This window comes from Cibotium barometz, chromosome 5, assembly GCF_041138505.1.
Source record: "Cibotium barometz isolate CiBa-2024 chromosome 5, ASM4113850v1, whole genome shotgun sequence".
Taxonomy (NCBI): Eukaryota; Viridiplantae; Streptophyta; class Polypodiopsida; order Cyatheales; family Cibotiaceae; genus Cibotium; species Cibotium barometz.
In genome coordinates, this window is record NC_141050.1 from 34,700,758 (window position 1) to 34,989,115 (window position 288,358).

The following is a 288,358-nucleotide window of genomic DNA, read 5'->3' on the forward strand; positions in this document are numbered from 1 at the left end:
AAGACAAAAATTTTAAAGAAATAGAAAAAGAAGGAAGGAGTGTGTCGCGTGATGGACCTCCAGCCTTCCTTTTCTACCCTTTCTCGCGGTTATTTCTCTCTTGGGTTCTTGCAACAATCTTGTGCTTTTCTTGCTTGTATTTGTAACAATGGAGAAAGAGAGTGACAGTGACAGTGAGACAGTGACAGTGAGAGTGAGGATGACAATGATGATTTTCATTTCTCATAATTGCTGAATGGATGTGGGTAGGTTTCTTTGGTAAGAGAGCATGTCTTGCAGATTTTGGAAGGGTTCAATCCTCTGACTTGGTTTGTGTGGCAAGAATTATATCGTGGGCCCCTAAGGTACTACCATTTTGGTGCACTAAAAGGATGGTCTCCAAAAAAATATGCACGAAAGAGAATTTAAGGCTAGCAAGCGAAACAATGGAATCTGTTGAAGTCCCAAACATGAGGTACTAGGTTTTGAAAGCGAAACAATGGAATCTGTTGAAGTCCCAAACATGAGGTACTGGGTTCAAAACCTGCCGGCTATTGACGGCGACGACATAAAAGCACACACGCACACGAGCACAAAAGATCCCACCCAAAAAAAAAAATCAGCAAAGGTGGGAGAGATAGGGGGGCTTCATAGCAAAGAAGTGGCCAATGGAGTAGTAGTTTTCCTTGGCCGTCCCCCCATGCTTCCTTACTTGACGATCAGCAAACCTTGCTGCAAATCAAGAATTCCCTCCAACAATTAAGCCCTAATTTCTCCTCTAACCTCAGTGATTGGAGCGCTAATATCAGTCAGAGCACCAAAAGCAGACCGCGGCCTCGTCATAACGATCCTGCAAATCAGATGTATGAGTGTGAGTAGAGACATAGAGGAGGCACCCAATCAACAAATCGAGGGCAGCGATGGGGCGGCCATGAGCAGTAGGCCCACGGCAAGCATAGTGGCAGCGGGGTTTCTTCTATATAACAGCGGGCTCTGCTCACCGGAAGAAAACGATGGCGGCCTTGTTCAGCAAAGGAAAGAAGAAGATTAGATGGCGACCTACACGGGCTCATATAGAGGTGGATAGAGGACATGGCGTCCAGCCTTCACGGCAGCCTTGCCTCGTTGTCACGTAAAGGAGGTCGCCCAAGATTCCGAGAATATGCCTCCGGCCACCCATTGTTTTGAGCACATAAGGGTGGTTGGCCAGTTTTGGGTCAGGTGACCGAAATACTTGAGCACATAAGGGCGGCCAACCACCAACGAGACCTTAAAAAAACACACATGAGGAGTCGTTGCCGTCTGCGCTGGTGGCTGGGCGGTAAAACTGGGGTCGTGCCCTAGTCAGCTACAAAAGCTAGCCTTTTTGGGTGAGACGGAGTGCCAGCTCAGCAAACGCCCCTGCACAGGGGTGGTTGGCTGGCCGACCGTGCTTATGTGCTAGTGCCAAGAGTTTCAAAACCCTCAAGGACAACCTTTCACAAATTCTAATTATTAAAAAACAAAAAAAAACTTAGTTCCTTTCTAAAGCCCTTGTTCACATGCTTTGGCCCAATCTCTCTTTTCAACATTCTCTCCTAGCCAAGAAATTATTTTAGTTTTTTTATCCCAGAAAATAAAAACCCTTTGCTTTTTCAAAATAAAATCGTACGCACCAATGTATCAGGAGGAGTTCTTTAAGGCAACATCTTTTGTGAGGGTGTGCTTAATGCTTGATCGTTATGGGGGATTTCAACTATAAAAACTCATGGTTGGATGAGCTTCAGAGATGGTGGGTTTCATTGCTTCTTTGCCAAAGTTATGGGCATAGTTGTGTTCATTTGGGGAGGTGCTTTTGCCTTGTTCTTTCGAAGTAAAGGTGGTGGATCTTTCAAAGTGTTGGTGTTGAAGAGGAAGTTGAAGTTAGAGATAGTGTGAAGTGTGAGAAGAGTCAGTGTGCGTAAGAAATAAAGAGAAGTGAAGTTTACAAAGTGAAGTGTTTAAGAGATGTGGTTTCTTCATCGACATGACGCGGTTCATTCCAAGGCAAAGCTTTCTTTTCAAGTGCTCACAGGGACGTTCACACAGCTAAGTGGAGGAGGAATAACAACCTCCAAATTTGTGCATTATTTGGCATAATTTTATGGTCTATATCAACAATTATCAAACTTTTGGCTATTAAAACCATTTATTTAATGTGCTTTCAATGTAAAATCCATTGTAAATTGGCATGGCAAAATTAGTGTGTCTGCAAGTCATATAGCCATTGCCAAAAAGTGTGTGTATTTCAAAAATTGGAAAGGGTTAGGAGTTTTTCATATGTTTCTTTGATGTGAAGAAATGAACCTTGTTCTAAGGTTTAAGAATACCATGTAAAGACAAAAAAAATTTAAAGAAATAGAAAAAAGAAGAAAGGAGGAGTCGTGTGATGGGTGATTGAGAAAGGTGGTTGCAACCTCCTTCTCTCTTCCTTTTTTACCCTTTCTCACAATTATTTCTCTCTCTTAGGTTCTTGCAAGAAGCTCTCTATCTCTTGTGCTTTTCTTGCTTGTATCAATGGAGGAAGACAATGATAGTAAGAGTGAGGATGACGATGATGATTTTCATTTCTCATAATTGTTGAATGCGTGTGGGTATGCTTCCTTGATAATAGAGCATGTCTTGTAGATTTTGGGATTAAGGGCTGAGCCCTTTGCATATATTTTGTAGGCTTTTATCCTGGTTTGTGTGGCAAGAATTATACCACAGTAGGGTACTACTAGTCCATATCACATATCACAAGTAACACATTAATGTCACATCATCGTCATAAATCTCCTCGCACCATGACCGTGATCTTAGACCTAGATGGTACACACCAATGAGCCAAAACACTCTTAGACCATTGTGATGGCTAGAGAAGCTCTGCATGTCTCACATCCACCTCAATACAAGTGTCAAATAGTCCTAGGAGTCGCTTCTATTAGTCGTCACCTTTCCCAGAAGCACGAACACACCAAGTACTGACGTCAGGAACCACATATGTCTAATACTAGCATGTATACTTAGCAACCATGCACTATCCGACTTGTTTCACTCCGGATTTGCTACATGTCCATTACACCGAGCACACATATGTTTGATCGAGAGGGGTCAACGTCTGAGACGACCACCTTCATGTGATGTATCCCACCAAATGACACAAATACGGCAATCCATAAACCTGTGGTACCTTTACGGGCTCCCACAAACAAACACATATGCATCATATGAATATAGTATATCCAAACAATAAAGTAAGATTTCAAACAATATACACCATATTCTCTTTCAAAGCAGTGTAAGCCATTGCAAGCTTGACAAGACATCATAGCTCTCTAGTCGAAACTTTGAGCAAGTCAATTTCCTCTAGACACAACATCTCATGGCGAGGTCTTATCAAGATTTTCCCTTCCTTAGGGTCACTTCCAGGTCTTAATTCCATAAGCCAATCCATTCAACTTCACTTACGGTCCTTTGCGTAGAAAGAAGGTCCATTCTAAGGTCATTTATCTCTTTTTGGGCTTATCTTTATGACAAAAATCTAAGAGTCTTTTTGGTCATTCTTAGAGAGACTTCCCCTTTCTTGAATGTTCCTAAATATATCCGAACCTTGATTTCTTGAATTCATTTTCCTTGATCTCATAGGGATGTCAAATCCGTCACAGCTTATGGACTTTGCCTTTTTAAATTTGGGCATATTATTATTTGAAGTGAGTCCCCTTGTCACTTTACTACTTCAAGTGGACACCCTAATTTAGTAATTATATTCTCGTAAAGGAATTTGGTTGTTGATTTGGCATCAACCTTTGTGGTAGCATGGGCCTCAATCCATTTGGTATAGTATTCCATAAATAGCAATGATAAACCGTTCTTGAGTTTCTTGAGTGAGCATTAAACTTTCATCCATCCATTTTCTCATGCACTCAACTACTCTACATGCATCCACTGATACATCTAGTCAACTCCCATCTAGTCATTATGCATGGCTAGAGTTTTCTATTAGTTCACTATGCTTATCTTCACATTAATTACTATTTTCCTTCTAAAAGTTAATCATAAGGTATTTGTACTAACCTTTCAACCTTATACTTTAGTCTTTCATCCATTTAACCTTGAAATTAATTAAATGTGCACTCTATTTATATCCTTTACCAAGGGTAATGCACACATACTTCACTGTATATTTTTAATGGATTATTCTTACTATTTGTTTTTTCTAAAAATATTTTTTTATTTATTTTAAAAAAAATATTGTTGATTTTTATTTTATTTTTCTCTATTTTTAACTCTAATCTACTGGGGGTTGTACATGTGCATGTGTGCACATAGAAATCCCTAACTTAATTTTTTCACATGGCAATTTGACCATCATCATTAAATTTTATTTTCAAATTTCGTAAATTCTCAGTCTTCCAAAAGTTCCATTAAAACTTATCAAAATTTTATATTCTCTCACTAGAAATATACATCTATAAATTAATATCTCAGCTATATTAGGATAAGGGAAGAGGGATCTTACATTGTTTCCCACCACTTGAAGATCCAAGATGTTCTTATCTCCCAAACTGGGGATAAATTCTCCTCAACTCTAATGTATTGGGGGTTGTACATGTGCATGTGTGTGCATAGAAATCCCCAACTTAATTTTTATACATGGCAATTTGACCAATATCATTAATTTTTTTTAAATTTTCTTAAATTCTCAATCTTCCAAAATTTTCATTAAAACTTATCAAATTCTCATATTCTCTCACTAGAAATATACATCTAGAAATTAATATTTCAGCTACACTAGGATAAGGGAAAAGGGACCTTACATTCTTTCCCACTTGAAGATCCGAGATGTCCTTATCTCGCAAACTGGGGATAATCTCTCCTCGACTCTTCCTCTTTCTCTCAAGTAGCATCCTCAGTTTGGAAAAATCAGTTATGTCTCCTCAGTGACCTTACCCTAGGAGGATGGATGGCTATAGCTTTCTTGTGCCATTCAAAAGTGAAGAAATCCAAGATATCAGGAGAGGGGAAGAGGTGCCAAATCAGCAGGAACTAGGAGAGAAACATCCATGGAATAGCATGGAAGTGGTTCAATGCTTTAACTGTGGAGTAAAGGGTCATATGGTCCTTTAATGTTTGCAGCCAAGGAGAGCACCTGGTGGAGTCTACAATGTCATTCAGAGACAAGAGGTCAACAGGGCTGTTGATTATTGGGACGAAGTGAGAGAGGATCAAGTGCCATGAAAACAACCATCCTAGGGTCAGAGTGGTAATGTAAGTATGTTGGAAGCAGGCATTGAAAAGGAAAGTTAAGTTGCTGGTCAGAAAAGTGGGAAGATCACCTTTGATACTGGTGTAACAGGGTCTTCGGATGGACCAAATGGTGAAACACATGTGGACCCAAGCTTGTAAGGAGGAGGACCAGAAGTGGGAGACCCATGCACTAATGCTCATGAAGACTTGGGGCTAACTATTGGTATGCTTATAGAGGAAGTAGACACGGCTTTGAAGGATGCTGGTCCTATGTTTTCAGTAAGGGGTCTGGAGGAGAATGGTATTGTGAAGCAAACACCTGAGTGTGGAATGGAAGTGACAAGGGATTCCATGGATGTTGTGGGTGTTAAATGCGATCAAACTAAGCTACAAGATGCTTCTCTGTGTTTTGTGATACTTTTCTAAATGATATTGATGTCACTTGTTTTGAAGTGGATGTTGAGAATGTTGCTGCAATGGATGCTGAGCCTTTGAATGTGGACTGTATGGATATCCATTCAAATGGCTGTGACAATGTGGTTGAAGAAAGTTGTGGACTGTATAGTGAAGATTGTATGAAACAATTTCAAGTCTTGGATGATGTAAATAATTGGGTTGAAGTGGACGATGTTTCTACAAGCTTTGTTGATGCCTCTTGGATGACATTATTGTTATCTATCTTGAAGTGGATGATGGGAGTATTGTTACAGATGTTGTTGAGCTTGTGAATGTGGGCTATGTGTTATGTCCAGCGAGTGGCTGTGTGTTATGTGCACATCATATGTGTATATACTAGGAGGCTAACCCACATTAGGCTTATGAGCATGGGAACAAGCTTCAGTGGAGCATGGGTTAGGGCTAACCTTAAGGGTTGAGGCTAGGGTCAGGCATCCAAGGGTCATACATGAAAAATGGAGAGTAAAGAGTCACTTGAGGACCTTCCTATATAATAGGGGCATGGGGCACACTCAAGGGAGGCTAGGTTATGTTATGTTCTCATGTAGAGGATTGTATCTACTCTCATGCCATTTCACACTACAGCTACATATTGCTGGATTGGAGTCATACCTCTCCGTGGTATGGGACATCAAGGTTAAGGTATGAGGTACTTCATTGTAATTCATGTGTGCATCCCTTGGGCTTGGTCGGGTGGATGAGTTTTTGCCTGGTTTATGCATGTTTATACATGACAATTATCTAGAGAGATCTTAGGGTTTTAATAGTGGTATCAGAGCAATCTCTAGTTAATTGTTGTTGTTTTTTCTATCTTATTCTAAATTTTGGTATTTTTAAAAGTAAATTTTAATATTTATTAACTAAAAATATTATTTTATTGGTTCGTTTAGGTGATTACGCACGTGGATCGTCGATATGGTGGTTGGAATGCGTGTTTCTTCTATTCATCGACATTGCGGGGGAATTCCGTGAATTCAATGCTATTTTTCTCAAAAAACATTGCTTTAAAATAAACATTTATAGAATTTTTTACCAGAACACCACACATTTTATTGTGAATATTTGTGGTAGAGTGAATTCCCTGAATTTTTATAAATTTTGGAAATTTTTCCTAATTTCAAAGAAATTTTTAGAGCATTTTTATGAAAAAAAAATATTTTTAATGCATTTTGGCAGGTTTTATGCAGAGATGCTATCGATCTTTTGCCAATTTTCTACTGCAATGCACTATGGGGTAGCCAATTGATGCATTGAATGCTCTCCCATGTGCGTGGGATTCTTTTCTCCTCTCAAAATTGAATTTTTCTTCTATTTTCCTCTCCCGCCGTGTGTGAATACCTCTTATTAGGCACATTTTGATTAATGTTAATCATAATTAAGATTTAATTATGAGTAAACATCAATTCATCATTAATCCTCCTCGCTTCTGTTAACAGAGAAGGAGGGGGTAGAGAGAGAAAGAAAGAGTGATTGAAGAAGAAGGAGGAGAGAGGAGTGAGGAGAGAGGACCTCTCTCTCACTCTATTAGAATCGCGCCGCGCCGGGGGGGGGGGGGGGGTGCTGCAGAGCGCTGGGTAGAAATCGCCACCCCCCGATAATTTAAAAAAAAAGCTTAATAAAGCTTTTAATTTATATAAAAAAAGAGTTTTTTTAAAAGCATTTCAATGATTTTCAAAAAAGCTTGAAAAAAAGAGAAAATAAGAGATTTGAGAAAAAAAAATATATTCTCTAAAATTTTTCTAAAAATTTATTTTCTTGGAGTCTTTTGGCTTTCTGAATTCCAAGGATCTTTTGACCTTTCGAATTCCGAAAACTTTTAACCTTTCACATTTCCATTTTTTATTTTGTCTTTTCATTTTCTCGAAACATTTGGCTTTTCGTATTCCGGAAAGACCATTGGGATTCCAAAATTTTTGACCGTTCGTATTCTAATTCATTCTGGAAAATGTGTGGTGTGTCCATTCGGGCGCTCGAGACCATTTAAATTCCTTTAAAAATCTATTTTTTGCCCAAAAATTTAGAAAATCCATTAAAATTGTAAATTTTCATTGGATTTGAGAATTGTCTGGCGGAATTGGAAATTTTGTAACGATGGGATTGTCATGAGAAATTAGGAATATTCTAGAAATTATTTTTAGAAATCCTAGAAATTGGTATTTTTTAAAATATCAATGGTATTTTGGCAAATCTAATTGCTTTTTTTTTGAAAAAATATAGTTTGGAATGTCATAAGATAGGTTTGATGGAATTCAAAATCAGTGTATTTTGAGGCCCTAGAAAATTAGGAAAAAATAGAAAAAATCATAATAATTCTTTTTTCTCGAGAATTTAATATTTTCGAGGGTTATTTAGTGTTGAAGTACATTTTCACATGCTGACATTAGATAGATGCGGGTTATTCACATATTATTAATGCGATTATATATCGTATTAGTAGTTATTTCTATTTGGATTAATTCTAAACGATGTTTTCATGATTTTTTTACCATTCTTTAGTCATTCTTTTTGGACATGTTCCTTACTTTCTTCAATGATGGCTAAAATCTACGTTCAAAGTGTGTCTCGCCTTTGACACTTGTCCATGATAGTTTATTTTGCACTTGTTTAAGTGTGGTCTATGCTTAATTTCTTAAGCCTAAGACAAATTCTATCGTGGGTTAGTTGATCTGTTTGTTTGTGGGTGTCCTTGGTGGTAAAGTTGACACCCATAGAGACACTTGTAATCAATATAAAATTCTGTAAAAAAAGTGGATTTTATTGGATGTTTTCCAAGTTTTATATAGACTCATCAGGTTTTGCCTAGATCACTTCTGTCTAAGGGTTTTTAATGAGTGCTACACACATGTGTTTCACTTGCTTACTTTGGAGTTTTGCTTGAATGACACCACGTTCATATACTCCGGATTGATGAGTTGGCCACCAATTTTAATGCTTCTTTTGGCATGATTAATAACCATTAGATGGCATGCATTGATTTTTATAATCAACTATGGTTTTAATGGATTCAAGGTGCTTCTATGCTGCTAACCATGGTTTTAAGAATCTTTTGATCTTTTGGATAATATCATGTACTTTGAACGTAGCATTTATCTTCGTTTTTTGCACATAATTTTGGACTATGTTCCTTGTACTCTTGTACATATCCCAACTTAGATACCTAGTTGCTTATGTATCTAAGTGAATTGTTATTTTTCTACCCCAACTTTATTGTGTTTATCGGGTAGTTATCATTAAAAAGATGCCAATAATTCAAATTCTTTTCTAATGATGTACTCGGAAAGAGTTATTCCTTGATGTGGTCTTAGGTATATAGAGACAGGTTTTAGTATGTGAAAGTCTGGGATAAGGCCATCTTATTCCTTTATGCAGGATTTTATTTATATTTCCTAGACGGCATACTAGGGAGTTCTAAATTGGTAAGGAATGTATAGGTGGTATCATGGTGGTATGGGACATTAGAGATTCCTCGCGTATATTATCTTATTGGATAATTTGGGCTCAGGATTGTTGCCTTGCTTACATAACTTGGCATGTTGACCTCAACAGTCAAAGACAATCTTATTTTTTTTTAATTCACTTGAAGTTGTAGTGTAGGCATTCTCTTGATAAACTTCTTTTATCTATAGCCTGCACGTTTTGATGAGTGTAATCTCGTCGGTATATTCACTTGTTGAAATCTCTTTCTTTGAAGTTCAACGAGTTTATCTTGTTGTGTTAAGATAAAAGGAAATTTGGATTCTTCCTTTGTTGGCATTTCTTTCTCTAGATGTGTCCTTTAGGTGATTTATACAGTCCACCTGATGGTTTACGGATGTACATATGTGACTCATCGAGATGTTGATGACTCCCTATGTTGATATGGGTAACTCAGGACGCCGATAATTCCCTGTGCAGATGTGGGTATGTCGGGCCGCTAATGGATCCCTGGTTCTTGCCGCTAATGCCATGTTTTCCTACTTTATTCCGAATGGTTTACAATGAGGAAACTACTTTGAGTACGAGTTCCTCTGATTATTCACTGTCTAATGGGCAAACAGAGCATGTTAATCAGATTATAGAGATATGCTTTGTGCATATGTCTCTAGAAAATCATCATATTGAAAAAAATATCTTCCAATGATGGAATTTGCCTATAATAGTTCTAAACATACGACTATTGGTTTTAGTCCATTTTCATGCTTATGTATACTCGGGAATCAACCCAGGTTACCTATTGATGTCGGTCTTAAGGACAGTGAGCTTGATGTATCAAGGGATTTCTTGCGTGATATGTAGGAAATGCTGACCGAAGCTCGAGATTCTATCAGGAGTGCTCAGGATAGGGCACGATTTTATGTTGATAGAGGACGCTCACCTCGGTCTTGGGATGAATACCAGATGGAGGCACACGGAACAAGAAAAGATTCTACATCATATGGAGTCACCAGGATGTCGATGGATGGAGGAATTGAGAGGAGGGCTAGCAAGGGGCTTTGGTTGGATTGTGCCCTTTGATAAAAGCACAACATTGGTGATGTTTTCAAGATACCTGCAATTGTTTGATCCAGGTAGGTGGATCATATCAATTGGATGGGTTTGGAGGCTGGTTTTGTACTTATTTGATCCAGGTGGAGGATCAATCCTCAGAAGGAACTTGAGCTAGCCATAGGGTTTACATAAGGTTTTGCCAAATAAGTGGTTGAGCATAAATGCTCTAACAAGGAGGGGTTTTGCAAACTATGATAGGTTTTTTCGTGCCCAAGATATATGCTCAAAGGATGTGCCTACCCCAAACCCCTGACAAATAATAAGCTTGTTAAGTATGTTTGAAACCTTAGGAAAAAGATGAATGTTGCATAGCCAAGAGTATAACTACAGGTGCATGAATAAAAATAGAAAGAGCATGGGAGATCAAGGGAGACGAGCGGTGATACTTTTTGGAAGGAATTGAGGCGGCGACGACGAGTTAAAGAAGTGGAATTGAGGGAAGATTTCAGGGACTCTCCAAGTGGAGGTGTGGTTTTAGCGAGGGTGGTTAGAGCGACCCCACTAGAAGATAGAGTGAGGGTGACTGCAATAGAGAGAGTTCCTGCAGATTGACATTCTTTCTGAAGTTGCAGGCTAGAAATCCTGCAGCTTATTTTCTAGATAGCAGAGGAAGACATCATAGTGTGAGAGGATTGGATGTGTCAGAGCAGAGGGAGAGCTAGAGAACATAGAGTTCGGAGGTGTGTCCCTTTTATGGCTCACCTTAACCCTCCTTGAAATACATCCAATAAGAGATTACCTAGTGAACCGCAACTGTCATGAGGATCTTTCCTATGGCCGAGCTCCAAACCCTTGAGGTCTCCAAGCTCTACAACTCCTTGAGAAGCAATTCCACAGCGCCTCCCGCGAGCGTTGTCACACCGCCGCGTTGCACTACGGGTGCTTGTCTCTCCTCTCACCTCACTTTACTCACTTCTAGCATGTTGTTATCTAAACATACTGCTTCTTTACAATATTGATCAAATGTTTCTGGGTAATGATCAAGTTGTATAAGCTGTTTTTCTTTAAGCCCATCATGAAACGTCTCTTCAATTGGAGATCGTTTAATTTTTTCCATGTCTCACATCGTGAGTCCAAGAGTTTTATCCGAAGGATAAATTCTCTAATTGTTTCGTTTGGTTTATGCTCAATTGAATAGAGTTCTTTTGCTGCACTCTACCGATCACCTTGTTTTGAAAAATCGTGGATAAAGGCTCTTTTCAAGGTTTTGAAGTTGGTCTTGATTGTCGGCATCAATGTGATGAACCATTGACTAGCCTTACTCTCTAAGCATAAGTTCAACGCATGTACCTTGGTGGGACAGTTTGAATTTCCAAAGGCTTCACATCTCTATTCAAACATTTGAATGAATTGAATAAGGTATGTTGTTCCGTCGTATTTGCCCATACTTTTAGAAATTTATACGGCCGTATGTTTGTATGTCACTGAGGTTGTAAGTGAGTGCTCTTGTGGGTAGGGACTCACTCAGTCCTTGGTCTACTACCCCCCTTCCTAGACTAGTCAGTATGTCCAAGGTGTGGACATCTAGGAAAGGGTCGGTACCTATAGGATTTTTGGAGATGTTAGGTAAAGGACCAAAGTCCGGTGGGATTGAAGTGACAGGGGATATAAAATCAGATGACACGCTTGTTTGTAGGCATGGACAATGGTATTGGGAGGTGCATTTGGGGCATAGATCTCAATGGCTCGAAGATGTTAGCCATTGGGTTCAGTCCTTGTGTGATCCTTGGAAATCCCTCTATCGTTGCCATGTCTGGTTGCCTAAATGCTCCTTAATGAGCAAGCACTTGTTTTTTTTTTTTTGCTTTTTATATTTTCTTATGAGTGTCTGTTCGCCCTAATTAGCTTAGGTGCTATACGCATGTGAATGACCTCTTAAAGATATTTTTCGAAAAAAGTGCATACTAGTAACTTTCCAGATGGAAGAGAAGGTCCTAAAACCTATTTTCCATCATTGTCTCAAGACGATTTTTTTTCCTGTTTTGCAATACTTTTTTGAGGGTATTCCAAAAGGAATTTTGAAAAACTTTGTGAGAGAGTTCTTTTTGGAGTACTACAACTTTGTTTCCTTGAGTCATTTGTGATTTTGTCGTTTAGACCCTCAAAAAGTAGCCCGAATATGGTTCGACATCATTTTCGTGCTGTTTTTTTTTACGATTTTTCGTACTTTTCGGGCTGTTTTTTTAACCTCGATTTTTGAGTCGAATTTCGAGGCTGTTGATCGGAGACCAAAACGATCGATTTTGACTTCGAAAGACGAGACCAAAGTTGAAGAGCTCGATGTCAGCTTTCCGATAAGCACTAGAGCGCCTTCATCGAATATACAGTTTAGGATTTAGGAGCCTCCAAATAGGAGAGTTGTTTTTTTAATAGCGTGAGGCATGAAACGCTTGGTCGTGAAACGCTTTTCGTGAAATAAGTTAATTTTGTGAAGTGTAATTCTGTGAAATGGAATTCCGTGAAATGGGATTCCGTGAAAAGTAAATCTGTGAAATGGAATTCCGTGAAATGGGATTCCGTGAAGAGTAAATCTGTGAAATGGAATTTCGTGAAGAGTAATTCCGTGAAATGGAATTCTATGAAGTATGAAATGGAATTCTATGAAGGGTAATTCCAATTATGTGAGAAGGGTAATTCCGTGAAATGGAATTCCGTGATTGAAGAGAAATTCCGTGAAATAGCTTGGAACCGTGAACAGCTTGTCTCACGCATTTTTTTTGAATTTATGAAATTTTTTTCTTCCGAATTTTTGGGATTTTTTTTTTTTGGAGTCTAGTGGTGGGAAATACGAATTTCTTTGTTTGGGGGGAGATATTTTTTGAATTTAAGTTTAAGGAGATATTGGCATTTTTTCAAAAAGATAAGTGAGAATTAAAAAAAGTCAACCTTTTTATGACACCCCTTACACCCTTCTCATAAATGATCCCCCAAAATGGACAATTTGACAACTCATAAGTATCTACTCATTGAATGCCTTAATGAGTTATGTAAAAAATGATTAAGAATTAATCAAAAATTAATCCTTTCACTAATCTTTTCCTCTTTTACACTATTGAAGGACTCAAATTAACCCACTAATCCTTAATTAATTCACACAATTGAGCACATCATTGGATAGAGCAAGGGAATGTGCATCAACAAATGTGTAACTTAATCTAAAATTGGAGATTAATTAGACTCTTAATTTTGGTCTCCTCTTTTAAGGCAAAATTAAGCAAAGAGAGTCAACTTTCTCCAATTGATGATGAAGAAATTGATGTAACCCTCAAAACTCTTAAGTATCTTAATTTCGACTACTCACATGATCAATTTAGATCCCAATTAACACATTTTCTAATTTTTAAGCCTCTTAAATAAGATTAATCATCCTTAATGACAAAAACTAGTCCATTAAGAGAAATTAGTCGAATTCAAGGATTTTTTGATGATTTTAAAAAAATTTTTGAAGGATTAAGCTACTCCTAATGCTTGCTAACAGTCTAATGCAAACAATTCAAACAAAAACACACAATTAAGCTAAAATTAATGATTTAGTTCTATGTTTAACACTATAAAGAGAGTTAACATTCACTAAAAATTGCATTCTATTGCATTGTTTGATGCAATGGATGCAAACTAAGCCTAATACAAACTATGTGCAAGCCCTAAGAACTTAAAAAACCACAATACCAATAACAATAACAAAAACAACAAATTAAGCTAAAAATTAAGTAAAAAGCATTCTTTACAAAAACAAAAAAGAGAGCTATTCTACACCAAATCTCACACAAATCACCATCTTTTTCATATGGGAAACCATTAATCAAGATAGTGGGCAATGGGTAATGCGTAAATTAGAGGAAAAACAATGGAAAAAGCCAAGGGATGGCTTCCCGGCAACAATACCAAAAATGTTATGACTCACTCCCTAACCCTCCTTGAAACACATCCAATAAGAGATTACCTGGTGAACCGCAACTGTTGTGAGGACCTTTCCAATGGCCGAGCTCGTAATCCTTGAGGTCTCCAAGCTCTACAACTCCTTGAGAAGCTATTCCATCGCGCCTCTCGCGAGCGTTGTCACACCGTCGTATTGCACTACGGGAACTCATCTCTCCTCTCACCTCACTTTACTCACACACACTCTAGCATGCATTAGGGAGAGAGATTAGCAAGAGCAAGACTCAATTGCATAATGGGAGAGTGTGTTGTATTATGAGATATTCACTTATATACATGGCCATAAGTGTTCACACTCACTTAAACTGTGGCCGGCTGGGCACTTTAGGCTCATAAGAGGCCTAATGCTATTACAATGACTACTCTCATAATATATCCATGAAGTACATCACTTAGGACTTCATCCTAAGTTGCTACCACACGCTCTTCAAGTGAGAATTGCTAAAAATACTCCGTCACACCATTACGGGCGCCCGTCCAAGTTGTAGCTTTGGACACTATTGCTTCAAATCTTGAATGTATGACCCTTTCGTGTATCTATCGTGACTCCTTGATGTAAGATGATGGCGGTAGATCTTGTTAACCATAGAATTAGGTTAACAGTCCCCTAAGCTCTCTGAGGAGCTTCTCTGTTGTTAGAGACTCGACCCAATTCGATTTCTTCTCGATTGTAGCTGAAGGTGAAGCTTTGAATGATGTCGTTGGGATCTGCTTGAGGGAGATCCTTGAGTTTTATTGGTGTTTTTCTTCTTATGTTTATGCCTAGGTCTCAGGGCTGTTGAGACAGTGTTGTTTTGTCTATCTGAAGAATCCAGAGAGATTGGATTGTATCAGCTATGAATGGATACACACACTTATTGTTTTGATGTTTTTGTTGTGATGAATGAGTGATTTTCTTTGAGTTCTTGGAGATGAAGCTTCTGTGTGTATGTCTGATGAGACTGGGGAACAGTTTCTGAGTCAATGCTAACTTAGTCAGAATTTGTTAAGAAGGTTCAGAGTAAGTCATGGTCAGCTGAGTATCAGAATAGTTAGTTGAAGATGTAGGGACCCTGCTCCAAGCCAATAACCTTTGAGAAAATATCAATTTCTTGATTTTTCTTCAAGTCTCCATGATCCAAAATCAATACTTGAATTTATCATCTCTGATACCATTGTTTACAGGACCTTTGGTACATGAAAATTTAAATATTTCACAAATTGAAATAATAAAGAAAATAAGCCATAAACACCATAGCATAACTTAACAGCATAAAAATCAAAGAACACAAGATTGGGTGCAATCTTCCCCCCCTCCCCCCCGCAACATGTGTGGCTCCACTCTCCCACATGCGATATTTGATTCATATTTCATAAATTTAGTTCTTTGAGCCATAAATAGCATAGCTTTTCCAAAATTGGTTTTTTACAAAATTGAACCATAGTCAAATACTTTTAAAGTATCTCATAAAAAATAGACCTTGCCCGACAAGGCAACTGTTGGTTGCTTCTTACTGCTCCAACTCACAACAGCACTCCCAAATGAGAACATAAAACCACTGGTAGATCTTTTGGCTACAATACTACCAGCCCAATCAGCATCTGTGTACCCATGGAATTGTATCTCTGCACCAGCCTCATAGAAAAGTCCATAATCAACTTTGGACTTTATGTACTTGAGGATCCGTCTAGCCACATCCAAGTGTGGCTTCCTAGGGGCCTCCATAAACTGACTCACAAGTCCAACATCATAGCTCAAGTTTGGCCTTGTAATGGTCATGTAGATCAAACTACCCACTATGCGCTTGTATGTAGTGGGGTCCTCCAAAAGCTCACCTGTATCTGCGGAAAGCTTTGTGTTCTGCTCCAATGGCATTGAAATAGGCTTACAGCCTGTCATACCATACTTGGACAACATGTCCAAGCCATATTGCCTCTGCAATAGCAAAATGCCATGAGGAGGTGATCTCACCACCTCTATGCCTAAGAAATACCGCAGCTCACCCAAATCCTTCATCTCAAACTTCTGCTTCAAAAGCATCCTGACATCATGTATGTCTGCATCACTATCACCAATGATAATCAAGTCATCCACAAAGATGATTACTAGCATGATCCCTCTATCTGTCTTTTTCACATATAGCGAAAAATCTACATTGGATATCTGAAATCCAATGGTAACAAGATACTCCCCAATCTTGTTTGACCATGCTTTGGGTGCCTGCTTTAAGCCATACAAGGCTTTGCATAACCTACACACAAAATCTGGATGTGCATCACTCTCATAACCTGGTGGCTGTATCATGTACACTTTTTCTTACAAATCACCATGCAAGAAAGCATTCTTTACATCCATTTAATGTAAAGACCATCCCTTCGCTGCTCTGCAGCCATAGCAATGACAACTCTCACGGTTGCCATTCTTGCAACCGGGCTGAATGTCTCCTCATAGTCCATGCCATAAGTCTGCGTATAGCCCTTGGCACCAATCTTGCCTTATACCTGCTCAATGAACCATTAACATTGTGCTTGACTTTATACACCCACTAACATCCAATTGCCTTCTTTTCCTTAGGCAAAGGCACTAACTCCCATGTTGCATTTGCATCCAATGCTGCCATCTCCTCATCAATGGCATCTTCCCATTTCTTATTTCTAATTGCATGCTCAAAGCAAGTGGGCTCAACCTCCTGTATTGCTTTTACCATGTAAGCATAATGATGGGCTGTATATGCATCATATCTCAACCTGTCGACATGGTATCTAACCCTCGTAGACCTGCGTACACCTGGATCACTGCCAGGTGTCCTCAAAATAGCCTTGGTTCTCCTTACACTAGGAGTAACCCCACAGACGGAATGCCAAGCTCCTCATCAAGGCTCTGCTCAGAGCCACTAGAGTCACCATCCACATATGAGTGACCTGCTAACAGATTAGGCACAAAAGGTTGATCTACCTTTTCCTTTCCTTTCCGTGATACATGTGTACCTACATCATTCCTCAACCTGCCTGACCATCGGCTAACATTGGATCCACTGGCGAGGACTCCCCAGGTCCACTCAGCCTACATGTGGTGCAACATCAGCACTTCTTACATCTGCATCTTCTGTTGCCTTCACTAACTGGTGCATACCAGCTACTCATCATCTCATTGAAGACAACATCTCTGCTTACTCGCATCTCACGAGTGGTAGGGTTATAGCATCCATAACCTTTTTGCTCCATAGCATAACCAATGAAGATGCATTTCTCTGCCTTTGGATCCAACTTTGTTCTCACTTCATCACAAACATGTACATATATAATACATCAAAACACTTTCAAGTGAGACACATCCGGTCTTATGCATGTAAACTTATGTTCAGGAGTCATACCATGAACAATTGCAATGAGTGTCCTGTTCATAATGTACACAGTAGTTGCTATTGCTTCTGCCCAAAAGTAATGTGGCATATTCTTTTCAACCATCAAGGCAGGTGCCACTTCTGCAATGTGTCTGTTTTTCCGTTCTGCAACACCATTCTGTTGCGGAGTGTACCTGCACATAAACTGCCTCTTGATTCCCTGCTTTCTCAGGAAATTGCTAACTCATGGCATCTTCCACCTGTGTATGATTGCTGCTGTGAATCATTGGACTGTTGTTGTCCAGTTTCTAATTTCCTTATCGGCCACCACCTTGGCCTTGACCACGGCCTCTACCTTTGCCTCTATCTGAATTAGAGTAGAAGGCCTGTTCCAATGTGTTCTTGCTTTGTGAAGAAGAATCCTCACCTAAAGCCCTTTCTTCTATGATCACCATAGATATCAAGTCCCGAAACTTGGGAATATTCTCCCTAACTGCAATGGAGGTCTTGAATGGCTTGTGCTCTTTGCCAAGCCCATTCAGACAAACACTCACCAAATCATCATCATCCACTAATACATTGATAGACCCAAGGGATTCAACAATGCCCTTGCTCTTTAAGGCATATTCATCGATGGACATGCTTTTCTTTTTCACAGTATGCAACTCTTGCTCTTTAACTGCAACTTCCTTGCCTTTGTGTTAGTTTGGAACATTTGAACCAGATTGTGCCATGCAACTGCCGGAGTGTTTGCATCCTGTATGTGTCTTATCATAGTGTCTGTGACACTAATTGAAAGCTAGTACATGACTTTTCTTGCACCCTGATTCCAATCCTTGAATGCCTTCATATATGTAGGAGTGGCGTTCTCCTCAAATAACTCTGGAGGCTCCTCATTGGCTCCTTCTACATAATCCCAAAATCCTTTACCCATTAGGAAATTAGTCATTCTGAACTTCCAGGCATGGAAGTTATTCTTATCGAGAGCTGCTCACTAACAATTCGATTAATTCCGTCAGACATGTTTTCTTGTAGCAATCAAATACCCTACAAAGAGACAACTTCTGTTATGCAACCTGTAATACAATAGTATCTCCTGTAACTACTGGAACAACGGTACTTGGACACAGCCTGTGTGTCACCAAATGTGACCAGAGTACATACACATACACCCAGTATCAACAATACATGTGCAAACCCTGTCTGCACTTCCAAAATGCACTGCTGCATTGCAATAACCTGATTTAGAGTAGAAACAATTCTCTACCAGAACTTTCAAAAAACTGTCGAATATCCTATAGTGACGAAACGGGGCCCATAATGCGCTCGTAACGCGAATTTGGCTGAAAAAAGTCCGTCTAATAAGACATTATACCTACCCTGTAGCTCCGTTCCCGCAAGACAGCTTCTCAATCGGAGATGTGTAGCTCCCAGAGAGCTATTGAGGGGGTGTTGTACTACCTAAACCAAGAAGGGGAAAGAGATGATGGTGCTCTTACCCGTGTAGTACCACTTCCTTCCTTGCTTGTTCTTGCCTCTTGCTTGCCTTCTTAGCTTTCATACGAACCAGGTTCTGATATCATAAAGAGAATGTGGGGGAGAGGGAGAGCTTCAAACCCTAGTAAGCAAACACACACACACAAGAGAGAGCAAGACGACACAAGAGAGAGATGGATAACTGAATTTTCTTCTATCTTCTTCTTCTCTACTCAACCAACATAACATAAGATAAGAGTACACACTATATGGGTTAGTACTCAACTACTACAACATACAAGGGTCGGTCCATAATGTGAACCCGACTAAATGAGCTGGCGCTATAACTATGCCAGTCTCTAGTAATCCAAAATGGCTATCACACAGCTTGTTATCCCACTGGCCGTATATCATCCATAATCTCACCAAACATGCAAGTGGTGTAGATGTGGACGCTATCACCCAAGCGGGTCATAAATGTCCACCGTAGCACTAGTTGAGCTCGATATCTCAACAATATGTACCCATACAAAATTAATTATTTTGCACACATGTGCACGGCTAGATAATTCCGTCCAATGTCAACCTTTGTTGTCTTGAACTTATGATCTATACTCAAAAATAGTCCGTAATGTTAGATCACAATTACTTTGGAATCACTCACAAAAATAATACTGACAAGTGGAAATCATTATCTAAATTCACTACTATGCTTCACACATAATTAATCGGATTCACTCCCACATTGGATTCACTCACAATGTATTCACTCCCACATTGGATTCACTCACAATGTATTCACATAATTAATTGGATTTACTCCCACAGTGGATTCACTCACAATGTCCTCAAGTTTCTTTGATGGTACCTTGCTACTCGGATAACCGTAGTAATTCTAGAGCTAATACGTGCACCAACTCCCGACTTCTGGAAGGGACGCATTTATTAGATAAAAGGCCGATGCGGGCTTGCACGGTAGTGCGGTGAATCATGATAACTTCCCGAATCGCACGGCCTCGGCGCCGGCGATGCTTCATTCAAATTTCTGCCCTATCAACTTTCGATGGTAGGATAGAGGCCTACCATGGTGGTGACGGGTGACGGAGAATTAGGAGTTGATCAGATTCACTCACAATCAAACTCACACATTCCTTACATGCGTCACACATGTCACAACTAGTTGGATTCACTCACAACTAACCTGGGTCACCCTCTAAAGAATTAGTCAGATTCAGTCTTAATTCTTTTACCACACTTGGGTCACCCTCCCAAGAATTAATGAGATTTACTCTTATAATTAATTCTTTAATTTATTATTCGTAACATATTCCCACGCTAATATTGTGAGGTGCTAGTGATGAAGGGCCAAGTTTTCTAATGAAAATGTAACTATGTCGATTTTGATAGAGTTTCATTTTTTAGTGGCCAAGTAAGCAAAAATATAGTGTCTTCCTTTCTAATAGTTTTGCAATGACTTGTTTAGGGACCTTAGCACCTTACTCAATAGAAATTCTAGATTAGATGTAGACCTGCACCTATGAAAATGCATGCAATTTAAATTTGTTATAAATACCTTAACTTATTCAAAATCAGTAAAAAATACCTCTAATTTTGAGAGATGGATTTTTTTTTGGTTGATATGGTGATTTTTTCCCCATTTTTCTCTCCCCTCTTCTCTCTCTAATCTCTCTCTTACATCCTCATAATTTACCCCTCTTTCTCTCTTCGCTTGTTTCCATGCTTAGAGTGGTTTACAATCAATGGTGAAAATAGTAAGACTTTGGTTGCTTTGTAAAAATCCTATTATCCCATTGCCTTGTTTCTATGCAATTGTTGTGAAGGTGGATCCTCACATACTTAGTAATGCTGAGAAAAAGTCCAAAGAACCTGGCCAAGATTAAATTGGATATATTCTCAAATCAAAGTGAATGAAGAGTTTTTTGAAGGCTAAGAGACGGGAAGGTTGAGTGCTTAGCTGGCCAACAAAGCATCCAAAAGATGTAACCGACCCCACTTGCACGTGAATAAAAATTCACTAAGCAGCCCATAATTGGTTGCACTCTATTTTTTTTAATAAGGCAAGAGATGCATTGCTTATCCAATAAACATTAATATAAGTGCTTGGTAAACTTGGAGATCCTTGAAAAGATAGATTCAACTTATAGATATTTCCCACGTTTAAGTTATCTGGGCCATGCAAAGTTAAGAAGACATTGTAAGCAACTAGGTTTGCCTCATAACAATTAGCTTTTGACTTTATTGACATAAAGCTCGCGAAGTTTCGAGCATCGTGGTTAGCCTATATAGTATGAGTTGTTCAAAATTTAAAAATACATCTCTCAAAATTTTCAAATTTGGTTTTAATTAGATTGTTCAAAATTTTCAAATTTGGTTTTGATTGGATTGTTTAAAATCATTATATGACTCCCAAATCCACACGGAATTAACGTGCCGAATTTCTGCGGCGTTGTCGAGTCGACGGTCCGACAGCGTTTGCCATGCGGCGTGTTCTCTCGTCACGAATGAATGCGGGACGCGCAAAGAACCAGAACTCCTCCTCCTTTTCTTCCCTATGTCTGGAAAGGGGAAGACGTAGGCTTCCGGCACGTCTTGCCGGACGTCCTACGGTCACCGGCAACCTTGAATCTTGTTGAAAAGACAAGACAGACTGTGGCTGCAGATTGCGTGCCTTCTCAAACAGGAACTTTTGGCTATTCAAAGCTATGTTGCGTCTTGGGTTTCCTCGCTTCGCAGAAGAAAACACGAAAACCTACCACATGGTCTTTTTTAAATTATGCACGTGCTGTGCCTACATACCAAATCTTAACACAGGGGCATGAAGCGAAACCTAGGCTAATCACCCGGGCATGAAGCACAACAGAGGCTAAATCACGCAGCACGAAGCAAAACCTGGCTTAATCAAGCAACTGCATGAAGGAAAACCTGGCTTAATTAAGTAAGCTGAGTCAGTTTCTTTGCTTGCTTTCCTGCTGCAGCCTTGTTGGCAATTACGTGACAAGTTTCTTTCCTTTGTGCTGTCTTTTCAATTCTGCATTTCTCCAATTTACAGACATGGTACCTCAACCTTGACAGGTTCATCAGCCCTTATCCCAGGTCACATCTTGTCATGGTTGATTGATAGTTGGGTAGACACTGCTTCAAATCTCCTGTTGGTGGCAAAGCTCTATAGAAGTATGTACTTAGTTCAAGACACAATTGGGGCCATGGTCTTGATGCTTCTTTCTCTATGGTGCCTCGGCTCCTGGCCTGCATTTTTCAACGTCTTGGAACGTAGAGGGCGCTTGCCACAGCATACGTATCTGGATTATGCTATTAGCACCTTCATTATTGCTGTTTTGTTTGCTGTTACCTTCGGACAGATTGGGTTCTCAGTCCAAAATTTCTCAACACAGCTTTTACAGGTCAGACATACTCTCTATTTGCATTAATGTCTGAAACAAAAAATCTTCTTTTAATGGTGATTGACCTTCATTATAGACTTGGTGAGTCCTGAGAAGAGACTTCTATTTAGTATGAAAAAATATACAAAAGGGAGATTTCAAACCAAACAAGTGGGAAATCTCAACCAATCAGACGCCTTGTGCTGCCAACAAGGTCCCATATTGAGTGGCAGTGAAAAAGATGCCATAATCTCACTCTTATAAATTGGCCGCGCTTTCTCTCCTCAGCCCTCGAAGATCCCTACATTTTGGCCCAAGTGGCCATGAGGGTGTGGATGATATTGGTGCAAATCCTGCAAATGCACTTTGACTCATAAACCAAAGTGCCCTCACTGGTCTATATAAGCCACCCTCAGTCTTATTCATTTAATCATCTAACTCTTGCATAATTCTGTAGTGAACAAAGCTGTTACCATGTGTGCCTAAGTCCCTGGACTTGTACATGCATATCTTCAGCAGAGCACCCTTAGTGTGCTACAGTCCAAGGCAGTCACAAGGCATCTTCAGCATTCAGCCATCAGTCCAGCATTCCCTCAACAGATCTGGGTGTGCGTATTGGCTCCTAAAGTGGCTTCTAAAGTGCCTTCATACTGCATGATGGTTCAGCTGACGTATGATCTTCTCGACCTTGCGTTTGGCATTCCACATTGGACCCCATTTGGTGTTCGGCTTTCCATGTTCTATCTCTACAGCTCTATGTCCTTGTTCAAGAATTAAAGTGGATTGTTTAAACTCACTCAAACATAAAGGTTTAAAGAAGGCCTTGCTGTTTGTTACATGATCATAGTACATTGGTATCAAAGCTTCTGATCGTGACCCAGCTTGGCTACCTAAAGTGAGAGCTTCTCGTGGATGGTAAAATTGAGGTCGGGAAAACCACCCAACTGTCCATCATGTCAGGGGAAGAAGAATAAAGCTTCAAAGAAGACACCACAAAAGAAGAAAGCAACAAAGAAACACCACCACAGAAGAAACAATACTTCTGCAAAGCAACAAAGATTTCATCCAAGAGCTGATGGAGCAAATCAGATTGCTAGCTACAACTTCAACAAGCAAAAGAGGTAGAAAGGCCTAAAGAGCAGGGTCCCACGGAATTTGAACACATGCTTCTCCTGATGGAGTAAAGTGGGGGATGAGTTATAGAAGGGCCGTGAAGACCGGAATCCACAATGTGGGATAATGGTTGCCATGTGGCAGGGTAGGAGAGGAAGGCGACGAAATCCAATGCCAACACCTGCCTAGAATGAGACGCCCGAACGAAGCCAAGCAACATTGCCCGAACGATGCCGAACAAGAGCGAAGCCAAGTAGGAGCCTAAGAGCCCAACAGGCTTTGATACCATATCAGAAACGTGAAAGAGCCGCCTAGGAGCACCACTAGCAGTGCGGAAGTGGACGGACGAAAGGCCTAGCCTTGCTGAAGGGTCTCCCCACCCCCCAAATCCAGGTTATCCACTATAAGTGGGGGACTCGGGGATGACGGAGACCACGGGGCGGAATGCGGAATGCCCCTTATAGAAGGGCCGTGAAGACTGGAACCCACAATGTGGGATAATGGCTGCCACATGGCAGCGTAGGAGAGGGAGGCGACAAAATCCAACGCCAACAAAAAAAGCCGGGAACTTGCCGAGGAAGGCCGGCGCCATGCAGAACTTGTGGCTTTGGAGCATAACACAAGCTAGATCAAGAAACCATGCAACTCTAGCATCGACCCCCAAATGGCACTTGGTCCGAGATCCTCCACCACACCATCAACCACTGTCATCTGTGCTCAACCGAACGTCAGAAGTATGATGGTAAGTGTGGTCCGAGATCCTCCACCACACCATCAACCACTGTCATCCGTGCTCAACCGAACGTCAGAAGTATGATGGTAAGTGTGGTCATTCTGTAGTTACACGATTTATTCATCAGTTTGTTGCATATTTTCCATTGGCTTATATTACAAATACACATGACAAAATCCACGGAGTGGCACCACATCTCATTGGGAAGGCCGTTACCTGGTGGCAACATGCATCTTAGATCTGGCCACAGGGGCACCGAATTATGTTAAAATTCCTTAGAGTGCCAAAGTAGACTTTGTTCCCAAATGTAGTGCTATCTTGGCACTATGGGGTGAAAGCTATCAACGTCGAAGAATGGCTAGAAAAGAAAAATTTTGGTAAGCCCTAAGCAAAAAAAAGAGAGCCATTTGGCAATGGTCCCCAATCGAAGAGTGCTCATGAATGATATTACTCTATTTACACTTTGGAACCGCTTTCCCATGCTTGTGGCTGAAAGCAAGGCTCTAAGAGACCTAAGCTCTGATACCATATGTCAAGCTTGTCCATCTAAAATATCGGTGAATAACAAAGAGAAAATAGCAGAAGACATAGAAAATTTATGTGCACCCACATGTACTTAATCTACTATTGTATTGCATGAATCATAGAGCAATAATCACATGCACAAGACTGCAATAGTGGCCAAAGGATTGGGACATGATGTATTCCAAACATTGGATCTTTGTCAAAAAGAATATGCTGCCATTGATGTATGGCTTGTGCTGCAGTAGTAACTCAAATACAATGGTCAAGTGTTGCTTATGCTCTTTCCCGGTCTTGGAATAAACTAAGATATCATCAAAGAAAGTCCTTGTGAACTTTTTGTGATCTCAAAAGGCATGCTCCATCTTATATGTGGCTGCACCCGCATCTGATGATATACATTGTTCAAATCGATGCAGCTGCAATAAGCTGAGCCATGTAAGTGATTTAAGGTGCCATCAATCCTTGGAAGGAAACTGATTTTTGATGGTCACCTTGTGCAAAGCACAATAGTCGTAAGTGCCATTCTTCTAAACGGGTGAACAATAAGGAGAGTTGCTATGTGTCATAATTACTTCTTGCTGACTTGCACTGACTGTGAGGATTATGTTGTTAATCCCTCATATTGTGTACTAATTACTACTTAAGTAATTAACTTAGAACAAGAACCTTTAGGAGAACACTTGAGAGAAGATTGATTTGAAGTACTACGCACCAATGTGCTGTACATCAACAAAAAGAAGAGCGAATTTTTCAAAAACCATGTGGAATATCTTGGTCACATCATTTCTGCTAATGGGATTGCAGTAGATCCTAAGAAGATTCAGGCGATTGTGGATTGGCCTTTGCCTCTCACCATTTCAGATGTTCGATCTTTCTTGGGACTTGCTAACTTTTATCACAACAAGGTGCATAGATTTTCAGAGATTGCTGCCCCTTTGACAGAATTGACAAAGTTGGACAAACTTCAGCGGTCTTCGGAAGCTGAGCAATCCTTCAATGATCTCAAGCATGCCTTGACGACAACACCGGTCTTGGCCATTGCAGATCCCACTCAGCCCTTTGATGTAATGACAGATGCCTCAGATCGTGCTTCTGGTGGAGTTTTGATGCAGAATGATCGTGTCATTGCTTTTGACAGCAGGAAGTTTTCAGCCATTCAAAGCAGGTATCTTGTGTATGATAAGGAGTTTTTGGCAATCGTGCATGCTTATCGAACTTGGAGACATTATCTTCTTGGAGCAGATTCAGTTGTACGTACAGATCATCAATCTCTGACGTACATTTTCACTCAGCCTGTTATGAACTCTCGACAAGGCAGATGGGTTGAATTCTTGGCTAATTTTCACATGATTATTCAGTATGTTCCTGGTCTTCAAAATGTGGTTGCAGATGCTTTAAGCCGCATGCCTCGAGCCATTAATTTTGCCATCACAGATGTGCAAATGTAAACCCCTGCTTGTTTCAAAAATGAGTATTTGACTGATAGAGATTTTGGAGATGCGTTCCGTGCTCTCAAATCTTCTAATCCCAGTCCTGCAGAAATGAACATGTTTGCAGCCTACATTATCATGGATGAGTTGCTGTTCTTTTCTGATCGCATTTGTGTGCCTCACAATACTTCATTGCGGAAGATTCTTATTCAAGAGCATCATGAAGTTCCTTATGCTGCTCACCCTGGTATCAACAAGACATATCAGCTTTTGTCTGCTACATACTTCTGGCCTCAGATGCAGCAAGATGTTATCAAATTTGTCAAAGCTTGTCATTCATCTCAGATAATGAAAGCCTCTCGACAACTTCCTCAAGGGTTACTTCAACCGTTGCCAGTTCCCAATGAGAGATGGGAAAGTATCAGTATGGATTTTATCACCACCTTGCCTCGTTCATCCAAAGGCAATGCTCAAATTCTTGTGGTGGTTGATCGATTTTCCAAAATGGCACATTTCATTCCTTGCAAGAAAGCTGCTTCAGCCCCAGATGTGGCGTCATTGTTCGTGCAACATGTCTTCAAATTGCATGGTTTGCCAAAGACCATCATCTCTGACAGAGATCCAAAGTTCACTGGACATTTTTGGATGTCTTTGTTCAAATCTCTTGGCACAAATTTGTTGTTCAGTTCAGCCTATCATCCTCAAACAGATGGACAGACTGAAAGGTTCAATCAAATTTTGGAAGAAATGATTCGACATTACATTCAATTCCGTCTGGCATCATGGGAAGATTATTTACCACTCGTGGAATTTGCTTATAATAATTCCCATCATTCAGCAATTGGATTAACTCCATTTCAAGCAGCATATGGGCATACTCCTCTTGTACCTACAAACTTTGTTTTACAACACAAAGTGGCGTTGGCAGATCAGTTGGTTCAGGAGATGCAAGATGTGCTTGTGCAAGTTCGAGATAAATTGGTACATGTGCAACAAAAATATCAAAAATAGGCCAACAAGCATCGTCGACATGCAGATTTCCAAGAAGGAGATTTGGTCTTGTTATATGTGGCACCTCACCGCTACAAAACAGTGAAGTCAGTTTTTCCAAAGTTGCGACCTCGCTTCTATGGGCCTTTCAAGATTCTTAAGAAAAATTCAGTTGTCAGTTACAAGTTGGAACTTCCACCTTCATGGGGAAAGATTCATCCGACTTTTCACATTTCTTGGCTCAAACAGTATGTTCAAGGAGATTCGCCTATTCCAGACTTATCTTCATATGTACCAGAAATTGAAGATGACCATATTATCCTTGTTCCAGAAGTAATACTTGACGTACGACAGAAGGAAACAAGAAGAAAGTTGACTACAGAATTTCTTGTGAAGTGGATGGACTTGGATGAGTCTGATTCCACTTGGCAAACAGATGAAGAAATGCAGCAATACCCTAACCTTCTTCAGGAGTTCTTTGACAAACGGATGTCTATCATTTGACGCATGGGTTTTATTTTAAATGGGAGGGAATGTCACGATTGTGACGTATTTATGTATCAGATTCTCTCTTCATTGCTGATTCCACGTATTTATGTATTAGATTCTCTCTTCATTGCTGATTCCTGTTGCAGATGCAAAGAGTAACCAGCCAAAGGAAACCCCTACCCTCGACTGGTTGCGACTCTTCGCCAAAGGATGTACCTCTTCATCGAATAGCCACATCGCTTCGACGAATGGTTGTATCCCTTGATGAATGGTTGTGCCTCTACATCGAATAGACACATCCCTTAGCCTAAAGTTGTATCCTTTCGTCAAAGGACATGCCTCTTCAAATGTGTCTCTTCATCTCCTATATAAGAGACCTATTGTACTCAGTTTAATACAACAAGTCAATTCAATCTTCTCTCAAGTGTTCTCCTGAAGGTTCTTGTTCTAAGTTAATTACTTAAGTAGTAATTAGTACACAATATGAGGGATTAACAACATAATCCTCACACTGACTTTGAAGGTGGTAGATTAAGAGGTGAATTTTCAAGCACCACATCAATGCGATGGCCTTAAAATCTCTTAGGGGTAACTCTCTTGGTATAGTCTTTGAAAAACAATCTGTATATTGCTTCAAGAAAGAAATCCCGTCATGAATTAAAATATCCTTAGACATCTTTCTCTTCCCTTCCTTATCTCTCACAAAAACCAAGTACAAAGAATCCGACTTCTTTGGATCGCATGGCTGCATGCTCATGGAGCAGATTGTTTTCTTCCTGCTGGAAAGGAATAGAGGGACCTACAGTTATGGGCATATTTATGTTTCTAGATGTTTCATGAGGGAACAAGTAACTGGATGTATGCCGTTGTTGGCATTGTTTTTGAATGGTGCTGTGAATGGTTCTGTATGGAAACAGGATAAAGGTTTCAAGGGGGAAACATACCTAAAGGTTTCATGTGGAAACAGGTCGTAGGTTTCTCGAGGAAACATGTTTTTCGAGGAAACATGTTTTTGGTTTGGCCAGGAGATAGGTCACATGCAGGCAGAGGCTACAGGAATGGACACATGTTTGGTACAGCCTTGCTGAGCTGATTGGACAGGGGTTTGGGAATCCATGACTGAGATGGATAGTACCCTTGGAAGGCAGAGAGGGTTGGTACAGGTGTGTCGACTGTATGATATGCTCTGCTGTGATGCGAGTTCTCTTGTGGGAAACAGTTTGGAGTCTTTGTTATGATGCAGGAGCACTGGATGTGTCAGGGTGTGATGCTGCTCATAGGGTGAGAGGCTATGGATGGTTGTGGCAGCCCTGATTATGGGAGAAAGCTTCTGTATACAGGACTCATATCAAAGAGTTTTGATGTGAACAATGGCTGGACTTGTTTGTGGATGCCGAGTGGACAAGAAGCCATGATGCAGGGTCTTTGCAGGCTTCAGGAGTTTTACTTTGACGGCTGAGTTTCCAGCCTTATTGTAATCAAAGCTCTCTTATAATCAATTGAAGAAATACCGCAAGGGGCACCACTGCGTTTTGGGGCCAATCGGTGTCTGTGTACTGTTTGCAGGAGCACTCTAGCTCCCCCTGTTTGTTTTCCTTTTCTAGGTCTTCAAAGGTGTTGAAGTGTTTTGTGTGTAAGTTTGTTTTTGCACCGCCCTTTGGTTTTTTCTAGTGATCAAGGCCAGTTTACAAAGTTCCGTTGCCGGGACATCGTCGACTTTCTCAAGGAGGCGAGCCCGTGGTTGCTCTGGTCGGGACAATCACCAACTTTCCCAAGGGAGTGAGCTTGTGGTTGTCTCATGAGAGTCACATCAAAAGCTTCAACATGTGGAAAGTGAAAAGGAAGTGCAGGATTGTGTGTCTTTGCCTATATGAGGTGGAGAGCAAGAGTTGAGGATGAAGCTCAGGAGAAAAGACACCAAGGACAAGAAGTAGTCGGCTAGGAACAAGAAGCAATTGAAGTGTTATGGTGCAAAACATGGGTTGAAGGCTATCGCTTTCGACAGTTTGTCACCGGTGGTATCTTTACGGAGGCTTCATGGGTTCGGAAGGTAGCTTCGTTCTATGTTTAGCAGTGGTGATCTACTATGCTTCATCGGGGACTTTTGCTTACCACTTGGGTGGAGTGCAAGCAGGGTGCTTGAGGATATATCAGATGAGGCTCAGACGGAAGTGGAGGAACTTGATGAGGTTCTTATTCCCGAGCAGATATTGGCACATAAGGAAAGAAAGGTACAAGGTAAAGTTTCCCGTCGCTATCTTGTGAAGCTCAAGAACTATTCACTGATGGATGCGAAGTGGATGGAGGAGGGTGACTTAGCAGATTCACCTCAGGAATTGCAGCTTTATCTTGATGCCTTTGAGTTGGAGCAGACTCTTGTTATGGCTCATTCAGGTTCAACAGAGCTTGGGTTTGGAGCATTGCCTGATGCTTAAGAGGGGGGTAGCACCTCCGCTCCCTTGTTACAGACCGGTTGAGTTGTCATCTAGGAGTCGCTTGGTGACATCTTTGTTCTCACCCGAAGGTACTGATAGCTGACAGTACATTTGCTTATGGGACTTCTATGATATTGTGTACTAGTCACATGAGATGGTACAGTTGGGTATGGTTCACAGTCGGCTGCACCATGAACTATAACTGCAACTATGATAACTCTGTCTACATTTATGGTTAACAGAGATGGTTTTTGCCTTTGGAACTAAGGTATCACTGAGGAAGATTGGGACATTGATCTTTGTCATATGGTTCTGGCTGTTCTTGACCACAGGATCGGTCAATTGGATATTGAGATGATGCTATTTGTGGAGGTGGTCTCCTTTGGAATGGTATGGTTTGGTTGAGCTCAAAGTCTGCAGCCTCCTATGGAGGGTGTAAGTCTTGTGAGCAGTCCTAGAGTTGGTTTGGTTCATAGATATATGGATCGAACTCTATTTGTGCATGTATGCATACACTTTCTGAGGTATTATTGTATTCTGGTGCCATTGGATCCTGGTACCCTTGAGAATACATTGGGAATACTCCGGATTGTGTCATGTGAGGCATGTATGTTGGTATGATACATCAAGTACTTTACTATGTTCATGGTGTACACTAATTGTGGGTCCTACGGGATGGTGCACCACTAGAGTGGGTAAAGCATTAGGAGGGACATATGTGGGAAGTACATAGTGGATGTATTGTTTGGATGCATTGAGTGCTTTCATATGCTCATGATGTATCACCGATCGTGGGTCCTGCGGGATGTCCATGGGCGTAAGGCTTGTGAGCAGCCCTTAGACTGTTACTTTAGATTAGGTAGAGCATCTTGAAGAGCATATTGTTTGTGAATGCATATGTGTGTCACATGTAGAATGATGCATGGTTTTGTTTTTGGCTAACACAAGTTATGTGTTTCCACTTGGTTTTTAGACTTTTGCTGCAGGTTATGAAGGAACAAGCAAGAGTTGTTTGTCACTTTGACGCGAGGGCGAACCCATATTGTGCAGGATGATTGTTTCATCACCCAAATGCACTTGAGGGCCATAGCTTTTCTCATATGAGGCGTCTTTGCTTATTGGATGCTTCACTGTGCCGTTGAGTGCAATCGAGGACTCTTGCCATTTTTCAAGAGGGGGGTATGTCACGACCCTGTGTTTTTCTCTTGATAGTTTGCAAGTGTGCGCGGGGACACGGTGGACAGTGTGAATGGCACCAGTTTGGGGCAATAATTTCATGGATAGATTGGTTCAGCTATTGGGGTCAAAGATGACTCTAGGCATTTAATAAGGTCCTTTTGCAACCCCATGTGGGGGGAAGGGGATAAAGGTTTAAAACCTTTAAAAATTAAAGAACTCCCATTTTTGAAAGAAATCATGGCCCATAAGCTATATTTGGGGCCTAAGCTCTTTTTGGCGGAGTGGGCTGCATCTACATGTGTGTGCGCTTTTTGGCAACTGGGGGGGGGGGGGGGCTGGCTCCAAGCGCAAGGTGGGGACTGCTCTCTCTTTCCCACTCGTGGAAGGCAGCATAGTGTTGGACTTGGGTGGTTCCTCTTTGATGGCTGGTCACCAGGGAGCATAGGCAGGCAGACTGCAGGGCAGCGCACAGCTCAGCAGGCTCACCCACTCTCTCTCTCTCTCGCTTGGCACACGGAGGGCTAGAATGTAGGCACACATTGCTGCACACGTTTCTCCCTCCTCTCTTGGCTATTGGCGAGCTGCAGACGGATGTAGGAGGGGAGGCACAGGACTGCACCTTCTCTCTCTTGTGGAAGGCTGCGCAGGACTGCAGGTCTCTCTCTCTATCTCTCTTCGCGGGCAGCTGCAGCCAGGAAGAGGCGTTTTTCTCTCTTTTTGAGGACTGTCAGGGCTGAAGTGTGTTTTCTCTCTCTTTTGGAAGGCGGGTGGCCAGAGACTACACGCAGTGCACAGAGATGAACGGGCTTTTCTCTCTCTCTCTCTCTCTCTCTCTCTCGTTTGGAAGAGGGGCGGGCGGGCAAAACTGCAGGAGGACCAGAGGACTGTTTTGAGACGGTTTATGGGCTGTTTTTGGTTGGCTGCAAATTCAGCTATGTGCTTGGGTTTCCGGCTGCAAGTACAGGTCACTTGGATGTGTTTCTTGGCATGGGAGTGATGCAAGCTCGCATGGCTGCATGCTCATGGAGCAGATTGTTTTCTTCCTGCTGGAAAGGAACAGAGGGACCTACAGTTATGGGCATGTTTATGTTTCCAGATGTTTCATGAGGGAACAGGTAACTGGATGTATGCCATTGTTGGCATTGTTTTTGAATGGTGATGTGAATGGTTCTGTATGGAAACAGGATAAACGGTTAGCTCCGATGTATGTAAAAAAAGTAACAACAAGCTCAGAGGCTGTGGAGACATTGAACTTACATAATCTTGGACCATGCCATACAATACTTCTTTTTCATGCTCCTTCCAGACTTGCATTGAACAGCTGCAGAGTTGGTCATCACCACAATTTGGTCTCATAGATGACAACAAGAATGCTAAAGCGAGTTAGCCTTAATACTCTTATATCAACCACAGCATTATTGGATTACTTGGGGGAAGGTGCCAAGGATTGGAAAAGGGGAAGAGAGGAAGGAGAGTGTAAACTGGCCTCGGTCTTCAGACAAAACCAAAGGGCGGTGCAAAAACAAACTTAAACACAAAACACGTCAGCACCTTTGAAGGCCTAGAAAAGGAAAACAAACAGGGGGAGCTAGAGTGCTCCTGCAAACAGTACAAGGACACTAATTGGCCCCAAAACGCAATGGCGCCCCTTGCAGTATTTCTTTAATTGATTATAAGATCTGATAGTATCATGATGCAACTTTTACACTTAAAGATGTCTCTCTCAAAACCTAGCGAGCGCCTTTGTTGGTATGTTTACTGCTGATATTATTGGTTTAATTCTTTAAAAGTCTTTCGCTATAATGGTATGAACATGACATAGTTAAATGTATCCATATTCATTCTTCAAAATGTATCCATATGCACAAATTAATACATGCATGTATGCACGTGAATACGTATAAATAAGTAAAATAATGAATTGCTCTACTCTTAAACTTTGAGTGGCACTACAAATAAGCACATATATAGACACGTGTGTTTCAGTATAAACTTATGTAGCTGGTAATAAGAGCTGTATGTGAGTGCTTGCATGTATAAGATTTAGGCATGTTAGCATAGAACTGCAAGAATTGGTCACTTTTTGAACCTAGTTTGTGTTTGCTTTTCAGATTCAGGAGAATGGCATGTGTGTGATGATTGCAATGCTGGGGGGGTTGGCACTTTGCTTTGGGAACATGGTGATGCAGTACTCACTTGCCTTTGTAGGCATCTCTTTGACGGAAGTGGTTTCTGCAAGCATTGCCGTTGTTGGTGGTAAGTAATTATTTATGCTTGTATGCAATGGTTGAGAAGATGCGATCTTTTTCAGGAGGGACATAGTTTCTCTCAAATAAACATTAACTTATCCATAATGAATCCAAATTTTCTTTGTATTTATGGGGAGACTATCTGTTGTTGTGTGTCATCGAGATGGTTTTCTTCACAGGGGCTTGCTTGATCTAATCAGCCTAACAGTCCACTTTGGACATGCTGTATCCCCATTAATGTTCTTGTACTTGTTGTCTCTCTTGTTGTCGTTTGTCATCAAGATGGTTTTTTTCACAGAGGCTTGCTTGATCTAATTGGGCTAACAGTCCACTTTGGACATGCTGTATCCCCATTAATGTTCTTGTACTTGTTGTCTCTCTTACCTTAGGCATGGGCAGTTTTGACAAAAGGGGGAAGTGCTGGAGTGTCCTCACATGATGGTATACAGCAGATCCTAGCATCATCTTATAGCATGCAAGGAATTTGCATCATGAGGCATTGCTCTGCCATGCAAGGGCACCATAGGGCTTTCTTATCATATGCGCTGAGGTTAAAGCTGTGTGTCTCATAACACACACTAGGTGTGGAGATAGGTAGATAATCAAGCTGAGGTTTGGGCATGCAGAATGCAAAGATAGAGAGGATAATGATGCATGCTGATGCTGCCTGTGTACTATGGTCAAAGGACATTGTTACTCTCACTTTGGTGTAGAGTTGGGCTTTTTTATGCACCTAATCTGTGGCATTATACATGCATGAGATAAGATGGCATTAGACGAATGTATGCTGCATTATGTTAAGAGATGGAAGAACACGATTTAGACACTGTTCAGTTTCAAGGCATGCGATTCCAAATTACCCCAGTTAGAGCCTCTATAGATTCTCAGGCCCCACCCATATTTTATCACTGATGCCAAAGCCATCGAGGGGCATTTTATAGACTTGGAGCATCACAGATCACGGAGTTCGACCTACCCCTCTCTCTCTCTCTCTCTCTCTCTCTCTCTCTCTCTCTCATGCACACACGCACACACACCAAGAAAGATTGGGTGGAGGTGGTGAAGAAGCTCAAACCCCCACAGAGCATCATACATGAGACTCTGGAGAAGGAGAAATGCAGGAAGGATAGGGCACTCCATGTGCGAGTGCGGGGTGATAGGTGGGGCTTCCCCCAAGGCAGATGCTAGGAGGGGACAGGACCATCCCCCCCTTTGTTGATACATGGAGGGCAGGGAAGGATATGACACGAGAGCCGCCCCTCATCATCAGATTCCCTGATGCTACCAGCAAACAGGCCTTCTTCGATAGACGGGCTGCCCTCAAGAGCACATAGGCGTACATGGGGGATGATCTCACCCCAGCATAGGTGGCACACCGGCGTGAGGCAATAGTGACAGTTCATGGGGCCCGTAGAGCGGGCAAGTGGGCTGTGTACAGAGATGGCAAGTGGGCTGTGGTCATTACCCGTGGGGTCTATGAAACCAAACACTTGAGTTTAGCAGTATGGAAATGCGATGGCACCCACCCTGTGGTCGAATTCAGGAGGTTTGGGTGAGATTCTCACAGGCAGGATGTCACTTTCTATAGAGAGACTCATCTGAGCTCTTAGAGGGGTTTACCATACATAATAGCCAGGTACGAGTGGGAGTCAGCTTTCTGAGGTGAGACCCGCACATCAGGAGTACAAGGGTAGCTGTCCCTTTTAGACCCCACCTCTGACAGATTCTCAGCATTGTCCGGAAGGACACGGTATCTTTGGGTGCGGCTACAGCTTACCGGGGACAGTCATCCACATTGCTGTCCGTTATTTTGCACTGAGCCACTCCCTTTATGCCGCACAGCACAGCCAGTCACTGTACTTACCGTTATATGGGGATATTATGGAGTTCTCACAGCTGGGGGAACTTCCCCTCTATGGCAGTCGCTCCGACCAAGAGCACCACCCTTTGCCTATTCTCCAAAGCAGGCCTCCAGGTGTTGGCATCTACAGTCTCCTTCTTGTGGCCTCTTCATCACTGATTTGCAACATTGTTTGGAGCTGCCCAGCACATGGTCAGATTCAGGATTTGCTCCAGGCAGCCCCCTCATTGGCAAGCCCGGAAAAATTACCAACATTTATTTTCCTGGGCACCGCTACTCCCACGTGGAGTTTAATTCACCTGCAATTTGATGCAGCAGAGCCCCATCACAAGATAGGTAGCACTCAGGCATTTTTTGCTTGATGGCACCATGGCTTCGATGTCGCATCCAACGCCCTCGGAGGTGCATCCAGCTTCCCACACAGTCTACTTCCCAGGATTCTGACCCCCTCATTCGGTTGATTTGACGATCGATTGGACAGGTTTTGCAGTCCTCTCAGACTGCCACCTCAAAGCTTGGAAGCTACTGAAGCAGAGTAGAGATACTTCATGGCAGGGGGCAGCATGAGGGCGGCATTGGGAACTTTGTAGGCGCATTCCATTACATGTTTTTTTCAGTTTTCGGCCTTAAGCTGTTTGACAAGGCATTTACATTTGCATTGGCCTATTTAGCAGATATTATTTGGGATTTTTCTACCATTTTTTAGGCATTTTATAGCATTTTATGCTACTGGACAGCTATCAGCTTGCTACAGTTGGCTGACTAGCTCTCTGGAGGAATATATAAGGGTTCTCACCCTTCCCCTCATTTTTCATCTCATTCTTGCATCTGCTGGAGGTCATTGGCTGTAGCAACAGTCACTTGTGCTTGTAAGCACGTACGGGCCTCCCTCGTGCTCATTTTCAGCAATAATCAACTGTTTCCAGCCTTCTACAGTTTGTGCTTTGGGCCTACAACCTGTGATGCTCTGTCTTTCATGGTATCATAGCCAAACGCTGATCTACAGGTAAGAAACTGCTGCGTTTCTCTGATTGGAGCAGAGGCTTCATCATTGTGCTGCGTTTTCTGCATCTGTACTGCTGAACTGCTGCGTTTTTGCTGTTGGAGGCTGAAGCTCTCTTCTAGGTGCTGAGGATAGGGTTCGTGAGAGATTTGCTTTCTCTATTTCTCTTTTCCCACCCTCCGTCCCTTTCTTCTTTCTCTCCTCTTGCTGTGCACTGCTTGAGTTTCTGCATCTGTACTGCTGAACTATTGTGTTTTTGCTGTTGGAGGTTGAAGCTCTCTTCTAGGTGTTGAGGATAGGGTTCGTGAGAGATTTGCTTTCTCTATTTCTCTTTTCCCACCCTCCGTCCCTTTCTTCTTTCTCTCCTCTTGTTGTGCATAGCTTGAGAGGAGGCTATTTGCTGTTTTTTTACAGCCCTCTTTCTTTAGAGAAGGTTTCTTGTTAGAGGACATGGCTTCAAGAGATTTCTCTAGTGCTGCTCCTTCTCCTGTTGATACTCCAGCTCCCTCATTGCCTGGATCCCTTGCTCCCGCTCCCGAGATGGTTTCTCTTCCCAATCTTTCTTCTTTGAGTTTCTCTCATCTAGGTCTTGTTCCCATCCCTACCCATATACCATCCTACAATCCTCCCCAAGTCAGTGACTCCATGAAGCTTACAAGGACCAACTATCATACATTGTCTTTTTACACTCAGTTATTGCAGGAAGGAGCCGGTGTGTGGATGGCTATCTCCATAGCTCACTCGGTGGACCCTGCTTTGAGAAACATATTGGATGCTCGGGCTTGTCTTATCATCATCCATTGCATGACTCCATCTACACAGGCACAATTTGTCTCTAACCAGAGCAATGCTCTACAAATGTGGACAGAGATCCAGACGAGGTATGGAAGAGTTTCGACAGTGAAGATTGCCAAATTGGAGTCAGATCTGGAGAAGCTTACAATCAAGGGGTCAGATAACTTGATTGAGAAGATTGGAGAGTTCACCCGTATCAAGCTGCAGCTTGAGGAGTACGGTGTCGTGCCATGGCACGTCTATGATGTGAAACCGTGCATGTGAGTTCATCAAATACACATCCAGATGCATGGGGTTAAGTGCCATGACGAATCATTATATGATGCCTGAGTATATATGTTCATATTGTAAATAAGGTTCAATAAGATGAGCTGAGGCTGAGCCAGGTTTTGAAGCCTTTGACAGTGTGGTGTGAATTGTGGAGGATTTTTTTTATGCTTATGGAGAATTTTGGAGCTAGCAGATATCTTGTGCCTTGATAGGACTGGATTTTGCTTGTAACATTAGCACTGAGACAGAGAACTTAATGGTGCATATTGGTCGGGATCTTGATCGTATGCTTTAAATGGCAAAATCATATGCACAATAAGGTGCTAAATGGAGCTAAGGCGTGAGAAAAACCTTTAGAAAGGTTATGGTGTAAAGGTGAAAAGGAGTTTGATTATATATATATATATATATATATATATGGTCAACACTCCATAACAAAAGAAAAAAGGGAAATAATAGGTGCATTGAGGACTTTAACCTTAATGCTAAGGTTATGCTTTGTAACCTTAGTGCTAAGGTTAACAAAGCACATTTGGGGATTTTCTAGAAAACGCGCAGCTTTTTTTTAATGGCATGTATAGCTGGCAGAAGGTGGTGGGGGGGGGCGCCGAGTTCGCCGCGGAAAAGAGAGAAAACGACCGGAGACTCGCGGCGAAAACCAGAGTGAAGGGGATTTTCTGCAGAGTTAAGAGAACAGCGTCGTTGGCGACCAGAGAATTTCATGGGAAGAGCATATCTTCTGTGTATTGCTTTTAGGTGCTAGAAATGAAGGGAAAGTTGAGTGCTATTCAATGATGTGCTTTCTGGAAAATTCAAGCTCACAGTCAGCGCAGAGGACTCTGTTCCGCCATTTCTTCCTCCACCGTGTATCGGCGCTGAAGCGGCTATTATGGATTAATAAAAACAAAGAAAAAATCGACGTGTTCACTCTTCGCTTCATTCAGATAAGCTTAATTTAAAAATCACTTTGTTACTTTAGAAAAAGGGCATGGCAAATAAGCCCTTAAAAGATTTGGAATACATAGGAAAAAGTTGGTGAACAAGATATAATTTTGGGAGAACTGGAGTTTTGTAAAATCACGGAAGATGGCCTTGTTTCTGCTTGACTGAATTTTGGAAATTATGTACATGAATTAGCTATGCCGTATTCTATCTTTTGCTTATGAAATGTTAGAATATTAAGGCAGGTTTTCAGGTGAAAAAGAGCATCATGATATCATGGTTTTGATGGCACTGGATGTAAAGGATGAAACTGATCACATGTATATTGGAAAATTTGGAAAGCTTTGTTATGCACACATGTGAATGGTTCAAAGGATTTCATGCAATTCCGTGCAATCATCTGGATGAATTCAAGGATGTATTGAGGCAAGTTGACACATGTATTTATCATTGGATATAATGATGTTCAATACTCCTTGGGAAATCTTGTGCGTGAAATTCCTTGTTGGATTTGACATTCACTCTCACAGCTAGAAGTTTCGTACTTTCCTGGCTGTACCGCACACGTCACGACAGCTTTTGGTGAACCCGACGTGAAACTGCTGGGGTGAGAGTGTGGTGAAATATACAGGGAAGCTATGGCTGAGAATTCTGAGGGCCAGGGGGTTCATTTTGACCCCGGAGTTATGCAGATGTTCCAAATGTTTACCATGTACATGCAACAGCAACAAGCTGCTGAGAGGGGACAGATTTCCACGACCAAAGCCTTACAATCAATTGTGAAAAAGGTGGATCAATTTGATGGGAAGGACATTACAAAGTATCTGCGCAATTATATAAAGGAGATGGAGCTAAATAGGGTGACTGAGGAGGATATGGTTCGAAGTTTCGAGCTGGTATGCGTTCCTGAAATAAGAGAGCGCATAAAGGGATTGCAGACAGCACAGGGTGGCAGAAATTGGGAAGAGTTCAAGCTTGCTTTAAAGGATGAATACTTTATGGAGGATTCTGAGCGAGTGACCAAACGAACTTTTTTGGAATGGGTCACAAAACCTAAAATGGGAATTTCTGCCACAGAATTGCTAAGGGAGTTTGAGAAGCGTTATGCCCAGTTGTCAAGAATAGAGCGTGCAACTTTGGATAGAGAAAAGACAGAGCTCTTCTTGCAAGCAGCTGGAAAAGATCTCCAGGAGAAATTGGAAATCCTCCTTGAGGATAAGAATACAGAACAGGGATTAAAGAGTGATTGGAATGATGTTGAGGATGCAGTCACTATGTTAGCAAAGCGGCAGCGGAGGAGGGATAAAATGGTGATGGGCTCTGCAACCCCCATAGCTGCTGTTACCCCTGAGAATTTATCCAAGCCAGCTGCTACAATTCCTAAGATAGATGGGCCGATGGATGAGCTTATCAAGGGTATGCGTGACTTAAAATTGAAGATGTCCAGGATTGAAGAAAAAGGTCTACCATTGGGGCAGGCTTCTATGCAAAGGCCTCAAAGCAAAGAAGGGTTTACATATAGATGCATATGGTGTGATGACCCAGAGCATGCAAAGAAGGATTGTACCAGCTATAAAGAAGCTCTTAAAAATCAACTTGTCTTCTTCAAAGATGGGAAAATCCATCTTACAGAGACTGGTCTTCCATTGAGTACAAACTTTGGGAAAGGAGGGATGAAAAAGCTAGTAGAGGATATGGCTGCTAGTCATGCCATTTCTATGGTTGAGGCAGCAACCTATGGATTAAAGGTTGGTCAACAAAAGCAGGGATTTGAGAATGATGAGGATTATGAGAATGAGAATTTTTGGCCATCAACAATGGAATTAATTGCGTCAAGGAAAGTGTCAAAGCAAGCTTTGCATGAGGCAGGTGATTGTATACGTCTTGAGACTGGCTGGGAGGAGCCTGTGGATTCTTTATCCATTCATGCCTATATTGCCAAATGCCAAAATAATGAGGCACAGGTAGAGGAGAAGCGAAAAAGGGAAAATGAGGAAGGAGGGCCATCAAAAAGAGTTACACGTGGAAGTGAAAAGAAGGATCCTGGGCCATCACATATGCCTCCACAGCATAGCAGACCTCCACATGATGTTTCAATGGAAGAAGTGCCAGCAAAAATGAAGGAGAAGGGTAAAGGAAAAAGTCCACTCTACAAGCTTCAATCTGATATTGAGGTTGCAACAGATCTCAAAAAGGTGCTTGAAGAGAGAATTCTAAACAGCAGGGTGGAATTCACACTAGGGGAAGTCTTGGGGATTGCAAAGAAAGAATTTCATGATGAGATAATTGATATTATACGAAGAAAAAGGCAGTCCATAATTGAATCTATTCCATCACAAGGGGAGGCAAGCACTTCCAAGACTCATGGTGTACAGGTACAGAAAAAGGAAGAGAGAGAAAATGTGGTGGAATGTAATCCCTCTGCTGATGGGGCACGACAAGTGCGTTTTGTGGAAGAGGATGATGAAAAAGAAGTTCTTACAAAGAGTCATTACTCCAGGAGCCATTGGGCAAGAGCAACCACTGAAACCCTTGTCAAGATAGGTGATTTGGAAGAGCCATATGTCGCTCTAATTGATCATGGGTCTGAAATAAATCTTATGGCTAAAAATCTCTACAACAAATGTAAGTGGCCAATGGATGTGGATCATGGGTGGATGATTAAAGCAGCTAATAATTCATCTGGAGAGCTTTATGCAGCATGTCCAAATGTAAGGGTAACTATAGGGGATGTGAAGGATGATCAGAATTTCTTTGTTCAGGAGATGTCATCGTATCCCCTCATTCTTGGGCAACCCTACATTACAGCTGTAAGGATGGAAACAAAGGTTTTGGATGATGGCTCAGCATATGCAAGAATAAGGAGTAAAGATGGCAAAAAGGCTGTTCAGTTTTTGACAGTTTGCATTAATCATGAAAGGAATCGTGAATCTCTTCGAGCACAGTCACTCCCAAAGATAAACAGAGAGTTTATGAATTACAGGGAGATGAGGGATTTTGGCCAGGTGCCATTGTAAAGCGGGATTCCAATGGTACAAGGGGAAATGAGTTCTCGCAGGACTCAATCAATGTAAATAGTTTTTCAGCAAATTTTCAGGGATTCTCCAGCTATGGGTCACTGGTTTTTGTAAAAAGCAAGGATTTAAAGCGTGGCATGCAAAAACATATACAAAATGAACAAAAAAGTTTTGAGCAGTGTGGTCTTTTGGAGAAGAATGAGTTTATTTCAGGGGTGCTTGATGAGGTGTCATTTATAGATACTATGGATGTGCTTTTTGATATGGGAAGAGCATGCTTACAGGGTGGAAATGAAATGATAAAGGTGTCATCTGTGGAGATGTATGATATAATCCAGGAATTTGAGGGGGTGGAATGTAAAAACATGAATTGTGAGATGGATGCTCATGTTGATACAAAGTACAAAACGGTTGCAAAGAAGGTGAAACCAGTTGCCTTGCCCTTGCCACCGGGAAGCAAGGAGAAGATAGATGAAGCTTCTATGCAGCCAAATCTTAGAGATCCGAAGAAAATTGGGCATAAATTTACTCAAGAAACTTTGAAAGAGCTGAAGATTGGTGAGAAGGATTTTCTGTTGCCAGTTGAAAGGGAGTGCTTTGAGGAGATGCTTGTAAAACATGGGAAAGCTTTTGCCTTTCAGCCGCATGAGATAGGTTGTGTTGATCCAAGTGTAACAGCACCAATGGTGATCTTTACTGTTCCACATGTGCCCTGGAACCTGCGGCCAATTCCAGTACCAAAGGCTCTCTTGCCAAAGTTGATGGAATTACTAAAGGAAAAGATCAGGATGGGAATCTTGGAGCCTTCATGTGCCCCATATTCCAACAGATGGTTTACTGTACCAAAGAAAAATGGGACATTGCGCTTTATTCAAGACATGCAACCTGTAAACAAAGTCACAATCAGGAATGTGGGAGCAGGTCCAATTGTGGATGAGTTTGCAGAAGCATTTGCAGGGAAAGCTATATACTATATGGGTGATCTGTATTCGGGATATGATCAGTTCCAGCTGGATATACAAAGCAGGGACTTGACCACAATGAGAACTCCTTTGGGATTAGTAAGGATGTGTACCTTACCACAGGGAGCCACTAACTCAGTGGCACATATGATGAATGGAATGAATAAAGTCTTACGGGACTTCATACCACAAAAAACTATGCCATTTTTGGATGATGTGCCAATAAAGGGCTGTGATGAGAAAGACAAAGATGGGGATTTGGATTCAAAAGGGTGCCGCAAGTTTGTGGCAGATCATATAAAGGATTGTGACATGATTCTATCCAGGCTTGAAGAAGTGAATCTTACTTTATCTGGGCTGAAATCAGTGTTTGGGGTTGGTGAAGTGCTAATAGTGGGACATCTTTGTAGTACTAGTGGACGCCGTCCTTGTCCAGCCAAGATAGATGCAATACAAAGAATGAAGGAAATATGCATTAATGTTACAGAGCTGAGGAGATTTCTTGGAGCATGCGTCTTTTATGTTATTTGGATCCCACATTATGCACATGTAGCAGATCCTCTTTATCAGCTTTTGAGGAAAAATCAAAAATTTTTGTGGAGTGCAGTACATATTAAAGCTATGCGGAAGCTGAAATATTTGCTCCAATCATCACCCATTTTGAGAAAGGTAGATTATGAGTGTGGCAGGCCTGTGATTGTTACAGTTGATACTAGTCCTACTGGGATAGGATGGGCAGTAGCGCAAGATGATGAGGGTGATCATAGGTATGTAATTAGATTTGGAGCAAAGGTATTAAGCTTTCGGCAGCGAAAGTATCCACAGATCATGAGAGAATTATGGGGGATAGTCACTGCTCTAAAATGTGAAAAAGAATATCTTATTGGGGCATCTGTACTTGTGGAGACTGATTGCTTGCCACTTCTTGGGATGATAGCAAGTTGTACCACTCCAGATATTGCTATGCTTAGGTGGATTGCTTATATCAAGTCACTAAATCCTGAGTTTGAGCATATTGCGGGAAAAGATAATCCAGTTGCAGATATGCTATCACGAGCCAGGTATGAAGATGAGGAAGAGATGATTAGTGACATTGATTATGTGGGTACAAAGTTCTATACTACAGCATATGCAAAGGGGGATCATATTTGCCTATCAAATGCACTTGAGTCTTTTATTGAGGAAATATATGAAGGAGATTGGTTGCTTATTGGTCAATATTTGAGCACTCTAACAAGGCAAGAAAATTGGTCTGACTCAGAATTTAAGAGGATCCGCAGAAAAGCATATGGTTACTTTCTAAAGGACGGATATCTCTGGAAGCATCCTAAACAGAGAAATGCTATGCCACAGAGAGTCATATGTGATAAAGAGACTCAAGGAAAGCTTGTGAAAGAATTCCATGAGAGTCTCTGGGCTGGGCATAGAAGTGTGTGGGCCACCTTTACCAAAATAAAGGAAAAATATTGGTGGAGAGGAATGTACAAGGATATTTCCCAATATGTGGAAACATGCATAGTATGCCAAATGTACTCAAATGTGAGGCATCGTGATGGCTTGCAACCAACCTACCCACCTGCCATGCACTACAAATGGGTAGTGGATCTAGTTACAATGCCTTTGGGAATTTGGCAGATGCGGTATATAGCACTTGCAAGAGAAGATTTGACAAATCAGGTAGAAGGGCGTGCTCTTAGAACAAAGAGTACGGAAACAGTATGCAAATTTCTCTTGGAAGATGTGATCTGCCGATATGGTTGTGTTGGGAAAATAACAGCTGATAGAGGTGAGCTAGATGTTGGAGAAGCAAAGGAATTCTTCTCTAGAATTGGTATCAAACTGTCTCTAACATGTGGTTACAATCCTGAGGGCAATGGGAAAAGTGAACGAGGACATCCTCCAATCATTAAAGCTTTGGCTAAGGCATGCAGAGAAAGGATGAGAGAGTGGCCAAAGCTGCTACCATATGCCTTGTGGGCTGACCGTACAACTCATAGCTCAGTGACAGGATACATGCCTGCAGAATTAATGTATGGTCAGAAGCCAGTGATGCCAGTTGAAGAAGTAATTCTAACTTGGAATGTATTGCCCTGGGTGGAAGGATTGAGCAGAGATGACCTCCTTGCATTGCGAATAAGACAGTTGGAGAGGAGGCCTGAAGATGTAGAGCTTGCTAAAGCTCGCCTGAAAGATGCAAGGTTGAAAAATAAAGAAAGATTTGATAGTAGACACAGACTCCGGCCAAAACCTATTGAAGAAGGTGATTGGGTTCTAATGTATGATAGTAGCCTTGACAACCAATTCACTGTTCAAAGAAAATTTGCAAAAAGATGGTTTGGCCCTTACATTGTCAGGCATGTGCATGGAAATGCCACGTATACTCTGTGTGAGCTTGATGGAACAGAAGTAAAGAATCTTGTGGCTGGCAAAAGAATCAAGATATTTAAAAGAAGGCATGATGGTGATCCTTTTGATTCACAAGAGATTCAGGATGAGAGGCTTGACAGTGGTAGTATGGATATGGTTGAAGAGGAAGAGGATGATTTTCCTGACAATGCAGAAGATGAAAACGACATCCAGCTATATGTAGATCTTGATGATGATTTGGCACATACCAGAGGATGTGCAGGTTTAGAGGGGGTGGATGTCGTGCCATGGCACGTCTATGATGTGAAACCGTGCATGTGAGTTCATCAAATACACATCCAGATGCATGGGGTTAAGTGCCATGACGAATCATTATATGATGCCTGAGTATATATGTTCATATTGTAAATAAGGTTCAATAAGATGAGCTGAGGCTGAGCCAGGTTTTGAAGCCTTTGACAGTGTGGTGTGAATTGTGGAGGATTTTTTTTATGCTTATGGAGAATTTTGGAGCTAGCAGATATCTTGTGCCTTGATAGGACTGGATTTTGCTTGTAACATTAGCACTGAGACAGAGAACTTAATGGTGCATATTGGTCGGGATCTTGATCGTATGCTTTAAATGGCAAAATCATATGCACAATAAGGATGCTAAATGGAGCTAAGGCGTGAGAAAAACCTTTAGAAAGGTTATGGTGTAAAGGTGAAAAGGAGTTTGATTATATATATATATATATATATATATATATATATATATATGGTCAACACTCCATAACAAAAGAAAAAAGGGAAATAATAGGTGCATTGAGGACTTTAACCTTAATGCTAAGGTTATGCTTTGTAACCTTAGTGCTAAGGTTAACAAAGCACATTTGGGGATTTTCTAGAAAACGCGCAGCTTTTTTTTAATGGCATGTATAGCTGGCAGAAGGTGGTGGGGGGGGGGGGGTGCCGAGTTCGCCGCGGAAAAGAGAGAAAACGACCGGAGACTCACGGCGAAAACCAGAGTGAAGGGGATTTTCTGCAGAGTTAAGAGAACAGCGTCGTTGGCGACCAGAGAATTTCATGGGAAGAGCATATCTTCTGTGTATTGCTTTTAGGTGCTAGAAATGAAGGGAAAGTTGAGTGCTATTCAATGATGTGCTTTCTGGAAAATTCAAGCTCACAGTCAGCGCAGAGGACTCTGTTCCGCCATTTCTTCCTCCACCGTGTATCGGCGCTGAAGCGGCTATTATGGATTAATAAAAACAAAGAAAAAATCGACGTGTTCACTCTTCGCTTCATTCAGATAAGCTTAATTTAAAAATCACTTTGTTACTTTAGAAAAAGGGCATGGCAAATAAGCCCTTAAAAGATTTGGAATACATAGGAAAAAGTTGGTGAACAAGATATAATTTTGGGAGAACTGGAGTTTTGTAAAATCACGGAAGATGGCCTTGTTTCTGCTTGACTGAATTTTGGAAATTATGTACATGAATTAGCTATGCCGTATTCTATCTTTTGCTTATGAAATGTTAGAATATTAAGGCAGGTTTTCAGGTGAAAAAGAGCATCATGATATCATGGTTTTGATGGCACTGGATGTAAAGGATGAAACTGATCACATGTATATTGGAAAATTTGGAAAGCTTTGTTATGCACACATGTGAATGGTTCAAAGGATTTCATGCAATTCCGTGCAATCATCTGGATGAATTCAAGGATGTATTGAGGCAAGTTGACACATGTATTTATCATTGGATATAATGATGTTCAATACTCCTTGGGAAATCTTGTGCGTGAAATTCCTTGTTGGATTTGACATTCACTCTCACAGCTAGAAGTTTCGTACTTTCCTGGTTGTACCGCACACGTCATGACAACGGGAGCACCATCAACAACCCCATCCATAAACTTCTTGGTAAATTGCCTATTTCCTTTGATTATTTTAAGGATAATATTTATTTCCGCGATCCTCTCCCCCCTTTTGAGAAAGTCGTGAGTTATGTCCATGACAAGTGCATGCTTTGGGGAAAAGGCAAGTTGGAGTCTGCTTTTGTTGCCTCTGACAAGGGCAAAGGCAAAGGCGGAAAAGGGACCTCCAACAACAACAAAAACAAAGGCAAAGGCAAGGGTAAATAGGATTCAAAGGAGTCCAAGGACAAAAGCAATGAATGTGATTATTGTGGCAGCATAGGTCATACTGAGGCTCGCTGCTTTGCTCGTCGTGATGACTCTAGAGTAGCCAAAGCCAAGTATAAAGCCTAGGATGCTTCCAAAGCATTTGACAAGGACAACACCAAAGACAAGGGCAAGGACAAAGTTTCACAAGAGGGATCTGCCAAAGTTGCATACATGGTAGTCATAGATTCATCTACTTCTTCACAGGATTCACTCCTCGTGTGATCACAACAATGGCTTCTCCAGAAGAGGTTAGTGACACACCTGAAGCGGTGGGATGGGTTGGTGATAGTGGTGCTTTTGCCCACACGACCAATGAAGCCCATATCTTGGAGGACTACTAGACTCTCTCTTCTTTAGTTCGTATCGCGGACAACTCTTCGCTTCCTGTCACCGTTGTTGGTAATGTTTCTTTGGGTTCCTCTGCCACCTTACATGATGTTTTACATGTTCCATGGATTTCCAAAAATCTGTTTTCTGTATACAAAGCTTCTCATAAGGGACTTGGTGTGTACTTTGATGATGAGGTCATTGAAGTGATCAACAGGAAGACTCTCTCGGTTGTTGCCAATGGAGTCCATGAAGGGGGTCTCTACAAGATCACCAAGATCCCTCGCACTGACTCACATATTCATAAGCTTTTCTCCCCCTTGATGCCTTTGGTTTCTGAGGCAGATACTTCTCTGTGGCATTCTCGCTTTGGTCATGTACCCATTGCTGCCTTACAACAGTTCCATTCTCAGCACGTTTTCAGTGGACTACCTCAGCTTAGGTCTCTTTCACACATTTGCTTATCCTGCATGATGGGCAAGCATCATCGAGATGTGTGCCCAGAGGATGAGCAAATGGAGGCTCTTTCACAGCCGCATCTCGATGATGCTTGGCCATCATGCAAGATGAGCAAATGGAAGCATTTTGGGCTGGTGGTTTGGCAAAAAGATGACTGTATCTTCATTTCGCAGCAGAAGTTTGTGAAGAAGTTGCTCTCACTTTATGCGTTGTCAAATTGTACACCTCTCTCTTATCCCATGGATCCCAATGCCAGGTTATCCAAGGAGGATGATACACCCTTGGTGGATTCCCAGAGTACCAATAGATTGTTGGCTCATTGCTTTACCTAGCCAACACCCGTCCAGATATCTCCTGTGCTATGAGTGTTCTCAGCCAGTTCTCATTAGCCGCTCAAAGGTCTCATTGGCAGGCAGCCTTGAGAGTTCTTCGTTATCTTCGAGGTACTTCAGATTATGGCATCACCTATTCCAGTGGTGCTGATTTGGTTGGTTTCATAGATTCTGATTGGGCAGGCCGCATTGATACTCAGAGGTCTATATCTGGATATTGCTTCATGCTTGGTACTGGATTAGTTTCTTGGAAGTCTCAAAAGCAGAGGACTGTTTCTACTTCTTCCACTGAGACTGAGCACAAGTACTACCTTCTGAGGCACTTTGGATTCATGAGATTCTGGAGCATTTGTGTTGTGCCATCACTTCCCCAATTACCATCTTCTCGGATTCTTAGAGTGCTATTGCTCTAGCTCAGGATCGGGACGATCCAAGCATATTGAGGTGCATTATCATTTTATACGTGATTGGATCGACTTGGGACTTCTTTGGCTGGCCTATTGTTCTACCAAGGACAATGTGGTTGATCTCTTCACCAAACCACTTCCGAGAGCTACTTTGGAGGTGTTACTTCAGCGTGGTGGTATTGGACCGCCCCTCTGGCTCTGAAGAGGAGGTGTTGGAATATATCATCTCCAGAGGATCTACATCACCTTTTTTCATGCTTGTACTAGTCATTTTATGAGACCCTGCATTGGTAGATTTAGCAGATATTATTTAGGATTTTTAAACCATTTTTTGGCATTTTATGCTACTAGACAGCTTTTGGCCTGGCCGACCAGTTCTCTGAGGGGTATATAAGGGTTCTCACCCTTCCCCTCATTTTTCATCTCATTCTTGCATATCTGCTGGAGGTCATTGGCTGTAGCAACAGTCTCTTATGGTTGTAAGCACCTACGGGCTTCCCTCGTGCTCATTTTCAGCAATAATGGTTTCCAGCCTTCTACAGTTTGTGCTTTGGGCCTACCACCCGTGATGCTCTTTCTTTCAAATTTCTCTTGAAACCTGCCTGACCAACTACCCTGTGACCCAGATACTATGCCACAGAGCTGATAATGTCCTCAAGCACTGTCCCATAGATCTTGGCCATAGTATGTCCGATCAGAAGAACACAAAACACAAGCACGTCACAAGTAGACCTAAACCTACGGTATGTTTCATGTACGAGAAAAGGTTGGAACTGGTACTCAAGTACAAAATGAAAATGCAAGTAGATCTCTGTTGATCCCATCTGTTAGGAGTGGGTACTCAGTCCAACTTTGACTGCTGTAGATCAACAGACGAGAAAGAAGAGCAGAAGAACACAAAACGTAAGCACGTCACGAGTAGACCTAAGCATACGGTATGTTTAGGTCTAGCACGAGAAAAGGTTGCAACTGAATATACTCAAGTACAAAATGAAAATGCAAGTAGATCTCCATTGATCTCAGCCAAAAGCTGCTGTTAGGAATGGGTACTCAGCCCAACTTTGACTGCTGTAGGTCAGACCAGCTCTTCTAGCTTCAGAGAACCGCTATGTTGTTGAAGAACTCCACGCTCTCTATGAGATGGGGAGTAATGACTCCAAACACTGTTTATATAGGGGCAACAGGAGTGGTTGGCCTGTAGGGCTGGTCGGCAGCTCCCCACGACCTGAAATTCCCCTTTTTCACATATACAGGGTCACACTAGGCTGCCCAATAAAGCTGGGTGGCTGGTGGGTGCACCATGAGCTGCTGGCATGGCCGCCCAAAACACAGCCCAAAGCCTTGTCAAACTGGTCGGCCACATGGGCCTAGTGGATAGAAGCACGTGTATCACATTCTCCCCCACTAAAAGTACAGCTGCCCTCAGCTGTCTGGTACAAGTGCCAAAATTCAAGTTGAGTCTCCAGCAAAGAACCGACCGGCCTGAAGGCTGAGATATGGAAAATTACTTTCTGGCTGCTTTGATACCAACTGTGGTATGCTTGTGCAAATATTGCAAGAGTTTATTAGAGAGCAGCAAGAGAAAAACAGCGGAACATAAAAACGCAAGCACATCACAAGTAGACCTAAACCTACTGTACCTTTCATGCACACAAGAAGGTTACAACTGAATGTACTCAAGTACAAAATGAAAATGCAAGTAGGTCTCCCCTGATCTCAGCCAAGAGCTGCTCTTAGGAACAAGTACTCAGCCCAACGTTTACTTCTACAGATCAGACCAGCTCTGCTAGCTCCTGAGAATTGCTTTGTTACTGAAGAACTCCATGATACTGAGGAGATGGTGTAGGTGTACCACATTTGCTTTTGATTGTCTGGTGTACACACATGTTACATGTCGTGAGGATCACCATTGGTCAGATGAGAGTCCACTCACATCATTTGAGATGCCAGACAGGGCTATAAGAGGGACTGGTGGTGTACACACCATAGAGGCACATTTTACATGCCGTGAGCATTTACATTGGTCAGATGAGAGCCCACTCACATCATTTGAGATGCCAGACAGATCTATAAGAGGGACTGGTGGTGTATACACCATAGAGGCACATGTTACATGTCGTGAGGATTGCCATGAGAGCCCACTCACATGATTTGAAATGCCAGACAGGGCTATAAGAGGGATCTGCAGTTATAGAGGGCTTGCAGTAGCTATGCAAGGTTGATGGATGTATGTTGATGGACTACCATTGTCTCGTTTAGAAGCTGCTTGTCTTCTGTTAAGACATTAATATCAATGGTTTTCATTCCTCCTCCCTGTCTCTATTCGTTACTAGTTTTTTATTTAAAAAAGATCAAAGTTTGACGAAATTTTTAATAATTATGTCGTATGATTGCAGGAACAACTGTGAATTACTTTCTGGACAATGGACTAAATCAAGCAGTTATACTGTTTCCTGGTGTTGTCTGCTTTTTAGTTGCAGTCATATTGGGATCCCTTTGCCATGCCTCAAATGCATCAGATGTCAGAATCAAACTAGGGATGGCTTTACAAGAGGGGTCAGTACTTTGGAAAACATTGGTTTGAAATGGCGATTTTATAGAAAAGGTCTTCCCATTTGGTGCCTGACTATTACTTATACCATCACTACTTTGGCAAACATCGGTTTGGATGATATTTGAGCAGCCCGTTTTCTCTTGGCCCGAGGAAACTATTCTTCTTCCAATACCACTAGAACTTCGACCTGGTGCTAGAGGACTGCAACTTTTGTCCTATCTTCCGGGGCTCCCACGGATCTATTGGAAGTTTTTGGCTGCCATAGGGTCAACCTTTGGATAGGTTTTGGAAGTCATATGATGCTGCCAGGATCAGATGGCTCTATATTCAGACAGCAGATGGAGATTGCCGGTAGACCGGACTTGTGCCGTGTCTGTTGACAACAGGGCCACACTGCCAGACATTGTCCGAGAGCCAGGAAACACCCTAGGAGACGGCACAAATGCGCCCTCTAGGCAACACAGCCCAAGACCCCTCCAGCCCCAGTGCTGCCCCCAAACCTCGGTTTGTTTCGGTTTATAGACAGGTTGATAGACATGCACCCACTCCTGATCCACCTGGTGATAATGTGAAATCCCATTATAATGGGCGAGATGCAGATGTTGATGCATCACCTTTGCAGCAGGATGTGTTACATTGGGATTTATTGCATGAGGATTTATTGCATGGTGATGTACAACAGAGTGTGCAGGCAGATGAGTCACATGTACATGCCTTGCAGCATCTTGGTACGATGTTCATGTTGACGATGATGTCTTATTCTCCTCAATTGCCATCACACCTGATAACTTTCCACCCCTTAAATGGGCAATGCAGACCTATGAAAGGCGCCAAACTAGATCTGATGCCCGTATTGTGTTTTTTCCATGAGAGTTGTCTTATGGAATGTGCAGGACTTTGGTGGCACCTTTCCTCACCGTCGGAAGCAGGCCATCAGGAACCAACTTCACCCTGCAATTATGGATGGTCCCATGGATATTTTGCTGATGCAGGAGCATAAGCTTGATGCTGGCCAGTGCACTAGATCTGGCAAGCTGGGCACGCTTTTTGGTCCGCTGTAGATGGAACTAAAGGTGGAATATGTACTTTAGTAACAGCTGCAATTATTCCTTATATGATTGGTCATGGAGTTATGATCTCTGCCAGAGCATAGAGGATTATGCTTATGCAAGGTAGATTGAAAATTGGTGTGATGAATGTGTATGCTCCTACCCTGAGAGGAGAAAGAATTCCTTTTTGGAATGCATTTCTCTCCTTCAGGCAGATAATTGGATCGTTGGAGGGGACTTCAATATGGTTGAGCAAACTGCAGATAATAAGGGGGGACATGAAGGCATCATTCACCCATTTGAGAGGGCATTCTGGGAGAGAATTATCTTTTCTTTTCATGGCAGGGACTGTTGGTTAGAGGATGACTTCCTTAGGAAGCCAGATTCATTCCTCTTTTATTGGAGTAATCATAGGAGTGGTGCACATTGCATTTATGCCCGCTTTTGCTCATTTTGCATTGCCTTGGAAGAGTTTTGTCTACCATCTATAGTCTTTATAAATTCGTCGGAGATTTCCAATACTATTGGGGTGAAACAGGGCTGCCCTCTATCACCCACTCCTTTTGGCCTCTACGTTGATGAGATCTCGAGCTTCATTGACAGATTAGGCAGGGCTGGTTCCACATTGGCAAGCATATCGATCCCCCTACTACTCTATGCAGATGACATCATCCTCCTTTCAACTTCAGCCGAGGGGCTTCAAAGACATTTGGATGCCTTAGAAGATTTTTGCACTCAGAGGGACCTCACTGTTAACCTTGGTAAAACCAAGGTAATGGTCTTCAATACCTCCCGCCCCTTCACATCCAGATTAAGCTTCACATATAGAGGGGATCTTGTGGAGATTGTGTTATCCTGTGTCTACCTTGGTGCCACTTTCAGTGGCCCACGCTTCACCATGGTTCCTGTAGAACATGCTACAGTGACACGGGGATATGCAGCCTTAGCTTACTTGGCAGTGCTTCTAGGCACATTTCCAGGAGCCCAAGACAAAGGGTTGGCTTTTTGACACCTTCATCACACGAGCCTTGATGTAAGGAGCAACTTTTTGGGGGCGAGATTTATAAGGATTGGCAGGAGTTGAGAGGCCACAGGTCATGATGTTCTCCCACAACAAACCATCAGTCCCACACAAGATTGTCCAGGAAGAGTTTGTTGTAGCCCCGATGGTAGTGCATGCACTCTTCCAGACAATCACATACCTCCATTATTGCATTGTGAGATGGATCCCATGGGTACTGCTGTGGAGTCCTCGAGATAGCTAGCATTCAAGGCCACCCTGGAGTATGGTATGCCCGAGTTTCCACTTGGTCCTCAGGATATGGGCCAACTCCCACCCCCTTCAGTATAGTTTGGACTCCCCTTTTCTCCAACTCTCTCATGAGGACACCAACCGGGTTATCTGGCCTCTACACCCATTGCACATAGTCACACCTTTAGAGCTTCCACCGAAAATGCAATTCTATAGAGATCACTTCCTGAGGCTCACTTAGGATGGATTCATCTACCAGTAGCTGGGCTATGTGAGTGTTCACATGTCCCATGCCATGCGGATTGCGATTCCTCAGGCTCACTTAGGATGGATTCTTCCACCAGCAGTTGGGCTACGTGAGTGTTCACGTGTCCCATGCCATGCTGTAGCACGATTGAAAGGACACGAAGAGAGATGGTGAGTTTCTTGTTAATTGCCATGGGAGGGACTGTCCCTTTATACAAAAATTAGGACCTTTGATGACATCAGTGATGACTCAAACCTCAACTACATCAAGGGGTGTTCCCACGTTTCCACACAATAATATCTTTCAAACTCTAATACATGCCTGTTTATACAACTTTAAGGCACCATCGCACCCATGTGCAACTCACCCATCCAGGCAAACTGCCTTGCTACAGATTCCCCAGGTTATAAGAGTTCACCGTCCCAGTGAACAATCAAAAAAAAAAAAAAAGGTACATAGTTGATGCCGAGGAGTGCGTCCATGGAGGAGGAGTGTCCGTGTAGCAAGAGGTTGTTCTTGGGATATCAAAGATGCGGTGAGAAGAGTGCGGAGATTCACCACAGAATCTGAGAGAGAGAGAGAGAGAGAGAGAGAGAGAGAGAGAGAGAGAGAGAGAGAGATTTACCACAAAATCCAAGAGAGAAAGAAAGAAAGAAAGGAAGATATATTAAGCGTCTACTAAAGACCCAATGGGCCTATGAGACCAAAGTGATACAATAATGTCCATGGCATATCTCATCATGGAATGGAAAATAAAATAGAAAGAAAACATAAACATAGCCATCTCACTTGGGTGATACGAAACTGTCCCCGAGAGAGAGAGAGAGAGACATGAAATGAAATGTTATATTAACGTCTTCAAAAGGCCAAAGTGACCTATGAGACCAAAGTTACAACCATGTGACATCTGATACACTGTCTGGAAAAGAAAAGAAAGAACTGAAGGTAAGTATCTAGCCCTACAATACATCAGTAGGGAGCATCCGGAAGCAGCAACTAGGGAGAGTGGGAAGCTAATGCTACTAGTCAAAATGGGGTACATGAGTATATGGATACATGAATACATGAATATATGGGAAGTACAAAAGTGATAGTGAGTACAACAGTATATGGCTGGAGTGGTAATCATCCTAGGAGCTCTAGCATGGGTCTCTGCCGGATGGCCTAGATATCTGCCATAGTGAGATGCTTGGTCGGACGATCCCGATGCCTCGCAATGATGCTCTGAATCCTCCGGTGTAGGCACCATCTCCGATGTGAGCTGTCGGCTGTGTGTCCTCCTGGGTAGTCCCTCTAAAGAAGTCAGTAATCTGTCTCTGTGTGGACTCCTTGCCAGTCGGGTGTCTGCTCGTGATAATGGACTCTCTGTGCCTACGGATCTCCAGGAGATAAAAACCCAAGCATCGCTGATCACAATAGTCCATGACTCTAGCTAGTGGTCCAAATCCCTCTCTGAAAAGGCAATGGTAGCGCCCTCGAATCCCATAATATGCTGTGCAGCGACAGATGTAGTGCTCCTCCGTCTCTGGCTCTATAAATCTGACAAATCCTGTCCCTTGGAGGTATGCCTCTAAATCTGCCTGTCTCTATCTCTAACTGATGTGAAGAGGTGCGGATCTGCCCAATGGCGCACCTCAATCCATGAGACAGATGGGTATCCATGTAGCTCGGTCTAAGTATAAAGCCATCCTCAGTGGTGCGGAGAAGATGGTCTCTATAGAAAGCCATCTTCGTCCCCAACTCCTGTGAGGGCTCTAGCCATGTCCTCCTAGTGTCCAACTGAATGAGCTCTTGTCTGATGACTCTACTAATCTCAGAATGTGTCAAGGTGAGAGAGGGTGCCTCCAGAGAGTACTGGAAGGGTGGAAGTTTGCCTAAACTGAACCGTGGAGGTCAAACCAGGATGCTATCTGCGCATACCAACATGAAGTGTCTCCCTCCATGGCTAGCTGATGAGAGGACTCTAAAGCAAGTCGTGCATACCGGTGTCGGGGAAGCTCCCAGGTGCTATGAATGAAGGACACTGATCTGGCAAGAGCCTCGACTACGATCGGTGGTGCTCCCATCTCGACTCTGATAATCTCATGGGGTACCGAGGCCTTAGCCCGAATCATCCTGGAGATCATTGACACAAGTGGTCTCTCCATCGATCTCCATCCATCGTATGTGCGTCCTGATCGACAGTGACGATCTAGGCTAGGCCCCCACATATGTACTCCATATAGCATAGCCGATGTGACCAGCGTGTCAAAAAGCCACAGCTTAGTGCGTGGCTCCTGAAACTGTACCTGTGAGCACATCCTCTCTAGACCTCCTAGTGCTACATATCCTCTAGTCAATCTGGCCTATGCTGCCCCCCTCATGGAAAATGTGGGCCTAGTGAACACCACTCCAAGATATGTGTATGAGTCAACATACTCCACTGTCTCCTTCCCATATGTGAAAATAGGCGCTGATCTCTAGACCCACTGAGCTGTAGTGTTAAACACCATAACCTTGGTCTTACCAAGGTTAACTAAGAGCCCACTGTCCTGTGCATAAGCATGTAAAGTATCCAAGTGCCTCTGCATACCCTCTGGTGAGTGTGCTAGAGAGAGAGAGAGAGCTGTATTAACGTCTACTAGAGGCCAAACTCGACCTATGAGACAAATCAATGTACAACTGTCAATGTCTTCTGGATGTCCAGAAAAAAAAGGACAAAATGAACAGAAAATAAACTATGAAAGTACTGAGCTAGTGGGGGGGTGTGATGGATGGAGCACTACTGCTAGAGGCTCAGTATGCAACCTATATGCGTAGGGTATACAAGAATGCAATGCAGATCTGTCTAGCTCCAACCAGTACCATAATGGGGGTGTAATATGTGATACATAGGCGATGGCGAGGCAAAAATACCTCGGAGCATGATCTCCGGGTGTGAGTGTAAGTGAGCTAGCCGCTCGTGGATATGGTGCTGATGTCAAGCCCGTATCTCTGTGATCTCCGTCTGGGAGTCTGGTAGCCTGGTGCTCTCGGTCTCCGTTTGGCTCGGAGGTCTTCAGCGCACTGAAGTGTAACCCCCTCCTGTGTCAGGGTAGGCATTGGGATAGATCTCTGGAAGAAATCAGTGAGCTGGAGCTGTCGCCCACCTCTCCCCGTGGTATGAGTCCATAGCAGTGTCTCTCTGTGGCGTTGTGTGTCTAGCAAAAACTGGCCAAATCTGTGCTGGTGTGCGGACTCCATGATCTGGCGGAGTGAGGGATGTCCACTGAAGATGGTGGTGTATCTCTCTCTAATGACACTATATGCTCTGCATCTGCATACATAATGCTTCTCACTCTCAACCTCCTCCTGGCATAGTCTGCATATCCTCTGCCTCAATCTCAAGCTGTTGTGATGACACTGTGAGTTGGCCAATCGCCACTCGGGCACTGTGACGCATGTACACATCCATGTATCCAGGTCTCTGTATGAATCCATCCACTGAGATACGCATAAACTGATCTCTGTAGTATAGCATCTTTGGCGGTAGAGGTTGGCTGGGTGTAATCCAAGTCTCTTGAGTGTATCGCTGCCATAAATCCTTCCGAAGGACTTTGTTCCTCTCACTGTGAGAGAGCTGGATGTGTGGTGCATTTATATCATACTGGAAAGGTGGCAGGTGATCTATGTCGAGACCATGCTGAGTGAGCCACTATATCATCTGTGAATACGATGATCTCCTATCTTTTCTCTTTGCGAGCTACCTGGATGCCTCTCTGCGAGAGTCTCTCTTGTGGCACCGTGTCAAATGCTTTGAGGAAATCCACAAAGCAGCAGTATAATCTCTTCTGCCGCGCCCTAGCCTAGTCAATCAGACGTCTCAGAGTGAATATATGGTCAATAGTGGAGAAAGCTCGTCGGAATCCAGCCTGCCTTGGTGCTCGCAGTCCCTCCTTCTCTGCATATGAGCTCAACTCTGCCTCAAGCACTGCGCCATAAAGTTTGGCCAATGTATGACCAATCATGATAGTCCTGTAGTTGCTGGGGTCTAGCATGTCTCCCGCTTTGTGGAGAGGCACGATGGTGTGCATAGTCCACTCAACTGGTAGACCCTCCACTAGTGCCCTATTAAAGAGGTGAGCAACAAAGGGTCCCAGTTTGTTAGCTGCAAATAAGATGCTCACTCTGTTTACTTGTGTGGTCAGCCGATCTCCCATGCTGTCGGATAGCTCTCTCTACCATCGAGGCGGTAAAGAAAGTAGAGGTGGTAGGGTGGGACTCCTGTGGCTGTGGTATGGGCGGCTGCTGAGGGATATGGTAGAGGCTCTTTGCATGTGTGCCATGTGTGTGGATCCTCAATCGGGGTACGAGGGCGAGGCTCTCTCATCCTGCGCCATGCAGTGGCTGCATCTCTGCTCATGAGTAGGTGGTATATATCCCAGTACTGTGCCTCCTCGTATGCACGCCTCTTACGGCGTGTGAGGGTCCTCATCTGTTGGCTCGCCTCTCTGTGTAATGGTCCCCAGTGCTCTCTGGGCACGGAGAGAGAGAAATGAAATGATATATTAACGTCTTCAAAAGGCCAAAATGACCTATGAGACCAAAAAGGTTACAACAATTGGTGGATCTGATACAATGTCTGTGTAAGAAAAGCTAAAACAACTAAACAACTAAAACAACTAAACAACTAATAGAAAAAGGTACAAGGTACAAAGCTAAAAAGCTAAAAACTGAAAAGCTAAGGATCGATGGGAGAGTGGACCATCAAAACTGAGAAGGGATGGATGGAGCTCTATCACTAGGGGCTCAATGTGCAGTACTGTATGCATCGGGTATACAATCATGCTATGCAAATCTAGCTAGCTCCATCTAGTACCATACTCGGGATGTAGGATGGTGTACATCAGTGGGGGAGGGGCAAAGACCTCCTGTAGGATCCTCCCTAGATCTGATCAAAAATGTGTGAGCCTCTCTTGGACATAAAGCTGGTGGCGAGACCGGATCTGAGTGATCTCTCTCTGATGAAGTCTGGGGGTCTGGTAGCTTGGTGCTCTCTGTCTCCGTCGAGCTTGGAGATCCTCTGCGCGCTGAAGTGTGACCCCCTGTTGTGGTGGTGGTGGTGGGAGAGAGAGAGAAAGAGAGAGAGAGAGATTAGAGATTACACCAGGAATGGAGAGAGAGGGAATCCACCAGAGGATAGAGAGAGAAAGAGAGGAAAATCCACCACAGGATAGAGAGAGAGATGGACAGAGAAAACAAAGTGCACTAAGTGTGGATCTACTGCACACCTCACAAGGTGAAGCACCTTAGCAAGGTTGAACAGATGCACAAAACCAAGACAGAGTAGTGGCCTGAGCATCAAACAACGGCGTGACAAGTAGTGAGTATATCTCCAATAGGGTCCAATGGCTCACACCGGCAACAAAACATTTTGCAGCACTGATGTATTTAAACCGGCACAGATCAATAAGCTTTTCCACAGCACGTTGAGCTCCTGCCCTTCCTCTGCAGCTCGACCTCAACACCACGGCTACCTCAAAGCTCCTGCAGCACATGGGCTGCTGTGTTGTGAATGTGTGGCTAAGACAGTCACAGATAGTCGTTCTCCTGAGCCAATCAACGCGAATAGGCAGCTGCTTACAACTTCAACAGGAAGGTGTCCACCTGCATGTGGAAGCAGTGGGAGTTCTGGAGATACATGGACCACTGTGTAGATTGAGACTTCTACTGTGCCTTTGCAGCTTGACTGGAACACCACGGTGCTGACAGTGATTACAGTGAAATCTGGTGGCGCTGTGGTCAATGATGATTGTGAGGACAGGGGGGTAAAACCAGTGGCAAGCGTGAGCGGCTGATCGCCAACAATGGGTCACTTGGGCGGCAGGGATGACAGTTTGAAACAGGCAGCCATGTGTCTGAAAGGCCCGCAATGTGATGAAGGACTCGCCACATCAAACATTGACATCTGCGAAGGGGCACTGGCAATGACAGACATGGGCTGGTGAGCAAGGCGGTGAGTGTTTGAATACGTGCCGTGCAGGTGTAGAGAAATGCGAGATGGCACCAAGAAGAACCACTGCACTTTACAGATTGCACCACGCAGCTCACGTTGCAGCCCCATGATCACCAAAATAATAATACACGCAGTAGACTGCCGCCGCAGGCCCAAGCATGCGAGACTGTGAGGAGAGGTTGAGCAAGGGTAGGTAGATGTGAGGGGCAGCGCATGGTTGTGGCCTCTAGCTTCATAGAGACTAGCAGAGCAGAGGTGCCGAAGGAGGTGTGGGGGGAGGCGGGAAGATAGAATTCCCCCGTCCCACTGGGTGTGCCAGAAAATGGGCTACATCTGTAGCACGATTGAAAGGACACGAAGAGAGATGGTGAATTTCTTGTTAATTGCCAATGGGAGGGACTGTCCCTTTATACAAAAATTAGGACCTTTGATGACATCAGTGATGACTCAAACCTCAACTACACCAAGGGGTGTTCCCATGTTCCCACACAATGATAATTTCAAACTCTAAGACATGCCTTTTTATACAACTTTAAGGCACCATCGCACCCATGTGCAACTCACCAACCCGGGCAAACCGCCCTGCTACACATGCGGATTGCGATTGGCCAAATACGGGTTTATCCCACCACTTCTGAGTGGAGACAAGGAGAGCTGAGCACATCTTCAAAGCCAAGAGCTCATACAGAGACCCAAGGAGGAGAGGATCTGCCCATTATGCCACATAGAGGTTGAGATACAGGAGCATTACATGCTGCCCAGTATACTATGAGATCCACGGGAGGTTTCACTGTATGTTCCATAAGGGGTTTGGCCCACTTTCCAGGATTATTGACTTTCCAAACTAGTGCTGCTGCCTAGGACTTTGTCATGTTCAGGGTTAGGGTTTACAGGCTAAGGTGGATGGAAGTTATCCATGGTGTGAGTGTGTGCAAGCGTAGTAAGAGAGAGATGATGAAGCTCAGAGCGCTGCATGAGTCACTGATGATTAGATTAATGTGTGCAGGCGTAGCAAGAGAGAGACGATGAAGCTTAGAGTGTTGCACCACTCAATGATGATTAATGATGCGTAAATACTTCACCAAGTACAATGCTTTTATAGGCTTAGAGCCTTATCTTTTGACTAAGTCTCACACACAGAGGCAATGACACATGGGAAGGGCTATGTCATCATTGCTTACATACACACATAGAATCTAGCCTTAAGAGGTTGATCACACATAGAATCTAGCCCCCTCCCTCACGAGCTAACCATCACACCAGCTTCTTCCGGACCCAGAAGGAGGACACCCACAGTACAATGCTTTTATAGGCTTAGAGCCTTGTCTTTTGACTAAGTCTCACACACAGAGGCAATGACACATGGCATGGGCTATGTCATCATTGCTTACATACACACGCATAGAATCTAGCCTTAAGAGGTTGTTCACACATAGAATCTAGCCCCCTCCCTCGCCAGCTAACCATCACACCAGCTTCTTCCGAACCCAGAAGGAGGACACCCACACAGTGGATCCCGTGGACCCACCACCTCAGGCTATTTCAGACACACCTCACTTGGACCAAGCATGTGCAGTCCAGTGTGCCCGGAAACCCACAGCCTTCCAGACGACAGCCACAGTCCATTCATCAGCTCCAAATCCAGGACATGCTCCATTGCCATCGAGCTACCTTTCTGCATACGTAGCCGAGAGAGACCTCTCCCCCATACTCATTAGCCCCATTCATCAGCTCTAAATCCAGGACATGCTCCATTGCCATCGAGCTACCTTTCCACGTACGTAGCTGAGAGAGACCTCTCGGCCATACTCTTTAGCCCCATTCATCAGCTCTAAATCCAGGACATGCTCCATTGCCATCGAGCTACCTTTCCACGTACGTAGCTGAGAGAGACCTCTCGGCCATACTCTTTAGCCCCATGCTTGATATATTGGAGAGTAGTATACCATCTATTGGGGGCTGATACTCCTCTCATGTTTCATGTTTCATATTTCATGTTCCTGGTATTCCATGATGAGATTTCCATGGACATTTTTGTATCATTCCAATGAGATAGTTTTGTTTTGTTCTATTTATTTTCTGTTTCATGATGAGATATGCCATGGACATTATTATATCACTTTGGTCTCACAGGTCCAGTGGGTCTTTAGTACACGCTTAATATATCTTTCTTTCTTTCTACCCTCCATCCTGCGGGTCTTTAGTACACGCTTAATATATCTTTCTTTCTTTCTACCCTCCATCCTGCTTTTTCTTCTCCTAGCTGCCTTCTCCTTTCATTCCATTGCTCTTTGGAATCCCTCCACTGACCACTTTGTTTCCTGCTTGTGTTGCCCTCTTTTTCTCTTCGACACCTTGCGCAACCCTGCAAGGATGCTTTCAGCCTCTGCAACACCCTTTCAAGCTCAAGCCCATCTTCATATCCTTCCCGTGTTTACCTCTCCAGCATTAGTTACTAGGAAAAACATACAATGAACTTTGTCAGTATGTGTGAAACTTTAGAAAATATTTTAGAAGAGACTTGCTTCCACCTATACTTGTTAAACCCTACCCCTTCAACCTTAGCCATGCAAAAATCTCATGTACACCTGCAAAGGTATACATAACATTTCCCTTGGCAATCGAACCTTCATAGGTTGTTTTTTTCTTTTTTCCAGACAAGAGACTTCTATTAAGCAAAATAAAATCATACAAAGGGAGATCTCAAACCACAAACTAGGCAGATCTCACCCAATCAGGTGCACTATGCTGCCATAAAAGCCCCGTAGGAGTAGAGGAGAAGCAAATACCATGGTTCCACTTTCTTATACATCTGCTGCGTTCTGGTTTGTGTAGCTCTAGAACATCCCTATATGCAGGCCGAGTAAACGATGTCACTCGATATATTGCAAATACACAAGTTTGAAACCCCTAGTCGCACATTTCAGAAGTTCCATACAACCCTGTTTTCCTTTGTACACATGACTCATATTTCAGTGTTCTAGCATCCTACTGAAGACCCACATTCAATCATGTTTTGTTTAAGAGAAAGTGGTGATGGATTTTGATTGCTTAGTTGTAGAGGAGAAACCATACACAAATTTTTTTTTGTGAAACCACTGTCAAATCTTATATTCAAGAACCCTCAAAGCGAGAGGGTCTCATTAAAGTACATATAAAAAGAGTGGAAAAACACTTCATAGTTTTGTTGATCAATCTATTGCAACTCAAAACTATCATGAAATGACTGGCGCAATGATCAACGGAAGTATACATACTTGTCGATCCCAGGTTGTGCAAATGCCTCCTAATTAGGATCCAGCCATATTGTTCATATAGCCCAATATCTCACATGTGCAAAGAAAATAGCATATTCCTACAGTCTGGAAGGATATCTTCCAAACATCCAAAACATTTTCCCAAATGTCACCCCAAGGAATCTGATTCACATATCTGAAAATAGACGATTTAGAAAATCCCTTGTGTTAGTGCATGCCCATAGCAAATGATAAATACTCTCCATCCGATGTATGACGGTACTGTAAATTGTAGATGATGGTACTGCAAACAATTTGGAGCCACTATTTTCCGCTTTGCCAAATGCTCTCCTATCGGGAGCATTCCTGTAAGGCATCTCCATAGAAAAACCTTCTGTTTTAAAGGCAATTTGCTTTGCCATATCTTTCCCAAATCACCTTTCCACCAGCCTAAGGACTTACTCATATGCCACACCCGATCCGCATGTCTCTTTATCCATGGCTGTGGAAGCAGTAATCTATATGCCCTTGCTTGCTGTCAGTCTAAAAAGAGGAAACTCCGTAATATAACGTGGTCGGCTATTCTTTAGGTGCCAATCATCTTGTCATTGCCCAACCGATATATACGACATATCCCCATGTCCTGCTAGAGCAGAGCAACCACAAGTCTCCATACAGGGCGGTAATGGGCTCCCAATTGCCACCGTCGTCATGCTTGTGAAAACGATAATGGTTAGCCTTTAGTTAATATGACATCTCCCACCATGAAAATTCCTTTGAACATCCATAATCACTTTCAAATCCCTTGGAGTATCTCCCGGGAAGAAAAAAGAGTCATTAGCATATGCCTGTGCAACCATTGATGACCTGTCTCGATGTACCAGTCCATGTAATTCTCCTTCATGAGTAAGAATATACATATACATGAGTAGAGGATGGGTGGCAATTACATACAACATGGAGCTGAGTGGGGAGCCTTGCCTAATCGATCTTCCCAAAATCCAGGGTGATGATAATCCTTTCCCAATGATCATCTAGGTGTGTTGCTTGCATACAGCCAGTAGATGACTTCTATCATTTTCGGACCAAAACCTAGACGTTTCATTGTGGCAGCAATAAAGTCCTAGTGCACTTTATCTGTCATGGCTCTGTGAAAATGGAACAGTACAAGTGTGGGCATGGTGGTTGCAGAGTCAGAATATTGAATGATTCACATGGGGGGTGCCCGGACAGAGTTATAGATGTGTGGACATCCCTAGGTGTGAAGGGGGGAACTAGAACATTAAACTTTAATGTTTATTAAAGTTGCCCCTAGGCCTTAGTGGCCCCTAGGGACTTTTAAAGTTTGGGGCCCTAGGGATTATTTTGGGGAGGAGGGCCACTCCACTTTTGGAGTGTGTGCTTCTCTCTCCTCCCTCTCTCTCTTCTTTTTAGGAAAAGGAGTCGTGGAGCTTTCATGCGCTTGTGTACATGCGTGGAAAAGCTGAAGAGAAGAGGTCGACTGCTGATTAGGGCTGTTGCTGCTGTTTTCTGTGTGCTGTGTGTTGGAGCAGGCCGTACAACAGCCGTACAGCTCTGTACGACAGCAGATACTGCTGAGGACAGGCGGCGTTGAGCTGTGGGACAGAGGCAGCTGTAGCAGGCGCCTATAATCAAGTGGCTGCTGGTCCTGGTACAGGCCGTACAGCCCTGTACGACTGCCGTACAGTGTACGGACAGGGCTGACACAGGCTGCGCTGAACAGAGCTGCTGCAGGCGGCGTTGGACAGGTGCTGGACAGATCTGGCTACGCAGATTCAGGCGAGCACAGGTGCAGACAGCAGGCGGCGCTTGCAAGTACAACTCCTGGCACAAATCCCGAGGTAGTACAGACGGGTACGGGGCTGTTTTTCAGATTTGTACATTCATAGACAGCATAGAAGTGAACACAAGGAGGAGGGTTCAGACAAGTACGTGCATGCGTGTGAAGCAGGGTTGTGGAAACAAGTGCCTGCAAGTACAGATTGGTACCGTTGCTTCCTCCAGTGCTGATTCACGAGCTGAATTTGGTAAGCTCCGCTTCTGTTCATCTATCTCTCTTTCTATTGCTTGATGTCTGTTGCAGATATGAGCTATCTGGCCCCTTGTGAGAGGAGGGGTATGGCAGATTGACAAGGGTTGAGACAGAGTTTGGACAGTACATGTATGTATGAGCTGAGATGTTGAATCATGTACTTGAGTTATGCCAGATGTATGCTCATGGCTGCCCTGCTTAGTGGTCTTGGCTGATCAGAGGGAGGCACAGTGTGTGATTGTGAAACACAGATCTGTGTGCATAGATCCTCTGTGCTAAGAGGGAATTGTGGGCCGTCAGATTGGACATACAGGTGTAATCTCTTGGCTGATTTTTGTTGTACTCAGCCATTCATATTTTTGGAATTGAATAAAGAAATACCGCAAGGGGCGCCAAGATTTGGGGCCAACAGGTGTCGCTTTGTTTTCAGATTTGGGCACTCTAGCTCCAATCTGTTTTGTTTTCACATCTAGACTACAAGTGGACGGGTGACTGCTAGTCTACCGCACTTTGGTTTCTATCAGAGGCCGGTTTCAAGGTTCCGTTGCCGGGACCAATCATCAACTTTCTGAAGGGGGTGAGCTCGTGGTTGCTTTGAAGAAAGCCATCGCTAAAAAATTCAGCAAACATGTCTGATACAGAGGATGAGTACTTCTATCATGAAGAAGAAGAGCAAGAGACTTCTCCTGAGAAAGATGTATCTGAGGATATTTTTGCAGGAGAACAGGCTGCAGATGTTGAGCCTTATGAGGATGTAACACAGCCAGAAGATGTGCTTGGTAAAGAGGATGATGATGCTCGGTTCAAAGATCGTTTGGCTGGTGTTATGGAAACTTTTATGCAGCTCACACAGAGTGAGAGATTTGCTGAATTTATGAGATCCCGCACAGAGCCCCGCACAGAGCCCGAGAAAAAGAAGAAGAAGGTTCGTTCTAAGAATCTTCCACAGGGTCATAGTGGTGCCATCCCACAGGAACCATCTTTTGGCCAGTTTCCGAACATGCAGCATGCTTATGGTGCAAACTCTCAGAGTTCCTTCCATGGACAGCCACCTATTCCTCAGCAGAATATGCATCCAGGTTATTTTGGTGGTGGCTCGGTGTTCCAATCTATGACTGGGGGTTACCCTCAGGGAGGCATGGGTATGCATGGGCCTTTTGGAGCTAATTTTCAGCTTGGTATGCAGGGGAATATGTATGGTGGTATGCAGTCCGGTATGCAAGGAAATATGTTTGGAGGCATGCAACCTGGGATGCAAGGCAATATGTTTGGTGGTATGCAGCCAGGTATGCATAATGGAATGTTTGGAAACATGGCTGGAATGTATGGTATGCCTGGTGTGGGAATGGGAAATATTGACCCAATGATGGGCATGAATGTTGGGGGCAGCAATCTTGCGAAACGACTTCCATATGATAATCTAATGCCTATGGGAAAAGCGAAGGATTACAAGGAAGAGGGAGCTGCAGTGAAGTTTGACACATTCAGTGGGGCCAAGGATAAACTTAAAGCACTTACCTTTTTACAGCAGTTTGATGCTGCTTTTTCTGGTGGGAATTACACAGAGTCCTCTAAAGTGAGGAAAGCTGCCACTTTTCTCAAGGGCAATGCTTTGCAGTGGTGGTCTACTCTTCTTTTGCAGGGCATAGCACCCACCACATGGGTCCAATTTAAACAGGTTTTCTCTTCCGTATGGCTCACATCTACATTTGAGGTGGATGTTATGACCGCATGGCACAAATTGGATGCTTCAAAGTGTGATAGTTTGGAGGATTATAACAAGAAGTTTTGGGAAGCTTTACTCCCAGTGACTTCTTATCGTGCGGTGCCATTATCTGAGCAGGTAGAGAAGTATTGTTGTGGGCTGCCCAAGGAGGTACGAGATTATTGTATAAAGACAAGAGTAACGAACATGTCACAGATGATTGAAAATGCTATGACAGCTAATGCGTTACTCACTGGTGGTTCATCTGGGTTTAAAGGCAGTAAGAAATTGAGCAAGAAAGCTGAAAAATTTGGGCATGCTTCTGGTGATGCTAAAGGGTCTTCAGAGACAAAGTATAAGAAGTTGCCAATGCCCAAGAGGACTTCTGAGGAAAGACAGGCTTTGAGAGATGCTCATAAGTGTTTTTACTGTACTGAAGAGGGGCATATGTCATTCAATTGTCCCAAAAGAAAGTCCCAAAAGGACTCTGACAATAAAGGAGAGCCCAAGGCAAAGAAACAAAAACCTTTTGCAGGCTTAGTACCTGATCTTGTGGGGGAACAGCCAGGTGGTGAAGCTACAGAGTTGTGCAGGGCATGGGGCAAAGTGAGAGATCAGAATGCTTTGATCTTCTTTGACACAGGTGCTAGAGCCAACTTCATTTCACCAGATTTGGCTGGCCGATTGGGGATTCGCGCAGAGGAGATGGGGCCGTTACATGAGGCTAATATGGCTTGTCCAGGGTATGCAGAACCCGTTACTCCTATCATTGGGAAGCTTCGGCTTCATTTGCAGGGTTATGTGGACAGCGAAGAGTTCTTCATCATGCCTTTGGATGGCTGTGATGTTTTGTTGGGGATGCCATGGTGCCACAGAGTACATGCGGTGGTGGATACTTACAATAGGAAAATCACTCTGACTTATAGAGGGAAAGAACATGTATTGGATGTAAAACTCAAAGGGGAATCTGTTCCTATTGTATCCGCTTCGGCGATTTCATCAGTAATGAAAAAGCATCTTTCCGCGTACTTGATTTATGTAAAGGATGCATAGGATGATGAGTCTAAGTCTAATTTGTCTATGTTAGATAAGGAAAGGACTGATTTCTTATGTGGGTTTCAAGACTGTTTTTCCGAGTCATTGCCAGGAGAATTACCTCCTGAGAGGCCAGAAGATCATTCTATAGATCTAATTCCTGGTAGTACTCCACCGAATAGACCGCCGTACCGTGTTAGTGCAGCCCAACAGGAAGAGATTATGAGTCAGGTGCAGGAGCTTTTGAATAAAGGGTTGATACAGCCTAGCTCATCACCCTTTTGCTCACCTGTACTCTTAGTGCAGAAGAAGGATGGTTCTTGGCGCATGTGTATTGATTACAGGGCGCTGAACAAGAATACCATCAAGAATCGATTCCCCATACCGAGGATCGATGACATGTTGGACCGCTTACAGGGCTCCACAGTTTTTAGTCGTATTGACTTGAAAAGCGGGTATCATCAAATACGCATTAGACCCGAGGATGTGCATAGACAACATTCCGAACCACGTTTGGGTTGTATGAGTTCTTGGTTATGCCCTTTGGTTTGACGAATGCGCCTGCCACATTTAACAGAATGATGCACAGGATTTTCAGGCCTCATAGAGAGTTTGTGGGCACATTCTTTGATGATATGATTGTGCATTCACGAACTGAGGAAGAGCATAGAAGGCATTTGGCCATTGTGTTTGCAGAACTCAGAAACCATAGGCTGGTTGTAAATGGCAAGAAGAGTGAGTTCTTTTTGCAGGAGATACATTTCTTGGGGCATATTGTGTCTGCTCATGGAGTCCGTATGGATCCAGCAAAGGTAGAAGCAATACTTAATTGGCCAGCTTTGAGGACCGTGCATGATGTACGCAGCTCTTAGGATTGTGTTCCTATTACAGGCGTTACATACGGTACTTTGCTGAAATTGCTTCGCCTCTTCATGCTTTGACAAAGAAGGCAACTCCGTTTAGATGGGCTGATCGGGAAATTACAGCATTCAAAAAGCTCAAAGAAAAGCTTACTTCGGATCCAGTATTGGTGTTACCGGACCTCCGAAAGGCTTTTGTTGTCCAGTGTGATGCATGTGGAAGTAGCATTGGTGCGGTTCTCATGCAAGAGGGACATGTCATAGCCTATGAGAGTAGAATATTGCAAGATGCTGAGAAGCATTTACAGGTTTATGAGAAAGAGATGTTGGCTGTAATTCACGCTCTTTCTACATGGAAACACTACTTGCTTGGGGCTGATTTCACTGTGCAGACAGATCATCAGACCTTGCGTTATTTCCTCACGTAGACTAAGCTTTCAGAGAAGCATATGCGTTGGGTAAACTTTTTGTCAATGTTTCACTTCCAGATTGTGCATGTGGAAGGCAAAAAGAATGTAGTGGCAGATGCTTTGTCATGCAAGCCACAGGTCTCTGCAGTTTCACTTGCTTATCATCATGAGCTTGTTGAAATGAAAGAGCAGTATGCCCATGATGAGGACTTTGAAAGGTTGTGTGATCAGATGTCTGAGGGTCAGCGGCATGAGTACTATACTCTCAGAGATGGGTTTTTATTGATGCATGGCAGACTGTGTGTTACCAGGCCATTGCGACTCAAGGTTATGATTGAAAGTCATGCTCCACCGTATGCAGGTCATAGAGGTATTGACGCCACGGTAAAAGCAGTGGAGACTTTCTTTTATTGGCCAACCTTGAGAAGAGATGTTGATGCCTTTGTGAGGCAATGCATCGTATGTCAGAAGGTAAAGTTTGACCGTCAGAAGACACCAGGGTTATTACAGCCTTTACCTATTCCGGATAGACCTTGGGAGAGCATTGCCATGGATTTTGTATTTGATCTTCCACGGACACAAACGGGAAATGATGGCATCTGGACTATCATATGCAGGTTTAGCAAGCAGGCTCATTTCATTCCCGTGCGTAAGACGATCAAAGTGGATCATATGGTGAAGTTGTTCATGGCGAACATCTTCAAGTATCATGGCTTGCCTACGTCTATCATTAGTGACCGTTGTCGTGATGTGTGCGGAGTAGCCAGGAAAGTACGAGACTTCTAGCTGTGAGAGTTGGTGCCAAACCTAACAAGGAAACTCATATTCAAAATTTCCCAAAAAGCATAGGACAAATCCATCCTCGAATTCATGTTCCAATTGCTTATCCCTTTCCAAGCATAGATTCACTGGCTTCTTTTTCCAAAACTTTCCAGCTAATCACATGTAGGCATAACATAACCTTTAAATATTTCCAACATACATGTGACCCCTTTCATTCCATACATCCACTGTCACCATTCCCAACATCTCATAATGTTCTTTATCACCTGAAAATCTGGCTTAAAATTCCAACAACTCACAAACACAAAACGATACATGGCATAGCTTTAACATTCATATGATTTTAAAAGAAATCCATGGCCTGCATTTAGTTCCACTAAGATAGAATCAAAATCAATTCTCACTAGAGTCGTTGCTGTATTTCTGACTCTTTGATTCCATGTCACTTGAGGGAAAATCCTCACATAACTTCATATCAAAATCCACCTTTTATTTTTTTAACAAAACCTTTGAAGGTTTGTTTGCATCGTGTATTTACAAGAGGTAGGTAGGAAAATATAAAGAGATTTTATCCAAAAAGCTTTACTTATCTGATGGCGGGGAAAAGCGAATTTTTCGAATTTCTTTTAAAAAAAAATCATTCCACGCTTCACTGCAAGCAGCGTACAGCCGGCGCATAGTTGGGATTGTGAATTTGTAGTAAGCATATCATAAGGTAGAGGCAACTTTGCTCTTTATTTCGAGCCCCAACACACCATACACAGTCGCTCACTGCATGAAACCAAACCTTCTGGTCGAATGGACGCTGTTCATTCACTCTGCAGAAAATTTCCTTACATTCTGGTTCGCCGCCGTTTGCCTCCAGTGCCTTTTCTATTTTTCCCGCGGAGAACTCGGCGCCCCCCCCCCCACCACCTTTTTCCAGCTATACATGCCATTTAAAAAAGCTGCGCATTTCGCTTCCATGCTTTCTAGAAAAATCCCAAATATGCTTTGTTTTTTTTAACCTTAGCACTAAGGTTGCAAGGCATAACCTTAGCCTTGGCACAAACACAAGATTCCCAAAGCATTCTCACACCTATGAAGACATGCTTACAAGCCCCATGTTTTCTATCTCCACATTAGATATACATAAGATACATGTACCTCTACATGATGATCCATGAAGTCCAAGTGCAGTTTTCTATCTCCACTTTTCCCCAACATTCAATGAACTCTTCGGCACTGTGATGTTCATTAAATCTCCATTTCTCTTGACACCTTCATAGTTTATAAATCATCATATCGGCCCATGTGATTTATAGAATCCCCAATTGCCCATTCAAGTATTTCTTCATGCCTTCATAAATGCATTCCTTTGTGCATTGGTATGCCCTCATGCCATCATATATAACTGGATACTTCTAACTTGCCCATGGGCTCTGAGTAACAGCAAAAACATCATCCTCCATACTCATATACAAAAAACTCCTAAATCTGACTCAGCCTCAGCTTGTCTTATTGAACCTCATATACAATATGAACATATGTACATGGCATCATATAATGACTCGTCATGGCACTTAACCCCATGCATCTGGATGTGTATTTGATGGCCTCACATGCACGGTTTCACATCATAGACGTGCCATGGCACGACATCCACCCCCTCTAAACCTGCACATCCTCTGGTATGTGCCAAATCATCATCAAGGTCCACATATAACTGGATGTCATCTTCATCTTCTGCAGTTCCAGGAAGATTATCCTCTTCCTCTTCAATCATATCCATACTACCACTGTCAAGCTTCTCATCCTGAATCTCTTGTGAATCAAAAGGATCACCATCATGCCTTCTTTTAAATATCTTGATTCTTTTGCCAGCCACAAGATTCTTTACTTCTGTTCCATCAAGCTCACACAGAGTATACGTGGCATTTCCATGCACATGCTTGACAATGTAAGGGCCAAACCATCTTTTTGCAAATTTTCTTTGAACAGTGAATTGGTTGTCAAGGCTACTATCATACATTAGAACCCAATCACCTTCTTCAATAGGTTTTGGCCGGAGTCTGTGTCTACTATCAAATCTTTCTTTATTTTTCAGCCTTGCATCTTTCAAGCGAGCTTTAGCAAGCTCTACATCTTCAGGCCTCCTCTCCAACTGTCTTATTCGCAATGCAAGGAGGTCATCTCTGCTCAATCCTTCCACCCAGGGCAATACATTCCAAGTTAGAATTACTTCTTCAACTGGCATCACTGGCTTCTGACCATACATTAATTCTGCAGGCATATATCCTGTCACTGAGCTATGAGTTGTACGGTCAGCCCACAAGGCATATGGTAGCAGCTTTGGCCACTCTCTCATCCTTTCTCTGCATGCCTTAGCCAAAGCTTTAATGATTGGAGGATGTCCTCGCTCACTTTTCCCATTGCCCTCAGGATTGTAAGCACATGTTAGAGACAGTTTGATACCCATTCTAGAGAAGAATTCCCTTGCTTCTTCAACATCTAGCTCACCCCTATCAGCTGTTATTTTCCCAACACAACCATATCGGCAGATCACATCTTCCAAGAGAAATTTGCATACTGTTTCCGTACTCTTTGTTCTAAGAGCACGCCCTTCTACCTGATTTGTCAAATCTTCTCTTGCAAGTGCTATATACCGCATCTGCCAAATTCCCAAAGGCATTGTAACTAGATCTACTACCCATTTGTAGTGCATGGCAGGTGGGTAGGTTGGTTGCAAGCCATCACGATGCCGCACATTTGAGTACATTTGGCATACTATGCATGTTTCCACATATTGGGAAATATCCTTGTACATTCCTCTCCACTAATATTTTTCCTTTATTTTGGTAAAGGTGGCCCACACACTTCTATGCCCAGCCCAGAGACTCTCATGGAATTCTTTCACAAGCTTTCCTTGAGTCTCTTTATCACATATAACTCTATGTGGCATAGCATTCCTCTGCTTAGGATGCTTCCAGAGATACCCATCCTTTAGAAAGTAACCATATGCTTTTCTGCGGATCCTCTTAAATTCTGAGTCAGACCAATTTTCTTGCCTTGGCAGAGTACTCAAATATTGACCAATAAGCAACCAATCTCCTTCATATATTTCCTCAATAAAAGACTCAAGTGCATTTGATAGGCAAATATGATCCCCTTTTGCATATGCTGTAGTATAGAACTTTGTACCCACATCATCAATGTCACTAATCATCTCTTTCTCATCTTCATACCTGGCTCTTGATAGCATATCTGCAACTGGATTATCTTTTCCCGCAATAAGCAATCCACCTAAGCATAGCAATATCTGGAGTGGTACAACCTGCTATCATCCCAAGAAGTGGCAAGCAATCAGTTTCCACAAGTACAGATGCCCCAATAAGATATTCTTTTTCACATTTTAGAGCAGTGACTATCCCCCATAATTCTCTCTTGATCTGTGGATACTTTCGTTGCCAAAAGCTTAATACCTTTGCTCCAAATCTAATTACATACCTATGATCATCCTCATCATCTTGCCCTACTGCCCATCCTATCCCAGTAGGACTAGTATCAACTGTAACAATCACAGGCCTGCCACACTCATAATCTGCCTTTCTCAATGTGGGTGATGATTGGAGCAAACATTTCAGCTTCCGCATAGCTTTAATATGTACTGCACTCCACAGAAATTTTTGATTTTTCCTCAAAAGTTGATAAAGAGGATCTGCTACATGTGCATAATGTGGGATCCAAATAACATAAAAGACACATGCTCCAAGAAATCTCCTCAGCTCTGTAACATTAATGCATGTCTCTTTCATTCTTTGTATTGCATCTATTTTGGCTGGACAAGGTCGACGTCCACTAGTACTACAAAGATGTCCCACTATTAGCACTTCACCAACTCCAAACACTGATTTCAGCCCAGATAAAGTAAGATTCACTTCTTCAAGCCTGGATAGAATCATGTCACAATCCTTTATATGATTTGCCACAAACTTGCGGCACCCCTTTGAATCCAATTCTCCATCTTTGTCTTTCTCATCACAGCCCTTTATTGGCACATCATCCAAAAATGGCATAGTTTTTTGTGGTATGAAGTCTCGTAAGACTTTATTCATTCCATTCATCATATGTGCCATTGAGTTAGTGGCTCCCTGTGGTAAGGTACACATCCTTACTAATCCCAAAGGAGTTCTCATTGTGGTCAAGTCCCTGCTTTGTATATCCAGCTGGAACTGATCATATCCCGAATACAGATCACCCATAGAGTATATAGCTTTCCCTGCAAATGCTTCTGCAAACTCATCCACAATTGGACCTGCTCCCACATTCCTGATTGTGACTTTGTTTACAGGTTGCATGTCTTGAATAAAGCGCAATGTCCCATTTTTCTTTGGTACAGTAAACCATCTGTTGGAATATGGGGCACATGAAGGCTCCAAGATTCCCATCCTGATCTTTTCCTTTAGTAATTCCATCAACTTTGGCAAGAGAGCCTTTGGTACTGGAATTGGCCGCAGGTTCCAGGGCACATGTGGAACAGTAAAGATTACCATTGGTGCTGTTACACTTGGATCAACACAACCTATCTCATGCGGCTGAAAGGCAAAAGCTTTCCCATGTTTTACAAGCATCTCCTCAAAGCATTCCCTTTCAACTGGCAACAGAAAATCCTTCTCACCAATCTTCAGCTCTTTTAGAGTTTCTTGAGTAAATTTATGCCCAATTTTCTTCGGATCTCTAAGATTTGGCTGCATAGAAGCTTCATCTATCTTCTCCTTGCTTCCTGGTGGCAAGGGCAAGGCAACTGGTTTCACCTTCTTTGCAACCGTTTTGTACTTTGTATCAACATGAGCATCCATCTCACAATTCATGTTTTTACATTCCACCCCCTCAAATTCCTGGATTATATCATACATCTCCACAGATGACACCTTTATCATTTCATTTCCACCCTGTAAGCATGCTCTTCCCATATCAAAAAGCACATCCATAGTATCTATAAATGACACCTCATCAAGCACCCCTGAAATAAACTCATTCTTCTCCAAAAGACCACACTGCTCAAAACTTTTTTGTTCATTTTGTATATGTTTTTGCATGCCACGCTTCAAATCCTTGCTTTTTACAAAAACCAGTGACCCATAGCTGGAGAATCCCTGAAAATTTGCTGAAAAACTATTTACATTGATTGAGTCCTGCGAGAACTCATTTCTCCTTGTACCATTGGAATCCCGCTTTACAATGGCACCTGGCCAAAATCCCTCATCTCTCTGTAATTCATAAACTCTCTGTTTATCTTTGGGAGTGACTGTGCCCGAAGAGACTCACGATTCCTTTCATGATTAATGCAAACTGTCAAAAACTGAACAGCTTTTTTGCCATCTTTACTCCTTATTCTTGCATATGCTGAACCATCATCCAAAACCTTTGTTTCCATCCTTACAGCTGTAATGTAGGGTTGCCCAAGGATAAGGGGATACGATGACATTTCCTGAACAAAGAAATTCTGATCATCCTTCACATCCCCTATAGTTACCCTTACATTTGGACATGCTGCATAAAGCTCTCCAGATGAATTATTAGCTGCTTTAATCATCCACCCATGATCCACATCCATTGGCCACTTACATTTGTTATAGAGATTTTTAGCCATAAGATTTATTTCAGACCCATGACCAATTAGAGCGACATATGGCTCTTCCAAATCACCTATTTTGACAAGGGTTTCAGTGGTTGCTCTTGCCCAATGGCTCCTGGAGTAATGACTCTTTGTAAGAACTTCTTTTTCATCATCCTCTTCCACAAAGCGCACTTGTCGTGCCCCATCAGCAGAGTGATTACATTCCACCACATTTTCTCTCTCTTCCTTTTTCTGTACCTGTACTCCATGAGTCTTGGAAGTGCTTGCCTCCCCTTGTGATGGAATAGATTCAATTATGGACTGCCTTTTTCTTCGTATAATATCAATTATCTCATCATGAAATTCTTTCTTTGCAATTCCCAAGACTTCCCCCAGTGTAAATTCCACCCTGCTGTTTAGAATTCTCTCTTCAAGCACCTTTTTGAGATCTGTTGCAACTTCAATATCAGATTGGAGCTTGTAGAGTGGACTTTTCCCTTTACCCTTCTCCTTCATTTTTGCTGGCACTTCTTCCATTGAAACATCATGTGGAGGTCTGCTATGCTGTGGAGGCATATGTGATGGCCCAGGATCCTTCTTTTCACTTCCACGTGTAACTCTTTTTGATGGCCCTCCTTTCTCATTTTCCCTTTTTCGCTTCTCCTCTACCTGTGCCTCATTATTTTTGCATTTGGCAATATAAGCATGAATGGATAAAGAATCCACAGGCTCCTCCCAGCCAGTCTCAAGACGTATACAATCACCTGCCTCATGCAAAGCTTGCTTTGACACTTTCTTTGACGCAATTAATTCCATTGTTGATGGCCAAAAATTCTCATTCTCATAATCCTCATCATTCTTAAATCCTTGCTTTAGTTGACCAACCTTTAATCCATAGGTTGCTGCCTCAACCATAGAAATGGCATGACTAGCAGCCATATCCTCTACCAGCTTTTTCATCCCTCCTTTCCCAAAGTTTGTACTCAATGGAAGACCAGTCTCTGTAAGATGGATTTTCCCATCTTTGAAAAACACAAGTTGATTTTTAAGAGCTTCTTTATAGCTGGTACAATCCTTCTTTGCATGCTCTGGGTCATCACACCATATGCATCTATATGTAAACCCTTCTTTGCTTTGAGGCCTTTGCATAGAAGCCTGCCCCAATGGTAGACCTTTTTCTTCAATCCTGGACATCTTCAATTTTAAGTCACGCATACCCTTGATAAGCTCATCCATCGGCCCATCTATCTTTGGAATTGTAGCAGCTGGTTTGGATAGATTCTCAGGGGTGAAAGCAGTTATGGGGGTTGCAGAGCCCATCACCATTTTATCCCTCCTCCGCTGTCGCTTTGCTAACATAGTGACTGCATCCTCAACATCATTCCAATCACTCTTTAATCCCTGCTCTGTATCCTTATCCTCAAGGAGGATTTCCAATTTCTCCTGGAGATCTTTCCCAGCTGCTTGCAAGAAGAGCTCTGTCTTTTCTCTATCCAAAGTTGCACGCTCTATTCTTGACAACTGGGCATAACGCTTCTCAAACTCCCTTAGCAATTCTGTGGCAGAAATTCCCATTTTAGGTTTTGTGACCCATTCCAAGAAAGTTCGTTTGGTCACTCGCTCAGAATCCTCCATGAAGTATTCATCCTTTAAAGCAAGCTTGAACTCTTCCCAGTTTCTGCCACCCTGTGCTGTCTACAATCCTTTTATGCGCTCTCTTATTTCAGGAACGCATACCAGCTCGAAACTTCGAACCATATCCTCCTCAGTCACCCTGTTTAGCTCGATCTCCTTTATATAATTGCGCAGGTACTTTGTAATGTCCTTCCCATCAAATTGATCCACCTTTTTCACAATTGATTGTAATGCCTTGGTCGTGGAAATCTGTCCCCTCTCAGCAGCTTGTTGCTGTTGCATGTACATGGTAAACATTTGAAACATCTGCATAACTCCGGGGTCAAAATGAACCCCCTGACCCTCAGAATTCTCAGCCATAGCTTCCCTGTATATTTCACCACACTCTCACCCCAGCAGTTTCACGTCGGGTTCACCAAAAAGCTGTCGTGATGTGTGCGGAGTAGCCAGGAAAGTACGAGACTTCTAGCTGTGAGAGTTGGTGCCAAACCTAACAAGGAAACTCACATTCAAAATTTCCCAAAAAGCATAGGACAAATCCATCCTCGAATTCGTGTTCCAATCGCTTATCCCTTTCCAAGCATAGATTCACTGGCTTCTTTTTCCAAAACTTTCCAGCTAATCACATGTAGGCATAACATAACCTTTAAATATTTCCAACATACATGTGACCCCTTTCATTCCATACATCCACTGTCACCATTCCCAACATCTCATAATGTTCTTTATCACCTGAAAATCTGGCTTAAAATTCCAACAACTCACAAACACAAAACGATACATGGCATAGCTTTAACATATTCATATGATTTTAAAAGAAATCCATGGCCTGCATTTAGTTCCACTAAGATAGAATCAAAATCAATTCTCACTAGAGTCGTTGCTGTATTTCTGACTCTTTGATTCCATGTCACTTGAGGGAAAATCCTCACATAACTTCATATCAAAATCCACCTTTTATTTTTTTAACAAAACCTTTGAAGGTTTGTTTGCATCGTGTATTTACAAGAGGTAGGTAGGAAAATATAAAGAGATTTTATCCAAAAAGCTTTACTTATCTGATGGCGGGGAAAAGCGAATTTTTCGAATTTCTTTTAAAAAAAAATCATTCCACGCTTCACTGCAAGCAGCGTACAGCCGGCGCATAGTTGGGATTGTGAATTTGTAGTAAGCATATCATAAGGTAGAGGCAACTTTGCTCTTTATGTCGAGCCCCAACACACCATACACAGTCGCTCACTGCATGAAACCAAACCTTCTGGTCGAATGGACGCTGTTCATTCACTCTGCAGAAAATTTCCTTACATTCTGGTTCGCCGCCGTTTGCCTCCGGTGCCTTTTCTATTTTTCCCGCGGAGAACTCGGCGCCCCCCCCCCACCACCTTTTTCCAGCTATACATGCCATTTAAAAAAGCTGCGCATTTCGCTTCCATGCTTTCTAGAAAAATCCCAAATATGCTTTGTTTTTTTTAACCTTAGCACTAAGGTTGCAAGGCATAACCTTAGCCTTGGCACAAACACAAGATTCCCAAAGCATTCTCACACCTATGAAGACATGCTTACAAGCCCCATGTTTTCTATCTCCACATTAGATATACATAAGATACATGTACCTCTACATGATGATCCATGAAGTCCAAGTGCAGTTTTCTATCTCCACTTTTCCCCAACATTCAATGAACTCTTCGGCACTGTGATGTTCATTAAATCTCCATTTCTCTTGACACCTTCATAGTTTATAAATCATCATATCGGCCCATGTGATTTATAGAATCCCCAATTGCCCATTCAAGTATTTCTTCATGCCTTCATAAATGCATTCCTTTGTGCATTGGTATGCCCTCATGCCATCATATATAACTGGATACTTCTAACTTGCCCATGGGCTCTGAGTAACAGCAAAAACATCATCCTCCATACTCATATACAAAAAACTCCTAAATCTGACTCAGCCTCAGCTTGTCTTATTGAACCTCATATACAATATGAACATATGTACATGGCATCATATAATGACTCGTCATGGCACTTAACCCCATGCATCTGGATGTGTATTTGATGGCCTCACATGCACGGTTTCACATCATAGACGTGCCATGGCACGACACCGTGATCCACGGATGACGAGTTTGTTCTGGAGAGGGTTGTTTGACAACATGGGTACAACTCTCAAGTTTTCATCGTCATTTCATCCACAGACAGATGGTCAGTTAGAAGAGGCTAACTCGACAGTGTTGGATCTTCTCAAGTGTTGTGTGTCAGAGCACAAGCAACAATGGGAAAAGTATCTTCCTTTGGTGGAGTTTGCATATAACAACACTGTACATAACTCGACAGGCAAGGCGCCTTTTGAGATTGTGGAAGGAGGAAAGAAGGTACCACCTATTTTGCATACAAAGGATAAGATCTTTGAGGTTGATCAGTATGTGGAGAGTTTGGATGAAGCTTATCGAAGGGTTAAGTTGGCACTCCAGAAAACTCAGCAGAAGCAAAAGAAAGCCGCAGACCGTCACAGACGTGATTTACAGTTTGCATTGGGTGATTGGGTTCTTTTGCGCTTTGAAAAGGCTAGACTCAAGAAGATGAAGGGTAAAGAGCGCTTATTCCCTAAGTTGAGCATGTGATATTATGGGCCTTTTCAAGTTTTGGAAAAGATTGGTGAGGTAACCTATCGTTTGAAGTTACCAGATCATTGGAGGATTCACAATGCTTTTCACGTGAGTCTCCTTAGACCTTTCCGTGGGGATGTGCCTGAGGATGTATCAGATGAGGCTCAGCCGGAAGTTGAGGAACTTGATGAGGTTCTGATTTCAGAGCAGATACTGGCACATAAAGAAAGGAAGGTACGAGGTAAAGTTTCCCGTCACTATCTTGTGAAGTTCAAGAACTATTCACCGATGGATGCGAAGTGGATGGAGGAAGGTGACTTAACAGATTCACCTCAAGTTTTGCAGCTTTATCTCGATGCCTTTGAGTTAGAGCCGACTCTTGTTGTGGCTCATTCAGGTTCAGCAGAGCATGGGTCTGGAGCATTACCTGATGCTCAAGAGGGGGGTAGCACCTCCACTCCCTCGATACAGACAGGCTCAGATGACATCTAGAGGTCGCTTGGTGCAGTTTTTATCTCACCGGAAGGTACTGAGGCTGACAGTACATCTGTTTATGGGACTTCTATGATATATGTGTACTAGTCACATGAGATTTTGTGGATATGTATGGTTCACAGTGGTATACAACTTGGACTATTACTATGCCATTGGTTTGCAGTGAATGTTAATACATGTGTATGGCTTAGAGAGATTGGGACGCTGATCTTGCCATATTGTATATTTCACTTTGGATATTTTGATGCATCACTAGAATGCAATCGAGGACGCTTGCCATTTTTCAAGAGGGGGGTATGTCATGGCTCTGTGAAAATGGAACAGTACAAGTGTGGGCATGGTGGTTGCAGAGTCAGAATATTGAATGATTCACATGGGGGGTGCCCGGACAGAGTTATAGATGTGTGGACATCCCTAGGTGTGAAGGGGGAACTAGAACATTAAACTTTAATGTTTATTAAAGTTGCCCCTAGGCCTTAGTGGCCCCTAGGGACTTTTAAAGTTTGGGGCCCTAGGGATTATTTTGGGGAGGAGGGCCACTCCACTTTTGGAGTGTGTGCTTCTCTCTCCTCCCTCTCTCTCTTCTTTTTAGGAAAAGGAGTCGTGGAGCTTTCATGCGCTTGTGTACATGCGTGGAAAAGCTGAAGAGAAGAGGTCGACTGCTGATTAGGGCTGTTGCTGCTGTTTTCTGTGTGCTGTGTGCTGGAGCAGGCCGTACAACAGCCGTACAGCTCTGTACGACAGCAGATACTGCTGAGGACAGGCGGCGTTGAGCTGTGGGACAGAGGCAGCTGTAGCAGGCGACTATCATCAGGTGGCTGCTGGTCCTGGTACAGGCCGTACAGCCCTGTACGACTGCCGTACAATGTACGGACAGGGCTGACACAGGCTGCGCTGAACAGAGCTGCTGCAGGCGGCGTTGGACAGGTGCTGGTGGACAGATCTGGCTACGCAGATTCAGGCGAGCACAGGTGCAGACAGCAGGCGGCGCTTGCAAGTACAACTCCTGGCACAAATCTCGAGGTAGTACAGACGGGTACGGGGCTGTTTTTCAGATCTGTACATTCATAGACAGCATAGAAGTGAACACAAGGAGGAGGGTACAGACAAGTACGTGCATGCGTGTGAAGCAGGGTTGTGGAAACAAGTGCCTGCAAGTACAGATTGGTACCGTTGCTTCCTCCAGTGCTGATTCACGAGCTGAATTTGGTAAGCTCTGCTTCTGTTCATCTCTCTCTCTTTCTACTGCTTGATGTCTGTTGCAGATATGAGCTATCTGGCCCCTTGTGAGAGGAGGGGTATGGCAGATTGACAAGGGTTGAGACAGAGTTTGGACAGTACATGTATGTATGAGCTGAGATGTTGAATCATGTACTTGAGTTATGCCAGATGTATGCTCATGGCTGCCCTGCTTAGTGGTCTTGGCTGATCAGAGGGAGGCACAGTGTGTTATTGTGAAACACAGATCTGTGTGCATAGATCCTCTGTGCTAAGAGGGAATTGTGGGCCGTCAGATTGGACATACCGGTGTAATCTCTTGGCTGATTTTTGTTGTACTCAGCCATTCATATTTTTGGAATTGAATAAAGAAATACCGCAAGGGGCGCCAAGCTTTGGGGCCAACAGGTGTCGCTTTGTTTTCAGATTTGGGCACTCTAGCTCCAATCTGTTTTGTTTTCACATCTAGACTACAAGTGGACGGTTGACTGCTAGTCTACCGCACTCTGGTTTCTATCAGAGGCCGGTTTCATTATCAAATGCTTTGGCAATGTCTACCTACACCTCCTGACCAATATATTTGGCATACTCCATTCTCGCATAAGTATTACATATGTTGTCTATTATTTGTCGTCTAGGAATGAATCTATATTGGGCAGGATGCAACCCTTTGTTAAGCATATTGGCTATTCTATTGGAAATCATCTTTGTCACCAATTTGTATAGCACTGGCATTAAAGTGATAGGTCTCCAACCAGCCAAATTCAAGCATACATCCTTTTTGGAGCCAATTTCACAAGGCTCTCTTGTCAGGAAGCACTCCTTGTAACCATGCAACATTTATCATTGCTAGTAGAATGTCTTCCAATTCCTCTCTAAAATAATGAAAGAATTCCACAGCCAATCCGTCCCATCTCGTGGCTTCCACTTACCCAGTTTAGCAAGAGCATTTTGCAATTCCATGTACGTGAAAGGAGATTCCATCTGTGCAGCTTCTTGTTGATTAAGAATTGGTGTCACATTTATAAGCATCCTGGTTTTTGCTTTCAAATCTTCCCAAGAAGTACGCTAGTGTAGCAAAGACAGATTGGAAATGTGCCACGCATTCCCTTTCGAGTTCATTTACATCATTTGTCCAATGATATGGCTTCTGCACATGATGTTTGCGTAATTTTTGTCTCTTAGCATGCAAGCTCGAGTGATAATATTTCAACCAAGAAAACATTCTCTTCTAAGCATTCTTTTTCAATAATTCATTGAGTGATAATATAGAAAGAAACAATATTTACAAATGAGAACCACAGATCATACTCCCTCGTTGTTAGCTAGTCGACAAGGGCCAAGCTGGCCTTCGTGGACGCTTATGATTGCAACCCTTTGCTTTAATGTAAATACAGATGCATTTGGCAAATGGCATCTAACTCACTGGGAACTTTTATTTGGCCATGTGGAGGGTAAGATTGCTCGATGCCCTTATGTCTCATCTCCTTGCAGACTGGAAGCTTATTCTGCAATATATTCAGTGGTCGGGTAGACCTGAGATTGGCAATACTTTGAGACAAGAAAGTATCTTTTGGAGCCATGCATTTCCTACTTCTTTGGCTCTCCGTTCCCCTCAGCGAGCTTACTTTCTTTCTACAAAAGGCATTCGGATTTGCCAAGATGATGTTGATGCTGAAGGAAATGTTGTTCTTTCCTCGAGCTAAAAGCCGTTGGCTATTGGGTATGCACTACAGACCTTTATGGCGCATGTTACAAGAACAAGATGGTGAAAGAACGGAGGATTGGATTTTCCATAAAGAAGATCCTGGACCTTATCCTAGATTCTCTTCCCTTGGTTTTTGGCTGCTTCGATTTACAGGTTGATTATTCATTCGCCTTGGTTTGTCGATCGAGTTAATAAGATTTGGCTCCCTAAGACAACCCATTGGTGGAGACAAAATCTAAAGAAAATTTGGCATAGTAAATTGCCACTCAAATCTAGATTGTTTTTATGGCAATGCTTGTTGGGAGTGCTTCCAGTTGGCAAACTTCTTGAAAAACAAGATAGTTGCAGCAAAATGCCCTTCTTGTCGTTGCATAAAGGAAATAGTGATCCATCTGCTTTGGTCTTGTCTGCAGACCAAAAGTTTCCTTTGCCAAATTTCACATTTTCTTCAACTTAGATTTCTAGGGTATTCCTTCTCTAGATTTTTTTTTGGCTCTTTGGCAGGTGGCCTTCTACATTGGATCATACATAGCCCTTCGTAATCTGGACTAGATATTGGGCTTTGTGGACAATATGGCATGCAAGAAATTAGTGGGTTTTTCATTCCGTAAGGATTGCATGCTATCCCTACTTTCGTTAATCCTTGCGTCAGTCTTTGTTTGACACAATCCACCTGGATCATATCGATGATGACCAGTTGGCTTTGTTTTTTCAGTGCTTTTAACTTCTGCGTCTGCTCTTTAAGAAGTTTGCCTCTTTTTTGAGGACTTCTTTCTTTGTACATTGAATTCTGTCCAGCAGCAGCCGTACTCATCTGCGTTTCTGTCCAGCAGCAACACACCTGCGTTTCTGTCCAGCAGCAGCAGTACAGCCTGCGTTTTCAGTCTTGCATCAGTTCTACAGCAGTACCCCGCCTTCTGTGCATCATCCATACATGCAACAGTCATATGGTGAAGGTAACACAGCATTCATAAGCATTTACAGCATTCTAACATAGCTTAGAACAGTCCACCATCTCCTTTTCTCAACCTCAGGTGTGCAGCCCTTCCTCATGCCCTTGGGAAGAGTGCATAGGCTCGAGATCAGGTCATCGAGGTGTTTCTACAGCCGTGTACGGTTCAGCCAATCTCCGATCCTCCGAGATCTTGCGTTTGGCTTATCTATAGTCCACAGTCATTCTCTCTAAAGAAATAAAGCAAATACTATCTCGTTATCGGGATAGGGGGCCCTTCAGTGGGTAATTCGGGACCCAATCTGGTGTACAATTCTCATATCTCTCTCTCTCATCTCTCGCCCATAGCGCATCTGCAGAAAGCCGCCCGTGGCGGCCCCTGCAAAGATAGAGTTCCAGGGGTCCTCTTTCTATCAAAGGTAGACCATGGAATAATCAAACATAGAAAAGATTCCCCCCCACACAGAGAAGCTTCCACCCACGCTACGTACTGCCTGGCTGCCACACCCAGGAGGCGCTCCCCCTTGGGCGAGTTCTTCATGCCCTTGATGAGATGGAAGACGGAGCCACCCACAGCCCCCATGCCCTCTTCCAACAACAACAGCAACTCCTCTGTTTGCATGCAACAACAGCTCCTCTATGTTGCATGCAAACAGATTGTGAAGGTGGTGGCAACTAGATGTCCGTGATGTCAGCAACTCCTCTGTTTGCATGCAACAACAGCTTCTTTGTGTTGCATGCAAACAGATTGTGAAGGTGGTGGCAACCAGACTTTAAAGTTTGAAGTATTGAAATGGATTGCTAAACTCACGAAACTCAGGATACAGAAGATGGTGTGAGCATTTGTGTGACAGGATCTTCCAATACAAAGACTTCCGCTCCATATCACAATACCTTGAGCTGGCCGATCGTGATACGCATGGCATGTGACATGTGTATCTGTATGTATCCCGAGATCTCAAAGAATCTATCCTCCGAGAGTCTCAAGAAGTGATCTCTGTAGAACTCACACTTCTTACCAATCTCTGACGGAGACACCCATGTCTGGTGTATGTGTAGCCCGAGTAGATCTAACCGGATGATCTGGTTGATCTCTTGACGTGAGAGATCAAGGTATGGGGAATCCAAGCTATACTGAAATGGGAGGAGACGGTCCATCTGCATGCCATGTGCATGAAACCAGGGATAAGTCGAGAGCTGAAATATGGCAGGAGAGGTGGTCCTCATAAGATCATGATGGAAATGAATCTGGGTGAAGGTGGTGACAAGGGGTGTGGGTGTGGGCGGTAAGATGGGGCATGAGATTGTGAAAGAAAGTAATGCGTGGCTAGCTAGTATGGGGGGAGGAGGCATAGTTGTCACGGTATGAAAATACGATACTGTACGGGAATTTTTGGTACGATATGAAATTTTCGGATACCGTACGATAAAATACGGTTTTTTTTTAACACTTACAAACTATGGAGCTTCAAGCTTGAATGTGAGGGAAGGTTGGGGGGGGAGGAGTCTTCAGTGCTTGAGGAACTAAAACATGGAGATGTGTCTCTCCCAATTGTCTCCAAAAAAGAACCTGCATGGTAATGCAATACCAAACGTCTCCCAGTGTAGCGTTTATGACTAAGGGACTGTCCTTGCACAAATACGAGCAGTGCATCTAGGGTGATAGGTTTAGGGACTCCTCTCTAGATCAAAATGGCCATGTCCAAATCTTCTCCCTCGTACATAACTTGAGGATCTGACTGTCTAGCCTACCTATACCAGGGATCTCCAAGTGATGTAGCAAGACTCTCTCATCCTACCAATCAAACAAGTGTACACTACCAGTCTACCTTGCCAATTTTTTTAGGTCTCTCAGCAACCCCATATGGAATACTGAGTGGACACGAAAATTGCAAAGTATTGCGGGCATTTGGGATCTTCGTTAAGTAGGATTTCTATATTTTTTTTTGCATTTGGATTTTTTTCTCAAGGTGGGGAAAAAAAAAAACTCGTACCGTACGATATCATACGGTACCGTACTGTATGAACCGTATGGTACGAATGGGTTCGTACCAGTACGAGAAACAACTATGGGAGGAGGGATGGTGAAGTTTGAGATGTGTGGTATAAGAGTGGGAGATTCCATGAGGTAATCTACCGTACTAGTGCCTCCATGCGGAAAAGATGTAAGGTTGTCCCCGACTGTGGCCATCTGGACAACCCATTATATATAACCAGCTCATGCATAGCCCCCATCTCCAAGAAGTGTCTACCATATGATGTTGCATTCCCCATATCTTGGTTGGCCCTCTGGAGGCCCATCTCAGCCAAGTCAATTTCTGACAACATAATGGCATCTCCCTGGAAGTCTGCACTTGTTCCCCTTTTGTACGTGCATTAAAGTCTCCTAATAGGAGGACCTCTCCTTGCTGGGAGAACTGTGGAATGTCCACAAATAATGGCGCATAGGGAGTCAACCTGCATGCATATTCTGATTTCTCTGGTGGGAAGTAGCATACTGCAATATGCATCACTCTCAAGCCAGGCTTGGCTAATTGTATCCACATAAAACGAGCCTCCTCATCATGTCTAACCATTGTGAGCATGCCTCTCAAATGAGGGCGAAACAAGCATGCCACTACTCCCGAGCCACGCACCCCCCCAGTGTGGTGCGTGTTTGTCCTCTGAAAGCTGATCCCATGTATAACCCTCCACTTTGGGTAGCCCTCTCTCAGGACTTTGATGCGTTTCTGTGTAGAAGATAATATCCCTATCTGTAAGTCTTTGTGAAGCCTCCTGTGTCTGATCATACAGTTCCATTGCAATTCCATCCTCAATGCATCTATGGTCTTATAGGCCCTGCACCGTCATGTGCAGCATTTATCCGTGATGACGTCTCGGTCATCACGATAAACGGCCCATTTTCCTGCCTTGTGGGCTTCCATAACCTGAACCATCTTGGCTTTCCTATGTTCCACCTGCAAGGGGGTGAGGTCATCTCCTAGGTGTATTTTGGTGGTTCGGAGGGTGGCCCTCTTCTTCAAGAAAGCCAAACAGGACTCCGTATCTTTGAACTTGAGGAGGAGAGCCCACCTCGTCCTTCGGGTAATAGGAATAGGTTTTGTTTACTTTGGGACACGACTCAACCCATGCCCTCGTCCATTGCAGTGGAAGTAGACGAGGTTCATATGGGTGAAGCATACTATGAGTTAAAACAGGTTGTATTTGCTGGTTCATGCTACACGTGTGGTAAATTTGGTCATATGGCCACTCAATGTCCCATAGTGTTGCATCCTCCACTGCTTGCTGCAGTCCCACAATTGACACCAAACGTCAATGTTGAAGTTCAGGCACCTCCTCTCGTCACAGGTGGACAAACCGATAAGGCAAAAAAAGCAACCTCATCTGTTGCAAATGCAAATGTATCATATTCAGAAGCTGTGCAAAAAGGCGGTTAGCCCAAAATAATGCTTCCCCTGAGCCATTTCTATTTCCATCTATGGATTACAACCTGACTTTTGATGTCTATATCTTTGTTTTACTCTAGGGAGATGGGAAGTGAGATTGTCTCTTTTCCTCATTTAACACCAAAATCTCTTCTTCCTTCTTCAACACATGATCTTAAGAAGTGACCAAAATAAATCCCGAATTTTGTCACAGCACCACTATGGATGGGGCTATACTTCGGACTGCAACTGAATGATCGTCCTCTATACCGCCATCGTCTGCTTCTAATAAATAACTGTTACCTCTCGCATTGCATTTTCCATAAGTTGGTTAAAGAGGTGATTACACCGCGAAAGTTGCAAATGTTGAAAAGTACAGATGTGGCCTGGTATCATTTTGTTCAGAGGATCAACTCATCGTTAGAGACTATGGTCACTGGTACATGTTGAAGAAAAACAGAGGGTCCATAATATAAAAGCAACTTGTTAGGCTCTGGAGGAGCTTGCTTACATGAGGGATCTTTCAGTGTGTGACGAGGAGAATTTATACAATGCAAAACATGTTCTTGCTGAAAACAACATACGTAAGCTAGAAAAATGGCAAGTCAAAGCCAAGCAACGGCCATTCAAGGATAAGGGATATTCTTACAAGGATTTCTTCAAAAGCTTACACTTTGAACGGCAAAAAGACACCACCATTAAACACGTCAAGACCTCGATGCAAACTTGGACATGTTCCAAACAACAATTGGCTGATGAATGTGTCCCACTATGCGCATGTCTTTGCTACTACAAGTACTACAAATGCACAAGTTCGGGCAGCTGGGGATCAGTTGCTCTCTCATGTCTCATGCATAGTATCATAGGAAGAGGCACTTTCTATGGAATAATGCTTCATGGAGGAAGAATTGCAAGAGGCAATAAAACAATTGGGCACTTGGAAATCTCCAGGTTAGAATGGTTTAACTATGGAATTCTTCTTGCACTTTTGGGATGAACTCTAACATGCCTTGCTTTTCATGATTAATGATGCTTGGCGTACTTGGGAAATGCCCAAATCATGGAAAGAAGGGCTTGTAAAACTTCTCCCAAAAAAGAGCCCATGTGAGCGGCCAATAACCCTAATGCACGTTGTATACAAATTGGTCACACCAAAATGTTGGTCAAGAGGGTAAAAGGGGTACTTTATGGAGGCTTACACGAGGCAGAATAAGGTTTTGTCCCACGCAGACATATAACTGATAACATTGCAAATATTTGCCTACATTGGGGTTGCATATGCAAAATATACAAAACAAGATGTGCTTATTTTGCAAGTGGGCATAGAGAAGGCCTTTGATAAGGTCTGGGCGGTGGACATTGGGTTTTGTCCACCTCGAGATCTCAATGTGTGTGAACACCAGACTGGTCATAATTTATAAGTGAGTTTTCGTCGCCCAAAACTTAATGAAGTGTGTACACACTCACTTATAAATTAGTGTTAACTCCTAAGGCTAGGTTTATGACTAATAGTTACCACCGGTCACATGCCACATAACCATGGCAGCAGACAGTTTCACACGCACGGTTCGCGGGCGGGCGTCTCCTTACCCGGAACTACACATTGGTCAAGCAAGCATGAAAACAGCATGCAATTTCAATTGCAAACAAGCACATAAAGATGCTATGCAATGCAGCATTGGTATGGACAATCCCCGTTTATGAAACTATACCAAAATAGACGTGCTCCAAGAAAGTACACGAAGTACCAAACCCAATGGAACACCAATCCATCAGGCATTTCGGAGCATGTACATAGAGACACAAGTCCCAACGGAAAGCTAAGTCCACAGTATCACATGAGTGGCATCAATCCCCGACATATACAACTTCCATGGACACCAGTCCAATGTACATACATGATGAAAAAGCACGGGTGGACCAATTGGGTGGTGACATCCAAAGGATGACGTATTCAAATGGACTAATGTAGAGAGGGATGCATTCCTCAAATTGAAAGATGCAACTACTCATGGTCCGGTGTTGATCATTCCGGATTTACAAAAGTCTTTGTGAAATGCGATGCATTTGGAAATTGCATAGGAGCAAGAGGGACATGCCGTGGCTTATGAGAGCCGTAGATTGCATGATGCAGAGCTATCTCTTGGCATTTATGAGAAAGAGCTCTTGGCGTAATTCATGCACTTACCATATGGAAACATTACCTTGTTGGGGCTGATTTCACTGTGAAAACAAATCACCAGAGTGTGAGGTATTTTTTTACACAAACTAAATTGTCAGAGAAGCATATGAAGATGGCCAATTTCCTCTCTATGTTTCATTTTCAGATCTTGCACACCCCAGGAAAGAAGAATGTATGCATTGTCATGAAAGCCGTATGTAGGAGTTATTTCGGTTGCCTCTCATGGGGACTTGTTTGCCATGCGTGATTTGTATACAGATGCTGATTTTGCCACTATTTGGGCTGATTTGATGGCTGGTCATGCACATGCCTCAAATGTGATCAAAGAGGATTATCTCATGAAAGATAATTGCCTATGTGTGGTATCTGACTTGAGGCAAAAGGTTTTGGATGAGTGCCAGGCTCCATATGTTGGTCATAGAGGCATAATGCCTACTACGCACATGATTGAGCGGTATTTCTTTAGGCCAGGTATGCGGAAGGACATAGAGGCACATGTACGTGCATGTATCACCTGTCAAAAGGTGAAATTTGATAGGCAAAAGGCACCAGGTTTACTTCAGCCATTGCCTATTCCCACGCAGCCATGGGAAAGTAATACAATGGATTTCATTATGGACTTGCTCTGGACCCAACAGGGTAATGATGCAATTTGGATAATTGTGGACAGGTTTAGCAAGTAAGCTCAGTTCTTGCCGGTCAAAAAGACCATCAAAGCTGAGCATATAGTTAAAATATATCTTGCACAAGTGTTTAAGCATCATGGAATGCCGAAGTCCATTGTGGGAGATAGAGATCCTAGGACTACAAGTCTCTTTTGGCGGGCCTTATTTGATAACATGGGTACCAAATTGGACTTCTCATTAGCTTATCACCCTCAAACGGATGGGCAAAGCGAGGCTGCAAATTCAGCCGTGTTGGATCTCTTGAAATGTTATGTGGCGGATCAGAAGTCTTCTTGAAAGAAGTACTTACCACTCGTGGAATTTGCATACAACAACACGGTGCATGCATCTACGAGAAAGGCCCCGTTTGAGATTGTTTATGGGTGGTAAGGTGGTTTTGCCACCCATCCTTCACACAAAGGATGAGATATTTACAGCTGATGAGTATGTAAGAGACTTGGATATTGCTTTTGCTCAGGTGCGAACAACCATTGCAAGGTCACAAGACAAGCATAAAAAGGCTGCCGATAAGCATAGAAGGCAATTGGATGTTAAAGAGAATGATTGGGTATTGCTGAAATTTAAGAAAGCAAGACTTGCAAAGAGGGTGCATATCCTAAGCTTGCAACCAGGTACTATGGACCTTTTCGAGTGATCGAGAAGATCAATGAAGTGGCTTTCAGATTGGCATTACCTAGTCATTGTTTGGCACATACACAATGCTTTTCATGTGAGTCTCCTTCGCAAGTATGCAGGGCCAAAGCCCAGTGAAACGGTCATTGAGGATCCACGAGAAGTGGACGAGCTTGAGGAGATCTTGCAGCCAGAACAGATTGTGTATCACAAGGAACGGAAGCTTGCTGCAGGCAAAGTTGTCAGGCGTTACCTTGTGAAGTTTAAGAACTATCTTCCCATTGATGCTAAATGGGTAGATGAAGAGTTCTTCAGAGATTGCCCGCATGTGCTTCAGACATATTTGGATGCTTTTTAGTTGCAGACAACTGTTTTTAAGCCGGGGGGGGGGGGGGGGGGGGGGGGGGATGTCACCATTTGGCCACCCAATTGGTCCACCTGTGCTTTTTCATCATGTATGTACATTGGACTGGTGTCCATGGCAGTTGTATATGCCAGGGATTGATGCCACTCATGTGATACTGTGGACTTGGCTTTCCGTTGGGACTTGTGCCTCTGTGTACATGCCCGGAAATGCCTGGTGGATTGGTGTTCCATTGGGTTTGGTACTTCGTGTACTTGCCTGGAGCACGTCTATTTTGGTATAGTTTCATGAACGGGGATTGTCCATACCAATGCTGCATTGCATAGCATCTTTATGTGCTTGCTTGCAATTGAAATTGCATGCTGTTGCAAACTGAAAAACCGGAGGAAAGAGCGGAAAGGACATGTGATCTCCCCGAACCTCCCTCTGTCGACCGTGTCGCCCCCCTCCTTCCTCCCCCGCTGTTCGCCCTTGCTTCTGTCCGCCCCTCTTCCTCCCGCCTGCTGTCTCCAGTCTGCGCCTCTTCCCCTCCTACTCTCCTTGTTTTCCTGCCCTCCTCTCTCCGCCTCCCCTCCTTCCTCTGCCGCCGCCTCCTTTCTGCGCAGCCTTTGCTGCGCTGCCCTTTCCCCGCCCTTCTTTGCCCGCTTTTTTCTTTTTTCTTTTGTTTTTGTTTTTTTTGGGTGTGTTGTTTTTGTTGTATTTTTGTTGGTTTGTTTTGTTTTTTTTTGTTTGTTTTTGTTTTTGTTTGTTTTTGTTTTTTTTTTGTTTTTTGTTTTTTGTTTTTTTTCCCCTCCCTTCCTTCCTTTCCTCCGCCTCCTTGCCTGCCTCTTCCCCTTGGTTCGGATTGCTCCTCATCCGGGTTCAAGTCCTCATCCCTCGGCCGGGCGAACCATTGTTTTTTCCGAAGCCGAGCTCACGGTCCTCTACGCCGAAATCGAGAAAGACTCCAAAACGACCCCCATTGCCAGAATCTTTGGATCTCACCCTTCCCGTCTCCTGGCTCGGGATTGGGTCCTGGCGGCTCTGCCCTCCGACCTCGCCTCACACTTTCGAGATGTTGGGTTGCTTGGAAGAGGTTTCTTCCAAGTGGATTTTGATTATGAGGACGCAGCCTCAAAGGTTTTGAAGGGCAGCCCTTTGCCATTGGGCCCGAGGAAGATATTCTTTCTCCCCTACTCCAGCTATTTTGACACTGTTGTCCGATTACTCTCAAATTCCCAGGTCTTCCTCTCGCATATTGGCCTATGTTAGAGGCCATCGGGTCCGCCTTTGGGCTGGTTCTTCAAGTGCCCCCCCTCAACGCCTTGCCAACATCTTCTGCCCAGGTGGTCACTGCCTTGGCGGATGCTGTCCCCAGGGTCATGGTTCTTGCCCGTGACATTGAGCTCTTTGAGGACTATGTTTTGCTTCTGGGCCCTTGTGGCCCTTTGAAGCAACGTATGGAGATTGCAGGTAAACCCGATCAGTGCCAGATTTGTCACCAACAGGGTCACTTTGCTCAAGATTGCCCTCGGACTCGGGGTCACAGGAGGCCTCGCAAGCGTGCTTCTCAGGCGCCACCTCCCTTGGTTCCTTCCCGTCCTTCAGTCCGCCAGGTGTGGCGAGCTCTCTCACGCCCGTCCCCCCTGGTGCAATTGATGGGAAGGCCTCCTCAGATCATGTACAGATAGATGATGTTTCTGCTCAGAGGGACGTGTTAGTTGATGCATCTTTGCAGAGAGATGATATCTCAGATCACGATGATTTTGTTGAGTCCTCTCTACTTGGAGGAGGCGATATGCAGGATGTTCAGCGCAATGGGGATCATGTATTGCACGATTTTCAGCATGATGCCATTGCTCTTGATGCCCCGCAGGGCGAACAGGTTTCTCGTACATATGCAGGTACTGTGCACGCCTTGCACAAGGGCATGTTAGTGGACTTTGCCCCGTGGATTATCCCGTCCTCCAGCATTATGAGAGGCGTCCTCAGGCAAAACCCTCTTCTCTTCCATGAGAATCGTCTCCTCATGGAATGTTCAGGGCCTTGGAGGGCTTCCCACCCGTGGTAGGAAGCGACTTCTGAAGGACCAGCTTCACCCTGCTGTTACAGGAGGGTCTATGGATGTACTTTTGTTGCAGGAACACAAATTGGATAGATCTCAGTGTGGTGTGAGGTGAAAAAAAGAAGAAAGAATCACTGGCTCTATAGCCCTTCACCCCCCAAACTTGGAAAACAACAACACAACGGAGGCACCACCAGCCACCACCGGCTGGAACACTTCTCTCACTGTTCACCACACCACCCACGCCAGACAGACAGCACAAAACAGGGGCACCATAGACCAAGCAAACACCCAGCAATTATATTCCAAATTAACACTTCATACAAGCTTCTCCCGACACAGAAGCCTTACTCACACAACCACAAACACTGACTCAAGCCTGGATTTACTGCCAAGGGAATTCCACCACGGCCACACCACGTCTGGGATTCAACCTTGCGTCTGACGACCAAGCCATCCAGCCACTGCTCTTCGCTTGTCCACACCTTTGTCTCCTAGGCGACCTCCTCACAGTCGCCTACAGCTTCTTTGCTCATCAACCCCGCACACTCACGTGCCAGCCATGATCAGCTTCGGTCTTCAGCACTTGCCTTTGCTTCCACACTCGGCCCTTGACTGTCTTCAGCTACCACCCTTATCTGCAACAGCACCAAGGCGGCTCTTTCTCTCTCTCTCTCTTTGCACCAGCCACACGACCACCAGTGCTCGCCAGCCCAAAAACCTGCCAGAGAAGTATCTCTACTCCAAGGTGGCCGCCTTCAAAACGACCCGACTGCCAACCAAAGCAGCCCTCTTCGTTTCGCTCCAGTCACCGCTAGCCGCACCAAGAAAAAAAAACAGCCACTGCCAACGCCAACGCTCTTACCAACTCCCCATCTCTCCTCGCTGCAGCTGGTGTGCTAAGAGGGCCCCACCGTTTTGGTTGCAGACGACCCTCCTTCACTATCACTCGCCCATCGCCAGTGTCAGCTCTGTTGGCGCACACCTCCCTGCGCACACCAGAGGTCGCCAGCAGCCACAGAATCAAAGTCCATCTCTTATCACCCGGGACCCTACTCCCGCCTGCGATCCACTTAGCGCCCCATCCTTTCTTTGGCGGCTCCTCAGCAGCTCTCCAGCGCCTGCGTGCTGCTAGCCACGCTAGCCCCTCGCTTCACCCACGCGGGCTTCAAAGGCGGCAGCTCCCTCTCACACTTCTCTCTGCAGAATGACCAGGGCCCAGGTCTCCACGGCCAGGCGACCACCTTTTTCCTCGACCCGACTCCACCTCAGCTTCTCACATCTTCGCCAACCTTCTGCGCTATGTGCTGGCAACAATGTAAGCTTCCACGTGGCTATTCTCATTAGTGGCCAAGTTGTTATCATTTTTTTTTAATTTCTTCTAAGGCCTAGAAGATGGCCACAATCACCCTTATGCTTTTCACACCATGTTTTTGCATACATCCTTTCACCTATAAATTGCCCATGCCTCCATACCTCTCAAATACAGCTTGCTAGTACCCATTCATTTAAAGGACGCGTACACATATTCAGAGCAACCGAGCGGCTGATACCACATCCCCAATCAAAACCATCTACTCTGTACACCTGGAAACGCATTCCATAGCAAAGCCTTTATTCACACCATGCACACGTTGTCGTGCCATGGCACGTCTATGATGTGAAACCGTGCATGTGAGGCCATCAAATACACATCCAGATGCATGAGGTTATGTGCCATGACGAGTCATTATATGATGCCATGTACATATGTTCATATTGTATATAAGGTTCAATAAGACAAGCTGAGGCTGAGTCAGATCTAGGAGTTTTTGTATATGAGTGTGGAGGGTGATGGTTCTGCTAAATGGTATCGATTGGGTCAAATCAGTGAATCTTATGGAATGCAAACATGAGGGTATGCCAATGCACAAAGGAATGTATTTATGAAGATATGGGAAAATACTTGAATGAACAATTGGGGAGTCTATAAATCACATGGCCAATATGATGATTTATACACTATGGAGGCATCAAAAGTAATGGAGACTCAATGGACATTGCAGTGTCGAGGAACTTATTGAATGCGGGGGAATAAAAAAATAGATGAACTACCTTGCATTGAGCACCTTACCTTAATGCTAAGGTTAGGAGTATTACACTAAGGGGCACATTGTGTGGCATTAAAAAGGAAAACAATGGGAAGCATTGGAGTGTGGGTGGCAGCATACGTGGAAATGTATTTCCTTTTATTAGAATTTACTAGATAATGGGCAGAGAAGATTCGAGCGCAGCTTTAAAAATGGGAATTTTCCGCATGGATATTTGAAAAAGGCGAGCATCGCCGCATCTCTTGCGGGAATCGGAGATATAACCAGTTTGTGGGCTGCAGAAATAAAAAACCAGGGAACAGAGGCGTTGACGACCAGGCGATTTCATTTGAAGGCCATATCTTCTGTGCATAGCTTTTAGGTGCTAGAAATGAAGGGAAAATTGAGTGCTACATGATGATATGCTTTTTGGAAAATCAAAGTTCACAGTCAGCGTAGAAGCGACTGTTGCATCACGCCTTTCTCCATCGCGTTATCAGCGCTGAAGCGACCTTTATGGATTAACAAAAATAAAAAATCGAAGTGTTAACTCGTGGCATCATTCAGATAAGCTTTTATTTTAAAACCACTTGGTTTACTTTAGAAGAAGGGCATGACATATAAGTCCTTAAAGGATTTGGAATATATGGAAAAGCTTGTGAACAAGATAAAATTTTGGGGAACTTGGAGTTTTGTAAAATCACGGGAAGATGGCCTTGTTTCTGCTTGATTGAGTTTTGGAAATTATGAACATGAAATAGCTATGCCGTATTCTATCTTTTGCTTGTGAAATGTTAGAATATTAAGGCAGGTTTTCAGGTGATAAAGAGCATCTTGATATGATGGTTTTGATGGCACTGGATGGAAAGGATGAAACTGGTCACATGTATATTGGAAAAATTTGAAGGCTTTGTTATGCCTACATGTGAATGGTTCAAAGGATTTCGAGAAAGAAGTCAGTGAATAAAGGAACAAACACTTGGTATGCAATTTTGTGCAATCATCAGGATGAATTCAAGGATGTATTGAGGTGAATTGACACATGTACTTGTCATTGGAAATAGTGATGTTCAATACTCCTTGGGAAATTTTGTGTGTAAATTTCCTTGTTAGATTTGACATTCACTCTCACAGCTAGAAGTCTCGTACTTTCCTGGCTATACCGCACACTTCACGACATCTTTTGGTGAACCCGACGTGAAACTGCTGGGGTGAGAGTGTGGTGAAATATACAGGGAAGCTATGGCTGAGAATTCTGAGGGTCAGGGGGTTCATTTTGACCCCGGAGTTATGCAGATGTTTCAAATGTTTACCATGTACATGCAACAGCAACAAGCTGCTGAGAGGGGACAAATTTCCACGACCAAAGCATTACAATCAATTGTGAAAAAGGTGGATCAATTTGATGGGAAGGACATTACAAAGTACCTGCGCAATTATATAAAGGAGATGGAGCTAAACAGGGTGACTGAGGAGGATATGGTTCGAAGTTTTGAGCTGGTATGTGTTACTGAAATAAGAGAGCGCATAAAAGGATTGCAGACAGCACAGGGTGGCAGAAATTGGGAAGAGTTCAAGCTTGCTTTAAAGGGTGAATATTTTATGGAGGATTCTGAGCGAGTGACCAAACGAACTTTCTTGGAATGGGTCACAAAACCTAAAATGGGAATTTCTGCCACAGAATTGCTAAGAGAGTTTGAGAAGCGCTATGCCCAGCTATCAAGGATAGAGCGTGCAACTTTGGACAGAGAAAAAACAGAGCTCTTCTTGCAAGCAGCTGGGAAAGATCTCCAGGAGAAATTGGAAATCCTCCTTGAGGATAAGGATACAGAGCAGGGATTAAAGAGTGATTGGAATGATGTTGAGGATGCAGTCACTATGTTAGCAAAGCGGCAGCGGAGGAGGGATAAAATGGTGATGGGCTCTGCAACCCCCATAACTGCTGTCACCCCTGAGAATCTATCCAAACCAGCTGCTACAATTCCAAAGATAGATGGGCCGATGGATGAGCTTATCAAGGGTATGCGTGACTTACAATTGAAGATGTCCAGGATTGAAGAAAAAGGTCTACCATTGGGGCAGGCTTCTATGCAAAGGCCTCAAAGCAAAGAAGGGTTTACATATAGATGCATATGGTGTGATGACCCAGAGCATGCAAAGAAAGATTGTGCTAGCTATAAAGAAGCTCTTAAAAATCAACTTGTGTTTTTCAAAGATGGGAAAATCCATCTTACAGAGACTGGTCTTCCATTGAGTACAAACTTTGGGAAAGGAGGGATGAAAAAGCTGGTAGAGGATATGGCTGCTAGTCATGCCATTTCTATGGTTGAGGCAGCAACCTATGGATTAAAGGTTGGTCAACTAAAGCAGGGATTTGAGAATGATGAGGATTATGAGAATGAGAATTTTTGGCCATCAACAATGGAATTAATTGCGTCAAAGAAAGTGTCAAAGCAAGCTTTGCATGAGGCAGGTGATTGTATACGTCTTGAGACTGGCTGGGAGGAGCCTGTGGATTCTTTATCCATTCATGCCTATATTGCCAAATGCCAAAATAATGAGGCACAGGTAGAGGAGAAGCGTAAAAGGGAAAATGAGGAAGGAGGACCATCAAAAAGAGTTACACGTGGAAGTGAAAAGAAGGATCCTGGGCCATCACATATGCCTCCACAGCATAGCAGACCTCCACAGGATGTTTCAATGGAAGAAGTGCCAGCAAAAATGAAGGAGAAGGGTAAAGGGAAAAGTCCACTCTACAAGCTTCAATCTGATATTGAAGTTGCAACAGATCTCAAAAAGGTACTTGAAGAAAGGATTCTAAACAGCAGGGTGGAATTCACACTAGGGGAAGTCTTGGGGATTGCAAAGAAAGAATTTCATGATGAGATAATTGATATTATACGAAGAAAAAGGCAGTCCATAATTGAATCTATTCCATCACAAGGGGAGGCAAGCACTTCCAAGACTCATGGAGTACAGGTACAGAAAAAGGAAGAGAGAGAAAATGTGGTGGAATGTAATCACTCTGCTGATGGGGCACGACAAGTGCGCTTTGTGGAAGAGGATGATGAAAAAGAAGTTCTTACAAAGAGTCATTACTCCAGGAGCCATTGGGCAAGAGCAACCACTGAAACCCTTGTCAAGATAGGTGATTTGGAAGAGCCATATGTCGCTCTAATTGATCATGGGTCTGAAATAAATCTTATGGCTAAAAATCTCTACAACAAATGTAAGTGGCCAATGGATGTGGATCATGGGTGGATGATTAAAGCAGCTAATAACTCATCTGGAGAGCTTTATGCAGCATGTCCAAATGTAAGGGTAACTATAGGGGATGTGAAGGATGATCAGAATTTCTTTGTTCAGGAGATGTCATCGTATCCCCTTATCCTTGGGCAACCCTACATTACAGCTGTAAGGATGGAAACAAAGGTTTTGGATGATGGTTCTGCATATGCAAGAATAAGGAGTAAAGATGGCAAAAAAGCTGTTCAGTTTTTGACAGTTTGCATTAACCATGAAAGGAATCGTGAGTCTCTTCGAGCACAGTCACTCCCAAAGATAAACAGAGAGTTCATGAATTACAGGGAGATGAGGGATTTTGGCCAGGTGCCATTGTAAAGCGGGATTCCAATGGTACAAGGGGAAATGAGTTCTCGCAGGACTCAATCAATGTAAATAGTTTTTCAGCAAATTTTCAGGGATTCTCCAGCTATGGGTCACTGGTTTTTGTAAAAAGCAAGGATTTGAAGCGTGGCATGCAAAAACATATACAAAATGAACAAAAAGGTTTTGAGCAGTGTGGTCTTTTGGGAAAGAATGAGTTTATTTCAGGGGTGCTTGATGAGGTGTCATTTGTAGATACTATGGATGTGCTTTTTGATATGGGAAGAGCATGCTTACAGGGTGGAAATGAAATGATAAAGGTGTCATCTGTGGAGATGTATGATATAATCCAGGAATTTGAGGGGGTGGAATGTAAAAACATGAATTGTGAGATGGATGCTCATGTTGATACAAAGTACAAGAACGGTTGCAAAGAAGGTGAAACCAGTTGCCTTGCCCTTGCCACCGGGAAGCAAGGAGAAGATAGATGAAGCTTCTATGCAGCCAAATCTTAGAGATCCGAAGAAAATTGGGCATAAATTTACTCAAGAAACTCTGAAAGAGCTGAAGATTGGTGAGAAGGATTTTCTGTTGCCAGTTGAAAGGGAGTGCTTTGAGGAGATGCTTGTAAAACATGGGAAAGCTTTTGCCTTTCAGCCGCATGAGATAGGTTGTGTTGATCCAAGTGTAACAGCACCAATGGTGATCTTTACTGTTCCACATGTGCCCTGGAACCTGCGACCAATTCCAGTACCAAAGGCTCTCTTGCCAAAGTTGATGGAATTACTAAAGGAAAAGATCAGGATGGGAATCTTGGAGCCTTCATGTGCCCCATATTCCAACAGATGGTTTACTGTACCAAAGAAAAATGGGACATTGCGCTTTATTCAAGACATGCAACCTGTAAACAAAGTCACAATCAGGAATGTGGGAGCAGGTCCAATTGTGGATGAGTTTGCAGAAGCATTTGCAGGGAAAGCTATATACTCTATGGGTGATCTGTATTCGGGATATGATCAGTTCCAGCTGGATATACAAAGCAGGGACTTGACCACAATGAGAACTCCTTTGGGATTAGTAAGGATGTGTACCTTACCACAGGGAGCCACTAACTCAGTGGCACATATGATGAATGGAATGAATAAAGTCTTACGAGACTTCATACCACAAAAAACTATGCCATTTCTGGATGATGTGCCAATAAAGGGCTGTGATGAGAAAGACAAAGATGGGGATTTGGATTCAAAAGGGTGCCGCAAGTTTGTGGCAAATCATATAAAGGATTGTGACATGATTCTATCCAGGCTTGAAGAAGTGAATCTTACTTTATCTGGGCTGAAATCAGTGTTTGGAGTTGGTGAAGTGCTAATAGTGGGACATCTTTGTAGTACTAGTGGACGCCGTCCTTGTCCAGCCAAGATAGATGCAATACAAAGAATGAAGGAAACATGCATTAATGTTACAGAGCTGAGGAGATTTCTTGGAGCATGTGTCTTTTATGTTATTTGGATCCCACATTATGCACATGTAGCAGATCCTCTTTATCAACTTTTGAGGAAAAATCAAAAATTTCTGTGGAGTGCAGTACATATTAAAGCTATGCGGAAGCTGAAATATTTGCTCCAATCATCACCCACTTTGAGAAAGGCAGATTATGAGTGTGGCAGGCCTGTGATTGTTACAGTTGATACTAGTCCTACTGGGATAGGATGGGCAGTAGGGCAAGATGATGAGGATGATCATAGGTATGTAATTAGATTTGGAGCAAAGGTATTAAGCTTTCGGCAACGAAAGTATCCACAGATCAAGAGAGAATTATGGGGGATAGTCACTGCTCTAAAATGTGAAAAAGAATATCTTATTGGGGCATCTGTACTTGTGGAAACTGATTGCTTGCCACTTCTTGGGATGATAGCAAGTTGTACCACTCCAGATATTGCAATGCTTAGGTGGATTGCTTATATCAAGTCACTAAATCCTGAGTTTGAACATATTGCGGGAAAAGATAATCCAGTTGCAGATATGCTATCAAGAGCCAGGTATGAAGATGAGAAAGAAATGATTAGTGACATTGATGATGTGGGTACAAAATTCTATACTACAGCATATGCAAAAGGGGATCATATTTGCCTATCAAATGCACTTGAGTCTTTTATTGAGGAAATATATGAAGGGGATTGGTTGCTTATTGGTCAATATTTGAGTACTCTGACAAGGCAAGAAAATTGGTCTGACTCAGAATTTAAGAGAATCCGCAGAAAGGCATATGGTTATTTCCTAAAGGATGGGTATCTCTGGAAGCATCCTAAGCAGAGGAATGCTATGCCACAGAGAGTCATATGTGATAAAGAGACTCAAGGAAAGCTTGTGAAAGAATTCCATGAGAGTCTCTGGGCTGGACATAGAAGCGTGTGGGCCACCTTTACCAAAATAAAGGAAAAATATTGGTGGAAAGGAATGTACAAGGATATTTCCCAATATGTGGAAACATGCATGGTATGCCAAATGTACTCAAATGTGCGGCATCGTGATGGCTTGCAACCAACCTACCCACCTGCCATGCACTACAAATGGGTAGTGGATCTAGTTACAATGCCTTTGGGAATTTGGCATATGCGGTACATTGCACTTGCAAGAGAAGATTTGACAAATCAGGTAGAAGGGCGTGCTCTTAGAACAAAGAGTACGGAAACAGTATGCAAATTTCTCTTGGAAGATGTGATCTGCCGGTATGGTTGTGTTGGGAAGATAACAGCTCATAGGGGTGAGCTAGATGTTGAAGAAGCAAGGGAATTCTTCTCTAGAATTGGTATCAAACTGTCCCTAACATGTGCTTACAATCCTGAGGGCAATGGGAAAAGTGAGCGAGGACATCCTCCAATCATTAAAGCTTTGGCTAAGGCATGCAGAGAAAGAATGCGAGAGTGGCCAAAGCTGCTACCATATGCCTTGTGGGCTGACCGTACAACTCATAGCTCAGTGACAGGATACATGCCTGCAGAATTGATGTATGGTCAGAAGCCAGTGATGCCAGTTGAAGAAGTAGTTCTAACTTGGAATGTATTGCCCTGGGTCAAAGGATTGAGCAGAGATGACCTCCTTGCATTACGAATAAGACAGTTGGAGAGGAGGCCTGAAGATGTAGAGCTTGCTAAAGCTCGCTTGAAAGATGCAAGGCTGAAAAATAAAGAAAGATTTGATAGTAGACACAGACTCCGGCCAAAACCTATTGAAGAAGGTGATTGGGTTCTAATGTATGATAGTAGTCTTGACAACCAATTCACTGTTCAAAGAAAATTTGCAAAAAGATGGTTTGGCCCTTACATTGTCAAGCATGTGCATGGAAATGCCACGTATACTCTGTGTGAGCTTGATGGAACAGATGTAAAGAATCTTGTGGCTGGCAAAAGAATCAAGATATTTAAAAGAAGGCATGATGGTGATCCTTTTGATTCACAAGAGATTCAGGATGAGAAGCTTGACAGTGGAAGTATGGATATGGTTGAAGAGGAAGAGGATGATCTTCCTGGAACTGCAAAAGATGAAGACGACATCTAGTTATATGTGGACCTTGATGATGATTTGGCACATACCAGAGGATGTGCAGGTTTAGAGGGGGTGGATGTCGTGCCATGGCACGTCTATGATGTGAAACCGTGCATGTGAGGCCATCAAATACACATCCAGATGCATGAGGTTATGTGCCATGACGAGTCATTATATGATGCCATGTACATATGTTCATATTGTATATAAGGTTCAATAAGACAAGCTGAGGCTGAGTCAGATCTAGGAGTTTTTGTATATGAGTGTGGAGGGTGATGGTTCTGCTAAATGGTATCGATTGGGTCAAATCAGTGAATCTTATGGAATGCAAACATGAGGGTATGCCAATGCACAAAGGAATGTATTTATGAAGATATGGGAAAATACTTGAATGAACAATTGGGGAGTCTATAAATCACATGGCCAATATGATGATTTATACACTATGGAGGCATCAAAAGTAATGGAGACTCAATGGACATTGCAGTGTCGAGGAACTTATTGAATGCGGGGGAATAAAAAAATAGATGAACTACCTTGCATTGAGCACCTTACCTTAATGCTAAGGTTAGGAGTATTACACTAAGGGGCACATTGTGTGGCATTAAAAAGGAAAACAATGGGAAGCATTGGAGTGTGGGTGGCAGCATACGTGGAAATGTATTTCCTTTTATTAGAATTTACTAGATAATGGGCAGAGAAGATTCGAGCGCAGCTTTAAAAATGGGAATTTTCCGCATGGATATTTGAAAAAGGCGAGCATCGCCGCATCTCTTGCGGGAATCGGAGATATAACCAGTTTGTGGGCTGCAGAAATAAAAAACCAGGGAACAGAGGCGTTGACGACCAGGCGATTTCATTTGAAGGCCATATCTTCTGTGCATAGCTTTTAGGTGCTAGAAATGAAGGGAAAATTGAGTGCTACATGATGATATGCTTTTTGGAAAATCAAAGTTCACAGTCAGCGTAGAAGCGATTGTTGCATCACGCCTTTCTCCATCGCGTTATCAGCGCTGAAGCGACCTTTATGGATTAACAAAAATAAAAAATCGAAGTGTTAACTCGTGGCATCATTCAGATAAGCTTTTATTTTAAAACCACTTGGTTTACTTTAGAAGAAGGGCATGACATATAAGTCCTTAAAGGATTTGGAATATATGGAAAAGCTTGTGAACAAGATAAAATTTTGGGGAACTTGGAGTTTTGTAAAATCACGGGAAGATGGCCTTGTTTCTGCTTGATTGAGTTTTGGAAATTATGAACATGAAATAGCTATGCCGTATTCTATCTTTTGCTTGTGAAATGTTAGAATATTAAGGCAGGTTTTCAGGTGATAAAGAGCATCTTGATATGATGGTTTTGATGGCACTGGATGGAAAGGATGAAACTGGTCACATGTATATTGGAAAAATTTGAAGGCTTTGTTATGCCTACATGTGAATGGTTCAAAGGATTTCGAGAAAGAAGTCAGTGAATAAAGGAACAAACACTTGGTATGCAATTTTGTGCAATCATCAGGATGAATTCAAGGATGTATTGAGGTGAATTGACACATGTACTTGTCATTGGAAATAGTGATGTTCAATACTCCTTGGGAAATTTTGTGTGTAAATTTCCTTGTTAGATTTGACATTCACTCTCACAGCTAGAAGTCTCGTACTTTCCTGGCTATACCGCACACTTCACGACAACGTATGTACACAAGCCCAAAAAACCTCTCAGAAAAACGCCTGACATACTTTGCCAACCCCCCCATCTGGTAGAGCATTCATGCTCAGCAGCAAAAAGACATAAGTCTAATAGCTATCCACCAGGATCAAAAGGAAACAACTCCTCACCATCCCATTCCCCAACATCTATGAAAAACCATGGTTGCATCACTGCATACCAAATATCAACCATATGTGCCACAACATTACCGTCCACTTCACCCATAGCAAACCTCCTCGTCTTCGAAACCTGTGGCATTGCAGCATTTAGCATCTAATCCATCAACACCAATGAAGGCCAGGTTCCAACATTTTGACCTTTATCCACACAAAAATCCACATCCCTTCCAACATCAGTGTCCATTAGCACTTCCAGCTCTTGTACTTCAGGCATCTCCTCACAACCATACAGCTCAGCTGGTTCATTGTCATCCATGCACTTTGCCTTCAGCATTTCAGCAACACGCAAAGAAGCCTTAGTTACACTCTCAACCATGTCTGCATCCATATCCATCTCTGGCTCCTGTTCATCAAGGCTAGCAACTTCCCACACATCATCCTCAAGCACAATACTCACATCACAACGCTCTTCATCAGCCAAATCTACATGCATACCTTCTTCAGTGTTGCCAACCCCCCTGGTATCATCGTCCAAAGACTCCCCAGCACATAATGCATCAAATGAAAAAAACTCCACATCATTCACTGCAGGTACCAGACCACCATCAAGCTGTCCAAGAAAATCCATAATAATAGGATCTTCCTCCATGCTCTCCACATCCGCATCACAATCTGTCTTCACTTCACCACAAGTCTCTACCCCATCCTCCTCCCTTGTAGAATCTGGCAAAGAATCATCCTCAAAGCATTCTGTATCTAGTTCCTCTTCCTTCTTATCATCAGCCAATCCCAAGGCATCATCCTCTTTACTTCCATGTGCATGCATGTCATCCAGATCACTGTCATGTACAGCCATGATATCCAAATCCAAAGAAGAATCCACTGGCAACTCCTCATCTGCACTTTGCTCCTTCACCTGCTTTTCATCCACCTGCACCTGCTTTAAAGACTTTGGAAAAAAATCAGAAGGCATATAGAACATCCCTCTTTGTACCTGTATCGGCCTTTGAGGCTCCTGTAAAATCAAACTTTGCATAGGACTCTTATCCACATCAACCAAATTTACATGCTTATCCCTTGCAGACACAACACCCTCATATGGATAAATACCCATCTCCATCTGCTTCAAAACCTTGCCTTCCTTTTCCCTAGCAACCCTAACTGCATCATCAAATGACTTGGGATTCTTCAACTCAACCCTGACCTTCAAGTGAGGTAACAGACCATCAATAAACAAACTCTTCTTCAGAAACATAGGAGGAACTTCCTGCTTCAATGTCATACACCACTTACTCCACAAACATGTAAATACCTTTACAAAATCGTCCAGTGATTGCCCATGGACCTGCTTCAAGATGCTCAACTCCTGCCAAATCACACTAGAATCCTCCACTTGCTGAAAATGCTCCAAAAGGCCTTCTTCCAACCTGTCTAAGGTCAAAACACCATGTAGCTCATATGCCGCATCCTGCACTTCAAAATCCTTAAGCCAGCTTCGGGCATCTCCCTTCAAGAAAATCCTTATCAGCTTCAAAACCTGCTCTTCATCCGTCACATGATTGCTAATGCATGCCAACTCCATTTGCTCCAAAAAGTCACACACATCTTCACCCTTCCTGCCATGAAATTCAGGATAAGACCACATCCTGAAAACCTGTAACAATCCCAGAGCTCTCCTCAGTGGGACATACGCCCTTCCAGGCAAAGAACAACACCAGAGTTATCCTCTGTGGAGGCACCAGAAGGATGTGAGGTGACAAAAGAAGAAAGAACCACTGCCTCTATAGCCCTTCACCCCCCAAACTTGGAAAACAACAACACAACGGAGGCACCACCAGCCACCACCGGCTGGAACACTTCTCTCACTGTTCACCATACCACCCACGCCAGACAGACAGCACAAAACAGGGGCACCATAGACCAAGCAAACACCCAGCAATTATATTCCAAATTAACACTTCATACAAGCTTCTCCCAACACAGAAGCCTTACTCACACAACCACAAACACTGACTCAGGCCTGGATTTACTGCCAAGGGAATTCCACCACGGCCACACCACCTCTGGGATTCAACCTTGCGTCTGACGACTAAGCCATCTAGCCACTGCTCTTCGCTTGTCCACACCTCTGGGATTCAACCTTGCGTCTGACGACTAAGCCATCCAGCCACTGCTCTTTGCTTGTCCACACCTCTGTCTCCTAGGCGAACTCCTCACAGTCGCCTGCAGCTTCTCTGCTCATCAACCCCGCACACTCACGTGCCAGCCACGATCAGCTTTGGTCTTCAGCACTTGCCTTTGCTTCCACACTCGGCCCTTGACTGTCTTCAGCTACCACCCTTATCTGCAACAGCACCAAGGCGGCTCTTTCTCTCTCTCTCTCTTTGCACCAGCCACACGACCACCAGTGCTCGCCAGCCCAAAAACCTGCCAGAGAAGTATCTCTACTCCAAGGTGGCCGCCTTCAAAACGACCCGACTGCCAACCAAAGCAGCCCTCTTCGTTTCGCTCCAGTCACCGCCAGCCGCACCAAGAAAAAAAAACAGCCACTGCCAACGCCAGCGCTCTTACCAACTCCCCATCTCTCCTCGCTGCAGCTGGTGTGCTAAGAGGGCCCCACCGTTTTGGTTGCAGACGACCCTCCTTCACTATCACTCGCCCATCGCCAGTGTCAGCTCTGTTGGCGCACACCTCCCTGCGCACACCAGAGGTCGCCAGCAGCCACAGAATCAAAGCCCATCTCTTATCACCCGGGACCCTACTCCCGCCTGCGATCCACTTAGCGCCCCATCCTTTCTTTGGCGGCTCCTCAGCAGCTCTCCAGCGCCTGCGTGCTGCTAGCAGCCCCCTCGCTTCACCCACGCGGGCTTCAAAGGCGGCAGCTCCCTCTCACACTTCTCTCTGCAGAATGACCAGGGCCCAGGTCTCCACGGCCAGGCGACCACCTTTTTCCTCGACCCGACTCCACCTCAGCTTCTCACATCTTCGCCAACCTTCTGCGCTATGTGCTGGCAACAATGTAAGCTTCCACGTGGCTATTCTCATTAGTGGCCAAGTTGTTATCATTTTTTTTTAATTTCTTCTAAGGCCTAGAAGATGGCCACAATCACCCTTATGCTTTTCACACCATGTTTTTGCATACATCCTTTCACCTATAAATTGCCCATGCCTCCATACCTCTCAAATACAGCCTGCTAGTACCCATTCATTTAAAGGACGCGTTGTCGTGATGTGGGCGGTGTCGCTGGGAAAGCGCGGGGCTTCTGGCTGTGAGAGTAAGTGATTAAACTTCAAGGGGCATCTCAAACAGAAGCTGGTACCAACAAAGATCGAGTACCCAACTATACATGTGCATCCTCAAAGCCAATATTGGACACATAATACATTTAATAAACTGTCATTAACATGGCTTGTTTCATCTCATATGGCTTGCATTCCAGGAAGTCACCTCATGGTATTCACATGAAGATATACATGGCCATCATGGAGCTTCAGAGGCTCAAACATCAAACAAACTTATAAAATCAAAGCAAACATAGACACCTCATATACATAACCCAAGAAAAACCATAACATTATGACCTTATGATCAGCAGCAGCAGCATCTTCATCTCGTGTAATATTTTTAGACCAGAAGTTTCTTTACTATGTCCACATGGCCCCAATGAGCGGCAGCAAAAAGGGGAGTGACATCTGTTTTGAACTGGATATACTCAACTTTCAGCTCATCAGGAGCTTCTTCGTGCTGAAGAGAGTCGGTGTGTTTCATCCTAAGATTTACAGTTCCCATTTAATTCACATCCACAACTGCATTCACAAGAACCTCATCTACAAGTGGTTCATCTCCTTCAAGAGCAGCATCGATAAGCTTCCCTTTCCCTAGCTTCTGCAGGCGAAAAACACTAGAGACTGCAAACTGCTCATCCTTCTATGTCCTTCTGCCTCTTTACATCACCTCTCCTCTGCACACGCAAGGCCACTCCTTTTTATTCCACCCACCCCTCTGCTACTGCGCGCCTTCCTCTCTGCGCCAGCTCCTCGTCTCTGTCCGCCGAGAGACTGCAGCCCTTCTCGCTCACCAGAGCGCCTGCAGCCAGCTTCCTGACGTCTCCCAGTTGCCTTTGCCTCCCCGACGACTTCACTAAGGCGGCTTGCACCAGCCCGTCGCCAGCCTCACCTCTCTGCAGCAGCTGCACGCTCCCTCACGAACAGCAGCACTGCTGTCTCACGATCACCCCGGCACCTCAGTAAGGCAGTTATCTTTTGTGACCTGTATCTCTCTCCTCGTGGTCGGCGCCTGCAGCACCTGGTGCATCACACACAAAAACCCCACAGTCGACTCCTTCCTGCCGCCGCCTGTACTCTCCACTTCTCTGCTTATAGCATGCGGCTCCTTAAACTGCTCCCCGACGGCGTCTGCTCCCGCTCCCCACTCTTCGCCAGCTTCCTCTCCTTCTCGAAGATGCGCTGGCCGCCTTCTCAAGGCTCCCGCCCTTTCTGCCAGCTGGCCTTATTTATCCTCATTTTGTTTATTTTATTTTGAAGAAAATTTATTTCTTCTCTAAGGTCTAAGTGATGGCCACATGACTCTTTCATACCCACTAATTTAAAGGCAATAAAGGCCCCTTCACCTATTAATTGCCCTCCCTTCCACATACCTTCAATGCGGCCTTCCAAGTGCCCATTGTCCATGCGAACGCATACACAATTCAAGTGGCCGAGCAGCTGACATCTTCTCCATCATCTGACCTCTCACCTGACAGGCCTGCAACAAGCTCGAAACCAATACCGTCCACCCTATACACCTGGCGACGCCCTCAAAAGCAAAATCCTCCACACGCCATACATCCCATATGTACACAGACACTTAATCCCATGCATCTGGATTTGTATTTAACAGCCTCACATGCATGGTTTCACACCATAGACGTGCTGTGGCACGACATCCACCCCCTCTAAACCTGCACATCCTCTGGTATGTGCCACACAGGTCCTGGAACTCACTGCCCAGGCATTATTTGCACACCAACATTGGTATATGTACAAGCATCAGCAATCATATCTGAATGGTTCTGCTTTCCCACCTGGATCAAATACCAATCGCTTTTGGCATATGTGCCATATCCTTTGCTCATATGAAGCCCTATCCTCACTTAGATTCTCTGCATATGTATAATTATCCTCATCATTCAAAGTGGGAAGCTCTTCAAAATGATTTGCTTCAAAAATTTCCTCAGGCCATGTTTGAAGCCTTTGCACCACATATTGTATGGCCACACCAAATAGCAACTGCATTAACAGCATGGAATACACATTTGGTAACATCCCATCCAAATCTACCTTGTCCGTATCCAGCTCACCCACTGATAAACATTCATTCTTCTCATCCAAAGACGGAAAAGCATCAACACATACAAAGTCCAACAAGGCATCATCGAGAATAGCCTCCAGATCTGAATCAATCTCATCACAATCATTTGGCTCACATAACACCTGCACATCCTCACTTGCATCCAACAGTTGACTAGCATCAAGCATAGAAGAGCCCAAAGCTGATGGGGATCTATTATATACCATGAAATCATCCAATGCATCATCTAAGATAGCATCCAATCCAGGATCAATCGCATTGAAGCCATTATCATCTTGCAATCCCACATGTTGATTATCATGAACATCCATACCCCCATAGCTATATCCATTTGGTTGCTCATATGCAGCCTCTTGAGGCTCTATGACCACACTTTGCATATCTTGCATGTTATCTCCCAGTATTTCTTGATACATGTCTGCAGATGGGCTTAGAACTATGGGTCCCTCACCCAAGTACCCTTGAATCTGTATATCATTGAACCCTGCATGATCCAAAAAGACAGATTCAATTTCCCTCTCCAAATCATCATCATAAACAGGCTTCCAAGCTCGAGATTGTTGCTCACAAATGTGGTTGCAAGGTAACCCTGACACTGATGACATAGCATCACCCTGTTTATTGTTGGAACACCCTGTTAGCATTCCAGAATAACCCAAATCCAAAGAACCTTGGCAACCAGCCTCAGAAGCAACATCACTGTTGGAATCACCCATATCACTCACCCCCTCTAAATCAATCACACATACTTGTGGCCCGTCTGCATATTCATGTACATCATCCTGCTTATAAGCATCATAACCAGATAAGAATGCAGTAATGATAGCATCTTCTTCTTGTCTTAGACCTTCAAACTCTGCAATCATGCTTTCAACAAGAAGCATTGGTTCCTGCTGTTCTTCACACATATGATACGACACCTGAGGAATACCCTTCGAAACACCTGTCCTGAAGCTCTCTGAATCAAGTGTCTCCTCAAGCATAGGCATACATACATCATGTGGTATGATCATAGGACCCTGTATGTCTGCACCCTCAAACAAGGAAGACAGATTATACTTGCAGAGTTCACCCATTGCATCTTTATGAGGCTGTAGCAAAGCATCCCTTTTGGCATTGTGAAGGCCTTGTTGCTCACTAATGGCTTTTTGCAGTCCCAATTTAGCATAAACAGCCTCCACAATCTCTGTATCAGCCTTGAATAGCAATTGATTGTCTTCCATAAGACATGCATCGACAACCGCTTCTAAATTGGCTCGGATTGTTGCTGGAACACTATCACAGCTCACATTATACCTGGAACTCGCATAAATAAGTGCATCTGCAAAATCATTCCATCGTTTGGAGTGATACCCTGCTAGTTCCAGCACTTCATCTTTTAAATCAGGACTTACAAGGTATGCAAAAGATGCAATCATCATGCTTTCTGGAACCCCTTGATTCTGCATCTCTGTCTCATAACACCTTAGATAGCTTTCTGGATCGTAACCATCAAATATATTGACCCTGTCATACACCAATTGCACTGCAATTTCCACTGCTTCCTTAATTCGCTTTTCTTCTTCAATCTTCCTGAACCGCTCTTCAAGCTCTTTCATCTCTGCATATAAATGCTCCATTTTGCTAGCCATCTCTACGTACTCTCACCCCAGCGGTTTCACGTCGGGTTCACCAAAGCTGTCGTGACGTGGGCGGTGTCGCTGGGAAAGCGCGGGGCTTCTGGCTGTGAGAGTAAGTGATTAAACTTCAAGGGGCATCTCAAACAGAAGCTGGTACCAACAAAGATCGAGTATCCAACTATACATGTGCATCCTCAAAGCCAATATTGGACACATAATACATTTAATAAACTGTCACTAACATGGCTTGTTTCATCTCATATGGCTTGCATTCCAGGAAGTCACCTCATGGTATTCACATGAAGATATACATGGCCATCATGGAGCTTCAGAGGCTCAACATCAAACAAACTTATAAAATCAAAGCAAACATAGACACCTCATATACATAACCCAAGAAAAACCATAACATTATGACCTTATGATCAGCAGCAGCAGCATCTTCATCTCGTGTAATATTTTTAGACCAGAAGTTTCTTTACTATGTCCACATGGCCCCAATGAGCGGCAGCAAAAAGGGGAGTGACATCTGTTTTGAACTGGATATACTCAACTTTCAGCTCATCAGGAGCTTCTTCGTGCTGAAGAGAGTCGGTGTGTTTCATCCTAAGATTTACAGTTCCCATTTAATTCACATCCACAACTGCACTCACAAGAACCTCATCTACAAGTGGTTCATCTCCTTCAAGAGCAGCATCGATAAGCTTCCCTTTCCCTAGCTTCTGCAGGCGAAAAACACTAGAGACTGCAAACTGCTCATCCTTCTATGTCCTTCTGCCTCTTTACATCACCTCTCCTCTGCACACGCAAGGCCACTCCTTTTTATTCCACCCACCCCTCTGCTACTGCGCGCCTTCCTCTCTGCGCCAGCTCCTCGTCTCTGTCCGCCGAGAGACTGCAGCCCTTCTCGCTCACCAGAGCGCCTGCAGCCAGCTTCCTGACGTCTCCCAGTTGCCTTTGCCTCCCCGACGACTTCACTAAGGCGGCTTGCACCAGCCCGTCGCCAGCCTCACCTCTCTGCAGCAGCTGCACGCTCCCTCACGAACAGCAGCACTGCTGTCTCACGATCACCCCGGTACCTCAGTAAGGCAGTTATCTTTTGTGACCTGTATCTCTCTCCTCGTGGTCGGCGCCTGCAGCACCTGGTGCATCACACACAAAAACCCCACAGTCGACTCCTTCCTGCCGCCGCCTGTACTCTCCACTTCTCTGCTTATAGCATGCGGCTCCTTAAACTGCTCCCCGACGGCGTCTGCTCCCGCTCCCCACTCTTCGCCAGCTTCCTCTCCTTCTCGAAGATGCGCTGGCCGCCTTCTCAAGGCTCCCGCCCTTTCTGCCAGCTGGCCTTATTTATCCTCATTTTGTTTATTTTATTTTGAAGAAAATTTATTTCTTCTCTAAGGTCTAAGTGATGGCCACATGACTCTTTCATACCCACTAATTTAAAGGCAATAAAGGCCCCTTCACCTATTAATTGCCCTCCCTTCCACATACCTTCAATGCGGCCTTCCAAGTGCCCATTGTCCATGCGAACGCATACACAATTCAAGTGGCCGAGCAGCTGACATCTTCTCCATCATCTGACCTCTCACCCGACAGGCCTGCAACAAGCTCGAAACCAATACCGTCCACCCTATACACCTGGCGACGCCCTCAAAAGCAAAATCCTCCACACGCCATACATCCCATATGTACACAGACACTTAATCCCATGCATCTGGATTTGTATTTAACAGCCTCACATGCATGGTTTCACACCATAGACGTGCTGTGGCACGACAGCGTACACATATTCAGAGCAACCGAGCGGCTGATACCACATCCCCAATCAAAACCATCTACTCTGTACACCTGGCAACGCATTCCATAGCAAAGCCTTTATTCACACCATGCACACGTATGTACACAAGCCCAAAAAACCTCTCAGAAAAACGCCTGACATGTGGCAAAACTGGTAAGATGCTTTCTGGCCACACCTTTTGGTCCTCGGCAGTTGGGACTAGAAGAGGTGTTTGCATTTCAGTGGCAGCATCTGTTATGCCTCATGTTATTGGGCACGGTGTTATCATCCCTGCTAGAGCGCAGTGGATCTTGATCATGCATGAGGGTCAGAAATTGGGAATCTTGAATATCTATGCACCTAACGTGAGAGGTGAAAGGGTGGCCTTTTGGGACACCATTACAAATATCATTCCCCAGGTTGATCATTGGATAGTGGGAGGAGATTTTAATATGGTTTACACCCTTTGGAGCGAACCTCATGGGAGAGGTTCACACTTTCCTTTTTTGGCAAGGATTGCTGGACTGAGGATGACTTCCAGAGAAGGCCAAACTCCTTATCTTTCTCTTGGCATAACCGCAGGAGCGGGGATGAGAGCATCTTTGCACTTCTGGACAGATTTTATCTGGATGATTGGTCCTTGGACAGAGGAGGCACCATTGCTATTATGCCTAGCACCACTAAATCCGATCATTGCCCCATCGTTTTGTCTCAAGGAGCCTGGGACTCGCTCTGCCTCTCCCCGTGTCCGTATCCTTGACTCTCTTTATCTAGATGCTGACGTCTCCCTTGAGATCAGAGAGAGATGGAGATCTTTTGACGGTCCTGATCCTCGTCATAATATTGTGCTGGCTCTTGAGAGGACCAGCCATCATTATCATAGCCCTGCCTTGTCTAAGAAGAAGGAGGCTTTGGAGAAGGAGAGAGCTATAAGGCGTAGGATTGCTGCTCTTCAGAGGGAGCATGAAAAGCATCCACATGCGTCTTGTATTATAGACTTTTTGACCACAGTTAGAGCCGAGCTGCAGTTGGCCATGGACAGGAGGGTTGAGTTCGCGTTTCATGCAAACGAGGCTTTTTGGACTCAGATGGGTGGCAGATGCAACAAAGAGTTTTTTTCAGCACACAAGCCTTCCCATAGCAGGGATTCTGTGAGGTACTTGCATGATTCACAGGGTGAGGTTCATATTGAGCCTGATAAGGTGAGGGGTATCGCTTTAGATTTTTATCGGTCTTTGTTGCTTGCAGAGGTGCCCTCTCCCCAGAGAGATGTGGCACGACAGAAAGTTTGGGAGTGCATGCCCAGGCTCATTACAGATGCTATGTGTTCTTCCCTGGATGCCCCTTTCTCGAAGGATGAATTCCTTCACGCACTGCATACTCTTTCGAGTGGTTCATGCCCAGGGGATGATGGTCTTTCTCCCGCCTTCTTTATTATTTTTTGGGATGATATTGGAGATGCTATCAGTGTTGCCCTTCAAGAAATGTTCTTGTCGGGTATGATGCCGCCATACCTCACGGAGGGGCTTATTCACCTTATCCCCAAGAATGGGGACAAGACTGACATCAAGCAATGGAGGCCCATCACCCTCCTTGGATCTACATATAAAATCTTAGCTAAAGTATAAGGTTGCAGCCGATTCTCCGAAGGACTATCCGTGATACATAGACTGGGTTCCTCCAAGGAAGGAGTATATTTGATAACATCTTTTCATCCTGGGAAGCTGTCGAGTGGGCAAAATCTAGTTAGTAGCCTCTTGCCATTCTTTTGCTTGATTTTGAAAAAGCTTATGACAGAGTGGATTGGGATTTTTTGGAGGGCACTATGGCACACATGGGGTTTTCCCAAAACTGGATCAGAGGGGTGTCCTGCCTATACAGGGAGGCTCATAGCACTGTTTTAGCTTGTGGGGTGTGCGGCGAGCGTTTTCAGATTTCCCGTTCAGTGAGGTAGGGCTGTCCCCTCGCCCCTTTACTACTGTACCTCATTGTAGCTGAGGCTATGAGCAGGTTTCTTCGGGCTGCCCCTGGTGTTGTGGGTCTCAGGCTGCCTTTATGCATAGAGGACTCTGAGTTAGCAGATGATACGGCATTGTTCCTTGAGGCTTCACATGCTTGTTTATGTGCTTTCCGGACAGCCTTGGAGGCCTTTTGTTTGGCAGCAGGAGCTACTATCAATCGGCATAAGTCAGTTGGTTTTTAGATCAATGATTCTCCTCTTGCTGATTGGGGTATAGATGTTGGTTTTACGTGGATTGAGAGAGGATGCTCTGCCAGATACCTTGGTTGTCAGGTGGGCGTTGACATCTCCCCTGCACAACAGTTCGCTTCAGTGCTCTTAAGCATTAAAAGCAAACTTCATCATTGGAGTAGGAGGAAGCTCGACTTGGCCTCTAGAGCTTTGGTGGTTAACCAAGTTTTGCTAGCCACGGCTTGGTTTATCGCTTCGTGTTGGATTTTTCATAAGGGCTGCATTGGCTAGCTTCGTCACCTTATTCGGAACTTTCTTTGGTCAGGGCTTGATGGAAATGCACACACCAGGGCCAGAGTTGCTTGGGAAACCATTATCAGGCCTAAGAGGAAGGGGGATTGAATATCATTGACCCTGAGGTGCAATGTAAGGCTTTGCTTTGTAAGCTTGTTGTTAGGGGCTTTCTTCCAGGCACTGAGCCGTGGAAGGACTTTCTCATGCAGCAGATCACGAAGTGTGTCCCTGTTCGCGGAGGTGACTCGAGCTCACGCTTTATTTTTTTCGGATGCAGTTTACCGCTCCCCTTGATCCCCCCTGGTTAGGTCCCTAATACGGGCCTGGGACTGCCTGAGGAGTTTTTTGGTACACATCCCTCCCCGTTCAGTGGAGGAAGCTAATCGGCAGCCCATTCTGTGGAATGATTTGATCTTAGATGTGCATGGTATGCCTCTTGGGACTGCTATGCATATTCTTTGGGCTGGCTGGGAGACCCTATGCCCAACAGTGCTGGCTTGGAAGAGGTTTCAAAGCCTCACCGAGGTGCAGAGATTGGATTTCACACAGCATTTGAGAGGCTCTAGCCGGAGGATTGCACAGATTGATGCAGCCATTCCCAACCATTGGATTACTGGATCTTTCTTGGATGGCCGTCATGATTCTTGGTTTGGGGTTTTTCTGGGACAGGTGTTCCTCTTCAGGTTATGGGTCTCCCCTTGCCTAGGGAGAATGATGTACCGGTCTTTTTTTCTATACAGGATGGATGGTAGCTGGAGCGATGTGACGTGCAGGACCTTATTGAGGGCCCCTAGTTTCGTCCAGTTAGAGTTGTTGGCATGTTAGGGAAGCACGTCTTTGTTGACCCCCCCCCCCAGGGATGATCACAGAGAGTGTTAGCCTTTGGTTGTATGGTGGCTGCCCTATCAGACATTTCAATTGGGACCCCGGTGAGTGGGAGTGGAAGGATGCTTGTAACCCTTTGAAAAGCATGCCTTTTTTCAGTTATACGGTGCAGAATGCCAGACATCTTATCTTGGGACACAATCAGAGTGTCCCTACTCTTAGACCCCATTAGGAATCTTACGGCATTTCGACTGACATTCAGAGGGTATTTTGGCGGGGTTTGTGGCATTCTTATAGGAAGCCACAGATTTCCTCCTTTATCTGGGTTTCTCTTCATGATGGTCTGGCCACCAATCAGTGGAGGTTTGTTACTGGTGCTTACCCAGCATGCCCTAGATGTGCAGGAGCTTCGGAGTCAGTTTACCATTGTTTATGGGAATGAATGGAAGCACAGAGGGTTTGGTCTGCGATTGCACACCTCTTTGGTAGGATTAAGAGGGATGCTATCATTTCTTTGGTTCTATCATTTGGTTGACACAGTCTTGGCCTCATCTGAGATTCAAGGGGACTGACAGGAGCTTGGCCATTATGGTTAGGCAAGGAGTTGCTCGGCAGTGTTGTCTTCAGGATTTGCCACTTTCACACTTTGTCCCTCCGGCACAGAGGTTAGACAACTCTTGGGAGATTATTGCTAGCATCTCAGCTTGGAATATTTGGAAGGCTAGATGCACTGAGGCCATTGAGGGTACTCCCGTTCTTGTTTCTCAGTGTCTTTGCAGGATTTGGAGTGATATTATTCACACCATTATGGCTACCTAGGCCAGAATCTAGGGATCTTCGAGGGCTGCGGAGGAGAGAGGAAGCGCGGCCAGTTTATGAGAGAGTGGGACATTGGTATCTTTTTCACATCCTCTCATTCGGAACCCTATTGGCAGCACAGGGCTCCTGATTGGTTGAGATCTCCACCTTGCTTGGTGTAAAATCTCCATTTTGTAAAAAATTTTCATACTTGATAGAAGTCTCCTTTGAGGGAAAAAAAAATTGCATGCTGTTTTCATGCTTGCTTGACCAATGTGTAGTTCCGGGTAAGGGGACGTCCGTCCGAACCGTGCATATGAAACTGTTGCTGACATGGTTATGTGGCATGTGACAGGTGCTAAGTATTGGTCATAAACCTAGCCTTAGGAGTTAACACTAATTTATAAGTGAGTGTGTACACACTTCATGAAGTTTTGGGCGACCAAAACTCACTTATAAATTGTGACCAGCCCGGTGTTCACACACATTGATGTCCCGAGGTGGGCAAAACCCAATGTCCACCGCCCAGACCTTATCCCCTTTGTACAAAGGGAGTAACCAGCCATGTGTCTACTCTAGCTTGCTCCACAAAGCACCTGCCTACCACCTACACCGGACAACTCACCACCTCACTCCTCCTCCTCTCTCTAGAGATAGGCGCCTCCTTCATGAGGGCATTGGGGGTGTATCTTCTGCACTTTCTCCTTTCCAACTCCATATCCAAGCTTGCTAAGGTGTTTCTCAAGCTTCCAAGAGTGTTTCCGGGTGCTAATCACTCTCCTACACACTCCCAATGACTGAAATTCAGCAAAACAGCTCTCTTTATTGTTGTAATTTCTGGTCTTTTTGCTGAGAACCCTAATTTCAGCCCTCCTTTCTTAAGTTGAACCATAGGGGAAGCTTTCCCAGGGTTCCCTTCATCCTCTTGAAGACTTTTGTCGTCACGAAGAAATGCGACAAATCGAAGATCTCATCACTCTAAGGACTTCCTTTGCGAAGACTTCCGTTGTCATCGACTCTACTTGCCATTGGTAAGCTTTTATGCTTAAATATGGGAGCAAGTAGCAAGAGGGAGAAACCAATTTACAAGATCACATACCCTGTGTAGTGTTCTCATTTCCTACGTGCTCTCTTGCAGATTGTTGCTACCATGTGCTGGTGGAACAATAGAGAGCAGATGGTAGGGAACATGGACACTTGAGAGGGTAGTGTGAGTTGCAAGTCTACATTGACAACCACTTGTTTGCAATACTGTATTCATATTCATTGGTATGGAAATCTGGTCAGAAATGCCCATGACACTATGTACTTGATTCTCCCAAGATCAATATATTTTATTTGAGGGAGGGGTCGGCCATTCCGGCTCATTGTGTGTCTCTTATCAATTCAGCAAATTACTTCTTGTATTGAGCATGTGTCCATCAAATCTTAGTGTATTTAAGTGTATTGATTAGCATTGTGTTCAACCAAGTTACATTCCGTATGATACAAATTACGCATGGCAAACAAGTCCCCATGAGAGGCAACCGAAATAGCTGCTACATACGGCTTTCATGACAATGCATCTGCCACTACATTCTTCTTTCCTGGGGTGTGCAAGATCTGAAAATGAAACATAGAGAGGAAATTGGCCATCCTCATATGGTTCTCTGACAATTTAGTTTTGGTAAGAAATTACCTCGAACCCTGGTGATATGTTTTCACAGTGAAATCAGTTCCAAGAAGGTAATGTTTCCATATGGTAAGTGCATGAATTATAGCGAAGAGCTCTTTCTTATAAATGCCAAGAGATAGCTCTGCATCATGCAATCTACGGCTCTAGCCACGGCATGTCTCTCTTGATTTAGGACAGCTCCTATGCAATTTCCATATGCATCACATTCCACAGTAAAAGGCTTTTGCAAATCCGGAATGATCAACACTGGACCATAAGTAGTTGCATCTTTCAATTTGAGGAATGCATCCCTCTCTACATTAGTCCATTTGAATACGGCCTTCTTCTTTGTCAAATCATGCAAAGGAGAAGCAATCCATGCAAAGTGCCGAATGAACCTGCGGTAGTAAGAGCATAATCCAAGAAAACTACGGATCTCATGATCCGAACTCAAGTCGGCGGGCCAATTCCGAATTGCATCAATCTTTGTAGGATCTATCCGCACTCCATCTTTGGACACAATATGCCCAAGATAATGTATCTCTGACAAGAAGAACTCACTCTTCTTTGCATTTATGAAGAGTTTATGCTTACGGAGTTCTTCAAAAACAATGGCCAAATGAGCTCTATGCTCTTCTTCAGTGTTCGAGAAGACTAGGATGTCATCAAAGAAGACACCTGTAAAGTTCCTGTACCCACAGAATATGCAATCCATCATTCTAGTGAATGTAGCCGGGGCATTTGTAAGACCAAAAGGCATAACAAGATACTCATAAAGCCCAAATGTTGTCCTGAAAGCAGTTTCGTGTACATCCTCAGGCACTACACACACTCGATGATACCCACTCTTGAGATCAATTTGGCTAAAGCATGCCGATCTAGCCAACTTGTCAAGGATGTCGTCTATGCGTGGAATTGGAGACCGATTCTTGATGGGAAGCTTATTCAAAGCTCTATAATCCACACACATATACGAAAGGATCCATCCTTCTTTTGAACCAAGAGGACGGGTGAACAATATGGGGAAGAGCTTGGCTGAACCAAATCCTTCTCAAGAAGCTCATTCACCTGCTTCATGATCTCCTCTTTTTGGGATGCACTTACACGATAGGCTGGCTGATTAGGTGGTGAGCTACTCGGCACAAGATCAATGCGATGATCTTCCGGTCGTACGGGTGCCAACTCATTTGGTAACTCATCAGCAAAACAATCATTATACTCTTGCAAGAATTTCAGTCTATCATTACTAAGAGTGTTTACATGTACATTATTTTCCTCAACATGATCCCGTACAAAAATCAAGTATACGAAAACATTTTTTTTCATTACTTTCTTAATTTGTACATGAGATACAAGGGGAATGGTATCACCCTCTTCACCAGCATCAATTACATGCTCTCGGCCTTTATGCGTGAAGGTGATCATGTTGGTCTTGTAAGCCTTGCACGGATCAATATGTGTATGCCAAGGTTTTCCAAGCGATACATCACAGCCATTCAAAAACGCCCCAAGAAAATTCTCATGATCCACACAGCCTTGAATGTGTATGCGCAACTTGCTAATAATAGGCATGACCTACACTTCTCTACCAACAAAGACAGCCCCTTCTTCAATTTGAGGACCCATGTCCTTTACTTCAATACCCAAAGCAACTGCCATCTGTGTAGATATGAAGTTCTTAGTTGCACAATCATCAAACATGAACAAAGCGGGCTGATCCTTAAGCTGTCCCCAAGCTTTACATACAACCTTGTCTTTGTTATCATGTGAAGTGTTGCCCTGCACATCAGGAACCATATGCGCATTAGGCTTTGATGCATTTACATTATCACGCTGCTTCTTGTTTGGACATGCCTTTGCAATATGCTCGATGCTACCACAAGTAAAGCATTTTTCCTCGCTCATATATTGCTCTATCTGCTCCGGAGTGAGACCATAGTCTCTCACTTTGAAGAGATGCTTCTTGGTAGTGTTATTTTTAGCCTTTGGACCATTTTTATCTTGGTTTTGGTCCTTTTTAGGTGGCTGTTCATTATTTTACAGGTTTTGGACAGCCCTCTCTTTACCTTGAAATGAGGGTTTAGCCTTATTAGATCGACTCAATTTGAGTTTCAATTGCTCGGTAGCAGTGGCGGCTACGATTAGTTGGTGTAAGGTGTGACCACGATACATTTGTAGTCCCGCTTTGCACACGGATTGCAATCTCGATTGAAACCTTCTCTTCCTTTCTGCCTCGGTGACATGCATAAATGGAGACACCTCCAAAAGCACTTTCCAAAACTTTTGTACATATGCATTCACTAATTTCCCCTCATTTTGCTTCAGCCAATCCCACTTCATTGTTATCTCATTTAATGCATTGGGAGGCAAGAATTGAGCATAGACCCTCTCCTTGAAGGCTTCCCATGATCTAACAGGATTCGGTGAGAGCTTCTCTGTGAGCCACCAATGGGCAGCAGTGCCTTTCATAAACATTCTTACATGCCGGATCATGGATGTTAAATCCTCATCACTGAAAGCAATATCAAACTGGGCAATAAAAGCAAGTGCCTTTGATGCATCATATTCCCCATGATATGCGTCAAACTTCACAGATTTGTCTCCGGCTTTGAAGTCACGAGACTTTGATGCATGTGCCTGCATCTCAACATGTTTTCCCCCATGTTTGTCCATTGGGACAGCCCCTGTGACTGGCATCATTTTAGGACCAAAAGGTGATGCATAAGGCATAGATACATGTGCCCTGTAAGCATGAGGCATGGCTGGCTCCTCAACATGCATTGATACATTTTCAGCCATAGCTTCTTCCTCTCACGAGCACACTCGAAGGCATGAGTGGCATGAGAGATACACGGAATACCTGCACCAACAGAAAATTGCAGCCCATGTTGCATGTGTTGTGTATGCAATTTTTCAGCCGGCAATGGCATTTGATATACATTTTGACCACTACCATAAACATTGTATCCTTCACGGGCTACATAAGGTATTCTTGCATGGCGTGAAGTCATTGATTGTTCCTCTCCCATAGCATGGAGATTCATCCTCTTAGACATAAGTTCTTGTTCGGACACCTGTGGGGATTCCAAGATATGTGGGATGGTTGCCTTTTCTGCATAGGGATCCTCGGTACGATCCAAGTATGCACGTGTTGCATCCCTCGGTTGCATGTGCAACTCTTGAGCAATCATTGCCATTGCATGATCGATATAAGATTCAGCTTTCCTGGCTTTCAAACGGTCATGTACCAATGGATCCTCACGGCGGTAGAGATTCAATTCTTCTTGTTGTGCATGGAGGAGAGCCTGCATACGAGTAAGTTCAGTCCTCAAGACTATAGACTCTTCTTCGTGCATGTTCTCTTTGCCATGGGACGGCTGTCCCACATATTCATGTTCCCTATTGTGCACCACATGAGTTTGCTCATCCTGTAAAGCATTGGAGGCATGCGTTTCATTGTCTCTGCCTCTTGTGTTAGCATCTCCAACATTCACTATATGGCTGTCCATAATGTTCTAAGTGTAGAGATAGCTAGTGTTCACGGTGATCATCTCTCACAATAGAAGTGAAAGAGAACCGTATGCTCTGATACCAATGTAACTTGGTTGAACACAATGCTAATCAATACACTTAAATACACTAAGATTTGATGGACACATGCTCAATACAAGGAGTAATTTGCTGAATTGACAAGAGACACACAATGAGCCAAAACGGCCGACCGCTCCCTCAAATAAAATATATTGATCTTGGGAGAATCAAGTACATAGTGTCATGGGCATTTCTAACCAGATTTCCATACCAATGCATATGAATACAGTATTGCAAACAAGTGGTTGTTGATTTAGACTTGCAACTCACACTACCCTCTCAAGTGTCCATGTTCCCTACCATCTGCTCTGTATTGTTCCACCAACACATGGTAGCAACAATCTGCAAGAGAGCACGTAGGACAAGAGAACACTACACAGGGTATGTGATCTTGTAAATTGGTTCCTCCCTCCTGCTACTTTCTCCCATATTTAAGCATAAAAGCTTACCAATAGCAAGTAGAGTCGATGACAACGGAGTTCAACTTGAGAAAGGAGGGCTGAAATTAGGGTTTTCAACAAAAAGACCAGAAATTACAGCAATAAAGAGAGCTTTTTTGCTGAATTTTAGTCATTGGGAGTGTGTAGGAGAGTGATTAGCACCTGGAAACACTCTTGGAAGCTCGAGAAACACCTTAGCAAGCTTGGATATGGAGTTGGGAAGGAGAAAGTGCAGAAAATACAGGTGCCTATCTCTAGAGAGAGGAGGAGTGAGGTGGTGAGTTGTCCAGTGTAGGTGGTAGGCAGGTGCTTTGTGGAGGAAGCTAGAGTGGACACATGGCTGGTTACTCCCTTTGTACAAAGGGGATAAGGTCTGGGCGGTGGACATTGGGTTTTGTCCACCTCGAGACATCAGTGTGTGTGAACATCGGGCTGATCATAATTTATAAGTGAGTTTTGGTCACCCAAAACTTAATGAAGTGTGTACACACTCAGTTATAAATTAGTGTTAACTCCTAAGGCTAGGTTTATGACCAATACTTACCACCTGTCACATGCCACATAACCATGTCAGCAGACAGTTTCACACGCACAGTTCGCGGGCGGGCGTCCCCTTACCCACAACTACACATTGGTCAAGCAAGCATGAAAACAACATGCAATTTCAATTGCAAGCAAGCACATAAAGATGCTATGCAATGCAGCATTGGTATGGACAATCCCCGTTCATGAAACTATACCAAAATAGACGTGCTCCAGGCAAGTACACGAAGTATTAGACCCAATGGAACACCAATTCACCAGGCATTTCCAAGCATGTACACAGAGGCACAAGTCCCAATGGAAAGCGATGTCCACTGTATCACATGAGTGGCATTAATCCCTGGCATATACAAGTGCCATGGACACCAGTCCAATGTACATACATGATGAAAGCATGGGTGGACCAATTGGGTGGCCAAATGGTGATAGATTCACCTCATGCTGATGCTTTATGGGATTTGCATAAGGACTACTAAATGGTGGAAACAAAGGCTTCAAACAATTTGGAGTTGTAAGTTGCGTCTCAAGCAACACCTATTCTTATGGAGATATCTTCTGGGAATACTTCCAATTTTTGCTTTTCTAGCAGACAACATATCTCTAGTGATAGATGTTGTCGATATGGACGGCATGCAGAGTTTGTTCCTCATCTTCTTTGGCATTTCATGGAGTCCAAAAAATTCTTGCAAGCACTTACCTCCGTGGGACGTTTTCCATGATTCAAAGGAGGAAAACCTTTCTGGATTTTTGGTGTCCTCCCATCTTGTATCTCTAGATTTGACACTTTCATCATTTGGATTAGATATTGGGCACTCTAGACTATTTGGAAGGCTCGGAATCATGCTATGTTTCGACAGCCTTCTTTGGATTCTTATGCTTTCTTTCATGCCAACCTTCACCACCTCCTACATGATTGTCAACAGTTGGACGCTCTTGACATCCCACAGTTTGAAGTCGTCTTCTACTGTTTTTTGCCTACTTCCTTGGATGACTTCTCTTTGAAGTACATCCCCCCCATGTATATTGTTTTTTGGTAATAGAATACTAGCTTTTACCCAAAAGAGAGAAAGAAGAAAGAAGAAGAAAGTTATATTAACGTCCACGGGAGGCCGAATCCGACCTATGGGACAGATCAGGTACATCCATTTACATTCCACTCTGGGTATCGATGCCAAAGAGGCATAAAACTGAAAAAAAAAACTCAAAATGAACTCTTAAGAGTTTTAATTACAATGGGTTCTATTGCATCTAGTTCGAAATTGAGGTTCAAAATAAAAATAGCTATATTTCATCCGTGGATGGATTTGCTCTTGAGGGGGGTGGGGTACGGAATTCTTTAATGATTGCTTGTCCTCCTCTGTATATTGCCCATTTGCCATTCTTTCTTGCTTCTTTAACTTTATTCAGCTCTGCCGATCTGTTCTTGAGTTGTAGCGGGGTGAGTTTATCAGCTATCCATACCTTTGTCCCTTGGAGAGACCTTGTTTGCTTCATCACTGCTATTTTCTCATTGTTGTCCATATAGGAGACTTTTAGAGAGAGAGAGAGAGAAAGAAAGCTGTATTAACGTCTACTAGAGGCCAAACTCGACCTATGAGACAAATGAATGTACAACTGCCAATGTCTTCTGGATGTCCAGAGAAAAAAAGAACAAAATGAACATGAAATAAACTATGAAAGTACTGAGCTAGTGGGGGGGTGTGATGGATGGAGCACTACTGCTAGAGGCTCAGTATGCAACCTATATGCGTAGGGTATACAAGAATGCAATGCAAATCTGTCTAGCTCCAACCAATACCATAATGGGGGTGTAATATGTGATACATAGGCGATGGCAAGGCAAAAATACCTCGAAGCATGATCTCCGGGTGTGAGTGTAAGTGAGCTAGCCGCTCCTGGATATGGTGCTGATGTCGAGCCCGTATCTCTGTGATCTCCCTCTGATGTAGTCTGGGAGTCTGGTGCTCTCGGTCTCCGTGTGGTTCGGAGGTCCGTAGCGCGCTGAAGTGTAACCCCCTCCTATGTCAAGGTAGGCACTGGGATAGATCTCTGGAAGAAATCAATGAGCTGGAGCTGGAGCTGTCGCCCACCTCTCCCCGTGGTATGAGTCCGTAGCAGTGTCTCTCTGTGGCGCTGTGTCGCTAGCAAGAACTCGCCAAATCTGTGCTGGTCTGCAGACTCCATGATTTGGTGGAGTGAGGGATGTCCACTGAAGATGGTGGTGTATCTCTCTCTAATGACACTATATGCTCTGCATCTGCATACATAATGCTCCTCACTCTCAACCTCCTCCTGGCATAGTCTGCATATCCGCTTTGCTCTTGGGATCCGTGCTGCCCCACGTGCCTCAATCTCAAGCTGGTGTGATGAGAGAGAGAGATAATTAACATATACTAAAGAGCCAATGATTCTATGGAACCAAAAAGAGTTACATAAGTTTCATGTGTAAACTGAAGATCACAAACACGGAGCTGAAAAGGGCCAAAAGAAAGATAGACCTGTGTACTATGCAGTTTCTAATTTACAATGACAAGGTCGGTACGACCAGTGGTGCTCATCTTGTGTCATACTCCTCTATGGAAGTATACATGGAGGCAATGCCCACTTGGAACCTGCTGGGGGATGTCCCAATTCTGGAGGTAACGGGAGGATGAGGACATCTGATTCTCCGAAGGGACTATACCCAATTTCACTTTATGTGTATGAGGTGCTAGTGGGTCTTGGGTTGATGGGGCACACTCCTGGTAGGCACGAGTGTCCATTCCATGGTGTCATGGTCTCTCAATCCCATTGGGTGTTGACAGGCAGTGTTGAGAATTTATCACATTCAATTGGTGAGGTCCAAAGAAGTCAGTGATGGATATCTGAGTGGTATTCTGCTGATCCTCCTCCTTACCTTCTTTTTCTCTCTCTTCCAAATAATCTCCTCGTCCCTTCACTATCTCTTCAGGGAGGGGTTTGGCCCCCTCACACGGGTTTGGGTGGTAGCACTACATAGATCAGAGATGCTTGGGATTTTATTCACCAAGAGGCCTTCCTGAGGCTACAGTGAACAAACAAGGTGGATAGAGTTTATCAGTAGAGCCCATGGTTGTAGTGGTAAGGTGGTCACTTTCAAAATCTTGGTCAAGTTAATGTACTTATTTTCTTGTCTTTTCTGATATCCATTTGCTTTATAATGCTTCTGAGGCTTCAGTGACTCCTTTTTGTGCATGTGGAAACAGACTGCCTGAAGATATTTTGAATGGATCTGAAGATGCAGCATCTGTTACAACCAAACTGTTAGAAAAATTTCCAGGTGAGGATGCTTAAGTAGTCACAACTTAAAAGACTAAAAATTTTCATCGTTTCTCACTTCCATCTATTTTTGAAGTGCTGCATATGCTTGCCAAGTGTGTCTTATCTCCACACAAGGCTGCACACACACAAGCTCTTTTTATGTTTTTGTTGAAAAGTGCTTGTATTTTTTGGTTTTTATGTTTTTGTTAAAGAGTGCTTGTGTTTTTTTTTTTTTTTGGTTTTTGAAATTAAGGTTTGGGCTTTTAGATGCTAGGCAACAATTTGATTGCATTGTGCTAATAAGTTGCACTCAAAGAGCAGTATGAGTTTCACATACCTCAGAGCCCACCTACGTCTCTTCACAAAACGCAAAGTGGGAGACTATTATGGTGGTCCCCCCAGCAAGCCATTCCCACAGGCCGAGTGCTGAAGAAGAATCAAGGCAACTGGTGTGCGTATTCCTTTCTCCTTAAGCGCTTCACTCATCTGATATGGCTAGTGACAGAAGTGCTTTCCTGTTTTTGATATCCTACGAGTAAATGAGGGTACTTCCTACTCATGCCCTGTCTAGCTCTGGCCCAGGTTTCATCCATGCGCCTTGTTTCTGTCTAAGATTTTCCACCTTGGTTTTGGCTCCTGCATCCCATCGTGGGCATAAATGTTTGACATCAAAATATGTACAACATGATCAAATGCATCTTTTGCCAGTCTTACATTGACATGTGTGCAACATGCACCCAGAAAGCATGACCAAATGGTAAGATCAGCATGCATCTGCATCCTCCTCAACAAGTTTTCTACCCTCCCAAAGTCCCCAGCATGTCCGAGGACGTCTACACGATGCCATATTGCTTCAAGTCTGGGGTTCAGCCTTTTTTTTCTGGTCATGGACTCTAATACTCAAGACCCTTGACAGCATGATCAGTATGGCGGAGAACTGACGTAAATCTTTATTTTTTTCAAGCAAAACAGCCATAATGGCTAAGTACAAACTCAGCTCCATAAAGGGAAGCGAGCATCAAGAAATTGTAAAGGGGGAGGATGCTCTGCTCCTCTGGCTGGCAGATAAGGCTATCTCATACAATTTTATTATTTTTTAGTTTTTTTGGGGGAGGGGGGGGGTGGTGGGGCGGGGGAACAACCACCCTGGTGGTCTATAGTGCCAAGTGAGCTCACCACCACTGTCAGTGAGAAAGGGACCGTGATGCCAAATCCTCAAGGCGGCCTCGCAGCGCTTCCACATATGGTTGGAGCCACTGTGAAGCTTCCCCCAGTGTCCATGGAGGGTATGAATGATATCAAGCCAGATGCTCTAGATGGACTTTGCTGGTGGGGTGAGATTGCCCTCGATCCCCTCGCTAGTGCGAGCTCACCAATTGTGCCACGCAGAGATATTCGTGCAAATCTCCCATCTTTGGCTGGAGCCGGGAGTCCAATGGTCGTTGGCTGGAGCTGGAATTGGCATTGCAGAAATACAATGATGAGAGACCTGCAGGGCGAGTCCCCCACCCTCCTCCTCATATGCCATGGCAGCCTCAGCCATAGTGGCCCAAGCAATTGTGTCCCAAGTAACTATGTGGGAGGGGGCCCGGTCCATAGTGAAAATGCCAAGAATCTGCTACCAAACCTGTTGAGCCTTTGGGCAATCCCAAAGGCAGTGCCTCTGGGACTCCTGTAGATGGTGGCCACACCTCGAACAGCTTGCTGATCTACCTCCTATTGCCAACCAAGTGCCAACCGCTAGGCTCCAATGCGCCAGCTGCCATAGAAAGAGAGTGATCTAACACAGTCGAAAACTATCCCACACCCTCTTCCAGAAATCCCCTATCTCAAACCATGTATAAGAGTCAAAGAAAGCATACATTTCAAGTGTCTAGACAGTGGAGACACCTTGGATCCAGGCGGCGGGGAAACCTATCCTGCACCGTGCCCCAATCCATCCTGTCGTAAGCTTTCTCGAAATCCAGCCAAGTCCTGCTATCGAAGACGAACGGTGGGCGACGCCTCCCCAAAAGTGATGATGTTATCCAGATATCCTAGATGAAGCTTGTTTGTGTACCATGGATCAAATCTAGGCGGTGGGGCTGCAGTTGGCAGCTGATGGTTTTGGCGAGGATTTTGTAGGCTGTCCCCAAGAGGGTGACTGGTCTGCACTGGCGAATCTCCAGTGTGTCATCTCCCTCCTTGGGGGTCAAGTGAATCAAACCCTCTGACAGTCTCTTGAGCATAGATCCAGATCTCATAATCTCATTGAAGGCCGCGCGGAAGCTGCCCTCCATGAGCTCCCAGTGTTGAAGAAAAAAGGGGACTGGAACCCCATCCTCTCTCACAGTTCCAGTATCCAGAGTCATAGCTGCAATGCCCTCATGGAAGGTCAGGCTCCCCCATAGCTCCTCAATCCTCCCCAGCAGATCTCCGGGTCCTGGATGATGGAAAAGGAAGCACCAGCCAAAATACCAACAAGACCGCGCACAGGCCCACTCGTCAACATAGAAGCGGTCTAACCGAAATAGGTTGGGGCCTGTGCTCCGCCTGTCGGATCTGGAGAATCTTAGACTCCCCTGACTGCCCAAACTCCGGAAGATGCCAGGAGTCCTATCCCCTGATGGAGAAGATAAGCTCCTCACCGCCAGCTCAGCTCCAAAGACTAATTCTGAGTGTGTCCTCCATAGTCTCCATCATATTGAAGTCTCCCCCCATACTGCATGAGGTAGGTGCCTAATCAAGCTTTAGAAGTGTGCTCGACCTGCCATGGAGTTCGGGGCATAAATGTTGAGGCCCGCCCAGTCCTCCCCAAGCCTGATAATCACCCACTGTGCCCTCCCTAGAACTATGGTGCCTAAATCCACTACCGTGCCGGAAGAAGCTGCTCACTGACAGAGATACATACACCGCCTTGGATTCCAGAGGGACCAAATGCGGGTGACCAAAAGGTGGCCTGCAAAATCTTCCTGCATTTGTGGGCACCACCAGCTGACAAGTAATGCTCCTGCAGAAAGAGGATGTCGATGGAGCCTCCCACTAAGTCTCAATGCAACTCCTGACGAAGGACTTACTGTCACCTAGAGCGACAGTGCAGGCTGCCCAATCCCTGGATGTTCCAAGTGACTATCCGCATCACAGGGGTCTGGAGGGGTGAGATCTGTCTGTGCTGCCCTCCACCCTATGAGACTTGGGCGGGGCTTTGGATGGTGAGTAGTCACAGTCTTGTCCTAGTTTGCAGCCAACCAAGGTGTTCCCCAATCCTATGCTCCATGTGGGCCCATTCCTCTCTGGCTCAGCTGTAAGCATAAATTGGGCTCCAGATATCGAAGTAAAGGTATCTATAGGAGTGGGGGAGGGGTACCACCAATGATACATGCAGGTAAATGAAGAATATCACCTCCAAGCTCAAGCTCATGAGCTCACCATTCTGGTTGTTGTGGCCTGATCCACAAGCTCCAGGGTCAAAAGTGGGAAACAATGTCTGTGAGGTGTAGATCTCCCAGGTGGTGAGAGAGCTCTATAGTCTTCCGGACTCCACTCTCGCTCTGCCGCAACACCCAAGGGGGAACGAGAAAATCTCTGTGCCTTTCTCTGGATTGGCTGGATCGGTGAAAAATGACAAAAACTTGGAGAGGAGCCGAAGTCTCAGCAAAAGCGGTGGCATCAACTGGAAGACATCTGAGGGAAATGTAGTCCACCGGTTGTCCCATGACTTGTGGGGGGAGGAGACTTGGAGACTCCGAGGGGACGGCTCTCACCAGAGAAGCAGCAACCATCATCGCTATCGGCTTTGAGAAGTGGTGAATCAAACTGTGGACAGAGCCCGCATGGTGGTTCCTCCCAGGGTCAGGGGCTGCAGGCAGTCGGCTGGAGTGCTCGGGAGAGGCCAAAGGGGGCTGGGGGGGAAAAAAGGCTGCACAAGCTGCATAGTGCAAGACATTGTGGTGGAGGTGGATTATATTTGAAGAATTGAAGGAGTGCAGGATCGAGTTGCATCATTCCAATGTGACAACCAAAGCTGCAGGCCATTGCATAGACCAATGCTTCTTTTGAACTTTATGAATGAGCTCATCATGTTTGGAGCTGACTTGAGTTGGTGTACAGCTCTTTAAGGAAGGGGGAGGGAGGGAGGGAGGAGTGTTAGTGAGTGATGTTCTATCCTTCTTGTTTTGAACCTACAAGGCGTAAGCGTCTTGCCAAAGTTGCCAGATGGAGAAGGGATAAGCAAGAAGGATGGCCAGGAAGTATTTCAAAGAGATTCTTGGCAATGGACACAAGAGGCAGCTGGAGACTAGCAAAAGAGGAGGTCAAAATGTTTTTTTAGTCCTGCCTATTTGAGGATGTGTAACTCCCCCATGTCGCATTGTTAAGACGGACTGTCCTTCTCTAGTCATACATTAGCAACACAGAGCCAGATCAGTTCCTTGCAGCCAACCCTGCTGCTCGTTTTCTTTGTGCAGTTATGTAATTAGCTAACAGTTTTCTTTTGAAACGGTCTTTTGCATTTAAGTGTATCTTTACATTATAGTGTGGCGTTGCTCAAGTTTTCTCAGTCCACTTTAAGTGACAGAAATCCTCAGGAAAAAACGGAAGGAAAAAACAAGAGAAAGTCTTAAGCAAGGGCAAGAAATAGGGAAAAGAGCGATAGAATCCTTACAGTAAAGGGTCTTTCGATGAGATTGGATTATCCACATAGAAAATCATGAGCTGAAGCTCAAATTGGAAAAAACGAGTACAAGGTTAATGACACTGTCACTAATAATGAAGAATTAAAGAGAAACCATGAAGTACACTAGCACTATGGAGAGGACCTCAAGCTTGACAAGAGTGTTTTCACCAAGCAATGCACAAAGCTTCTCATTATCACAAAGGAAAATACATCAATTTATAGGTTCACAAAGAGCTTCTCTCTATGTCCTCACGTCAAATGAGGTAGTTGCCACCTAGATGTTCTAGATCTATCCAAGGTAAATCTACATCTTTGGTAACCGCTACGTTGCCTTAGATGTGTCAACCTCATATTGCATTTCTGTTGATGTAAGGTAGACATCGCCAAGCACCCAATGCATGGATGTTCGATCACTTAGATTGTAGTAGACCTTGCTGCTCGGCACACTAGGTTTGCGACACTAGTTCGTGTCGCGGGTTCACTTTATGGCAGTATGCCTTCAGGAGTTGCTACTTGACTAGGGAGACATGCGGCTAGACTACCTCACTCCACTATGCACTCACACAACTCTAACAAGACACTGCTTATCATGCGCCCAAGACTTGACAAGGACGTGAGAGTAGACAATCACTAAGATGGCTCAAGTGACGGTACAGAACCTGAAGAGCGAAACACTAAAACTTTGATCCACCTTTGGCAATCCTAGAGTTACATAGTTATACAAGTGGTCATCCCAGGTAGGTTCACCGTTCGGCATTGAGTGAGACATTATTACTCAAAAGTTGCCGCTAATTGCCAATCTGGTCGCAACATCTACATGCAAGTCAATTGAATGTGCCACTGATCCCAGTAAAAAGTAGCTAGGTGATGGAGAGGGCTGCAAGTGGGTGTTGGATGCTACTTTGACTTGTTAGTTGAACACCTGTCAGATGAACACCTATCAGCTGAACACTTGGCAGGCAGTCTGGCAGGCTACAGGTCGCCCATCACCACTAAACAATTCACTGTCCCGTTGAATGCAGCTGAGAAGTTGTTGTCGGAGAAGAAAGGAGAGGCTGCCTGAGGCCAAGCCGTTAGAGAGTTAGGGAGAGGCCACAAAGGGAAGCCGAGGAGGAAGAGGGGGAAATGAAGCTGGGTGTGGAAGCCATGGTGAGAAAAGGGAGATGGGGTGGAGTGGTGATGCTGATGGCGTGTGCTGACAGCGAGGATGTTGCAACCGTGAACGTGCAGATGCTGATGGCAATGGTGAACATAGAAAGGGGTGGGTCCCGATGGCAAGGATGATGGCGATGGTGAACGTAGAAGGGGGCAAGTGGTGCTGATGCTGAGGATGATGTCGATGGTGAGCATAGAAGGGGGCGGGTGCCAATGGCGAGGATGATGGAGAGGCCGGTGGGAGTGCCCATGTGTGAGCTGAGGGGAGAAAAACATTGGTGTGTTGGCAGGCTGTTCTGCAGCGAGCATCTGGCAAGAAAGTGATCGCTTATTTTGGAGGTTCACCGGCATGTTGAAGAGAGGAGGATGGGGGTTTGAAGAGAAGATGGAGGTGTCAAACAGAGGGAAGATATGTCGAAGAGAGAGAAGGGGCTGTCGAAGAGAGAGGAAGTGGTGGCACAAAAGCAGAAGATGGTGCACAGGTCGAAGAGAGAAGCTGGAGGTGCCAAAGAGAGAGAGGGACGAGGTGTCATATGCGTATGTCGAAGCAAGAGAAGAAGGGGATAATGAAGAGAGAGACGGAAGGGTGGCATATGCGTATGTTGAAGAGAGAGAAGGCAGTCGAAAAGAGAGAGGATATGGCATATGTCAAAGAGAGCGAAGAAGGGGCTGTTGAAGAGAGGGAGAGGGAAAGGTATTATATGTTGAAGGGAGAGAAGAAGGGGCTAAAAAAGAGAGAGGGGGAAAGGTGTCATATGTCGAAGAGAAAGAAGATGTATATGTTGAGGAGAGTAGATAGAGGTTGTCGAAGGGAGAGAGGGAAGCGGTGTCGTGCACAGTGGGTGAGAAAAGGTGGAACTTGTCGAAGAGAGAAGAAAAGTGTGGATGTGTGTCATAGGAGAGATGGAAAAAAGCAGAGAGAGAAAAGCATGGATGTGTGTCGAAGAGAGAGATGGAAAAACAATGGTCAAAGAGAGAATATGTAGGCGGAACACCTCAATGCCCAAGAAATATCTGAGCTCCCCAAGATCCTTCATCTCAAACTTCTGTCTAAGCAAGATCTTTACATCAAGGATCCTTCATCTCAAACTTCTGTCTAAGCAAGATCTTTACATCAAAGATCTCTGCATCAAGGTCCCCCGTAATGATCAGATCACCTACATAGATGCCTCTATCACTGTGTCTCACATACAGCGAGAAATCTGCCTTGGCTACATGAAAGCCAATAGTGACAAGATATTCAGAAATCTTGTCAGACCATGCTCTTGGTGCTTGTTTTAAGCCATACAAGGCTTTCTTCAACCTGCAAACATGCTTGGGGTGACTCACATCCTCATAACCAGGTGGCTGCAACATATACACCTCTTCCTACAAATCCCCATGCAAGAATGCATTCTTTACATCCATCTGATGTAAAGACCATTTCTTTGACGTAGCCACTGCTATCACAACTTTCACTGTTGCCATCTTGGCAACTGGGCTGAAAGTTTCCTCATAATCAATGCCATATGTCTACGCATATCCTTTGACTACCAATCTAGCCTTGTACCTGCTTATGCTTCCATCACTGTTTTGTTTTACTTTGTACACCCACTTGCATCCAATGGCTTTCTTGCCTTCAGGCAATTGCACTAAATCCCAAGTCTCATTTCCATATAGTGCATCCATCTCCTCATCCATAGCTTTCTCCCAACACACATTTCCAACAGCCTCATCAATGCATGTGGGCTCTAGAACTTGCACAACCTTTGCCATGTATGCATAGTGATGTGCCACATAACCATCATAGGTAAACCTCTGCACAGGATTCTTCACTCTCCCAGATCTTCACAGCTTTGCATTCATGGCTTCCATAGCCTTCTTTACACCAAGTGTTCTCATAGCTGGTATCCCAAGCTCCTCATCAAGGCTCATCTCTGAGCCACTAGACTCTCCATCAACATGAGAATGCCCTGCAGAAATGTCAGGCATACTAAGGGGCTCAACCACTTTCTCTTTGCCTTTATGTTATGTACTAATCACATTTGCAGGACTGGTATTATGACGCAGCCTGCCACTCCATGGTCTATCAACTGAACCACTAGATGAGGACTCTCCTGGTCCACTCAAAGACTGTGATTGCTGACTTTGTATTCTGTGCAACCACATTTCCACTCACATCAGCCCCAACAGCTTCTTTTTTAGTAGCATATCAGCTGCTCATCTCATCAAAAACAACATCCCTACTTACCCTCAACTCACGTGTAGTAGGGTTATAACACCTGTATCCCTTTTGCTCAAGGGAATATCCAATAAACACTCAATTTTTTCAGCTTTTGGATCCAGCTTAGTTCTCATCTCATCTGGCACATGCACATATGCAATGCAACCAAAAACTTTCAGATGAGACAAATCAGGTTTTCTGCCAGTAAACCTCTCCTCTGGAGTTACATCATGTATGGCTGTAGTTGGAGTCCTGTTCATGATGTAAACTACTGTAGAAATAGCCTGAGTCCAATAGCTATGCGGCATATTCTTCTCTTCCATCAATGCTCGCGCAATCTCAGCAATGTGCCTGTTTTTCCGCTCAGCAACTCCATTTTGCTGCGGAGTGTATCTGCATGTAAACTGTCTCCGAATACCATTCTTCTTTAGAAATTTAGAGAACTCATTGGAGAACTCTCCCCCTCCATCTGACCTTAGGCACTTTACATATTTCCCTGTTGCTTTTCAACCATAACTCTTAAATTCTGAAAATGAGTGAACACCTCACCCTTCTCCTTCATGAAGTATACCCACACTTTCCTTGTGTGGTCATCAATAAATGTCACATAATACCTGCAGCCTCCCATAGACATGGTCTTCGTAGGACCCCATACATCTGAATGCACAACATCTAGTGCATTTCTGCTCACATATCTGTTACGTGAAAATACATGCTTTGTTTGCTTTCCAAATTGGCATGCTTCACATATTCTCTGCATTCCTTCAACTTTAAATTTTGGTAGCCCTGTCACAATTCCTTGAGTCTGCATAGACTTCATTCTCTGCACATTCACATGTCCACTTCTTTTATGCCAAATGTCTGTGTCTGCAACAATTCCTGAACCATTTGCAAACATCGTAGCACTCACTTCAGACATGTTTACATTCAACGTATGTTGCCTTTTGCAACCAACCTGCACTTGTCTTTAAAGTCTTCAACATAACAACCATCAGGGTTAAACCGAACCTGCAAACCCTGCTCAATCATCTGGCCAACTAAAACCAGATTATTTGTTATGTTCGGAACATGAAGTACATCTGCAAGGTACTTCACTTTGCCATCCTGCATAGACAATGGCACATCTCCAACATGGGCAATTGGATGAGCAATGTCATCCCCTGTTTCCACAAAACCTGGTCTTTCAAGGTTCTTTATCTCCTTGAACCACTCCCCATGACTTGTCATGTGGTTCGAAGCACCTGAATCAACATACCATACATCATCTTTATGTGTTGCTTCATCATTTTTAGACATGGCATTCACGAACAAACAACCTTTTATTATCCTCATTGTTTTTGCTCGAGGATGCATAGTTGTTTTGCTGCAATTTTCCATTTTGCATGTCAGTCTGCTTCTTATAACAATCTGCCTGCACATGTCCAGGCTTACCACAATAAAAGTATCCACGTGTATCATTATACTACCTTTGCCAATTTCCACAACCTCTTTGACTCCCCCTGCCTGTGAATTGGCCTCTTCCACCTGCGTGTTGTTGCTGTTGTTGTTGTGAATTCTGGGACTGTTGTTGTTGTTGCTGCTGCTGCTGGCCATAATTCTGATTACCTGTTCGGCCACCTCCTTGACCGCGTCCACGGCCTCCTCTATCTCGTCCTCTTCCTGAACTTGTGTAAAAAGGCCTGTTGCTCTGAACTGTTTTTGTTTTGTGAGGACTGTTGGTCTTCACCCAAGCTTTTCTCTTCTATAATCAACATAGACACCAAATCTGTAAAATTGGGAATGTTTTCCCGAGTCTGAATAGACGTCTTGAACGCCTTGTATTGTGGCTTGAGACCACGTAGACAGACTTCCACCTTATCATCATCATCTATTGAAACACCAATAGATGCAAGGGATTCCACAATACCCTTTATCTTCAATGCATAGTCATTCACAGACATACTCTTTTTCTCCACAGTATGAAGTTCATTCTTCAACTGTATCTTTCGTGCCTTGGTATTTGTTTCATAGAGTTTTACCAAGGTGTTCTACATGAGCCATTTTCGTGCCCAAGGGCTCAAGGGGGCTAGTCCATGTGAAACTGGCCTTCAGAAATCTGACGGGCGGTGAAACAAGCACTCGCACATAAAACACTTCAACGCCATTGAGGACCTAGAAAAGGAAAACAAACAGGGAGAGCTAGAGTGCTCTTGCAAACAGTACACGGACACCGATTGGCTTCAAAACGCAGTGGCGTCCCTTGCGGTATTTCTTTAATTGATTATAAGAGCTTTGATTACAATAAGGCTGGGAACTCAGCCGTCATAGTAGAACTCCTGAAGCCTGCAAATACCCTGCATCATGGCTTCATATCCGCTCGGCATCCACAAACAAGTCCAGCCATTGTTCACCTCAAAAGACTCTCACACATTGAGTCCTGCATACAGAAGTCTTCTCCCATGATCAGAACTGCCACAACCATCCATAGCCTCTCACCCTATGAACAGCATCACACCCTAACACATCCTGTGCTTCTGCATCACAACACAGACTCCCAAACTGTCTCTCAAAAGAGAACTCGCATCAGAGCACAGCATACCATACAGTCGACACACCTGTACCAACCTTCTCTACCTTCCAAGGGTACTATCCATCTCTGTCATGGATTTCCTGTCCCCTGTCCAATCAATAGCAAGGCTGTACCATACATGTGTCCATTCCTGTACCTTATGCCTGCATGTGACCTATCTCCTGGAGAAACCCAAAAACATGTTTCCTCAAGAAACCTACGACTTGTTTCCACATGAAACCCTTAGGCCTGTTTCCCTTTGAAACTTCTGTCCTGTTTCCATACAGAACCATTCATGGCACCATTCAACAACAGTGCCAACAACGGCATACATCTAGTAGTTACCTGTTCCCTCATGAAACATCTGGAAACATAGAGATGCCCATAATTGTAGGTCCCTCTGTTCCTTTCTAGCAGGAAGAAAACAATCTGCTCCATGAGCATGCAGCCATGCGAGCTTGCTTCACTCCCATGCCAAGAAACACATTCAAGTGACCTGTACTTGCAGCCGGAAACCCAAAACAGGCCATCAAATCAGTTCCATGTCTCCTTCCAAGAGAGAGAGAGAAAAGCCCATGCGACTGTCTTGTCTCCTGCTCAATCATGCGTTTCTGCCCTCTTGCAATCAAGCCCACGCGACTGTGCCAAAGAGAGAGAGAGAACCCAAAAACGTGTTGTTCAGCCTCTTGTACCTCCTGCAACCAATCCACGTGCAGCCAATCGAGAGAGAGAGAGAGAGAAACAATAGTCGGCTGTCTCTGTCCAGCAACTTCTCTCCTCACTATTTCTCCTGCAACTTGCCACCCTCCACGAGAGAGAAACAGTCCTGTCGGCCAGCAGTCCTGGCCACGTGCAGTCCAAAGCTGTACTTCTCTGCAGCCCAGCCAGCCGCCTAGAGAGAGAAGGAAAACGTGCAGCTGGCCAGTTACTAGGAGGAAAACGTCTGCTGTGCAGCCCCTGTGCACTAACGCACAGTCCAGCCTGCTCTCTATCCATCCTTCGTACAGTCCAGCCCACCTATAAACAGGAGAGAGAGAGAGTAAGAACTGCTACAGCCGATCTGTCTGTATATGTCTTCAGCCGACCAGCCTTTTCAAAAGCGTGAGAGCTCCAAAAGCACCCCCCCCCCCGCCTGTAACTCCAATCGACCCTTTTTTTTTCCCCAAGGAAAAGCGAGCTCCAAAAATAACGTGGAGGCTCCCCAAAAGGGCCACGACTCCTAAAAAGGGTTCTCTCAATTTTAAAGGTTTTAAACCTTTGTCCCCTTGTCCCCTCCACACATGGGGTTGTCCACACATGGGTTTCCTTTTCAACTCCAAACTGATGCCATTCACACTATCCTCCATGTCCCCGTGCACACCTGCATACTGTCCAGAGAAAAACACAGGGTCGTGACACCATGTCCTCTCTGTGTCCACTCTGATGATATCCATCCTGATCACGCGGTTTTGCTCTGAGCGGGTGAGATCCAAAAATGGACAATCCAAACTGTACTGAAAGGGTGGTCGTGCCTCTATTCGTGCCTCTATCCGCAAACCATGTAGATCAAACCATGATCTCATCTGAGCGTACCAACAATGAGTATCTCCATCCTCTGCCCCAACTGTATGGATGAGGTCACTGCCAAATGGGAGTACCTCTACTGAGGGAGCTCCCATAGCCGCTGTAAAAAGGTAACTGCCTGGGATAGGGCCTCGGTTACTACTGGGCACCCAGCTCAGCCCGAACAATCTCATTTGGTACTGATGATTTGCTTCAAATCATGCGGACAATCATTGTTGGTGTTGGACTCACACACTCACACACACAAACCTGCACATTAGGGTTAGGTGCAGGATAGAGAAGCTCACACAGAAAATGAGAGGGAGAGAGAGAGAGAGAGCCAAAAGTGTGGTAGCCACAAAATGCAAGTCAACCCTTGCATGTGTGCCACATCCATATAATATAGAAGTACAAAATATTATATGTAGAGTGTCCTTTCACACTTGATATCCAAGTGGAAAAACCACATGGAAAAAAGTGCCCTTGGTTAAGCCCCGTTCACACATAGCACTACCATAAGGGAGCATATGCCTACAAATCCCCCCTGTAGTGGAAGTGTGAACTTGTACAAGGTAGCAGATCACTCTCTGTATGAGAGTAAGCCCAAAGCTTTGCGGAAAGCTTCAAACTTTTCTCGAGGTAAAGCCTTTGTGAATAGATCTGCAACATTATCTTGTGTAGGGCAGTAAGATAAACTAATCTCCCCTGCATGTAGCCTCTCTCTCACATAGTGATAATGAATCTCTATGTGCTTGTTACGTGCATGAAATACTGGATTTCGTGCCACGGCCATAGCACTCTGGCTATCAGTGAGAATGGTGGTGGGTGTCTGCTCACACTCACGAAGATCAGCCAATAGTCTCCTCAACCATACACAATCTACTGTAGCTGTGAAGACTGCCCTGTACTCAGCCTCACAAGTAGATGTGGCAACAGTGGGTTGCTTTTTACTCAAGCAAGATATGCATGAACTGCCAAGAAAAAAACAATTCCCACTTGTGGATTGCCTGGTATCATAATCACCAGCCCAATCTGAATCACTGTATGCATAAAGCTGCAAGCTGCCCCCCCTGGGATAGAACAAACCAAGATCGAGGGTACCCTGAAGATAACGAAAAATGCGTTTGACTGCTTACCAATGCTTTGTGCCTGGGCTGTGCATGAATTTGCTCAACAAAGACACCCCAAAAGATATGTCTGGCCTCATGTTACACAAGTAAATGAGACATCCCACTGCCTGGCTGTAAATGCCGGCCTCAAAAGGCTGTCCAATATCATGCATAGTAAGCCGTACACCTGGTTCTGCTGGAATCCATGTGAAACCTTTTTAGCAAACTTTTTATGTACTTAGTTTGCTGCATAACAATGCCATCATCTGTACGCATAAGCTGTATGCCGAGATAGTAGTATAAAGGCCCCAAATCTGACATATCAAATTCAGCTTTCAAATCAGCTTTGAAATCTGAAATTTGTGCTTTGCTAGTACCTGTAATGAGCATGTCATCTACATACAAGATGACTGAGAATATCACATCGGTTTTTTTTACATACAATGTGCTTTCAGTTGGACTATTCACATAACCTTGGCTGGTTAGATGAGCATGTATTTTATCATACCAAGCTCTTGGAGCTTGCTTTAACCCATACAATGCTTTGTGTAACCTGCATACTTTATGTTCCTCACCAGGAACTACAAAACCAATGGGCTGATTTACATATACTTCCTCCTGTAAATCCCCATTTAAGAAAGCAGTTTTGATGTCCAATTGATGCACTTTCCATTCTTTATGTGCAGCCAATGCAATCACTGATCTTATTGTGGTCATTCTCGAAGTAGGAGCAAAAGTATCTTCATAGTACCATCAGACTTTCTTTTGACTTTGTACACCCACTTTGTTCCAATGACATGCTTGCCTTTAGGCGATTCCACAAGATCCCAAGTATTGTTCTTCATGATAGAAGAGATTTCAGCTTGCATAGCTTGCACCCGATGCTCATTCTCATGTGCTTCTTCATAAGAAGAAGGCTCTTCTGAATCAAAGAGACCACCCATGATCATCGGAAAGGATTTGTGCGTTTGAGTGGTACCTGAGATCTGCTCCTGCGAGCTCCGCCTCTTCCCCCCTCCCGCTGCTTCTCGCCGTCGCGCGCCCCCCTCTCCCCCCCGCCTGTCCCCCGCCTTCTCCTCCGCCTCTCTCCCCCGCCTCCTTCCTCGCCTCCTCCCCTGCCATCTCTCCCCCCCCGCCTTCTCCTCCTCCGCCTCCTTCCTCGTTTCCTCCCCCGCCATCTCTCCCCCCCCGCCTCCTTCCTCGCTTCCTCCCCCGCCATCTCTTCCCTCGCTGTGTCCCTCCCGTTGGTGACCCCGGTTTGTGGCCTTTTCCCTCTGGAGGACTCCATGGAAGCCGCTCCGACTACCCCTGCCGATTCCGGTCTCCGTCTAGAGTTCACAGCTGTGCAGATCATCAGTTGTTTGTTTCCACAGTATCCGCTCTTGAGGCCTCCTCCTTGGTCTGCAAGATAGTGGGTAGCCGTCCGATGCAGAGAGAGCTTCGCGACCTTCTGCAAGGCAGCCTCGTTGGCGTGCCTGCCAAGATCATCAGCGTCGATTTTTTGGGACGTGGCTACTACCAGGTGGATTTCGAGCCCCCCCAGGCAGCTCAGATGGTGCTGGCTCGGAGCCCCATTGCCCTCCGCTCATCCCGGGCGTTCCTGGCGCGATGGACTCACGGTTTCGACCCCGCTTCTGACTTGCTAGTAGGCGCGACAGGTTTCCCCATCACTATCTGCTTTCTTGGACTCCGCAGGGAGTACTTGCCCCTCTTGTCATCCATTGGCAAGGCGTTCGGACAGGTGGTGGAGACGCCTCAGACAGCGGCTTCAGTGATAGCTCGGGTAGCAGGACTCCCGGCCATTCGTGTTGTGGTTCCGTCACCGGAGTCCCTCCCGAAGACGATCCTCCTCCCTTGTCTTTCTGGAGGACATCTGATACAGCGCGTGGAGTATTCGGGCCTCCCCGGCCAGTGCTACAGCTGTCGGGAGATGGGCCACCTCGCACGCGCCTGTCCCCGCAAGGGGGTTCATCCTTCACGCTCTGTCGCCTCTGGACCCCCTTCAGGAGGCCCGAGGGGTGGCCATCCACCTCAGAGACCGGACATCCCTGGCTCGTCTCAGCAGGCGCCATCATCTGACGAGCAGGCCCCGGCGGAGGATGCCGCGCAGACCCAGGAGGCTGGTGGATGGCAGGAGGTTCGCCGGCGGAAACGCCCGCAGACGCCAGCAGGCAGCACAGGCTGGCGGACAGGCGACTCCGGCTGGCGTCCAGGCACCTACCCGCACTTATGCTCCAGTCAGGGATAGGCGGCCAGCAGGTCCCACCCCGATGGACGAGGATTCAGACTCAGTGCCCGTTGAGGCCGCCGGTGGAGCCCCCCACGTGGAGACCCCGCTCCCGCCTCCCCCCGCGGGGGGCCCCGCCCCCTCCATGGAGCAGATTCCTGAGGATCCCGGGCCGCACGCTGCGACCCCCGGCTCCTCTCCCCCTCATTCGGAGAGCACTCCTTCCACCCCCCCCTCTCCCCCCCCAGCCCCCCCCCCCTCCCGCCTCCCCCAGCGGCCCCCCCTGACACCTATCCTCTGGCAGATGCCTCTCCATCCTCTCCTCGCTCTCCCCCCTCCTCTCCGCGAGCCACCATCCCTCCCTCGGCCTCTCCAGGATACTCCGCCAGACCACCCATTGCCCCGGGGCAGCGCAGCTGGGTAGGCCAGAGTTCAGTCCAGCGGCTGTTCCACCGCCACTCCGGGCCGGTGGAGATGGCGATCCTAGCTTCGCCCGCCACAGAGTTCTCTCCTCCCCTGGGGGGCCCCCGCGAGTGATGGGGCTTCCAGTGGATTACGGTTTTTTCAGGTGTCTCCAGCTGGATGCTGGCCCGTTTGAGACACTGGTCGCGCCCTTGCGAGTTTGCGTGGTGTGCCATCCCTCTCGTTCTCCTTCAGTGGTGAGCAGCATGGTGGCCTTCTCCTTTCCTCTCAGTGTTGCCCCAGACACAGCATGGGATTGCAACTCTGTAGAGGAAGTTTTGCGTGATCAGATACTGGAGTTTTCTCACCACTTCAGTGACTTGGGGCTCACGGACCTATTGCAGACCCGATTACACTCAGCCCGTATGAGCTTGTTTGGTATAGGAGATTGGCAGGCGGATCCGGTCCACACCTCAGTTGAGGCGGTGCTACTGATTCTCCTCCATGCCGCCCCGAGGGTGCAGCCTACCTTTAGATACATATATGCAGAGGATTGGTCTCACGCCTATGCCCTGGACAGGGCGAAGGCGGAGTGGGGCTGGACACAGAGACAGGTCACCCTTTTTTTGGAGAGACTCCGCACCCGGACAGACAGTGACTATTCTCCCTCCAAGCCGGCGCCCAAGACTCACAGAGTGGAGGGCAGATCATCCGGGCCGGCTGAGAGGGGTGAGCCAGTGGCGGCTGCTTCACTTGCCATAGCTCATCCATGAGGATCCTCTCATGGAACATCCAGGGTCTTGGTGGACATCGCTGCTACATTGATCGGGGCAGACTTCGCCAGGTAATCCAAAGGGCTCTCGTTGGAGGACCCATAGATATCCTTTTCATTCAGGAACACCACCTTTCTGCCGGGCGTACCCGCACCTGCGGGAAGATCTTGCCAGGCAGGAGTCACACTTTTTGGTCACCGGCATATGGCTCCGAGGGGAACCAAGATGGAGTATGCATCTCAGTCAGCGAGCAGCTTCTATCCGAGGTTGTGGATTCTGGCACTCTGGTCCAGGGTCGAGCGCAGTGGATCATCCTTCGCATTGGGGAAGACCGCATTGGCTTCCTCAACTTCTACGCCCCTAATGGGGCGACCGGGAGAGCCAAGTTCTGGAGCACCATTAGGCAGTCCCTCCCCATGGCAGACCATTGGTGCCTAGGGGGGGATTGCAACATGCTGGAGGATGCAGAGGACAGGATGGGGGGCAGCCAGGAGACCATTCATGGGCCGGAGCTCGCTGCTTGGGAGGAACTAGTGCTGCAGGTGAGAGGCCAGGATCCGTGGACTCTCTCGGAGTTTGGCAGGTTGCAGGGGAGTTTATCTTTCTCGCGCTCGGATAGACGGGCCACAGGAGTTAACCTTTCCCGCATCGACAGGTTTTACATTGATGAGTGGGCTTGTGATAGAGGTGGCACTGTGGGTATACTTGCAGGCTCCTCGTTTTCAGACCACTTTCCAGTGCTTCTCCAGATCGAGGACCCTACGAGAGGAGAGCGAGGCCAGAGCGTCCGGATTCCAGATTGTCTCATAGAGGAGCCCGAGATTGCGACCAGAGTTGAGCAGGTCTGGCAGGAGCTTCAGTTCAGGAGAGGATTGGCAGCCAGCGATCTTGCCAGGGGTTTGCAGGAGATCAGTGGGATGCTCAGACAGGCTGCCCTGGACCGTCTGGAGGCTTTCAGAGAGCAGGAGAGGAGCCTGCGGAGGAGTCTAGCTTCCCTTCAGAGACTCCAGGAGAGGGATCCTACGAGCCCTTGGATTTCAGAGCAGATGGAGTCAGCTCGCACAGAGATCAGATCCATCGAGGAGAGGAGGGTGGAGTTCCGATTCCATGCTCGGGCTTCTTTTTGGACACAGGCTGGAGACAGAGTGACTCGAGATTTCTTTGAGGCGTCAGGGCCTCGCTTCAGACGAGAGGGTCTCAGGCGTCTTCGGCAGGCTGATGGCCAGGTAGTGGTGGATCCCCCCAGGGTTCGGGCGATAGCCACAGATTTTTACAGGGATCTGCTCTCTGCTGAGCCAGCAGATGACAGGGTGAGAGAGGCTCGGGAGGCAGTCTGGAGCTTCACGAGACCGGTTGTGCCGGCCCATTTGCAGCACTCCCTTCTCTCCCCCTTCTCGGATACGGAACTGGAGGAGGCTCTTCAGGCACTTCCTCGGGGCAAATGCCCAGGAGAGGACGGTCTCTCAGTGGCTTTCTTCCAGAGGTACTGGGGTCTCTTGCATAGGGGTTTCAGATTGGCATTCCAGGAGATTATGGAGTCGAGAGACATGCCGGACAGCATGGTAGAGGGGCTGATTCATTTGATCCCCAAAGAGGGAGGAGACAGACTGGAGATTAGACAGTGGAGACCGATCACCTTGCTAGGCACGGCCTACAAGGTCCTAGCTAAGGCAATCAGCAGGCGGCTTCAGCCTCACCTTCCGGACATCATCCACTCCACGCAGACAAGCTTCATCCAGGATAGGAGCATCCTGGATAACATCTTCTCTTTCTGGGAGGCTACGGCTTTGGCTAGATTTCGGCAGGAGGATCTGGCAGTGCTCCTTCTCGACTTCGAGAAGGCATATGATCGGGTGGACTGGGCCTTCTTGGAAGGCACTATGGAGAGGATGGGCTTCCCCCCTCAGTGGATCCGTGGGGTCTCTGCACTCTACACATCGGCTCATAGCCAGCAGGTGCTGATACAGGGCGTGCGCGGAGAGAGGTTCCAGCTCTCGCGCTCGGTGCGGCAAGGGTGCCCCTGGGCGCCCTTTCTTTTTCTTTTTGTGGCGGAGGCCATGAGCACTTTTTTGACGGCACAGGATATAGGTTTGCGGGGCCTCCAGCTCCCCATCCGCACCTCGGAGGAGCTCCTAGACTCGGATTTGCGGATGACACTACTGTCTATCTTCAGGGAGGGGAGGAGAACCTCCGCCGCTTCGCCTCAGCCATGGACAGGTTTTGCAGAGCTTCGGGCGCTTTGATCAACTGGCACAAGTCGTGTGGGTTGTGGGTCAGTTCTGTGCCCCCCCCCGACTTGGAGGCGAGTAGATGGGTTTCAGTGGCTGCCCCCCGGCACTACAGTGCGCTATTTGGGATGCTATGTGGGCATTGACATATCTCCGGAGCAGCAGATAGCCCCCCTTCTTCTGAGCATTCGGAAGAAGCTTCTGTATTGGAGTACCGCTCGTTTATCTCTGGCTGGCCGAGTGGTTGTGGCCAACCAGGTTCTGCTTGCTACCATGTGGTACATCACTTCTTGCTGGGCCTTCTCTCGGGCGTGCATTGGCCAGGTACAGAGGCTCATCAGGAACTTTCTTTGGTCCGGTGGCAACGGGCGGCCCGCCAGGGCCAAGGTGGCATGGGCTATGATCACTCAGCCGAGGGAGAGAGGTGGCCTGGGCATAGTTGATCCTATTTGCCAAAGCCGAGCTTTGCTTGGCAAGTTGGTGGTTCGTGGCCTCCTACCAAGCGCTGAGCCGTGGAAGGAGTTTCTTGTTTCCAGGATTCTCAGCCGCACTCCTTCTCTTAGCAGCCCCTGGACCCCAGCATCAGGTGGATCTTTACAGAGCAGCGATCCAGAGGAGTGGGCCTTGGCTTCGAGGAGCGTTTTGCAGCTAGCCTTCTGAGGGCCTGGGAGCATCTGAGGCCGTCACTCTTCCAGACTCCCCCGGGCACCGATGAGGAGCGCCTGAGGCAGCCATTGATCTGGAACCCCTTGATCCGACTTCCCAGTGGTCATATGGTTGGATCGCGATCTCACGTGTCGTGGGGCCCGTTGAGCTCCGGCCCAGCCCAGTCCCTAGACGACTGGATATGTTTTCAGCAGCTGCCTCTAGAGGCTCAGGAGAGGAGACTCAGCGGGATGAGGGGCAGAGAGTTGATGAGGCAGGACATTGAGGCGGCCATCCCCCGGGAGTGGCGGACTCCAATACAGGACCCTCCACCTCCACAGTGGATGGGCGTCTTTACTCGGCATGAGATCCTTCTAGCGGTCTGCGGCTCAGCAGAGAGAGTCGCCCCACTCACTTTCGAGGTGGGAGATTGAGGCCAGCTTCAGAGGACCCGACTAGATTTGGATGAGCTCCAGGGTTGTATTTTTCAGAGGGTGCGGGTGGTCGGCTTTCATCAGAGACAGTGGCATGTAGACCCCTCACCAGCCTCGATAGGGGAGGACCTTTCTTGGAGATTATGGGCTTGGGACAGCAGGCCTCTTATTCGCCTTCAGTGGGATCCAGGTGAGTGGCTTTGGCGAGATCCCTACTCGGCCCCTACCAGCCCAGGCATCCCCTTTTTTCAGTACACAGCGAGGGTGGGGCGGCGGATCCAGAGGGACAGAATAGCGGGCACCCCGGCGGCGGCCGAGCATTGGTGGCGACAGGGGCTCTCCCCTGCCTTCCTTAGGGACTTCTGGCAGCGCCTTTGGGCCAGCTTCCGGCCCCGGAAGGTGACGCTTTTTCTCTGGCTTACAGCGCATAGAGGACTGGCTGTGGGGGCTTGGCTAGCTTTTGGCAGACACCCAGCGTCCTGCCCTCGGTGCGGCCATACACAGGAGTCGCAGCGGCACTGCTTATGGGATTGCCCACAGGCACAGCAGGTCTGGCAGCGCGCTCTCAGGATGGTTTTTGCAGGCTCGCCAGGTGAGATGATGGTGACGTGGGGTGCGGTGGCTTGGGCCACGGACAGCGGCCCGGCCCTTGGATACGAGGACGTCCCTGGCAGTGTGACCATCCAGGTCTCTGACAGGGCGATGGCGGTGGTTCCGATGCCAGACTTCTCTTCGGCAGTCTCCCAGGAGGGGGACGGGCACAGATGGGAGATGATCAGCAGCATGACGGCTTGGCACATATGGAGAGCCCGATGTAGGGAGGCCATAGACCGCCAGGCAACTCCACCGGCGGAGGTCATACAGGCCCTCTGGGTGGACATCATTCACACCTTGAGAGGATACTGGGGGAAACTTCAGGGCGACTCGGATCGCATGAGAGGTCGCCGCAAGGCGTTCCTCCGCACTTGGCAGCCTGGCCCTTTCCTCATCGCGAGGGGGGAGGATGTCACTTGGCACTACAGGCCTCCAGTTTGGCTCTTCTCACCTCCCGCATGTACTACTAGGTAGCCCCCCCCAGCCACGGGGGTGGAGCTCAGGTGTTCAATATGTTTATTATCCCTCCTTGTGAGGTGAGCTTTGTAGCCTTATGGCGTTTTCTCATTAACTAATAGAAGGATCGTTTTTCCAAAAAAACAAAAAAAAACAAAAAAACAAAGAGACCACCCATTGCTAATGCAGACTCCCCACGATGTATATTCAAAGCATGGCTGGAACTAGCCCTTGTTCTACCTGTGAGTGGAGCTGCAAGTTTGCTTTCTTGCAAAGTTTTCAGCAACCATCTTGGCACTGACTTGCCTGTGTCTATGGCTGTTTGCTCTTCCCTGACAAGATCTTCCACTTCTTCCATAGAAGGGGGCTGAATGGCTGGCTGTTCCACATGTTTTACATGAGGATTTTCTTGTGTAGGGGTTGGCTGATCTGAATTCCCCCTAATTGCAATGGGTAATAGTCCATCAAACATGTCCTGTATGCCTGTATCATTACTTTTATACAAGTTGTACATGGGCTGTTCTGAATTTTCAGCAAATACCACATCTCTACTGACAAAAATCCTTCGTGTAGTTGGATTATAAAGACGGCATCCTTTGCTCTCATTGCTGTAGTCTACAAAAATGCATTTCATTGCTTTGTCATCTAGCTTTGTTTGGAGTTGTTCTGGCACATGTGCATATGCCAAACACCCAAATGTACGCATATAATCCACTGTTGGCTTTCGGCTATACCAAGCCTCAAATGGTGTTATGGTTTTTAAGCTTTTGTTGGACACCTGTTCAACACATGAGTTGCACACATTATAGCTTCCATCCAAAATTTGTGAGGCAACTTTTGTGCTTTCACCATGCATCTTGCCATCTCCATGAGAGATCTATTTTTCCTTTTAGCTACACCATTCAGCTGCGGTGTATAAGGCACAGTACATTGGTGTTTGATGCCCTTTTGAAGCATATAATCCTTGAATGCATTTGACATGTATTCTCCACCTCTATCTGAGCGGAGTATTATCAGCCATTGCTACAAAGTGTCGAAAGCATGTAAACACATCTGCTTTCGCTTTCAAGAGGTAAGTCCAAGCAAACCTGGAGTAGTCATCAATGAATATGACGAAGTAAAGATGCCCCCCTATGGATGGTGTCCGCATTGGACCACATACATCACTATGTATGAGCTGTAATTTACTTTCAGCTCTAACAGCTCCATCTTTGGGGAATGGTTTTCGTTGCATCTTTCCCAAAATACACCCCTCACATACATGTCTTGGTGGAGACTCAAGAGGTGGCATATTATCAACCATATGATGCTTTTGCAAAAGCATCAAACTCCGAAAATTTACATGCCCAAAACGAGCATGCCATAGCTCTGCATCATGCATAGCAAGAGTGTGGACAGCCACTGTATTTGCATCATAAGTACGCTTGTCATAGCTGTCCAGCTTATACAAGCCTTTGTATCGTGTTCCAGAAGTGACTATTTCATAACCCTTTGATGGGTCTTTTACCAAACACTTCCCATCTTCAAATTCAACCTTTAAACCTTGGTTGTTTATGGCTGAGACGGAGAGCAGATTTTTCTTTATCCTTGGAATATACAATACATTTTTCATACATATATTGGCACCATTGGCTGCAATAAGTATGACATTGCCAATTCCCTTTACTGGATATGTGGTATGATCTGCACATGATACAGAGCGGCCATTTGAAGCATAAACCAAGTGCTAAAATACATCTTTGCATGAAGTGATGTGGCTCGAAGCACCACTATCAAAATACCATGATACATTTTGTCTGTCAGATGCAATGCAAGACATATCATTGTCTAAAGCACTTGGTTTGCCACTAGTGCATGTGACCAAAAAAGTGTACCTCTCCTGGATTACATTAGCTAATTGCTGTGCTTTGTCATCAGAAGAGTCTGCTATTGCATTGCCTGCTTCTTTCCTTTTCTCTTTTACAATCCGCTTCCTACATTCACTGATGTAGTGTCCAGGCTTATGGCAGTAGTGACATTTGCCCTTCTTTTTGGGCTTGTTTGCATCCCCTTTGTCAAACTTTTCACCACCAGAAGAGGGCTGTCCATGACCAGCCTTGCTAGACTGTTGTCCCCCATGCTTAAAGCTCTTTGCTTTACCCTTATCCTTGGCTGTAAATGCCTTGTCTCCACCACGGTTGCTCGATAAGTTTGTTCTTGTTTGCTCTTCCTGCAAGAGTAAACCCACTAGCTCTTCAAAAGTGGCGGGCTCACCACCTCCTCTCATTGAGAGGTTGAGAGAGGTGTGAAAGCCCAAGTAGGAAGGTGGTAAAGAATGAAGAGTATTGGTGACCATCTGTCTGTCTGGGATAACCTCATCAATGTTGAGCAATTGTTCTTGCAAATCTTTCACTTTGGTGAGATGATCTGCCATGGAGTCACCCTCATCCATAGAAAGAAGATCCAATTGCCTCTTCAAGTAGGCAACTCTTGCCTCGTTGCGTACCTAATACATTGCTTCCAATGTGTCCCATGCAAGCTTCGATGTCTTGCAAGAACGAATGTGCGGAATAATAGTCCTTTTCACTGAAAGGGCTATCAATGACATGGCCTGTGCATCTCTAGAGTCCCATCTCTTCTGCTCTTGTGTGGGAGTAGGTTCTACATCAAGAGCTCTTTGAGCACCTCCCCTTTGAGGCGTGGCTGGCTGTATGGTAAGTGGGCGTGTGTCATCACCACACACGATGCCCCAAAGCCCTTTGGCTACCAGCAAATTACGGATCATGAAACTCCAGAGGGAGTAGTTAGATCCATCCAACTTGTCCTCTTGGGTGAGCACACCAAATACATCTGTAGCATTTTGAGCCATGTCAACAAAATATACCTGCAAGCAAACCAAGCACCAATGTGCACTGCCAGGCAACCAAATGTCGTGTGCAAATGTTTGCCTGCAAACTGAAGCAAGTGTAAACCTATACCAAATTGTCCAATTACACACAATGTGGATACATATGCGACAAATCACAGCTGTAATGCCCAATTACATGCTCCAATCTAAAAAGCCCCAATTTTAATGCACTCCAATAGCTTCAATGTGCATTTAATTGGCCAATTTTCACAAAAGCCCCAAATTTTTGCAACTGAAAGAGGCTCAATTTGCTGATTTTGACCTAAATTTGGAAAATCCCCAAATTGCAAGCAAAGCAACATGTCCAATTTTTCAATTTGGCCTCAAATTGAGAAATCCCCCAAATTGCTTGACCTTGTACCACCTGCAATTTTTCTTTGAATCTAACCTGCACAGAAGTAAATTTGTATGTTTTAATGCATATTTTTACTCACATGAAAAGTACCCGCAGGCGAGTGCAGTACGGATGGTACAGACGTGTATTGAAGGCGTCAATCGGGGAGCACAACAGATGTGGAGAAGAGTGGCATAGGCGTGCAGAGGCGTTTGAGTACCAGCAGCGAGGCGCAGGTGAAGATGTCGTGGCAGGGAGCTGCAGCACAGAGACGACGGACGGGGAGGCGGAGCCGCCGGAGCACGTAGAGTCGACGGACGGGGAGGCGGAGCCGCCGGAGCCGCCGGGCTAGGCAGAGGCGGCGCAAGCAGGCACAGCTGCGCCAAGGACCCGGCGGCGGTGGAGACCTGCCCAGTATCGCAGCCGGCCGTGGGCGGTGGCAACCCCCTGCGCAGTAAGAGCGGCGGCGGGGCTGGGCGGCGGCGGAGAGCTGGCCCTTAACGAAGCCGGCGGGGCCGAGCGGCGGTGGTTGGCTGGGCGGCGAAAACCACGAAACGGCCGGAATGTGAGTTTTCGACGGAAAGTCACCGACGGAATTCCACAGTCAGCTGCAGGCCCTGGACTGAAGCTCTGATACCAATTGTTGGTGTTGGACTCACACACTCACACACACAAACCTGCACATTAGGGTTAGGTGCAGGATAGAGAAGCTCACACACAGAAAATGAGAGGGAGAGAGAGAGAGAGCCAAAAGTGTGGTAGCCACAAAATGCAAGTCAACCCTTGCATGTGTGTCACATCCATATAATATAGAAGTACAAAATATTATATGTAGAGTGTCCTTTCACACTTGATATCCAAGGGGAAAAACCACATGGGAAAAAGTGCCCTTGGTTAAGCCCTGTTCACACGTAGCACTACCATAAATGAGCATATGCCTACAATCATCATAATCAGTGGTCTCTCCATTTGCCTCCATCCTGTAGGAAATATAAAAGCAAGTGCAAAACTAGAAATAAAACAAGAGAAAATGAAATACAAAGAGTTACCTTGAGATGAGTGTAGACAAGACACAAGATTGATGCTTTCATTGATGTGACACCTACAATATATAGGTGAGAAGTACAAGATTGAGTAGACTGACTTATGGGATAAATGTAGAGGTGCCACATGGCACTAGACTCAAGACACAAAGACTTAAGTGAAACTAGACTAGAAATAGTACACCTAGTGTGCACTTATTTCCAACACCCTCCTTAAGTGGACACTAGGAGGAAGACAAAAAAGACAAGACTAGAAGATAGACATAAAGACTGATAGACTGAGAGACAAGACATGAGAGACAAAAAGATCCTGAGACACCCCTCCTCAAGTGATATCCTCATATGGGTCCACAAGGGTAGGGACAAGATGGATCTAAAACAAGACACAGTCAGATTGATAGACAGATAGACAGACAACAGATAGATAGACAGACAAGACTAGATAGACAGAAGACTGACTGTAGAACTGACTGTAGACAAACAGATGGACCTTGAAGACATCCCTCCTCAAGGGCAATCTCTGCCTCTCAAGTAGGGACAAGAGAGAGGTCCTAAAGCATAATGAGTAAGACACTAGAACCCCTTGACCTACATCATCGGTGGTCAAAGTGGTAGATAAGAAAGGTGAAGTAATCAGAAAGCCCATTCCTCATCATGTGAGGAATGAACAGCAAGATCTGCTGTTGTAGATGCTGCAGCAACATGTGCTGAGGCAGATGTAGAGGTTTTAGAGTAGCAGTCCTTTTCCCGGTGATTATCACGGCCACAAATGGTGCATGGATGAGCTTTGAAGCAGTCCTTCTCCAAATGATTAGTTTTTCCACAATGGGTGCAAGGCTTTCTTACCTTAGATCCTCCTTTCTTTGCTAAAAATGCAGTGTCAGTTACCTTTTGTTGTTTTGTTCTTTCCTCCTCTTGGAGAGCATTGATGATACCTTCAAGAGTAGGATTATTGTGATACTTGAAGGTAGTGACAAGAGTAGCATAGGTATCAGGTAAGCTTTTGAGAAGCACAGCAATAGCAATATCTTCGGAGATGGGGGACTTCACTGAAGCAAGCTGAACCATAAGACTGCGAAAATAATTGACATGAGAGGCTATAGTAGCTCCCTCCTGCATATATAGATCAAAGAATGAGATCATAAGTGCAATCTTAGAATTTTTAGAGCGGGGTCCAAAGAGGGTATCCAAAGTGATCCATGCTCGAGAAGCAGACTGTATGTCCGAGATGTGATGAATGTAATCATCTCCAAGACCGAGCAGGATGATAGCATAGGCTTTGTCATTCTTAGCAGTGGGAGCATAAGTGATAACTTGCTCAATGTCGGAATCTTCGGGAGCAGCATGGTGAACAATGTCCCAGAGACCTTCTTTCATAAGATGGCACTTGATTTTGATTTGCCAAGTATGAAAGTTGGAGCCATTGAATTTGTCGATAGACATGAGAGAATGAGTAGAAGAGGCCATGTGGGAAGGTCTTACCTCTTGCTAAAATGCAAGGGCAGTGTCTATTCCCTTACAAGATTGCAGAAATGAATGAAAGAAGAGATCCAAACTGTTTTTAGAAGCCGGCTCTCTCACCACTTGTCAAGGCCATAGCATTTGACAGCCTATCGAAGCATGAGGAACTAGCAGTTTGCAGATAAAAAAGGACTAATCAGCAAACTGATGGAGACAATGCACAATTACCTTGTAGACTCTTCAAGAGGAAGCATTGGCAGAACTGAATGCAGCAAAAAATAGCTCGTTTAGGAGGAAAGTCGATCTGCAGCTTCCTTGAGATGATACACACCCTTGAGTTGATAAAGAAGGCAGCCAAAGATGGGCTGCAACAGTATGGCGGGCAGCAGCAGCTCCAAGTGAGAGGGCAGTAGCAGCTTCACGAAAGTAAGAGAAGTATGCAGCAGCTACTGAAATCAGGCCGTGGACAGTAGATTCAGGTCAGCGCAGCCTTGAGATAAATGGAGCCGGCGCAGGGTGGACAGCAGATTCAGGTCGGCGCAGCTATGAGATGAGTGGAACCGGCTGGTCCTACAGGCTGAGCACAGCTAGAGAAAAGCTATGGCAGGCAACCTAGCTCTGATACCATGTAGGAAATATAAAAGCAAGTGCAAAACTAGAAATAAAACAAGAGCAAATGAAATACAAAGAGTTACCTTGAGATGAGTGTAGACAAGACACAAGATTGATGCTTTCATTGATGTGACACCTACAATATATAGGTGAGAAGTACAAGATTGAGTAGACTGACTTATGGGATAAATGTAGAGGTGCCACATGGCACTAGACTCAAGACACAAAGACTTAAGTGAAACCAGACTAGAAATAGTACACCTAGTGTGCACTTATTTCCAACACATCCCTCATCTGTCCCTCTCTGAGATCTGTGATGTATACTGGGTCCCCAAATTGGAGCTCCGTACAGGAGGGTCGGTGTGACAAGCGTATCAAATAGCCACAATTTGGTGCGTGGCTCCTGAAACTGTATGTGTGCACACTGCCTCTCAAGTGCCCCCAAGGCTGCATGCCCTCGAGCTAATCTAGCTGCTGCTACCTCCTTCAGGGAAAAGCGCGGTCCTGTGAAAGTAACTCCCAAGTAGACATATGACGTGACGTACTCTACCGACTCCCCTCGGAAAGTGAACTGAGGCTCTGATCTCGTCACCCATGCCTGTGTGGTGTTAAACACCATAACCTTGGTTTTCCCAAGGTTCACTATCAGATCTTTACCCGCACAGAAAGCCTGTAATGCATCCAGGTGTCTCTGTAATCCCTCCGTTGTATTAACGTCTTCAAAAGGCCAAAATGACCTATGAGAAAGAAAGAAAGTTGTATTAACGGCCAAAATGACCTATGAGACCAAAAGGTTACATCATATCCACGAGGTACATCGTCCTAGGTACAAAATAGTAATAAAGAAAGATAACAAAAATCTAGAACTATAAAATCTGATCTAGGTACATGAGTAGAGAGCTCTCAAATCACCCTAATACATCCTTAATGGGCCGCTGTGACATTGTACTCAAGGTGGTAAAACTGAGCTGGGGTGAGAAGGTCCTACGATGATGGGAGATGATGGCCCGGATCCTCCTGTGGTGGTGGCGTGGCCGTGGGCGAGGGCCATGGGGTCTGGGGCGTCGAGCTCTGCATAACTCAATGGCTCTGTCGAGTGTCACACCTCTCGGCCGAGCTCCTGCACTAGCCTGTGGTCTGGGTATGACGGGTGGATCGGCCCTCGGAGTGGTGGTATGGAAGAAGTTGGTGAGAGCTCTCTGTGCTTCTCCTCGAGCAAGTACAGTTGATCTGGATCTCACTAAGGACTCCCTGTGTCTACGGAGCTCTAGAAGAAAAAGGCCCAGGCATCTCTGATCTGGGAAGTCCGTGATCTTGGAAAGTGGTCCGAACCCAGCTCGGAAGAGGCAATGGAACCTCCCCTGAATCTCAATAGTATACAGGGCATCGGCATGTGTAATGATCCTCTGTCTCGGGCTCTATGTGACAGAGCTGGCATATCCTGTCCTCTGGTGCGGCTGCCCTAGGCCCATATCTGGCAGTCTCCACTCTTAGCTGGTGGGACGAGGTGCGGATCTGGCCGATCGCACATGTCACCCCAAAGGATAATAGGTGTGTGTCCATGTAGCATGGGCGGATGATGAACCCATCCTCTGTTAGGCATAGGAGGTGATCTCTGTAGAAGGCCATCTTCGTCCCCAGTGGACGACTAGTTGAACTCCATGTCCTCTGAGTATCTAGTCTGACAATGTCCTTCCTGATAACCTTGTTCCGCTCTGTGCGGTTGAGAGCAAATGACGAGGCCTCTATGCTGTACTGGAACGGGGGGAGTGCCTCCATCTGCATACCGTGCATGCCAAACCAAGTGCCTACCTGTGCATACCAGCACTCTGTATCTCCCTCAAGTGTCAATTGTCTCGAGGACTCCAGGGCTAGCTATCAAGTGGAAGCTCCCATAGCCTATGCCAATGTCACTGTCTGGAATAGAGCCTCCGTCACTATCGGTGCAGCCCCATCTCTCCCGCACAATCTCATGTGGCACTGATGGCTTACTCCTAATCATGCGTGAGATCATCGCCACCCACTAGGGGCCTCTCCATCGGCTTCCACCCGTCATATACCTCCTCTGTATCAGTCTCGGCCGGCTCTCTCCTTTGTCTCCTCCTGTGGTATAAGCTAGGACCCCAGATGGGGGCACCATACAGTAGTGCACGTGTAACTAGCGTATCATATAGCCAAAGCTTCGTCCTCGGCTCCTGAAACTGTATCTGTGAACATTGCCTCTCTAGCGAGCCAAGGGCTGCATATCCCCCAGTCTCTCCACTGAATGTAAACTGTACTGCAGATCTACTTATCCATTGTGAGGAGGTGTTAAAGATCACGACAAAGAGTACAAAATATAGAGAGAAGAGAGACATGCAGATACCAAAGAGAGAGAAATGAAATGAAATGTTATATTAACGTCTTCAAAAGGCCAAAGTGACCTATGAGACCAAAGTTACAACCATGTGACATCTGATACACTGTCTGGAAAAGAAAAGAGAGAGCCCCACAATACATCAGTAGGGGGGAAGCTAATGCTACTAGTCAAAATGGGGTACATGAGTACATGGATACATGAATACATGAATATGGGGAGTACAAAAGTGACAGTGAGTACAACAGTATATGGCTGGAGTCGTAATCATCCTAGGAGCTCTAGCATGGGTCTCTGCCGGATGGCCTGGATATCTGCCATAGTGAGATGCCCTGCGGACGAGCCCGATGCCTCGCAATGATGCTCTGAATCCTCCGGTGTAGGCACCGTCTCCGATGTGAGGATCCGCGAACCCTCGGGCGTCTAGATCTGCCCAACTGGATAGCTCTCTCAACTAGAGTCGTGCCCACTGCTGGGCTGTCGGTTGTGTGTCCTCCCGGGTAGTCCCTCTAAAGAAGTCAGTAATCTGTCTCTGTGTGGACTCCCTGCCAGTCGGGCGTCCGCTCCTAATAATGGACTCTCTGAGCCTGCAGATCTCTAGGAGATAAAAACCCAAGCATCGCTGATCACAATAGTCCATGACTCTAGCCAGTGGTCCAAATCCCCCTCTGAAAAGGCAATGGTAGCGCCCTCAAATCTCATAATATGCTATGCAGCGACAGATGTAGTGCTCCTCCGTCTCTAGCTCTATCCAACAAATCTGACAAATCCTGTCCCTTGGAGGTATGCCTCTAAATCTGCCTGTCTCTATCTCTAACTAATGTGAAGAGGTGCGGATCTGCCCAATGGCGCACCTCAATCCATGAGATAGATGGGTATCCATGTAGCTCGGTCTAAGTATAAAGCCATCCTCAGTGGTGCGGAGAAGATGGTCTCTATAGAAAGCCATCTTCATCCCCAACTCCTGTGATGAGGGCTCTAGCCATGTCCTCCTAGTGTCCAACTGAATGAGGTCCTGTCTGATGACTCTACTAATCTCAGAATGTGTCAAGGTGAGAGAGGGTGCCTCCAGAGAGTACTGGAAGGGTGGAAGTTTGTCTAAACTGAACCCGTGGAGGTCAAACCAGGATGCTATCTGCGCACACCAACATGAAGTGTCTCCCTCCATGGCTAGCTGATGAGAGGACTCTAAAGCAAGTCGTGCATACCGGTGTCGGGGAAGCTCCCAGGTGCTATGAATGAAGGACACTGATCTGGCAAGAGCCTCGACTACGATCGGTGGTGCTCCCATCTCGGCTCTGATAATCTCATGGGGTACCGAGGCCTTAGCTCGAATCATCCTAGAGATCATGGACACAAGTGGTCTCTCCAGACTCACATCTTAGAGAGAAAGAAAGAAAGAAAGATTTTATTAATGAGAGAGAGCGAGAGAAAGAAAGAAAGAAAGATTTTATTAACGTCTTCCAAAAGACCGAACTCAGCCTATGAACAGAGAGGAAGGAGAGAGAAGAGAGATGTCACACCATCATAAGCAATTTAAAAAAATCAATCAAAAGAAAAGGGCTAACAGTTGTTCTGGGGCTTTTTGTTTTAAATTGGCACATAGGCATGTAGGTAGAAGATGCCCCGCAGTGCACATGTCACTGTTTTTAATTTTGCACCTTGCCCGCCAGTGCCTACATCATCTCAGCGCTTGTGATGGTCACCATGTTTGTAGCATGCTCCCATGTGCCTTGCCCTGCCTACCGCGGGCCACAGACGCCTTCTTGAAATCTGGTTATTGCACTGCAGCAGTGCATTTTGGAAGTGCAGACAGGGTTTGCACATGTATTGTTGATACTGGGTATATTTTCCATTACTCTGGTCACATTTGGTGACACACAGGCTGTGCTGAAGTACCGTTGTTGCAGCAGTTACAGGAGATACTACCATATTACAGGTTGCATATAGAAGTTGTCTGTTTGCAGGTTATTTGATTGTTGTAGAAAAACATGTCTGACGGAATTAATCAGATTGTTAGTGAGAAGTTGGATAAGAATAACTTCCATGCTTGGAAGTTCAGAATGACCAATTTCCTAATGGGTAAAGGATTTTTGGATTATATAGAAGGAGACAATGAGGAGCCTCCAGAGTTATCTGAGGAGAATGCCACTCCTACAGATATAAAGGCATTCAAGGATTGGAATCAGGGTGCAAGAAAAGTCATGTACTGGCTTTTAATTAGTGTCATAGACACTATTATAGGACACATACACAGGATGCAAACACTCCAGCAGTTGCATGGCAGAATCTGGTTCAGATGTTCTAAACTAACACAAAGGCAAGGAAGTTGCAGTTAAAGCAAGAATTACATACTATGGAAAAGAAAAGCATGTCCATCAATGAATATGCCTTAAAGATCAAGGGCATTGTTGAATCCCTTAGGTCTATCAATGTATCAGTAGAGGATAATGATTTGGTGAGCGTCTATCTGAATGGGCTTGGCAAAGAGTACAAGCCATTCAAGACCTCCATTGCAGTTAGGGAGAATATTCTCAACTTCCGGGACTTGATATCTATGCTGATCATAGAAGAAAAGGCTTTAGGTGAGGATTCTTCTTCACAAAGCAAGAACACATCGGAACAGACCTTCTACTCTAATTGAGGTAGAGGCAGAGGTAGAGGCCGTGGTCGAGGCCAAGGTGGTGGCCGACAAGGAAATCAGAATTCTGGACAACAACAATCCAATGATTCACAGCAGCAATCATACACATGTGGAAGAGACCTGTCTAGACGCAGGGGAAGCCAAAGAGGCCGAGGTGGTTGGCAAAGAAATCAAAATGCAAATAGCATAGAGTGCTATTACTGTGGTAAACCAGGACACATGGCAAAGGACTGCTACAAAAACAACTATGCATCATCTAGCAAACATGGAGGTGATGACAGAAGTGAGCAGCTGTTTGTGATGCAGCACATGCTTAGTTCCATAGCAGGGATCAAGATCTCAAAATATATGGTATGTGGATTCTGGCGCCTCTAACAACATGACCAGTCATGCTGAGTGGTTTAGAGATATGCAGAAAATGGAAAAACCAGGTTATGTAGAAATAGGTGATGATACTGTGCATCCCATTGCGCATGTTGGTAAAGTGCCATTGTCTATACAGGATGGCAAAATGAAGTACTCGACAGATGTACTTCACGTTCCGAATATTACAAAGAACGTGGTTTCTGTTGGACAAATGGTTGAGCAGGGTCTGCAAGTGAGGTTTAATCCTCAAGGATGTTTTGTGGAAGACTTAAAAAATAAGTATCGCTTGGTTGCAAAGGATAATAGAAATGGCAGGATGTTTACTTTGGATGTGAACATGCCTGAGATAAAGGCAACCATGTTTGCACATGGAACAGGTGTCATTGCAGATATTGACATATGGCACAAGTGCATTGGTCATGTGAATGTACAGCAACTGAAGTGTATGCAAGCCCAAAATATTGTTGCAGGTTTGCCAAAGTTTAAGATTGACGGTATGCATAAGGTATGTGAAGCATGCCAACTTGGTAAGCAGGCCAAACATGCTTTCCCACAGGTTGCAGGTACTATGTTACATTCATTGATGACCACACTAGGAAAGTGTGGGTTTATTTCATGAAGGAGAAAAGTGAGGTGTTTGCTCACTTTCAGAGATTTAAAGCCTTGGTCGAGAAGGAAAAAGGCATGCAAATAAAATGCCTAAGATCGGATGATGGGGGAGAATATTTCTCCAATGAGTTCAACGATTTCTTGAGAAAGCAGGGAATCAAGAGACAATTTACGTGCAGGTACACTCCACAACAGAATGGTGTTGCAGAAAGGAAAAACAGGCACATTGCAAAAGTGGCACGTGCCTTGATGGCTGAAAAGAATATGCCACATTATTTTTGGGCAGAAGCAGTAGCAACTGCTGTGTACATTATGAATAGGACACCCACTGCAGCTGTTCATGGTATGACTCATGAGCAGAAGTTTACATGCATAAGACCGGATGTGTCTCACTTGAAAGTGTTTGGGTGTATTGCATATGTACATGTTCCTGATGAAGTGAGAACAAAGTTGGATCCAAAGGCAGAGAAATACATCTTCATTGGTTATGCTATGGAGCAAAAAGGTTATAGATGCTATAACCCTACCACTCGTGAGATGCGAGTAAGCAGAGATGTTGTCTTTGATGAGATGAGTAGCTGGTATGCACCAGTAGTGAAGACAACAGAAGATGCAGATCTAAGAAGTGCTGATGTTGCATTACATGTAGAGCAGTAATCACAGGTACTGATTGGACCTGGAGAGTCCTCGAGCAATGGATCCAATGTTAGCCCATGGTCAGGTAGGTTGAGGAATGATGGAGGTACACATGTATCACGGAAAGGGAAGGAAAAGGTAGATCAACCTTTTGTGCCTGATATATTAGCAGGTCACTCATGTGGATGATGACTCTAGTGGCTCTGAGCAGAGCCTTGATAAGGAGCTTGGCATTCCGTCTGTGGTTACTCCTGATGTAAGGAGAACCAGGGCCGTTTTGAGGACACCTGGCAGTGATCCAGGTGTACGCAGGTCTACGAGGGTTAGATACCCTATTGACAGGTTGAGATATGATGGATATACAGCCCATCATTATGCTTACATGGTAAAAGCAATACAGGAGGTTGAGCCCACTTGCTTTGAGCAGGCAATTGGAAATAAGAAATGGGAAGATGCCATGGATGAGGAGATGGCAGCATTGGATGCAAATGCAACATGGGAGTTAGTGCCTTTGCCTAAGGAAAAGAAGGCAATTGGATGTAAGTGGGTATATAAAGTCAAGCACAATGCTGATGGTTCAGTGAGCAAGCACAAGGCAAGACCGGTTGCCAAGGGCTATGCGCAGACTTATGGCATAGACTATGAGGAGACATTCAACCCGGTTGCAAGAATGCCAACCGTGAGAGCTGTCATTGCTATGGCTGCAGCAAAGGGTTGGTCTTTACATCAAATGGATGTAAAGAATGCTTTCTTGCATGGTGATTTGCAAGAAGAAGTGTACATGATGCAGCCACAAGGTTATGAGAGTAATGCACATCCAAATTTTGTGTGCAAGTTACGCAAAGTCTTGTATGGCTTGAAGCAGGCACCCAGAGCATGGTCAAACAAGATCGGGGAGTATCTTGTTACCATTGGGTTTCAGATATCCAATGCAGATTTCTCACTATATGCGAAAAAGACAGATAGAGGGATCATGCTATTAGTCATCTATGTGGATGACTTAATTATCACTGGTGATAGTGATGCAGACATACGTGATGTCATGATGCTTTTGAAGCAGAAGTTTGAGATGAAGGATTTGGGTGAGCTGCGGTATTTCTTGAGCATAGAGGTGGTGAGATCACCTCATGGCATTTTGCTATTGCAAAGGCAGTATGGTTTGGACATGTTGTCCAAGTATGGTATGACAGGCTGTAAGCCTATTTCAGAGCCATTGGAGCAGAACACAAAGCTTTCCGCAGATACAGGTGAGCTTTTGGAGGACCCCACTACATACAGGCGCATAGTGGGTAGTTTGATCTACATGACCATTACAAGGCCAAACTTGAGCTATGTTGTTGGACTTGTGAGTCAGTTTATGCAGGTCCCTAGGAAGCCACACTTGGATGCAGCTAGACGGATCCTCAGGTATATAAAGTCCACAGTTGATTATGGACTTTTCTATGAGGCTGGTACAGAGATACAGTTGCATGGGTACACAGATGCTGATTGGGCTGGTAGTATTGCAGACAGGAGATCTACCAATGGTTTTATGTTCTCATTTGGGAGTGCTGTTGTGAGTTGGAGCAGTAAGAAGCAGCCAACAGTTGCCTTGTCGAGTACAGAGACAGAGTACAGGGGTGCTGCTATGGCAGCTTGTGAGATAGCTTGGTTTCAGAAGCTACTTGGTGATATGAGAGAGCCCATGGATAGGGCACTTGTCATATATTGTGACAACATGAGCAGCAAGTTGGCCAGTAACCCAGTATATCATGCTAGAACGAAGCACATTGAGGTGCGTTATCACTTTGTGAGGGAGAAGATTTTAGCAGGAGATATAGATCTGGTATATGTCAGCACAGAGGATCAGGTGGCTGACATCTTCACGAAAGCATTGGGCATAGAGAAGCTCCACAGGTTTAAGAGCTTACTTGGAGTGCAGTGTGTGGAGTTGAGCTTGAGGGGGAGTGTTGAGATATCGAGCTCAACTAGTGCTACAGCGGACATTGATGACCCGCCTAGGTGATAGCTTCCACATCTACACCACTGGCATGGTTGGTGAGATTATGGGTGATATGCGGCCAGTGGGATGACAGGCTGTCCGACAGCCATTTTGGATTACTAGAGACTGGCATAGTTATAGCGCCAGCTCATTTAGTCGGGTTCACATTATGGACCGACCCTTGTATGTTGTAGTAGTTGAGTACTAACCCATATAGTGTGTACTCTTATCTTTATGTTATGTTGGTTGAGTAGAGAAGAAGAAGATAGAAGAAAATTCAGCTATCCATCTCTCTCCTGTGTCTTGCTCTATGTGTGTGTGTGTGTGTGTGTGTTTGCTTGCTAGGGTTTGAAGCTCTCTCTCTCTCCCCCACATTCTCTTTAGAGTAGAGAGTGTAAGGGAGGCAATTTGATGCTATGAAGGAAGATAAACGACTGGGTCCCAACTGAGTGGAAGGTGGTGAGTAGATGAGTTAAAAAGGTGTGAAGGAGACAATGGGTGGTGTAGGCAACCAGTCATGTGCGAAGGAGGGACACCGAGCAGTAGTTGTGGAAGGAGAATACAAGGGTAAAGCAGCATGTGAAGGCACCAAGCAACAGATGGATGAGCAGAGGTGAGCAAATGGATGAGCAGAGGTGCCCAAACCTTCTACTATACCCTATCCCCTTGGCCTTTCCTTGAAATTGGGTCCCTGGCTTGCACAATCCAATCAAATGTGCTTGGATGGTGGCTAAACTTTGCCACGGTGAGGATGGGGTCCACATGTACACACTTGCAAGTATAAAAGACATCTTTACCATTAATATTTAAACTTTAAATCTCAAAGTTAGTATAAAAATCTCAAAATTACTCACATAATACATTACCACGAGTGATAACACGAGTATAAAGGACATCTCTACCATTAATATTTAAACTTTAAATCTCAAAGTTTCAAAAATTTGGAGTTTCGCTTTGAAGGTTTCAGTGGGTGTTTCACTGAAACGTTGAAACGTTTCACGTGTGTTAGAGGTTTCACATTTCAGGCTGCCTGAAACGCGTTTCACGGTGACCATGGGCACCACACAATGGCAGAGGAGAAACACAAGAGCATCTCATGAGCAAAAGAAATAGGTGTAAGGAAGCAGGAAGGAAGAGGGGCGAGGGCATGAAGAAAGCATGGAAGTTCATTATCAACTGTTGTTTCCATCTTTTGGACGTGTCTTATCTTGACCTTCAAAAGTTTTGATCCTCGTTTTTTGGTTCTTTTCTTTTTTGGCAAAAGGAGACTTCTATTAAGTATGAAAAGACCATACAAAATTACAGCCGGAAGCCGAAACAAAACAACACCTCATCCCAAAATGTAGGGTGATCTCAACCAATATGGGGCACAAAGGTGCCAGGAAAGTCATGTGAGGGTCGTTGAGAAAAAGATCCCTTGATCCCACTCCTCATGAAAACACTACGCTTTGCATGCGCAGATCTGGATGGTCCCTGTATGCGAGCCCATATGGCCATAAGAGTGTGAATAATATCTCCCCATATAGTACAAATGCACTGAGTGTCATATATTTGCGTGCCCTCAATAGCCTCTATGCATCTGGCCCTCCAAATCTCTACTGGCAATGAGATCCCAGGTAGTATCAATCCTCTGCAGAGGTGGTTTTTGTCAAATTCCAGTGTTGAGTTCTCTTTATCAAATTCCAGCATTAGTTGTCTTTGTGAATATAACCTGCAAGTGCATCAATTTCTAGAATTTCAGATCAAGCGAAAGGTGTGCAAGGAGGACAGGAATGCTTTCATTTCAATAGCAGTCCGCCAAATTATGAGCTCGAAAGCAAACACCACTCAGCTGGAAGTGCTGAGTTTTTCCATCACATTGAAGAAAACCGGGCTATAAAGGTAAGCACACCAGAGGCAGAAATGCTTTGTTCAGATAGCACACCAAATGGTTTCATTTTGCATGCAAGAGCTGTAAGCAAAGTTCTTTAATTGCCCAATTTAATACGCATGGTTAGATAGTCCTTATCTTGATTAGAAGTGATACCAGATCTGTGTGCATTGATATTTTGCTCTTGATATTTTCTATGGTTTGCACCCTGCCTTGCATGCAATCTTGAGCATCCTCTCCTTGGTCACCTTGGTGACGTACTGGTAGACCTGCTTCATGGCCTAAAGTTCAGGTGGTCTTCATCCTGTTTTCCAAATAAGATAAAGAGTATGATGTCATCATTTCAATGCCCGAGTGTCTCCTTGGCAAAGTCTTGGAATCTCTTTACCATCATTTCAAGTGTTTTTGGCTTGATAATAGGACGCTTGCCATAGCTCTTCACACCAAAAGACTTTTCAAGTGAACCACCAAGTGGTTTTAAAGATTTAGTGTTAAGTGCTGATTTAATCAAGGAAAGCTTGCCAAAGCTTTAATGGTTCATGATTGGAATTTTGAACAGATCCGAGGTTCGAGTGCCGCATTTGGGCTGTCTATTGCCTTCTTGACAGGATTCTGCTATGCTCTTTTCTCACCCTTGGTGAATATAGCAACAAATGATCAGTTAGATCTATTGCAACCAGGGGTAACCCATTTGAGTGTTTATACGACCTTCTTCTACTTCTCCACAGCCTTCTTGATATGTGCAATGGCTGTCAATATCTATCTTCTGTATAATCCGATCCTTGGGTTGCCAAAGTCTTCAATCTCATCCTACATCATGGACAGCAATGGCCGCACTCTGGCAATATTGGCCGGCATAGTGTGCGGGATTGGAAATGGGTTTCAGTTTATGGGTGGAGAAGCAGCAGGCTATGCTGCTGCAGACGCTGTTCAGGTGAGTTATCTCGTAAGAGAAGGGTCTTGCCCACCTATTCACATGTTATTCCTTGTGCATACAATGCCATCAGGGTGCCTTATTATCTTAGGAAACAAGCCTAATGTTTGTATTCTACTTGTTTGATTTATGATGCTCCCAGGCATTGCCGCTTGTAGGTACGTTGTGGGGGGTAGTTCTGTTTGGGGAGTATCATAATTCTTCACGGAGGACGTATGTACTCCTTGCTGGAATGCTGGCAATGTTTGGCATTGCTGTAGGTCTTCTCATTGCATCGTCTCAGTCAAGGTTTTAAAGGTGCAAGCTTATGAATAGCATGGCAAGTTCTTCTTAGCAGCTGATTTATATGAAGGCACCTATCGGAAGGTTGGACATTTCTGCTTATTGTAAGGCAGAGATTTGGAATATAGGCTCAATACAGACTGCTCAATCCCTACTGGATACTGTCCAGCATGTTTGCCATACCCCTAATTTATCCGTCGTCAGCATGTACCCCTTGTCAGGTGGCGGAGGTAACAAGTAGTCTCGATCCATTCATTGCCATTAACCTGTTTTTGGCTCTCCAACTAGGAGAACTGCTTTATAATGGGTGGTTTCCTTCACCCAATAAGTGGGAATTATTTTATAATGGTTTCTCAGCACACTAAAAACATAACACAAAAATTCTTATATATGTATATAAACCATGGGTGTATATCTTTCATCAATTGAAGAGGTGGTGTTTTACATTCATATCATCAGAAGCCCTCAAGTCAGTTTTAGTATTTGAAAAATTGTATAAGGACACGACTTTTTAGGCCTTACCATGTGTAGGTGCATGATAATCAATCATGCCACTTCTAGGTTAACCATTGGAGCTTGGCAGGTACCACGTTAACTGCGTCGAAGCTTTTCATGTGTATAAAGCTAACATGTGTAAAGTTGGAAGAACAAAGTGTAAGGGCTGCATGTGTATAAAGCTAACATGTGAGTTGGAAGAACAAAGTGTAAGGGTTACAAGTGTATAAAGCTCACATGTGTAAAGTTGTGAGTGTAAAAAATGGCTAAGTGGTGGTGGCCTTCACATGGAAACACTAGTACCAAAAGGAGGAGCTTAGGATTTATGATGTTCCTAGAGGTCTTCACACAACGAATTTGATAAGGATTGGTTGTTCCTAGAGATCTTTTTAACACAAAGAAATGTTCCTAGAGGTCTTAACACAAAGAAATTGATAGGATTGGTTGCCAAGATGGCAGTTGTTGCACTTCACACATAGCTATGCCGGTGCCATTTTCCATGTAGAGCCCTCCAATGCTATAGAGGTGCTAACTAGTCTAAGATGCTCTTGATGTGACCTTGCTCAAATAGGATATTTTGCCTAGAGAACCCATGTGTAGAAGTAAACGTGCATACACAGAAGTGAACGTGCATGTGCATCTTGTACATGTAACTTTTTTAGAGATTTTGCATACAAATAGGCCCTTAGTGAATATGCAATGCAGTGTTGGACCATGCTTGTGTGAGTGCCTTAATTAGTGGTGTTCTGAGCATTAGAGTGATCCTAGTAAGGGTGGCGATGAGCCATCCCATGGACCAGGTTTTTATCCACCACCATGGCCTCCCCATCCTAAGATGTACCTAGAAAGCTAATGATTTGAGAACGACTTACATGATTAGAATTGGCTTTTATAGGGACTCTTCTTCGCAAGTCTCTATCACTTCTTCTTTCTTCTCTCTCTCTTCTATCTCTGCTTTCATCCAAGTCTTTTTTCTACTTTCTTTGGCATTTTCACTCCATCTCCCATTGTTTTCCTCGACTCTATTTTGCTCCATCTCCACTACTTTCCTCGACTCGTTTTTCTACTTTCTTATAGGCTCTTAATGTCATCGATGTGGAAGGATGTGGAAGGAATATCTTGTTCATGGTGTGGTTACAGTGTTGTATGAACACTGCAATCTTTCCCTTACCCTCCTTTGCTAGGGTTGAGCATGGGGTTCCAGTAATGTTGGTAGCTCTGGGTTGCCATTGCCATCTTCTTGCCTTGGCACTCTCTGTGGTGGCTAAAGAAGTTGGGGGTAATGATGATGTGACATTAGGTACCCAAATGCTCTTGTTACCTTCACAATACCCTTAGGCTACTAGAAGAGCATCAAGTACCCACCATCTTTTGGTAGCACTCCTCCATAGGGGTTATCTTCTTCGATGGGTTGGTTTTGAGTGCACTACTTTAGGTTAGACAAAGTTGTGTGTGACCTACATAGTATCCTTGGGCGTCTAATAACTCCTTTTTGTGACAAACCATATTTTTGGTTTAGGGATAGCTTGTAATGCAATCCTTTTGGTGGCGTGGGTATCTAGATTTTCTTTTGCCCTTTATAGTAACCTTGTGCCTAGAGTATTTCTTTTGGCACCCACCATTTGCCACTCCCATTATGGAAAAATTGGTGTTGTTGGGGAACTAGTGGGCTTGGGAACCTGCAGTTCTGATTCTACAAGGTTCGAAAGTTTAGTAGAATGGGTGTTAGTTAGGTTAGTTCTTGGAGAGGCCCATTCAGTTGGGGGTCATGCGACCGCGCCAGGGTTGATTTGTCATGGGCGAGGCTTTTAATGGAACTTAGTTACTTACCCTTGCAGCCATGGCCTCTTTTTGAGTGGCATGATTGGAGTATGGGTTGCCTTTGGGGACTCAATTGTCTCTAATACCTCTTTGCGAGGAGAATGATTATTTGGTGGAGGTTTTACAGGACATGGGCTCCTCTTTTGTCATCAGAATAGTTACCTATCCCGAGGAGTCCGAGTCAATTTGGCATTGATTGTGCCTAATCCACCCTCGTGCAAGAAGCACTTCTTCATGCATGATGGTACCTACAGGTTTGACAGAACTTCCCTTCCAGGGGGTCATTCCCAATGTGAAACATGGTAGTGGATGAACTTTAATGCATTTACTCCTTTGACTCGCACTTTTGTGGGAGTCAATGATGGTAACACACACTAAATCTCATGGGATATCAAATTATGGCTACACTTGTGTCAATGAGCGTTAGCTTTTGTTTTAGACCAGTTTCAGTGGTCATGCTGAGCCAAAGTTTGGCGGGCTTCACCTCACAATCTTCCTCTTCTAGGTCAATGACTATGAACCATGTTAATGGAGATGTGGAAGTTGGGTAACTTGTCTTACCTAGCTTTAGCTTCATGCTAGGCCTCTCATTTTATTACAGCCTCTTTTATTTTCCCTCTTTCTTTTGGTGAATGGCCTTCAAAGCATTTGTAGTTGAAGGGTCATAGTAGCGTCTAAGTTTGGTACCATTGAAGAATCCTTTTATCTCCACACCGTCAAGTGTTTCAATTGATGCGGAATCTTGAGGGATGAATTTTCACACTAAGAATGGTCCCGTTTCTTTGTACTTTAGCTTGCACTTTTGGTTCTTTGTACTTTAGCTTGCACTTTAGGTTCTTTGTGTTATACATGAGACCCATGTCCCTAACTTTGATTTCTTTGTCTTTAAGCTTCTTGTCAAACCATCCCTTGCATCTCAACTTTTCAATGATCATTGTGTAGACTCTATGTAGGCTAGCTTCTGCTAAGTGTTTAAGCTCCTATTAACCTTTCCTTGACCATAATCTTGAGTTTAGTATTAAGAATTCTATGGGCATGCCGACATTTGTATTGTATGTCAAGTTGAAAGGTATGGATGGCCACATTATAGGAGCTGGTAACTTTTGTTTCCAATCATTACATGAGGCTTCAACTGTCTTTGTCAGGATAGCATAGATAATCTTATGGTTGGTGCTTTCAGCTTGACGATTAGCGTAGGGGTAGTAGGGTGAGAATTTATATTGTACTACCATGAATTCGCTTCAGTAGGAACTTGATCATATCATTGGTGAAGTGAGTACCCATGTCACTAACTAGTTCAATCTAGTAAATTATATTCTCGTAAATAAGGAATGTTCACACCCATAGAGGGTGTTCACACCAACTAACTCCAAAATACCCAATACCCCCCTTCAGAGTGATGGAGGTGATGCATGAAAAACCTTTAATAGTCTCTATACTCCAACACTAGCAAAGAAATAAGACATGTTCCTTGTTGTACTGACTCAAAGACTCATGATCATGGCTAAGAAGATGCACAAAAGCATGGCTGAGAGGCCATGTAGCATGGCTTAGTGCAAAGGATTCAAAGATCAAGTCCTACCTTGGGAGATAATGATAGCCTACATCAGCATACCACCAAAACAACCCTCTCTTTCTCTAAGTATAGTAAAGAGGAAATGATGGAGCAGTACAAATAAAAAATGTTTTGGGAGACTTCCCAAGTAAAGAAACCATGACTCAAACATAATAGAAAATCGAAGGTCCAAACATAATCTTTCTTAAGGGAAAGATTCTCCATTGTTGCCAATATAGTGGTGGTCAATATGAATGCCTTATCCTTTGGTTTCTCATGACCTTCTTCTTTTTCTTCTTCTTTAGCTCCAAGGTTTGCATGCTCTTTTCTTGTTTCTTTGGCATCTTTCTTGAAGCATTTTGCTTCTAAGCATCTTTTAGTAATTATGCTTGATTGCCTTGCCTCCTTTCTTTCCTTTCAATTGCCATATCTTCGTCTATATCAAATGCCTTTTCACCTTGATCCTTAAGATGTCGACCTTCTTCTATTAACATTGAAAGCAAGTCATCAAATGGTGTCTCTCTTGCCACTCTTAGAAATGTCAAAAAATACTCTGAAGAGTGTGATTTTTGAGGGAGCTTGGTGGAGGGAGCTTTTGCTAGCAACTCCTCTCTTAAAAATGTGGACATTCTCCCTCCAGCCCCTCCACCACTACCTCCTCTCATCTCCTCCAACTAACTCCACCACCACCTCTCAGCCTAGCCCACTTTCATCCCTCTAGCCTAACTTAGCTCCTCCCTTCTCTCTCTCCCACTCTCTCCCCTATCTCCCTCTCCCACTCTCTTCCCTCTCTCTATCTCTCTCTTTTCCTCTCTCTGCCACCCTCTCTCCTTCCTTGTCCTCTCCCTCTCCCACTCTTCCTATGCATAATCTCTCATTCCTTCTCTCTCACCCTTCCTTACTTAAAGTCATATTACAGACCTTCATGATGACTTTCCCACCCTCCCTTTGATTCTCTCTCTCTCTCTCTCTCTCTCTCTCTCTCTCTCTCTCTCTCTCTCTCTCTCTCTCCCCCACACTCTTCCCTTTCTCTTTCCCTCTTCCACCGTCTCCCCTCTCTCTCTCTCTTTCTCCTTCATTTCCCTCTCCCTCCCTCCCTCCCTCTCTCTCTTTCTCCCACCCTCTTTCTTCCCCCCACCCCTCTCTCTCTCCTTCATTTCCCTCTCCCTCCCTCCCTCTCTCTCCTTCTCTCACCCTCTTCCCTCTCTCTCTCCCTCTCCCACCCTCCCTATACATAATCTCTTCTTCCCTCTTCCCTCTCTCACGTTCATCTTCAACCCTTCTCCCTCCCTTTGTCCCCTTGTCTTTATTATTTCACCTCTTCTCTCTCTCTCTCTCTCTCTCTCTCTCTCTCTCTCTCTCTCTCTCTCTCTCTCATCTTCACATACCTTTGCATAGCATTGCATGTGAGTTTATTTTATGCATTTGTAATTTTGCGTTTGCATGACATTGCCTGCTCTTTATTATCCTTTTCCATATCAATGCATGTATGTGCCACTACAATACATGGCATTGCATTTGGATGTTATTACATGTGTATGTCATTGCATGGTACTACTTGTCCTCCTTTGCATTGTGTTACATGTCATTGCATGTCTTTGCATGTGATTGTATGTCATTTGAAGTCTTTGCATGTGACTTCATATCATTGCATGCGAGTACAATTGGCAAGGTGAATAATGTACACAATTATACATACAAGATAATTTCATTCTATGAAAGATATCTAGTATGCCTTGCATAATGTTTCATAAAAAACAATGAACAATGTAAAATTATTAAGGTTAATAATTTTAGAAGCATTGTTAAGCTCATGGCATAATTATTTGAGAGGAAGAGGGGGAGAGAGAGAGAGAGAGAGAAAGAAAGAAAGAAAGATTTTATTAACGTCTTCCAAAAGACCGAACTCGGCATATGAGACAAATCAGTGTACCTGTGTGGGGTATCCTCTGTCATCCCAACAAAATGAAAAAGTACTGAACTAAAAAGCTGAATCTGGGTGTGCAATAAGTACAATGAGTGGGGGAGGGGATGGAGCTCTACTACTAGGAGAATGCAAAGCTATATGCATGGAGTATACAATCATGATATGCAACCTAGCTAGCTCCATCCTGTACCATACTGGGAGAACAACATGACAACATTACATCCTCATGATCGAAAATATTACTTTCAATTTCAAATAAAACCAAGTTAATTCACATATAAATTTCAAATTCAACTCTTCTATCATAATTGTTATTTAGTTCCATCGAGAGTTTTATGGACATTACTTATCCTTCGGGGTGTAGGCACAAAGTAAGCGAACAATAAAACCATGGGCTTGCCATATAGCAATTAATCCCACCACTTTGGTCTACACCTGGAGAAATATCATCTCACTACTAGAAAGTGATAAGAATGTGAGAGCTTTCCATGCTTGTGTACCATCTATGATCTTTTGCTTGACCTCCGCATTGTTGGACTTCCTAGCGATACGTGTAACAACAACTTCAAATGCTATTTTTTTTATGAGGCCATCGTAAACAATACGAAGGAGGGTTGTGGGTGGTGTGCTCTATTAAGAATGCTAAGCTAAATGGTGGTTAACAAAGTTGTATGGAGGTTATTTGTATATTTATAGTAGTGGGAAAGGTGTGCTCTTCTTTTACACCAAACAAAAAAGGATACCTTTCTTTTTTTTAATGTTAATAATAAAGGCATCTTCCCTTAAAATCCTACACCCCAATAATCAAGGCATCTTTTCTTTCTTTTTTGGGGAAGAGCAAGTATGTCATGAAGAACAATAAACAATACAAAATTGAATAGGATAATATAGCTGCCAATTGTGGGCAAGAGAAAATTTTAGTCCTGAAATAAAATTTCATTTGGATCAGATACTATTTACTCAAAACAATAACAAACCAAAAATTTGACAAGGCAATTAATAAAAAAGACAAGGTGAATTATAGTTGTTACATCATTCTCTAGAATCAATAGGCTCATTAACAAATCTCTAGAATCAATAGGCTCATTTGCTAGCATCTTGCTTCAAAGATTACGGGCCTATGTCGTGATTCTTAGATGTTCTACTACGTCTCTGTCCGTTTTGTTACACAAATCTTTGCAAACCCTATCAAGGGTATCCTTCAGAGTAGGGGCCATTAGAAAAAGACATAATTGGGATCAACAAAGGTTGGTTGACGATGGTGTAAGAGAATGATGGTGAGAGAGAGAAATACAATAAGAGGGAGAGGGAGGCAATAAGATTTGGAAGTGAAGATTAGAGTAAGAGCCAGGGGTCATATTTATATATACACAAAGCTAAAAGAAAAAAGGGATTTTGCATAGATATTTTTTAAATTTAGAAAAGTAGATGCATTAACACCTCTGCCCTTGACCACTCTCTCATACCATAGAAAGATGGAGCGGGAACACCTTGCCCACAGTTTTTGATGCTCTTCTTACACTTGCCATCTTGGCCACCTAACTATCCTTGGCAAAGTGACCTTGCTATGTAGAGGTGTTATGCTTCCTCCAATGTGGATATCTAGTATGCCACCAACTAAGCCAACAATCTATGGCTGGTAAGTTTGCATCAGCAACTTTACCGTTCATCCACCATGATCTAATATATATGTATTTCAAGAGTGCCACTTCTTCACTCAATGCACAACGCCACTGAGACGGCATAGACGATTCTTGAAAATTCATGACTACATATTGTACTGTATGGATGTTCAAGTTTTGTTCCCAATGAAAAAGATAGGAATGCTCACGACCTTCCATTATATTCTCTAGTCCATTATTATAGACTATCCTTACTGCCCTCCAGTTGACTCCTCCCGCCTCATCAACCCCATGAAGCCAAAAAATTCAGGTTTGGAAAAGCCTTTTTGCGCCATAACATTGTTGATCATTTCCCAGAAAAGAACTTGTGCCTCTGTGTCCTCCTCTTTCATTTCACAAGTAACAATTGTCATGAGCTCCTGCAAGCTGCATGCTATCATATAACAATTGAAAACAAGTTCATAATTTTAAATAATTTGAGAAGACCAAAATGCACCTTGGATCATATACATGTGCAGCCATTGTTTTCCATCCCTACACATGCTAACGTAATTAAAAAAACCAAGCCCTCCTTAAATCACCATCTCCTGTTTGGCGCATACGGTTTACCAGATCCAAACCCGATGAGGGCTCTGTGGGGGTTGACATTTTCAACACGTAACACTACTCTGACTTGTCCAAAGCTTGCCAAGGAAAACGGCTACCATGTAAGAACTCAAAAGTGCATTGTCTCTTCAATTCTAGGATATTGGACTCTACTCCTTACACTGAACCGTTGATCCTAGAAGCACGTACCATTCTCTTAAATCTACAAGAGAATTGGATAGCTTATCAAACTATGAAAACTTAAGTTGAGAAGAATAATCAAAGAATTTATGAAATACGCATTACCTTTGACATTGAATTAGGGGATGCATGTGTTCCAATAATAGCGACAACTACATGTTGCTAATATTTGATCCATCCTTCGTATGTATCCGATATACAAGTTGTTTGGTGATATCCATTTGTATCTTCCTTGGACCACTTGTAGCCACCTCTGAAACTGCCTCTTGCACAAGTTCTCTTATCTTTTGTAATGCGTATCTTGATGTGCCCCTTTGCACCAACATGCAAAGGTTCCCCTTGATGTATCATCAATCTAGTCATATGTGGGTTAGCAGACATACAATAATACATCGTAGCACCACACATTCTTCTACATATAGGTTTGTTCTTGCAGTCAAAACAAGATAGAGAGCCATATCCATCCATCGGAAGCTTCTGTGTGAGCTTGCCTATTATTTGAAAAATTACAAATGTCCCAATAAATACTCTTATTAATCATGATTTACTGAAATTGAGCCAAGATAATAAGCTTACCAATCCATGATGTTGTATTCGGTGTGTCATTCATAGTTCTTCTTCCACACAAGGCATAAGTACACTCAAATAAGCCTCCACAAGAACTCTTTCATACTACTCTAGGAAACTTTACATGGCTCTCCGTAGGTTTCACCTAACAATGGCCATCATGTGCTTGCTCCATTCCTTGCATTGGAGAGGCTGAAGGATCACCTACATTCGATAACTCAAAAGGCTACATTACCATTATAGATTTGAGGATCTTCTCAATATGCGTGCTTGCTAATAACATTCTACGAAGAACACCCGCATGAGATTCCTTGGACAATAAGTATTTGACCACTCTCTTCTGCGTGGTGTACTTGTGGTAGAATCTTCCATTGTAAGATCAATAATGATTTGCTTTGGTATGCTTGCTGTAGTGTTCTTTGACTCTCATTGGAACAACCAAGTATTTAGTTGTTATATCTTTATCAAATATATAACATGGTTCCTCTCCAGTGAGCCTAGAGCTAACTGGATAGATATAAGATGATCTACACCATCATCTTGTGGTTTGATTGCAAAGACCTTTAATCTAGAATGAGGATATAGCATTCCATCAAAATCATCAGGTTTAGTAATATAAAAATGTCCCTGCATAGTTCTAACAAAAATAGAATCATTCTCCAAACCTCCTACAAAAATGTGAAAAGTTGTGTTCTCTATGTCATGAAGAAAAAAATAGAGCAAAAGAAGATAAGAAAGAAAAAGATCTCTATTTGTCAAGCATTATATCTCACAAAATCAACTCACAAACACACAACAAACTAATGAAAAGGAATTCAAATTTTAAACACTAAATCTATACATATTAGATTTAATTTTAAAATATATTCATTAAAAAAATATTATTTCTAACAAACATAAAAACATTCTTCAATCATAATAAATAGTGTTATTAATGTATGAAATCTAAAATCCATTTTCAAGAATTATATTTAATAATAAATACTTACATAACTAACTCTCATTAATTACTTTTTTAACTTCCTTTAATTTTCATGAATACATATAATTTATATGTAATGATCACATCATTATGATTAAAATCATGATTTTGAATAACTATCTATTCTATTTAATATATAAAATTTTATATAATATCTTCTTTTTTGTAATACTTTTTCCTTCTCGTATTATCAAATATATCCTTTTTTGTAACCTTGATTAATCTAATAATAAGTGGAAGGTGAGATCTAATAATCATTTCTCTAAGATCTAAGCATAATCAATTCTAATAGTGTAATAAAATAATTATTTCCAAGTGTAACAATCATTCTTTTGTAACTATCATTTTGCAAGTGAAATGAAAGATTTGATTAAACAAGTTTTGAACATTAAAGTTGATTACCATAGAGATAATAAAAATGGATCTAGAAGGCATAGCACCCAAACTAGAGAGAGAGAGAGAGAGAGAGAGAGAGAGAGAGAGGGCAAGAGAGAGGGAGGGCCTAAGGCACCCGCCCCTCTTTCGCTCTCTCTCTTGCCCCCCTCTCTCTCTCTCTCTCTCTCTCTCTCTCTCTTGCGAGAGAGAGAGAGAGAGAGAGAGAGTGGGGAGAGAGAGGGGGCCTAAGGCACCCGCCCCCCCCCCCCTCTCTCTCTCTCTCTCTCTCTCTCTCTCTCTCTCTCTCGATAAGCCACTCCTCTCTCTCTCTCTCTCTCTCTCTCTCTCTCTCTCTCTCTCTCTCTCTCTCTCTCTCTCTCTCTCTCTCTCTCTCTCTCTCTAAACCACCTCTCTCTCTCTCTCTCTCTCTCTCTCTCTCTCTCTCTCGTTCTCTAGTTTGGGTGCTATGCCTTCTAGATCCATTTTTATTATCTCTGTTGTAATCAACTTGAATGTTCAAAATTTGTTTAATCAAATCTTTCATTTCACTTGAATGTTCAAAATTTGTTTAATCAAATCTTTCATTTCACTTACAAAATGATAGTTACAAAAGAATGATTGTTACACTTGGAAATAATTATTTTATTACACTATTAGAATTGATTATGCTTAGATCTTAGAGAAATGATTATTAGATCTCACATTCCACTTATTATTAGATTAATCAAGGTTACAAAAAAGGATATATTTGATAATACGAAAAGGAAAAGTATTACAAAAAAGAAGATGTTATTATATAAAATTTTATATATTAAATAGAATAGATAGTTATTCAAAATCATGATTTTAATCATAATAATGTGATCATTACATATAAATTATATGTAGTCATGAAAATTAAAAAAGTAAATATTAATGAGAGTTAGTTATATAAGTAGTTATTATTAAATATAATTCTTGAAAATGGATTTTAGATTTCATACATTAATAACACTATTTATTATGATTGAAGAATGTTTTTATGTTTGTTAGAAATAATATTTTTTTTAATGAATATATTTTAAAATTAAGTCTGATATGTATAGATTTAGTGTTTAAAATTCGAATTCCTTTTCATTAGTTTGTTGTGTGTTTGTGAGTTGATTTTGTGAGATATAGTGCTTGACAAATAGAGATCTTTTTCTTTCTTATCTTCTTTTGCTTTGTTTTTTTCTTCATGACATAGAGAACACAACTTTTCACATTTTTGTAGAGAGGTTTGGAGAATGATTCTATTTTTGTTAGAACTATGCAGGGACATTTTTATATTACTAAACCTGATGCTTTTGATGGAATGCTATATCCTCATTCTAGATTGAAGGTCTTTGCAATCAAACCACAAGATGATGGTGTAGATTATCTTATATCTATCCAGTTACCTCTAGGCTCACCAGAATATAATGGAAGGTCGTGAGCATTCCTATCTTTTTCATTGGGAACAAAACTTAAACATCCATACAGTACAATATGTAGTCATGAATTTTCAAGAATCGTCTATGCCGTCTCAGTGGCGTTGTGCATTGAGTGAAGAAGAGGCACTCTTGAAATACATATATATTAGATCATGGTGGATGAATGGTAAAGTTGCTGATGCAAACTTATTAGCCATGGATTGTTAGCTTAGTTGGTGGCATACTAGATATCCACATTGGAGGAAGCACCTTGTAGGGGTAAGTATAGATTTCTTGGATTTGAAAACCAATAGCTTGCATTTGGAATCTAAATTATAAATCTAGTCTTTTGTTGTGGAATGTGGTTGGAGCTTACAACTTTGATTCTTATTAGTTAATCTTTTGTTATAGGAGGTGGACGACGCTACTTTGTCGCACATGTCGACGACCACAAATCTAACAGAAACAAAACATACAAGTTGGTTAGCGCAGGAGAGGGTTTCAAGGAAACCATCTCTTTATATGATGATGTTGTTTCAGATCTCGCTAATGCCCTCCTGTAATCCACGAAGAAGCATGCATTCATGCAAAGGTAAATATCACGGAGTAGGCTCTGCAATAATTAAGTTGACGGAGAAGGCCAGAACAACAAACAATCCAAGTCCAAGCACTAGTAGATTGGTGGGGGAAGCAGTGAGTGGCACTCCAATGCATGTATAACTAAACTATATTGGTGATAACATTACAGTTAGCCGACGTCAAAAACCCACAATTATAAATCTTGAGGAAGGTAACTCTTCACATCGTCCGAAGTATGTCACAGAAAACCAACCACTCAAGAAACAAGGTAGGAGATTAAACTTTCCACCCACTATTCCTTTAGCTACAGAAGGTGGTCACATCTTGAGGGAGATAACTCATCACATCATCCGAAGTATGTCACAGAAAATCAACCACTCAAGAAACAAGGTAGAAGATTAAACTTTCCATCCACTATTCCTTTAGCTGCAGAAGGTGGTCAAAATGCAAAGGGATGAAAACAACTGAATCAAAGGTGCAAGAAATTTTGGAGAATGACATACACGACTCAATGTGGGCTATACGTTGAACACCTCTACATAGCAAGGTCACTTTGCCAAGGATAGTTAGGTGGCCAAGATGGCAAGTGTAAGAAGAGCATCAAAAACTATGGGCAAGGTGTTCCAGCTCCATCTTTTTATGGTATGAGAGAGTGGTCAAGGGCAGAGGTGTTAGTTTATGTGGCTTTGCAATAGCAGCGTAGATTATACTTGGAGAGTATGTAATACCATCTTTCAATCATCTATTCCTTTATCTGCAGAAGGTGGTCAAAATACAAAGGGATTAGTAAACAACTGAATCAGAGGTGCAAGAAATTTTGGAGAATGACATACACGACTCAATGTGGGCTATACGTTGAACTCCTCTACATAGCAAGGTCACTTGCCAAGGATAGTTAGGTGGTCAAGATGGCAAGTATAAGAAGAGCATCAAGAACTGTGGACAAAGTGTTCCAGCTTCATCTTTCTATGGTATGAGAGTGGTCAAGGACAGCGGTGTCACTTCTTTTAATTTTGTAATAGTAGACTTGGAGAGTATGTAATACCATCTATCAATCATCTACTAGACCCCAAGTTGTACGACCAGTTAGACAAGGTACAAACCTTACTGTGGATGAGGTTCAAGCATTGGAGACCGGTGGGTTTGTGTTGCGAAAGGGACTACACCAAGAATCAAATGATGGTAGCACCAAGAATCAAATGATGGTAGCCAAGAGAATAGATTTGGCAATTTCAAACACAGCTATGGTCTTTGAGCATTTGGTCATTAAGGCCGAACACATGGAATTGTTTGTAATTAAGACTGAGGAATCCCTACTATATGCAAAATGAAAAATACCGAGTGACTATGGAAAAGAATCCATCATGCACATGTCCCGATTTTCAAACTAGGCTAGGTGTTAGTAAACCATATTATGCATGCAAGCACCTTTATTTTGTATATTTACTTATCTTTGGGTTAGATGCGAGCCATTATATGTTTATACATCAACCACTCTAAAAAATAAGGACCTAATGAGAATGTTCAGCAGCAGTAGGAGAACAATCTAAAAAGGATCTTGTACTATTGGGATGACATTGTATTGTAGTTTTGAATAGGTCCTTCATGTTGCAATAATAAAATATCCTCTGTATCAACTCTCTAGCAAGGTCTATTTACTTTTTATTTTTTAAATGTTTTAGCATAATAATCAATATGGTTGTATGTCAATGGTCGCTAGAATATGCTCATTTATTAGATCTTCTCAATGTTGATGTCTACGTAGATTTTCTTAAACATATTACTTATTCATGCCTTTCTCTTTTTATACACAACACTTATCCATGCATCTACTTTTATAAATTTAGGGAATAGCTATGCATCTACTTTTCTAAATTTAGAAAATAGCCATGCATCTACTTTTCTAAATTTAAAAAATATCTATGCAAAATTCCTTTTTTCTTTTAGCTTTGTGTATATATATAAATATGACCCTCTAGCTCTTACTCTAATCTTCACTTCCAAATCTTATTGCCTCCCTCTCCCTCTTATTGTATTTTTCTCCCTCACCATCATTCTCTTACACCATCATCAACCAGCCTTTGTTGATCTCAATTATGTCTTTTTCTAATGGCCCCAACTGAAGGATACCCTTGATAGGGTTTGCAAAGATTTGTGTAACAAAACGGGCAGAGACATAGTAGAATATCTAAGAATCATGACAAAGGCCCGTAATCTTTGAAGCAAGATGCTAGCGAATGAGCCTATTGATTCTAGAGATTTGTATGTGTGGAATATGAAGATTGGAAGTGCTATTGGGTACCTGGCGGAGTTACAGGTACATTATCGAAGAGAAGGAGGAGCCCCCCCTGCAAGAGGAGTTAAAGAATAGAGTAGCCCATAAAAGCGCATAAGTGTAGGAACCCTAGGTAGTTATAGGATGTTATCAATTGTAAACAATGTTTGATTGTTGTAGTCCTTATACGTACATAGATGTCTTTAACCCGAGAGGATGATGTAATAACCTTTCTAAAATAAAGTGGTCTTTCAACTATAATTTACCTTGTCTTTTTTATTAATTGCCTTGTCAAATTTTTGGTTTGTTGTTGTTTTGAGTAAATCGTATCTGATCCAAATAAAATTTTATTTCAGGAGAAATTTTCTCTTGCCCACAATTGGCAGCTATATTATCCTATTCAATTTTGTATTGTTTATTGTTCTTCATGACATACTTGCTCTTCTCCAAAAAAGAAAGAAAAGATGCCTTGATTATTCAGGTGTAGGATTTTAAGGAAAGATGCCTTTATTATTGACATTAAAAAACAGAAAGGTATCCTTTTTTGTTTGGTGCAAAAGAAGAGCACACCTCTCCCACTACTATAAATATACAAATAACCTCCATACAACTTTGTTAACCACCATTTAGCTTAGCATTCTTAATAGAGCACACCACCCACAACCCTCCTTCGTATTGTTTATGATGGCCTCATAAAAAAATTAGCATTGAAGTTGTTGCTGCTGCACGTATCGCTTAAGGAGTCCAATGCGGAGGTCAAGCAAAAGATCATAGATGGTACACAAGCATGGAAAGCTCTCACATTCTTACCACTTCCTAGTAGTAATGATATTTCTCCAGTGTAGACCAAAGTGGTGGGATTAATTGCTATATGGCAAGCCCATGGTTTTATTGTTCGCTTACTTTGTGCCTACACCCCGAAGGATAAGTAATGTCCATAGAACTCTCGATGGAACTAAATAACAATTATGATAGAAGAGTTGTATTTGAAATTTATATGTGAATGAACTTGGTTTTATTTGAAATTGAAAGCAATATTTTCGATCATGAGGATGTAATGTTGTCATCTTGTTCTCCCACTAGTATGGTACAGGATGGAGCTAGCTAGGTTGCATATCATGATTGTATACTCCATGCATATAGCTTTGCATTCTCCTAGTAGTAGAGCTCCATCCCCTCCCCCACTCATTGTACTTATTGCACACCCAGATTCATGTTTTTAGTTCCATACTTTTTCATTTTGTTGGGATGACAGAGGATACCCCACACCGGTACACTGATTTGTCTCATAGGTCGAGTTCGGTCTTTTGGAAGACATTAATAAAATCTTTCTTTGTTTCTTTCTCTCTCTCTCTCTCTCTCTCTCTCTCTCTCTCTCTCTCTCTCTCTCTCTCTTCCTCTCAAATAATTATGCCATGAGGTTAACAATAATTCTAAAATTAATAACCTTAATAATTTTACATTGTTCATTATTTTTTATAAAACAGCATGTAAGGCATACTAGATATCTTTCATAGAATGAAATTATCTTGTATGTATAATTGTGTACATTATTCACCTTGTCAATTGTACTCGCATCATGCAATGATATGAAGTCACATACAAAGGCTTCAAATGACATACAATCACATGCAAAGGCATGCAATGACATGTAACACTATTCAAAGGACAAGTAGTACCATGCAATGACATGCACATGTAATAACATCCAAATGCAATGCCATGTATTGTAGTGGCACATACATGCATTGATATGGAAAAGGATAATAAAGAGAAGGCAATGTCATGCAAACGCAAAAATACACATACAAAAAATAAACTCACATGCAATGCTATGCAAAGGTATGTGAAGATGAGAGAGAGAGAGAGAGAGAGAGAGAGAGAGAGAGAGAGAGAGAGAGAGAATAAAGACAAGGGGACAAAGGGAGGAAGAAGGGTTGAAGATGATCGTGAGAGAGGGAAGAAGAGATTATGCATAGGAGGGAGGGTGGGAGAGGGAGAGAGAGGGAGAGGGAGAGAGGGAAGAGGGTGGGAGAAGGAGAGGGAGGGAGGGAGGGAGAGGGAAATGAAGGAGAGAGAGGGGGGGGGTGGGGGGAAGGAAGAGGGTGGGAGAAAGAGAGAGAGGGAGGGAGGGAGGGAGAGGGAAATGAAGGAGAAAGAGAGAGAGAGGGGGGAGACGGTGGGAGAGGGAAAGAGAAAGGGAAGAGTGTGGGAGAGGGAGAGAGAGAGAGGGAAGAGGGGGAAAGAGGGAGAGAGAGAGAGAGAGAGAGAGGGGGGGAAGGAGAGAGAGTCAAAGGGAGGGTGGGAAAGTCTCTAATATGACTTTAAGTAAGAAAGGGTGAGAGAGACGGAATGAGAGATTATGCATAGGAAGAGTGGGAGAGGGAGAGGGCAAGGAAGGAGAGAGGGTGGCAGAGAGAGGAAGAGAGCATGGGGAGAGAGAGAGAGACAGAGAGATAGAGAGGGCAAGAGAGAGAGCGAGAGAGGGGCGGGTGGGTTAGGCCCCCCCTCTCTCTCTCTCTCTCTCACACACACACACACGTCCGCCCCTGCGCTCTCTCTCCTCTCTCTCTCTAAACCATCTCTCTCTCTCTCTCTCTCTCTCTCTCTCTCTCTCTCTCGTTTGGGTGCTATGCCTTCTAGATCCATTTTTATTATCTCTATGGTAATCAACTTTAATGTTCAAAATTTGTTTAATCAAATCTTTCATTTCACTTGCAAAATGATAGTTACAAAAGAATTATTGTTACACTTGGAAATAATTATTTTATTACACTATTAGAATTGATTATGCTTAGATCTTAGAGAAATGATTATTAGATCTCACATTCCACTTATTTTATTAGATTAATCAAGGTTACAAAAAAGGATATATTTGATAATACGAAAAGGGAAAAGTATTATAAAAAAGATGTTATTATATAAAATTTTATATATTAAATAGAATTGATAGCTATTCAAAATCATGATTTTAATCATAATAATGTGATCATTACCTATAAATTATATGTATTCATGAAATTAAAGGAAGTTAAAAAAGTAATTATTAATGAGAGTTAGTTATAGAAGTATTTATTATTAAATATAATTCTTGAAAATGGATTTTAGATTTCATACATTAATAACACTATTTATTATGATTGAAGAATGTTTTTATGTTTGTTAGAAATATTATTTTTTTAAATGAATATATTTTACAATTAAGTCTAATATGTATAGATTTAGTGTTTAAAATTCAAATTTTAAATGATTGTTCGGGCTAAGCTGGGTGCCCCACCCAGTAGTAACCGAGGCCCTATTCCAGGCAGTTACCTTTTTACAATGGCTATGGGAGCTCCCTCAGCAGAGGTACTCCCGATTGGCATTGACCTCATCCATATAGTTGGCATAGGATGGAGATACTCATTGTTGGTACGCTCAGATGAGGTCATGGTTTGACCTACATGGTTTGCGGATAGAGTCACCACCACCCTTTCAGTACAGTCTCGATTGTCCATTTTTGGATCTCACCCGCTTAGAGCAAAACCACGTGATTAGGATGGATATCATCAGAGTGGACACAGAGAGGACATGGACTAGCCCCCTTGAGCCCTTGGGCACGAAAATGGCTCATTACAAGAGCCATTTTCTACACCTCTCACCGGATGATTTTATCACCCGCCCGGCGTACATGGATGCACGCCTATCACATGGGATACGTTGTACCATTGGACAGATCCGAACCTCATCACACCAGCTGCGGATTGAGACATGGCGATATTAGAAGCTGGCAAGGAAATTCTATACAAATGGCTATGTTGCCGATCGATATAAGTTTATTTGTTCTATCTTCTCATCACATAATCCTGTTAGAGAAGTGACACAACATGATATTAGTGCATGGGATGACATATAGCAAATGAGAAACGAGGAGTTCGAGAATGTGATCAAAGCCACGAAGTGGGAATTTATGAGCAACAAGATTTTTTATGTATGGGACAGCAATCATCGCGTTGTGGCGTGGATGGAAGAGATTAGTAAATGTGAGTCATCTTAAATTGCTTACTTTTTCTACGCGGTGTAAAGTTGGGACTAACTAGATTCACACTGTAGCATTCAAGAATGTTGTATCAAGACATCCATGTGTTGACGCTATCCTTATTGACTTCAATGAGGATAGCGAGGGGGACGTCCTCACAGTCATAACTCGCTTAAATAGGTAATGGAACATACACATTACGAGGATATATGTCTTTAGCCTCTTTGACATAGGATGGTCCAAGTGTAGTACATTTTATCTTTCATCTAACTCTTTTTTTTTTGGCATAGGATGAATGAAGTGGGCTATGTTTCTTCATCTCTTGTGGACAAAGTGTGCCTCATTAGGGCTCTTGGATTAGCAAATAAAGAAACACTTATGAGACACACTAAAGCTATGAAAACAAGGCATGGATAGAGAAGCATGTCTCGATGTAGAAAAAAAAGGGTCGCCCGTTCCTGGTACAACTATGAGCTTTCAAAACTTTCCCAAATAGTATTCCAAGTAAACCTTCAATCTTCTGACACTTGCAATATATGATTAACATTTACATATTATCAACTAATGTTGTAACATATGAATAATATGATGATTACCTCACAGCCACTTGCAAATGAGTTCGAAGAGAAATGGAGAACTACATTTTACAAAGATGAAAGAAAGAGGAGGCATGCTACAAGTTGGCGGCCTATGGCAATGATTGCAAACCCTGCACAAAAGGGGAAGGTTTCTTTGAGTAAGAAAGCCTACACTCTTTCCTCTGTGTATTTGGTAAGAAAGCCTACACTCTTTCCTCTGTGTATTTGGTAGGCAACAACATTTTTATGGTTTTAATGTTGTGGTTTAATTTTGGTTTTGTGTTGCAGACGACTAGTGCAAGTTAATTAGGATGAGAAACCAGATTATTTGACAAAGGATAAGTTGTACAGCTTGGCATTTAACTCATTGCAAATGACCAGAAAGTAGAGATTTTAGATATTTTGATTAATGGCAATTTGCAGAGGCCGAAGGATTCACAAATACCTAAAAGTAACTAATGATTACTTTCCCTTTCTTATTGATAAATACAAAGCACTGTATTTTGTTTGAATCACAATTTCAATGGCAACTTAGCAAATGCAAGTTTATTCAGGGATTGGCTTCAAAGAGAAGTCATATGGCATGAGATTAGAGTACAGGGTGTGGCTGTCCTTGCAGAAATATTAGAAAAGTACAAGATATTTTTTCTAAATACATTTTAAGAGGACCTCACCAATCTTAAGAGACTGTATTTTGGGAACCTGTTCGGGGAAATGGTGGGATTCTTGAAGAAACAAGGCCTGGTAGCTTTAAACCACCGTGTTTTCAAGGCTACCAGGGGTGTGCTATGTTCAGGTGCATTAAATTCTACAAAGCTTACTTACTACTTAATTATGCTCTTATATTCGTAAATTGAACAAAAATAATAATGTGTAGATGGATTTGTAAGTGCCACGCGGAGAGATATATCGCAGATGTGCCTACAATCTTAAAAGATTGGCACAATCCACAACATGGAGCACTATGTATACGTAGTAGTAACTTCGAGACCTTTGGGATGCAGGGATATACAAGAGATGCCCATTGTTCCTTGACTTTCCAAGTGGAAAATTTTCCAAGAGCAAGGATATGTATACTTGGGCCTGTAAATCGAAGCAATCAACCATGGTATGAACTATACAATTAGATATTTCAGCTCTTTTTTAAGATTGTTTCTTATATATTTTCAAATTGTGATTTCTATTGTGAAGCCTAGAAGTCTACGTGACCAATCACGTGTTCAAGGAGAGGGAAAAGGTCTTATAAAAGATGAAGGGGATGATGAAGATGAAAAGGATGATGATGATAAAGACGATGATGATGATTAAGGGACAAAAGTGCCAAAGAAGGAAAAGAAAAAAGGAAAGGTGCTAGAGAAAGAGGACAACTCTGATATCTCTGCATCCAGAAAGCGATTCTGATGGTAGCACTCGCAAGATCGAGGTAACCCCAAAAGTTGAAGAAGTGGATCATGCAGCAACATAGGCAGGACACTCTTTTACTTGTGGTTCATTGGTTTTATTGTTATATCGTTCAAATACTAACATACATGATCAAGTTATGGATTCAGATAAGCTTAGCAAGAGGTGAAATGCCAAATGCACCATTCCAACATAATAATCCTCCTAGCCTGGGTGTTTTGACACCAATCCAAATGAATTTGCCAAGTATGATTTTACTCATTGGTAATGATAATGTAATTTATATGTGTGGTGCATGCACTTACAAAATGTATGTTTTTTAGGAGTGTCTCCTCGTATAGCCTTGAAAGTAGTCCTCGGTGTTCCAAGCAAACATCAAAGTGCTAGTTCTTGTAATGTTATAGAAGCCTCAACGTTAACAGGTGTAATAATCAATTGTGACCATATATGAAAGGATTTTTAAGGTGTGTCTTTTATATCCTCTAATGACAAATAATGTGTAACTCTACTCACATCAACATGGTGTGGTAAGACATGATTCTACAAAGATAAGGGCATTTTTTGGGGATCGTTTGAAGATAGGCCATGCAATTTGGAACCAAGAGTGTCCACAGGAGCTAGTACATGTCTTTGATATGTTGCAGATTGGTCAAAGAGGGAGACCGAACCTTTAATATTAAAGGAATCAATACAAGCACAACATGTGATTGTATTGTAGTGAGGTTTCCCACAAGAGGTTCTGTTCATGGTTGCCCCGATGACATTGTCCCACCATGGAATCTCGATACATGTGAGTGATGAGATGATTTTTTCTTCATTAAGACCTTAAGTGTTGTTGTGTATATGTTGTGTATAACATTCTTACGTTTTTTATGTATGTCATTCTTATGCCATGTAGATGGAGAGGAGCCTTTATTGCTTCAGATTTGTGAGACCATCTTATACAACAATGGATCTATTATTGTCATCGGTACTATGTATCAAGTGGCAACCATTATAGCACAGGTCAAGCAATATGGCTTCTCCTTAGACACCCTCGTGAATGTGCGGTGTACAACACAGATTGGAAAGGCGTTTGGACAAGAGGTAAGCAACACTAACCATAGAGGTTGTCATTGAACATCACTTTTTGCTACAAAAAATCATCTCATACTCTTGTACAAAATACATACCCTCATCGCTGTGCTACCTTCACAAGTATAGTTGGAGTAAACCATACACAACCTTTCTCACCTGATTATATCATTGATCCTTGCAACATGATGCACTAGGGGAGACGCCCAAATGGGGAAGCAGGGCGAGGTATAGAACAAACATTTTTGTGCTCTAAAATGAGGGTGTTACATTTTTTGTGAAATTAAGAAAGATTTTTTCTTTGCAGGTGCAATCCATGAGAGGCAGGCATCTAGTGGGTAGGACCATGCCGCCTCCTAGCATGGCCCCTTGATCTAGGACAATCTCTAGCAATGTGGCCCTGTCTCAAAACGACAAATCCGACACTAGTCAGGTCTGCCTGCAATCTCCATTCTCTAGTAGAAATGAGAGTCGTCAGGTCTCTGAAGCATAATATGGTCATTTTAGTAATCGATGGATCAGGAGGAACAAGCACAAGGTCTTGGGGTACACTATCAGAAGTGGTGGTAACAGTCCACAAAAGCTGAGGTGGTAGAGCCCGAAAGGGCTGGTACCTCTAAAACTTGGCCAAAGGATGCTGCTATGGAAGCTAAAAGCTTCCAATAAGACCAAGGAAGAGTAGGGAACTGCACTGAGACCGGGGTGTCGTGCTGATCCTCCGTCCCACTATATCAAAGCCCACCTAGTACTAAAAAAAGAAAATCTTCCTAGGGCCAAGAGGGAAGGGGTTGCTAGCCAAAAACTGAGAAGTAGCTTTTGGAGAATGAAAGTCCACCTCGAAGAAGCCTTGACCAAGAAAACGAGTATCTTGGAACTACACAATTAGCTCCAAACAAAGGGAGAACTTCTAGAAGCCATTGTGTCTTCATTCTCATAGTAATGCCCCATCTGGCTCACTAGGATTTGTATAAATTTGGAGGCATTACTTTCTTCTCTCAAATGTGGAGTTTCGACTATGTGTTCTTACCTTGGTTTCTCCCATGATTCCAAATTTCCTTTAACCCATTCTTTTACGTCTCTCTACATTGTAGGATTGCTATGAATCAAGGGTCCAATAGGCATTTTCAAAATTTACTTTAACCCATTCTTTTACATCTCTCCATAGGGTAGGATTACTATGAAGTAAGGGTCAAATAGACTAGGATTCGCAAACAGCCACCTTGGAACTAATCATCAGACAAGTAACTACCTCAATGAGTGACAGATGAGGTACCCATTTCTTATCAACCTTTAACACCCAAAAACTATTCTCCCATCAAAGAAGTGCCCAAACCCACCAAACATCCAAAATTCCCCCATTTCTTATCAAACTTTAACACCCAAAAACCATTCTCCCATCAAAGAAGTGCCCCAACCCATCGAGCATCAAAATGTCATCCCACACCCTAGCCAAGTTGCTTGAAAAGAGGCTAATTCTGTACTTCACCGTAGGGGTAACTGACAAAGTTCCATTGAAATCCTCGCCTAAGTCGTTCGAAAACCCCCACGACACAAGTAGCCTACCCAACTAACACTAGCACTACTAACATTTCTAACCTCGTAGAATTAGGATTGCCAATACCACCCATTAGTTCCCAGCAACACCAATGTTTCTATGATAAGGATGACAAATGGTGGGGTACCAAAAATAATGCTCCAAGCACAAGGTTACTATGAAGGGAAAAGGAAAATCTAGGTGCCCAAGAGGAAGGTCCATCATATGCCAGTCAAAGCCACACCATCGAGACTGGACCACATAGCAAACACCGAACCTCAACTTGAGACCAAAAACATGGTTTGTCAAAAGGAAGTTATTGGAAGCCCAAGGGTACTATGCCAAACCAAAACAACTTTGGTTACCCAAAGCAGTGCAATCCAATCCTTTTCGTCAAACAAGACAACCCCGACAAAAATGTGCTACCCAAATATGGTGGGTACTTGTTGACACAAATCTATTGGCCCAAGGATATTATGAAGGTAACAAAAGCATTTGGGTCCCTAAGGTCACACCATCGGTTCCCCCACCCTCTTCAATCACAATAAAAAGAACCAAGAAGAGATAGAAATGGTATCCCAATGCTACCAAACAACGACATGGAAACCCCAGGTGTACCTCTAATGAGATAAAAATGCCATCAAGATGGCTACATCATGTGGTCCGCATGCTACTTCACTATCCTTTACCAGGCATTCGATCCCATTTTCAGATCAAGGAGTATACACCTCATCCATTGTTTCAAACATTATGTTTATATGAGGTCATTCTCATCCAAGGAGCTAATCTCTTGATTATCCCTTTGTTCTTGAATTGGCTCTCGAATGTCAAATTCCCTTTTGTGTCTCATATCTTTTATGGGGTATACTATTTGAAGGATTTTATTATTTTTAAGCTTTTGCTCACTTTTCCCTTAGGCAACTCTAAGCATACCTAGGATGTTTCAAGTTTTTTAATTTCCTTTTTCTACATTAGGATATTCTCCTGCATCTTTTAGGGTGGTTGGACTTTCTAGGTCGTTTATTTAGGAATTTTTTATATAGGGACACTTTCTTGACTCGATGTCGTTGAACTTGTTTCTATTATCTCTTCGTCATAACCATCCTAGATCAGGACCATTGACTCACCCTTGGCTACCCTTTTTGGTTGTCTCCTCCTACCTTTTTTAGAGGTAAGAACCTAAACATCCACCTTGTCTTTGTTCATCTAGTGGGTTTGGGCACGTGTGGCACATTTAATGGTGCTACACTAATCAAGCAATAAAGGATTGGTGGAAGTTGTTGCTTCCCCTCTTGCATTGTATGGACAATCCTTAATTAGGTGATCCACTCCACATGTTTACATGTAAATGCTACAGTTGTGATGGCTTGTTGCAAAGCTTGCTAAGCATGGTACCTAGTTGTGTGGGCACTCTACTACCCTATGAGGTCCTCATTGACACTGAAAGCATTGTATTGGGGGCCTTCGAGTTGTTGTGTTCATGTCTCTCCCCTTCCATTGGATAGAGATCACTCAGGTTAGCTCCCTCTAAATTACAAGAATATAAAGACCACTAAGATCACTCAAGTTAGCTCCCTCTAAACTACAACAATATAAAGACCTATGAACGCAACTCTATGTGACACCTTGGTGTGCCACGTACACCACTAAGGTGTCTAGCGTACCACTTATATTACTGAGGTTTCCTAGTGCATGTGACACCTTAACACTTCTAGAGTCTACCCAAGGTTGATCTAATCCCTAGTAATTATTATATTATATATATTCAACAATATATAGACCCATGAAAATGCTTTTTTGTTATGCTTTTTTTATATTGTGAGGGATATTTTTTATTTATTTTTAGTGAGCGAATGGACTGACCACATGCCATTTAGGCATGCGGGAGTAGGGGGTGGGTATTGAACCAAAGCCATTACAGTGTAGGGCAAGAGCACATACTGCTAGGCTATTATTTTGTTATGTTTGGCATCTTGATTTGTTTCGTCAATGCTCACCCATAGGTCCTTCTTCATCAAATGAAGAGAGGCTATGTAAAATTCTCACACAATTACCAAACTAAAAAACCTTTTACTAATGAACCTTAGACCATTATAATCTCTTATAATTTGGCATTGTAACTTAACTCAAAATATTCAACAGAGTCAATTTTTGGGACAAGGCTATATAGAATCCTTAATCAACTTATTGCTAGAGATGCTAAGTATTGAACTTCTAATTTTTAACTTACTCAAACTTGCAATGGGTCATCTACTTCTCCTGTGGTTTCTTGCGCCGCGAGCTCCGCCTCCCCCCGCCCCTTCTTCACATCTCTACGCCCTTCTCCCTAGCGTTGCTGCTCTCTGTGTCGCCCCTTCGCCTCTGCCCGCCTTCCTTCCCTGCTGTGCAGATCCCCCCCCTCGCCTGCCCCGCCAGTCCCTCTCCCTCCCTTTGCCCCCCCCCCCCCCCCCCCCTCCCCCCGCCCTTCTCCTTCGCCCCCCCAGCCAGTCCCGCCTGCCCTCCCCTCCCTCTCTCGCTCGCCCCCCTGCTGCCGCCAGCCGCCACCCCTCCCCCCTCGTTTCTGCCCCTGAGCCTTTCCCTTCCCCTCTCTCCTTCGCCTCTCCTTCGCCTGCTCCCCCCCCTCCCCCTTCTTTTCTGCCCTTGAGCCTTTCCCTTCCCCTCTCTCCTTCGCCCGCCCCTCCTCCCTAGCCTTTGCCGTTCTTTCCTGCCCCTACCCCCACATTCTTCCCTCCTCTCTCCCACCTTCAGCCCCCAACCTTGTACCGCTTTCTTGTGTTCTGCAAGTTTCGGTTTCATTCTAGTCTTTTCCCTTAGGAGGACTCCATGGCAACCGCTCCGTCATCCCCGACCGAAGCCACCGTTGCTTGTATTTCTTTCTGTGAAGTGGATCTTCAGGTTCTCACCGCGCCTGTTGCCTCACTTGAGACCTCCACCCTAGTCTGCAAACTTGTTGGTAGCCGTGCTGCGCGCGGATAGCTCAGAGATCTTTTACAGGCCAGCCTCATTGGCATGGATACTACTAGGTGGAGTTCGACTCACCATCGATGTCAGTGAGTCATGCAACTGAGTCCGCTTGCACTGTGTACGACACAGGCCTTCTTTGCTTAATGGCATCACAGCTTCAATCCTGCGTCTGATCCATTGGCTAGCGTTTCGGACTTCCTAGTGACAGTTTGCTTCCTTGGCCTTAGGAAGGAGTACCTTCCTCTTCTTCCAATGATTGGTGGTGCCATTGAGAGAGTGATGGAGTCCCTCCCACCGCTGTCTCTACCCTCCCGAAGATAGCTGGGATTCCATCTCTCCATATCTGTGCAGCCTCGTCGGAGTCAGTATTGCATTGTATTTTCATTCCTAGCCTTCGAGGAGGCCCCATACAACCGCGCGTGGAGTATTCTGGGCTCCCAAGACAATGCTTCATTTGCAGACAGATGGGTCACTTAGCTAGAGCTTGCCCTCGACAGTAGTCTAAGAGACCGCATCCGATGGTTTCTCCCCTCACCAGGAAGTATACAGAGGGGCATGTCCTCAATCAGCAAAGCACCAGGCCCTGACTTTGGGTGACCCAACAGACGGTGAGTGGCGGACGGCCCGTGCTCAGGCTGCCAGACGACCATCAAAGCCGAGCGTCGTCGTCGCCGAGCACGCCACGTTGGCAGATCTCAAGAGGATTCTGTTCTGTCAGAGAACCGTTACGAGCGTTTATCCCAACACGTTCTCGTTGGTAACGTATCCTCTCTTACCCCAGTGTGGGTCCCTCCAGTCCCACCAGTATGGTGACCGATCCCTCGTCGAGATCCCCTCGGACCCTCAGTGTTCTGGTCGGCCTCTCTAAGCCCCTCTCTCCAGCTTTACTCTTCGATGAATCCCCCTCTGCAGCACCCCTCCCTGGCCTCTTCGTCCCTTCGTCCTCTCGCCACCGCCTCATCCACCTCCTCCTCCTTCTACACCCCTAGTCTCGTCGCCAACTTTACCCACCGCAGTCCGCCTTTATTATCCAAGCCCCCTCCCCTTCCTCCCCTCTGCCTCTCTAAAGCACTCTCGTCGCCCCCCAGCAGCCCCTGAGCTAGTGCGGAGATAGCTAGGGAGCTCAATCCATCGCTTGATTCACATATTGTCAGATCCAGTAGAGATGACCATTGTTGCCTCCCCGGTGAGGGCTCTCCCGCCAGAGTCCCCAGGCGAAGGCCCCAAGATCCTGGGACAATCTGTGAACTACAGTTTCTTCTAATGTCTGTCGACAGAAGGGACTGACATTTTTGAGAAGACAATAGCCCCTATTCGGGTATGTGTGGTTTTTCATCACTCCAGGCCCTCTACGCTAGATAATGGTGTGATGATCTTCTATTTTCCCTTTAGTGCAACCCTAGGGACAAAGTGGGCTCTTGAGTTAGTGGCAGTTGCCATTCAGGGTCAGGCAATCGAGCTCTCCCACCATCTCCCCGCGATCTCCACATCACCGACATTCTCACCCATTTTTGGCCTCTGGCTTGAATGGAGCTTAGAGGTTCACTCCATCGAGGCCAAGATGGAGAGATGGTAGTCTCCAATCTAGAGGTACTGCTCTTTGTGTTCATGCATACCTCTGTTGCGGTACCTCTTCCCCCCTCTTACAGACTGTGATCGATGGAGTCTAACGCATGCATATGTGTGTGCTCGTACAGAGTGGCGTCACATGGAGGGCATGATTAGTACCCACCTAGCGCACCTTCGTCCCCGCACGGATTGTGATTATTACTCGTCTAAACCCTCGCCGAAGACTCATGTAGAGGGCAGTTTCGCTAGTGCCATATCACACCAAGATTGATATGCGGATTGTTTCATGGAACATTCAGGGCTTAGGGGGGCCTCGGTGCTTTCAATGACGAGGCGTCTTACGAGGCAAGCTTCAGAGGAGGGCCATAGTGGGGGGACCCATAGACATTCTTTTCCTCTAGGAGCATCATCTCTGAGAGAGACACACCCACAGATGCGGGAAGATTCTTCAGGTAGGAGCCATACTTTATGGTTCCCATCCTTCGGCCCCTCAAGGACGCAGGGGGCTTGTATATCTATCAGTAAAAGCCGCTATTGTTGGCTGTGACTGACTCCCAAGTCATTGTCACAAGGCGGGCACAATGGATTACCATTACTATTGGAGAGGATAGTGTTGGCTTCCTCAACATCTATGCTCCAAACACTGCTACAGGTAGAGCCCTCTTATGGAGCTCAGTACGGCAAGCCCTCCCTTAGGCTGCTTTTGGTGCTTGGGCGATGACTTTAACATGGTAGAGGCAGCACAGGACATGCTTGGAGGTGGCACGGCCACAGTTTTAGGAGCAAAGTACTCAGCATGGGAGGAGATGATTCTAGCAGTCCGAGGACTGGACCCTTGGCATCTTCCAGAGTTTGGGCGTAGCCGTGGAGCCTTTGCTTCTCGAGGTCAGATAGGAGGAGCACTGGCCCCAACCTCTCTATCCTTCACAGGTTTTATGTTGAAGAGTGGGCTTACAGGTGTGATTGGTATTTTGGCAGGTACTTGCTTCCCTTATCACATCACAGTTAATTTGTCCCTAGAGGACCCTGGAGGCATGACAAGCATGTGAGCTCGAAGATTCAAAACAGCCTCATTCAAGACCCCAAGATATGCAACAGGATAGAACAGATATGGGCAAGATTGGATTTTCTTTCTGACTCTGTTGCGTGCACATTGGATATGGACTTAGGGGAGATCAACAGTTTCTTACAAGAGGCAGCCCAGCGCAGATTAAAGGGTTTCCGGGAGCAGGAGAGGAATTTGAGGAGTCCTGCCTCTTTACGAAGACTTTAGAAGTCCTCGCATAGCCAACGGATCGAGAGTCAACTCGCCACTGCTCACACGAAGATTAGATGCATAGAGGAGAGGAGGGTGGAGTACAGATATCATGCTAGGGCCTCTTTTTGGACATAGGCAGATGACAGAGTCATAGGGGATTTCTTTGAGATAGCTGGACCAGAGGAGAGATGGTATTCACAAGTTGTGTGGTCAGGATGGAGCTATTGTTTCAGATCCCCCATAAGTGAGAGTGTCATGTGCACAGTGGGTATCTACCGTGTGCTATACGCATGCAAGACTAGTTTCGAGGCTTGGGGAAGCTTGGAACTAGGCAGGCTGATTGACGAGCTGAGTTAGGGATATACTAACGGGCGGGCACCCAAGTATGGACGGGCGGGCGGCCAAGTGTGGACGCCCGATGACCGGCCAAGAGCCTATAAAAGGGTGGCCAAGGTTAGTTATTGGATATAGAGAGTCTCGCGAGTTTGTGAGAGCTCTATGGTCTTGGAGCCTGGATCTAGTGCAGACGTGCACCTGCTTTATGCAGCCGAGGCCGGCAGCAGTCTCGAGGCCCGCGAGGGCAACTTCGCGGCGGTATGGGACGTCGTGAGGAGGAGATTGGTCGGTACGTCAACCTAGTTAGCTCAGCTCGTGGCTCGGTGGGGACAGCCAAGACTGTGGGCTTGCCCACGGCTGTCATGGTTGGGAGGTGAGTCAGGCCTGCACCCCCTTTGTTGTTTGTTGTTCGTTTGTTTGCAGGATTCGAGTTTCGAACCAAGATCGATCACGAGGGAAGATCCGTGGGGATTTGACAGTGGTATCAGAGCATACCTCGTGAACGAGCAAGTTGGTAGGTAGAGAAGAAGAGGTCGAAGTACGGTATGTGTTAAAAAGCTTGCTGTTTTTTCTGTGCATACTGCAGTTTTCAATTTTGTATGTGTTTTTTCTTCATCAAAGAAACCCATGTTGATGATGGGAGATGGTAGTTTTAATTGGGTTGATTGCTTTTGCAAAGAAGAGGCCTTGTGTGCAGTCACATAACTTGCAGGGAAGAGAAAACAGAAAAAAGCATAACGCTTTTCGTTAATTTTTGGCGCACGAGAGAGAGAGAGCAAGAGATTGTGCTGTTCGATTGTTTGGCTGGATCGCTTAACAGGCGATCAGGTTTGTGCGCTGGTGGAGACGTTGGTATGCTAGCGACGGCTGGCTAGCAGGCAGGCGCACGTGCCTGTGTAGCCAGGCGGCCAGGCAGCCAGGCCATCTAGGCGCCCAGGCTAGGCACGTTGGGCTGGTGCCCAGGCCAGGCCGGCACACAGGCCAGGCGGGCAGCACCCAGGCCTACGCAGGCGCCCAGCCATGACTTGTAGGCGACCAGCGCAGGCTTCCAGCAGCAGCGGACGGGGTTCCAGCAGCCGACAGCAGGCGCAGGTTGGCGATGATGGACAGGCGACGTCAGCTAATGGATGACGTCTGCAGCAACTCGCCGACGGCAGCTAATCCAGGCGCCAGGAGGGATGCGAAGAAAAAAAAAACACACGTAAGAAAGCAACGTTTTTTTTATGCTTTCGTTTTTGTTTTTTTTAAAGGGGAGGTTAAAATTTTAAATTTTAAAAGAACCCCCCCTCTCTAAGGTTTCCAAAGGTGTCTATTTTTTTTTTAAGAAAACCGAATATATATATCCATATATATATATATTAATAAATATATATATATATATATATATTTATTCAAGAAAAAAAAAGAAAAAAAAACACAAAAGCTAAAGTAAAAGCTAAGCATAGCTTTTCAAGATTTTTTTGGCTTTTGGAAAACCTTTATAAACCCCTCTAGTGGGCTTCTTGCCACACATCTCTCGAGTTCTTGAGTTCTCAAGTTTTCGAGTTCTCAAGTTCTCAAGTTTTCAAGCTCTCAAGCTCTCAAGTTCGCTCGCACTTTTGTTGTGCAAAGACCAAATTTTCTCTCCACGTACCCTCTTCACGATGTCGACCCAAGAATCAGAGTTGGAGCCCCTCGTGGAACGCGAAGGCTTGCCGGCTACGGAAGGCACTGACGCCGATCTTTTTGACGAGTTTGTGTCAAAATCAGATTTCCAAGAGTTCAAAGTAGCTCTCGAAGCTTCTTCAGCGGAACGTCAGGCACAAATCGCAGCCCAGATGCAGGCTTTGCAGAACTCCATCGCTCTATTGACCACTACCCTCTCTACTTTCTCGGGAATGGATACCTTGGCTTCAGCTTTAGGCCCCAATATTACTCCGGAACCGTTCGGGGGCGAGCAAAAGCAGAGAACCAAGGAGATCGTGGACACTTGGCTACACAAGTGGCAAGTTCACTTTCAGTTTCATCCATATGATGATGGAAAGAAGATACAGTTAGCAGCAGGTTTCCTGTCCGGCAAAGCTTTGCTTTGGTGGAAGGAACTGAACCCAAAGCCGACGACTTGGGCACAATTCGAAGACATTTTCAAGAAAGAATTCCTCAAGAAAGAGGATGATTACGATGTTGTTGCCCGGTTTTCAGCTTTGACCATGACCTCGCAGCACCTCACTTACGAGGTCTACCTCCAGAAGTTTCGTGACTTGCAGATGAAGGCTACAAAGATGGATCCCACTACTCTGTTGGGGTTTTTCGTAGCTGATTTACCCGACTCGTACCGATTACAGGTTAAAAATAACAAATGTAAAACTTTGGACGAGGCCATTCATTCAGCTCGTATCTATGATGATACGATGGTCTCTTCCAAGTCAAAACCCGTTACCGAGCAGGGGAACAAGCATAAAAGAAAGTTCTCCGCACCTATGGCTAACACGACTGAAGGCAAGTCTTCGGACCAACCTTCGAAGAATACAAGTTCGACACCAGCGAAGAAGAAACGACTCCTTAGGGCTTTAAAGCTCAAGAAGGAAGGACGTTGTTTTATCTGCGAAGAAAAAGGACACATGCGTAATGAGTGCCCGAAGAAAAAGGGTACCAAGTCAAACGCAGGACCCAAGCCAAAGGCAGCTAACCAGTTGTCTTTGACAGGTACGTCAATTACTGTACTTTCTCGCCCTAGTACTTGTTCTGATTGTCTGTTCAATTCTAAGGTATTTGGCATACATGATCTTCTCCGAGTTTATGGAGAAGTGAATGGCCATAAAATTCACATTCTTTTAGACCCTGGCAGTTCGCATAACTTTGTTAACTACAAACTTGTGCAGAAATTGAGTCTTGACACGACACTCAGCGACCATACCTATGAGGTACGTCTACCTGCGGGCAGACAAGTTTGGGATCGCAAGGTCGAGATGCTTCCAATCCAGATTCAGGACTACAAAGATACTCTGGAATGCTATGTTATGCATCTGGAAAATGTAGACTTGTTATTAGGGATTGAGTGGTTTAAGACTCTTGATGTCCAGATAGATTGGTCTAGTCATATTTTTTCTTTTCAGCATAGGGACACCAAGTATAGTATTTTAGGTGATTGTATCCATCCCTCTCAGGGACCTCTTGTAAATACAATTGATTTTGGAAATATAATGAATTCTTCTTTGTACACCGCTTTCCATTGTGTCTTGATTCCACTTTCTTCTTTTCTCATCCCTTCCATGGATGTGAATGAATTAAGTGTGTTTGAAAGCAAAGAATTACAGAAGATACTTGATTCGTTTCAAGATGTATTTCCTAAGGAATTGCCATCGGGTTTACCACCTGAACGGGCAGTAGATCATCGTATTGACTTGATCCCTGGTGCTCATCCTGTGAGTATTCCACCTTATAGGATGAGCCAAGCTGAGGAAGATGAGTTGGCTAAACAACTCGAAGATTATTTGAGGATGGGCCAGATCCGTCCAAGTAAATCACCTTGGGGTGCACCTGTGTTGCTTAGGAGAAAGAAGGACAATACTTGGAGAATGTGTATAGATTACAAAAGATTGAACAAGCTGACTATTAAGAACCGTTATCCTCTCCCTAGATCAGATGACCTAATTGACCGGTTAGCAGGAGCGAAATATTTCACGAAGATAGATTTGCGTACTGGCTACCACCAGATACGTATTCATGAAAGGCATGTCGAAAGAACCGCCTTTCGGACTAGGTATGGCCATTACGAGTTTCTCGTATTACCTTTTGGGTTAACCAATGCTCCAGCCACTTTCCAGCAAATGATAAACGATCTTTTTCGTGAACATTTGGGAAAATTTGTGGTGGTGTTCCTGGATGATATTTTGATATATAGTCGTACTCTTGAGGATCATGTCAGACACCTCACGATTGTCTTATCTATTTTAAGACAGAATCGACTATATGCTAAATTCAGTAAATGTGAGTTCTTTATGACCGACATCATTTACTTGGGACACAAGATCACTAGAGATGGATTGAGCATTGACTATGACCGAGTTCAGAAGGTTTTGGACTGGCCTATACCGCGAACAGTGAAACAACTTCGTTCTTTTCTCGGTTTTGTTGTTTTTCTTAGGAAATCTGTACGGGAGTACTCTCAGCTCACACTACCGATGACCGACTTATTGAAAGGTCGTGGACGTAAGTCCAATCAGCCTATCACTTGGAATAACGATTTGGATATGGCCTTCAGACTTTTGAAAGATAAAGTCAAGGAAGCACCTATCTTAGCATTGCCTGATCCTAGTCGGCCTTATGTTCTTGAAACTGATGCCAGTGACTATGCTATCGGGGCTGCTTTATTTCAAGATGGTAGACCGGTTGCTTTTGAAAGTAAAAAGCTAGACGACACTCAATCTCGTTGGCCAACCCTTGAGAAGGAGCTTTATGCTGTGATTCATGCTCTCAAGGTTTGGAGACATTATTTATATGGCTCCAAGTTTGTGGTATTGACTGATCATCAGTCAATCAAGTATGTGTGTGATGCGGATGATTTGAGAGGCAGGAAAGCTCGTTGGGCAGAGTTAATGCAAGATTTTGATTTTGAGATCCGTTATCGGAAAGGGTCCATGAATAATATTGCAGATGCGCTTAGTCGAATTAGAGAGGTGAATTCTTTGTCGTTCACCGAGATTTCTACTGACTTATTTCAGTCATTGAGAGGGCTTTGCAGGACTGATAGTTATTTTGGTCCATTTTGGCAGAAGATCCAGGACGGGAGCTCATTGATTGACCAAGACTCGATGACTGCGCAGTCTACCATTCAGGCTGCAGGAGGTCAGTGGATGATTCGGAATGGTTTACTATTCCGTAATGACAAAATTTGTGTACCACAGATCCCGGACATTAGGTCCAAGATTCTGAGGGAGTGTCACGACGCCCCTTCTGCTGGACACCCTGGGGTACACAGGACACTATCATTAGTGAAACACACTTTTTATTGGCCGAAGATGAAAGGGTATGTAGAAGATTATGTTCTGAAGTGTCAGATTTGTCAGGCAAATAAAGCTGAACGCTTTAGACAGGCTGGGTTGTTGCATCCTTTGCAAATCCCAGGTAATAAGTGGGAAAGTATTTCCATGGATTTTATTACCGGATTGCCAAGAACACATCAAGGCCACGATTCTATTTGGGTTGTGGTAGATCGCTTGACAAAGATGGCTAGATTTTTACCGACCCGGAAGACTATTACAGCTACGCAATTAGCTCGGCAGTTTATCGAGCAATTGTTTAGACTGTACGGGTTACCGCAGGACATAGTCAGTGATAGGGACTCTAAGTTTACGAGTGATTTTTGGAAACTTGTTTTCGAGAAGTTGGAAACAACTTTGAATTTGAGTTCCTCTGATCATCCTCAATCTGATGGCCAGACTGAAAGAGTGAATCAGATTTTGGAGGATATGCTTCGAGCATATGTATCCAAAAGACAAAGTTCATGGGAGGATTATCTTCCTATGTTAGAATTTGCATATAACAGTACTAAGCATACGAGTACAGGGTTTAGTCCTTTCATGCTTATGTACGGTTTTCAACCAAGATCACCTGTTACAGTAGGATTCTCAGGACTTCAGCATGATGCAGCACGTAATTTTTTGCAAGATATGCAGGAAATGTTACAAGTTGCGAAGGAATCTATTAGAAGTGCTCAAGACCGAGACAGGTTTTATTCTAATAGACATCGTTCACCTAGAGAGTTCTCTGAAGGAACGATGGTGTATTTGCGAGTTCCGAAAGATTCCGAGACTTTACGGACAGGTAGATCTCCGAAATTATCCCCTAGATACTGTGGACCATTTCGTGTTACACGACGGATTGGTTCAGTTGCATATGAATTGGATTTACCTTCTCATGTGAAAGTTCATCCTGTATTTCATGTCAGTAGACTTAAGGAAGTACTGGGTGGAGCAGATCAGTTAGTTACTCCTCAAGAAATTATAGATGTCCAGGACATGACATTTGTTCCTCACGAACCTGAAAAGATTCTTGGATTTCGTGAACGAAGATTGCGTCATACGCTTATCACGGAATACAAGATCAAGTGGAAGGATCGTGTTGAGGAGGACGCTACATGGGAGACACTGACTTCTCTTCAGAGAGATTACCCTGGCTTTTTAGTGAGCTCAGGAGTGAGCTCTTAGAGGAAGGGGAGTATGTCATGTGCACAGTGGGTATCTACCGTGTGCTATACGCATGCAAGACTAGTTTCGAGGCTTGGGGAAGCTTGGAACTAGGCAGGCTGATTGACGAGCTGAGTTACGGATATACTAACGGGCGGGCACCCAAGTATGGACGGGCGGGCGGCCAAGTGTGGACGCCCGATGACCGGCCAAGAGCCTATAAAAGGGTGGCCAAGGTTAGTTATTGGATATAGAGAGTCTCGCGAGTTTGTGAGAGCTCTATGGTCTTGGAGCCTGGATCTAGTGCAGACGTGCACCTGCTTTATGCAGCCGAGGCCGGCAGCAGTCTCGAGGCCCGCGAGGGCAACTTCGCGGCGGTATGGATGTCGTGAGGAGGAGATTGGTCGGTACGTCAACCTAGTTAGCTCAGCTCGTGGCTCGGTGGGGACAGCCAAGACTGTGGGCTTGCCCACGGCTGTCATGGTTGGGAGGTGAGTCAGGCCTGCACCCCCTTTGTTGTTTGTTGTTCGTTTGTTTGCAGGATTCGAGTTTCGAACCAAGATCGATCACGAGGGAAGATCCGTGGGGATTTGACAGAGAGCCATCGCCACGGGGTTTTATCGATTCCTCTTCACTGGTGTCCCAGCATCTTCACAAGTGTTGGACGCATGCGAGGGGGTATGGCGGTATATGATTGAGGTGGTTTTCCCCTCTTCGAGCATTTTTATTGACACCATTTAATGCTAAGGAGTTGGCAGAGACATTGACGGCAATTCCCAAGGGCAAATGCCCCGGGGTTGACACGCTTCCAGTTTCCTCCTTTCTTCACCATTGGGACCTCATGGAAACTGGCCTTCGAGCTTCCTTCAATGAGATTATGATTACATGTGCCATGCCAGATAGGCTCTCACAGGGGTTGATTCACTTGATTTCCAAGGAGGGTGGTTATAGATTGGAGATCTAGTAGTGGAGACCCGTCACTCTCCTTGGGACAGCCTATAAGATATTGGCCAAGGTCATCAACAGAGGAGACTTCAACCTTCTCTCCCAAACTTGATCTATGACACTCATACTGGCTTTGTTCAGAATAGGAGCATCCTGGACAACATATTTACCTTCTGGGAGGCAACAGCTTCACCTAGGATGCAGCAGAAGCAGAACCTCATTGTGCTTCTCCTAGATTTCGAGAAAGGATATGATAGAGTGGATTGGAGCTTTCTGGAGGACACGATGAGCTGAATGGGATTCCGTGTGGAGTGGATTCATGGGGTTTCAGGACTCTTCTCAGCCTCACATAGCCAAGTCCTCATTCATGGGACCCGCGATGACAGATTTTCCGTATCCCGCTCAGTTCGGCAGGGCTGTCCATTGACACCTTACCTCTTTCTCTTCGTCGTCGAGGCCATGAGCAATATTCTCTCTGCCCTAGAGACCGAGCTCCGAGGATTGTGTCTTCCCCTCCATAAGCATAAGGAGTTACTAGATTCAGAGTTTATAAATGACACAACAGCCTTCGTTTTAGGAGATGTTGGAATCCCCAAAGATTCACGGAGGCGATTGAGATTTCTATCGCGCATCAAGAGCGCAGATCAACTGGCACAAGTCATGTAGTTTTTGTGTAGGTTCAGCACCTGCCTTGACTTGGAGACCAATTGAGGCTTTCCAATGGATCCCAAGGAACACTCTAGTTCGCTATCTCGATTGCCAGGTTGGAATTGATATCTCCCCCGAGCGCAATAGCTCGCTCCGCTTCTTCTGAGTATCACAAGAAGCTTTTATATTGGAGCTCGACGAGGCTCTCCCTAGCAGGCAAAGTGGTGGTGCCGAACTAGGTAATTCTACCTACCATGTGGTACATCACTTGGTGCTGGGCCTTTCTCGGGCATGCATTGGCCAGGTACAGCAATTGATCCAGAACTTCTTATGGGTCGGAAGTGATGGGAGGCCAGTCAGAGCCAAGGTGGCATGGCAAGTGATCATTCAGCCACGTAGCAGAGGGGGCCTTGGCCTCATCGATCCTGCTATTCATAGTCATGCCTTGCTGGGGAAGCTGATTGTCAGAGGACTCCTTCCCAATGGTGAGCCCCGAAAGGATTTCTATTTGGCTCAGATCTCAACCCGCACTCCGAGCCTTGGGAGGGCCGTGGCTGTACGGTACCCAAACCAATGGATATTCATAGAGATGCGAGCCCGTGGTTTTAGCCCAACTTTTGAGGATAGATTTGCAGCTAGTTTACTTCGGGCTTGGGATCATCTCAAGCCAGCAATCAGACAGATAGTACCAGTTGCCTCATAGGAGCGTCTTCAGCAATCTTTGGTCTGGAATCCCCTAAGGAGGATGGGGGAGGACTAGCCCTTCAGGTTTCTCACCATCATATTGCAACAGTACTAGTCACAACCCCTCCTACAGGTGACTGGCGACCAAGCTCATGCCAAAGATGGAAGATTTACAGTAGCATTGCAACCTGGCACATTTGGCGTGCTAGATGAAGTGAGCCATTGAGGGTACCCACTCCGCCGACTAAGACCATCATGTACATATGGCTAGGTATCATTCACACCTTCCGCGATCAATGGGAAAAGTTACAAGGAGGTCCTGACCACATGTGGAAGCGGTGGGAAGTCTTCTTGAGACTTTGGAGGCCTCACCCTTTCCTCATAGTTAGAGGCGGTGACCCCATTTGGCATTACAAACCACTTGTGTGGTTGTTTCCCCCCCCCCCTCCCCCCCCCCCTTCCCCTTGTATGAGATAGCCTTCTCCTCGCAAAGCGGCCAGCCGGAGAAGAAGCATCTCTTCCCCTTATGATCACTTGTTTCCCGCCCTTTTATGAGGCCAATTTGTATTTAGCCCTTCGTGGTTATACTTAGCCCTTTGTGGTTGTTTTCTTTAACTAATTGAAGGATCTTTTTCTCGAGGAAAAAAAAACTTGCAATGAGTCTTACACGTACAAGTAAGCCCCCTTTCTAGCTCTTCCCCTCACAAGTGGAGCGAAAAGAAAGCTCATCCTCCTACACATTTACCTACCATAATAAAACAAAGAATAATCTACAAAATCACCTTATGAGAAAATCTCTAAGACTCCAAGATATGCAAGAGGTTATATATCTTAGTAAAACTTGTGTTATTTTTTAACTTTTTTAAGAGACCGATTTATATATTAGTTATAGGCAACAATGTGACACAAAACAACCCTTACCGACTAGACTACAAAACCCTTGTGTTATCTTAGTGACATTTGACTTATTGATTTTGTCTATAAATATTTCATCTCTCTCTCTCTCTCCAAGCAATGTGGGTTTACAACAAATAATAGACAAGAATAAGTACCAATAAATAAGATTTTTCCTTGCACATTGAATGATGAGACCTTCCATACCATGTCCATGACTTGATCAATTCCAATGATGCAGACCTAGTCCATTATATGCTTCATTTAATGTTGTATATATACCTAGATAATCCAGGAACATGCCCAAATTCACCTTTTAGGAACATGCATGTCATATACTCATGGTAGTCAACCCACAAGACTATATAACTATCACCTGCATTATACGTAGTATGGACTAGATACTACGACATCCCCACTAATGTCATCAGTGCCCAATAGTGGGTGTAGAACTCTGTATCAAGATATGCTCTCTCTCTCTTACACACACACACACACATGAGAGCATATATTCACACAAAGGCGTTCGTAATAGCACATCAATGATAAAATGGGGCTGCAATCATGAATTAATGAAAGAAAGGCAATGCAAACCTTACAACAGCAGTTGGCCCCTGTCCATGAATCAAAGATCGGACCATAAGCAATAAATGAAAAAAAGTTAACACCCCTCGTTTTTGTAAACCCACACCCTCTTTCGAATGGTGTGCTAGCATCATATCCACTTTTTAACATAACCCACCATCTTCACTTTCTAAGCTTGTTACAAAAAGCCCTCAAAAATCATTTAGCTGGACATAGACGAATGGAGGCTACCAAAAATGCATATTTAATTTATACATTTGGTTTGATTTAACAGCAACAAGAGAAGGTGAGGCAAGCACTTTTTTGGTTCTAGGCGGTTGAGTTCTAAAAAAGGCATTTGTAAAAGTTTCTAGAGATTAAAGAAATGGGTACTCTCACCACATCCTTCTAAGCAGAAAATATAATATATTCACTTAATCACAAGGCGTAACTTTTAACATGTTTGTTAAGTGAGTGTTGAATTTTCCACACCACCCCCCTTGCTAGTGTTAAAAGCAATAGATTTATTGATGGGGGAACTAAGTCGCATAGTAGGCCTCTGCACATCATAAGCCATGAGTTGTCATGGCTGCCTCACAACCTTGCCGGTTCTAGTCTGCGATGCAATAGGGATAACCTTGCAAAGTCCCCACCATATGAGTGGGGTATTATGTACAAAGACCCTCAGTTATAGGTACGTATGATTATAGGTAACACCCAAACCATAGAATTGTTTCAAGACTTAGCTTGAAACCTCACCATGAACAAAAACCATTTCTACTTCATGCTGATGACTTTAAAAGGCACCCAGAACCTGCAAGGACTCTTGTCTGATACTACAATGATTACTGACTCTGCACATGAACAAACCACTAATTTGATTGATCAACAACAGTGAAGTGTACCACTGGTTATATTACGCTTGCACGCCCAATGCGCTGAATCTCCTCCAAATCCCCTAAAAAGCTGCAAACAAGATGCAAATTTGTGTCCTGAGGATGCTATAGATTTGGGTCACTGATTGTGAAGAATTGCCTGGTTAATACAAAAAATACCTGGCTGAGTTGAGAACTATGGAGCCCCCAAGGATCACCCGGGTTCCATTGTTGGCAGCGTTTTGCACAGCTACAGTCCGGGCCTCTTCATAAGTTGATCCTCCCACGATAAAAATAACGACATCCTGAGGCCTGTTGGAACGTGAAAGCATTTCTTAAATTAAAATTGCAGGACGGTGTAACTGTGCAAGTCAAACCTGAAATAATCATCCTAATAAAAGAGTAAAAGGTTGACACCAAACCTGCCATGTTGGAAATGATTGCCTATGAAAGGATAATCTGTATCCCGTAGCCGACCCTTCACAATGCTTTCAATTGTCTGATATAAAAGAGGCTGGTGTTGGGTGTAGACATTCTCAATACCCTATCAAAAAACAGACTCTTGATCAAAGAAAGCTAGATGGAGTCTTGAATAATACCCATCCATGTATAATGACCAATCACCACCACCACTGCCATCTTTATGGGTAGACGCCCTCCATGAACATTTTTTTGGGTGATTTATGTCTGTTGCTGTCTAATCCATCAAATGGCAATAACAAGGGTCTATTGCAAGATGCATAGCAATAATGGATCTATGTATGGATGTATGTCATGGTGTAGAACAATCAGATCCAAGAATATTGTACATGCAGTACTGTGAAGTACCTTCAAGCCACGAGCCATATTACGTGCTCGATTGAAAAGATCCCGATTTCCATACAGATCTCCAGTGCGTTTATCGATTCCAGCTTGCTTTAGAAGGGCATGCACAAGCTGCATTAAACTCACTTTTAGCCCAAAAGTTGGCAAACCGGAAACATGAAAACGTGGAGGGCTTCAGGAAACATTACTCCAGGCTTGTACTTGCTGGATCGTGATGTCAGTTTGTTCACAAGAAGCTCTAACTGTTGCACACTTTCCTTCTCAAAACGCAAAGCATAAAGCATCACCAACCTCAATCTGTCTATCTCTAGCATGTTGTCATTGTTTAACTCATTCATGACAGCCTGTACAAGAGAGCAGCTGTTCAGAACTTCACTAGAATCAAGAAGGCAACAGGTGAATCTGCATGCATGTCCGCCCGTCAGGGACGACAGAAACAGGCCGTAGAGCTCACATGAGTCCACAAAAGCCCTCAAATACCATCTTGTATAAATAAACACACAGAAAAATTCAAAGGAGTTGCTGGCAAGCTCACCACCCAGCCATAACTCTGTTCAGAGAACCACCAAGCCTGAGGCTAGACCTACTACTGACTATACACATAGCTCAAACCCAGTGTCCCATACCACCAGAGTTCACTATAGAAGTGTCAGGATCTGGCTAGGGCTTGGTCATGGCTTGAATCTGGGTCCTAGAATCCTGGCAATCCTCCCAACTGGAGATACTTAATCATGAGCAATGTAGGCTAGGATTCAGTAATAAGTAATAGCGAATACTCCAATAAGTATAAGCCTAACCTCATCAATAAAGTCAGCGTAGTATGTTCTTCAGGCACATAACAATGGGCAAGGTTGCCCGTCCGAGGCTTACTAGAGGTCATGATGGGTCCCCCTCACAAACATGTCCCCTATGTGTAACCAGCCTTAGAAAGCAAAGTGACTCCATAAATCTCTTTCATGATTTATCACTTTAAGGATAGAAAAACTACCTCAAAAGCTACAGCTTGTCCCACATTGTTGCAAGCAAGGTCCTGCTCTATCTGGGAAACTGACATCAATTTCCGCTCATCCACGATCCTGCTCATCTCAGTGACCATGGTGACGTGCTTCGAAACGTTCCCATGCATCTTTCGATATTCCGGGTAATGCTCCACAAATTTTGCCATATCCTCTGAAGCAAAAGGGGAAAAAAAAAAAGAGTAATGTAAAAAATACGATGAAAAATATAACTTAAAAGCACAGGAAAAAAAATGTCCTCATGGATGGGGGGGTAAGCACACCGAGGGTTTGGATATTCTGATTGCTCTTGGCCTTCTGCTGGAACTCGTCAACCATTTTTTTGATATTCATGCCAAGATCTCCAAAATTTTCGTACATATTTGCTTTGAAAAAGGCGTCTTGTTCTGATGACAATACAACTTCCTGAAGATTCACAGGGAACAACAAAAAAACACCTTTAAAGCAACCATTTCTGATTTTTTTATAAACTACAAGTGTAGAGTTCCTCCCTCCCTCCCCCACTCTTTTTTCCATTGCCTCTTCAGGGAGGGATTTGGCCCACTATCTGTAATCATTGACTTCCTGTCCAGTCACATGGAACACGAAATGGGGACGGGGAACGGGGACGGAAAAGATTGAGAAAGGCCATTTCCTGTGACTATAGAGTGACATGGGACGGGAATGGGAACAAGAAGATGCTCTCATCCCCAACATTCCTGAGTCTAAAAATGCCCATTCCCTGTGACTATGTGAATCTTGTCACCTACCCACTCTCGTGGACACCCGCTAGCCAACTCAGACGTCGAGTACGTGGCCGGATTCATGTCTTTGTAAGGACTATTGTGCAATTCATTGTAATATCGTCCATGCATCCAATGAGGAGCCCAGTGTGGACAGACTCCAAAGTTATTGGGTTTTTGTGTGAACACACTTAGTTGAACATTATTATTAGGGTTGGTAGAGTTGGTAGCCAACACACAATCATTGGACACTATAAATAGGAGTCTAGGCCTTAGTCATATTCATTCATTATCATTCATTGATCAGTCAATCATCATTGAGTCATTGAGAACTCGGGAGTGCTAATATTGAGGATCTCTATTCAACATTGTATATACTTCATGTTCGTAATACAAGGTAGATTAGGTCATCTATCTCTACTGTGTATTGAGCATGAAGAAGAAGCATTTTGTCGTGCATGGGTTTAAGTCTTGATTAGGCACTAATCTCAATCATTTAATTCATAAACATGCCTCCGCAAGCACCCATGTTACATTGGTATCAGAGCGTCGAGTTTTGACGGAAGAAAGGTTGCAATTTTTTTCTCTCGTAAGGGCGTGGAGATCCATCACGAAGAAAACCATCATCGTCAGCGTTTTCACTCAGGTTTGCATTTTTTTCATCAAGGTTGTCTTTGCAGATTCTATACCGGACAGCTCTTGTGTATGCAAGGGGCACTCAGTGAAAGGGCGACAAAGAAGGCCAAACACATGAAGTAGAGGGCAGACATAGCAAGCAAGCAAGGTGGCCTGCTAGTATTTCGAACGCAGCCAGACAGTTGGAAGAAGGCGCATTTGAGTAGTCCAATAGTGGGCACTCAAAGCCCGAATCTCAGAGAGCATGAGAGCGGCCAGATTCAGCAAAAACACGAACCTATTCAGGCTGTAGGACATCACAAAGTAGGCAGCAAAAACGCAGCCCTATTCAGGCTGTTGGATAGTGTCAAATCCCCACCGGATCTCCTCGTGGAACGCTCTTGCTACGAGACTCGAAACCTGCGAACAAACAAACAACATGGGGGTGCAAGCCTGACTCACCTCCCAACCATGACAGCCGTGGGCAAGCCCACAGTCTTGGCTGTCCCCACCGAGCCACGAGCTGAGCTAACTAGTTGACGTACCGACCAATCTCCTCCTCGCGACGTCCCATACCGCCACGAAGCTACCCTCGCGGGCCTCGAGATTGCTGCCGGCCACGGCTGCGTAAAGCAGGTGCACGTCTGCAGTAGATCCAGGCTCCAGACCATAGAGCTCTCACAAATCACGCGAGACTCTATATGACTAATGACTAACCTTGGCCACCCGTTTATAGGCTCTTGGCCGGTCATCGGGCGTCCACACTTGGGTGCCCGCCCGTTAGTCTATCCCTAACTCAGCTCGCCAATCAGCCTGCCTAGCTCCAAGCTTCCCCAAACCTCGAAGCTAGTCTTGTGTGCGTGTAGCACACGGTAGATACACACAGTGCACATGACATACTCCCCTTTCTCTAAGAGCTCACTCCTGAGCTCACTAAAAAGCCAGGGTAATCTCTCTGAAGAGTAGTCAATGTCTCCCATGTAGGGTCCTCCTCAACACGATCCTTCCACTTGATCTTGTATTCCGTGATGAGCGTATTATGCAATCTTCTTTCACGAAATCCAAGAATCTTTTCAGGTTCGTGCGGAACAAATGTCATGTCCTCGACATCTATAATTTCTTGAGTAACTAACTGGTCTGTTCCACCCAGTACTTCCTTAAGTCTACTGACATGAAATACAGGATGAACTTTCACATGAGAAGGCAAATCCAATTCATATGCAACTGAACCAATCCTTCGTATAATACGAAAGGATCCACAGTATCTAGAAGATAATTTTGGAGAGCGACCTGTCCATAGTCTCGGAATCTTTCGGAACTCGCAAATATACCATCGTTCCTTCAGAGAACTCTCTGGGTGAACGATGTCTATTAGAATAAAATCTGTCTCGGTCTTGAGCACTTCTAATAGATTCTTTCGCAACTTGTAACATTTCTTGCATATCTTGCAAAAAATTACGTACTGCATCATGCTGAAGTCCTGAGAATCCTACTGTAACGGGTGATCTAGGTTGAAAACCATACATAAGCATGAAAGGACTAAAACCTGTACTCGTATGCTTAGTACTGTTATATGCAAATTCTAAGATAATCCTCCCATGAACTCTGTCTTTTGGATACATATGCTCGAAGCAAGCGCATCTGCAACACTAATCTTCGTGAAATATTTCGCTCCTGCTAACCAATCAATCAGGTCATCGGATCTAGGGAGAGGATAACGGTTCTTAATTGTCAGCTTGTTCAATCTCTTGTAATCTATACACATTCTCCAGGTGTTGTCCTTCTTTCTTCTAAGCAACACAGGTGCACCCCAAGGTGATTTACTTGGACGGATCTGACCCATCCTCAAATAATCTTCGAGTTGTTTAGCCAACTCATCTTCCTCAGCTTGGCTCATCCTGTAAGGTGGAATACTGACAGGATGGGCGCCAGGGATCAAGTCAATACGATGATCTACTGCCCGTTCAGGTGGTAAACCTGATGGCAGTTCCTTAGGAAATACATCTTGAAACGAATCAAGTATCTTCTGTAATTCTTTGCTTTCAAACACACTTAATTCATTGACATCTATGGAAGGGATGAGAAAGGAAGAAAGTGGAATCAATACACAATGGAAAGCGGTATACAAAGAAGAATCCATTATATTTCCAAAATCAACTGTATTTACAGGAGGTTCCTGAGAGGAATGTATACAATCACCTAAAATACTATATTGGGTGTCCTTATGCTGAAAAGAAAAAATATGACTAGACCAATCTATCTGGACTTGAAGAGTCTTAAACCACTCAATCCCTAATAACAAGTCTACATTTTCTAGATGCATAACATAGCATTCCGGAGTATCTTTGTAGTCCTGAATCTGGATTGGAAGCATCTCCACCTTTCAATCCCATACTTGTCTTCCCGCAGGTAGGCGTACCTCATAGGTATGATCGTTGGGTGTCGTATCAAGACTCAATTTCTGCACAAGTTTGTAGTAAACAAAGTTGTGTAAGCTACCAGGGTCTAGAAAAATGTGAATTCTATGGCCATTCACTTCTCCATAAATTCGGAGAAGATCATGCAAGCCAAATACTTTAGAGTTGAACAGACAATCAAAGCATGTACTAGGGCGAGAGTACAGTAACTAACGTACCTGTCAAAGACAACTGGTTAGCTGCCTTTGGCTTGGGTCCTGCGTTGATCTTTGCACCCTTTTGCTTCGGGCACTCGTTACGCATGTGTCCTTTTTCTTCGCAGATGAAACAACGTCCCTCCTTCTTGAGCTTTAAAGCCTTAAGGAGTCGTTTCTTCTTCGCTGGTGTCGAACTTGGATTCTTCGAAGGTTGGTCCGAAGACTTTCCTTCAATTGTGTTAGCCATAGGTGCGGAGAACTTTCTTTTATGTTTATTCCCCTGCTCGGTAACGGATTTAGACTTGGAAGAGACCATTGTATCATCATAGATACGAGCTGAATGAATGGCCTCGTCCAATGTTGTGCATTTGTTATTTTTAACCTGTAAACGATATGAGTCTGGTAAACCAGTTACGAAAAACCCCAAAAGAGTAGTGGGATCCATCTTTGTAGCTTTCATTTGCAAGTCCCTAAACTTCTGGAGGTAGACCTCATAAGTGAGGTGCTGCGAGGTCATGGTCAAAGCTGTAAACCGGACAACATCATCATAATCATCCTCTTTCTTGAGGAATTCCTTCTTGAAGACGTCTTCGAATTGTGCCCAAGTTGTTGGCTTAGGGTTGAGTTCCTTCCACCAAAGCAAAGCTTTGGTTGAGAGGAAACTTGCTGCTAACTGGATCTTTTTTCCATCATCATATGGATGAAACTGAAAATGGACCTGCCACTTATGTAGCCACGTGTCCACGATCTCCTTGGTACGCTGCTTTTGCTCGCCCCCGAACAATTCCGGAGTAATGTTGGGGCCTAAAGCAGAGGCCAAGGTATCCATACCCAAAAGAGTAGAGAGGGTAGTGGTCAAGAGAGAGATGGAGTTCTGCAAAGCTTGCATCTGGGCGGCGATTTGTGCCTGACGTTCCGAAGAAGAAGCTTCGAGAACAACTTTGAAGTCTTGGAAATCTGATTTTGACACATAATCGTCAAAAAGATCGACATCGGTATCTTCCGTAGCCGGCAAGCCTTCGCGTTCGACAAGGAGCTCCAACTCCGATTCTTGGGTCGACATCGTGAAGAGGGCAAGTGGAGAAAAAATTCGATCTTTGCACAATAAAAGTGTGAGGAAACTTGAGAGCTTGAAAACTTGAGAGATGTGTGGCAAGAAGCCCACTTAAGGGGTTTATATAACTGTCCCCAAAAGCTACTTGAGCTTTTGCTTTTGTGTTATATATATATATATATATATATATATATATATATATATATATATTCTTCTTTCTTAAAAAAAACACATCTTTAAACCTTAGGAGGGACCTTTAAACTTTTTGAAAAAAAGTTAAACTAAAAAAAACCAAAAGCGCCCCAAATCGGCGAATGCTTTTCTGGATTTTTTTTTTCTTCCCTCCTAGATTTATCGATACTGGCGCCTACTGTACTGTCATCGGCCACCTACCTGCCGGAGCCGCCTATACTCAGGAGTCCAGAGCGGCCTGCGCCTCGGCTTGGCCGCCTCCATAGGCCTGGCCGCCTGGCTGCATAGGCCCAAGCGCCCGCCAGTCTCTGCGTAGGCCTACGCGCCTAGCCCCCTGGCCACGTAGGCCTAGGCGCCCACCTGACCGCCTGAAATTACGTCCAGTACGCCAACGCCCGCCAACTTTCACACCTCTCGCACGCTTGCTCTCTCTCTCACGTTCAACAAAAAAAACGAACATGTTTTTTTTTTCTGTTTTCTCTCAACAGTTCATGCGATTGCACAAACACGAATCTTCAGCCTTCTTCTTGCAAAGCAAAACAACCCTACCTACACCCTCATCACGGGTTTCTTTGATGAAAAAGCACATACTAACTGAAAAAAACAACAGCATGCAAAAACAAAACAGTAAGCTTCTTGAACACATATCTTTCTTCGACCTCATCTACTTGCTCGTTCACAAGGCACGCTCTGATACCACTGTCAATTCCCCACCGGATCTCCTCGTGGAACGCTCCTGGTACGAGACTCGAAACCTGCAAACAAACAAACAACATGGGGGTGCAGGCCTGACTCACCTCCCAACCATGACAGCCGTGGACAAGCCCACAGTCTTGGCTGTCCCCACTGAGGTTGACGTACCGACCAATCTCCTCCTCGCGACGTCCCATACCGCCACAAAGCTACCTTCGCGGGCCTCAAGATTGCTGCCGGCCTCGACTGCGTAAAGCAGGTGCACGTCTGCACTAGATCCAGGCTCCAGACCATAGAGCTCTCACAAATCACACGAGACTCTATATGACTAATGACTAACCTTGGCCACCCTTTTATAGGCTCTTGGCCGATCATCGGGCATCCACACTTGGGTGCCCGCCCGTTAGTCTATCCCTAGCTCAGCTCGCCAATCAGCCTGCCTAGCTCCAAGCTTCCCCAAACCTCGAAGCTAGTCTTGTGTGCATGTAGCACACGGTAGATACACACTGTGCACATGACAGATAGCACACAGAAGGCAGCCATCCACAACAGCAAAACTCAGCAGAAGGGTGCCTCCAAGGGGTTGCTACAGTCCCGCTAGTTTGTGGACAAAGGGGGCAGACAAGGCAACGTTTGTATATTTGGGTATATGCGGCTTCCATGGAGAGGGTATCGTTTGTACATCTGGGTATATGCAGCTTCCCTAGACAGGATAGCATTTGTATTTCTGGGTATATGTCAATTCCCTTGATAGAGTAACGTTTGTGGCTTCCCTGGACAGAATAGCATTTGTATATCTGGGTATATGCCAATTCCCTCGACAGGGTAACGTTTGTACACTTGGCCCTTTGGTATATGTGGTTTCCATCGACAGGGTATTGTTTGCATATCTCGGTATAGGAGGCTCTACCCACCATTCCTCCATTGCGCAAGGACGAAACCTTTGCCTGGTCCTTCACCACCAAGGTGTGTATGTTTTTCTTCACGTACATCTGCGGGGCAGGTACACGTGTAGAACATGGAGTTCAGGCAGATGTTAGCTCTTTGGTTTCTTGAGAGAAAGCATGGTCCACCAACATTGATCTTTACAAGAGCATAGAGGAACCATATAGGATAGAGAGGGAAGCTAAGGAGTTTCATGACTCAGAAGTGATTGATATAGAAGAGGAACATGATGGGAAGGATGGAGATAACAGCCATGAAGGAAAGGACTCAGACTCTGAGGATGAGGATGACAATGATCAAGGTGGAGGAGCTGAGCCTGCTTTCCCTAATCCTAGGGCTCCCCTAAACTTGCCAGATTAGGCCACTAGTCCTGAGTATTAGCGCTAGGTACATAACACACCCTGAGGACAGTGTGGAAAATAACCATATGAGAAAATGAAAGCATCAGGCGAGAAGCAGAAGAACTAATGGAAGACCAAATTAGAGCGAACAACCCAAGGCCAAATGGTTAGCTGGAAACAGCCAAACTATGCTTGAGAAGTGTCTCAATGAGAGAAGAGCTTCAGAGAAACCAGAGGCCTTCAGCGAGAGGCTAAACAGAACGCTGGATTTGAGGTTCTAAAGAAGCACAGAGGAAGCACAAGAAGCACAAAGAAGGGATCCGGGAGATAGCAACTTAACCAATCTGAGAGCAATCCAAGAACACTAGACAGATCCAATCAGCATGTGCCAAGAGGCATTGGCAACCTATAAATATTAATCATGTTCCACTTCCACTTCCACTTCCAATTGATGCCATTGTGTTCTTGTAATCATGTTCGATTCTATCCTTGTAATCCAAAATACATTGTGATCATACTAAGCAAGCTTTGGGGCAAGTCCATTTGTAATCCATCTTGGCAACATAATACAAAGCCTACACAATGTCTTCTTCATTTGTTGTTGTCTATTGTTGTGTTCTGGGCAAGAGTGAGCAAGAACCGAGAGTGAGAGCTGAGCTAGAGTGTGTTTTTTGGCAACTTAGAAGGTGACAAGAAGTCACCTGGAGATCCTAAACCTGTCCTCTCTTACCGAGGATCTCGGCTGAGAGTAAGAAGGTGGACTTATCAACAACCTATCAGCGAGATTCCATGTGTCCACAATTTTACATGACTCAGTCAATCCATGCAACTACCCCTTGAGTCTACTTCAAACTCTCTCTCTCTCTCTCTCTCTCTCTCTCTCTACGCAGATGACATTGTGCTCATATATCAAATTCAGCCAAGGGGCTTCAGAGACACTTGGATGCTCTATAGGTTTTCTGTACACAGCAAGATCTCACTATTAACCTTGGTAAAACCAAGGTCATGGTTTTCAACACCTCCCGCCCCTACACATCCAGATTGTGCTTCACATACAAAGGAGCCCCGATGGATTCTATGTGTACCTCAGAGCTACATTTAGTGGGCCCTGCTTTACCATGACCACAGCAGCACACACTAGAGTGTGCACGGAGAGATGCAACTTTGGCCCTACTTGAGCAACAGTGCTTCCAAACCCATTTCAAGGAGCCCAAGATGAAGGGTTGGCTCTTCGACGCCCTCGTCAACCAGCCTTGATGTATAGAGCACCTTTATGCGGACCATATCTATCAAATCAAGATTGGCAGCATGTGGAGAGGCCCCAGGTCATGATGTTCTTGTCAAAGTCACGCAGCAACAGCATACACACCACCCTAGGGCACTGAGCAACGTCGGCAATTAGGCTCCCACCTCCCAACCGTTGCTCCCCCCAAAAACCCAGCCGGAGGAGATATCTATGACAAAGTGCCACCACACCCTATATATGGCTCTTCGGCTTCCCATGCTCTTGCATATGGGATAATCCACAACTTCTAGTCATGCGATAAACCGAGAGTAGCTACAAGAATTGCCACTCCAACACCCTCCTTCAATTCAAGCACCTTGATCAAACAGAGGTTAGGACCACACAGGACCACACAAGCCGAGCTCTGATACCATGTCAAAGTCACGCAGCAGCAGCCTACACACCACCCTAGGGCACTGAGCAACGTCGGGAATTGGGCTCCCATCTCCCAACCGTTGCTCCCCCCAAAAACCCAGCCGGAGGAGATATCTATGACAAAGTGCCACCACACCCTATATATGGCTCTTCAACTTCCCATGCTCTTGCATATGGGATAATCCACCACAACTTCTAGTCATGCGATAACCCGAGAGTAGCTACGAGAATTGCCACCTCCAACAATTCTCTCGCATGATTCGTAGCAAACCATCAGTCCCATGTGGAAACATTCAAGTAGAGTTCGTTGCAGCCTCGATAGTGGTGAACGTACTTTTTCTGGCAGTCACTTACCCCCACCACTATCAGCACAATGGGCCCCCACAGATACCCGAGGCTTGCCTTGGAGTCCTCATGGCAACCTGCACTTGAGGGTCACACTAGAGCATGGTTCGCCAAGTTTCAACGTAGTTCTCAGGACACGGGCTCCAAATGGACCACCTCCCACCTCTTCAATACAGCCTGGACTCCCCTTTTGTCCCATGAGGACGTCAACCGGACTATCCGGTTTGACCTCCTTAGCCTCCACATACACAGCACATGGATTGCACCTTCGTAGCTCCCACCAAAGATGCACTTGTACAGAGATCATTTCCTCGAGCTCCCAAAGGGTGGCTTCATCCAACAACCAGGCTACCTGGGTATTCACATGTCACATGTCATGCAGATGCCAGCTACAAGTATCTTCCCACCGCCTACAAACGGAGACAGGGCAGGTAGAGCATGTATTCAGAGATGGAGAGCTCATACAAAGATCTCAGGAGGAGAGGATCTACAGATTTTTTTTTTCCAGAAAGGAGACTTCTATTAAGTATGAAAAATTTTACAAAATGGAGATTTCACACCAAGCAAGGTGGAGATCTCAACCAATCAAGAGCCTTGTGCTACCAATAGGGTCCCGAATGAGAGGATATGAAAAAGATACCAATGTCCCACTCTCATAAACTGGGCGCGCTTCCTCTCCGTAGCCCTCGAAGATACTTGGATTCTGGCCCAGGTAGCCATAATGGTGTGAATAATATCACTCCAAATCCTGCAAAGACACTAAGAAACAAGAATGGGAGTACCCTCAATGGCCTTAGTGCATCTAGCCTTCCAGATATTCTAGGCTGAGATGCTAGCAATAATCTCCCAAGAACTATCTAACCTCTATGCCGGAGGGACAAAGGGTGAAAGTGGCAAATCCTGAAGACAACACTGCCGAGCAACTCCTTGCCTAACCATAATGGCCAAGCTCCTGTCACGGGGTCGAGACAGAGGAGCACTATACCTATCACTACCCAATGTACTATGAGATCCACGAGAGATACCATTGTCTCTTCCGGGCGAGTTTTGGCCCATTTTCCAGGATCATGGACTTCCTTGACCAGCGCTGCCTGGGACTCTTCCTACAGGACCTTCGCATACACACAGATACACACTCCTAAGAGAGTGTCCGCCACAACCACCACCCCTCCTTCCTTGCCAACTGACCATCACTAGTTTCTTCCCAGCCCAAGGAGAGGATACAGGCATGGTGGAGGGTCCACCTCAAGATACCTCAGCTCCACCCCATCCGCAAGGAGTCACTTCGGAATAGGCTTGTGTGCTTCAACGTATGCGGCGTCCCCAGCCCACAGGACACCAACCACGATCCACCCATCAGCTCTAGATCCAGGACATGCTCCACTGCCATCACATCACCTTCCCACGTACCGTGACAGAAGGGGACCTCTCAGCCATACTCGGTAACCCCACGCTCGACATACTTGAGAGAGGTGTACCCTCTACTGGAGGATGATGTGCCCCACATGCTTCATATTCTCATGTACTCCATGATGAGATAGTGCTTACACCCCATGTAGTATCACCCTCCACTTCCAGAGAGTTATGTTATTGGTACTTGTTTTGTTTTTCTTTTCCATGATGAGACATACCATGGATAGCATTGTATCACTTTGGTCTCATAGACCCATTGGGTCTTTAGGAGACGTTAAATATAACTTTCTTTCTTCTTTCTTCCTTTCTCTCTCTCAAAGCAAGGAATAAATGACACATGCCTGTTCATATCCACTGCAGCCACCTCACAGGGCAGACAGGTGTTGAAACGGGAAACCGGGGAGGGGGGAAGGGGAATATATAGCAACCCTGCTGAGATTGTTATATGATATATGTTGGTGAATCAATCAAAATAAGGACACTCTAAAGTTTAAAGGGCCTCTTGGGCTAATCAAAAATTAATCAATGGCAATTATGAAAAAAACAAAAGAAGAGTGGGTGGGTGGTTGGGTTGTGTGTGTGTGTGTTGCTGGTGCACGGTGGTGCACAGGGGGCAGGAGCACTGCAGGAAGGAACTACAAAATCAACCTGTTGGTCTTTTGGAGTTTTTGAAGTTTCTTTCAAATTGACTTTATTGTCTTTAATTCCGATTAGCTCATGAACCATAGCCTGAAAAACCCACACAACCAGGAAAAAATGTTAAACATGTTATAGCAGTACAAGTAACTTTAAAACTTTCAACATGTTATAGTAGTGCAAAAGAGTGTAAATTATCCCCAATAAAGCAAAATTTCTATTTTTTTAAAAAGATGCATTACAAAAGGAGTACCTGGTAGGTCCACTGGTTGAGTAAAGGTGTAACAGGGTCATCCCTTCTGTCAACTATCAGCAGTAAAGGCGACATCTCTGTCCGCCTAAAGTCGAATAGTGCGCTTTCTTCTTCATACATGAGTTTCTGCACAGGGAAAGAAAAAACATAATTTCAGATTGCAATTTGAAACATCAGACAGATAATACTAATAATAATTCACACAAAGCTTACAGCTACTTCTTGTGCAACTCTTCGTGAGACTTCCGAGCTGCGTTGATATCGGATGGCAGGGCGCCTTTTCAGAGCCAAGAAAACAGCCGATATACCCTCTACCATTCTATCACAAATTTGTTGCATGCTTGGGGGATCAACAACTGTTGGCAGCATATAGACATGATTCGATGGAAGATTAAGAGTGAAGTGATAGGGGTCGATGGCAAGAAAATCCGCATAAAACTCCTGCAAGTATCACCTGTTAATAATTAATAACCATTAGCCATAGTTCACACACAAATTATAAGCACACTTCACACTGAGTAGAGCAGAGTTCCTTTTAAAGGCTGATGAGAGAGAATGTGAATCGACAGAACTCAAATATGTGACAAGCACCATGCTGCCAACTTAGGTTTTCGCCTATTTAGATGTTTAAAGGCCCCATGTTAGACGCATACTTTTCACAAGCTAGGAACCAATATAGACTCTATGGAGGGCATAAGTCTTGCGAGCAGTCCTAGAGTTGGTTTGGTTCATGGATATATGGATCGAACTCTATTCGTGCATGTATGCATACACTTTTTGAGGTATTATTGTATTTTGGTGCCATTGGATCTTCGTACCCTTGAGAATACATCGGGAATACTCCGGATTGTGTCATGTGAGGCATGTATGTTAATATGATACATCAAGTACTTTATTATGTTCATGGATGCACCTGGCTCCTACGGGATGGCCATTAGCAGAGTGGGTAAAGCATCAAGAGGGACATATGTGGAAAGTACTTAATGGATGTATTGTTTGGATGCATTGAGTGCTTTCATATGCTCATGTTGTACCACCCGTCGCGACTCTTGCAAGATGTCCATGGGCATAAGGCTTGCGAGCAGCCCTTAGACTGTTACTTTAGAGTAGGTAGAGCATCTTGAGGAGCATATTGTTTGCGAATGCATATATATGTCATGCATGTGTGTGTCATATGTAGAATGATGCATGGTTTTGCTTTTGGCTAACACAGGTTACGTGTTTCCACTTGGTTTTAGACTTTTGCTCCAAATTCTGAAGGAACACGCAAGAGTTGTTTGTCACTTTCACATGACGGTGTGGCCATATTGTGCAGGATGATTGTTTCATCACCCAGATGCATTGGAGGGCCATTTCTTTTGTCATATGGGTGTCTTTGCTCGTAGGATGCCTTACTGTGCCATTGAGTGCAATCGAGGACACTTGCCATTTTTCAAGAGGGGAGTATGTCACAACTGTCATGTGCACAGTGCGTATCTACCGTGTGCTACACGCATGCAAGACTAGTTTCGAGGCTTGGGGAAGCTTGGAACTAGGCAGGCTGATTGACGAGCTGAGTTAGGGAAATACTAACAAACGGGCACCCAAGTATGGACGCCCAAGTGTGGACGCCCGATGACCGGCCAAGAGCCTATAAAAGGGTGGCCAAGGTTAGTTATTGGGATATAGAGAGTCTCGCGAGTTTGTGAGAGCTCTATGGTCTTGGAGCCTGGATCTAGTGCAGACGTGCACCTGCTTTACGCAGCCAAGGCCGGCAGCAGTCTCGAGGCCCGCGAGGGTAGCTTCGTGGCAGTATGGGACGTCGCGAGGAGGAGATTAGTTGGTACGTCGTCCTAGTTAGCTCAGCTCGTGGCTCGGTGGGGACAGCCAAGACTGTGGGCTTGCCCACGGCTGTCATGGTTGGGAGGTGAGTCAGGCCTGCACCCCCTTTGTTGTTTGTTTGTTCGTTTGTTTGCAGGATTCGAGTTTCGAACCAAGATCGATCACGAGGAGATCCGTGGGGATTTGACACTGGTATCAGAGCATACCTCGTGAACAAGCAAGTCGGTAGGTAGAGAAGAAGAGGTCGAAGAACGGTATGTGATAAAAAGCTTGCTGTTTTTTCTGTGCATACTGCAATTTTTAGTTTCAGTATGTGTTTTTCTTCATCAAAGAAACCCATGTTGATGGGAGGTGGTAGTCTAAGTAGGGTCTTTTTGCTTTGCAAAGAAGAGGCCTGAATCGGTTGTGCAGTCGCATGGACTGTAGAGAGAGAAAAAAGAAAAAAAAAGCACGTTGCTTTTCGTTGAATGTTTGAGAGAGAGATCGGTTGTGAGAAGAGGCGCTGAAGGCTGGCGTGTTTGTGAGCTGACAGGTGTTGCTAGCGTTGGGCTACAGTCGGCTGAAGGCACCTTAGGCCTGCCAAGCCAGGCAGCCAAGCCGTTTACACAGGCTCGCGCTGGCAGATCCGGCGATTCAGGTGGCCATGGTGACGTCCGCAGACAGCCAACCGGCGGCGGCCAATCCAGGAGGGAAGCGAAAAAAAAAAACAAGGAAAGCACTCGTTTATTTTTGGGCTTTCGTTTTTTTTAGTTTAAATTTTTTTTTAAAGGTTTAAACGTCATCTCCTCTCCAAGGTTTAAAAGTGTTTATTTTTTTTAGAACTTAGAATATATATATCCATATATATATATATATTTATTTATTTATTTATTTATTTATTTATTCAAGAAAAAAAAACACAAAAGCAAAGGCAAAAGCCAAAGTTAGCTTTTGGGGGCTTTTAGTTTTTTTGGAAACCTTTATAAACCCCCTCAAGTGGACTTCTTGCCACACATCTCTCAAGTTTTCACGCTCTCAAGCTCTCAAGTTCGCTCGCACTTTCATTGTGCAAAGATCGAATTTTCTCTCCACGTACCCTCTTCACGATGTCGACCCAAGAATCAGAGTTGGAGCCCCTTGTGGAACGTGAAGGCTTGCCGGCTACGGAAGGTACCGATGCCAATCTTTTTTACGATTTTGTGTCAAAATCAGATTTCCAAGAGTTCAAAGTAGCTCTCGAAGCTTCTTCGACGGAACGTCAGGCACAAATCGCAGCCCAGATGCAGGCTTTGCAGAACTTCATCGCTCTCTTGACCACTACCCTCTCTACTTTCTCGGGTATGGATACCTTGGCTTCAGCTTTAGGCCCCAACATTACTCCGGAACCGTTCGGGGGCGAGCAAAAGCAACGCACCAAGGAGATCGTGGACACGTGGCTACATAAGTGGCAAGTTCACTTTTAGTTTCATCCATATGATGATGGAAAGAAGATCCAGTTAGCAGCAGGTTTCCTATCCGGCAAAGCTTTGCTTTGGTGGAAGGAACTCAACCCTAAGCCAACGACCTGGGCACAATTTGAAGACGTTTTCAAGAAAGAATTCCTCAAGAAAGAGGATGACTATGATGTTGTTGCCCGGTTTTCAGCTTTGACCATGATCTCGCAGCACCTCACTTATGACGTCTACCTCCAGAAGTTTCGTGACTTGCAGATGAAAGCTACAAAGATGGATCCCACTATGGAAGGGATGAGAAAAGAAGAAAGTGGAATCAATACACAATGGAAAGCGGTATACAAAGAAGAATTCATTATATTTCCAAAATCAATTGTATTTACAAGAGGTCCCTGAGAGGGATGAATACAATCACCTAAAATACTATACTTGGTGTCCTTATGCTGAAAAGAAAAAATATGACTAGATCAATCTATCTGGACGTCAAGAGTCTTAAACCACTCAATCCCTAATAACAAGTCTACATTTTCCAGATGCATAACATAGCATTCCAGAGTATCTTTGTAGTCCTGAATCTGGATTGGAAGCATCTCCACCTTGCGATCCCAAACTTGCCTTCCCGCAGGTAGACGTACCTCATCGCTGAGTGTCGTATCAAGACTCAATTTCTGCACAAGTTTGTAGTTAACAAAATTATGCGAACTACCAGGGTCTAAAAGAATGTGAATCTTATGGCCATTCACTTCTCCATAAACTCGGAGAAGATCATGCAAGCCAAATACTTTAGAATTGAACAGACAATCAGAACAAGTACTAGGGCGAGAAAGTACAGTAATTGACTTACCTGTTAAAGACAACTGGTTAGCTGCCTTTGGCTTGGGTCCTACCTTTGACTTGGTACCCTTTTGCTTCGGGCACTCATTACGCATGTGTCCTTTTTCTTCGTAGATAAAACAACGTCCTTCCTTCTTCTTGAGCTTCAAAGCCCTAAGGAATCGTTTCTTCTTCGCTGGTGTCGAACTTGAATTCTTCGAAAGTTGGTCCGAAGACTTGCCTTCAGTCGTGTTAGCCATAGGTGTGGAGAACTTTCTTTTATGATTGTTCCCCTGCTCGGTAACGGGTTTCGACTTGGAAGAGACCATCGTATCATCATAGATACGAGCTGAATGAATGGCCTTGTCCAATGTTTTACATTTGTTATTTTTAACCTGTAATCGGTACGAGTCGGGTAAACCAGCTACGAAAAAAATTAAGTGTGTTTGAAAGCAAAGAATTACAGAAGATACTTGATTCGTTTCAAGATATATTTCCTAAGGAACTGTTTTCGGGTTTACCACATGAACGGGCAGCAGATCATCGTATTGACTTGATCCCTGGTGCTCATCCTGTCAGTATTCCACCTTATAGGATGAGCCAAGCTGAGAAAGATGAGTTGGCTAAACAACTCGAAGATTATTTGAGGATGGGCCAGATCCGTCCAAGTAAATCACCTTGGGGTGCACCTGTGTTGCTTAGGAGAAAGAAGGACAATACTTGGAGAATGTGTATAGATTACAAGAGATTGAACAAGCTGACCATTAAGAACCATTATCCTCTCCCTAGATCAGATGACCTGATTGACCGGGTTAGCAGGAGCGAAATATTTCACAAAGATAGATTTACGTACTGGCTACCACCAGATACGTATTCATGAAAGGCATGTCGAAAGAACCGCCTTTCGAACTAGGTATGGCCATTACGAGTTTCTCGTATTACCTTTTGGGTTAACCAATGCTCCAGCCACTTTCCAGCAAATGATGAACGATCTTTTTCGTGAACATTTGGAAAAATTTGTGGTGGTGTTCCTGGATGATATTTTGATTTGTAGTCATACTCTTGAGGATCATGTCAGACACCTCACGATTGTCTTATCTATTTTGAGATAGAATCGACTATATGCTAAGTTAAGTAAATGTGAGTTCTTTATGACCGACATCATTTACTTGGGACACAAGATCAGTAGCGATGGATTGAGCATTGACTATGACCGAGTTCAAAAGGTTCTGGACTGGCCTATACCACGAACAGTGAAACAACTTCGTTCTTTTCTCGGTTTTGTTGTTTTTCTTTGGAAATCTGTACGGGAGTACTCTCAGCTCACACTACCGATGACCGACTTATTGAAAGGTCGTGGACGTAAGTCAAATCAGCCTATCACTTGGAATAACGATTTGGATATGGCCTTCAGACTTTTGAAAGATAAAGTCAAGGAAGCACCTATCTGAGCATTGCATGATCCTAGTCCGCCTTATGTTCTTGAAACTGATGCCAATGACTATGCTATCGGGGCTGCTTTATTTCAAGATGATAGACCGGTTGCTTTTGAAAGTAAAAAGCTAGACGACACTCAATCTCGTTGGCCAACCCTTGAGAAGGAGCTTTATGCTGTGATTCATGCTCCCAAGGTTTGGAGACATTATTTATATGGCTCCAAGTTTGTGGTATTGACTGATCATCAATCAATCAAGTATGTGTGTGATGCGGATTACAAAGAGGAAGGAAAGCTCGTTGGGCAGAGTTAATGCAAGATTTTGATTTTGAGATCCGTTACCGGAAAGGGTCCATGAATAGTATTGTAGATGCGCTTAGTCGGATTAGAGAGGTGAATACTTTGTCGTTCACCGAGTTTTCTATTGACTTATTTCAGTCATTGAGAGGGCTTTGTAGGACTGATAGTTATTTTGGTCCATTTTGGCAGAAGATCCAGGACGGGAGCTCATTGATTGACCAAGACTCGATGACTGAGCAGTCTACTATTCAGGCTGCAGGAGGCCAGTGGATGATTCGAAATGGTTTACTATTCCGTAATGTCAAAATTTGTGTACCACAGATCCCGGACGAAGTTATACTTTTAAGCTTAAATTTAAACTGTGAATTCAAATCATAATTTTAATCTTAATTATAAACATAATTATGATTATCCCACTGGATTAAGCTAAATTCAACATTCCTCTTTTTTCAATTTACTAGGATAATCCTTTTTTCATTTAGAATGAATTAAAGTAGTTTTTTTAACTACTCATAAATAATCTAAAGAATTAACCATTATTTTAATAGCACAAAATCATGAAAATATCATTTTCTTAATCTCTAGTTGATCAAGCCTAGAGTTTAGTTTTGGAATAAGAGATTATCTTTGAGAAACATTCTTTTGTTAAAGAATTAGCCATAGAGATGACTATTCTTTTTGAGAGATAGATTTGCTTAAAGAAAGCATTACAAATATGCATAAAGATTAACTTTATCTTAATTAAACATTAAGAATCTTAAGGAAAGGTTGCTTTGAATTAAAACAATCATTTAGAATTAGGTCCAAGATTCTTAAGGAGTGTCACGACGCCCCTTCTGCTGGACACCCTGGGGTACACAGGACACTATCAATACTGAAACACACTTTTTATTGGCCGAAGATGAAAGGGTATGTAGAAGAATATGTTCTCAAGTGTCAAATTTCTCAGGCAAATAAAGCTGAACGCTTTAGACAGGCTGGGTTGTTGCATCCTTTGCAAATCCCAGGTAATAAATGGGAAAGTATTTCCATGGATTTTATTACCGGATTGCCAAGAACACATCAAGGCCACGATTCTATTTGGGTTGTGGTAGATCGCTTGACAAAAATGGCTAGATTTTTACCGACCCGAAAGACTATTACAGCTACGCAATTAGCTTGGCAGTTTATCGAGCAATTGTTTAGATTGTACAGGTTACCGCAGGACATAGTCAGTGATAGGGACTCTAAGTTTACGAGTGATTTTTGAAAACTTGTTTTTGAGAAGTTGGAAACAACTTTGAATTTGAGTTCCTCAGATCATCCTCAATCTGATGGCCAGACTGAAAGAGTGAATCAGATTTTGAAGGATATGCTTCGAGCATATGTATCCAAAAGACAGAGTTCATGGGAGGATTATCTTCCTATGTTAGAATTTGCTTATAACAGTACTAAGCATACGAGTACAGGGTTTAGTCCTTTCATGCTTATGTATGGTTTTCAACCAAGATAACCTGTTACAGTAGGATTCTCAGGACTTCAGCATGCTGCAGCACGTAATTTTTTGCAAGATATGCAGTTACAAGTTGCAAAGGAATCTATTAGAAGTGCTCAAGACCGAGACAGGTTTTATTCTACTAGACATCGTTCACCCAGAGAGTTCTCTGAAGGAACGATGGTGTATTTGCGAGTTCCGAAAGATTCCGAGACTTTACGGACAGGTAGATCTCCGAAATTATCCCCTAGATACTGTGGACCATTTCATGTTACACGACGGATTGGTTCAGTTGCATATGAATTGGATTTGCCTTCTCATGTGAAAGTTCATCTTGTATTTCATGTCAGTAGACTTAAGGAAGTACTTTGTGGAGCACATCAGTTAGTTAATTATAGATGTCGAGGACATGACATTTTTTTCGCACGAACCTGAAAAGATTCTTGGATTTCGTGAACGAAGATTGCGTAATACGCTTATCACAGAATACAAGATCAAGTGGAAGGATCGTGTTGAGGACGACGCTACATGGGAGACATTGACTACTCTTCAGAGAGATTACCCTGGCTTTTTAGTGAGCTCAGGAGTGAGCTCTTAGAGGAAGGGGAGTATGTCATGTGCACAGTGTGTATCTATCGTGTGCTACACGCATGCAAGACTAGTTTCGAGGCTTGGGGAAGCTTGGAACTAGGCAGGCTGATTGACGAGCTGAGTTAGGGAAATACTAACGGGCGGGCACCCAAGTATGGACGGGCGGGCACCCAAGTGTGGATGCCCGATGACCGGCCAAGAGCCTATAAAAGGGTGGCCAAGGTTAATTATTGGGATATAGAGAGTCTCGCGAGTATGGTCTTAGAGCCTGGATCTAGTGCAGACGTGCACCTACTTTACGATTGTTTTCTTCCTGCTTGAAAGGAAGAGAGGGACCTGCAGCTGTGGGCATATCTATGTTTCTAGATGTTTCATGAGGAAACAGGTCACTGGATGTATACCGTTGTTGGCACTGTCTTTGAATGGTGCTATGTATGATTTTGTGTGGAAACATGACAAATGTTTCAAGGGGGAACAAGCCTGAGGGTTTCACGTGGAAACAGGTCGTAGGTTTCTCAAGGAAACATGTGTATATGGTTTCTCCAGGAGATAGGTCACATAAAGGCAGTGGATACAGGAATGGACACATGTTTGGTATAGCCTTGCTGCTGATTGGGCAAGGGTTCGGGAATCCATGACTGAGATGGATATAGTACCCTTGAAAGGCAGAGAGGGTTGGTACAGGTGTGTCGACTGTATGGTTTGCTGTGTTGTGATGCGAGTTCTCTTTTGGGAAACAGTTTGGAGTCCTTGTTGTGATGCAGGAGCACTGGATGTGTCAAGGTGTGATGATGTCCATAGGGTGAGAGGCTATGGATGGTTGTGGCAGCCCTGATCATGGGAGAAAGCTTCTATATGCAAGACTCAATGTGTGGGAGTCTTTTGATGTGAACAATGGCTGGACTTGTTTGTGGATGCCGAGTGGACAAGAAGCCATGATGCAGGGTCTTTGCAGGCTTCAAGAGTTCTATTGTGACGGCTGAGTTTTCCAACCTTATTGTAATCAAAGCTCATATAATCAATTAAAGAAATACCGCAAGGGGCGCCACTGCGTTTTGGGGCCAATCAGTGTCCGTGTACTGTTTGCAAGAGCACTCTAGCTCCCCTTGTTTGTTTTCCTTTTCTAGATCCTCGATGGTGTTGAAGTGTTTTGTGTGCAAGTTTGTTTTTGCACCGCCCTTTGGTTTTGTTCGAAGACCGAGGCCGGTTTACAGCTGCCAGTCTAATAAGCAAGTCAAGGGGCTTGACTACCCCTTGCAAGGCTAGCCACCACTTGGGCTGCCTTGGGACTAGCCTTAGGGCTGACCCCCTTCTACATGTGATGCAACTATATGGTCTTAATGCAACTACTGCTACGGCTAACCTCTACAAGCTCTTGAATGATGAATACTTGTTGAATTCTCCACAATGGGTTAAGAGGACTCACCTGACAAGGCTGGGAGACTGACCTACGTAGCTCGTGCTTGACATGTTCCGGACTGGGCTCACAAAGGGGTCACGGCATACAACAAATAAACCTAAAAGGTACTACTTCTGTACATGATTCTTGCACTGTTGATGAGCCAGTTTGTCACCGTGTATGGGTGCACGTGACATTCCCTCTTGCTTAGCTTGGCGGTAGGTTCATAGCTTCGAGGTAGTCCACCAATAACCATGGATACTTGAGGAAAAATTCTTCATCTAGCCAAACAGCTTCATGGGTCCCTCGATCTTTGAACTTGGTGTAAAATTGGCGAAGACATCGTCCAGAACCATGCTTCCAACGGTGTAGAAGGATCTGCTCAAGCTCTATCACTTCTGCTTCATCAACTATTTCTGGCTGCTGCTCTTTTGGAACAATCTACAATAACGGTCCAATATAAGACTTTAACCAAGAGACGTGAAGGACATTGTGCATCGTCCAACTGTCTGGCAATCTGAGTTGCATGGCGACGTCGCTTATCTTCTTTATGATAGGAAAAGGACCAAAACTTCCGAATGACAACTTTGCACAACGCTTGCCCACTCGCTTGAGTCTTTGCTTCATGATCCTTAAATAAACCCATTCACCTTCTTTGAAATTGACGTCTCTCCGTGACTTGTTTGCCTGTCTGGTGTAAGCCTCCTGAGCTTTGGTAAGACGCTCTTTGACGGGCGCAATGATGGGTGACCTGCCTTTTACAAAGCAAAGAAAGCCTCTAAAGCCTCACCTGTGACAGAAACTTTTAAGTTTTCTCGACTTCACACCCTTGAGCAAATCTGTCAATGGCACTGCAAGGTTAGAAAAACGGTCCATATGCAAGCTATATGCTTGGCACAAGCCCACAATGGAACATATCTCTTGGGTTATCTTGGGAACGTCCCAATCAAGGATTGCCTTTATCTTTTCAAGATCAAGGCGAATGCCATCGGAACCGATCCCATAGCCCAGGTACTAGACTTCTTGAACTCCAAATATGCTCTTCTTTGCATTAATGTAGAGTTCATTGTCTCGCAAAAGCTGCAAAACCTTCTGCACATCCGTCACGTGCTGTTCTGCAATGGTAGAAAAAATAAGAATGTCATCAGAAAAAATGAACAGACATATACCAATGAGTACGGCGAAGACTCGTGACATCATCTTGTTGAATGTTGCTGGTGCATTGGTCAAAACCAAAAGGCATGACCACAAACTCATAATGCCCTCGTTATGTTCGAAAGGCATTCTTTGGGATATCGGCCTTGAGAAACCTGACTTGATGATAGCCACTTTTGAGGTTGATCTTTGTGAAGTACTGAGCACTGTTGGGCCTTTCTAGGATGTACTCTATTCTTGGCATTGGGAACTAATTCTTGATTGTCAACTTATTCAAGACTCGATAATCCACACAGAGACGTGCGGTCTTATCTTTCTTTTGTACAAACAGGATAGGTGCAACAAATGGAGAGGAAGAAGGCCTGATGAAACTAGACCTCCTCAACTATGCTAGTTACGTCTCCAACTCAACTTCCAACGCCTTGGAAAGACGATACAGAAACTTACTGGATGGCTCGGCTCAAGGTACCAATTCGATACGATGGTCTTCAGGACGAGAGGGTGGGGGTCTTGGTGGAAGTTCATCCCTCAACATAATATCCTGCCGGTCATTTGGGGTTCTAATGGAGTCGCAGTGGATGTCACTATCTGTCGTGGTCGGACATAGATCATCGCACACTCAGCTCCCTTTCTGATAGCTCTAATGGCTTGAAGGTGGGAAATAAGTGAAATACCTTGAATACTCCGATCCCCGCGAGTAGGCTCAAGCAGACCTTCGACAATTGTGAAGGTGTCTTGCCTCCAATCAGGAATGGGTGCATACTAGCGGAACCACTGAATCCCAAGGATCATGTCGCAAGCGAGACAATGAAGTCCCGTTGAAACTGGGCCTTCTAAACTGCGAAGGCAAACTGTTGAGCTTTCTGCAGAAAAAGAGCAAACAACCAGTCTCTACAGTGGCTACCGCCTCTACTGTACCACCCCCTCAACCCTTGCTCTCAACCACCAATGTCGTTCAGCTTTTGCCCGCTTTGAATGCAGTACCCGCAGTGGTATTCAATGATAAGCAGGAGCTGAGGAGCGTCAGAAAGGTCTTATCAGAGCTTATGGCACAGCGAAGGGGCAATAGTTTGTTGTTCTCTTCAACATGGGCAGTTTAGAAGATGCCATCTCTCCACAGTTGGCGACCAAGATGAAATGTGTCCTTGTGCTATATCATTTGGACGTGGACGGGTTCACTCCCAGCCTACATACTCATATGTCTCAGAAAGCTCAACAGTTTGCCTTCACACTTTAGAAGGCCCAGTTTCAACGGGACTTCATTGTCTCGCCCCTTCTCGGGTGCGACATGATCCTTGGGATTTAGTGGTTCTGCTAGTATGCACCCATTCCTCATTGGAGGCAGGACACCTTCACAATCGTCGAAGGTTTGCCTGAGCCTACTCGTGGGGATCAGAGTTTTCAAGGTATTCCACTTATTTCCCACCTTCAAGCCATTAGAGCTATCAGAAAGGGAGCTGAGTGTGCGATGATCTATGTCCGCCCACGACAGATAGTGACATCCACGGCGATTCCATTAGAACCCCAAATGATCGGCCTCCTCCCAACAGTTTCAGGATATCATGTTGAGGGATGATCTTCCACCAAGACCCCCACCCTCTCTCCACAGTTGGCGACCAAGATGAAACGTGTCCTTGTGCTATATCATTTGGACATGGACGGGTTCACTCCCGACCTACGTACTCAGTACAATCCTTCTTGGTATGTCCCGTGTGGTGGCAAAAAAAACAACGGTTCTCTTTGAAGTACCGTTCCTTCTCATTTGAGTGCAGGAATCCTCCCGTAAGGCCCTCCTTGATCTTTTCTTCAGGGGTCTTCTTAGGTCTATCTTGTCGCTCCTTTCCATACCCCTTCTTCTTTTGATCCTTGTTGTTGTTGTTGTTGTTGGGAGCCCCCTTACCTGACTGCTGGTTAAACACCTAGTTATGTTGGTTGGTCTACGTCTGTTGCTGAGGTTTGGGTGATTGGAGCGGTCTTGGGCTTGCCTCCATTGAGCATCATCTCATGATTCTATGCAAGAGTCAAAGCCCTGTCATATGTCTGAGGTTCAAAGTTTCAAACAGGGAACCGAATGCTTGGATCCAATCCCCGAATGAACTGCTTGAGCTTCTCCTCCTCAAACTTCCCCAATTGTTGAACTGATGTGATCACCTTGTTGGAGTGAGTGAGTGAGTGCACGGGAACCGTTCTAGGTGAGTTTGTAGAACTCATCTTCTAGATTTGTCGGATCTGTATGCAAACGGGACCAATGTTGCCACCAAGTGACTGCATCACCCGTGAGGTGTGGAGCCGCCAAATGGACTTTGTCTGTGATCTTTGAAAGAGGAAAGTGGGCAACAAACTGGTGAATAAACTGAGTCACAACCTGCTGGTCGCACTTGCCGTCGTACTTAGTGAAGTTCGGTGAGGCACGGATAACTGTTTCGAGGCTATGGCTGGGGTTGTGGAGGATTGAGTAGGGTGGAAAGAAGTTACCAGAGTCCGAAGCGTCTGTTGGAACTGTTTCCACGAGTCTTCTCGTGCCTGATGCTTGTGGTATGCCTTCACTTCGAGCTCCGCCCACAATCGCTCCTCTTTGGCCTTGCGTGCATTTGGCTTTCTCTGCCAGCCGTTCGGCCAGTCTTGCTTCATGGTCTCGCTCTTCCTTTTCAATCATCCAACACCATTGTTCCATTGAGAAACTTTGTTCTTTAGGTGTCTCCTGTTGGGTCAAGGTTGCTTGTAATTCTGCCAGTTTTTTTCCCATATGTACTCTTTCGAGTTGAATCTCGAGTTGACGTATCTGCTCCTTTAGCTTCTGGGTGTCTTCGTCTTCTTTTTACAGAAGCGTTTCTTCAACTGGTTCTTCTTTTTTTGTGATGTCTTCGGAGCTTGATGCCATTGTGGATGGGCGAGTGGTTTTTCCCAATCTCAGCTTTACCATCCAACGGCTGCCCTCACCCTAGGTTGCCTGGTTGAATCACGTCCCAAGCTCTAATACCAATGTAGCATGCGCTGAGCTAGGACCATGTGAAACAACGGGGCCTTTTCTTTAAACCTGAGTTCAATGAGTTTAGCAATCCTTTAAAACAACATACATGACACTGAAAGTAGATGTAGTAGAGTCGACACCAAATGGGGTCGCGAATTACCCATTGAAGGGCTCCCCTTGCAAGCAAGAGTATTTGCTTTATTTCTTCTTCTGGAGAATTGTAAACAAGCTGAACTATGTACACAAGACTGAGCGGACAAACTGACTGACTGACCGCCAAACGCAAGGACAAAGCGACCAAACGCTAGGCAGAACTGTGCATAAGCTTTAGGCGACTGTGAAGCTATCTTCGAGAGTAATACACCAGCCTGAGACTGAGAGAAGATGTGCTACAAACTTCTGAAGAGACTGAGCTTCTTTGCCTTGGGCTAAGAACACAAGTAGGCTGAAAGTATGCACAGGCACAGGACTAAGCATACATGCTTGAGTGCTGATGTTGATCTCTGAATTTCTGAGTGAATGTTTGGACCTGAATTTGCACTTCCCTTTTTATATGGCCTGTGGGTGTTGGTCGACTGCCTGAAGAGGCTGTCGGCATGCAAAACTGTTCACAACTGCTGCAAATGGCATTAAATGCCTTAAATGCTCAATCAGCTGGTTACTATGCCTGGTCGGGCTGGTCAGGCTACTGGCTGACAGTCTGGCCTAGCCGACTGGATCCCCAAGTCCATGAAGGGCTGCCGACTGGTCTAATAAGCAAGTCAAGGGGCTTGACTACCCCTTGCAAGGCTAGCCACCACTTGGGCTGCCTTGGGGCTGGCCTTCACACTGGCCCCCTTCTACATGTGATGCAACTATATGCTCTTAATGTAGCTACTGCTACGGTTGACCTCTACATGCTCCCGAGTGATGAATACTTGTTGAATTCTCCACAGTGGGTTAAGAGGACTGACTTGACACTCTAAGGTTGCGAGACTGACCTACGTAGCTCATGCCTGACATGTCCCAGACTGGGATCACAAAGGGGTCATGGCATACGACAAATAAACCTAAAAGATACTACTTCTGTGCATGATTCTTGCACTGTTGATGAGCCAGTTTGTCACCGTGTACCACAGTGCATGGGTGCACGTGACACCTTATGATGATGATGCTGATGATGTCCTAAATGCTATCTAATTGCCGTCCTAATCAAGGATTGTGTTGTTCATGCTGAGGATTAGCCATGGCACGGGTGTGCATGTGACATTGGCAATCCTCTTGCGACGCTCATTGATACCTTTCTTCTTCTTTGAAGGCTCACCCTTGGCTGAATTAACACCTTTTGAAGATGATTTCTTGTAATCAACCTTGTACTTCCCTTTGTTCTTCATAGTTGGCCCTACTTTGCTACTCTTATAGAAGCAAGCCCACAAGCTCATCAAAAGAAAGTGGATCTTTGCCACCGCTCAGAGAGATTAAGAGAGGTGTGGAACCCAAGGGAAGGAGGACGCAAAGAATTCAAAGTATTCGTAACAAGCTGCCTGTCAGGTACCACTTCATCAATGTTCAATAGTTGTTCCCTTAAATCTTTGACCTTTGTGAGATGTTGTCAAAGTCTCCCTCATACATCTCAAGAATATCCAATTGCCTCTTGAGATAGGCAAACCTAGCCTCATTTTGTGTTTGATACATATTGTCTAGTGTATCCCATGCCTTTTTTGCAGATTTATATGAATGTATATGAGGTATGATAGACCTCTTCAATGATAAGGTGATCAGAGACATAGCCTGTGCATCATGAGAGTCCCACCTCCTTTGTTCGTGTGTAGGGGGAGGAGGATCTGCAACTTGAACATTTGCAACCCTTTGTGCTGCTGTTCTCCGAGATGTAGCTGGCTGGAGTGTTGGTGGGTGTGTGTCGTCACCAGACACGATATCCCAAAGCCTTTTGGCTATCAACACATTTCGGATCATAAAACTTCATAAGGAGTAGTTGGTTCCGTCCAACTTATCCTCTTGGGTTAGCACCCCAAATACATCTTGTGCATGTGCCATCACTTTCTCAACAATGCAAAAAGGCCCACTGCTCTACTGCAAATACAAATGCTAGAACAAAATCCCAGTATGAACTATGCGCATGCAAGTGTAATGACCTGTAGCACCAAGATAGCTCAAATGCACTTTGTATCAAAAATACCTCATGAGGACTTTTGTTGATGTAGAATGTCGCCAATGATTCTTTGCTCATAAGCCACGTGTGCGGCACCTAGTCTCGCTCGTGCAGCTCCAAGTGCTGCCGGTTGTCACCTGTGCAGCGCTGTTCGCCACCAACTGCCGCCTATGGAGTGCCAAGAACCGGCAACGCTTGTACAGTGCCAAGAGTCACCTGCTTCGCCACCTATGCAGCGCCAAGTGCCACCTGTTGTCGCCTATGCAGTGCCAAGAGCCACCTGCTTCACCACCTTTGCAGCGCCAAAAGCCACTTGCTTCGCTGCCTTTGCAGTACCAAAAGCCGTTTGCTTCGCCTCCTTTGCAGTGCCAAAAGCCGCCTGTCGTGTAGCGCCACATGCTACCACTCATGCAGCCCTGCCTCCAGCTGGTCCCTTGTGCAGCCATGCCACATGGCTGCCTGTGCAACCTCGCTTCTAGCTGCCTGTACAATCACGTCTCCAGCCAGTCGCCGCTTGTTGCAGTGCCTTGTGCAACGCCGCCATTGACTGACTGTGCAGCCCCGACACTAGCAGCCTTGTCTTGTGTGCTTTGCGCAGCCACTGACCAACTCCCAACTGTGCAGCCCCAACACTACCAGCCTTGTCTTGTGTGCTTTGTGCCGCCTGTTAGCTTGGTTGCTTCACCGCCTCAGCACTGTGCTGCCTGTAGTAGTCTGTGCCCCTTCGCTTGTGTGCTACACTTCGCTTCTTGATACACAACACCACAGTGGCAGGGTCGACCAAATGTTGGCAAAGCAAGAGCAAAGAAGGAGTTGATACCAATGGAAAGCTTGAAGAGCATACATACAGAGTTGGAGACAAGTTGGCAGTGGAAACTCTCACGTAAATGGGGTGAGAGAATCTGCATCAACAAAAGTAAAAGGCCCCCTTGCATACAATTCCACTACTAATGTGAATATGTCCTACATTTAGATGGACATAAGCTGAAATTGATGCTTTCTATAAGCTCAAGGATGCTATTATGATTGAGCTAGCCTTGGCAATTCCTTATTTACAAAAACCATTCATTGTAGAATGTGATGAATGTGGCAATTGCATAGGAGTTGTCCTAAATGAGGAAGGATAGGCTGTTGGGTATGACAGTAGGAGATTGCATGATGCCAAGTTCACTCTTGCAACATTTATGAGAGAGAACTATTGGTTGTGATTCATGCTCTTACACTATGAAAGCATTACTTATTGGGAGCTGAATTTACGATTAAGACTAATCACCAAAGTTTGCGGTACTTGCTTATGCAAACTAAATTTTTTTGAGAAACATGTGAGGATGGGCAATTTCCTTTCCATATTTCATTTTCAGGTTTTACACTCTCTTGTGGTTGCAGATACTTTATCAAGAAAGGCATTTGTGGTTGCAGTTTCACTTGCCTCTCGTCAAGACCTGTTTGGGATGCGAGAGGTCTCTTTTGGATGTTTGGCTGGCCACTTTGGGTAGGCCTCCCATGGTTGCCCTTACCTTGGTTATTCAGGCCACTCATGGTTGGTCTTAGGGTTGGCTATGGGTTGATCCCAGGCCACCCTAACCTTCGCGCTAACCTACCTATCTCGGTCCTACACCATGGCTGCTACAATTTCGGTGGGCACCACAGTCGTGCTTCTCCCTCTGCTTTTCACCCTTGTGGCTGCTCCCATCCCACGTGACTACAAGCCACTACTTGCTTATCTTACAAGCCCACAAGAACATCACAGGGGAAACAAGCGTAGCGTTTGTGCACTCCAGAGCCGCTGGTACAACAGGTACAGTGGTTGGTACAACCGGTACGATGGCTGGTATAGCAAGTACAGCAAGTACAAATGTTGGTGCAACAAGTACAATGGCTAGAAATCATAATAAATGATTAAATACCCTTGCCTTCAATATTTCTTTGCGATGGAAGCCTCCAAAACAATCCCCAACAGCCGGTATTCTTCATGGGCAGCCTTCAAGAGAGAGAGAGAGAGAGAGAGAGAGAGAGTAGCCATCATTAGGGCAGCCTGTAACGGTGGTAGAGGCTAGTGTGCAGCAAGAGAGCCTCCATTAATGAAGAGAGAGGGCTCCAATTTATAGATTTGGGCCTCCCATGAGCTAAAATGGTAAGAGAAGGCTACAATGACAAGTGGAGAGCCACACAATAGCTGAAGTGACAAGTGTGAGGCCACTTGTCTCACTTTGATCCACTTTCTAACAAGTGTCAGGCCACTTGTCTCACTTTGGACCACTTTCTTGCCACATGTCCCACAAGGACCTGTCGGCTGATTGGAAAACCTGAAGAATCTGAGTCGGCTGCAGCACAAGTAGTCAAGTGCTTCATTAAAGAGATTGGTGTCCAGGCGGCTGGCCGACCAGCAATCAGCCAGATCTCTAGCTGTCCAAAGGCCTATAAAAGGCATGTTTGCTCATTGTTTTGTTCATTCACTCCCTCTTGGGTGTGGGTCTAGATAGAGGACTAGAGTTAGGATTTTCTACCTTTTCCAGAAGGCAGCCAAGGGATGCAAGGATTCATGTACCTTTTTGTACCATATGAAATACTGAATTTCTAGCTCTCTCTCTCTCTCTCTCTCTCTCTCTCCCTTCTGTCTGTGTTTTTGCATCAGCATGTTCTAGATGGTGTTTAGGGCTGAAAGAAGACTCTCAGAGCTTCCGCATGTAACATTGGTATCAGAGCATCAGGCTCAACAAGGCTAAACACTAATTCAATCCCATATGCAGGTGTACAAGTCCAAGGTACAGGAAAGTGCACAAGTATGAGGCCCAAGGCAAGGAACACAAGACCAGGAAGAAATCCCAAGAGGTTGGTTGGTGGTGTACCACAAAGCCCAAAGGGGATGGCAGTCCTGTGAGCCAAGAAAGGCTTTCGGGCAATGGTTCTAAGGGAGGATGATCCTCCATGGGGTGGAGTGAGAGTGCCAGACTCATTTCTCATGAATGAAGACCAAGACGGTGTTCAAAGACAGTGCAAGAAGGGAATGGGGACTAGATGGAACAGATGCATAAATCTTCTTCAGAGTTAGAGTGGATTTGGAGACCGGGTCGGCTATTCACTGAAAAGGTTGCCAGAGTAGGAAGGATGACAGAGGGACTCCGGGAATAGAATGGGATGATGACGATCATCCAAGAAGCAGTTTGGAATCCCGACATCAAGTTTAGCAAAGGGGGATGTCATGTGCATGCACATGTACATGCTAGTCTCAGGACTAATCCTAGAGTCCAGCTAAATAAAGAAGGATTAAGAACCAGATAGGACTAGAATTTTGGAGCATTGATGTGCAAGATATGGCAAGGGATGGACTGGATTGGACACAAGGACCTGTCAGCTGAGTGGAAAACCTGAAGAATCTGAGTCGGCTGCAACACAGCAGGCCGGGTGCTTCATTAAAGAGATTGGTGTCCATGCGGCTAGCCGACCAGCAGTTGGCCAGATCTCTAGCTGTCCAAAGGCCTATAAAAGGCATGTTTGCTCATTGTTTTGTTCATTCACTCCCTCTTGGGTGTGGGTCTAGATATAGGACTAGAGTTAGGGTTTTCTACCTTTTCCAGAAGGCAACCAAGGGCTGCAAGGATTCATGTACCTTTTTGTAACATATGAAATACTGAATTTCCAGCTATCTCTCTCTCTCTCTCTACTCTCCCTTCTATCTATGTTTTTGCATCAGCATGTTCTAGATGGTGTTTAGGGCTGAAAGAAGACTCTCAAAGCTTCTGCATGTAACAAATTGAGTCATAAGGTAGCACTATACTTGGTGAAGAATTTACAACACATCTTCATAATCTAATTATCATTGAGTCGAGATCATAGAGATACAGGCTCGACATCAGCACCATATCCAGGAGCGGCTAGCTCACTTACACTCACACCCGGAGATCATGCTCCGAGGTATTTTTGCCTCGCCATCACCTATGTATCACATATTACACCCCCATTATGGTACTGGTTGGAACTAGACAGATCTGCATTGCATTCTTGTATACCCTACGCATATAGGTTGCATACTGAGACTCTGGCAGTAGTGCTCCATCCATCACACCCCCCACTAGCTCAATACTTTCATAGTTTATTTCATGTTCATTTTGTCCTTCTTTTTTTTGGACATCCAGAAGACATTGACAGTTGTACATTGATTTGTCTCATAGGTCAAGTTCGGCCTCTAGTAGACGTTAATACACATAGCAATCTGGAACTGTAATGGAGTCCTATGGACACATCCAAAGAGACTTGAGGAGGTGATGGAGGGTCGGGATATCATCTTGATGACAGAGACACATGAAAGCCCGGAGAGGGGCTTACCACGGGTTGAGGGTTATCAGTGGGAGTCAGCTCACCGACAGGGGATAAGACAGGCCACCTCCCGAGGTTCAAGAGGTATTGCAGTGCTTTTCAGGCATGGGTTACATGAGCATGTTCGAGTCGTAGCACGAGACTCGGAAGCGAGATACATGTGGATTAGCTTACGCCTCTCGGAGACCAGATGGATTTATATCGCCCTTTGCTACTTTCCTCCGAAGGGGTCGCGGTTTGCCACCACCGAGGAGCCGGGTGGAGGAGAGGGTAGTGAGTCTCCATACTCTGTCTTATCTGAGGAGATCTTACACTATTCGACACTGGGAGAAGTCTTCTTGATGGGGGACTTCAATGCACGGACTCAGAGCAGACAGTGCGAGATCTATGACTTTGAGGATCCCTTGAGACTAGAGCCGCTAGCTACAGAGGATACAGGAACCACTCGGATCTCCGCTGATGGAGGAGCTGACAGCACTGGATATGGGCAACATTTGCTGGAGCTCGACACCATCTCGTTATTTATAACGGGATGACTCAGTGGCCAGCTTCAGGTGGGTTGCCTTGCTTTCCAGTGGGAGGTGGCAGTAGTACAGTGGATTATGTGATGGGATCCCGAGAGGCAGCAGATATGGTGTCTCACTTCACCGTACCACCATGCCCCAATGTAACGGGATGACTCAGTGGCCAGCTTCAGGTGGGTTGCCTTGCTTTCCAGTGGGAGGTGGCAGTAGTACAGTGGATTATGTGATGGGATCCCGAGAGGCAGCAGATATGGTGTCTCACTTCACCGTACCACCATGCCCCATTGGGGCGGATCATACATACCTATCCCTCACTTTCAGGAGCTTATTGGAGACCCACCCACCCATCATACAGCCACCACGCACTATTTTTCACTTCACTCAGGACCTAGCCGAGGTGTACGACTATCATGTTCATGATCAGCTATTTGCCTTAGATCCATCGGCACCCATGGCCATGCTCACCTCCCAGCTCTCACATGTACTGCACTCCGCAGCCGCGAGGAGTTTCCCATACCACATACAGACAGGACGGCCACCTACATCTGGGAGCATGCCCCAGAACCGATGGTATGATGATGAGTGCAGAAACCTTTACCACAGTCTCCGAGTGCAAAGGGCTCACGGGGAGATCACCCAGAGAGGCAGGCAGGCAGGAGGATGCATACTCTCACCCGCCGTAAGCGGCGAGCTTATGAGGAGGCTCAGTACTGGGACACACGTCACATGCTCATGAGCAGAGATGCTGCTGCTGCTTGGAGGAGACTTAGAGAGCCCCGTCCTCCCACACCTATTGCCGTTCCTCAGACCTAGCAGACATATGCAGAGAGACTTTATGATGTGCCTGCACAGCCCCCTATACCACAGCCCACAGAGCCATGCTCCACAGTCTCCACCTTCTTCACCCCACCTATGGTTAGGAGGGCCATATGCCGACTCCAACATGGACGGGCGACAGATCATACAGGATTACAGGGAGAGCATCTCATCTATGCTATTGATACATTGGCACCATTTCTTGCTCATCTCTTCAACAGAGCTCTGTCAGAGATATAAGCAAAGGCCAATCATTGGCATAATTCACTCAGCATTCATCATTCACAAAAGTTAGAAGTCAGCATAATCATGTAGAAGGCCAGAGGTCACTCCTACGGAGTAGACCAAGGGCCTTGAATATGTACAGTCATTCAGACACCTTCTTGTACCATATAATAAAGAAAACCCTGACACCAACTATCTCCCTCTTCTTCTCTATCCTTTGTCTTAATCATGTTTATTCACCATCTTGTTCTTAATCAAGCTTAAGGTTGTGGATCAGTACAGTAAGGCTTCCATGCATGCAACAGCCCAAGAGAAAGACAAGAAGAAGGATGGAGGCAAGGAGTCTGACAATGTGGTGGATTCCTCGAACGACGAATGCAAGAATTCAGCCAACCTTGTGGAGGATGACTGGGTGTTTCTAACCATAGAGGAGGTAAATGATGAGTTGTCTCTAAGTGCACAAGAGAAGAGTTAGCATATTTGGTACATAGCCAACGGAGCTTCAAGGCATATCGCTTCTAGACGTGATGTATTCAGCTCCATGCAAGATGTGGATAGTGGAAGCAGAAGTGTCTCATGTGCAGATCACTCTTCATACCGTGTTAAAAGACATAGGGAAGGTGCCTTGGGTGCTTGCTAATGGCAAGCAAAGTCAAATGAAGGATGTGCTTTATGTGCCAGGCATAAAGAAGAACTTGGTATCAGTGTCTTCTATTGCTATGCAGGGTTTGCATGTGGAGTTCAAGGGTGAGAAGTGTCTCATCAAAGACCCTTCCAATGGGTTTCAAATTGTCTCCATTAGTACATTATGCAATGGACTATATAGGTTGGATACCTATGAGTTGCAAGCACACAATGCATGTTCAATTGCAAGTGGATACTTCCTCTCTGCAGGCAGCTGAAGCATGGCATGCACGCTTTCGACATGTAAACTAGTTTGATGCATAGTATGTTAGAAGTCATCTCCTGTCTATATTGATACACCAGGGCCTCTGTTGTGGGTGTGCCCGCCCTGTATAAGTTGTTTTATCATTTTTCCACACTCCCCGTATTTTTCCCTATTTTTTCCCATTTTTCCTAGTGGTGGGAGGGTTGCCAGAGGGTGCCAGGAGCACTCCAGTGCTGGCCGACTGCATACACATCAGTCGTGGGCTACTGGACTGCTGGCCGACTGTACTTTTCTCAGTCGTGGGCATTTATCTGCTCCACGACTGCATTTATGCAGTCGTGGACATTTTTCAGCAGTCGTGGGCACTTCCTATGCTAGCCGACTGCTCTCCCAGGGGTGCATATATAGGCCCCTTGCCCCCACCACTCATTCATTCAGTTTTCTCTGGATCTTGTGTATAGAGAAGAGTTTACACACCTATCTCTATGTGTTTCTTGTGCTGTTTATTTTCTGCAGTCTACTTGCTCTTGTCTACCCAAGTTTGGTTATCATTTCCGCTGCATATTCTGACATGGTATCAGAGCCATAGGCTCTAGACAGATCTTGGGCGTTTTCTGAGCAAGAGGGGGAGCGTTAGGCTGCTGATTGGTGGACTGTTTTGGGCTGAACGGGGAGAAAAGGTGCAAGAGGAAGGCGGGCTAAGGTGCTAGACAGCCACTTGCAAGTTTTCAGATTTTTTTTTCCCACCCACCCACCCTTTCAGGTTACTCTCCGCGATGGCAGATTTACTAGAGATGGCTGAGAAGCACGTGAAGATTCCGACTCTCCCCACGTTCCTAGTGGATCGTCAGTTGGACGGGTCCAATTACGGCATCTAAAAGGTCATGATGGAGTCGGTTCTGGAGTCATATGACCTTGCTGATTTTATTATCATCGGGGTGCCACGGCCGGAAGCTGAGGAAGGGGAGTTACTATCGACGAGGAAGGACCGAGAGGCACAGGCACACATGTGGGATCGTGTCAACGCCAGGGTCCGGTCGTTTATTTTCCTCAATTGCACACCACAAGTGATCAATCATGTGAAGCACATGACGCTGGCGAGAGGCATATGGGAGCACTTGGCTTCTTTGTATAACAAGGTGTCACCCATGAAACGGATTTCCTTGGAAGTGCAAATGCGGGTTATGAACCCTGCAAAGTCTTCGACGATGCGGGAACACATCAACAAGCTGCAGGCCCTTCAGCAGGAAGTCCTTCAAGCTGGGAAAGAGATATCATCTGAAGATATGGCCATCACACTGCTTTCCCACTTGCCTGGTCAGTATTCTGCTTTCTATTCCTCGTTGATCACGAGTAGCAGGCTCAGCACCATTACTTGGGAGGAGCTTGTGCCAATGGTCTTGGACCAGGAGGAACGTTTCACGAACCCTCCTCACGGCGGAGGTTCGGAGGCCTTAACTGGCCAACGGTCGAAAGGCCGGAATACCAACAAGGGCAAAGGGAAGGCTTCACCGGAGAAGTCTTCTAAGAAGAAGCCTGATCCAGAACGAGAGAAGCTGAAGGCCGAAAGATCTTGTAATGATTGTGGCAAGAAAGGTCACTACTGGAGGAAGTGCCCTAAGCGGACAAGGAAGAGTGCTGATTCCTCAACCTCAGCTGCGAAGACTCCGGCATGTGTGCAATTAGAGATGGTGGACTCCGATGCTTCATCATCTTCGAGCGAGGAGGCAGTTGGCTTCACCGCGAAGGATACCCGGGAATGGATTCTCGACAGTGGTGCTTCCAGGCACACGACTCCATCTCGTGACTTCTTTCTGGATCTGAAACGGCAATCAGGTTGTATCTTTATTGGCGATAACTCCACTATTCCGATTCATAGTGAGGGCCGGATGGAGATTATTCCCGACGGCAAGGGGGGCAAGCATGCTTCCCGTGTTCTTTATGTCCTTGCTCTGGGTTTTCATCTTCTGTCAGTGCATGAGGTATGCAAGACTGGCTTTCGGGTGGAATTTGAGGAGCATTCAGTTGCTCTAAGGGACCGTGAGACAGGCAGAGTTGTTTGGGAAGGCGGTGTGGAGAATGGCATCTACAAGCTCTCTGCACTCTCCTCATTGATAGGCTCTCAGGTCGGAGATTTGTGGCACTTTCGTTTTGGCCACTTAAATGTGGATGCTTTGAGGCGTGCCTTCCGGGACCAGATGGTGGTTGGCTTGGCAGATGTTGGTAGTAGGCAAGGACGTTGCAGTTCTTGCATACGTGGTAAGCAGCCCAGGGAATCCTTTCCGAAGCAGGCTTCCAGGCGGGCTTCGAAACCATTGGAGTTGATTCACACTGATTTGTGTGGACCTCAGCAGATACCATCTTTGGGAGGATCTCTCTACTTTATGCTGCTTGTTGATGATTGTACCAGATTCACGTGGGTCTACTTTCTTTCCCAAATGGACCAGGCTTTTGCTCGGTTCAAGGATTGGCATGTGATGGTGGAGAAAGAGTCTGGATTTCAGGTCAAGACTCTCAGGGCTGACAAAGGAGGTGAATTCTCCTCGGCTGTATTTTTCAGATTTTGTGCAGATCATGGCATCAAAAGGAAATTGGCCAATACCGGATCGCCTTCGGAGAATGGAGTTGTTGAACGTAAGAACAGGACTGTGGTGGAGATGGCGAGGACCATGCTGGAGCATCGTGATCTTCCTCGTCCACTTTGGGGTGAGGCTGTGGCAACGGCTGTCCATACCATTAACCGCTCTCTGACGACTTCTGTACCCCATATGACTCCATTTGAGGCATATTTTGGCAGGAAACCCGATGTCTTGCACTTTCGTGTTTTTGGAAGTGATGCGTATGTACATATTCCGAAGAAGCAGAGGGGGAAGCTTGACTCCAAGTCCCGCAAGCTGATATTTGTGGGGTATAACTCTCTTTCCAAGGGATACAGGTTGTATGATCCAAATAGGAACGAGATTGTTGTCAGCCGGGATGTGGTCTTTGACGAGCATGTTCCCGCATCCACTGTCGAGGAGCCGCCACTTCTTGGAGATCCAGAGGAGTCTGATGATGATTCCCAGTCTTTCATTCCAGTTGATCCACCTCAGTCATCACAGGAGGTTGAGCCCACAGCTGGAGTTGACCCCCGCGACCACAGGAGGCTCCACGATCTGTTCGAGTACCTAGGTGGTTGTTAGACACCCTTCGGGAGTCGGGTGTCACGAAGCTACCCTCCGAGTGGACCACAGAGGACAGCCCTCGAAGATCACATCGAGTCCGAGATAAAAGCAACACGGCGGAGCTTCTTCAGGTGAACTATGCTTTGATGTCTCGTATCATGCGGGACAAAGAGCCCACTTCCGTAAAGGAAGCCCTTTCACAGGATACTTGGAGGAAAGCCATGCAGGTGGAACTTGATGCCATCGAGAAGAACAACACTTGGGAGTTGGTACCGAGGCCGTCGAAGCGGTCAGTCATTGGTGTCAAATGGGTCTTTAAGACCAAATACGCGTTTGATGGGTCGGTGGACAAACACAAAGCCAGGCTTGTGGCTAAAGGTTATGCTCAGCGGCCAGGCATCGACTACGAGGATACCTTTGCACCGACAGCGCGGATGTCCACGATTCGGACCGTTCTTGCCCTTACTTCTTCTCAGAGGTGGCCCGTATATCAAATGGATGTGAAATCTGCGTTCCTTAATGGTGACCTGCAGGAAGAGGTGTACGTTGAACAGCCTCCAGGCTTTATTGTTCCAGGATCGGAAGGGATGGTTTACATGTTACGTAAGGCCTTGTATGGTCTTAAGCAGGCTCCCAGGGCTTGGAATCAGAAGATTGATTCCTTCTTTATTCGGACTGGATTTCAGAGATCGGTTGCAAATCCGAACATGTATCTCTTTCGAAAACGCGGCATGGTCACACTTATCATCCTTTATGTGGATGATCTCATTCTCACCGGCGGTCATGTGGAGCACATTGGAGTGACGAAGGCTGCCTTGTCAAAGGAGTTTGAGATGACCGACTTAGGCTTACTCCACTTCTTCTTGGGATTGGAGATCTGGCAGACCCAGAGGGGATTTTTCGTCTCTCAGCAGCGGTATGTTCATGAGTTGCTTGAGGCCTTTGGGATGGAGAACTGCAAGCCTATTACTTCGCCGATGGACCCGAACACAAAGTTAACCGTTACAGATCCTTGTGAGCCAGTTGATGCCTCGCAGTACCGGAAGTTGGTTGGTTCATTGATCTGGTTGATGAACACCAGATTGGACTTGAGCTTCTCCGTGGGGCTGTTGAGCTCTTTTATGCAGACGCCATTGAAGTCTCATTGGGACGCAGGATTGCGGATCTTGCGGATCTGCAGAGTACGAAGGATATGGGACTCTTTTACACAGGAGGGAATGGAGTCAAGCTCCAAGGTTGGAGTGACTCAGATTGGGGAGGAGATCCAGACACGAGGAGATCTTCAGGATACAGTTTTACCCTCGGCTTAAGATAAGTTTCTTGGAGCAGCAAGAGGCAACCAACTATTGCCCTTTCTTCGACAGAGGCAGAGTATCGGGCTGCTTGTGGTGCTGCTTGTGAGGTTGTATGGCTACGGAGGCTACTAGGCGAGATTGGGTTTCCACAGAGGGAGCCCACAGTCATCCAGTGCGATAACCAGAGTTGTATAGCTATTGCTCAGAACCCGGTTTTCCATGCCCGGACCAAGCATATAGAGATACAGTATCACTTTGTACGTGAAGATCTTGGCTGGTGACATCTTGCTACTTTATTGTTCGACGGAGGACAATGCGGCGGACCTCTTCACGAAGTCTCTACCTCAGGCTACGCTCAGGCGGCACTCCAGCTCCCTTGGGTTGGTTTCACAGCCAGGAGCTGAGAGGGGGTGTTAGAAGTCATCTCCTGTCTATATTGATACACCAGGGCCTCTGATGTGGGTGTGCCCGCCCTGTATAAGGTGTTTTCTCATTTTTCCACACTCCCCGTATACACATCAGTCGTGGGCTACTGGACTGCTGGCCGACTGTACTTTTCTCAGTCGTGGGCATTTATCTGCTGGCCGACTGCATTTATGCAATCGTGGACATTTTTCAGCAGTCGTGGACACTTCCTATGCTGGCCGACTGCTCTCCCAGGGGTGTATATATAGGCCCCTTGCCCCCACCACTCATTCATTCAGTTTTCTCGGGATCTTGTGTATAGAGAAGAGTTTACACACCTATCTCTCTGTGTTTCTTGTGCTACTTATTTTCTGCAGTCTACTTGCTCTTGTCTACCCAAGTTTGGTTATCATTTCCGCTGCATTTTCTGACATAGTATGGTTGAATGTATGCCTCATGTTGAGATCCCGCGGATCATGCAAGGGCTGCATTCCAGGCAAAATGAATAGAAAGCCCTTCCCTCATGCTGGTGTGGTGAGAACGGAGAGTAAATTACAACTCATACATAGTGATGTTTGTGGTCTAATGAGGGCCCCATCCTTGGGAGGACACATGTATTTTGTCACTTTCGTTGATGACTACTCCAAATTCACATGGGTATATCCAATGAAGGAAAAATCCACGGTGTTCATGCATTTTCAGTACTTCCATGCGATCTTCATTCAGATAGAGAAGGTGAATACATATCAAATGTCTTCAAGGCACACTTGCAGGGGAAAGGTATTAAACATCAATGCACAGTGCCATATACACTACAACAAAATGGTGTAGCAGAGAGAAAGAATAGATCTTTGATGGAAATGGCGAGGTGCATGATAAAGAAAAAGAGTTGCCACACAAGTTTTGGCTTGAGGCCATCCTATGCACAACTCGTGTACTTTAGAGATGCCCCACAAAGGCCTTGAAGTCCATCACACCGTTTGAGACTTGGCATTGCGTAAGCCCAAAGTTGATTACTTCCGTGTATTTGGTAGTTTGGCATATGCACATGTGCACCAAGAGAAAAGGACCAAGCTGGATGATAAAGCTGTGAAATGTATTTTCGTGGGTCACAATCATGAGAGTAAAGGTCGCAAACTCTATAACCTCTCGACCCAACTATCATCAGTAGGGATGTCATATATATATATCTACATGAATCCAAGAGCATGCCCAAATTCACCTTTTAGGAACGTGCATGTTGTATACTCATGGTAGTCAACCCACAAGACTATATAGCTATCAACTCCATTATGCATAGTATGGACTAAACACTACGACATCCACACTAACGTCATTAATGCCCAATAGTGGGTGTAGAACACTGTGTCAAGATATGCTCACATTTGCTAACAATTTTGGTGCTCCAGCCTCCTCAGCTCCTGAAGATTCTCAACATCACATGTGTGTAAGGTATTTAGTGCTCATATCATTAACATTATCATGAAGGAGCTCTTCTTTTTCCTCAAGTCCTCTGCCCTAGCTATCTCACCTAAAAGAATTGTTGCCATCAATACTGCAAGCACCATCACAAAGCATTTGTTTCTTGCAAGTACACATCCCACACTTGACCATCAAGTGTCGGAATCTTGGAAACGTCAACGTAAGAAGACGACATCAAATCATCATCAACATACTACCATGCAGGAAGTTTGTTAAACTTTCAACAATCTATTTTTCCAGTTAAATGTGTTGGGTTCTCTGCCCGGGTAGTCCCCCAAAAATCCGAGTTACATATTTTTGGATCCTTTTGGATTTTGTAATGCCTTGTTTTCTATAGAAGGCTCCTCTCCATTATTCCCTTTTTTCCCCTGCTTATGGCATGCGGGGTGCGGGGGAGGGGGGGGTTGCGGTTGGGGTTGGGGTTGGGGAGGGTTGGGAGTTTTGGTATGCCGATGTAGGCTGTCTTTGTCCCCCAAGCAAGACTTGGCCTCTTAAGTTCTTTGCATTGAGCCATGCTTTTAGCCACTGAGCCTTGAGCCGATTGTGGGGTCCATGTCTGGTCCTTGCTTGTGTTGGAGTACGGTACTATTGAAGGCTATGCATGCAACTCCACCATCAGTGAACATGGGCTGATTTCATCACGTGAGATGCAACGCATCGTCCATACACTCACTTGTCAAAAGAAGCACATTTCTCGCCAGACAAGAACAGGAATTATGGATCAGCAAACATTCAGAACTCAATGTTGGTGATAGCATCAACTACACATATCCAACACACACTAGTCTCCGAGTTCACCACACTCGTGGCTGAGGTGGCTATAAACATCATGCAAACATATGCAGATCAAGCAGGTACAAGCACAATACATGTAACACTTCATGGTAGCTAAGAAAGCAAAAGAGCTTGTGAGCACCTGGACTTGTTGCACAACCTCATGCTCGTCTGCGTCCCCAAGAATTTGGATGTAAGAGTTCTTTAAAACGTTGGAAAAATCTGTTTAAAAACAACACACAAACCATTGTTAAACTCTGCAGTCTACTTCGAGCATGTCAAGTTCCAAAAAAAAGAAGAAGTAAAATTTGTTTCGAAAATGGATACCATACATAGATGATATTCCCCGAAACGAGGGCTATTCAAAACTCTTTTCAAATGCTGAATGTTTTCTGATGTGGGACGCAGGAAGCATACTGCCTTCAGATGTGTCATGGACTCCTTGGCTGCAGAGTCTATAGTTTCGACCAAGAAAACCTCCTTTTGCAGTAACTCTGACTGACTAAACGCAACACTTATGATGCTAACCTACAAATTGTGCACATAAACTTTCAGACTGCTGGAATCAATTTATAGACTGGGAAGATGGTAGAAATTCATTATAAATACATCCACGCTTGGATAAATGATAAAATTATATTGCTTATTTTCAAAGACTTCAATAAACAAAAGGAACAATCAACACACACACACACACACACACACACACACACACACAAAACCAAAAAAAAAACCAAAAAAAACGGAAGAAAGCTTTACAGGAATGCAATCAGCCAACAAACTCAAGTTTAACAGACTCCTAAAGATGAATTTGATTTGTGTATATAAATGTGTATACACACACACACACACACACACACATATGTGTGTGTGTGACAATGGAGAACTTACTTGACCTAAAAATTATAAGAAATCAACATGTAATGCAACACAGATCAAGCTATGTTCACTCAAAGGTGCTAATGAAACAAACCCTGAGCGGGACCTTGACTAGTGCCAAAATGTAAGATTAGGGTTTTGAAGTATGTGATTAAAAGTTGGGCGGATTCTGCGATCTGCGTAGAATCATAAAGCCTAGGAAAAATGAGATAAGTGGGGGTAACATACCGTTTGAGGATCTAGGATCAGAACTTTCATGCCCGCGATGTCGCTGAGCATGCGGTTGATGTAGTCCTTCACGGCGGAGACGAGCACCATGGCGATCCAATGTCTAGGCGTCCTTCAACAATACCTTGACAAGTAGGTGAACCGCGCATAAAGTTTTTGCTTGTATGCAGATGTGCACACGATATATATGCACGTATGCGAGTGTGCCTGTGTATTCATTTATGCATTTGTATGTGTAGTATATGTATGTGTGTAGTTGTGTGTGTGTATGTATGTCCTCTTTGTCTATATTTGTATTTGTTGTGTGTATATGTATAATGCTTATGTGCGACTCTCTCATTCTCTCTATATTTTTCTTTCTCTTACACACATTCTCTATATACACGTGTAATTGTGTATATATACATATGTGTGTGAATGTGTTTATATATAACAATAGTACTATAATATTATTATATATGATTATTATATTATTTTATTTTATATTTATTATATATATTTTTAGTTTTTTTATTTATATTTATATATGTAACATTATATTATAATATATTAGTATATATTTATTTATTTATTTATTTATTTTATATCCTTATTTATTATATGTTTATATATTGTTATTATATATCTTTATATTTTTGTATTATATTATTTATTTAAATTTTATTTTTTCAACACACTCCTACACTCTTTTCTCTCTCCTCCTATTCCTCCTCTCTCTTCCCCTATTCCTCTCTCTCCTTCCTCCCTCTCTTCTTCTCTCTTTTCGTTGCCCCACCTGCGCCTCTTTCTCTCTCTTAAAAATCGTGCCTCCTCTTTCTCCACTTTCCCTACACGCCCACTACCCCACATGTGCCTCTTTTTGACTCTTCGTTGCCCCCTCTTCCCTTCTCTCTCTTCGCTGCCCCACCTTCACCTCTTTCTCTCTCTTCGAACCTGCGCCTCGTCCTCTCTCTTCGCTGCCCCCTCTTCCCTTCACTGTCCAACTTGCACCTCCTCTTGTTGCATGTACTTACCTCCCCACTTGCAATTGACCACCTATGGGGGCCACCAAAGCTAAAGACCAGAATCAGTACCAGAAAGGGGACCCCTTCAATCCAACATGGACAGCTCCCGAAAACAAGGACTAGAGGTGAGAAGGAGAGGAAACACAGCTCGATTTGGGTGAGCCCACAGCAGATCAGTGATCCCCATATCAAAACATGCCTGACCACCATGAGAGAAGTATGCAAAATGCAGGATACTGACATTGGAGCACCTACAAAAGCTCACGGAGAACAAGGATAATGATGACCTTATGCGTGGGTTGCATGCCTCCATGCAAGAGGAGATGGATAGGTGGAAGGCAGACATGCAAGTACACATGGTAACTCAACTTAGCAAGATGTAGGAGGAAATCGTCCAAATGTTGGACGCAAAAACCAGCCACCCCACCATGCCTCACTAATCACGGAGTTGGAGGCCCAAGTTGCCACCCTTAAAGCGGAAAATGAGACCTTGAGGGCACGTACTGAATTCGAAGAAGGAGAAATTCAGCCATCCCTCAATGATGGGCTGAATACAGTTAGAGAGCAAATGAAGACCCTTCAAGAACAAGAGGACATGGGCCGAGATGATTAAGGACACACAGAAACAAGTGGAAGAAGCGGGCAGCTGGATTGAGGTTGCCAAGAAGCAACAAAACCCACCATCATCACCAAACATCATTAATGACACACTCAAAGAGGAGAAAAGAAGGAAGATTAGGGAATTGAATGTGAGAGTGGTGGGATGGAAGGAAGGAGCCTCGCCGAAAGAGGATGCCATATCACTATGCATAAAGACGGAAATCTCTAATCACCCCTTCGTCGAGGCATGGAGGGTGGGCAAAGACACCACCAAGTAGCACGCAGTCATCCTCAAGTTTGCAGGGTTGGAGGCGAGGCAAGCATTCCTTACCAAAAAGGTGGGCACTAAAAGGAGAAAAGACTTACCTCGAAGATGATCTCACAGGAGGGTTGGAGGCGAGGCAAGCATTCCTTACCAAAAAGGCGGGCACTAAAAGGAGAAAAGACTTACCTCGAAGATGATCTCACAGGAGGGAGTGCATGCCACGCATCTTGGATGCATGGAAGACAAGGAAATGGGTAGTGCACAGAGATGGGAGGGTGATCATCACCAAGCGACATGCCTAATGACGGTGCGAGACCTATGAGACCAAGCTAGAGATTGATGTTTGGAACTACAATGGTACCTTGAGGATAGATGTAGGTTTGTTTGAGGAGACATTTAGAGGGAGAGACTTGGTCCTGTACCCAGAGACACATCAGTGGGGGAGTCGGCTTCCAGAGGTAAGAGAATACAGATAGCAGTCTATTCACCGACCACAACCATGCACGGTAGGGGGTACCTGGGGGTCGGGAGGGGTGGCTTTACTATACAGGGAGGAGCTTCAACATGTGATACGGGTGGTCGGGTGGGTGGCTTTACTATACAGGGAGGGGGTACCTGGGGGTCGGGGGCTTTACTATACAGGGAGGAGCTTCAGCATGTGATACGGGTGGTCAGGTGGGATGAGGTTGCATGGTTTTTGTGGGTGAGGATCTAGACAGAGAGGGCCAAGACATCTACCTTGCAATGTGCTACTTTGCACCCTCCACTTCTAAATATGCCACCCATGGAGAGTCCCTATACCTATCCCTTTATGATGACATTATGAAGTTTTCCAGTCTAGGGAACATCCTCCTCACTGGAGACTTCAATGCCCACATCGCATGTGCACAGGTACCCTTCTTTGAGACAAATGATCCCATGTACTAGGAGATTGACGCGGTCGGTACGGATCTGGAGCGGACATCACAGGATACAGCAGCCCACACAGACTATGGAGAGTATCTCTTAGCCCTCGGCAGGGCTCCTAGGCTAGCCATTTATAATGGCCTAGCCAGATGGCTTGGATCCAACTCCTTCACCTCCTACCCCTTCGAATATGCAGCCAGTACAGTGGACTATCTAATGGGATCCCACTCATTCCGAAGTTTACCATCTCACCTCGCCCCATCGGTGTTTGCAGCCGACCATGCATACCTGGCCTTCTCCCTCACATGCCGATACACCACCCAACCACCTGCTTTGCCCCATCACCGCGTGAGATACCACTCCATAAGAGAGACCTCTTCCATCTATTCTAATCACGTCTACCGCATCCTCTCCGACCTCGACCCCCACATCCCACTTGATGAGCTTACCACACAACTCGCAACCACCCTCCATACGTCCCCCCGCCGCTTTTGCAACTGCCTTCCCACACTCCAAAGCCACCCCTACATCACCAGGAGGGACTTTCCCACATAATCGCTCATAACGACGAGGAATTTCGCGATACCCAAGCCCGTCTACATCAAGAGGTGGCGCTAGGATCCACCACTCACTAGCAGGCACAAGTGATCTTTCGACGTCTCACACGAAGGAGAGCCTACCTAGCCAAGCTTGAGCAGGAGCTATACCAGCTATTTCTTGGGAGGGACTGTAAGGAGGCCTGGAGGATCTTCCAGGATCATCGCCTGCCGACTCCGATTACTTCACCCGGCACCTAGAACACATATGCCACCTCTCTCTACCATGCCCTTGAGTAGCCACCTCTCCCCCATCCACCCGAACCTCATCCCCCACACTCTTCCTTCTTTCACCTGAGCATGGTGAGAGATGCTATTGACAGGATGCAGACTGGGAGAGCATAGGACCACGATGGACTCCTCACCAAGCATTTCTCTCATGCTAGGGACACGCTAGCCCCTTTACTCGTTCACATGTTTAACAGGGCCCTATGGAAGGGCTTCCCGCCAGCTGGTCATCGAATACTATTATACCTATCTTGAAAGCAGGTAACCCCATGGACCCTAACAACTATAGGACTATCATGATTGGTCACACCTTGGCCAAGATTTATGGTTCAATTTTGGAGCATGGCTTAGTAGATGGTCTGAGGAGCAAAGACTCAGAGCACTGGGGTAGGCAGACTGCTTTAGGGGAGAGCACTCCACACTAGATCATATCTTTACACTATGAGGGATCATTGAGGAGGGGAGAGCTCACGAGCATCGGATATATTGTTGCTTTGTGGATTTCCGCAAAGCTTTTAATACCGTCCACCACGATGAGGAGACTGCAGGATATGGGAGTGCGCAGAGATGCTTTGGGGGATCATTACACTCTATGATTCAGTACAGGCTCCATGAGGTGACTTAGAGATCATACACAACACTATCGGGGTGAAGCAGGGCTTCCCCTTGTCTTCTACTCTATTTGGTCTATACATTGACAAGATCTCAGATTACATAGGTAGACAGGGAAGACCACGAGCACATGTAGCAGGTGTCCTTTATACCAATCCTCTTGTATTCAGATGATATTGTTCTTATTTCTGATCACCAGAGGGACTAGAGAGGCATTTGGATGCATTACAGGCCTTTTTCGAGGATCGAGACCTCACTATGAACCTTGGAAAGACCAAGGTCATGATCTTTAACACCTCCTCACAATGGATGGGTATATTTTTTTGGTGAGCATTTTTAAGCGAGCGATTTTTTTGGTGAGCATTTTCAAGCGAGCGATTTTTGGTATTTAGGCGAGTGGTTTCTCTCTCTACACTTCTAAGTGTCTATCAGCTCTCTATGGTCTTCCTCATTATGACTCATGTGGTGACAATAGAGGAGAGGCATGGATGGATACAAGAGCACTATACACATTGCAACTCATTTACAATTATCAATGCATATCAAGTTATAACTACCATTGCAACTCATTTACAAAGTCACCATATTATGATCTTAAACTTCCATTTTATATCCCCTTGAAAACTTACAAGGCCACAACATTACATGGCAAACACCTACGCCTTTTTCGTCTACCCTAGCTTGCGAATGAAGGTGGAAACTTTAGCTCTTAGAGGATCCTCCTTTGCCTCTTCAATGATGCCGAAATCTCTCCACGTCCCAATGGCTGAAGCTGCTTTCACCTCTAGCATGTCCTTGTCTGTAAGGTCTAGCTTGGCATGTTTTCAACTTCTTGTAGAGCTCATTTACTTCAAAAGTTGTTGTTCATGCCTCCAAAACAGCATCCGATCTGGGTTCCTTTTCTTTTAGTTGCATGAAAGATTAAAGAGCTTTACTTAAGATGGTTGCAAGCGTTATAGTATTAGAGGGATTACTAGATGAAGCCATAACCATAAAGTTCACAAAGGACTCTGTTGCAATATGAAGATATAAGGGGAGAGTGATATGGGATGTGTCTAGAAGAAGAGCTTGACTTTCACAAAAACCAAAGAATCCTTCACTCACCTCTTCTTGGCCATCTTCTGACATGACATAGAGATATCTAGGGACGTGCAAGAAGAAAGTCCTTCGTAATGTGAAGTTCCAAGTTCCTGCCTCCCACACTGCAATCCCCAGGTGCTTTGCACATAGGGTGCACACCATAGTGCCATCGGCATGTAGGAACTTTGCAGCAAGCACAAAAGCCAACTCCACAAGTATCTCCCAAAAAACATTCCCCCGAGGAACCTCTAAAGCGCCCTTTTGGAGACACGTATTTGTAGAAAAATCAGCCCACACCAAGCACACGCCTCCAAGGCTATCGAAGGCATCCATGCTTCCCCACCTCATCAGAGATCCCATGAATCGTTGCAATACTGCAAGATTCGTGGAACAACAAAGCATGTAAGGGGAGTGCAAACGCTATAATGATGACGAATGGAGAGAGTCCCTCGCACTACTGAGAGATCATACCTGTGTTTTCGCTTTCCCAAAAGTGTGAGACGGAGGTGATCAATGTTCGAGCTCAAAAATAAGTGCAGGGGGTTCACCACGATGGGACGTTGGTCTACATTTACACAACACCAAATACATGTTATGAGAGTTGATGAATAAATGATATAATGAATGACTTAACACGTTAATTTTACTTACTAGATCCTAAGGGGTCCGCCTCGCCATCTTTTGAACTCTCCGAATCCTTCTCTTGGGTCTCGCCATGCGAAGGGGTCACTTGCTCTTTGCCATATGCATGGGACTACCGCTCATCTTCATGCTCATCATCCTTGGAATGGCTATCCTCAGATTCCTCATCTGAGTCATCCCCTTCCCAGTCTGGCTATGACCTTTTTTGGGACGATGGAGGTGTGGATTTCTTACCCTTTTTCTTCACGGGGGTCAATTCTTGCTCGGTGGTAGGTTTCTTTCCCTTTCTAGCCACTGCATTCAACCAACATTAGAACTATAAACTCCCAAAAAACAAGCTTCATACCTTGTACAAAAATTAAATACTGAGCACAAGGAAACGTACTCTAAAACTGCTCTGCCTCCTCTAGAGGAAACTCCCCCTCTGGGTAGTCTGACCACCATGGACAAAGTATCCATGTGTCCTTGCCCCGAAGCTCGTTGATCCACTCTTCGGGGTACAATCATGTCTCCTCCACCTCAGACAGCACCCATGCGTCTAAAGGGTGTTCGAGAATGTAGACTCGATCACGTATACTACTTCTCCACCACCACCTAATACACAGCCATTAGAAAGGTCTAAGAAACCAATACAAGAAGCAGGAGAGCTTCTCCACCATGCAAGAGGGGGAAAGAAAGAGTTAAGGTTCTTTATACCTGTATTAGAGGCATCATGATGTGCATGGTAGGTGTGGTTGCTGGTTAGGATCCAAGGTAGCATGCATTTTTCCTTTCCACCTAACAAATGCCTTCTCAAAATGAGACTTCCTGTAAGATTTCAAGGCATCCGTAATACCTACTCCAGAGTCTTATGTAGCTCTTCATGCATGCCAGCTACTGCAGGTGAGTCCGCCTCCAGCTTCGCGTACAATTTGAGCATTTACTCGGTCAATTGGAACCAGTACACATGACGATGGATCCACATGAAGAAGGCTCTATTGGATGGCGGAATCTACGCATCCCTTATAGCAAACTTGCCACTAGCCAATATGTCAAGCAGCCTACATTTCCTGCATTATAAACAAGCGTTAGGTTTCTAATAACTTTTTTAAAAATGTAATGCATCAAGAGAACTGAAGATCTTACTCTTCATTTGAAACATGTGCTCGAGTAATCTCGGCTAGCTTTTGTGTAGTGAATTTGCTAGCCTTTTCACCCCACCCTTGGTACAAGATCACTTTTTTAAAGAATTCTTTTCCACAGTCAGGATTGGCAATTTGTGCCAGCTCATGTCCCCTTTTAGGGAAGAGTGCCTTTGTCTCCTTTAGGGCATCCCTATGGTTCTTGTCAAACAATTCTGCATCCATCATGTATTCTCTACTCCCTCGCGACTGATCTTGTCCTGGAACGTGGCATCGAATTCCGACTGCAATGCGTTTATATTTATTTAAGAAACATACTTCGAATTGAAAACATTAAGAAATATATTTCAAAATCAATACATACTGCAACGCACATGCACCTTGAAAACTAATTGTGACAAGAGTGCCATGGGAAACTTTAACCACTTGGATTTGTTGGGTCCCCGATGAATAAGCACTTTTTGGGTCCATGCACAATTAGCATCACTAAATTTTGACAGCAACAATTGTGGATCGGCAAGACCCACACGCTGCATCATGCATATATCATGTGCCATTGTGTTCGGCACATGAATGGTGGTGACCCTAAAAATTTTACATGCATTATAAACAAGGCAAAAGATGACATACACAATGTTTCTTCATTTTATATACACATTGTACAATGCACTTACTTGTTGATCATGCGCAGGACCAACAAGAACTCAGCCTCCTCTTCCTCAAGGAACTGGACTACTCTACAATTCACCTTGGGAATCCTCTCTTTTTCAACTTGATTGGTATTCGCCCATTCTTGCCAAGCTTTGAGTCGATGGTTGCCATCCCAAACAACGAACATCTTGCCAACCATGTGTTTCCATCCTTCGTTCTCCTCCAATATCGTGTCAAATTCACCTAACAAATGACAGATCGTGGTCGGCGCTGTACTTTGACAGTCGAATGGAATGGGGGATTTGCCTAGGAATCCCTCTGAGACAATGAATGCCGCCATTGTCGATTGGTACTTGCTCTCCTTGATGCTTCCGATAAAATACTCGTTCGTGCAAATTGTTGGGTTTGCAAGGAGGTGACAAAGTGGCACTCTAGGAAGGCGGTTTTGATTGTTGACCAAGTGGTCCTCCACCCAATTTGTCGAGATGTGTCAATCAACCACTTGGCCGAAACTCTCTTTCACAGACTCCTCTTCTTCTACAATTGTCGCACTGTTGGTAACCACATGGTTGTTAGCGATCGTCGAAGAACCAACTTCCATAGTCAGTTGTAATTGTGAGGTGTTTGTCACCTCGCTTGATGTGGTCACTTGTGATATGCCCACATCTTGCGAGAGAATGATCTCATCTTGTGATCCGGTGAACCCTTTCATTTGTAGACCGTGGAGGCATTTTGTCTTGAATACGCATCCATGTTACAATCAATACTTCTTAAATTAGTCTTTTGTCATTCAACATGTGATGCAATTATCTTAAATTTGTATTTAAATTGCACTCATTTTTTATTCCAACTACATATGATGCTATTGGAATTGTTATGCTATCTATATGAAGTCTACCTGGAGAACTTTGATGATTGAGAATTCTTACTTCGATGTTGAGGACAAGTGAGGACCGTTATTACTTGAGGACGTTCCAACCATTGAGGCATGCTTGTTGAGACCACTTCCCACCAGTGCCAGCGCGCTTGTTGAGACGGCGGTTGTTGAAGGGAAGAGAGAGAGAGAGAGAGAGAGAGAGAGAGAGAGAGAGAGAGGGGGGGGGGGGAAGGGAGGGAGGGAGACAAGAAGGGAAGAGAGAGGGCGAGTGAGAGAGGTGAGAGGAGGCGAGAGGAGGTGAGCGAGAGGGGAGGGTAGTGAGAGAGAGGCGAGAGGGGGGAGCGAGAGAGAGGCAAGAGGGGAGTGGGGGCGAGAGGGGAGGGGAGCGAGAGGTAGGCGAGAGGGGGGGGAGCGAGAGGTAGGCGATAGGGGGGAGAGAGAGGTAGGCGAGAGGGGGGTGAGTGAGAGGTAGGCGAGGGGGGGAGCAAGAGAGAGGCGAGAGGGGGGGAGGCTAGGGCCTGTTGAGGGCTTGCGTGTGCAACGACTTAATAGTCGTTGCACAGCTGGCCACACAACGTGGGCCTGCGTGGCCACGCGGCTAGCCTGCGTGGCCATTGCCGCATGCCTGGCGCCATGCACGTGGCAAAGTCCACGAGGCCGCCGCGCTGCATGTAATGCCCGCATGTCACCACATGGACTGGCCAGTCCACGTGTAATGCCCGAGCGTGCACATTACACGTGGACTGCTTAGTCCACATGGCCACGCCATGTGTAATGCCCAAGCTTGGGCATTACACGTGGCGTGGCCACGTGGTAGCCAATCCACGTGGCGAGCGAAAGGCTCACCTTGTGGACTTTGACGGTCACATGGCACACCACGATGTGCCATGTGGCTGGCACGGCACACGTGGCACCAACTAATTGGCACCACGTGTGAGGCCCATGATCATGGGCCTCCCACGTGGGAGGTCCACGTCTACGGTCGTTGGACTCCCACATGGGATGTCCACGATCGTGGACCTCCCACACAGCCACGTGGGAGGCCCACAATCATGGGCCTCACACGAAAAGATATACAAGAATGACCCAATCAATCCCGACTTGTACCAAGCTAGAGAGATTTCGGGGAGTTTATTTTTGGAATTAAAGCAAATAATCCAAGGAAAGGAGAACGACTTGGCAACAATAGATATGTTTGAGCTCAAAATATCAAGTGTAGTTGCTTATTGGAGGACATACAGAGTTTACTAGCGATGAGAACAAGTAGTTAATTAAGAATACGACCGTCGTAGAAACTTATGTCTTTCCTACTAAGTTTTGAGGTTTGTAATAATGTTGGCATTACTTCATAATGCACCTTCTTTTATATAGAAACTTCATAATACAACTTCATAGTGCTAACTTCGTTAATGTATTTGTCGAGTTTTTTAGATGGTTATGTTTTTTGATGTTCATCTTGTAAACCATGATGAAGGAGAGTATGAAGAGAAATAAGAGAGAGATGACTGGATTCTAATTTTGAAAAAAATAAAAAAAATTAATATGTATTTATTTTTAGATTTAAAAAATATTTTTTGAATAATAATAAATATAATTAGATTATAATGTCTGATTAAAAGCGATCAACTTACTTAAGGGTTTTAATCACCATTTAGTACTTGCGTACTTCCTACCTATTATACCATTCTTTTTTGTTCTTGTGTACTTCATTTTTGCTCCTCTTTACAATGAATTGCACAATCACATTCCCATCTTCTAAGAAAGAACTGAGTTTCATCAATGGATGAGTTGTAGTGAGTGCAAAGTTTTTACATGAGTAAGTAGCTCCCCACTCATTTTGTGGATTGCAAGCCTTAGTAAGTATTGGGACCCAAGAGTTGCACATCCCTCTCGAGGCAATCTCTAATCATGAGAGGGAGAGGAGTCTACATACTTGAGGACTCTCTATCAGCAATAGTTGATTCTTCATTGACGTCAAATCCATAACCAATAGCCATCTTAGACAGCCTGCCCAAAGGTTTTCCAACTCTGAAGAATGTGATAGATGTATGCAGCCTAGAGGATACCGATGCATCAGGCTCATCCAGTGTTGCAAGAGGACAAGGTAAGAGCATTTTAGAATACCTTTTCAGCATGAAGAAGGGAAACACATTACAAAGATTTTGCTAAATGTCAAAGACGTTTCAAGGCCGTGGAGATTCCGGTGATATTACATTTGAGTTCCCAGCGACCATGGGAACATGCCCAGGAATGGACTCCATGGAGCATAAGTATGATCCCCACTGGTGGTCAAATCCGCAAACCTCTAACATTGCCTTCCCTGGAGTATGTCGACGAAGCCATTCTAGGTAGTTTGAAGTGTGTTAATGAACTTTGTCCGTGTTTAAAGAACCACAAGGTGTCAAATACATCACATTTTACTGGAAGCATGCTAAAGGCACCAACAACTAGAGAGGAGTGCAGCAATGCATCTGGGAAACTTGTATGCCATTACTGCTCAGTTCCAGCAATGTACATTGCTTCATGCAATTACTACATCTATTATGTGATGCCCTCTGACGAGACGATGAGCATATTAATGATACACATGGCACCCATCAACATAATGTACGTGCAGGCACATCAAAGGCACTAACCAATACGAAAATGGTGTCCAGGGTATTAGGGGTGGATCATAATGTTGGGGCAAGGAAGGTTCAAATGTGTGTGGCAAAAGAAATCGTCATAACAACACTAGTGCGTGGTTCCTCTCATTTCATTGGGGAACAAGAGTTCATTAACATTGCAGAGGAGATGGGACCACTAGTGGAAGACAACTGGTAAGCTAATCTGGTTGGTAAATTTGGTAGGTGTTAAATAGTTATTAAAATCTTCATAAGATGCATTGTAATATTTGCACAATTTATTTTTTAGGTTTCAGAGGTCAGTCGGTCGCTGCAGCTTGGCAAGGCCCTTCAAAGGAGAGTTTTGGCTTGGATGCACTTCTAAAGCTGAAGCGAGAGTGCACTTACGACTTCTTTCATGGAACCAGGTTCCTAGGTCAAGGGTCCTCAGGTGAGAAGTGCTATGTTTTGAAGATGTCCACCATTGGACCCACTTCAAGGTTGGATTTGGTGAATAGAATGCGACGGACCGGCTCTGGTGACTTGCGACATGTGTGGATACAGTTTGACCACACCCAACGAACATCAAATTGGGTGACCAGGGCTTGTCATGTATATGATCTAAGGTAGAAAATTACCAATGTAGAGTATTTAGGTGGTTAGAGCAAGCTAATTATACAACCTCTTAAATGACTATCGTTTTTATGTAGCATGCACGATCTTCTCACCATTGCAACATGTGAAATGAAAGAGGAGGATATGGATGCTCAATGTCTGTTCTGGGAATGCATTAATGAAGTGTTGGACAACCATGGTTGTGAGAGGGCATATTTCTATGGTTTCATGGTAGACGAGGCTCAGGCAAACTAGAATGCAGTTCGACATGTGTTCAATGGTGGAAAAAACAATGTCTTGACAGATAGGGAGAGGTCTTGCCTATTTCATTGGGAGCAAAGCATAGTTGCCCACACAACAAAGTATGTGTGTGTTACGTCTCAAGGAAAGCATAAAGCAATGTTGTGAGAAGTGGCGCATGGCTCCTACCAGTGAAGTTGCATCGATGGAGGCTCGATTGATACGTTAATGGTGGTGGAGTGGTCATGCGATGGACATAAATTTGTCAGCAAAACAATGGACTCTTGATTGAGCTGGTGGGAAGTGCGCATAGCACATTGGGGTTCAGTCATGTGACAACGATAGAGAGAAGTAATGATGGTCCAAATACCCCAAAAACAAACCTAGCAGAAAGCAAGCATGGAAGTTGGTTGGCAGGGGAAGGATGTAGACGCAAGATTTCTCTTTATGATACATGTACTACCGATATGGCCAATGCAATTTTACAAAGCATAAAGGCAGTCTCTTACAGTCAAGGAAAGCACATAGAGGTTGGTAGTTCAAGCATGCAAAATGGCATAAGAGTCAAGTACTGCACGTCAATATCAGAGCAAGTAGCCAAGAAAATAAAGGTTGCTTTGAAAATGAAAGCTATGGTGGTAGAAGAAGTGCATAGAGTGGAGCACAAGTATGAAGTTTTCAAGATTGAATCGCACGGGGATGATGCACACGTGGGAAAATATGATGTGCATGTGAAAGACAAACCATCTTGTGCATGTCTAGATTTTGCAGATAGAGACGCCAAGAAGAAGCCGTACCTTACATGTAAGCACTTGTACTTCATTTATTTACGTGTGCTAGGCTTAAGGCAGAGCGAGAATATGTTTATCCACCAACCTATCCTATTTGACCTGGAGTTTGACAATGCCTTGTCTCGTAGGAGAACATACCCTAATTTAGAAATTTGAATGCAAGGATAATCAGTTGAGCTTAACCTTTGTGGATGTCACCTCATTGTAGAGGGTTCTATTGCGCAATGTCTATCTCCTTTAAATACATGCTCGCTCTTTCCCAAATAAGTTCAAAATATGCATTTTTTACTGTGGTTCCGAAATTCGAGAAAAGAAACCTTTATAAATAACAAAAAAAGACAGATATAGTTTTTTATTTTGAGTGTTGAACCTCTCCCACTACTATAAATATAGAGGCAAGCTCCAAAGCAATTTGTTATACAACATTGCCACCAAGCCTTGTTAGAAGAGTAAAACAACCCAAACCCTCCTTCTTTTTGTTTGTGATGGCCTCATCAAATTTTAGCATTGAAGTTGCTCCTGCATGTATCGAGAGGGAGGCCACCAATGTGGAGATCAAGTAGAAGACCATGGATGGTGCACAAGCATAGAAAGGCCTCACATCCTTTCCACTTCCTGAAAATAATGAAAAAAAATCTCAAGCTAAGGACAAAGTGGTGGGCTTAATTGCGATTTGGCGAGTCCATGGTTTTATGATGAATCGTCTGAGTGTGTCTCATTAGAGGAAGTACGGAAGGGTACGAACACCATTCGCTTACTTTGTGCCTACATCCCGGAGAATAAGCGAGGCCCATAGTAGTAAAGATAGTGTATGTGAATGAACTTGGTTTTATTTTTAGTTTGAACTAATAACCCCAATGTAGAGGATGTGATAATGGTTTTCACATTTCTATATTTGGAAGGTGTACATGAATGAACTTGGTTTTATTTTCAGTTTGAACCAATAACCCCAATGTAGAGGATGTGATGTTGACATGTGTTTATGTGTTCACTCCCGCTGACGTAATTATGTCATGTTCTCTCTAACTTGCTTCACCCCTCTCTCTATCTTGCTTCGTCGAATTTTAAAAATTGGAAGATGTACATTAAAAAACTAGGTTTTATTCTCAGTTCAAGCTAAGAACCTCATTTGTAGGCCCTCTTTGTCTTGTGGAGGGGGAATCTTTTTGGAATCCGCTTGCCCGATTCCCAAAAAGCGCTCACTCGAAAATGCTTGCCAAAAAAATGTCCCACAGTGGATAGGTAGATCTGCAAAATAGAGTTTACATTTAGTGGAGAGCCTGTGGAGTATGTCACCTCATATGTATACCTTGGGATCGCTTTTGCTGGACCTTAGTTCTCAATGCGGAAGGCGGCCGAATCTAGATTGATGATTGAGGGGATATGCAGCCCTTGGCTTCCTAGAGAGGCAATGCTCATAGATACAATTTCAGGAGCCGAGGACGAAGCTTTGGCTATTTGATACTCTAGTTACACCTGCACTACTGTATGGTGCCCCATCTGGGGTCCCATCTTATACCACAGGAGGAGACAGAGGAGAGAGCTAGCCGAGATAGATATAAAGGAGGTATATGATGGGTAGAAGCCAATGGCCCCTAGTGGTGATGATCTTGTGCATGATTAGGAGTAAGCCATCAGTGCCACATGAGATTGTGCGGGCAGAAATGGGGGCTGCATCGATAGTGACAGAGTCTCTATTCCAAATAGTGACATACTGACATAGACTATGGGAGCTTCCACTAGATGGATACCCTCGGCTAGCCCTTGAGTCCTCGAAACAACCGACACTTGAGGGGGATACAAAGTGTTGGTATGTATAGGTAGACACTTGATTTGGCATGCATAACATGCAGATGAAGGTAGTCCCCCCGTTTCAGTATAGCGTAAAGCCCCCGTCATTTGCTCTCAGCCACACAGAGCTAAACAGGGCTATCATGAAGGAAATTGTCAGGATGGATACTCAGAGGACATGAAGTTCACCTAGTTGTCCACTCGGGATGAGGATGACCTTCTACAGAGATCACCTCCTATGCCTGACAGAGGATGGTTTTGTCATCCACCCATGCTACATGGACACACACCTATCTTTTAGGGTAAGATGTGCAATCGACCATATCTGCACCTCGTCCCACCAGCTCTGAGAGTGGAGACTACTAGATATTGGCCTATTGCAGCCGCACCAGAGGATAGGATATGCCAACTTTTTCACACAGAGCTTGAGACAGAGGATCATTACACATGCCGATGCCTTATATACTATGAGATTTAGGGAAGGTTCCACTACCTCTTCCAAGTTGGGTCTGGACCACTTCCCAGGATAATAGACTTCCTGGATTAGAGATGCCTAGGACTTTTCTTCTAGATCTTCACAGACATAGGGATTCCTTAGTGAGATTCATATCAACTATACTTGCTCAAGGACCGGCATAGAGAGCTGTCACCGACTTCTTCCATTCCAACACTCCGAGAGGGCCGATCCACCCACCATACCCATACCACCACAGGCTAGTGCAGGAGCTCAACCAAGAGGTGTGACACTCGACAGAGCCACTAAGCTATGTAGAGATCAACGCCCCATACCCCATGGCCCTAGCCCACAGCCATGTCACCACAGGAGGATTTGGGCCATCATCTCCCATCATCCCAAGACCTTCTCGCGCTGGCTTAGTTTTACCACTTTGAGCACCGTCATAGCGGCCAATGAGGGATGTATTAGGGTGATATGAGAGCTCTCTGCTCATGTACCTATATCATATTTTATAGTTTTAGACTTTTTTTTAATCTTTCTTTATTACTATTTTGTACCCAGGATGATGTAACTCATGGATATGATGTAACCTTTTGGTCTTTCTTTATTACTATTTTGTACCCAGGATGATGTAACTCATGGATATAATGTAACCTTTTGGTCTCATAGGTCATTTTGGCCTTTTGAAGACATTAATACAACTTTCTTTCTTTCTCTCCCCTCTGCCACAACACGTGGCTCCTCCCCTCCCCCATCACACCCCCTTGTCTCTTTCCCCTATCCCAACACTTGGCCCTCTTCCAACCGCTACATCATCTCCCCTCCTAAAAACTTGGGCATAATAAATAGTATAGATAGATATAGATAGATATACTATACACATATACATATACATACATGTACATACACACATATATATGTGTGCGTGTGTGTATGCATATGTGTATTTATGTATATATGTATGTGTCTATGTCTATGTACACACATATATGTGTGTGTGTATATATTTATAAATATAAATAAAAATACACACACATATGTATATATATTTCATTTCATTTCATTTATATTTATTTAATATTAATTTATATTTATGTTTAATTAATATCTACTTATATTCTCTCTCTCTCTCTCTCTCTCTCTGTCACACACACACACACACACACACACACACACACACACACACATGTACACACCACATGTATTCATGGAAACACATACTCTCTCCCCCCACATACTCTTTTACACATAGAAATTCTCTCTCTCTCTCACTCTCTCTCTCTCTCTCTCTCTCTCTCTCTCACACACACACACACACACACACACACACACAAACATGCAAATATATATCATATATTGAAAGAAATAAACTAGATTAGCCTAGATTAGTCTTGGATTAATCTAATTACACTTGGATTAGCCTAGATTAGCCTTGGATTAGCCTCGATTAGGGGATTAGCCTAGGTTTAGAGAGAAAAGAGAGCAATTGACTTGTATTATGATGGTTATCAGCCCCAAATATGGCCCATTTGGTATATATACATGACCACCAATTTCACACTATCATAAGTGTTGTCCATGGGCATGGTCCATTGGCCTTGGGCCCATTATTCATATGAGACCATTTTACTTTGTTACAAACCATCCCCACCCAAGAGGTTTCGTTCTTGAAACCATTGATATGTACAATCACAATCCACATAGATGGAGTATATGTCAATGGACTCATGTCAAACTTGAAGCTCATGCTCACACCATGTATGGGAAGCCAAAATTGCATGTATATGGCTGTAAACTGCTCAAAGCAAGCCATAACATCTATCCCATAATGACATGAAAACCTTGAGTAGCTTCCAAACATTATGCCTCCAATTTCCAAGGGTGTAGGGCTGTCCTCCACAGTGAATTACAAGAATTCCCAGCAAGTTAATTCACTATTCTTGACCCCTGTTGGACTTCCAAAATGAATCCAACAACCCTTCAAATCCTTCCAATGTAGAGTTGGGTTGTAAGAAGCTTCTTTCTTAGGTATCCCTTGCCATTTGACCAAGTACTCCACTAATGTACGACTGCAAAGAACTCTTTTTCTTATACCCAAAATTGCTTCCGGCACATCCTCAATCATACCCTCCTCATTCACTACAAGTAATTTATCTTGTATCCAAAATTGCTTCTGGCACATACTCAATCATACCCTCCTTATTCACCACAGGTAATTGATCTTGTACAAATGCCTCCGGCCCAAGGTAAGCTTTAAGATGTGACAAGTAATTTATCTTGTATCCAAAATTGCTTCTGGCACATACTCAATCATACCCTCCTTATTCACTACAGGTAATTGATCTTGTACAAATGCCTCCGGCCCAAGGTAAGCTTTAAGATGTGACACATGGAACACATCATGAATCTTTGAGGTTGATGGAAGTGCCAATTGATAAGCAACTTCACTAACATGCCTTACCACCTTGTATGGCCCATAGTAGCAAAGTTAACTTGGTATTTGTGTTTCTCTTCTTGAGAGAACCATATCTTGTCTTGGGAATCCTCAAGAATACCCAATCACCCTCCATGAACTCCAATGGCCTTCGATGAGCATTAGCATAATGTCTCATCCTTTCTTGAGCTTGCTTCATATTAGCTTTGCATTGTTGCAAGAGTGCATCCAACTTTTCCATCTCCTCTTTTGCATTAGGATTCACCCCCTCTTGCTTTTGAACCATCATTGGCATATTCACTTTGTACCCATAGAGTGCCTCAAAGGTGACATGGCAATGCTCTCATGATACATACTATTATGAGAAAACTCGACAAGTGGCAATCACTCATCCCAAACACCTTGCGTATCATGGAAATAGTGCCTCAAGTAAGTTTTTACCCACGTGTTCACCCTCTTAGTTTGTCCATCGGTTTCGGGGTGATACGCAGTGCTAGGTGTCAAAACAGTCCCCATGATTTCAAAAAATGTCCTCCTAAATGTATTCATAAACTTCACATCTCGGTCACTAACAATTTGTTGTAGCACTCCATGCAACTTGAACACATGATCCACAAACTATTTTGCAACCATAAATGCTGAAAATTTGACCTTGGAAGGAATAAAATGTGTCCCTTTTGTCAAAAGCGGTCTACCACCATATATATACTATCCCATTCCCTCCTTGTATGAGGAAGCCTCATGATGAAATCCATGGAGATGTGTGTCCATTTGCCATCAGGAATAGGCAAAGGCTAAAGTAAACCACCAGGCTTATGTGTGGGATCCTTGTTTTGTTGTTGTGACAAGGTAAACAACTTGTCACAAAAGTTAAAACATCTTTCCACATTCCTTTCCAATAAAAAATCTTATGCACCTTCTCAAAGGTCTTAAACAACCCCATGAGCCCCGATAATGGAGAAGAATGCATCTCTTATAATGCCCTCTTCTTGTAGCTTGATGTAGGTTCAACGTAGAATTTACCTTGGTAGTAAATGAGTCCATTACGAAGTTTAAAATGTAGTAAATCATCATGGGACCCTTGCTGTAATTTTTACCACATTGGTGATACTTTTTCATCTAATAGGTACTCCTCTTGGATATCCAAAATCCAATCTTTATGTACCTTTGAAATTGCCATGCATCTACATACCCATATACATGACAGTGCATCCACCACAACATTCTCTTTCCCTTTCATGTAAGAGACTTTGAAATCATAATTTTGCAATGTAGCCACACATCTTCTTTGCTTGGGAGAAAATCTAGGTTGAGACAAGAAGTATTGAAGCACTCTATGATAACTCTTCACAAAGAAGTGACTCCTATACAAGTAATGATGCCACTTCTTTGTTGCATGAAGTATTGCCAACATCTCTTGATCATAGACATGCATAACCATTTCCTTCTCATCAAGCTTTCGGCTCTCAAATGCAATCACTCCATGATCTTGGAACAAAATAGCCCCAATACCTCTTCCACATGCATCGGCTTGAACCATAAATGGCTTCGTGAAGTCTGGGCATACAAGTATAGGGGTTAAGGTGAGCATTCCCTTGAGCTCTTAGAAGCTTTAATTGGCTATAGCATCCCAAATTAAAGATTCTTTCTTAAGCTCGTCGGTAAGATGAGCGGTAATATGAGCATATCTCTTAATGATCCTCCTATAAAATGATGACAAGCCCAAGAATCCCCTTAATTGAGTGGTATTTGTAGGCGTGGGCCAATTCTTAACACACTCAACCTTCTTAGAATCCACCATAATGCCTTCTTTACTCAATATGTGTACAAGATTTTGTGCCATAAATGTACATTTTCTCTCCTTTGCAAAGTTGTTGGCTCTTAAGGCATCTAAAATAGACCTTGTATACATTAAGTGCTCCTTCTCCCCTTTGCTCTAATTGGCTATATCATCCCAAAATAAAGATTCTTTCTTAAGCTTGTCGGTAAGATGAGCGGTAATATGAGCATATCTCTTAATGATCCTCCTATAAAATGATGACAAGCCCAATAATCCCCTTAATTGAGTGGTATTTGTAGGCGCGGGCCAATTCTTAACACACTCAACCTTCTTAGAATCCACCATAATGCCTTCTTTACTCAATATGTGTCCAAGATACTCACTTTTGTGCTATAAATGTACATTTTATCTCCTTTGCATACAAGCTGTTGGCTCTTAAGGCATCTAAAATAGACCTTGCACATACATTAAGTGCTCCTTCTCCCCTTTGCTATATATCAAGATATCATCGAAGAATACAAACACCCATTTGTAAAGAAAAGGGCTTGAAATGTTGTCGGTGCATTGCACAACCCAAACGGCATAACCAAGTAATGGTAGAGACCTCTCTCGGTCTAAAATGCCTTCCTTGATTCTTAATTGGTGATAGCCCAATCTCAAATCATTCTTGGAGAAGAAACATGCACCTTTCAACTCATCAAGCAAGTCATCAATTCATGGAATAGGGAATTTATTCTTGATTGTAGATATATTCAAATCCCTATAGTCCACACGCATGCAAAAAGTGTCATCCTTCTTCTTGACCAAGAGTATGGGTGATGCAAAAGGTGATTGGGTAGGTGTAACCCATCCCATGTCCATAAGCTCTTGCACTTGCTTTGCCACTTCATCCTTCTCCAGTTTTGACAATCTATAAGGTGGTTTGTTAACGGGCTTGGTATGCAGCTCAAGCTCTATTCCATGATCCACTTTGGCATTTGGAACACATCTTCATACTCCTTCAACAATTCCTTCATACCTTTATGCATGACCTCACCCTTTTCCTCATTGCTTTCTTCTTGCAAAGCTGTAAAACATATATGCATCCCATTTTCCTTGTTTCTTTCTTCCTTGCAAGGCTGTAAAACATATATACATCCCATTTTCTTAAATTCCCTCTTGAATTTTGCTGCATTAATGCATGCCTCAACTTAATGTATTTGCTCCTTTGCAACTAGCATAGGCATCCTTGAGATAATGCATAGGCTAGACATATTGTCCTTTTCATGATGATAAGCACACATAGGCAATGGTAACCCATCATCATAGTTAACATCTCTCTTCTTTGATCCACTCGGGTCAAAAGGGTAGTAACCATCATTTTCTACATCTTCAACTTCATTGTTGGCATCTTCAAAATACTCCTCAGATTCATCCACATCCTCCTTAATGTCTTCATGGCAAGGTTCGGTGAGAATTATACTTAGAGTCATCTTTTTTCCCTTACAAATCTTCCAATGATCCTTATTCCATTTGTCATTGCACATAAAGCACAAACCTTTGTCCTTCAAATCATTAATATGATCTTCACTAATAACCTTGCTCTTGTTGGATGCTTTTGCATCAACTTGCTTCCCATCAATATTTGGAGGTCGAGGAAAAGAGTTACCAAATCTGAAATTTCCTCTTCCATCTCTTCCATAGATAGTTTGGAATCTAGGAGGACTTTTGTGATAAGAAACTCCACTTCAATGCTGAAAATGGATCAAAATCCTCCAAGTATTGCTTAGGGTTTTCCTAATGCTTCAATTGAAGACATATGATTGCCTATGGTCTTTAATTGAGGCGTAGTATAGCTCTCCATACAAGTGAATAGCATGAGTAATTGTCCAATTGCATGAAATCAAGGTTCCTATTATGAAAGTCCCAAATTGATGAAGAACCTCTCATCTTAGCATGACAATGATCATTTAAAGGTTTATGTAGAGGCTTAATCAAAGCTTACTCATGATTAGAAGCTTAGTAAGCACTTAGCTAGGCCACATTGTGCACTCTCTTCTCCATGAAACCCTAAGAAGAAATGCACAACTGTTTTTTTTGCCTTATTGTAGCCCAAACAAACTCTCAAACATGAAGATAAGACATTATGGAACAAGCTTGAGAGGTTATGAAAAGTTTATGAAGCTTGAACCTCATGTTTTGCTGGATTTTTCGCTCAGTCGTTGGCGCCAGCTTTCTGCGGGAGTGGGCCTTGAAGAAGAAGGAGTGTAGAGCCACCATTTTCTACTCTTAGACTATCCAACCAATGTTAAATGCCTTCCACAAGCCATTGCAAGCTTCAATGGTAGAGATTTGGCTCCAAGAGATGAGAAAATGTACATAGTTGTCCAGCACCCTCACAAGTAGAAAACTTCCATGAAAATCACCATAGCTAGGTTCATTGTGAAGCTTATTCTCTCCCAAATCAAAGCCCTAAGATATGGCAAAGCTATAGCCAAATATTGAAGCCTCATATCCCTTCAAAATCAAGTAAGAAAGAAGAAGAAAGGGGAAAATGTTTTGGATTAGCACTAATATTGATTAGTAGGTATTTCCCTAATTTTGGTCTTAGGATTTAAAATTAGGAGCGGCTCTCTCAAAATTAGGTCCTTAGCGGGGTTGGCTTTGCATTCAATGTTTGAGTGAGGTTTTCTCTCCCTAGGTCTTGTAGTCCTTCCACCATTGATGCAAGATAAGAGAAAGAGTCACTTCCTAAAAGTCTTAGCGGGGTTGGCTTTGCATTCAATGTTTGAGTGAGGTTTTCTCTCCCTAGGTCTTGTAGTCCTTCCACCATTGATGCAAGATTAGAGAAAGAGACACTTCCTAAAAGTCTTAGGCCTTGCACCCCCCCCCAAACACTGAACCGAGTCCTTGAAGAAGGTGCCAAGCCAAGGGCAAGCTGGTAGGAACCTAGTTGTGTGGAAGCCTTTCCTGTAAATCTGTCTCTAGAACGTGCCGAGATCACAATTGCATGTCATTTCAGGGTTTTAGGGCTAGGGAAATATCCTGTAAAGGTTTTTATTTTTCTTTTTTTGTTGCCCAAGTTTGTCCAAAGTGGGTATCTTTGAACAATATTGCAATAAGAAATGGTAGACTTTTTTTGGGTTGTGGTCATCTTAGTTCCTACAGTTGAGGGCCCCTTAATTATGAGAATTTATAAAATTTTGAGATCATATACAAGTTATGTCAAAATGATCATAACAACAGCCTAAAATAGATATTTGGCAAGTTTGTCCATGCTTTTTTTCTTAAATTTCTATATTTTTTTGACTGTTGGGGCGAACCATACAAATGCCTCTTGAATGCCACCCGAGGCACCATCATGTCCAGGTAAGTATGTCATCCCCAAAAACAAGGCACAAGCACACCACCTTGTTGTGCTCCATTCTTTGGACTAATCAGGGCACCACGGTGCTGCTTTGTATCTTGTAGAAATCCAAAGCATGTAACTTTAAACTTAGGTTCTGTCCATCTCATCCCCCATAGTGTTTTCACTAATGTCTTCTCTTCAATGGAGGGCAACATGGACTTTGGGGGAGTTGGAGTAGTTGGTCCTTTTTTTGTTAACTGTCACAGTCATGTACTCTGGCCTATGGCTATCATTCTCAAGGACAACACCTGCAGATGCCAAGATAGGTCTTTTATGTCGCATAGATTTATACACTTGCTCCACTTTTGGGCAATCCAGATTAGCCTCGGCCATTGCACTGTGGGTCAAGTCAATTAGTCTTTTCCTTGTTGATGCCCCACCACTCCTTGAAAGGAAGCGCTCCTTGATTTCTTGTAGTCTCGGTCCAGGCCTAGTATAACCACCCACCAATTATGCAGTACTATGTACACTCAGCAACACAACCATTGAAAGGTCAATAGTAGTAGCCTCATACAAAGACAACTATTTCTTATAGCCGACAACTGCTCTCATGCTAGAGCGCTTGTTTTCAGCAAGGTTTGTGGTAAGAAAATTAAGAAATCCAAGAATTTCTCAATTTCTCTTGAAACCAAGGTGAAAAGTGGATCAAAACTAAGCGTTGATACCAATGAAAGAAAGAAACTTCTAGATTAGCCTTGGATTAATCTAATTAGCCTTAGATTAGCCTAGATTAGGGAGATTAGACTAGGATTAGAGAGAAAAGAGAGCAATTGACTTGTATTCAAAAGGTAGCCCCAAATATGGCCCATTTGGTATATATACATGACCACCCATTTCACACTATCATAAGTGTTATCCATGGGCATGGTCCACTAGCCTTGGGCCCATTATTCATATGAGAGCATTTCACTTTGTTACATATATAATATTACGTTTTATTATATTTAGACATATATACCTATATATACATATATGCGTGTATTTATAAATATAAATAAACTTATATATATACACACACATATAATTAAAATTAATTTCAAATTATATTTAAACGGGTGGGGATGCATGGTGAGGTGTGCTCACTCTCAAATAATGTAATGTCTCTCTTTGTCTCTCCAACTCTTAAACACACAGACATGCACTGCACCCTCTCTTTCTCTCTCTCTCTCTCTCTCTCACACACACACAAATTTATAAATACATACATATATGCGTGTATTTATAAATATAAATAAACTTATATATATACACACATATAATTAAAATTAATTTCCAATTATATTTAAATGGGTGGGGATGCATGGTGAGGTGTGCTCACTCTCAAATAATGTAATGTCTCTCTTTGTCTCTCCAACTCTTAAACACACACACATGCACTGCACCCTCTCTCTCTCTCTCTCTCACACACACACACACACAAATTTAAATAAATTAATTTTAATAAATAAATTATAATTTAAATTAAACTTTAAGGGAAGGGGATATATGGAGATTTAATTTAGATTTAATTTATTTTAATTAAATTTTAATTTTAATTTGATAATTCATACACATATCATTTTAATTAAATAAATTTTAATGTGTGGTGATGTTTGCTTACTCTTAAATGAGTGCATCTTACATATAATGTCGTTGCCTTTTCTTTACAATGAGAGAAAGAAAGAGAGACACCTTCATGGTAAGTTTTCATCTCATGACCCTTTATCAAGCTTACCTTTCAAGAAAGAAGTCCCTATTTTTTCTCTCAAGAAAATCATTAGGTAAGAAGGGACAACTCTCCTTTCAAAAATTGAAATAAGATGAGATGAGAAAAATCAAATTTGAAAAAGGGACAACATGAATCTCTCTCCTTTGTCCCTTGGCCCTCTCTCTCCTCTCCTTTGGCCATGTGGAAAGGGAATACCTTTTAGAGGAGATGCATGAGAAAGTGCCATGTGGAGGAGAGAAAAACATGTGGAAAGGGAATACCTTTTAGAGGAGATGCATGAGAAAGTGGCATGTGGAGGAGAGAAAAACATGTGCTTAATAGAATAGATGGTTTTCTTTTCCTTGAAAATAATGGCAATGCCAAATTTCAACCAAAAAATAATACACTACAAACTAGTCTTTTCAAGCACTCGTCCTAAGGGCTCAAAGGAAGAGATAGTTCATTTGCCCAAAGTTTCTAGCTCATCTATTAAAAAAAGAGAGAGCTGATTTTCTAAAAGAGAGCAACTTCTTGTTAGATATCTGGTCTTTTGCTTTAGAAGAAGGACATTAGTTGGATAGTTAAGGAAATGTTTTGAATTGTGGTTATTTTAGAGGAGGAGAGTGAGGGTTATAGATGCAGCCAAACAACCAATCTAAAAATTTTTACGCTCTCATGAAGCCACATTGAAACTTTGGGATGCTTTGCTTGTATCAAATCATGGGATTTATATACTTATTCTTTTTAATTTCTTCTACTTCATTATTCTCTAGCTTTTTTTCCTTAAAGAATCTAATTATACTACTACCCATCCCACCAATGAATAGAGCAAGAGGTGAGTAGGCTACAAACGAACTCCACTACAATGCTAGGGATAATATTCTCCACCCAACCTTTAAAAAGCACAAAAAATGTACAAATATAATAAGTAACACAAACGATGCGGTTGCCTAAAGGTTGATGGGATTATGGCACGGCTACCTCAAGCTCAAGGAAGTGATGGTGTTGTGATGGCTACCTTAAGGCTGCAAGGTGGTAGTAGGAGCTAGTTAGTGCTAATAGAGAGATAAGGGAAACTTTTAAAGGGAAAGTCGTACAATTGTAAGAGCCTTGGCTACATAGAAAGGAAGGTAGGTGTATGTTGATTTATAAAGCAATGCTTACATCAAGGTTTTACTTTGAAGGGTTGGCTTTGAACTTGGAGGAGGGCCCATGGCTTCCCAAGAATGAGAGGCCTTATGTATGGATCATGTATGGATAAGGACTTAGCAAGAAGCACAATCATGAGGCCATACAGAAAGCATGGATCTAGTGGGTGGGGTAGGAGCACAACTAGTAGAGGAGAACATCCCCATAACTTCCCTCCTTAGTATAGTAACAATTTGTAGAACCTTCAATAATTGGATTGCTTCACTAAGTGGTAATATGCCAAATAGCATGGTGAATACAACTTCTTTTGAACCAACACAAATTGTATTAGGTGAAGTGTGATACCAATCCTTTGAACATGAAGATGTGATGCTGCCAAGGCAAACAATATATGAGGGTGATGGACAAAACGTTGTCGTGATGTGTGCGGTATCGCTGGGCAAGTGCGAGACTTCTGGCTGTGAGAGTGGCTTCAAATCCCAGCAAGGAAACAGAATATATATCTCTTCAAGGGGGTTATGACATCTCAATTTTGGTCGACATGTACATGTGCCAATTTTCTTCAAAGCAACCCCAAATTCAGCTTGATGAATGCATATACATTACGAGTCAAGAGAATGACCCGCTTCAAGCATAGATCTCCTGACCCTTTATCCAAGTGCCTCATACATAACACATGTAGGCATAGCACAATCTTCAAAAGATTCCCATATACATGTGACCATTCACATCACATGTTTCACATAATGTCAACATCACCATTTCAAGATGACTCTTGATCTCATGAAAACCTGCTTTCAGATTCCAACAACTCACAAAGCAAAAGATGGCATATGGCATATATACATCATCACATGATTTCCAAAACCCAAGAAAACATATAACATTATGACATTAAGACCTCTGCAAGCGATCTCCCTCGTTCATCTACACCCCGACTCCACACTCGCACAAGTGGCTCCCAGTGCCTTCAGCTATTTACTGCTGCTCTGCACCAGCCTCTGCTTCCTTTACTCGCCAGGCGGTATATAGCTGCGCCTAGCCACACAAAAAACAAAAGCACCTTGGCTGCGGCTGTGCTCCCTTCACACTGTCTCTTCACGATTTCTAGTAGCTCTCCAGCTACTGCTCGCCAGCCTGCCTGTATCGCCAACTCTTGCAACCCTTCACACCACCCACGCGGCTCCCTATGTCCTGCTAAATCACCAGCTCTTGCAAGCTCTTTACCCTTTGCCTCTCACAGTCATGGCGACCTCCAGCACTAGGCGGCAACGCTTCTTCTGCTTCGCCTGTCTGCAGAACCCGGGGCCCTTCTCTCCCTTTTCCCCAGCCGTCCTCTTCTACTCTGTGACCCCAAAACTTCGAGGCAGCCTCCTTTGTTGACGTACTCAGCCACTGTCGCAGCAATACCTCTTAGGCGACTCTCTCCCAGCCCGTCGCCACTCGTAGAACAAGGCAGGAACCCTCAACTCCTCTGTAGAATCACCAGCAGCTGTCACATCAATGAGCGGCCACACCCTTCTCCATGCTGGCTCTCTACGCCCACACATGCCCTCCTACACCTTCACCTCCCGTTTTTTCTCTCTCCCGAAGTCTCTGTCCAAGCGGCCACCGCCCTCCCTCCTTTCGCCAACCTTCATGAAGGTTGCATTGGCGGACAAGCTGGCAGCCAAAAGAAGCGGCCAGCTGGCTTTCCTTTATCTGCTCACTTGGTGGTATTTTTATTTTATATATATATATATATATGTGTATATAAAAAAAGTGATTCCCATACCACACTACAATGCCTATCAAGGCCTTCATCAAAATCTTTTGAACACTGGAATCCACACCAATACCACTTCTCAACACCATGGCTATTATGCCCAAACCTTCTGCAATATGGAGATACACGGCCATTCCAAACCTGAAAGACCCTCCAAACTCAAGCACAAGAGCAATTCATATTCTACTGGCGTCCCTTGTAGATTTCAACATTTACAGTCCAGAGTGGGCTCTCTCTCCACGTAAACCAGCATATGTACATCCATTTCCACCAGAGGCTCATCAAAACCCTATCATTGACATCCTCATGCTCTTCCACCTCTTATTTGCACGCATCCAAGACACCCTCTTGACATCCTCATGCTCTTCCACCTCTTATTTGCACACATCCAAGACACCCTCTTGACAAATGGAAAGCTCATACAAATAAAAACTTCAAGTCTCAAATAGCTGCTCCAAAGAAAAATGCATCCACTAACTCACTCCAAAGCCATTTAGTCTGTACATTTGCCAGGGCATTCAGGGCAAAGTTTTACTGCACACCATGCATCCCATATGTACGCGGGCACATGGACTTCTGCTAGCCCTTGGAATCTGCTTCAAAAAACACCAAGCTCACATGAAAACCATGTACACAAACATGAACAAAAAAAAAGCCCTGTTACGCGTAAAGGCATATATACATCATGTACACTGTGGCACTTAATCCCATGCATCTGGATTTGCATTTAATGGCCTCACATGCATGGTTTCACACCATAGACGTGTCGTGACACGACATCCACCCCCTCTAAACCTGCACATCCTCCGGTATAAGTCTTCATTAAGATTCACATATATCTGGATGTTGTCTTCATCTTCTACATTACCAGGAATATCATCCTCTTCCTCTTCAACCATATCCATGCTATCACTATCAAGCCTCTCATCTTGAGTATCCTGCGAATCAAAAGGATCACTGTCATGCCTTCTTTTAAACATCTTGATCCTTTTGCCTGCTATACAAGATTCTTTATCTCTGTTCCATCAAGCTCACACAGGGTATACGTGGCATTTCCATGCACATGCTTGACAATGTAAGGGCCAAACCATCTTTTTGCAAACTTCCTTTGCACAGTGAACTGGTTGTCAAGACTACTATCATACATTAGGACCCAATCACCTTCTTTAATGGGTTTTGGCCGGAGTCTGTGTCTTCTATCAAATCTTTCTTTATTTTTCAACCTTGCATCTTTCAAACAAGCTTTAGCAAGCTCTACATCTTCAGGCCTTCTCTCCAACTGCCTCATTCGCAATGCAAGGAGGTCTTCCCTGTTCAATTCTTCCACCCAGGGTAATACATTCCAAGTTGGGATTACTTCTTCAACTGGCATTACCGGCTTCTGACCATACATTAATTCTGCAGGCATGTATCCTGTTGAGTTGTACGGTCAGCCCATAAAGCATATGGTAGCAGCCTTGGCCACTCCCGCATTCTTCCTCTGCATACCTTAGCCAAAGCTTTAATGATTGGAGGATGTCCTCACTCGCTTTTACCATTTCCCTCAGGGTTGTAAGCACATGTTAGGGCCTTTGATGCCAATTCTAGAAAAGAATTCCCTTGCTTCTTCAGCATCTAGCTCACCCCTGTCAGCTGTTATTTTCCCAACACAACCATACCGGCAAATCACATCTTCCAAGAGAAATTTGCATACTGTTTCCGTGCTCTTTGTTCTAAGAGCACGTCCTTCCACTTGATTTGTCAGGTCTTCTCTTGCAAGTACTACGTACCGCGTCTGCCAGATTCCCAAGGGCATTGTAACTAGATCCACTACCCATTTGTAGTGCATGGCAGGTGGGTAGGTTGGTTGCAGGCCATCACGATGTCGCACATTCGAGTACATTTGACATACCATGCATGTTTCCACATATTGGGATACATCCTTGTACATTCCTTTCCACCAATATCTTTCCTTTAAAGGTGGCCCACACACTTCGATGTCCAGCCCAGAGACTCTCATGGAATTCTTTCATGAGCTTCCCTTGAGTCTCTTTATCACATATAACTCTCTGTGGCATAGCATTCCTCTGCTTAGGATGCTTCCACAGGTACCCATTCTTTAGAAAATACCCATATGCCTTTCTGCGGATCCTCTTGAATTCTAAGTCAGACCAATTTTCCTGTCTTGTCAAGGTACTCAAGTATTGGCCAATAAGCAACCAATCTCCTTCATACATTTCCTCAGTAAAAGACTCAAGTGAATTTGATAAGCATGCATGGTCCCCTTTTGCATGTGCAGTAGTATAGAACTTTGTGCCTACATCATTAATGTCACTAATCATCCCTTCTTCATCTTCATACCTGGCTCTTGATAGCATATCTGCAACTGGGTTGTCCTTCCCTGCAATATGCTTAACCTCTAGATTTAGTGACTTGATATAGGCAATCCACCTGAGCATAGCGATATCTGGAGTGGTGCAGCTTGCAATCATCCCAAGGAGTGGCAAGCAGTCAGTTTCCACAAGCACGGATGCTCCAATGAGATATTCTTTTTCACATTTTAGAGCAGTGACTACTCCCAATAACTCCCTCTTGATCTGCGGATAATTTCGCTGGCGCTCCAAACCTGATTACATACTTGTGATCATCCTCATCATCTTGCCCTACTGCCCATCCTATCCCAGTAGGACTAGTATCAACTGTTACAATCACAGGCCTACCACACTCATAATCTACCTTCCTTAGAGTAGGTGATGATTGGAGCAGACATTTCAGCTTCCGCATAGCTTTAATATGTGCAGCACTCCATAAAAATCTCTGATTTTTTCTCAAAAGTTGGTAGAGAGGATCTGCTACATGTGCATAATGTGGGATCCATATAACATAAAAGACACATGCACCAAGAAATCTCCTCACCTCTGTAACATTAATGCATATCTCTTTCATTCTTTGTATCGCATCTATCTTGGCCGGACAAGGTCTGCGCCCATTAGTACTACAAAGATGCCCCACGATTAGTACTTCACCAACCCCAAACATTGATTTCAATCCAGACAAAGTAAGATTCACCTCTTCAAGCCTGGATAGAATTTTATCACAATCTTTTATATGATTTGCCACAAACTTGCGGTACCCGTTCGAATCCAAATCCCCATCTTTATCTTTTTCATCATAGCCTTTTATGGGCACATCATCCAGAAAAGGCATAGTTATTTGTGGTATGAAGTCTCGTAAGACTTTATTCATTCCATTCATCATATGCGCCACTGAGTTGGTGGCTCCCTGTGGTGGTAAGGTACACATCCTTACCAAACCCAAAGCAGTTTTCATTGTGGTCATGTCCCTGCTTTGTATATCCAGCTGGAACTGATCATATCCCGAATACAGATCACCCATAGAATATATAGCTTTCCCTGCAAATGCTTCTGCAAACTCGTCCACAATCGAACCTGCTCCCACATTCCTGATTGTGACCTTGTTTATAGGTTGCATGTCTTGAATGAAGCGCAATGCTCCATTTTTCTTTGGCACGGTAAACCATCTGTTGGAGTATGGAGCGCATGATGGCTCCAAAATTCCCATCCTGATCTTTTCTTTTAGTAATTCCATCAGCTTTGGCAAGAGAGCTTTTGGTACTAGAATCGGTCGTAGGTTCCAGGGCACATGTGGAACAGTGAAGATCACCATTGGTGCTATTACGCTTGGATCAACACAGCCTATCTCATGCGGCTGAAAAGCAAAGGCCTTCCCATGTTTTACAAGCATCTCCTCAAAGCATTCCTTTTCAACTGGTAACAGGAAATCCTTGTCACCGATCTTCAGCTCTTTTAGGGTTTCCTGTGTAAACTTATGCCCAATTTTCTTCGGATCTCTGAGATCCGGTTGCATAGAGGCTTCATCTATCTTCTCCTTGCTTTCTGGTGGGCAGGGGCAAGGCAACTGGTTTCACCTTCTTTGCAACCGTTTTATACTTTGTATCAACACGAGCATCCATCTCACAATACATGTTTTTACATTCCATTCCCTCAAATTCCCGGATTATATCATACATCCCCACAGATGACACTTTTACCATCTCATTCCCACCCTGTAAGCATGCGCTTTCCATGGCAAAAAGCTCACCCATAGTATCCACAAATGACACCTCGTCAAGCACACCTGAAATAAACTCATTTTTCTCCAAAAGGCCACATTGCTCAAGACTTTTTTGTACATTTTGTACATATCGACGCATACCACGCTTCAAATCCTTGCTTTTTACAAAGACTATTGACCCATAGCTAGAAAAGCCCTGAAAGTTTGCTGAAAAGTTATTTACATTGATTGAGTCCTGCGAGAACTCATTGCCCCTTGTACCATTACAATCCCGCTTTACAATGGCACCTGGCCAAAATCCCTCATCTCCCTGTAGTTCATGAATTCTCTGTTTATCTTTGGGAGTGACTGTTCTCGAAGAGACTCACGGTTCGTTTCATGGTTGATGCAAACTGTCAAGAACTGAACAGCTTTCTTGCCATCTTTGCTCCTTATTCTTGCATACGCCGAGCCATCGTCCAAGACTTTTGTCTCCATCCTCACAGCTGTAATATAGGGTTGCCCAAGGATGAGGGGATACGATGACATCTCTTGGACGAAGAAGTTTTGATCATCTTTCACATCCCCTATAGTTATCCTTACATTTGGACAGGCTGCATAGAGCTCTCCAGAGATGAGTTATTAGTCGCCTTAATCATCCACCCGTGATCTACATCCATTGGCCACTTACATTTGTTGTAGAGGTTTTTAGCTATAAGATTTATTTCAGACCCATGGTCGATTAGAGCGGCATACGGCTCTTCCAAGTCTCCTATCTTGACAAGGGTTTCTGTGGTGGCCCTTGCCCAATGGTTCCTGGAGTAATGACTTTTTGCAAGAACTTCTTTTTCATCACCCTCATCCACAAAGCGCACTTGTCGTGCCCCTCCAGTAGAGTGACTGCATTCCACCACATTCTCTCTCTCTTCCTTTTGCTGTACCTGTACTCCATGAGTCTTGGAAGTGCTTGTCTCCCCCTGTGATGGAATAGATTCAATTATGGACTGCCTTTTCCTTCGTATAATATCAATTATCTCATCATGGAATTCTTCTTTGTAATTCCCAAGACTTCCCCTAGTGTAAATTCCACCTTACTGTTTAGAATCCTCTCTTCTAGCACCTTTTTGAGATCCGTTGTTGCAGCTTCAATATCAGATTGGAGTTTGTAGAGTGGACTTTTCCCTTTACCCTTCTCCTTCTCATGCTTCATCTTTGCTGGCGCTTCTTCCATTGATACTTCCTGTGGAGGCTGGTTTTGCGGCGGAGGTACATGTGATGGCCCAGGGTCCTTCTTTCCACTACCACGGGTGACCCTTTTTGATGGCCCTCCTTCCTCATTTTCCCTCTTACGCTTTTCCTCAACCTGTGCCTCATTATTCTGGCATTTTGCAATATAGGCATGAACAGATAGAGAATCCACAGGTTCTTCCCAGCCAGTCTCAAGACGTATACAGTCTCGTGCCTCATGCAAAGCCTGCTTAGTCACCTTCTTTGACGCAATTAGCTCCATTGTTGATGGCCAAAAATCTTCATTCTCATAGTCTTCATCCTTCTCAGATTCCTGCTTTGATTGACCGGCCTTTAACCCATAGGTTGCTGCCTCAACCATAGAGATGGCATGGCTAGCAGCCATATCCTCAACCAGCTTTTTCATCCCTCCTTTCCCAAAGTTTGTGCTTAATAGAAGACCAGTCTTTGTAAGGTGGATTTTTCCATCTTTGAAAAATACAAGTTGGTTTCTGAGAGCTTCCTTATAACTGGCACAGTCTTTCTTCGCATGTTCTGGATCATCATGTTCTGAATGTAAACCCTTCTTTGCTTTGAGGCCTTTGCATAGAAGCCTGCCCTAATGGTAGCCCTTTTTTCTCAATCCTGGACATCTTCAATTTTAGGTCTCGCATGCCCTTAATAAGCTCATCCATCGGCCCTTCTACCTTTGGGATTGCAGCAGCAGCAGGTTTTGGTAGATTCTCAGGGGTAACAGTTATAGGAGGAGTGTAGGAGTTGCCGAGCTCATCACCATTTTATCCCTCCTTCGCTGCCGCTTTGCTAGCATGGTGACCGCATCCTCGACATCATTCCAATCATTCTTTAACCCCTGCTCCGTATCCTTATCCTCAAGGAGAATTTCCAGTTTTTCTTGGAGATCTTTCCCAGCTGCTTGTAAGAAGAGCTCTGTTTTTTCCATGTCTAAGGTCGTGCGCTCTATCCTTGACAGCTGGGCATAGCGCTTCTCAAACTCTCTTAGCAACTCTGTGGCAGAAATTCCAATTTTGGGTTTTGTAACCCACTCCAAGAAAGTTCGCTTGGTCACCCGCTCGGAATCCTCCATGAAATAATCATCCTTCAAAGCAAGCTTGAACTCCTCCCAATTTCTGCCACCATGTGCTGCTTGTAATCCTCTTATGCACTCTCTTATTTCGGGAACACATACCAGCACAAAGCTTCGAACTATATCCTCCTCAGTCACCCTGTTTAGCTCCATTTCCTTTGTGTAATTGCGCAGGTACTTTGTGATGTCTTTACCATCAAATTGATCCACCTTCTTCACGATTGACTGCAGTGCTTTAGTCGTGGAAATTTGCCCCCTCTCAGCCGCTTGCTCTGCTGTTGCATATACATAGTAAACATCTGAAACATTTGCATAACCACGGGGTCAAAACGAACCCCCTGTCCCTCAGGATTCTCAGCCATAGCTTGCACTGTGTATTTCACCACTAACTCTCACCCCAGCAGTTTCACGTCGGGTTCACCAAAGCTATCGTGACGTGTGCGGTATCGTTGGGCAAGTGCGAGACTTCTGGCTGTGAGAGTGGCTTCAAATCCTAGCAAGGAAATAGAATATATATCTCTTCAAGGGGGTTATGACATCTCAAATTTGGTCGACATGTACATGTGCCAATTCACTTCAAAGCAACCCCAAATTCAGCTTGATGAATGCATATACGTTACGAGTCAAGAGCATGACCCGCTTCAAGCATAGATCTCCTGACCCTTTATCCAAGTGCCTCATACATAACACGTAGGCATAGCACAATCTTCAAAAGATTCCCATATACATGTGACCATTCACATCACATGTTTCACATAATGTCAACATCACCATTTCAAGATGACTCTTGATCTCATGAAAACCTGCTTTCAGATTCCAACAACTCACAAAGCAAAAGATGGCATATGGCATATATACATCATCACATGATTTCCAAAACCCAAGAAAACATATAACATTATGACATTAAGACCTCTGCAAGCGATCTCCCTCGTTCATCTACACCCCGACTCCACACTCGCACAAGCGGCTCCCAGTGCCTTCAGCTACTGCTGCTCTGCGCCAGCCTCTGCTTCCTTTACTCGCCAGGCGGTATATAGCTGTGCCTAGCCACACAAAAAACAAAAGCACCTTGGCTGGGCTGCGCTCCCTTCACACTGTCTCTTCACGATTTCCAGTAGCTCTCCAGCTACTGCTCGCCAGCGTGCCTGTATCGCCAACTCTTGCAGCCCTTCACACCACCCACGCGGCTCCCTCTGTCCTGCTGAATCACCAGCTCTTGCAAGCTCTTTACCCTTTGCCTCTCACAGTCATGGTGACCTCCAGCATTAGGCGGCAACGCTTCTTCTGCTTCGCCTGTCTGCAGAACCCGGGGCCCTTGTCTCCCTTTTTCCCAGCCATCCTCTTCTACTCTGTGACCCCAAAACTTCGAGGCAGCCTCCTTCGTTGACGTACTCAGCCACTGTCGCAGCAATACCTCTTAGGCGACTCTCTCCCAGCCCGTCGCCAAAGCCCAGCATCAGTCGTTGCCAGCCCACCGACTCTGTGTCTGCCTGCAGTTGCACCAACCACATGAACAAAAAAAACCAGCCACCACTGCTCTTCGTCGAAGTCGCTCACCTTCCAGTCTGCAGCCCTTTCTCTATCAACGCCTGTAGCCAGCCGTCGTCCAGTTGTCGCCAGCCACACACCAGCCTTCCTCTCTTCTCCTTGCACTTGTCGCTGCTCACACCCTCTCTCGAGCGCCTCCACCCTTCCACGAGGCGGCCCCCCTTCTCTCTTATCTGCTCTTTCCACACTGTGGTCTCCAGAGTCTCACCGGCCAGCTCCCTCAGCTTTGTGGGCAACTCTTCAGCACTCTCCGCCAGGTTGCTCTCCACGAGCCCTCTCTCTATTGCAGTGCGATCACTTCTACCCGGCCTCCAGAGGCGGCTCCTTGCTGCTCTGATCACCCACAAACCTTCACACCAGGTGTCTTCTCGCCTCTGGTTCCGCACAGCATCTCCAGCAGCCTTTCATGCCTCATAGAACAAGGCGGGAACCCTCAACTCCTCTGTAGAATCACCAGTAGCTGTCACATCAATGAGCAGCCACACCCTTCTCCATGCTGGCTCTCTACGCCCACACATGCCCTCCTACACCTTCACCTCCCATTTTTTCTCTCTCCCAAAGTCTCTGTCCAAGCGGCCACCGCCCTCCCTTCTTTCGCCAACCTTCATGAAGGTTGTGTTGGCGGACAAGCTGGCAGCCAAAAGAAGCGACCAGCTGGCTTTCCTTTATCTGCTCACTTGGTGGTATTTTTATTATATATATATATGTGTATATAAAAAAAGTGATTCCCATACCACACTGCAATGCCTATCAAGGCCTTCATCAAAATCTTTTGAACACTGGAATCCACACCAATACCACTTCTCAACACCATGGCTATTATGCCCAAACCTTTTGCAATATGGAGATACACGGCCATTCCAAACCTAAAAGACCCTCCAAACTCAAGCACAAGAGCAATTCATATTCTGCTGGCGTCCCTTGTAGATTTCAACATTTACAGTCCAGAGTGGGCTCTCTCTCCACGTAAACCAGCATATGTACATCCATTTCTACCAGAGGCTCATCAAAACCCTATCATTGACATCCTCATGCTTTTTCACCTCTTATTTGCACACATCCAAGACACCCTCTTGACAAATGGAAAGCTCATACAAATAAAAACTTCAAGAGGTGAGTTAGGTGAGAAAATCAGGGGGAGATGGAGGTATCTTAGGTATTCCTAGTGCTTACCTTCATGGAGATCTATATATGTGTGGTCTCTACACTCATTGTGTGTACAAGAGAGGAGACTGCTATAGCTTTGTGCTACATACCATTTGTTGGCAATATACTTGGTGGTTCCTTTGTGGTCAAAAGGCTTCTCTTTCTTGCATTGAGGTTATCATGGTGTTTATCATTTATCATTTCCATTTATGATTTTTATTGCCTAATCACTTACATGCTTGGTGCATCTATTGACTCTATTTCATTAGCATTGTGTATGCTTGTTTTGTGGGATTGTTTATGCTTCTCAATCTAAGTGATTAGCTTCATTAGCATTGCAATCTCATCTATTTTCTAACATGGTATCATAGCCTCCCTTTTTGGGAGCTTTGTCTATGTGAAAAGTGTGTGGTTTTTTCATGAGTGATTTGTTCATCATCATTCTCTCTTACAATTTGTGAGAGATTTCTCTATTTCATTTGTTGCAAGAGTGGGCTAATTTCCTTGATTCATTGAGTGGCACTTTGAAGCATTTAATCAAGCCCTAAGCAAGCTCTTTCTAAGTAGAATCACATTCATTTGTGTGAGCACATCCATCATCCTTAGTGAGCATCATCTTTGTGAACATTATCTCGTGGTGCATTCGTTTTCCCCTATATTTGTGTAAGTGGCATGCATAAGATTAAGAGAGGGAAGAGCATTGCTTCATCTTCATCTTCGGTACAAGATAGTGAGATGAGAGAAGCATCCTATGTGACAAATCTTTATGTGAGAGAAGGCCAAGCATTGAAGCATTGAGAGAAGAAGGATATTCTTCTCAAGATCATCATCAACAACAAGAAGAAGGAGATCTTTCTCAAGGTCATCAAATCAAAGAAGAAGCCTTGATCAACATCAAGCTCAAATGGAGTTTAACATTGACGATAGAGCAACAACATAAAAGGTATCCATTTTTGTTTTTCTAAGTTTAAAAACAGTGAGAAATAGCCTTTGATTGGAGGCCTTAATTGGAACATTCTGAGGATCATCTTTGGAAATTAGTTGAGGGATTATGAAGCTCACCTTAGAGTGTCAAAGACAAGCACCTATCCCTGTAGAAATTGCGCCCACAACGGCTGCCATTGCTGTGACATCAAGAGGTGTTCTCAGTTCTGGTGGAGCAGGAGAAGGTGACAATTTGGAGGCTTTAATTAGCCATACACTATAGCAAATCACACATACTGTGTGAGGGCTTGTGTAGCCCTACTCGTGGCGATTCAACACAAAAAAAAAAATCTGCCCAAAATCTACGCATATTGTGGCACACAGCAGCAACTACAACCTTGTTATTGGAGAAAAACGAGTGTCAATTACACTCATAATTAGTCTCTAATTCATGGCTAATCACTTCAATTGTTGACAGCATCATCCTCAGGCACATTTCTAGGGTATCCTTACATCTTTGTGAGAAAAGGATCATCAAACCTTTGGCATGATAAAACATTAATTAATTAATGTTTAGGGTTTAGGGTGCATATTCAGGTTTTTTTAAGGGTGCATATTCAGGTTTTTTTTTGAGGGTGCATTAATTAGTTGCATAACTGTAGCTAATTAATGTATTGTGACTTTGATAAAGAAAGGCTTCGGAACTCATCACATTAAGATTGAAAGGTAAATTACAAATTTACTGAACATTCGTTAAAAATAAGGAATATTTGACAAGCACAATAGCAATAAACAAAGGTTTCAAAACTCATCACATCAAGGTTGAAAGATAAATTACAAATTTATCAAGCAATTTACAAAGAAGAAAGAAATTAGTCAATTGCAATAATGAAGAGAGATAAGATTGACTGTAATTTGGGAACTTCCATCATTATCATCTACAATAATAGGGTTGTTCTGATCCCGGGCCGCATGTCGGCATCTGCTCCATCATTCCTCAAATTTTCATCTTCATTCACTATCTGGATGTTGATACGTTGGATCAAAATATCTCCCTCTACCCCCAGGGTTCTCTGCAAAGAAAATCTCATCAATTTCCATGCATTGTGTTAGGTGAGGCAATTTCATTACCTTCCAAATTGCTACTGACCTCCTCCTGCTCATCACGTTTCCTGTCTTTGGAATTATCCAGGAGGCAGCAGGGTAGTACTTGCTTGTGCATACCATTTTCAGAAGTGTGCTTTCAAGCGATGCACCTAGCTTGTTAGATACATAGTTGTCCATAAAAACATAGGCTCTCTCAAAAAGATTAATAGGAGACAAACAAACTTTATTTTTAAGATTTGCGTGTCCATACACTGCGTAAAGCTGTCTGCCTCTAGTTATTTCTTATGCTGATACATTGTGCGAGAAGAATTTGAAGTGTGCTTTGTGAAGATCTTTCATGCAATAACTGACAATTCCTTCGAATGTGTGCATTCGAATCTGTCGTAGCCCTCTGCACATGACTATGGCTCCTTCAAGTTTATAGAACTCCCATCCTAGGTATCGTCTAATGGTTTTACCAATACTAATGAGTGAAGGAGCCATGATAGTTATCACCATCTGGAAATGGAGGTGATTTAGAGTACCTCCTTTTTCAAGGGCAAACAAACCCTTGAGGCATTCCATCCTAACAAATTCTTCTAGTGGTTCCTAGGAGCAAACATTAATATCTCTATTCCCTATAGCAACTGTCAGAGACTTCGAACAATTTATTTTTTTCTTTGATGAAAATTTAG

The 288,358-nt window shown here is 44.2% G+C and overlaps 2 protein-coding genes across 4 annotated transcripts; one reads left to right on the forward strand and one right to left on the reverse strand.

The window, feature by feature from the left end:
• The first annotated feature begins 21,470 nt into the window (after window positions 1–21,470).
• On the forward strand, window positions 21,471–166,140 carry LOC147638406 (ureide permease 5-like). 3 transcript variants are annotated; one of them, XM_086798336.1, is made up of 8 exons: window positions 21,471–21,903; window positions 22,041–22,369; window positions 33,354–33,498; window positions 50,793–50,952; window positions 126,464–126,537; window positions 164,159–164,298; window positions 164,847–165,221; window positions 165,380–166,140. In XM_086798336.1, exons 2-8 carry the CDS (start codon window positions 22,142–22,144, stop codon window positions 165,395–165,397), a joined length of 1,140 nt encoding a protein of 379 aa, XP_086654462.1. In that variant the 5' UTR covers window positions 21,471–21,903; window positions 22,041–22,141; the 3' UTR covers window positions 165,398–166,140. The 3 variants fall into 3 exon arrangements, with proteins under 3 accessions (XP_086654462.1, XP_086654461.1, XP_086654460.1); XM_086798335.1 differs by having other exon boundaries at window positions 22,018–22,369; window positions 165,364–166,124; XM_086798334.1 differs by having other exon boundaries at window positions 165,364–166,124.
• A 38,656-nt stretch (window positions 166,141–204,796) lies between these two features.
• Window positions 204,797–249,499, reverse strand: VPS45 (vacuolar protein sorting 45). Its single transcript, XM_086798337.1, has 13 exons — window positions 249,290–249,499; window positions 248,515–248,710; window positions 248,325–248,404; window positions 218,964–219,191; window positions 218,751–218,876; window positions 218,510–218,590; window positions 207,531–207,672; window positions 207,240–207,421; window positions 206,440–206,595; window positions 206,255–206,362; window positions 205,849–205,970; window positions 205,607–205,738; window positions 204,797–205,517 (listed from the first exon to the last, which is right to left on the reverse strand). The coding sequence occupies exons 1-13, from the start codon at window positions 249,377–249,379 to the stop codon at window positions 205,463–205,465; spliced, it is 1,698 nt and encodes a 565-aa protein (XP_086654463.1). The 5' UTR covers window positions 249,380–249,499; the 3' UTR covers window positions 204,797–205,462.
• Between the last annotated feature and the right edge of the window lie 38,859 nt (window positions 249,500–288,358).

Coding starts and splice junctions, on each gene's coding strand:
- LOC147638406 (XM_086798335.1), top strand. CDS start 22,142: ATGTACTTAGTTCAAGACACAATTGGGGCCATGGTCTTGATGCTTCTT. Junction 22,370..33,353: donor TCTCAACACAGCTTTTACAG/GTCAGACATACT, acceptor TTTGCTTTTCAG/ATTCAGGAGAATGGCATGTG. Junction 50,953..126,463: donor GGGATGGCTTTACAAGAGGG/GTCAGTACTTTG, acceptor ATGTGGAAACAG/ACTGCCTGAAGATATTTTGA.
- VPS45 (XM_086798337.1), bottom strand. CDS start 249,379: ATGGTGCTCGTCTCCGCCGTGAAGGACTACATCAACCGCATGCTCAGC. Junction 206,363..206,439: donor CCAGCAAGTACAAGCCTGGA/GTAATGTTTCCT, acceptor AGTTTAATGCAG/CTTGTGCATGCCCTTCTAAA. Junction 205,739..205,848: donor AATCATTTCCAACATGGCAG/GTTTGGTGTCAA, acceptor ACGTTCCAACAG/GCCTCAGGATGTCGTTATTT.